This window comes from Eublepharis macularius, chromosome 15 (genome assembly GCF_028583425.1).
Source record: "Eublepharis macularius isolate TG4126 chromosome 15, MPM_Emac_v1.0, whole genome shotgun sequence".
Classification (NCBI taxonomy): Eukaryota; Metazoa; Chordata; class Lepidosauria; order Squamata; family Eublepharidae; genus Eublepharis; species Eublepharis macularius.
This window is the reverse complement of record NC_072804.1, coordinates 30,310,056-30,598,413: the sequence shown is the minus strand read 5'-3', so window position 1 is coordinate 30,598,413 and position 288,358 is coordinate 30,310,056. Positions and strand designations below refer to the sequence as shown.

Here is a 288,358-nt window from a genome sequence, read left to right as displayed (position 1 = left end):
TTAATGCCCACTCAGAGCAGTTTACAAAGTATGCTACTATTATCCCCACAACAATCACCCTGTGAGGTGGGTGAGGCTGAGAGAGCTCTGAGAGAGCTGTGACTAGCCCAAGGTCACCCAGCTGGCTTCAAGCGGAGGATTGGGGAATCAAACCTGGCTCTCCAGATTACAGTCCTACTGCTCTTAACCACTACACCTAACTAGGCTGTCTCAAGGTGATAAAATGGCACAGGAGTGGGGAAGGATGAAATCCCTTGTCCGTGTGTGATACAAACCCAATCCAAATTGAGCTTCCCACACTCAGAAAAGAGTCCCTTATTCACATACGGCTATTGCAGAGGGTGAGGACCCTGGATCCAACCTGTGTATTCTATAATGTGTGAACTGGCCTTTAGAGAGGCCCAGAGAATGGAATTTTGCAAAGGAGTAGGAAGCCATTTTAGTCTGTTGTAGCAAAATAAAAGACCAATGGCATGTTACAAACTAACCATATGTATATAAGGGTGTGCCTTGGTGACTGGGGCTCGTACATGAGCCTTAGGGTATATTGATCCTTTTGTAGATAAAAGTGGGGAGTGAAGAACTTCCTTCCCCACCAGATTCTTTAAGCCCGAGTTCATTTTTCTCAGAAATAGTAATTGACAGCATACAGTATCGTCACAATTTGCAATATATAGTAACAGTTTGGGGCTGGCTATGCTTTTTATCATGAGTAGTAAAGCAAATCTCTCCCTGCTGGTTTCTATTCTGATACCACATTGGCATAGGATCATGGCAGAAAACTGGTTTGTGGTCAGAGCAAATAGATTTTACAGGAAACGATCTGCTAGTTGAAGACTAATGCATTGCACAGTTACTGGAAAGCCCAGAGGTAAAGCAAGGTAGCGACTACATTTTGGGCAAAAGCTTGGCCGCTGAAGCAGCAGTACTCAGAAGGGGAAGAAGCACCACAGCCTGCATTCAAGGCATTGTGTGTTCATTATATTCAGAGTCTAGACAATGGCATTCAGGCAGTTATGACCAGAGGAGAACCCTTTGGGTCTACACTACAAAATTTAAACTGGTTTAGTAACCATTGGTTTGTATCCAGGGGGAATTTTCCACTACTGCATGGAGAGGGGAACAACAGGTAGGCTTAGATTTACCAATCTGAAAGTGGGGCATGGAGTTACCCCTGAATTACAACTGACCGCCAGAGATCAGATTCCTGGAGGAAATGACAAATTTGGTATACTATAGACTAGACACAGAAGTCCTGTTGACATCATGTGTCTGCTGAGCTCCCACCCCTCCTTAAATTCCTCCTTCTCCATGTATTGTTCAAAAATTCTCCAGGAATTACTCCAACTTGAGATGGCAACTTTAACAACAGGCTGTTCTACCTAGGAGTTTGTTTCAACATACCGTGATCCACCTGGCCTGGGAAATCAGAGGCAAGCCAGTTGGGTGCTTTGGAGAGAAAGATTTGCAGGCCCCGGCAAATCCCCTCAGCTTGGGCAGTTCATTCCTCTAACTCTGAGCTATCTGCCTAACCTCAGCTTCACACATGACAGGTCAGAGTCTTCCTGAGAAATTTTTCCTATTTTCTCAAAACTCCTTTTGATGCCTTTGAAACTCCTCCCAAGGCATGTAACGGAAAGGATGTACATACATTCCCCCTTTTACCAACTGTTTGATTTGACTCACCCAAACGGACTCCACCTTTGGGTTGAAAGGAGTGAGGGAAACTAGCAAGTACCTTTAGTTCTTTTGTGGGAAACTGCCCCCTCGTGGGCCAGATGAGCAGATTCTCCTCAGCAAAACAACCAGAAGAAATAGCTGGTTTAGTATAATTAACAGACCAGCTACAGGAGGTGGGTAGGGAAATGTCCAACTGTAATAACTTAGCCATGACAAGTGAGGGGGAGGGACAGAAACCACACTTCCATTATTTCAGGCATACTAACTTTGGTCAGTTTCCCCCCCCCCTCCTTCCCCTGTTTCATTAGCCCACTCTCTCACAATAAGTAATTTTCCCTTAATGCCTCAAATCACTCTTGATACCACTGTGGTGTGTGTGTGGCCGGCGTGAAGTACGAGGAGGTCACAGGCGGTGTGTCTTCCTTTTGTGTGGGGTTTTCATTAGATGGGAATGACCACAGAATTAAACAGCCTGTAGGCCAGCAAAACTGCCCACTAATTGCTTTAGTGTGTGTTTTATGGTATCACCACAATTTCCCCTCGTCGATACTGGGATTTCTCCACTTAATCCAGCGGCCATCATCAGGATTAAATGAAGACGCAAGACTCCCTCGTTAGATAAAAAACTCTTTTGTTTTTTTCCCCCTTTATTGAGTCTTTGTGGCCTCTTCAGCCATTTAACCTCAAAGGCTTGTACTGCTACGGAGAGGCTTCGGCCTGTTGGCGCCGCCAAACCAAAATCTCTAATTACAGGAGAAATGCTGACAAAATAGTGACTTCAAGGGGTAGATCATTAAGCCACTGGGAAACCGCTGGAGTTTCTTTGGTGTCAAGGGATGTGGGTCTCTTCAATGAGGGCCTTTTGAAAGCAATCCTTGGATATCACTAACAGTTAAACTTTTAGTCAGGGCTTGAGCCCTTATTGGGGGTCTTTATCCAGAAGCATGTCTAGTGGAGCTTTAGGCTTTCTACCACATTTGAGCAAGATTACACAGAGACCAAGCCACAATTGCAAGATGCCTCAAAAGACCAGAGCAGGTCACACGAAGGTGCCTGAACTCCAACCCTTCAAGGCTTCCAGGCCAGGCATGCTCTTTGGCTTAAACAGACTAGGAGACACTCATGAATCTGCCATATACTGAGTTGGACCCTTGGTTCTGTGAAGGTCGGTATTGTTCAAACTGACTGGCACCAGCTTTCCAGGGTCTTTTCTATAATTTGCTACTTGATGCTTTATTGATCCTGGGGATTGAACCGGAGACCTTCTGCATGCAAAGCAGATGTTCTAGTGCTGAGCCATGACTCTACAGTAACTCACTACTTTTTCCTATCACAGGTTATCCCTATGGCCTTGACCATGCACAAAATGACCTAGACGCACCTGCATTTAATTTCTGTGTATTGCGCTCTTACTAGTTGAATAATATAAGAATATACTCAGGCCGTCCTAGTTTTTCCTCTAGGTGATCCTAGTAGGGCGGCAGGGATAGCAGGATCATTTTTTTCTTCCCATTGTAGCTTTGATGCATGTACTTCTGCTGCAGAATTTGGTATCTGATCATAAAGGAGTGGTGAAAATGCACGACACATGTTCATGTATCTTTCAATGGGATTAACTGTTTCTCATTCTTTTGAAAAGTGTCAAAGCAGTGTTGCAATAAAAGTTGGGATTTTTAAAGTTAATAGGGGAGGTAACATGTAAGGATATTCAACAGAACCGAACTCATGCTCATAACACATAAAGAAAGAAAGAGAGGAAAGAGAAAAGGGGGTGGGTAGCAAAAGATCATCAAATATACATAATTGCGTAAGAAATGCTGGAAACTAATGTTGTCTGCTTTTGAGATGGGCCTCGCCATAGCATACAATGCCACTAAGGGTTCCCTAGCTGGTGAATACATACCACAGAGACAGGGGTGACCCTATCATGAGGTTAGGTGAGACACCTGCTCCATACAGTAGATATTGCATGCCTATTAAGACAACAGAGAGGGAAACAGACAGGGCTGCTTATGATGGACACAACCCATCAGCAAGTTCTGTATGCACCCCCTTTGGAATGAAATACATTAGAGACTCTTGCCCAGCTATTGTAGGAAGACTTATGCAGGAGAATATCCTAGTGGCTTGTGTCTCATAGGGTGATTGGATGTGTGCACCTGGTTGGGGAAGGGTTAGCTGCATCTGAATCTGTGTTGATATCAACAATAGGCCAATTCTGAATATATGCTGGCAACTGCCTTACACCAAGTAGGTCATCGGTCCATCTAGCTCAGTGGTGGCTACTGTGACAACAGATGCCAGGAACTTTGTACTCAGCATGTTCCATAGGTGAACAAATTACGTTCAACAGCGACAGTCACTTATGAGCCAAACTTGCAATCTTCTTGCCAGTCAACCTGCATCAAGTGCCTGTTGAACACTACACAGTAGCTGTTGTTGTGGAGCTTTGTGGTGGTGGTGGAGTTGTGTGGGTTTTTGCACCTGCACAGAAAAGCAGCAGGTGAGATTCTTCTCCCTAGGGTCATGGATGGGGGGTCAGATAATTAAATTATGTGAAGGGGGAAACTTATGGGTGAAAAGGTGCATGCACAAAATGACATTAATAACACAGATAATAAGACATTTATTTAAAATACAGTGTTCATGTATAATTGCTGGCTACTGCATGGGTCTGCTCACTGTTTATTTATACAACTGCCTGCCAAATGGATGCAGCAGCAGCAACAAGTCTGTTGGGAAAGGGGAAGTAGGATTCGGGCCAGGCTGTGTGAAGATGCACAGGCATGACACAACACACATTGCACTACATTGCACAGTTTAAATACATGTAAAATGACCTGACGAACAGGCTCAAACCATTCACAAACACCCAGACTGATCAACAAATAATTGGTTTCCTGTTTGCAACTAGCAGACGTGAAGCTAAGTCAGTGGGTATTGGAGCATGCCTAACTGTGGGCCAAGCTACAAGTGACGAATGACACAGGTTGGACACTTGTCAGGTTCCCTCAAGTTTTGATGGGAAATGTAGGCATCCTGGTCTTGCAGCTTGGCTCTCCGACTGCTGTCCAACGGACTTTTCAACTGTCACTTGTCCAACATTCTGCCAAGCTGCCTACATTTCCCGCCAAAACTTGAGGGAAGCTGGCAAGTGTCCAACCTGTGTCATTTGTCACTTGTAGTTTGGCCTTGTGACTGGTGGTGGGTCTCCAGAAACTCAGGTTCTCCCTGAGATCCCAGTATCTGCCACCTGAGATTCTTTACCTGGAGTTGCTGGCCAGGATTGAACCTAGGACCTTCTACCTGTGAAGCAGGTGCTCTACCCCAAGCCACAGCCACTCCTCGCCTTTGCAAGATAATAGAACAGCTGTAAAATGACACACTGATACTAACACAGTCCATATGTGGCAGGAATGTCATTTGTAGTTTCTGTTTAAGCCAGCCATGTGTCTTTACCTGGTCCAAGAAGAAATGGGTCATAAAATCTACATCTTGTGAGCCCAACACTGGCACCTTTGTTGCAAGATAGTAAAGAGTCCAGTAGCACCTTTAAGACTAACCAACTTTACTGTAGCATAAGCTTTCGAGAACCACAGTTCTCTTCATCAGATGCATGCATGTCTGTGGTTCTCGAAAGCTTATGCTACAATAAAGTTGGTTAGTCTTAAAGGTGCTACTGGACTTTTTACTATTTTGCAACTACAGACTAACATGGCCAACTCCTCTGGAGTTGTTGCAAGACATTCCCATCAGCTAGACCCGCATATTATTAGGAAAGAATAGGTACTGCTTTTTGATCTTTTTTTTTTTTGCTTGAGCCCAGTAAAACGCATCCGACGTCGTAATGTCCTATTCTGTGGCTGAAACTTGCATTAAGCTTTCAAGTCTTTTTAAATTGCCTGCACAAAATGGGGCTCCATGCGGTTGCAGGGCATTTTCTGTTTAACTTGCCTCAAAGTGCTCCGAAGAACTGCAAGTGCATTAGTGGTCGGGCTTGCAAATTGCTGCTCTAACCCGGAGACCTCTGCCAATCAATCTTGCTGACACCCATTAAAATGAGCTCATGGTGCTGATTTTATGGCCGGATTAAGTGGCATATCTGTCGATCGGGCGGCCCAGAAAGAGCGTCATGCTGCTAATGATTTTGTTATTGATCTTTAATGATTTCCTACATTAGTCGGAGCTGAATTAGCTTCATCAACAAGCTTTGGGGAGAAAAGAAGCTGGCGGAATAATTGACTCGGTCCAGCAGTGATCGTATAACTGCCTGTCCCCCTCCCTCTGTGTTAATAGAGAGAGAATCCTGCATAATTACTTTGGTTGATCAAAGTATATTAAAACTTTCCCCGCAGCTTTGTAGTTAACACATTGAAGAAAAATCCTTCTGGTCCTGACTGCAGTCATTACCCTAACAACTATGCAATAAGGCTGCTTCCACACACGTTGGATAATCCACTTTCAATACTCTTTAGTGAACATTTGAAACTGATTTTCCATGTGTGGAACAAAAAATCCACTTCAAAAGGATTGCGAAAGTGCATTGAAAGTGCATTATTCAGCGTGTGTGGAAATGGCTACTGCACTTTGTAACGAAGACTGAAACTGCAAGCATTGCTCAGAAAACCCAACTGCATACAATTTTTCAGAATACGTTCAGAGGTGTCAAAAATGCCTTCCTTTTCCTGTGATTTTTCAGTGCCCTTTGCAAAAATGGCACCAGCTTGTTTCCATAAAGCTCCCTTGGCTGGCCCCTCCTTTCAGCCCTCCCATCAGTAACTTTATCTACTTTCCTTGATGTCCAGCTGCTGCCAAATCTGATTGGCTGCATGGTAGTATGAATGATCCTGCCTTGTTTACTGTGTCCTCCCTGATTGGCTGATCTCATCCACGTGACCGATCCAGGATTAAAGCAATGATCAGGAAACCCCTCCCCCACGATGCTGACATGAAGAAACAATGGCAGTCAGCCTAACCTACCTCATAGGGTTGTTGTGAGGATAAAACAGGCGAGAATGATGTAAGCTGCTTTGGGACCCCACTGGGGAGAAAGACAGGGTATAAAAGAAGTAAATTAATTTAAATAAATAAAAAGTCTCTTGCTTACAGTCTATTGGCGGTGCGCAACCACAGACTGGTTGACATCCAGCCTCTAGGTCTGCAGCCTACGGCTTTAAAATACATGAAGCTGCCTTATCCTGAATCAGACCCTGGGTCCATTGAAGTCAAGACTGGCAGCTGCTCTCCAGGGTCTCAGGAAAGGGTCTTTCACATCACCTACTGCCTGGTCCTTTTAACTGGAGATGCCAGAGATTGAACTGGGAACTTCCTGTATGCCAAGCAGAGGCTCTGCCACTGAACCATGGCCCCTCCTGTTGAGAGCTAAATGCAGCTCTTTCAAAGATGCTTGAAAGAAAGGGGAACGACAGAGGGGAACAGTTGCCAGAAATCCAAGAGCAAACCCTGCGCAGATTTGTGCCAGCATACTAAAGCAACTGGGCAGGGTGCTCGTCCTTATATTTATTGCTTATCATGAGATCTCATGTGTGCCATTCCCTGATGAATGACTTGCAACAGCCAGTGTTTGGGCTGCAGAAATATTACGGATTATTAATCAATATGTCAGTTCTCAGTTATGTTAAATTGTTGTTTCAGTTCTGCAAATGGGCTTTTGGATACTGGCTCTTTGTTGATACCATGCTCTGAATTTCTACTTACATTGGCTGTTTAATTGTAAAAGGTTACCAGTCCCTGCTGTAGTTTTTTAAAAAAAATAACAATGCAGCCTAGGTGACGTTGCCTCTGAAGATGGATTAGATACTGTAGAATCTTCTTGGCTTGTCCCTGGGCTGGTCACAAACATTGCACATCTTGCAGGTCCAATTCAAGTTGCTGGATATGATAAGAACTGTAACTAATTTCAATCAGTACACCAATCAGCTAAAGCTTTCACCAGTGGGGGGGGGGGGGATGGTAAGCGATGGGGCTGAGAACTGAAGGTATCGTTCTGTCATTTCTGAGATTATTTTGGTTTGGTGAGGTGTGTGTGCGCTAGTGTTAAGTGCTGTCTTAGGGTAACCCCATCGGATTTTTAAGGCAATAGATGAACCAAGGTGGTTCGCCATTGCCCGCCTCAGCATAGTTCACCTTTGTGGTTTACCATTGCTTGCCTCTGGCAAGTTACTCTAACCAAGCCAGAAAATCAAACCAGAAAAAAACTTTTCTTACAATAATGGCAGTTAGTTTTTGCTCATAAAATTGGGAGTTGTCTAACTTTTCCCATAATAAACCAAAAACACCAAAATTTGCTTCCATATGCAAATGTATTTACATGTAATGAAGTAATGAACCACTGTAGCATAGTGGTTAAGTGGTTGGGCCATGAATCAGCACTCTGCTGGTTCCAATCCCACTACTGCCATGAGCTCAGCAGGTGGCCTTGGGTAACTCCTCTCAGCCACAGTTCCCTAGCTGTATTGTGAAGATAACAACAACACCGACTTTTGTTCACCACTCTGACTAGGTACTAATCTATCTAGAAGAGTGGTATATAAGCACACTGCTATTATTAATCAATCACTATTACCTTCAAAGTTTGTGACTTCTTATTTCAATGGAATGCAGAGAAGGTGATTTTGGCCCCCAAAACAGTGGGTAGGATCTGAGATAACTGGGTTTGAATCCCCGCTCTGCCCCAGAAGCGCGTTGGATGACCTTGGGCCAGTCACACACTCCCAGTCTAACCTACCTCATGAGCTTGTTGTAAGGACAAAATGGAAGAGACAAGCTACTTGAGTCCACCTTGGGGAGAAAGGCAGGGCATAAATAGAACAAATTTCAGTTTCCAGAGAATTTCAGCTTTTTTTAAAAGCAAGTTTCTAGCCCTTAAGACTGCAAGGATATGCATGAAATTTCAAAAGCCCCAGAGTCTGGACAGGATTTCAAAGTGGGAGAGACAGGACTTTGGTGTCCAGCATGTTCCTTTTCCCCCCTCCATGACTAGCAAAACAAAAGTAAAATATGCAAAACAGTAAAAATAACAGATTAAATTGTGTAAACATGTCCCTTACCAAAGGCCACCTCTTCACCTACCTTGCAGGAGAATGCAGCAGTTCTGGGGGTGGCCAGGTTCAGTTGGGAAGGGGGCTCCTAGCTCTTCCTCTCCACCGGTTCCCTGGATGGAGTCTGCTGTTGCATGGCATGTTTGGAGCCTGGCCCTTGTGTGTCCCATTAATGCAGAGGAATCCTCTTCCTTTGTGTGTGTGTGTGTGCGTATGTGTGTGTAGATTCCATTTCATTTTAACAGTGGTCCGGGGCAGTTGCAGTCCAAAAGAAAACATGCAATTGTGCTTCCTTTGTGTCAGGTACAGAAGTTGCAAGCTTGAGTGTAGATTTTGGATTTTGCTGGGTAGAGCCAAATAAATGGGGTCCAGGGTGACTCGTTTCTATTTCCAGTCCATTTCTATGGTAGGTATTGGACATATTTAATGCTGCCCCACTTTTCTCCCCACTGGGCACTCAAAGCATCTTGCAGACAAAGGCACAAACATAATTTAGACCAACAAACAAGCCGAAAAAGACAATACAATACAACTTCTGCACTGGCCCATTAAACTGGATCACAGGCTGCAGGCCATGCGCTAACAGCCAAAGGCTAGGTTTACCAACCTCCAGGTGGGGGCTGGAGATTCCCTGGAATTACATGTGATCTCCAGACGACAAAGATCAGTTCCCCTGGAGAAAATGGCTGCTTTGAAAGGTGGCCTCTAGGCCATTATACAGCCTTCACTCCCCAGACCCTGCCCTTCCCAGGCTCAATACCTATGATTCACACCAAAAGACTCAAAGCTCTGGCCATGTCCAGGCTTTAATACTTGCAACAATGAAAGAGGCAGCGGATCAGTCCAGATCTCTAGTATCTGGCAGGAAGGTCCCCATGATTCCTCTTGCCTTCTCCCCCGTATCTCCAGGAGTGCCCTTCTCCCAAAGGAGATGCCCTACTAAATTTCACATCCACCCCACTTTCCTAGCTTTTTAGACCCAAGTATTGCTGGTTATCTAAAATACAGTTTTACTGGTTTGGTCCTCTGGTTATCAACCCTATGCCTTTTGCAAGGCCAATACGATCATTCCCATGTCGAAGCCAAGCGTTTTCATTCGGTATGCCCCAGAGACTTGCGAATGCAGCATCAAAAGGAGAGCCAAGATTAAGAACTCAAATGAGCCGATGTGCAAATGCCGTGTTCTTAGGTGTTGAGGATACAGCTTGTATTTTTAGCATTCTTGCAAATGTAATCTGCTCGCTTTCTCTGCCCCATCTGCAAGAAGGTTAAAAATACCTGAAAGATCTGTTTCACGTTGCTTTTATCAAGCTAGCTTGAAAAGGGTTTTTTTTTTAAATGACTCCCAATTTTAAACAAAAATCTAAACCAAGTGCTACATTTCATAGGCTCGGTGGAAACCACAGATCATAAACTGCCTACACATTATTGAGCACCTGTAGGAAGTGTGCTAGTGCTGGCTGGGCTTTATTTTTATATATATGACTGTGTTGCAAGTCACCCGCAGACATGGAAAGGAAAACACACACACACACACACGCACATAAAATGCAAACAGCCTGGTAAAGATGGAGCATGCTCCAAGAGGCACAGAATACTGAGAGCTGAATGTAGGTGGCATGGTGGGAATCAGTTGGGCAGCGGGGAGCAAAGCTGGGGAATTAGCCTCTTCAAGATTCTGAGAGCCCATTGAATGCTGGAATGGGAAATTTGGGGGGTTCCAAACTGTTCCCCCTCTTCACATGTCCTCAAAGTTCCCAAGCTGCTTCTTGCGGCTGCTGTTGACAGGAATATGAAAAACAATACAAATCACTTTAAAATTCACTATAAATTTTCCTCAAAGAGAAGATGCCCCTGATAAACTTCATCAGATGCAAGATCCATTTAGAATTACTAGTAAGAAGTTTAAGTTACTTTCCTCCCCGCCATAATCAACTTCAGGCCCCCACTTTGTCTCCTATGATATTCCGGGGACACGCGCACGCACACACACACACACACACACACACACACACACCTAGGACAAAATTTAAGGGAGCTCCATAGGCTGAATGGACAGGTGTGGAAATCCCATTCTGCAAGGTCCACTCTGAAACCCAATCCCATGGAATACAAGCCAGTGTAATCCACAGGAAATGTTTCTGTCCCCTCCTTTAATGTGCTGCCCAGAATGAGATTATCCAGGGGCGGGGGGCGGGGGGGGGGGTCCATCACAGGTTGAGAATCTCTCTTCCTTCTCTGGCACCTTGGACCCTCTTTCTGATATGCCTCAGGCATCAATTCTCAATGCATCCTGGAATAACAAGTCACAGAATAGCTGATGTTAATCGTAATTGCAGAATTAGGACATTTGGCACTGCATGGCCAGCAGAGTAAATGGGATGAGAAAGGTGTGGAATTACAAAAGGCAAACTGAATAATGAAAATGAACAACTTTAGTAATACAAATAGTGAAAAATAATGAAGATCACCCCCCCCCCCCCAGCACACTGGAAACCTTCCTGCAAAACGCATCAGTGACGTGTTTGGCTAGTTTTCCTTTGGAACAATGTGGTGAGCATCGTTTTAGAAATGGATTCTTCAGGCCAAACCTGCAGCTGGTTGGAGTCAGCCTCGCTCTGTTGGTGTCGATGGCGCTAAGCCGAATGATCCCAGCTGACGCTTCGGGCACACGCACACATTTAAGAGATTTTAAGCCGCTGCAAAGTGTGGTGGAGCTTTGGAATGTTTAATGCGCAACAGATGGTGATGTAGCTGAAATCTCTTGCTCAAATCCCCCTTGGAGGTCATGATTTCTGCCATGCCTTTCAAAACCTTTGCAGCACTGGATTTGAAAGAGTCAAACATCCCCACACTGAGCAAGATAACAAAGACACGTTATTTCCTGGCAATTAAAAAATAGTTGCAAACAGAACCAGGAGGGGGAAAGGGAAAAACAAAAGAAAAGAAAAGCAAAGGCAATTATATGATGAGATCGTTCTTATAGGTGTGCAAAGGGACCATCCTGCTAAGCTGTAGTACAGCTTGGTGGCCAAAGATGTATCTTAACAGGCATTGAAGGTTGGACTGGCTGAACTTCCAAATCCCTGGAGTGCAGGGAACACACCCGTCTCTGCCTTGGAGGGAGCAGATGAAGTGGTTAAATCTAGCAAGAAAGAGGGGGCTTCCCTATGGGACACTTAAAAGTATATTATAGTCTCTCTTGAGGAATTTGTGGCATTTATGAAAGTTGTCACTGTCAGGGGGAAATAGTTTAATTTTAGCCAACATAGGCTTTACAATCACAAAATGGAAGCACAAAATGGAAGCACAAAATGGAAGCACCCCTCCCACACACACACACACACCGGACATCCAAGGGCCAAGCTAGAAGTGATGAATTACACTTGAATGGCAAGTGAACAGACTCACGTGTATTCCTCCCTGTGCACTTGCACCCCACTACGTGATCGAGTGGAGTGCAAGTGAACAGGGAGGAATACATGTGAGTCTGTTCACTTGCCATTCAAGTGTAATTCGTCACTTCAAGCTTGGCCCACAATCTAACCACATTCTGTACTCAAACCACAGTCATCTAGTCACATGATGATCAGCTGACTCTCACAGCTGAGTTGGGCCGGGCTGACCACCTGACTAAGCCACATTATGCTTCTGTCGATCGGCTGCCCAAATGGATGTATCACACAAGGGGAGTAAAAATGCTCTTAAGGGGAACCAATTTCACATTGTGATAGATCAAGATGGGTAGCCATGTTATGTCTGTAGCGGCAGAAAAGAGCAAGAGTCCAGTAGCACCTATAAGACTAACTTGGACTTGTGGCTCACAAAAGCTCATCCCCTACCACAAATTTTGTTAGTCTTATAGTTGCTACTCTTGCCCTTTTCTACAATTTCAGGGTGATATGGCCATATAAACTATGACCATTCACGGAAAAGTCTGTGATGGGCAGGCGCCGTTGATGACCTGTGGTGCTCTCTGTTCTGCCCCATGTTCACAAAGCACACAATGCTTGGAAACCTCTGTGAACTGTGACCACACATCCCGCTATGGGCTTATGAGCCTCAAAGGCAATTCAGTGGTCTGAATGAACCGATCCCTCCATGGCTAGTGTGGTTCAGACTGGGAAGCCGCTAATGCCTCTGTGTCTTGGAACCCAAAGTCTTAATGCCTATTGATCAACCAAGTGGCAGTGTGTCTGGTATCTGTTCTCTGATGCTCACGGCTCACCTTATCAGCTGTACTGTAATAAGTAGGCCTGTCACATGAATCCAAGACTGCAAGCTATTTCCTGTTTGTAGACTGGCCTACAGAAAGGCAAATTGGGGCAACGTCATGTTCTGTCAAGGCCACAAGAGTAGGGGGCATGACGGCAGAGCAGGCTTAACAGACCCTCTGCTTGAGCCACGTAGAAGAGGAGCAAACCTGGGCCTAGGGCTGTAACACTTCACAGTGCAGGTGGGAAATGAGATGACTGAATGTTATCCAGTACAGCTCCCTCCTGCAATCTGAAGTGGTACAGTCCAATACAGGTTTTCCACCTGGGCCACAGTTTCAGGGATAGTTTGCCAACTCCAGGCTGGGTAATTCCTGGAGATTTGGGGTGGGAACCTGGAGAGGGCAGGGTTTGTGAAGGCGGGACCTCAGTCGAATGCCAAATAGTCCACTCTCCAAAACAGCCATTATCTCCAGGGAAACTGATCTTTGTCATCTGGAAATCTGTTGCAATTCCAGGAATTCTCCATTCCCCAACTGGAAGTTGGTAACTCTATGCCAGGGGATAAATAGCACTCCTGCATACTTTTTCTCTTTTACAGAAACAGCATTTTGTAAGATTATCAGATGCAGCGGTGGAAAGATTATCAGAGGAAAGTGTCAAGTTACAGCCAACTTCTGATGACCCTGTAAGGTTTTCAAGGCAAGAGATATTCAGAGGTTGTTTGCCGTTATGTGCTTCTGCATAGCAACTAAGGTCTTCCTTGGAGGTCTCCCATCCAATTACTAACCAAGGCTGACCCTGCTTAGCTTCTGAGATCCAATGAGATCTGGCTTGCCTGGGCCATCCAAGATTATTGATGACTCTATGCTAAATCATGAAGCCTTTATTCTAGAGTTAGTGTAATCCTCCAGCAGCACAACACCCTTCAAAACCTGTTAACATCAATGGATGTAGAAGGGAACTTAAGAATCGGGAGGCTCAAACATCTGCCAGTTTGGTTCATGCCCAGTTAGACAGTCGCAGACAGGGAGATGATTTTTCTATGATCAGTTCAACTGTTCATTGGCCCATTTGAGACCATTTGGCATCTTGCTTCACTGTATTCCTTCCTACGAACACAGTGCAGTGCAATCGGCTTTTCAAGCGTGCACATGCTCACCCAGCCCAATTGAGTTCTCCAGTCCTTGCTGTGTAACTGCTCTGCTCGGCAGGCAATTGCTTAAATCAGCCACAAATCCTATACATCAGCCATAAATAAAGGCTGTGCTTTAATCAAAACTTACTCTTTGGTGTTTGTTTAAGTAGTCCCTAATGACGCTCATGGCTGTTGATTGGTTTGAATTGGCAGGGTCTTTGTGCATGTACAGTTTTGGGAAAACCCAATGCAAACTTGTTTTGCAGGCCTTTGCAGTTGTTCAGCATGAACCAAACAGACTGGGTAATTGGCTCATGTCCAACCAACACCTTTGAACAGGGTTCAATTTGACTATCAAATACATTTGTGGCGAAATTTGCAGCATCCCTACACTAGGTTGTACTTGTCTTCCTCCGCATTCAGAATTGTGCTGCATATCTCTAGGTTTAATTAGTTGTGCTCTGGCCTTTGATCTTACCAGTTTTTTAAAAGGTGTCTTTTTATTTCCCTTTTTAGTTCTCTCTGCTATTGGTAGCCTTCAAAGTTCTGTCCTCAGACTTACTTTTGTTGTTTTTATCTCGGCTCTCTAATTTCTTCCCGTAAGCATCACTTTTATGCAGATGACATTCAGTTGTGTCTTTCTGCTTCATCTCCCCTTTGCATCTTCACAACGTCTCTAACTGCTTGAGGGACGCTTCCTTACAAACGTCTAGCCATAAATTGAAAATCAATATGCAGAGAGCTAAATTAATTGTTTTTCCTCCTAAACCCTCTGGTCTTCTTCTGTCTTATTCTCTTTGGGTGATTCTGTAATTCATTCCACAGAGCAAGTCCGCATCCTTGACATGACTGGTGGTATCTGTTTTGATTTTGTCCTTCAGGTTTCTACTCTTGATTGTTTTGCTTTTGTAGTGTCAGTTTTAACACACGAACCTGAAAACAGTGGTCTGTGAAATACCTTTTATTTCAGAACAGGAGCAAACTTGGAATAAACAAAAATGCGTAAAGGGACAGAGATACTCAGAGAGCTACACAGAGATCCAAACATGCACAAAGTTTCACACAGTGGACTCACGACTTTATCAGCCTAGGGAGCTGATGAGTTGTCAGTGCCATACACAGTTTCAGCACACAGACAAAAGAATTCTGGTGTAAGGGTAAGTGATAAATCACAAGGGTTTTCTTTATCTCTTGAGCTGAGATCAGAAAAGCAAGTTCACTTGTTTATATCTTATCACACTGTCTGTCTGATGAGAAACTCTGCATCTCTGGTTTAGGACAGAACATGAGATTTGCAATCTCTGGTGTCATATCTATCTAGCATTTTACAGGACAAAGAACATGCTAAAAAGAAAGAGAAATGCATTGTAATAAAATGACCACATCACTTTCATAACAGATGGACAGACACCACTTTATACCCACCTGCCTTCCAGAATTAAGAACAGGGATGCAAGCAAAACCAGGTTTTAAATCCATGGCCGGAAATGTCTTTTTTTCCTCCTCCCGTTACCTTTTTTATTTTCTAACATCCAGCCTGATGAGTTATGAAGAACATGAAAGTTTGTGTCATTTTGGTTTGTCCTAATTGAAGTATTACCTTGACCTGGATAGCCCAGGTGAGCCTGATCTCATCAGATCTCAGAAGCTAAGCAGGGTTGGCCTTGGTTAGTAATTGGATGGGAGACCTCCAAGGAAGACCAAAGCTGCAGAGCCAGGCAATGGCAAACCACCTCTGGTAGTCTCTTGCTGTGAAAACCCCACCAGGGGTCACCATAAGTCAGCTACGACTTGAGGGCACTCTCCACCTCCAATCAAAGTATTACATGGACTGTGCTTTTGTTTGTGGAATTAGACAGATCAGTAAAACAGAAATCAAGTGGAATTTTTAAGATTAACTACATTAGTATTGGAGGGGGACCTGAGACACCAACAGATAAAATAAATTGTTTGTTGCATGGAACTCCCAGAACGTGGCTGATCCAAGTCCTTGTGGCAGCTACAAGGACTTTGTAACATGTGAATTGGGATATGATGTGAGACCTGGGAACAGGACCTGTGCGGGCCTCTTGTGTTCTCCTTACTGTAGATAGTGTTCAAATAGGGTTAATAAAAGACTCCATTTTAAGGACTGCCTTTGTCAATGGATGACTTTCCTTCAAAGGACATCCTTCCAAGGGACTTTTTATTATCTTCATCCCCTTTTGACTTTCTATATTGAGTTTCCCAATTGGCACTATTCTGAGTTTCCCAGTTGGCACGTTTAACCAAACATTCTGGCTCCCGCAGAAGGCAGCTTCTTTCTCATTGCCTTGTAAAGCTTAATCCACTGATATATCTATTATTCATTGGGAATCTGAAAGCAGTCAAAAGGCTCTCTTGGCCATTTTGTTATTAAAGTAATCTGCAGCCTCCCTTTCTGCCAATGCAAAGTTTTCTTTCTCTCTCACTTAAAATACATTAATGACCCATTAAAGGGAGGCGATTCAAAGCAGAGCTTATATATAGGAATGTCTTTGGAGAGTTAGAAATTGATATAAATAAACAGTCTTTAATGTGTTCATTAAGAAAGGAGTTCAGGGGGACAGGGGACAAGATATTTTTCCACTCTGTGGTCTCAGGAGAGTGCAGGAGGGGGTGGACGTCTAAGAGACGGCATGGCTTATAGCCATTAACAATTTGATGACTTTTTTTTTTTTACTAAATATAGCAGGAACAAACAAAAAGAGCCAGAAAAATGGAACCATTTCTTGAACCTCAGCAAATATTACAATATAACAACAACAACAATAAAGTGCCATCAAGACACAACTGACTTTTGGCAGCCCCTCACAGGGTTTTGAAGGCAAGAGATGAGCAGAGGTGGTTTACCATTGCCTTCCTCCATATAGCAACCCTGGTTTTCCTTGGTGGTCTCTGATCCAAGTACTAACCAGGGCCAACCCTACTTAGCTTCCAAAATCTAATGAACTTAGGCTAGTCAGGGCAAGTCAGGCTGCTTACTATAGTTTAGCAGACCTGAAACAAAGATGTTCTCTCTTTTTTAATACACACCTAAAACCCTTCAGTGGACCAGTGGAATTAAATTCAGTGCCCCCCGCCTTCAGAGCAAAGCATGTTCTAAGCTAAAGTACCACTCCTGCCAACAAGGAGTGTCTCTACACAAGACGCCTTGGCGCGTGTTTGTCAAGTGTAGGGAGATTCAATGTTAGCCAGGAAGCGTAGTTTTAAAAGACAGAGCTGGCAGAGAGAGCTCCTCAGGTTTGTTAATTTCATCTTCTCCTCCTCAGGGTTGCTATACGGAGGAAGGCAATGGTAAACCACCTCTGCTTATCTTTTGCCTTCAAAACCCTATGAGGGGCTGCCAAAAGTCGGTTGTGTCTTGATGGCACTTTATTGTTGTTGTTATATTGAGGTTCAAGAAATGGTTCCATTTTTCTGGCTCTTTCTGGCTCCTCCTCTGTCAATTTCACCTCTCCAGTCTAAAACTCTGGCCGATTCCACACTACCTTAGCTCCCGCTTTTCTTGTGCAATGATTGCTCCATCTGTTATTGTGCGTTCTTCACTTGTTTGTCCACATCACCCTTTGAATAGCGCTTCTCCTGCACAATCCGTTGATCACATCCCCTTTCAAAAAGACGGGTAAAGGGGCGGGAAAAACCCGAACGGCCCCGCGGGTTTTTTTTAAAAAGGACAAATTGACGCTATATCGACAAGAAAGCATCCTGGTTCAATGGTATAACAACACCATTAATATAATATATTTTAAAAAATCACCCGAGACACGATGAGCGCTCGGAACATCACAGCCTGCATGCTGGTTGAAATCATCCAGGAATGGGTGAGCGGTCACGATCACCTACAGCAGCATCCCACAGCAGAGCTTCATTTTGTCTTTGGAAAATTAACATCTGTGCCTAACTCGTCGGCACAGTCCGTGTCGGGGCGTAACATGAGCCATGATTTCAGTATCATGTGGATGCCCCCCCCCCAAATATATAAATTGAATTAACATATGAAATTGTTCCTCTGATATTTGAGGTCTGCCCGCCTTTTTAAAATGAGATTAATATGATGAGATGTCACCATATCAACACGGTACTCTTTTATTTTTTTAAAAAAGGGGTGGGGACAAAGGCGGAGAATTACTCCTTAATTGGGCGGCAGGTCAAGAGAGGCTCGGAATTCAATGGAGGGCAGTTATTCATCAAAAGATAACCCGCAGCGAAAGTGCAATGGGCTGTGGCGACGCCATGCCGAATTAATGACGGCTTCAGAGACGATGCATGTGAACAGATGAAGGAATGGCGCTGCGGAAGCGAAAAACTGCTGCAAGAACGACAGTAGTGTGGATTCGGCCTCTGTGGGATCGCAACCAGAGGGCAGCGAGCAATAGAAATCGGCTGGAGCAGCCTTCCAGAGCCGGGCTTGGACCTGGAGAAATTATAATGGGCTGAAGTTTCCTTTCTGGCATTTCACAGCTCCTTCATACAGCCCTGCTGCCAGCTCTGTCTTTTTAAATTACCCTTCCCAGCTACCACTGCATCTCCCCACACATGTTCTTCACGTGCCAGAAGTTTCGTGTAGATAGGCTCCTGAAATAAAATCACCACCATCCCCTTTCTCAATCTGACCCTGTGATACTTCTCCTTTGGGGTAGGCAGATGGCCTCTTTCAGAGAACAGCTTTCTTTTCAGTGGCCGCCCTCTGAAATGTCCAGGTCCACAGTCGGAAAAAGCGGCTCGCCTTCTGAGCAGCCACAGGTGATCTAGAGAATTTGGAAGGAAGGGTTGCCATAGGTACCCAGAGGACGAGTCATCAGAAGGGAGACCAAAGAAGGGGCTGGAAAAGGTCCCCTTCCACAGTGATCACAGGAGGGCAGACAAACCTGGCACTCGGGTGAGATGTATTTCCATTTCAATTAATAGTGCTTATGTGCAAATTTGCATTTAAGAATGTGAATCAGTATATGCAAAATCTGTGCTAATGTTGTCCTTTTTTCTTGAGGGCTCTTGTCCTTGGATTTGGTCATCTATAGATGGCCACACTGGGCCCTTGAAACTTGTTCACTCTCATATCCCCAAACTTCCCTGCCTGTGAGTTTTGCTCTTCTTTCTCCACCACCCCCACCCAAAGGTATCTGTCTCCCTCAAGTGACTCGACCCTTCCTCCCTAACTGCCCCTGATGCCTGGCACTGCCTCCCAGAAGGCTTGCATGATGCCACTTCCCTGTTTCTACTCTGTCACGCTCCAATACCACCTTGTTCCTGTGAAAGCTTTGACAAAATCCCTTTTCCTTTTGAAATGATGGCAATCATCATCTCCTATAACTAAAACAGATGCCCATGGACAAACTGGCCATATATCTTGCCAGGAAACTTTCCTCTGGGGCAACTCCTTGGCTTCCTAATTCCCTGATCAGTGGGGAATTCGCCACTCCCAGTCCCAATTTCCTGCTCTCGAAAAACTGAGGAGCGAGATTAGAAAAGGGCCTCCATAATGACGCTCTAGGACTTTCCCATAGTGTCTGTGGTCTTCACCATGGAGAATTGGGGAAACTCCTAGACCACCACCTAGCCGTGACTGTAGCATCACCCAAGAGTAACATCACATCCCCTCCAAACTCCAGCCTCCAAAATCTACAGGTATTTGCCCAGACGGTGTTTGGAATCCTTACCATCACTCCGGAGAGCCACTGGAAGCAAGAGGCAAGTTAAGTCAAGTCATCTGCAAAGTGCTGTCAGCATTACATGGCAGCGGCATTGGGGAACAGAGGCATGAAAATCAAGATGAACAGGGCTAAGGCTGCCATTTTGCCCAGGGAATTGGGTTTTACCACAAACCTGGGCATGCCAACTGGATCCCTTTAGGTTCATGAGCAGACCAGATCCGTAGCTTTCATTTTGTTAAAAAAGCAAGTTGCTACTAGTCCTTGTAGGTACATAGATAGAAGCCAAAAACGCTTAACCAGTTTTCTACAGAGGAAGCCGGCCTACTCTGCCTTCCCTGCATTCTAGGCAATGAGAGGTTGCTGTGATTGACAGGCAGGGAAACCAATAAGCAAGTGCTTTTGCTTTCCTAGCGCAACCATCCATATCTTCTTTGTGCGTTTTATTGAAGGGCCTGCAGCAGCAAGACGCCTAAAAATAAGTAATTTTAAGGATAAGTATCTCATGCCTTCTTTTGACTTTTCAAATTATTCCACAAAGCAACAATAATAAAAAACAGAGTCTCTCTCTTTTTAAACACAGCAAAGATCAGTCTGTATCAGTCCCATCTCCAGCACCATTTGTAAGTTTGCAGAAGAACTCGTGATCTTCATATTTTTTCCGAACTGGAAAATAATTTTAGATGGTGTGTCAGCAAGACAAAAGGAGACAGCTTGGGCAGCATTGCCTAGTGGATGGAGGGCATGGAATTAATCCAATTCTTCAGGAGTATGGGTAGATATTTTCACCTTTCTGCTATTGGCTGGCTCTATTATATAGGGTTTTTAAAAATCAAAATGATTAGGTTTTGGGGGGCAACTCTAAAGTGGGTGGAGATCCTGCATTTCTGGCAGCAGTCTGCATTTGGGCCCCTACTGCATTTGTGGAGCTGCCAGCTTTTCAACTGGTCCCTCTAGCTGTCCCTTTAATATCCCTTTCATCTGTAGCAAATACCAGATGTTGAGTAGTGTCTGACCTAAAATTTCCATCTGTGTGTGTGTGCACGTGTGTGTAAGAGTGATTTTAGTTAATTTCCCCCTCTGATTTCTCTGACAAAGGGTGCTTTGACTCTCAGAAGCTCATGCCTTGGAAATCTACATGGTCTTTAAGGTGCTACTGGACCAGGCTCTTGCTCCGACTGTAAACCAACATGGCTACCCACCTGAAACTCTTCTCTCTCTCTCTCTCTCTCACACACACACACACGGAGCCCCCAAGGTCCCTGCATCCCCCAGAAGCAGTACTAAGGATGTGCTGAATGAGGAGGAAGGTGAGGAAGTTGTGCTTCTATAGACAAAAGTTCTTCCACCTGTAGAAATTGTAGATGCAATCCATGCCAATTTTATTGACCTCCATGATCTTTTTTTTCAAGCAAGCCTTTATTGGCATATATAAAAATATAAGATTTTAAATACAGAAATGAGTCCATACAGAATGAGATTAAAATTACAGATAGGAACAGGGCAGCAGTACAGCAAAACCAGTACAGGATATTACTTGTTAGGGCGTATAGCCATGGCACTGTAGAGAACCTTTGCTACTATTTCAGTTATTTCCCCATCTGGGTTGTCAAGCAGAAACTGAACCTTAAAATCATCAGAAAACTCTGGAAGTTGGGCTAATACAGGATGTAGAAGATCCCGGCATGGCGCCAGATAAAAAGAGCACTGGAGAAGAACATGGGAAACAGTTTCAACACAGTCCATCAAACAAGGACAACACCTGCTATAATAAGGAATCCCATGAAATCTGCCAGATAAAATGGCTGAAGGAAGAACATTAAATCTGGCCAGAGAAAAGGCTCTACGTAAATTGGAAGCCAGGAGTTGGTAAAGGTATACTGCTGGGAGGCTTACATTAGGGACAATCCCCAAGTTTGGGGGAGAACAAATTCTATTAGGAGAACTATAGAGAGTTTGTAACTCTAATCCAAAAAGACTGGATTTTATTTTTGACCTCCATGATGCAAAAAGCTTCCATTGCCTCTGTTAAAGGGACAGGTCACTCTTCTCCTGGCCAGTAGGCAACTCTGGGCATTTGGTGGCCAGATCCTTAACTTTCATCCCAAATGCCAGCACCATTGTGCTGGTGACAAGTCAAGACAGAGTCCTCCTTCAGCTCTCAGCTTGCATTTGCCCAGCCTATGTGCAAAACGCAGAAGCTACAGGTGGGTAAGCAGGTACCATGGATAGAGCTGAAGGCCTCCTTATGTACACAATGTTCCAGCAGTTTTACAGCATTGTAATTCTGTGAGAGAGGGGGGAAGCTGCTTTTCAGGTAGTAGCCAGTTGTTGCATTGCCTGAAAGGAAAAAGAAGGAGCAGTGCCCGAAAAGGACAAGCTGAAAATAGAGAACACTTTATGCCTATATTCTTACCCACATAAGAAACATTTAGGCTGCAGATTCTCTGCCAAAAAGATATCCTAAAAGATCACCTAGGAGAAATAAGAACAAAACACAACCAAAAGCCAGGCCAAAATGTTTCCTTGGCACCTAAAGCTAAGTAAACCAGACACTAGGCAAATGTTCCAGAGAGAACCCCTAGTCTAATCCTTCAGTGATATGAACTATAACATGATTTAAGGTTAAGATACCATTGTGCCACATTTAGAGTTGCCAACTGGCCAGGAGAAGCATGCCTTGTTCCTTTAATAGAGGTTTAATGCATGGAAATGAATGGCTGAAACTCTTCATGGCATGGTGGTAAATAACACCGCATTGTCTATTATTTTTCTCCAGGCTGGTTGGCAAGCCTAACTACCATAAACAGTTTACTTGGAAGTAAAGCCCAGTGAGTTCAATTAATCTTATTTCTTTATAATTTTACATAAAACCTGCTCTCGGCCTGCCTTGCACTTTCATGGGGGTGGGGTAGCCACCGCACTTTTTCACCATCCATCAGTCAGTGCCTCTAAACATGGAGTTTCCATTTATCGATCATGGCTAACAGGCACTGACAGACCTACCCTGTTACATTTGGCTAATTTCCTTATAAAAGCATAGGAGCCACTGACCAACACCACATCTTGTGGCTCTCTTTTGTTTTTCCTGAATCTAATGTCAGCTGATTTCATGGGATGCTTCTAAATTCTAATGCTATAAATGAGGGAGAAATTTTTTTCCCTTTCCACATTATTCTTATTTTTAAATGGTTTTATTATGTCTTCCCTCAGTTGTCTTTTCCCCCCCTCAACTAAACCTTCTGAAACATTTTAGCTACTCCTCACAGGGAAGTTGCTTCAGTGCCTTAATTTATTCCTTCAAGTAGTAAATTGTGACAAAAGCAGCAAAATTATGTTACCCACAGACAAGAAAGGGAGTTCTACAGACATGAGGCAGAAAATGATGACACTGTAAATTGACCCCAATGTACATTGACCTCAGTGAGGACTGAGCATGCTCCAGGTGGCACAGAATGCAGAGAGGGAAAAGAGCACTAGAGGAAATCGGTCTGCTGAAGACCCCAGGAGCTTAAAGAATCAGAGAGCCAAGCGACAAGTGACGAATGACACTTGCCTGGCAAGTGAACAGGCTCACGTGTATCCCTCCCTGTTCACTTGCCATTCAGTTGCACTCCACTTGATCAAATGGAGCACAAGTGAATGGCAAGTGAACAGGGAGGGATACACGTGAGTCTGTTCACTTGCCAGGCAAGTGTAATTCATCACTTGTAGCTTGGCTCCTAGAAAGAGAGATGGGCTGGGAGTAGCATTGCCAGCTCCAATTTGGGAAATTCCTGGAGATCTAGGGGGTGAAACCTGGAGAAAGAGGGGTTTGGGGAGGGAAAGGACCTTGGCATGGCATAATTCCATACAGTCCACCCTCCAAAGCAGCCATTTTCTCCAGGTGAACTGATCTCTGTGGCCTGGAGACCAGTTGTAATTCCGGGGGATCTCCAGCCACTACCTGGAGGCTGGCAACCCTAGCTGGGAGGATTTCCAAATTCTTTTTCTTTTCCATGATTCCCTGTGGGACTTCTGGCTAGTTAATTATGTCTATTTGTACATTGGGTGGCAAGCCCAGTCATAAAAGTAGCAAACCAGCCCTCTCTCCACCTCTGGAGCACAATGAGATCTCAAGCTGCACCTGCCAAAACGTCCTCTTCTACACAGGGCTCAGGGCCCAATCCACCAGCCCACCCTACAACCGAGTTTTATCCCAGCCTGTTCTTGAACTCCCTGTAGGTCACTGGCTTGTCAACTGTTCCCTGGAAAACCAGAAGCCACCCCAGAGACAGCACATCTTTCCTTCCCCACTAAAGGGAGTCACTCTGTTGAGCAAATGCTTTTTCAGACAAACACAGGGGATCACAAACGATGTTTGGGCTTGGAGACCAACCACTATTTGTAGAAGACAGACAAGATTTTCCTGCTCCACACAGGCATGCCTGTTGTATCCACTGCCCAGAAAAGGGATTTTACCACAGAAGAGAGGAGATTGGTAGCAAACCTCTGCCCAGGGCTTTTTTTCAGCTGGAACGTGGGGGAACGGACTTCTGGAACCTCTTGAAAATGGTCACATGTCTGGTGGCCCCGCCCCCTGCTCTCCAGACAGAGGGGAGGTTAGATTGCCCTCCGCGCCGCTCCAGCGGGCAACCCACTTTGTTCCACCACCTCTTTTCCCAGAAAAAAAGCCCTGCCCCTGCCCTCCTCTGCCCCTGATGCACATTTCTCCACAAGAAGTAATCAGCTGGCACCCATTTTGAAGGAGATCTTCTCTACTTCCCTGGGGCTTTGTAAAGAATATGCTAGTCCCGTGGCCAGCAACCAGAGGCTTTTCCTGCTGGCCACCAGAATTAACTTTCTGGTAACCATTTTTGTGGGTCCCTGGCTCAACTTTATTTGGTATTTTCTCCCTCTAAAGCTGAAAACTATATATGGGTAGAGAGGAACCTCTGTCTTCTAAGCAAAATAGAACAAACACCCTGGATTTGTCTCCACTGTGAATGCTGTTAACATTTGCAGGAGAGGTATATGTTTGCAAACTCTGTTTCTTGCCCAAATTTGTTTTATTTTTAATGCAAGTATATATGAAATCTATCTGTGAAGAGGCATTCTCTCTTTCTTCAAAGAGGCCTTCCCCCTCCTCTTACCACACAGGATCGAATCCCTCTTCTTGCCTCCAGCATTATTAACAAAGAGACAGAGAACAGTTTCTTTATCTAGAAGGGCTGTTTTATTGATATGCAAAGTATGCAACGCATATTGAAAGTATGGTGATTTGGTCCATTAAAACTCAAACTGTTGTTAATTAAGAATGCATAAGCTATTTGAGAATTAACTCCACTGAACTCGCACTTCTAAGTAGAGGCAGATAGGATTGCACAGTAAGGTTTTGTTTGCCAAAGTGACGGCCCAGTAAGAAAGCTGTTTTTGGTTGCCTGCCATGGACTGCATGGGCAGGGCCCAAATTAGGGTTGCCAACTCCTGGTTGGGACATTCCTGGAGATTTGGGGGTAGAGCCTGGAGAGGGCAGGTTTGGAGAGTGGAAGAACCTCTGCAGGGTATAATTCCATAAAACCCACCTTCCAAGGTAGTCATTTTCTCCAGGGGAACTGATCCCTGTCTCCTGGAGATCAATTGTAATTCCAGGGGATCTCCAGCCACCACCTGGAAACTGGCAACCCTAGCTCAAATACTTTCCCACTACAGTGTACAATTCAAAGTGGGCGCGCTGTGTTCGGCTTTGCAGGTCTTAAGCCACCCAGTCCTAATCGAGACATCATGGGCTATTTTGTGAGGCAGAAGAACACAGCTATAGCCTAAAAAACAGGGTAAGCATTGCAATTATTTCCCCATCTAATGGAGGACATTCACTCAGCAAAGGATTGCTAAGTCCTTTGCTCCCAGGAGCAAAGAGAGAAGTTAAGGAAAGGTTTTTCTTGCACAAGCAAGGCGCCAGTGGCCAACCACAGGTGGAAAGAACCCTGCATTGTCAAAGGGAAGGAAAACCAAAGCCAAGAGCCACAGAACCTGAGACAGACATTGCAAACTGTTTCCGAGATACCGTCTCACCGCACAATAGTAAGCTAGCGTGTCAACAGCGGTGAAGACTGTCATGCTAATGTGCAGAGTTGAGGACCTATGCTGAGGACATCATACTCACAGAGACAGGAAAATGAAAGAGATAAGAGTAACTGCGTACTAGGAAGGGTCCGCTGGACCTTTAACCCTCCACTGGGACCATTGCAGGATCACACACCTGCTTCGACGCCTTCCCCAGGATGAATCTAGCAGAACTTTATAGGGACTAAAATGCTTATGTGCCTCAAAGGGCACATAAGCACAAACCAAGCAAAGATTCATAGAGTATAGTAATTTACTTAGAACATATAATGCAAAACATATAACGAATATTCAGAACTTAAGGAGAATGGAAATGAGTTTTCCTAGCACTTGACTTGGTTTGAATCCAGGCAGGCCCAATTCAACAGTGACAAAGCTTCTGAATGCGACCAAATTTTCCATCTAGCCCCTAGTTGAACATAGAGAATCCTTCTATTTCGACAACCTTCCCCAGTCAAAGAACCCTATTTTTAGAAACACACCTATTACCTGAGCCGGCTAACTGCTTCCGCTCCCTTCCAAGCCCAACAGCCAGTTTCCAGCTGTCTTGATCCTCCCTACCACCAGAGAACTCGAATCTTACCAGCTCATGCCAGTATAAATAATTTGGAAAACCATTTTGTTGCCATGCCATTTGCTCACACATAATGCAACAACAAGCTCAAGTTTGCCAGGAAGAGTGAGTTCAGGTAGGCTGAGCCAGATGCCATTTTGCAGATCTGTGACTGGCTCTCTTGTCTCTTTGTATGTTCTAAATAGCAACTTCAGGATTGGGGCTTTAGTGTTTTTGGAGGGGAGTTAACATTTTCCTAAATCTCACCCCCACACACACACAAACACACACAAACACACACAAACACACACAAATAGGGTTGTTAGCTCCAGGATGGGAAGTTCCTGGAGATTTGGGGAGGACGGATCCTGAAGAAGGCAGAGGAGAGGAGGGGCTTCAGCAGGGTATAATGCCATAGAGTCCACTCTACAAAAACCCATTTTCTCCTGGGGAACTGATCTCTGTGGCCTGGAGATCAAATATGATCAACCACAAGAGCCATAGGAATGCCCCCTCACCAAGCATGCCCCCTCACATACCATATAAATATTTTAAATGAAATAAATAAAATTCTATGTATAATGATAACATTTCTAACTGCCAGATCACTTCTGAGCAAGTAGGGTTGTCGCTCCCCACCACTGCTGAACCCCGCCTTTGTCAGCTCTTGTGTATCTGGATCGAAGGCTCAGTAAGGTTGCCAGGCTGAGCAACCGACAGGAGGCTTTGGCTGGGGAATTGGGTGGGGCGGGGCGGGGGCAAGCAACTTTGGCTATGTCATGATGTCCATTCTGACTATAACCATGGAGTTTCTGGTAATTCCTAGAGCTACCCGGCATCATATCTGGGTTTTACCCAGACGTGAGGTAGCAAAGTAACCAATGTCCTGTATTTAAAAAAAATTTCTCCCGCTACTGTTCAAAGTGGCAGTAGACAAACTAGATTGCAAGCAGAAGGCCTCATACTAGAAGACTTGGCAGCCCTAATCTCAGCCTTATCACTCTCTCCTCCACGTGAAGAACAGCAGCTCAGGTGAGACAGTAAAATTGCTCCTGGAGGAGAAAGGAGAATAAAACTACCATCACCATACTGTGGCCATCCTACTCTTTCCCCAACAGCTGCCTGGGTGCTAGGATAAAAGTGCAAAGGCTGTGGAGAAGAATCTCCACTAGAGATGGGAATTAACCGAAATACAAACCAAAGTTTGTCACGAACGATTCGGTTTCGTTTTCTCGGCCATGTCGGACGCTCCTCTCCGCAGGTCCGGGAGGAAGCGCCCGAGCAGCCTGACCGGGCGGCTGATCTGCGAAGATTAGCCCCCAGGACTCCCAGTGAGGGAGGCAGGGTCCGGAACGTGGCGGGAAGAGCCCCCTGAAATCGATGCAGGGTGTAAATTGCCCGTTTGTTCCTATGGAGGCCGGCAGACGTGCGCGGCACCTCGAGTGCTGCCGGGCCATGGAAAACGGCAAAGAGCAGAACTAGGCGGAAGCCTGTAAGTAAGCGAATCCCTTCTGTTATTACAAGCGCACACGAAGGAGTGGTGGGATCTGAAGCTAAGAAGGCTCGGGTTTCTTCCCCCTCGCTGAGTTTCAGAACTTGGTCAGCGGTCCCCCCCCCTAAAATGGCGGCGAAAAAGCAGAGTCCCGCTTTGGGCAAGTCAATTTCGGCTGCCCTGCAGGGGAAAGGAGAGTCGCTCGAGGACTTAGTGAAGAGGTCGGTCATCGAAGCCATAAAGCCCTTTGTTGACAAGCTGAATGAAACAGATCAAAGGGTGGGCTTAATTGAGAGCGAAGTGGAAACCATTAAGGAAGTAGCGGGGGGGGCAGAGAAGTCTGCTCGGGAAAATGCGTCACTCGTGAGGGAAATGAACAAAGAGTTAAAGCTGGTGGAGAACCAGCTGATTGGGCTACAAATGGAATGAACGCAGACAATTTTGCACCTCCAGAACGTAAAAGAGGAGGAAAATGAGGATTTAAGGGATCTTGCCTCGGAACTATTGGCGACACCCGCGAGGGCAACTAAAGAAGAGGTAGAAAGCACCATTTTGGAAGTCCGTCAGGCTTCTTCAAAATATGCAACGAAGCGTCAGCTGCCTCGCGAGATCATCATCGATTTTTCATCTAAGAGGATCCGAGACACTATCCTATATAACTCATACAATGCGGACCTGGACTTTCTGGGTAATAAGGTTAAGATACTGAAGGAGGTTCCATTCCTAGTTAGGAAAAGGAGATTTAAGTATAAAAGGTTTGCAGCTCTTCTGAGGGAACGTGGAATAAAGTATAAATGGCTATTTCCAGAAGGTATCTGGTTTAGTTACAAAGATCAAACTTACAAGATAATATCGGAAGATCAACTAAGGGATTTTGAGGACAAAAACCAAGAATTTCAGCAAGACACCAAGCAAGAAGAAAAGGATTTGAAGTCTGAAGTGGGGGAGAGGGAATGATCACTGCGGTTGCAGCTGCTCAGAGAGAATTGCATCCGAGGCCCGGGGGGGGGGGAGGAAGACTTAATTTGGATTGTAATCTGTATTTTGCAAGGTCAACCACTCCATCAATATCTTACAAAGTTTTAATTTTTTAATAATGGCAGTATGAAGGGAAAGCATTATTTGTAGTGTAGTGTTGTTATATGTTGCTGTTTTCTTTCTTTCCTTCCCCTGCCCCCCTTCTTTCCCTTTGTATTGTTAGTTAATAAAATAAAATAAAATAAAATAAAATAAAATAAAATAAAATAAAATAAAATAAAATAAAATAAAATAAAAAGTTTGTCACGAACTAAGCCGGTTTGTGATTCATGAACCAGCGGTTCATGGGAGCTCATTTTTACCAAACCGAACAAACCGCTGATTTTTAATGCGGTTTGTTTGGTTTGTATTTTGGTTTGTCACTGCAGACAGCCTGGCACTGATCAATCCATTTCCTAGGCAATGGGGTGGGGGTGGGCTTTCCGCAGACCTTCTGCTGACCTGGAAGTGACGTTTTCATGATCCAAACGAACCAGTTCACGAACTGGGCAATTTCATGCCGGTTCATGGTTCGTGGTTTGTGAAACGCTACAAACAACAAACCGCAACAAACTGCCACTTTTTCAGTTTGTACCCATCTCTAATCTCCACATCACCCACTGCTCACTTTCCTGTTAAGGAAAGTTAAGGAAGACACAGCCTGGAAGGACACCCATCCATGCATTCCCAGTACTCTACATATCAGACTTCTGCTGACAGGTTCTATGCCATCAGGAGTTGTTTGAGCTTCAGTTAATCCCATCATGAGGTGCACCTATATGATCTAACATGTTCAGAAAAACATTTGTTGGTTTTGTTCACACATTACGTTCTCATTGATACTTCTGTTAGGCTTCAGGCAGCTCACACAGATCTCTGTCAGTCCATAAAAGGTGTTGTGCATCCACCATATGGGACCTGTGGCAAAGGGAAAGTGGATTTCACCCTTCTAGGCTCACTCAATCTCAAGCATCAAAATTGGGATGTCCGTGTATTTTAAAAGAGGGAAAGAACATTTTTTAAAAAGACATCCTCTTTTAATGACAGCACAAGGGAGTTCAGCTTTAATTAGTAAAACCAAGCAGGTTTGGATGGTGAAAGCCCCTCTCCCCACCCCCATTACCCAGCCCTGTTCACATGTTACAGTGAACACATGAGAAAGAACCAACATGTGTTCACTTTACGTATGTTTGGTGTAATGACTGCAACTTCTTGGAGCGCTCTCAGCCCCACCCACCTCACAGGGTGATTGTCATGAGGATAATAATAACACACTTTGTAAACCTCTCTGAGTTAGCATTAAGTTGTCCTGAAGGGTGGTATATAAATTGAATGTTATTATTATTAAAATGGGGACCAGTCTCTAAATAAATGTGGGGTTTATATCACACATTCAGCTGTTCATACATTGTATGTAACATGAGCACTACTCAACAAACATATAAAGAAAAATCAGGCAGACACTGTACATGGATTATACATGTGTTGAATGTACCTTGTGAATGGCAGTCAGTTCATGGCTGTGCAATTTACCTTTATCAGACTGATGAGTATTCACAGCCTTCAGTCACACCTGTTGGTACCTTTAACGGCACAACGTCAGTGAACCTTTTTCTAGGTTCAGAAGTCGCTAGTCATTTTCATTAAACACTTGCTCTGCTAAGAGGGAAAAAGAGACTATGATCAAGTGATTTTCTTTTCATTGTTGTTCTTGTTCCTACAACACTACTACTGAGATTAGTCTTTCGTGTTTCTGTAGAAGGAACAGAAACTGGTGGGAATATTGATTCAACAAATGCAGACCCAGAAGTATGTGCAACTCTGACATCAAAGTCAGAAGTGAGAATATATCAATATATATTTTAAGGGCTGGAGGATAGACAGAAGATGAGAACTGGAAAACACAAGAGCACCACCTAGGCAGAAAAGAGTGACACTGCAGCTGATACTGAGAACCTATAAAACTACTTTAGAACAAAGCGAGCCCAGTTCAGTCTGATTGGCAGCAGTTCCCCAGGCAAGCAGCGTTCCCAATCCTGCTTTCCAAGAAGATCCTTTAAACTGGACTCCTTGAACTTGAGACTTTTTGCACACAATGCTTGCACCCTGCCACTAAGCTGTGGCTTTTCCCCTGCCAGAAATGTTCCGGATGCATTCCTGGATATTCTAGTACAAGCTCTGCATTAAATCAGTTTTCTGCTCCTTCCACATCCACAATTCAAATGGAGAAACTGTTCAGTGTAAAAGTGGGCACGACCAACTTCCCAGTGACCTACATTTACTTTAGGCCTGGCAGCTTAACCTACCTTGCAGGGTTGTTGCAAGAATAGAGCAAAAGAAGAGAGAGCTTGAGCTTCTTCTAACAAGGAGTGGGTTTTTAAAGTAGTAATAAATAAATAAAATCATGTTTTTGCGCTGCACTAATTGTGTCCAGCTGTGTGTCAGAATCTACTCTGCTTCTTCCAAGCCAAAGCCATTACTGGACAGTCTGGACAGCACGACAACGAAGCCAGCTCTGGGTTCACTGAGCAGGAAACACGGAAATCGCTTGTGGGAGAAGTCATCCCGTCCCTGGAGAGGACTGCTCCATAATTGACCCCATTGTGCTTTGAGAAAACCAGTAGACCAACCAACCAACACAGCACACACCCTTCCAAGTGCGCCAGGAGTCTACCCCACAAGTTCCTTTGTTCAGGGCAAAGCGTGTGGGCTGCCTGAAACCACCACCAGACAAAAGTTGTTAATTATTACAGTAGTTAAAGAGTTTTTTTTTTTAAAGGAGGAGAGGAAAAAACTCACACTCCAATGGCACCAGCGTTATGGGGTGGTTATTGCAGGCCTTGTATGAGCAAGCCTACCTAGGTAATTTCGGTCGTAATTAACGTCTTTAGGGCTAATGGAAGTTTGGTCCATTGGATAAAAGGGGTATTGTTTGTGACAGTAACTCCTGGCGTTTCTGCCATGCAGGCTGAGGTTAGAATGACCAGGAAATCTTAACTTTCAATCTGCCATTAGCGTCAAAACAGCAGTTATGTCCAGGAAATTAAACTACTCACCATAGTGAACTTTTAATGTGTGTGACTGTATCTGACATTTCATGAGTTATGGGACATGCTTATTCCTTTTTCACTCACTGACTCCCAAGTGTTTATTTAGTCTCAAGACAACCTTTTCCACCTTCGATATTTGTTTGGTTTGTTTTTTGTTGGAGCTTTCAGAAACTCGTTTTTAACTCCAAAGTGAGTTCTCACTCCCCTACCAAACAACCCCTCCCCTACCAAAACACATTAAAATATCCCAAGGAAAACTACAAAATGAAATCAGCTGCAATATCTTAACAGAAGGAAGAATAATTTGGGCCAAACGAAAAGCCACCAAATTTAGAGGTGGAAAAAAGCTTGCTTAAAAAATATTGAATAGCCTGACTAAAGAGGCCACTCTCAATAGGCCTGTCTAAGTCAGTTTGTTGAACTGGACCACTTGTCTATTTGGCCCAAGGGTTGCCAACCTTCAGGTGGTGGCTGGAGATCTCCAGGAATCACACCTGATCTCCAGGTGACAGAGATCAATTCCCCTGGAGAAAATGGAAGCCTTGGAAGATGGACTCTATGCCATTATACCCAGCTGAGGTCTCTCCCTGGGCTCCATCCCCCAAATCTCCAGGAATTTCCCAACCCGGAGCTGGCAACTCTATTAGATTAGTTGGTGGGGAACTTTCTCTACTTCATCTTCAGGCAGGCAGGCAGGCAGGCAGGAAGAAGAGAGAGGAAATTGCAGAGGGAGAGGGGAGATAACTAACATTTGTGACAGCTGGCTGCAGGTTGGAGTGGGGGTAGAAAAGAGGCTCTCAGTAAACTTCCTCTCTCTGTGACAGAGAGATCAAGAAGGAGAAGCAGAGAGGGGATTGGGGAGGCAGCCTAGTGCACTGTGTGTGTTTTATGCACAGCTCATGTGAAGCTGCCTTATAGCAAGTCAGCCTATCGATCCATCACAGTCTCCTCTAACTGGCAGTGGGTCTCCAGGGTCTCAGGTACAGCTCTTTCACACCACCTGGTCATTTTAATGCAATCAGAAAGTGAGACCTCCTGCATACATCCTCCAGCTGGCGATGCTTGGGCATGATTTTCTCGTTGCCACTGCAGCTCCCAACAAAGCAGGAATGGGGCTCCATATCCTGCGTACTCCACAATCTCCAGTTTTCTTATAGCCTTTCCCTTCCACATGGCACCAAAGTGACCCCAGCTAGGGGACAAGCATTTCTTGGGATTCCATCTCGCCACTGGAAGTTTGTCCTGATTGGCTGGGTGGTGGGATTCCACTCCTTTATTCTCCCACGCACTTTTTTCTTTTCCCTAACTTAGGTAAATAACACTTAATTTTATACAAACCATCATGTTGATATCGGTGCTCTTTGCTGGCCCTGACAGTCTGATACAGTTTGACTTTTTTAAAAAAACATTCCCAGTGCCGACATGAAGAAAATGGTGCTGAAGGGAGCGGCACTTCCACACAAAGAAAATGTGCATCGAACGCATGCCTTCAGAAAAGATCAGATCAAAAGAGCTTGAGGGGGGGAAGGGGGGAACCATGAGGAAACTTCATAAAGACAAGCAATGTGAATCAATGCTATGTGGAACCTTGGAAATTCTCCACTGCAATTCAGAGCCTGAACAGTAGCAAAAAGCCTATATAGAAGACGTCCGAAGCAGATGCTCGACTATTGAGAAACAGAGACTTCCTAGCGGCCTTCTGCTGAGTCTATCTTGTCTGCTCGGACTGGCAGCAGCTGTTCAGCATCTCAGGCAGAGTGGCCTAGTTGTTAGAAGGGCTGTAATATAAGGAAGCTGCCTCAAAGAGATGCATCAGTAAAGGGACATGGAGTGACCATATTTCTGTAAGTATGATCCTGCTGGGTTTGTTGTTTAATTTGTCAGAATTGCTTGTGCTCTGTTTCAGCATTTCTTCCACTCTGTAGTGGACTCCTGCTGGTTTTAAATCTTTGCAAATTTGCATGTATATACCCAATTACACGCGTATTGAAACATCTTTGAAACTGACAGTACTGACGCACACTGCCCTGAGTCTCATTGAGACAGGTAGACTATAGATAGATAGATAGATAGATAGATAGATAGATAGATAGATAGATAGATAGATAGATAGATAGATAGATAGATAGATAGATAGATAGATAGATAGATAGATAGATAGATAGATAGATAGATAGATATCAAATCTGGGACATTCTGCATGCCGAACAGATGCTCTGCCACTGAGCCACAGCCCCTCCAATGTTCAGATGTTTATTATTGCATTGCTATATGCACCTAGAAGGGAATGGTATCTGGCCCCACCCCAACTGTATGCAGGGGTACCCAAATGTCTGCATAGAAACCTCTGCTCAGACAAATCTCTATGCATAGGCTTTGACTGGAAGTACTACAATACAGTGATATCCTAACCATGCACGCAAAGCCTACATGCATACACTTGTATGCGCTTAGGGCTTTGTGCAGACATTCAGCTACACGTGTACATTTCTTGGAAAGGACTGGTGGTCACCATTCTGCCCCCCTTTATGCACATACAATGCACATGATATTGAAAAGAGCTATAGAAACAGCGGGAAAGATAGAGCCAAAGACATTAACAGTTCCTGAGGAAACATCGTCATGGATTCCAGCAGGCGACAAGAATCTGCCCCCTCAATGGATTTTGCTTCCATTCATAAAGCATCTCAAATACCTTTGCAAGCCGCAACGTGCCCTTAATCCCACAACAAAATCAAGTCAAAGAGCAATTAATATTCTGATACCTGTGGCCAGCTGAAGTGATATAGAGCTGAAGATTTCTTTTTCCATTTTACTCCAGCTGTGGTTACTTTCCACTTTCCCCACCCCAGCCCTTCTCTGGGCAGTGGTTTTAGGAGCACCAAGGTTCACTTCTGTGGGTAACCTGCACTGTTAGCCGTTGATTTAATTAACTCAGCCTTCTCAGCGATTTGACCATAACAAGTCAGGCAGGGCTAAAAGGCCAACATGACTCTAACCGTAAAATGGGTTTCTCATTTACAGAAGAAGTGGGTGAGGTGGTGCCTTTGTTTACACATCTAGGGATAGCATATAATTCTATAAAAGATAACACCCTTTTCAGACATTACAGATGTGTATACCAGGAGACTAATAACAGTTCATATCAGGAGTGATACCACGCTATGTGCAGTCCTCCCAATATGTGTGGTTGCCATGTTGTGTGAACAGACATGGCAACCACACATATATAGCCTTGGTACATGTGAACCATGAAAAATACAGTGATCAATTTGCACATAATGAAGCTACGCACATAGGAAATACTCATTGTCCAATCATACAACATGATGATCACTTGTATCGGGAAGAGCTACAAACAGTTGGTAGGTTCTTGTTATATATAACTGTAATGTCTGAAAAGGTCTAGCAATCTGTATTGAAGTGCACAAAGCTTAACCCCCCCCCAATTATATGTCTTTGTAGAATGAAATAATTGGGTGTTTCTGCTCTTCTCTCACTGTAAGAGCAGTGATGGCAATTTGAAAGTGACCTCTCTGTTTGATATAAAACATACCCTTTTCTGTCACTGGGAAACTCATGAAAAGCCACTTCTGTGTGTTTTCATTTTCAACATGTGAACCTGAAAAGGGCCAAAGACTAACAGCCAAGCTACAAGTGACGCCTTATACAGGTTGGACACTTGTCAGCTTCCCTCAAGTTTTGATGGGAAATGTAGGCGTCCTGGTTTTACAGCTTGGCTCTCCATTACAGCTGCAAGACCAGGATGCCTACATTTCCCATCAAAACTTGAGGGAAGCTGACAAGTGTCCAACATGTGTCAGGCGTCACTTGTAGCTTGGCTCTAAAAAAAGCCCTATTGGCTAATGCCAATGGTATCCCCAAACCTATCCTCTCCTCAATTTTAAAAAAGAGGGGTTTTTTTAATAAGATGAAAGATTAGTGTAAAATTAAACATGTGTGTGAAATGCTGTTTGTTTTAAAAGGCAGGCAGCCCACCGGAAAGAAGTAGAGAGCTAGACTACAGCCAGCTGACCCACTGTTGAACTTGATGATACATATGTATAAAACAAGCGACGGCTATAGGCATTGCTCTTCATACATTGAGACTGTGGGCAAGATAACTTAGAACTGTAGAACGAAGTACATTTACTAGCAATCAAGATCCACTGAAATCAAACAGTTCTGAGTAATTGCGATTGCTACACCTTGCATTAGGATTGGCCATTTGTCTGGACAATAAAGATTTGGTCAATTGATGGGTCAAATATTGAATAATCTTGGGTCAAGTGTTTCTAAAGCTTTAACTTAACATTAAAGGGGACAGAGAGAGGGAGGAAGATAGAGATTTTAATCTACAACAGGAGCAATGCTTATTGCAAAAACAAATAGGTTAATTGGAATTGTAAAACCATGAAATTAACTCCGTTTCTCTATTGTGTTTCTATTCTGTCTTTCTCCCCTTTGTGGGAGAAACATTGCAACACAGTATTATAACTTTAAACAAATGTTCGGTAAAGGTTAATGACCTACCATACAATTCTTGACATTGGCTTTATGCCAAGGAAATCCTCTGGTTTTGAATTTTTCTAAAAGGAAATAAAAGCCTAAACCAGAAATAAAGCAAAAAAACAGCAGCTGTAAACAAAACAAATTTCAGATTGTCAAGTCCGGTGTGCTTAACAGACAGCTGGTGATTTCTCTGTTTGGAGTCAGAGCAGGTGTCCAGGAGACGGCACTTTACTAAGTTCTTAGGTGTGCCCCCCCCCCAAGTGCCACAGGCTAGTGTTAGCAGTCGACCCTGACCCTCATGCTAACAGGGAAGCTTATGAATATGGCTGTATCATAAGCCCCTCTCCTCATATGTTTTAAAAACACAGAAGCACTGCCTGGCAAGGCAGGAAATAGCTGCCAACCCCCCCAACTGGGAGCTGGAAAATTTCTGGCATGTGAGTTACAGGCAAGACTGCCTATCAGCCCCACAACCCCAGAGATGTGCAAAGATCTCAAGACAAAAGGGTCTTCCAGGAGTTCCTGAATTAATCACCTCTACACCCTGCCAATCTTCCCTTCTCTACTCTTTCAGTCTGGGCTATTCAAGGATCTGATAAACCCCACCTGTCCAGCCATCATGAAACATCAATTACTTTGTCTACCTTTATTAATACCCTGGAAGGTTTAATCAAACCTTTCCTATTTTATTGTCTCACCCCAAAGACAGCCATTAAGTTATTGTTTTTGAGCAGAAGACGCCATCCTGCCCCAGGTATGTTCCACAGTATAATTGAACTACCTTCCACCATAGTTGCGTGTGCGTGTTCTTGGATGCAACACCCACCCGCAGATGCATGTCTGAGCCTTTCTCTTCCTGCCATGAAATGCTGGTCACTCAAAACTATTTCCTCACAAACATCCCCTGCCTTCCAGACTGGTAATTATCACCCGACTCTGTACTCCTCTCTCCAATTTTCCTCCCAGTTTTCTAGTTAGCTCTGTGTGTATGTTGTTGTGTATGATTTCCTGTGTGTTTGATTTTGCTGACTCTTTAATAAGAAACAATTTGTTGAACATCTGCTTGTTTTTATTAAGAGTTCTGTAGTGGAATGATCCTCATATACATTGATGGAAGAATTGCTAGTTACCCCCTCTTGCTGCTTCTCCTTGTATGCTAATTCCCCAAACTCACAAAGAGATCACCTGTGTGGGAAACACTGGGGCAAAGACTTCTCACTTCTTTTCCTACTGACAAATGACACCATAGTGTATGTGTGTGTTTTTTAAGGAAAGCTGCCATTATATTTGGTAATATGTAGAGTGAGGTCAAACAATTGACAGCCTATTCACCGGTCCATAGGATCACTTTTCTAAAGCCCCACCACCACCACCACATCTGCTTGGGGACAAAGATGTAAAAGTTCCAGAAGCCTTTGGGGCGGGGGGCAGTTCTGTGTTTTTTTCCCCCCAGAAACAGAAAATTTGGGAGAAACTGAAATATTAAGCACTACTTCCTATCAAATCTACACTTCTTTTACTGATTTAACATCATAGAACTCATCATTTATAACTTAACATATAAAATTGTACTATTTGGCTTATTTGTGGAATTTAAAGGAATAAATATATTTTGTTTTCTATAAGAAAAATTGCAAATATACCCAGTACTTGAGAAGAGTTGCAAACTGCTGCACCCTATGCTGCCACTGCATGAGTAGGTTTAATTTTTGACATCTGAGAGATAAGAAAAAAATAAAATTTGAAGGCAGAAACATTTTCTTGTAAACAAAAGAAAGTATATTATTTGACAGAGATTCTTCCATAGAGCCACGGCCGGTAAGATTACTATCTTGTTTGGATATTAAGCTAAACTTCATAACATTGAAAATGCTGAACTTTTTAATAATGTATTGTCATTACACATTAGCATTACGTATTGTAGCACAGTAATTGTTTAAATGTAATAAACAAAAACAATCTAGAAAATGTATATGTCTACAGTGTAAGAGGTTTTTTCAGTGCTCCAAAGTCCTCAGACATTTTCATGCTGTACGTTTGGAATGAGTGAAATGCTTTCTTTGCATGACAAGTTTTGCCTCAGTTCTAAAAAGAAAGTATTTCATAGGAGGGTTTTCCCTTCAGCCTGTCCCCAAATTTCCCAATTTTTCCATTGGAAACAACAACAACTGCACATATACCGTTCTTCTTGACAGATTAGTGCCCCATCCAGAGCAGTGAACAAGTTAGTGTTATTATTATCTCCACAATACAGCTGGGAAGCTGGGGCTGAGAGGAGTGGTTTACCCAACGCCACTTACTGAGCTCATGGCAGTAGTGGGATTTGAGGATTCGAACTAATAGAGTGCTAATTCACAGCCGAACCACTGAACCACTGTTTCATGCGATGCATTTTGTGTGTGAAAAACCTTGCCTTAAGAAGCATTTTTCCCATTCTAAAAGAAAATGTTTCATAGTGTTTTTCAGTTCTCCCCAAATCTTCCAATTTTTCCATTGGAAAATTGGTGAGGGGGTGCTGGGATAAAACCTCTACCAACACCCTGAATTTCTCCAGTTTTTTTAACCTTCACACTGAAGAGGGCACTAATGCCCCACAGGGGCTCGGTTTAGCATCACCTCCTGGGCTTCAGCCACTGCCAGCTTGGACCCAGGGCACAGGAGAGAATGAACATACCTTGCTTGGGGCTAGAAAATATCCTGAACGAGCACAGCTAGTTTATTGACTAGAGAATTGACTGCTGTGCCAGACTTAACCATATGCTATTTCTAGAACAATCCAGAATCAGCCAGAATGCAGTAGATCCACAGCCTGATACAAAAGTGACTCTTCTTCAGCTGTTTCTGAACCTGATTTCAGGTGGGTATATATGTGTGTGAAATCCATATCCGTACCTAGTTACCAAAAATATATTTCAAAACCTACAGACAGGCAGGAAAGCAATGCAAGGAAACAAGCAAGATGAGCTGAAGTTTCATCTTGTGATTTTGTGCCTGCTGATGCCCTTCCCCATCAACAAAAGAACGAGAAAGGCTTCCAGCTTGTCTGTGGAAACAGAACCGTGTTGGCAAAAGTTCACCTAGTTTCCATCATGTCTCCTTTAATTTCTCCCTCCCCCTCTCTTCCCGTGCACGTACACCAACACTTTGAATTGTATAGAAATTAATCGCCGTGTCAGGAATAAACTGCCAAAGTCATTAAAACCTCATCTGGTCTGTGTTGAATCACCAGTCTGGCCGTGTTGTAAACACTAGCTTACTAAAGATGAATGAAAGTACTAGATCAAGAAAGATATCACATGATCCTGTTCCACAGATTGTGGCTGAGGAGTTTTTAACACACACCCCTCAGATGAGAACGAGAGATGTTTCGATCTTGTCTACTTGTTTTAGAACAGGTTTACTAATTTAGCCACAAACCATACAAAAATGCAGGTAAAACAAATAATGCAAATAAGTATGAGTTGATTGGGATAGTAAAAAGCAATTATCCATCAGGTTGAATCACTATATCTAATACTAAAGTGGGTGGCTTGTGTCAATCACAAGAGAGGCAAAAAATGGCAGCCAGTAGCCAAGATTGTATATATCAAAAGATCTCAGGTATTTATTCCTAGGTGTAAATGATGTAAATTTACAAGGGGAAGAGCATAGACCAGATTGACTTTAGTACAGAATGTTTCTATTGCTTCATCTAAGTACAGGAGAACAGCAGTGAATACAAGACGATCATAGGTGAGGCCTGACCACCATTCAACAGGGGACATGCTACCCTATTAAAACTGATAGGCACAGATAACTTGATAGAGAATGTTTAGCCTCAAAGCCCAAAGGCCGAGAAGAGCAACAATGGGCAAAAACCCCCGAAGAGAACTGAGCATGTTCCAAGAGGAATGTTGAGAGCAGTTAAATTGGGGATGTGGTAGAGAGTGCCATCAAGTCATATGGCAACCCTTAGTGGGGTTTTCATGGCAAGAAACTAACAGAGGTGGTTTGTCATTGCCTGCCTCTGCAACCCTGGTCTTCATTGGAGGTAGGTAACCAAAAAAGGCCAGAGTACCGAATAAAATGCATCAATCTGTGAAGAAGTTGGTGTGCCAGCAAACAAATGGGGTGGTGGTATTTATTTATTTGAATGTTCGTACTCCCTTTCCCTTGTGGCTTGCAATTCCATTTTTTTAAAAATGCAATTATATACTAACCCTACTAATCTCTCTCTCTCTCTCTCTCTCTCTCTCTCTCTCTCTCTCTCACACACACACACACACACACACACACACACACACCTTCCCTAAGAAAACATCTACAGACTTTTTTTAGGGAAGCCCTCTCTAAACCTCTTCCCAATATCCCAGCAATTCCCTTTCCCTTACAGCTACAGGACAATCATTTTGGCTTAGATTTGCCTCTCAAGAAAGCTCATCGAAATTTACATTGATTTGTTATTTATCTGACTGACAACAACAGCAGAGGAAAAAAGTCATAATTCTGTGCACTGGGGAGATTGAATTCCTGTATCACTGTTAGCTACATTAACTTGCTTCCTGGATCTCGATTCAATTACGACAGCATTCCCGAGCATTAATAAATCAATACGGATGCCATTTTGATACATATATTTGAATGTCTTTCATTATAGACTTCGGGGCAGGGATTAGAGCTGGCGGCAAAGTTAATGGGACATGACAGGGCAGATCAGGTTGGGTAGGTAGAGCTTTGGAGCCGTTAGCTGTAATTGCTTTCTGTTGCAAAAGATTATGCCAGAGATATGGTGGAGCTGTTTAACTTTACTTTGGTTACGGCAGAGCTATGCTAGGAGGGAGAGAACTTGGAGCCCAACCCCCACGGCTGGTCACTTGGAAGCTGGCACCAATTGTGTCTAGCTGCCCAATTCACAGGATGCAGTTTCCAGAGAATTTCAGCTTTTCAGTTCTTGTTTTCGAAAATAAAATTTGTAATCCTTATGGCTGCCAAGATAAAGAATCAACTTTCTGCTGCCAAGTATTTCAGGGGTTGATATAAGACAGTGAGCCAAATATGGACTTCGATCATTTGCAAGGGAGATGGGGAAGGCCTGTTCTCTGTCTTGTTCTTTGCTCCTCTCCTATAGGTTGGATCTAGGCTAAATTTTTCACTAACAGAAGAGGAGGCGTAACTTCCATCAATTTTCCCTCCCTGTTGTAGACTTCTGATTTGCCCCTCATGCTATTCTTGAGGGTCCCCTATCGCCTCAGGATCTACATTTTAGGAGAGCTGTGGACTGTATTGGATGGTAGGGAGGCAAGATATGTCTGTTCTAGAGGTGGGCATGAACTGAAATATGAACCAAAATTTGTCACGGAGGTAGGGTTGCCACCGGTGGGAGGGATGCAGCACTCACCTTTTTTTCATTCCTTTTGCGCACACAAACTATGCACATGCTCCTGGTGTGGCATCATGACATCATTCCTGGGACTGACATCACACTGCACCGGGGAGCGTATCCAGGAGGCCTGTTCCTCCACCTTTCCCCCTATTGGCTAGGTGAGTGGCAGCGAGGGGCAGGTGCTGGGAACGGGATCCTCCATCCCCACTGGGGGACCTTGCAGCTGTACTTAGAGGCAACAGCAGCCTTCCCAATACCCCACCCTTCCAAGGAACCACCCCCAAATCTCCAGGAATTTCTCCATAAATTCCTAGTGAATTTTAAACATTGTGCCAATGCAGTGACATCTGGGTTCATGCCAGAAGTGACACTGTGGCATTGGCACAACGTCAAACCTCCCCCCCATTTTGCTGCCACTGATCTACCAAGAAGCAGCAGGAGTGGCAGGACCAGGGGTGAGAGGTCTGCCAAGTGGGAGATCTAGCAAACCTAGATGCATCCCTCATTCATGAATACTAACTTTTTTCCTTTGGGAATTTTTTCTTTGGGGATGATAACAACAACAACAACATTCGATTTATATACCGCCCTTCAGGACAACTTAATGCCCACTCAGAGCAGTTTACAAAGTATGTTATCATTATCCCCACAAAAAACACCCTGTGAGGTGGGTGAGGCTGAGAGACCTCTGAAAGAGCTGTGAGTGAACCAAGGTCACCCAGCTGGCTTCAAGTAGAAGAGTGGAGAATCAAACCCAGTTCTCCAGATTAGAGTCCCGCACTCTTAACTACTACACCAAACTGGACCCAAGGTCACCCAATGAGCTGCATCATACCGTTGTGATTTGAATCCAGGTTCCAGTCCAGCACTCTAACCATTGCACCACACTGGCTTTTATTTAAAGTCCCATTTAAGGAGAGCAGGTGAATGAGCACTCCATTTCTCAGCCCATGTCATCATGCCTCAGAATAAACTGTATCTCATTTTTATATTATTATTATTATTAACAATATTTTGATAGAGCAGTATAAATACAGTTCCAACATAAAGACAGGTCAGATATGTCATACACTACACCACTACACCAACACCTGATATTTTATAAGTGACAATGTGACCATGCTAGTTTCTCAAAGCCTAATAAATACAATCAATCATTTAAAATGTTATTCTAGATCAATACAAGGCAGTTCTACCATGTCATCATAGGCATAGTCACACCATTCTATATCCACAGACTAGGCTTGCCAGCCTCCAGGTGATAGCTGGAGATCTCCTGGAATTACAACTGACCTCCAGGCAACAGAGATCAGTTCCCCTGGAGAAAATGGCTGCTTTGAAGGGTGAACTCTGTCGAATTATACCCCACTGAGACCCCTCCCCTCCCCCAAACCCCACCCTCTTCAGGCTCCACCCCCCCCCCCCAAATATCCAGGAATTTCCCAACCTGGACCTGGCAACCCTACCACTGACTTCAAGGTGTAACTCTTCTTAGGATCACAGTAATAGATGTTTATGTGTAACCCCATTTCTCTCTTTCCAGTTAATTTCAAAAGTTACTTCTTGTCTTTTAAAACAACAATTTCAGTCCCCTTTGAAAGTGTTTCTGTTTTCTCCCATCTCTGAGTAGCATATGGAAAGGTGATGATTATTCCATACTACAGGGTATGTCATAACATATTAAAGCTCGGCCTCCCAGCAGAAAAATAAGAGAGACCAACCTACGGTCACAGCACTGCTCATGTTATTATGAGGTATATACAATAAAATTGCCACCACAAATACCTCTTAAAAGAGTCAGACCTTGTGGGCTTCATATCCTGACTTAGTTGTAATGTTGACCTTAGGCCAACCATCCCCTCTCTTTCTCTCTCAGCCTGATCTACCTCACAGGACTGTTGTGAGAATAAAAGGGAGGGAGAACCCTGAACGGTGCCCTGAGCTCCCTAGAGAAAGAGTTGGGTGACAACAGTTAAATAGATGACAACAATACATGGCTGTTTCAAAATTCAGTCTAGTCCAAATATATTTAACATGCTTAGAACGTCCATGAAGGAACATTGCTCAAGTCCTAACCTAAAGAAGTGCTATAAGGTTGCCTTGGAGCAAATATACTGTATGTTTGTCCAACAGGGCAAACTACAGCTCTACAATATCATCTCAGCTATTCTCCAGTCAGTTGGCAGTCTGAAAGCAAAATCTCTCACTGACAAGAACAGGAGCCATATGGTGAAACACCCAGCATGGGCCCTGAGAGTCGACATCTATTGTAATAGGTAGATCTCTTTGCAAATGGCTCTTTGTCTCCCCTGTTCTCTAACCCCTTTCCCCCATCTCAAATTGATTAGGACAGCCCTGATTGCCAATTAAGTGACTCCAAATCCTTGCTGTACATCCATTCCTTTTGCTGCTAAGTTCCTTAAAAAGATATGAGCCGGGTCATTTATCACCGTGACTCCTCGAGACAATAAAACAGGCACCTTACAAAAGGCAGTATTCATCTTTTAAAGGTCTTAAAAGCATTTCTCAATTATGAATGGCCTGGAGGGAGTTATTCCTAATGCATCTAGGGATAAATAAAGATGGAAAATAATAGTATATCAATACTGTTGCAGCTTAGCTCTGGGTACAGATAGGGACATTTTTTTCTCCTGCAAGGTTAGACAGACAGAAGAGTGAGTTTAAGTGCCTGAAAATATAGAACTTGACCATTTTTATTGAGAAAAAAATGAGTTAAATTCACCGTCTATACGTTTTCTCTGGCATCTGTCATGGATGAAAGTATCTCACTAAGTTGCATCTGAAAAACTTTTAATTCTTCTCCATTCCCGCCAAAAAAGGGAAATGGAAGCAGATGACATCTTTATTTTTTTTTCCCCTTGGGCTCTAAAAAAAAATTATTCTGCTTGTTAGTGGGGTTCTTTTTGTGACTGTGTTTATGTTATTTCAAAGTTGTTTCTCATTTGTTGTTTGATTTCATTCTTATGACTTTTAGAAATGTGTACACTGCTTTGAGCACAATCCATGGAAAAGCAGGACAAACGTAATTCAGTAAAAAAAATAAATAAGCACTTTTTGAAATATCAAATTCTTCAAGGCAAGATGCAGCTATACCACCACCACCCCTCCCCATTGTTTTAGGCTGAGATTATCTCCCTTCCTTAACCTACTTTGAGAACTGAAATTCCCTTCCCCACAAAAAGCACAACTGAGGGGCTCCCCCACATACACACCTGTTATAATTTCAATGACTAGGATTTGCCTTCTGAGACAAAAGGGTTCCTCTTGTCCCTGTGGAAAGTTCTGTTTCCTTTGAAGGTCATTCTCTTCACAAAATGGCTGCTCCAAAACGGCACCATTGGTGCCAGGGCTGAATAAGGCCATCATTAAGGCCACCAGGAAGGATTTCAGTGGCTGGTGTCATGATGGGGGGCAGCCCCCCAGTGGAGCCACCTGAACCTAGGGGCTACCCCATGCCAAAGAGAGGGGCAGGCACAAGCCAGAGGCACGGGAAAGGAATGCTCACTGCACCAAGGGGCAGGACGTGCCTGCTTGGCCTTCCCTTCCCAGCTGCCCAGCTTGGCCAAGCATCTCCTGTGGGGACTGGCAAGACAGGTGCGCATCCCCTCCTTTGGAGACCAGGCCCAGGGCATGTTGGAAATGGGGCCAAAGCGGGCTGGTGACAGGGCTTTTTTCTAGAGCCATTTCTCCCTGACACACACACCAGTTGTTGGTTGTCAGAAGGAACTTAAATATTAATGACAATAATTATGGTATAAAACAGAGTTCAGAGTTAAGGTTGCCAAATGTCTGAAGAAAAAACATTCTGTCCCTTAATGGGATGTTATTTACCAGGCAATGTGATTGACATCCAAGCCATGAAGAGCTTCATCTCCACAAATTAAGCCTTTGTTAAAGGGACAGGATATTTTTCTCCAGGTCTGTTAGCAACCCAGTCTGGTTCTTCCTCCAGTTGAGTATAATATGAGCCAATAAATGCTTTTGATTCATCACATAATTAGTAGTGTAATATACCCATAATATACAAGTGAAAATAGAGCAATGTCTCCTTTTTCTATTTCTTTTCCTCATCTATTTTTTAAAGAAAATCTCATATGCCCGACTGCACAAAAACTCTTTTTCTGCCTCACCCTTTCTATAGCCTTGTTGTGTCCCATCATACAAATTTACTTTATAAAAGTCATTTTCACATAGCCTTTGTAAACCACTTTGGCTACTAGTGGATTTTGCGTGCCATTTCAGTCAGACACAACTGGTTTGGCTGTCATTGCTAATGGATGTTTTAAAATCCTTTGCAAAGTTGCTTGTGTTCCATTTGCAATAGGTTGAGCTGTTTTATTTAAAAACTGTTTTTACGTTCTCAGGTTTTCAATGCACTTCCCATTTGCTGCAGAGGACTGTTTGAAATATCCATAAAGCTTCCAACAGTGCCACCTTTTCCTTTTCCTACCCAATTCCAACTCATTCTATCTTTGAATATATATATATAGCACTATAGCATTGTAATGATAGGTGTAGCAGGTTCTTTGAATTCCCAGCTTTCATCATTAAAAAAGAGTAAGTCTATAGCCCCCTTCCTTGCAGCTATATGCCTTCCCTCTGCAAGGGAAGGGGCTAGAGATTTACTTTTTTAAAGCAGCACTATTTGAAATTGTCATAGTGATTCCTATACAGTTCACAAACAGGTATAAATGCTGTTTGAAACTGCCACCCTCAGATTTCTTTCTTCACAAAGTTGGGGAAGCAATAGATGACAACCGAGTTAAAACAGAAGCATGAAAAGGACCTTATTTACTTCATTCACTTTTTACTCCTATAAGGACCCAAAGCAGCTTACATTGTTCATCCTTCCCCCATTTTCTTCTCACAACCACCCTGAAAGGTAGGTTAGGCTGAGTGTGTATGACTGGCTCAAGTTAAACAAGCAACCTTCCATGGCAGAGAGGAGATTCAAACCTGCGTCTCCCAGGTCCTGGTCCAACACACTGGTTATACACCATGCTGCACAAAGGCACAGTAAAAATATTTTAAACAATTGCATGGGCCTTTGGGGAGGGAGTTTATATTTCCTTGCCCCTGGTCCCCGTTCCAGAACCTGGAATGGTACCCCTGCTGCTAGAGATAACTTTTCCACCAGTCTGGCACTTTCACCTGCAATCTGAAATGCAGAAATTCTGTAAATGGAACTTTGTTCCAGATCCAAGGAGAAGGTTCACTGGCTAAAACATGGCGGCCAACTTTTTGCTGAGTAACTGTAGCTGTGCCTTCTATACCCACTGGATCAGCAGAAATGATCAAAATTACACTGATCTTTGATGATATAAAAAAATGGCTCCTGCTGGTTTCTACAAATCACACCACAGTTCAAAGAAGTGTAGGACAGCCCAGTTTTGTGGTCAGTTGGCAACCCCACAGGCTGCTATCAAATGCATTGGACCAGAGCCAGTAATAAAATAGTAACTGTGACTACAACTATGTTTTTTCCTCCTCCCAGTTTGCTGGAATATCTTCATCCACATAAATAGATTTAGGGAGAGATTCAGTTCAGAACTGGCTGGCTGGCTGTATTATGCCATTTTTAACGGAATTTTGTTGGCCCTGAATGAATATTGGACTGTTAAGTTGTTATACTTTCCAAACAAGCAAGCCGCTGGAATAGTTGTATCCAGTTCAGGAAGCAAGAAAAATGAAAATATGCTATTAAGAGCAATTAGGACTTGGACTGATCTTTGAAACCAGGTGGTTTTGCTTTAAGGGGCACCTTAATCCGCACCAATAGAGCATTTATGTACATTTTCCGTAGCAGATTTTGGAAAATAAAAAGGCAGGTGATCTTTTTCATTAGGATGCTCTCAGCCCTGCTCTTAGCAGCCCAACCCAAAGCGTGATTAATCACAAATAAGTCCCATGCGTTCAATGAGAGCTTTCACTGTGCTTTGCTTCTCTTTGAGGTTCAAACAAAATGAGATGTCAGTACTTGTGCCTGGATCCCCTGCGTTTTTCAAAGAGTAAGTAGACATGTGGCTGTGGAGAGCTGATGCAAATTGTGGCTGCAGTGCGTGTGTGTAAGGGGGGAATAAAACCTCACCATGCAGTCGCCCTCACATCTCCCTCCCGTGGCTGCTGTTTATTCCTTTAAGATGTAGGAGATCCATCCTGGCACCAAAGCTACTTTAAACCTGACTGTATTGAAGTTAAAGCTGCCACTCTATGCACACTTAATTGGAGCAGGTGTCCTACTGAATTATTTGGAGTTTACTTCCAAGTAAAGGAAGCATATTATTGAGTTGCGTGTCTCCAAGCAGTACCAGGAAGTTAGCAAATGTATTTAGGATTGCAATATTAGGTCAGAACTCAATGCAATACCACCTTAAAAAAAGCTTTTTAAACTTTAGAAAAGGATTAAGCAAATTCATGGAGGGCACACCCATCAGTGGTTAGAAATCATGATACTAAATCATGATACTCCATGTTCAGAGGCAGTATACCTCTTAAGCAATGGAAGGGGCAACAATGCAAGACTTTGGCAACAGAGCTCCTGCCTTTGGGGCATATGGTTGATGAAGGGACACAAAATGTTGGGCTTGATGAACCTTTCATTCGATCCGTCAGGGATCTTCTAATATTCTCCTCTTCCCCGTAATACCTTCACATCCACTCCTGCATGTGACTGACGTCTCCTGGTGGGGAGAAGGTAGGGTGGCCAGATCTGGGTTGGGAAATTCTTGGAAGATTGGGGAGGTGGAGCCTGGGGAGGGTGGGGTTTGGGAAGCGGACAGACCTCAGCAGGGTATAATACCATAGAGTCCACCCTCCAAAGCAGTTGTAATTCTGGGTGATTCCAGCCACCACCTAGAAGGACAAATTCACAATATGATCTTAAGAACATAAGAAGAGCTCTGCTGGATCAGCCAGTGGTCCAAATAATACAATGTTCTGTTTCACATAGTGGCCAACCAGTTGTCCTGAAGAGCCGGAAATAGGGCAATGCCTTCCCCCCAAAGCTGAATCCTAGCTGACTGCCTCTGGATGTGAGGTTCCCTTCAGCTACCACTGTCAGTAGCCACTTATGGACTTCTTCCTCCACAAATCTGTCTAATCCCCTTTTAAAGCCATTTATGCTCATGGCCATCCCTACATCCTCTGGTAGCAAATTCCACATTTTAATCACTTGTTGAATAAAGAAGTATTTTCTTTCATCCATCCTAAATCCATTGACTTCATTCAATGCCCCTGAGTTCTAGCCAGATGGGTGAAGCAGAAAAAGTTCTTTCTTTACTCCCATACAGAATTTTTAATTCCTCTGTCATATCCTCCCTTAGACGTTTCTTTTCCTAAACTGAAAAGCCCCAAACTCTTGAACCTTTTCTCATAAGAAGGGTTCTCCTACCCCTTAATCGTTTTGAGTTTTTTCTTCTGCATGCTTTTTCTGGCTCTGCAATACCACACATTTTGTTAAGGTGTACAGGGCAGGGGAGGCCATTCTCGCCACCTCCATTTTATCCCCATAACAACCCTGTGAGGTAGTTTAGGTTGAGAGAGAGTGACTGGCCCAAGGTTACCCAGCAAGCTTCATGGCGCAGTGGGGATCGGAACCTGGGTATCCCAGATCCTAGTCCAACAACTGTACCTGACTTGTTGCATCAGCAAAAGTAAGGAAATACACCTCTGCTTGTGGAATGGATCTGTTGGGCAGAGAAAGATCTGTGGGGTTTAAATGTGCAATGGCCCATTTTGAAAAGCAACATGGACCAATATGTTCATTTCCACTTTTCAAGTTCTTTTTCACAAGTTATGCCAGAAACGTGGCTGGGGGAGGGTGAAGGGGCTGCAGCTTATTCAGGCTTCCATTCTTCCATCACTTTTGAGTTGAAAAGGCTTTGCAGTTCCTAAACTTTGCCAGGTTAAATATGTTGACAGCTGGCTTTTCTGAACTACCATGTGTAGGTTCATGACCTCCAGAGGTACGGAGGGCCTTCCCCTCCTCTGGGTGCTATTTAACTGGGACGTTTTAGAGTAAAAGAAATAGAATGTATATTCATTTAATGAACTGTAAATGAGAAGTTTTCCACCTTCTGGTTATATGATTCTCTATAAAATACAGAAGCTCACGCTAGTGTAATTTTTAAAATATCAGCTGAGGTAGATTATAGATTTTTCTTACATGGACCCATCCCCAATGGCAGTTTTTCCATCTAGGTGAGGGAAACTTCTAACCATATCACCAACTGATGTTTGCTTTTCTTTTAATTTAAGGATTTTTTGCAGGACTGAAATCACTTACCAAGCAGCATAAAGGTATGACATAAGTAATAAAAAAATGGACTTGGAAATATATTACAATAAAACAGAGCTAGGAATAAAACAATCTCAAATAAATATCAGAAATTAGATTTACACCCAATGGATTTACTTCAAGAATTGCTATCCCACCGTTCTGTGGACTGAATACACAGCAGTTTATCATAATGAAAATAAATATATAAAAGTTATTAAAAATCAATATCAAAAGTATGAGTAAGTAAAACAGCAAGATTGTTTTAAATCTTGCTTTTCCTCTCATCAGGGTGGCAGGATGGTTCGCCCCTGTCCACCTTATTCCTATAAGTCAAGTTAGAATGAGAATAATCGGTTCAAGGGCTTCTCTTATCTGAATTGAGATTTGAATTCAACCCTCCCTGATTTCAAATGTATGGACAGGGAGCTAAGTAACTGAGTTTTGGTGCAGCCAGTGTAGTACAGTGGTTAGAGTACTGTACTAAGTCCAAGGAGTCCTGCATTCAAATCCCCGTTCAGCCATAATGCTCACTGGGTGACCTTAGGCCAGTCATTCTCTTTCAGCCTAACCTATTTCACAGGGATGCTGTGAAGATAAAAGGTGAGTGCGAATCACATGAGCACTTTGGTGGATGGGCAGGACAAAATAGATGGATGATGGGTGGGTGGATGGGTGGATGGATGGACAGATAGAAAAGACCCTGTCTTTAGTGACCACCTACTTGACTTTTGAAGGAACTCAGTGGAAGATCATAATGGGCAGACAGGTTCATTTGGGAATGCCCTTGAGATATCCTGGCGGAAGCCAGGTTTAGATAACTGGCTCAAGATTGACTCAGCATTCCATCCTCCCGAGGTCAGTAAAATGAGTACCCAGTTCCCTGGGGGTAAAGTGTAGATGACTGGGGAAGGCAATGGCAAACCACCCCATAAAAAGTCTGCCAAGAAAACGTCATGATGCGACATCCCCCCATGGGTCAGTAATGACTTGGTGCTTGCCTTTACCTCTTTACCTTTAGGCAATTTAGGAGCCCATGCCTTGGTATGTGTTGTCAGTCATTAGGAACATGTCACAAATGTGGTCACATACATTCCAAAGACATGTTTGTTTGTTTGTTTGTTTGTTTGTTTTTGTTTGTTTGTTTGTTTACTGGCTTGATGCCCATGCTTCACTACGGTATTTAACTACTTTAAATCCAGTTATAATATTTATGGGTATGTAACATTTTTTGGTTGGGGGGGCGGGTTGAGTTGGTTTTGTAGTATAATAGCATAGCGCCTGAGCTTCACAAAAGGCGAAGTATGTTGATGCCTAAAACAGATGAAGTGAATTTCGAAATGTAACATTTATTGAAGAGATTTTTAAAAGGAAAAGATTGTAGTGCAGGAAATAAAGTGAAAAATGCGTACAACTTTATTTTTCTACTGAAGGACCTCTTTGTAGACCTCATTGGTGGTTTTCGCCTCAGGATCACCAGGCAGCTGGGTGAGCTCACTCTGGAGCAGGCCACGTGGAACTGCCCATGTGAGAAGCAGTCCTCCCTCAAGTCAATTCTTGTCACCTTCAGTATCTGCCCCTGGGACTTGATCGTCATAGCAAACCAGACCTTGAGGGGGAACTGCAGTCTCTTGATCTCGAAGAGGTTATCTGATGGTATGAATGGTATGCATGGTATGAACACCGACTCCCCACCCGAGCACTGCTGATGAACAATGTTCAATGTGGAGGGCTTCCACTCATAGTCTGGTGCCATTGCAGAGTTTGGGTGAGCTGCAGTTCTGGACCAGCATCATTGGAGCCCCCACTCTGAGGAGAAGCTTGTGGGCTGGGAAGCCAGGATGGTTGAGCATGTTGAGGAACTCCACAGGGTAGTGGACCACATCATCCATTTGCACCACTGAGTCCACAGATCGGTACTCCATTTCTGCCCCTTCGAGGGAGTTAAGTTGTGTTTTATTAATGATGGCAGCCTTGTCGTTCTTGGGGGTCAGAATGGCACGCTTGCACAGCCCATCCATGGACTAGTCTCTGATAGTGGCAATATTAGGGTATATTGTGGCTGTTAGGTCTACTAGGGTTGTCACTGCTGTGCCCAGGCCTGCAGGGATGGTCACCTTTCCCTTGGACACGGGACTGGCCGGTACTTGGCCACTGCTGCTCAGGGCACCACAGGAGTATGATGTGCATATTTCTTTACCGCATCTCTAAGTTGCTTCCTCCTTTTAGCATCAGTATATCTTGCACAACATCTGCCAGGAGGCTTCTTGGGGGAGGTAAGAGGTGATGGCTGCAAGAGGTGTGAGGTGGAGTTGGACTGAGGGAGGGATGGTGTGGTGGGCCCTTCGGCAGGTTCATGTGAGAGGTTCGCATTGAAATGGCCCCTAGAAAGAATGTGCACCATCTCCCCATGAACATTTTTATATAAAATCCCTTTTCAGGAGTCTTGTACTGTCTTTCTTCAACTGTCTGCAGTTTCCTTGATGTAATTTTTACCTCAGAACACAGTTCCACAGCTGACCCATCAGCCTGCCAGCCACACAGGAAAGCCCAGCCCCACAGGGAGATTGGCAACCCTAGAGGGGAGGTGTATTTTTTACCTCAGGACACGTTCAATGACTGGGACGTCATTGAATGTGTCCTGAGAGTACTGCATGTGTCCTGCCTGCAGTTTAGAATGTTGGGCTGATGGCCAATCAAGGCCATATATGCAAATGACCTCAGGGCAGAGTGGCTGAGTTGGCAGTTGGGGGGGGGGATGAGCAGCCTCCCAGCCACACAGGGAAGCTGTATCCCTATGGGAAAACACATTTGACCCCTTTTCACCCCCTTAGGGGGCGAATTTCTTAAAATCCCTTCTTAGTGAGCCTCTACACCACAAAAGGAACGTCACCCCCAAATTTCATGCTTCTAGGTCCAGGGGTTTGGGCTGGGCATTGATGAGTCAGTCAGGACACTTGTCTTTATATTCATTCATTCATTTATTTATTTCTATTCCGCCCTCCCTGAGAACAGGCTCAGGGCGGATTATATCAGTTAAAATATAATCACAGTACAGCAAAGCTATATAAAGTCATAAAAGCATATTAAAATCACAGTTTACGTATAAATAGTTTTAAAAATTTATTTACATATTCACCTGTGTGATGTTTAGGGTTGCCAGGTCCCCTGGAGCCCAAACTGAGGGTTTGCCAGGTCTCTTTACTCTACAGTAGGGCTGCCAAACTCCAGGTGGTAGCTGGAGATCTCCTGGAATTACAACTGATCTCCAGGTGACAGAGATCAGTTCCCCTGGAGAAAAAGGCTGCTTTGGAGTCTAGCATTATACCCTGCTCAGGTTCCTCCCCTCCCCAAACCCTACCCTCTCCAGGCTCCACTCACAAAATCTCCAGGACTTTCCTATCCTGGAGCTGACAACCCAACTTTACTCCCCCAGCAGGAGATTGGGAGCCTGGCACTCACCTTGCTGCTCAGGGTTGGGGCTTGTGTGATGATGTCACTTCCGGATGTGACGTCAACGCATGGGCATCAAAGGCCAGCTGGGAGTGCTCCTGCACTCACCAAGGGCCAGATCGGGCCCTGCAGGGCATGATTCTCCCCAAAACAGGCCCTCTGTGGATGCACGAGCGTGTGGTGTGGGATGCGGCTCGGGGGGGGGTGCGCCACCAATCGGAGAGCATGCCCCAGGGAGCATGACCCCCCCACCAGATAAGTAAGTGGGCATGAGGGGTGGAAGGGTGGGAGCAGGGAATCCCCCGCCCCTGGCGGGGGAACGGTAACCCTAGGATGTCTCTTTTGGGCACATTCTGTGCTAATATGCTATTCTTAATTCCTTCATAGCACGTCGCACAGACTAACATCCATCATCTGGGGTGTAGCTTAATCTCAGAAATACCTACTACACTGCCTGCAGAGAATTCTTTGGATCCATAGTCGGATATATCCGAAACGAGAATCCCGAAACAGTGTGCCTTTGCACACCCCTACTCCCTGGGACTGAAAACGAGCTCTGAAAGGAGGAGGCCAGCTGAGTTTCCTTTCCTTTGATTTGCTAGTGGTCTATGTGTAGGGGATCTTTTTATGGGGAGCCATTCAGGCCTAAGACATACACCTGCTTTCTGAAGTGGGACAGACAGGAAATGTCGCCGAATGTGTTTCTGCTGTCTGCACAGATCAGCTCTAAATTACATCAGAGAAAAGGAAGGGCCACATCAGAACTAAGCAGTCCCTGCTGTATTCCTTCGGCATTAGGAGCAAGCTTTCATCCTAATGGACCTCTGGTAAGCTTAATTAAACTTCAGTTTAAGTATTGGTTACTAGCTGTTACAAAACAGGAAGCAAAACCGCTGGCAAAGGAACTGAGTTCAGGCCCAGCTGTTTGCAGGTGCAATGAGCTCTGGGAAGGCTTTTTGATACATCTTTTTTACCAATAATACAAACAGGAAGTTGACTTCATAGGCTGATCAAGGACAGTGCAGTCCTTAAGACTCTTATGGTTGCCAGGCCCACCGCTGCTCAGCTTGTTGGCAGGGGTAAAAAGAGTGGGGAATGGGGGGGCAGCATGGTGACATGGTTACACTCTCCAGGTTCCCCCCCCCCCAAATCTCCAGGAATTTCCTAACCCAGGGTTGGCAACCCTATAGGATGGTGATAGTAATACTTTTTGGACATTACATCACATGTTCCAGGAGCCTACCAACCTATAAGGTAGGTTAACAATATTATTCCCCATATTTTGTTATAAGTTGTAAGTTGCACATTTTGTATTACAATTATTAAAATCAATTAAAAAGTATTTTTTTAAAAAAAACAACAATATTATTCTCCATATTGCAGCTGTGAGGTAAGGCTCGCCCAAGGCCAACAAATTCAGCACAGAGGCAGGGCTGAAGTTTCAGACCAGAGGCCTTTCACAGCCAGTAGCCCACACCTCCTCCACAAAAGCAACAAGGATGTGATGTCTCAAAAACACCTTGGGGCTAAGTCACATCTTTGAACAATTGCTCACCCCAATTTTCCCATGCTGGCTGGAAGACATTCAGCTTGTAATACCAGCAGTTGTTTAAAGATGTGGCTTAGCCTCAAGACCTTCATTTGTACCTTTCCTGTGGCACTTTCTCCCTCTCAGACACCTGAGCCCCTTTCTCTCAGGCTTCCCTCTCTCACACACACAAACGTTTTTCTATTTTAGTTCTAGGAAGAAGAAATGTTTTCATCCCAAACCCCATTTCCTGCCTTGCAGCTGCAAACCAAAGGATAGAAAGCATCCCCCCACAAAAATGAAAATGCCCTTTTCCCCACCACAACCTTGTCAGATGCTCCATCTGTCCACCCGCAAACGTGTGTGCCAAGTCTCTGAAAAATGATTACAGGACATTTTTGGGTCCCCACCCACTTCCTCCACTGAAAGATGAGCAGAAGAATGAGAAAAGAAGGGGGCAGAGAGAGAAAAACGCTCAACTATTCCATGCAACCTTTGAAGAAAAAGCAGAAGTGCATACCTTCAACATTTTGCAGCTGGAAACAGAGGTAAGGCTTGCATTTTTAAATATGAAGCTGCCTTATACTGAATTAGACCATTCATCTTTCTAGGTTAGCAGGTGATCGCTAGAGCCCTAGAGATGGTATTAGGGAGTCGGGACTGAATCTGGGGTCTTCTTTAGGCACTGCAGGAGGTCTGGCATGCAGGGTTGGCTGCACATTTTTATGGGGACAGAGTGTTCATAGGACCTTCCGTCACAATGCCATCCTCTCCACAACACTAGCCATAGCCCACACACGCACCCCACACAAACATACTTATTGGGTCTCTTCTGCTCTCTCCACAATTATGATTATCCTAGAAAAAGTAGAGTGCCACTTTCTTGGATACTTGATTTTAAAAATCTGTATCAGGCAGAAGGTGGCAGCCCAGAAACACAAACGCCATTTGCAGTGTGGTAAACAGTGTCATGGTTTCTCCAACAACAAAAATTTCAAAGGGAGAATCCAATGTGAAATTGCCGGTTTAAGATTCATCAAGAAGTTCAATATTATCTTAACCCCCGCCCCTCCTTCCAGTCTTAACATTCCTCATTCACTTTAGGTGCTAAAATCTTGCCTCTCCTACTTACAGATGTTAGTTCAACCACATGTCTGTCACATCCTTTGGGGTCTGCTTATCTTCTTTCCTCTTGCACTTTCTTATATTAGATTTTGTTACTTCTGCTTTGCCTAATTTTCAACAGCTGGAAGTAGTCTTCACCTACTCTGAGTATACTGATTATTTTTTTAAACTGGATCTTGTTTTAAACTGGCCTTTCTTTATATCATCTTCATCCACTGCATAAGGGCTGCGAACTTCAGGTTGGGAAATTCCTGGAGATTTATAAGCAGGTTCTGGTGATGTTGGAGTTTGGGGAGAGACCTCTGCATGGAGTCCATCCTCTGAAGCTACCATTTTTTCAGGGGAACTGATCTCTGTAGTCTGGAGAGCCATTGCAATTCTGAGAGATCTCTACCCCATCCCCCAGATCGCAAGCCTAACTCACATTTTTTCTGTTGTTTGCTACCTTTAGTAGAAAAGCACTTCCCTAACAGATATACAGTTCATGCAACTGATGAAGAAACTTCTGACTCACAAAAGCTTACTGTATGCTGGAATAAAAGTATTTAAAGTTTCACTGCGCTCCTGTTTCATGTTTCCTCAGTGCTTGGTTGGATATTGGAAACGAGACCTGATCCATTTACCAAACATCCATGGAAGCATAGCGGGTGAAGCAATATGCACCGAAATGATCAAGCAGAGAGCATAATTATACATCCCAGTAGTTCAAAGTAATGCCCAGGGGCATCATGGCACCTGCCAACTGGTTTCTTGTTACTCCCTTATTTCTTGAATTTTGCAGATAAAATCCAAAGGTCTTTAATGAAACACACACACACACACACACACACACACACAAACTAAACAGGAAGCTCCATTCCATGCCAACTGAGTGGGTATCAAAACACTGAGCTCATCCTGGGCAGGTGTGTGAGAGCCACGCACCCTTGACTTGGCCCTAAACACAGACTTTCTAGTCTCTGGGCTTGGAAACCCATCCCTGTGGGAGGCACAAGAAAGATTAGACCCTCCCTCTTTTGAAACATAAACCAAACAGCATTTCATATCCAAAAAAAAGAGCCGATCCTGGCTTTCTTCTGCCTATGGGTGCAGGAGTTACATCAGAAGAATCCAGTCAGGGAGCACCCATTCAGAAGCAGCTGTCGCTAATGTAGGAGGTTCTTGACTTGAAAACTCCAAACAATTTGTGATTGGTCTCACTCCCCAGCAGCTATTTTGCAAATGGCTTCAACCTAGGGTCCTAGACCTGGCCTGGCAACCAGCAGACTGGGGGTGGGGACATTAGGGGTTGGCCAAGGGTCAATGATGTGATGTCACTTCCGGGAAAACTTAGAAGAAGCATCAGTGTGCTCTAGAAATCACTGAAAACTCCATGGTTTTACCATAGAGTTTTGGCCAATTCCTAGAGGGGTGTGATATAACTTTCTCATTTCCACAGAACTGACATCACACAGTCATCAAACTGGGGGGTGGGGTGGGACTGGCAACCCGACCTCAACCACAGCAGCCATGATGTGATTGGGCCCACTCCACGGCAGCCATTTTGCACTGGCTGGCGCTATACTTTCTCAGAATTCCTAACATGTACATAGACTCAACACAGTACCTCTGCTGTAAATCAAAGCAGTATATGATCCATTTTGTTCACCTCATCATAATCGGGGTGGACAAAGTTTCCCTTTCGAGCTCCATTTAATTGTACTGGAACTGCAAAATAAATTGTGCCAGAGAAACAAGCCTTGCTAATTTCAGTACACCGTTCCTGCATGCACACATTCTCTTGCTGCTCAGCACTCATTTATATCAGACATGACCTTTTGATTTCTCGGGTAGAGTGTAAATTGCATGTCGCCAGCATAAAATATTAAATCCAATTTATATTTAATTATTGATGTTATTATGAATTCCATGATAATGGAAGTAAGCGCAGGGGAGGGAAAAAACCACCCTCTTCCCCCCACCCTACCCCATCATTACATAGCTCTGTTGCATTAGCTCTTCTTGAGGTTAGCTAAGTCCCTCCGTTTCTTCTGAGAGGGCATGATTGATGGTTATGGGGAAGTTGGTAAATAGTCTTCCCGAGATATTTTATATAATTATTGTGCCAATAAAAGATATCAGGAGGCTTCTTCAACCACTGCTAATTATTTTTGTGCAGAGAAAGGGCAGGGGGAGGGGGAGTCAAGTGTGTTAACTCCTTTTGACCCTCCCCTTTGGAGGCTTTTTGCTTTGATGTCCTTCTGGTCAAAGATGCGCTCTGTGAAAACCATCATGGGTTTTATTAAATAAAGTGGGGGTGTGGGATAAAGAGTGGGGAACCACAGTGGTTTTTGCAGCTGAGAATTTTAACCAAACGTTCAACTTTGCTCAGACAGTGTTTTGACCAAAGGATTAATTGATCCTGTCGCTACTTGATTAGGGTTTAATTTTCTCTCCAAGTCATATATATTTGATGTTGATGCCTTGAGGAGAAATGGAGCGTCTTTGCTTTGGTTAGTGGCTCCTAGTTTTCAACAGTCAAGCACAGTCAACCAGAACTGCCCATTTATGAAGTGAAGGAAGATCACTCTCCACCTCAGACTCCAGACGACTGGAAAGACTTGTCAGCCATTTTGTAAACACCACACAACTGGAGCCTGAAGGCCTCAAGCAAAGACAGATGTAATAGAAAAAGAAAAGTCAGCCATTTGGCTTCCTTCTATCATCATAACCTGAATGACACGCAAATATACCTGCAAACTGAACATTGGGCCAATGATGCTTAAAATTTGTCAGCCATTTTGTAAAAACAACACCCCTGGAGATTGGAGGCCTCAAGTGAAGACAGATATAATATGACAGATATAAAAAGGAAACTCACAGCCTCTCTTTCAACCACTTGGTTTTCTTCCAGCATCATAACCTGAATGACAGGGCATACATACCAGCAAACTCAATGTTGGGTCAGCCATTTTGTAAAAACCACACCACAGAAACCTGCAGACCTGCAAAGACAGCTGTAACAGAAAAAGAAAACTCACCCCTTCCCCTTCAGCTGGCTTTCTTCCAGAATCACAATCTGAATGACAGGAATACATCCCTGTCTTGAGCAGGTTCTCTGGAAGGCAGCCTAGAAATGGTATAAATAAATATTAAATAAATAAATTCCGGCACACTGAACACTGGATCCCCTCTCCCATCCCACAGTGCTTCAGGTAAACTTCCCATTTTTAAAGCACCTGCATGTGCATTTATCAATATGTGGAATTCTTAAATATAAAAAAATAGAATTTTGTTTTAAAAGAGTAAAATAGCATGGGGTAACGGACAGGACATCTCCATTTGCAGCCAGGCAATACTTTCTCCTATCAGCTTCTACAGCAGACTTGCAGAATCCTTTCTTTACAGAGCTTGACCCCAGAGAAGAAAGGTATGTCTAGACTGAAGTTAGGCTACATCAAATTTGCCCCCACTCTCTTAATATGTAAAACCTGTCTTCTCTCTTGTTGAAAGCCACAATCCCAAACATGGACTCTAAACAATGACAGATATTCTAGCAAAGGCTGTCTTCGACTTCTCTGATACTTGGATTCAGCTCGGCAGCACACCATACAACTCTTCGTTGTCAAGAGGCACAAGGATGTCATTCTTGTACAGGCCCAAGGTTATCTGTATTGGAACCAGGATTCAGCAAGGCTACACCCACAGCCCACCAGTTTCTGCTAAACGCAACCCATGACTTTACCAGTTTCTATGAAGCTCTATCCCATAACCATAACCAACAATTCTGCTAGGCTCCGCCCATAAACCACCAGTTTCTATTTGGCTCCACCCATAAGTTACAAGACATGACCCCACTGTCCACCAATAGCATTTTGGTTCTGCCACAGGCCCACCAGATTCCTTTAGGCTCATTTCCTAATTCCGACTCACAAAGCCAATATTTTTTATTATCAGAAGATGGAAAATCCTGAGACACACCTATTTTAAGCTTTCTGTCCCTGCCTCTTACTCTCTGGTCCTTTTTAATTATAAATTGTGGGTTGAGATTGGGTGTGTGGCTTCCCTCTATACCACAGTTCAACCAGCTTTGCAACATGGGCTGACCCATAACCATGCCATTGCTTACCTCCTCTCAGAAGCTTTAAAAGCAGTGAAGGAAAACAAAAATTGCTTGGGGGTGAGTGGGGGGAATGGACAGGCATTTGCAAAAGAAATAACTTGATAACAGCACCAGAGGTTTTAACATGGCCCGTATAGCTCAGGACAACCTTCTAGTTACCCTCTCTTTTTTTAGCAGATGTGAGTTTGTTCTAGCAAGGAATGACTAGGGTTGCCAGCTCCCCTTATCTCCAAAGTGGGAGGTGGGTGACTGTGCTGCAGGCGTGGGGCTCGGACCTGGCTTCCTCATGTACGCGATCCAGAGGCCCCGATGATGTCACTTCTGGTTGAAAATGAGAAGTCCTGGGATCTCAGCAGCAGCAAAATTGGTCCCAAACACAGCGTTTTCACTATTCACAGGTTTTCAACCGGAAGTACATCTGGTTTTCAACCAGAACATGCACGACATTTTGCTGCATGCACTGGTGGGCTCTCAGCCTGCCTTCCTCTTCTCCCCGCTCACCCCTCTTTTTCTCCCTCCCGGCCCCGCTCACCAGTCAGGTGAGGGGGGCTGGGAGGGGGAAAAGGAGGGGATCCTGGCGGGCTGGCATCTCTAAACCTTTGACCCAGGACATCAGTCTTCTCATATTCAACGTTTCATAGCGTTTCGATGTATGAGAAGAGCAAGATCCAAAGCCAGGGTGGCCCGATGGAGGGAGGACTACAAATAAACAATCCCATGTGCCCTGGTCACATGGAGGCCCATGACTTGGGACGAGTCACATGATTTGCTTTGATTCCTTGTTTGGGTTGAACAGTTACAAGAATGGCCCAAGAAATCTTTTGTCTGATGGCCCATGGAGACTTTTAGCACTCCTCTGCCAGGAAAGTCTAAAGAGTTTATTTTTTTAAAGAAAAACAAAAAGGATAACTGAGACTGAGCATGACAGAGTAGATAGAGTTACTTCTCCATTTATTATAATACAAGAACTTAGGGTTACTATAAATGAAACTGAATGGCAATAGGTTTAGGATAGACAGAAGAAAAAACACACAATTTTGTGGTATTTACAGAAAGAGGATGTGTTGAAGTCTAGGTTGGGAGGTTGCCAAGCTTCACCTACAGCCTGGGATTCTCCTAACATTACAACCAATCTCCGGACTTCAGAGACAGAGTCTCTGTGAGAAAATGGCAGCCCCAGACAGTAGCCTTTTTGGTATTATATCCCTGCAGAGCTCCCTCCCCAAACTTTGCCTTCTCCGAGCAAATCTCCAGGAATTTCTCAGCCTAGAGATGTCAACCCTAGGCAGCTTTAAAAAGCAACCCAACAAATCCACAGAGGATAGGTCTTTCAGGGGCTATTCGCCATGTTAGTATAACCTCTTTAGTATGGGTTCTACAGATCTTAGAAAGCAAACTTTCACACAAATAACAACAACATTCGCTTTATATACCACCCTTTAGGACAACTTAACACCCAGTCAGAGTGGTTTACAAAGTATGTCATTATCCCCACAACAACAATCACTCTGTGAGGTGGGTGGTGCTGAGAGAGCTCCAAGAAGCTGTGACTGACCCAAGGTCATCCAGCTGGCTTCAAGCGGAAGAGTGGGGAATCAAACCCGGTTCTCCAGATTAGAGTCCCGCTGCTCTTAACCAGTACACCAAACTGGCTCTGAATGTAAGAAGAATTTTTTTCTTTTTCACCAAACTTTTTAATACAACATTTTTTTGCCTTCCTTTAACCAAACTCATAAGTGCAACAAAAACAGAAACTTTCATCCAACAGTGCCTTTGAAAACCACTCTAGGTAAACAGTTCAACGTGAGATTCCAACAAGTGATAAGAGTCCTTTGCCTTCCAAGAATCCTTCCAATTTGAAGCAACTGGAACCCAGGCTTCTGTCCTCTTCTTGGGGAATTGCAGCCCTGCAAAAATAATATAATTCTAATAACAATATCAACTATAACACACATACACCACTTTTAGTTACTGCCAGGGCTTTTTTTGAGCCGGAACATCCCGGAATGGTGTTCTGGCACCTCTTTAAAATACCCACATGACTGGTGTCACATGGGTATTTTTAAAATGCCCTGTTTGGGCCATTTGGGGTTCGTTTGGGACTGGATTGGGCCCAAAACTGCCTGGACTGGGCTGCTACCAGGTGAGGGAGGGTTCCCCTGCCTGGAGCGGCCTGTTCTAGGCTGACTTGGGCCCAATCTGGGCAATTTTGGGCCTGTTTTGGCTGTTTGGGGCCCCTTTAGGGCCCAAAATGGCCCAGAGGAGGGCTGAAACAGTCAGGATTGGGCCACTGCTGGGTGGAGGAGGGTTCCCCCACCTGGCACCAGCCCGTTCCAGGACAACTTGAGCCCAATCAAGGTTGTTTCAGGCCTATTTTGGCCATTTGGGGCCCATTTAGGGCTGAAATGGCCCAGATCAGGGCCGAAACAGCCAGGATCGGGCTGCTGCCAGGCGGGGGAGGGTTCTCCCACCCAGCAGCAGCCCGTTCCAGGCCAACTAGGGCCCAATCCAGGCCATTTCGAGACCATTTCAGCCCAATTTTGGCCCTAAATGGCCAGGATCAGCCCCTAAATGGCCAGGTTCAAGCCACTGCCAGGTGGGGGAATGCTCTCCCTTGCAGCAACAGCCTGTTCTGCACTGATCTGAGCTGTTTCATTCCTGTTTTGGCCCAAAACGGCCTGGATCTGACAGCAGCCAATCTGGGCTGAATTTAGCCTTATCCGGGCCAAATAGGGCCCTCCATGCAGTATGGGAGCACTCCTGGGCAGGGCTGGATTGAGGGGGGGCAGGGGTGGTAGTCTGCCCCTGGCACCGCCGGAGCATGCAGGCAGCAGCATAGGCAGCCTCGCAGCCCCCCACGCTGCCTTTTGCCTGCCCCACAGGACAGGGGGCGGCCAGCGCACCCCCTGTCCTGCAGGGCAGGCAAAGGGCAGCACGGCCGCCCACGCCATTCGCCTGCCCCACAGGAGAGGGGGCAGCCAGCCACCCCCTGTCCTGTGGGGCAGGCGCATGGCACGGGCGGCCTCGCAGCCCCCCGCACTGCCTTTTGCCTGCCCTGCGGGACAGAGGGCGTGCGGCAAGCTGGCTGCCCCCTATCGCACGGGGCAGGCGAAAGGCAGCGCGGGGGGCTGCGAGGCCGCCCGCACCATTTGCCTCTGGAGAAGTGAATGGCATGGGCGGCTTCCCAGACCCGCACGCAGCCTCCGGTGCCCCACGTGTTGACATCACCAAAATGATGTCTTCACACAGCACCGGGAGCGCGCGCGCGAGGCCGGACTAGGGTTGCCTCGGGTGCCGGCAGCCCTAGATCCAGCCCTGCTCCTGGGGCAGCCAAGGCCTGCATGATGATGTCACTTCCTGGAAGTGACGTCATTGCGCAGACCCGGAAGTGCGTGCTCGCTGTGCACGCGTGTGTTGTGAGAGGCGTGCCACCTCCTCCTGGGAGTTGCCTTGGGTGAGAGTTTCTCCACCTCATTCTCCAGAAAAAAAAAGCCCTGGCTGTCCACATACAATGTATTTCTGATTACTTTATTCAAGGTAATAAGAGTATGTAAAGTATTAACAAGCTCCCAGCAGCCAATCTCTTCCTCAGCTGCCTGGTTCCAGATACTAACTCCGCCCTGCTGGGCTAAACCAAATTAGCTCATGGAGGTTACATTAGCTAAAGGGAACTTCCATTCCCCAAAGCAGTATACCTCTGAATACTATTTGTAGCAGGGAAATTGTCTTCACACCTATTGATGGGGTTCCAGAAGTGATTGCCTGTTAAAATTACCAGAAGTTTTGTAAGACCATATTGTTCTCATGGATATTTATTTATCTGGGAAAAATATATATCGCTGAGATGGGGTCAGCCAGCTGAAGGATCACCCGCACTTGGGACCGAGGGAGCTGCCGCCTGCAGGGAGTCAGGAGTTGTTGCTGGAAAGGGTGTCCAGACCATAAAACCACTAAAGAATATTAAAGTACACAGATAAAGGGTGGGATAAGACTCAACAAAAAGACTAAGCAAACAAAATCGGTTTGAGCTGCTAAGGTGACAGCAAACCTCTAGGCAGAGGATATTCCACAGATGGGGTACAGCCATCAAGAAAGCCCTTTCTCTAGTTGCCATCTGCCTCACCTCCACAAGCAGTAGGAGCAGGGCTGGTAACAAGTCATTGTATCAAGAGACTTTGGTGCCGTGTTTTGCCTACATGCATGCAGACGGGTTTTTTTTCTTCCCATGCATGGTAGTTATAGCTCTGTTTATTACCATCGCGCAGGGCATGAGAGAGGAAGGAAAAGGCTGCTCATTCAGTAAGTAATCTGCCTTGCTTGCAGAAAGAGCAGGAAAGGATGGAGCTGTCTCCTTTCAAGGGGAGGCTTGGACAGAAGCCACAGCCGGGGATCTGTTCTGCCACCTGCACCTAATTAAACGTGGATGCTTTGCAATGCCATCCAGGCTGCTGGATGCAAAACGCACGCAGCATAAAGTCAACAGCCGAGCTAGACTCAGCTGAAGAGGGGAAAGGGATTAGAATCTGTTTGGGCTACAGATTCATTTGAAAGGGCTTCTGAAATCTGTATCCTTTGCCTTTTTCATTACTCACCAGAAATGTTTTAGCCTGGAAGATTCTCTGAGTTTTTGTTTGCTGAAAAACTTTCTCTTTCACATAATTTTTCTCCAGTAGGGGTAAAACCACCTGAGGGTGTATGCAGCAAGTCCACCAAAGTTATTTATTTACTTACTTATTTCTAGGGGTGTGTGCTTCGGGTATCTGATTAGAGTAAAATACCTGAATCGGGCCCAAGTCAGAAAGCTTTGGTATTTCCGAATCGGGGCCAGATTCGGAAATTGTGAATCAAAGCTTCCTGAAGCATTTGTAATGCTTCAGGAAACTTTGGGGGCTCAGGGGTTAAGTTTAAAGGACCCTTTCACAAGCGGCAGGAAAGGGCCCTTTAAACTTCAGCTGGGAGGCAGGGGGAATTCCCCCTACCTCCCAGATGATGTTTAAAGGGCCCTGCCCCTTGCAAGTGGCAGGAAAGGGCCCTTTAAACTTTCCCATTCCCTACCCTTACCCCTCACCCCCACTTACCTGGCACTGTGCTGGAGGAGCCGGTCCTCCTGCCTCCCCGCCAGCCTCTGGTGGCGGCGGCCCTCTCTGCCGGCCAGCTGGTCATGCCGGCTGCCGCTGCATGGCAGCAGCAACCCGGAAGGCCCTCCACCCATGTGGTCGCACTGGCAGGCTGTGGCAGCAGTAGGGATGGCCTTCTCCACCAGCCAGGGGGCCAGCGCGGCAGCAGCTCCAGCCTTCCACGTGGCCAGGTAAGGGCCTCTCCCCTCCCCCTCCCTTCACCCGAATCTTTACGGAGCATACCGAAGCAATTTAGAAACCCAAATCCGAAGCAGCATGCCGCTTCGGATTTCAGGTTTTTCCAAAGCTTTTTAGAAACCCAAATATTTTGGCAGTGCATACCCCTACTTATTTCATTCATACCCTGCCTTTCTCCTCAAGGGGGAACCAAAGCAGCCTACTTCATTCTTCTCTCTTCCATTTTATTCTTGCAACAACCCTATGAGGTACGTTAAGCTGAGTTGCACTGGCTCACGGACACCCAGCAAGCTTTCAAGGCAAACTGGGGATTTGAACCTGAGTCTCCCAGTTCCTAATCCAACACTCTAACCAGTACAGACTTCATTCTGAGACTGTAAGAACCACATTGTGGGACAATATGAAATATCTTACATGTGTCTGAACTTTAAAACTTGATTTGAATAATCCATCCTTGTAATTATTAAACTAAATATAATGCATGAATAATCCATCCTTGTAATTATTAAACTAAAGTTGGTCTCAGCAGTTACAGTATAACATTTCTTTTCCATTAGTATTTCTGATATTAATGCATAAGGAACTGTTTCTTGAAATAAGGAACATGCTGCAAGTCTGTTGGAGAATCAGAGACTAGAAAAGTATCTGGCAAATCCATGCAACATGCAGTTCCACGCTGGGATAATCCACAGGTTGTTAAGCAAATGCAATTATATAAACTGTGACAAAGAAATGTAGCCCCCATTTTTAGGAGCAGTCTACCTCTAAGTTCAAATTGCAAGATTCATGCACTCCAGTTTTGTGAATGGAGTGTTGGAAATGGACTAGCATCCCTACCACCAGCCCCTACTTTCCAGAAGTGAATGACTAAGAGGCAGACCTCCACCCTTCCCACCCCCACCCCTTGATGATCTTCTTAAAAAGCTATTCTCTTTGTCCCAAGAGGCTAGCTCAATTGCCCTTTATGAATGAATTGCTGGAAAAAATGATCAATAAATCTGTCAGTCAGATCAAGGAAACAAAGGCATTATTCTACAACCTGTGCTTACATTACAGGCAGGGTACCAAAACAGCGGCAGGGATTTCTGAATGTCAAGCTATGTCTTTCATTCTGTTGTATGTTCCCCCCCCACACACACACCATAGTAAACAGCTGCAAGAGGCTGAGATCAGGAATGGAAAGTTGGGGGTCTAGGCCTATTTTCACTTACACACACCCTCCCCAAGTTGCTTATGCATCTCCACTAGCAAAATGATGCAAGCAGATTGGCTTAACAGCGTGGTCTTATGCTGCAGAGTTCCCCTTTGCAAGTCCACTCGATTAATGCCCTTCTGTGTCCATTACAGGGCATCCGATTTGGGGAATCTTTGTTCATTTCTTACAACGTGAGAACTGACCACATGTGGCACCAGCTGATCCATGACAAGAGCCTAAATGACAATAGTGGCCATGCAGAGCACCTATTCATATTGTGGGAGAAAAATTTAACCCGTCTCTCATCACAGCAGCCCTGTCCACAAGTTATAGTAATCACGCGTACAATCTGTGTATGATGTACATTTGATTTTTCTTTATATGTGCATTGGGTAATTCTCATGTTAACTTCAAAATGAATGATATGTATAATTTATATTTTTAATGGCTACTGCTGATGAATTGTGTAGTGTGTTTAAATTGTTGTGATCCGCCCTGAGCCCACCTGGTTGGGGAGGGCGGACTATAAATTTAAGTAAATAAATAAATAAACATATGTACAGCTCAATCTGTGATTGAAACCCTATATATATCCAGGGACTGGGCCTTGCTTTCATTTGAAAAGTGAACATACATTTGATCTTCCATAAAAACAGGTGTACACATATATGCACCCCAGGGCTTTTTTTTCCGGGAAAAGAGGTGGTAGAACTCAGTGGGTTGCCCTCGGAGAAAATGGTCACATGGGCGGGTGGCCCCGCCCCCTGATCTCCAGACAGAGGGGAGTTTAGATTGCCCTCCGTGCCGCATGGCACAGAGGGCAGTCTCAACTCCCCTCTGTCTGGAGATCAGGGGGCGGGGCCACTCGCCCATGTGACCATTTTCAAGAGGTTCCGGAACTCCGTTCCACCGTGTTCCAGCTGAAAAAAAGCCCTGATGCACCCTGACCTGGATTGCTCAGGTAAGCCTGATCTCATCAGATCTTGGAAGCTAAGCAGCATCGGCCTTAGTTAGTACTTGGGTGGGAGACTGCCAATGAAGACCAGGGCTGCTATGCAGAGAATCTCTTGCCTTGAAAACCCCAGCAGGGGTCTCCATAAGACAGCTCTGATATGAGAGCCCTTTTCACCATCACTACACATACACACGCAGGTGGTATGTGCATTCACTGTAACATGTGAACAGGGCAGAATGGTTTTATCAGTTTTAAATCCCCTCCACACACAAACAGGCTGTTACCAGCTCTGGAAGGGAAAAAGAAGGTGCCTGATTTGTCTTTCCCTAACCTTACTTGTCTACTTGGGGGAAAGGATTCAATCCCTCCACCCCCCTCCCTCCTGTCCCCAGTTGTGTTCCTGATACACATCAGGGCCTCACATGGCTACTACTTCCATGCTTGCTTGCTTTTCTCAATGCTGAGAATGTCCAGTCATAGATCTTCCACTAGAGTGGGCAACTCTGGGTTGGAAAATTCCTGGAGATTTGGGTCTAGTGCCTGGAGAGGAATTCAGTTTCTACTAGCCTCTATGGTATACCATAGATCCCACCCTCCAAAGTTGCCATTTTCTCCAGGGAAATTGATCTCTGTAGTCTAGAAATCAGTTTGTAATTCTTGGAGAATTCCAGGCCCCCACCCAGAGGTTGGCAGCCCTATCTCTGACAGTTTCAACTGTCTTGGTCTTTCTCCTTTTAGCAAGAGGCAAAAGTTTCAGAATTTAAAGGGTCAAATTCACAACCCACCTCAACTGTCTGTGGGACTTGTGGGTTGGTTTCAATTGCCAGGCTTCCCACAAAAAAACCTTGGCTGGAGGTGGAACTTCAGAAGTTCCAAGGAACCGTGGGCTTTATGATGATTCTATACAAGATACTAGAAGGTAGCCCTTTAGAGGATTTGAAGCAAACTACAGGTCTTACAAGTCTTTGGGGGAAGTTGTGCCAAACTAGTATAAAACCTAATACAAGATGGTTGTGCCAATCTGCCCTAAGTGGATGCATTGTGTATCAAAAGATCCTCTGGTTCAAATCTCAACTCAACTAGGGACACTTAAGTGAACCTCATTTCACGTGTCCCCTCTCCGACTTTCCATGCATTCGCTCGCACAGTCACACTTCACTTTGCTCCTTGTGAATACATTCACATGTTCGATATCAATTCCTCCTCAACTGCTAAAGGTATTCCAGTTCCCCCCACATCCGTTCATTGAAATGCAGATCTTGACACTTTCTCATACCTGAAAGAAATGCAAATTGGCAAGTCAAAGGAGCCTACAGTACTTGTTCTCCTAGCGAAAACAGAGGTGAATTGGCACTTTGCCCTTCAGAATCACTTGCAGATGCAGCCACACAAAGGGGAGCTCCCATGAAAGAGGCATTCACATGCACCGAGCAAGAATGGTCTGCACATGAATTGAGGACTACACATACAATCCTGCACTTGAGTGTCCCTAGGTACTTAGTAACGTGTATTTCCACCCACAGTCCTGAATTTGCTTCGGGAAAGTCATCTACAATGGAAGAGGTGAAGATATTAAGCCCGACCCACCATACAGGTTGTTATGAGGATAACAGAGATAGTATTTGTGAAGCAGTGAGATCTAGGTAATATGTCAAAGTTCCATTTATATTTCCAACTAGGAAAACCCAGGGAGGTACACAGATGCACTGAGGTGCTATGGGGAAGCAGAGGGAAAAAAGCTTCCCAACAGCATTGAACCTGGGGCAGATAACCCATGTGGAAATGGCCCGGATGCACTCCTAGATCAAACCACAACTTTCTCTCTCGTCTACACTTAGCCATTTCTCCTGCTTTCCAGATGGTCCTGCTCTACCCCAATGAAGGAATTTGGCTGCACTTTCACTGGAAGGGGGGGGGTAGGCATGAAGCTCTCCCGGCTCAGATTTATTCTGGCATCCTCACAGAAGCAAAGCCCCCGTGTCATCATCTGGCTGCAGTCTCCGAGATGGGCCTGCCTGCTCTCACTCGGCTTACAAGTGTCAAAACATCATTCCATTCCACTGGGCCAAGAGCCTGATTATGTTATTAATTAAAGCAAGATGCCAGGCCAGGAAGATTTATTTTCTTTTCCAGATCTTTAGCAAGAAAAGCCACTCAGAGAGCCCAAAAGGCCACGTCAGATTCCATCAGCCTCTGAAGGAGCTTTTTGTTGCTGGCTGCCTCCCCCAAGCCCTTGATTTCAGCTGGAGCAACCTCACCCTGCCCAGGAAGGAAGTCAGTGTTGTGGCAAGCTTGCTCAACTTCCCCTCTTACCTCTACGAACATCACCAAACATTTCTAAGAACTGCGCTGCAAGATTGCTTCCTCTGCAATCTGTGTGCATAGGGGCTGGGGTGGGCGGAGGGGAGAGAGTTTTTGAGTTATGTTTTGACCCAGGTTTTATGCCTTCTTCTTTGCAGCGAGAACATGCCCATTACTGATTGGGGGGCTCTGAAGTTTTGGCAAGCGCTCATCTTTATGTATCTCAATTATTAATCACTGACTAGACAACAACTAAAAGATCTGCTAAATATTTTTTCACCATCTCAACAGTCTTACTGGAAAGAAAACAAGAAGGTGTTTACTCGGTAGGGTGGTTAAAGATGTATTTTATTTTTTGAGCTATTTCAGTACCACTTTCCCTTCCAGTTATCATGAAAGTGCATATTGGGCAGCATCAGGGTTCAGAGTCAAGGAAGATAGCGATGGAACTTCAACATGCATCAGGACCCAGGATCTTAAGTGCTAGTAGTCATGCACTTTCAACAGAGGGGGAAAGGCCCTTAGGCAGGTATTGGGGGGTGCATGAGTGGGTTGCTGGAATAATCATGGGGTGCTAACAAAGCGCTTGATTGAGAGACTAATTACCCAGAATGAGAAGCACGGCCAGTGGGGTTTGAGTGTGAGGCTTAGAACCCCGCTCAGCCATACAAGCTCATTCGTTGACTGTATACTGAATCAAACCCTTGGTTCATCAGGGTCAGATGTACTTTCTTAGCTGGGTGACCTTGGGTCAGTCGCTCCCTGTGCCTCAGCTTAACCTACTTCACAGGGTTGTTGAAATGGAGGAAGAGCGCAGGGCTGGATCGACAGGGGGGCATGGGAGGTAGTCTACCCCCGGCGCCGTTAAAGAGGGGGTGCTGGGCGCAGCTGCCATCAGCTGGGAGTGCATGGACAGCAGTGTGGGTGGCTGGGAGGCTGCCTGCGCCATTCCCTGCCATGAGGGCAGGGGGTGTGCGGCAAGCCTGCCGTCCCGTCAGGATGCCACCCACGAGACAAGCCAGCTGCCCCGGTGTGCCATGGAGCTGGCGGCAGCAGCATGGGGGCTGGGAGGCCACTTGCACCATTTGCCTGCCCACTGAGGGGGCGGCTGGCTTGCCACACGCCCCCTGTCCTGCAGGGCAGGCGAATGGCATGGGCACCCTCCCAGCCACCCGCACTGCCGCCGCCAGCTCCGCGGCACCAGGGCCGCCGGCTTGCTGGGGGATGGCGCACTCCACGCTGTGTGATGACATCACAGAAATGTCATCACACAGTGCCAGGAGCACGTGCATGCTGTGTGTGCGTGGGCCGGACTTGGGTTGCCCTGGACGCCTGCAACCGTAGATCCGGCCCTGGAAAAGAGAATCTTCGTAGCTCCTTGGAGAGAGGGAAGGATAAAAATATGGCAAATAGGTAAATTTGAGAATTGCCATATTCCAGGCGGAGTCTGGAGATCTCTTGGAATTACAAACTGATGTCCAGATGAGAGAGATCAGTTCCTTTGGAGAATATGGCTGCCTTAGAAGGTGGACTGTATCTCATTATACCCTGCTGAGGTCCATCTCTTCCCCAAACCATGCCCCGCCTCCCAGGCTCTACTCCCAAACCTCCAGCAATTTCCGAGCACAGAGATGGGAACCCTAGTTGTGTGTACGCCATTAAAGGTACTTGATTGATTGACCCTAGTTGTGACTGTTTTGGGCCTGACTCTAAAGGATGCTATGAATCTCAGGACTTGGAGGGCTCAAATCTATAGTGTTAGTTGTCTCTTCTAATAGTAACTCCCAGGAAGGAGTGGATCAGTGCCTGACCAACATATCTCTTGGTATGAGCCACAGAGTGCCCCACATGCCTGATGGAGAGGGAAATCTCGAACTGTCGTATGCCAAGAGCAGCCACACAGCCTCAGGATCTGCCTTACTGTGTGAATGCAATGCTTGGCATTGCTCATCACCACCTTGAACTGCACAAACTGGTTGGGCATGGCACTTTTTCTTCCCTCTCATTCCAACCTCTGTCAGGTGACCTGTGAAAGTACAAGTCCTCTCGAATCAGATTCATACACTTGACATCCATTAAAGAAAAGAGAGCGCCCAGGCTTTATGGGCAAATGTGATTAAGGAATCAATGCCGCCTAATGAGCAGCCCGTTCAGCGAGATGCATTTTATTTTAATGAACTGACTCAAACGGGCGGCTCAACTTGATTTAATTTGGCTTTGCAAAGCCCACAGATACAGGAAAGGGGGTCCGTGAGAGACAGGATGAGAGAAAGGTCAGAGGGCAGCATGGCAAAGGGAGCCACAGTGGAAATGGCAGCATTGCAGTGGGGCTACTCACAAAGGAGGCTGGATTTAGGGGCAGGTGGCCCAGGGATTACCCACCGTGTCAAGCTGCATGGCAATATAGATAGGGGGTTCCTGTAAACTATCTACTCAACTATTTATTCCATCTGAAACAGACCCTACAAATGAAAAGATTGGGGGGCTTACCTAAGGCTGCCACCTACCATAACCCTATTTAACACTCCCTTTGGAAAGGGACAACTCCCTGAAGAATTTACCGCAGGAATTTCTAACACTGCAGTATCCACTTAGAGATGTGATTATGAAGAGGTGGCGTGACAAGGCTAGACATGTACCCAGCAGTCATTTAGAGGACAGCCACACTGGGAGAACTGCAAGACGCCACTGGCTGCTCATAGCTAAAGCTTCTCCAGCACATTATCAACTTTCTACAACCTCTCTGGGAAGATAAGCCTTTCTTTTTGCAGGCCTTGGGGTGGGCAGGTAAGACAGCTCCTTGCTTACAAACAGCCCCAACCAGAAGCTATGAGTACCTTACAGAGGTAAAATGCTGGGATCTGCAATAAACCCCAACACCAGCACCATCACATGATCCATGAAGCTGCAGAATCAGATGATTGGTCCATCAAGGTCAGAATTATCTAATCAGACAGCAGCTCGCCAAGATGTCAGATCTTTCATGTCACCTACTACCTGATCCTACAGAGATGCTGGAGGGTGAACCTCAGACCTTCTGTGTAGAAAGTGGACTCTACCACTGAGCCAAGCTGCCTCCCACATGTGTGTTCAGGTGATGCTGGCACAAGGCCCAATCCCATCAAGGGGTCGTTCACCTGCGCATCCTGTAATGTCCTATATGCAGTGATGAGCCAGCTGTGTCCTTCTGCCATGTACCAGACCAAGAATGAATACAAATCAGACACTGGAAATGGAAACAGAAGCCAGTGGGGGAGCATTCACACCAATCTCTTCAACAACAGATTTAAATAGTTCAGCATTTTACAAGAGAAGTTTCAAAGGGAGACTCCAGCAGAAACGTACAGAGTTGGAATTCTTATTATTTATTAAAAACATTTATATGCCACCTTTCCACCCAAATAGGGTTCCCAAAGTGGCAAACATCAGGCAATAAAACATTAACTTGGGGTGACTCGTTAGCTGCGTCTCTCTTTTCAGATTTATGTGCACTATGCAGATATGTCCTACATTGCTCAATCAAGAATGCAATATAACAACTACAACAACAACAACATTCAATTTATATATCGTCTTTCAGGACAACTTAACACCCACTCAGAGCAGTTTACAAAGTATGTTGTTATTATCCCCACAACAAACACCCTGTGAGGTGGGTGGGGCTGAGAGAGCTCTGGAAAAGCTGTGACTGACCCAAGGTCACCCAGCTGGCTTCAAGCAGAGGAGTGGGGGATCAAACCCCATTCTCCAGATTAGAGTCCCGCTGCTCTTAACCACTACATCAAACTGGCTCTCTACACCAAACTGATCTATGCCCACACTGCTTGAATCCTCTACTGTCTCGATCTTGTTTTTATCTGCATTGCACAATGCAATGTCATGCACCTTGTCCTGAGAAACTGGGCCATCTGATCTTAATTTGTAATGGCACACACACAGACATCCATCCCTTCTGCTCCTTGTAGCTTTAAATTTATAAATAGGCCAGCTGAATGTCAGAATTAATTAATTAGTCTTTAAAGTGCCACACGGCTCTTGGTCATTTCAGGTCATACTGATTCACCCAGTGGTGGTGTACAATTCCATTTCCTGATGCTAGTGAATCAGCCAGCGAGACGTAGTAGTTACAGTGCTGGAAGATGACCTGGAAGATGCAGGTTTGAATTTCCATTCTGCCACAGAACCTTACGGTGTGTTCTTGGACAATTAACTTTATCTCATCCTAACCTAGCTCACAGGGTTGATGTGAAGGCAAGATTATAATGCACTAAATAGAAGTAATAAATTGAAACGTTTCTATGATTTATTCCTGATATTCCTGGTTGCTCAACTCTCCTGCACCAAAGTGTGAGGCCACCTTTTACCTAGCCCCCAGAAACAACTGTTGTATTACAGGTACCTGGGCCAGGTGTTCAGTCTGTCCTCTTTTGGCAAAAAACGATCATTCACAATCAATGCACTTTTTCTGTTAAAGAAGTTTCATATAAGCTACTTGCCAGCACCCAGCTGTCTTTTAATATTTATTGACAACTAAAGTGTGTTGTCGACGCAGACATCGGCGAGACATAAGTGCAAGACGAGCATTTCTTTAAAAAAGAAAAAAAGTCATTTTGTGGCAACTAAAATGCTTGTTTTTGCTTCTTCCCCTCTATCTCTATAATTTTAGTGAAAGCTCTGTTGCCCCTAGCCTGGAAAGTAAGCAATGCGGTCATACTTTCAAGAAAGGGGCCGGTGGGGCAAATCCTGAGTGTGTCTGCGTAGGGAAACCAAAGCTCAGCACCTTGCTGTCTATCATTAGAACAGGCCAAGAGGACTGTTCCAGAAGAATATGAGGCTTCCTCTCTGGTGACACGTTAGAGTTATATATCAGATGATTTCCATCAGTTTCTGGAATATACAGCCCCAAAGGTGGGGCTATACTATAAGATTGTGTTCAGAATAGTTTACTTTGCACCAGGGCTTTTTGTCTGGAAAAAGAGGTGGTGGAACTCAGTGGGTTGCCAGCACAGGGGGAAACACTTGCTGGGAGGTAGTACCCTTGGTACCACATGCATGTGTGCAAAGTGCGCGCATGCTCCCAGGACCACACAATGACATCACTTTGGGTCAGCTGGAAGTTTTTTAAAGTTTAAATCACCCTTGGCAAAAATGGTTACATGGCTGGTGGCCCCGTCCCCTGCTCTCCAGACAGAGGGGAGTTTAGATTGCCCTCCGCGAGGTGCCAGAACTCCGTTCCTGCTGAAAAAAAGCCCTGCTTTGCACAGATAGCTATTTTTTTCTTATGTTTTCATGCCTGACCTTTTTTTTTTTTGCACAGCAGAACTGAACACATGAACATGTGAAACTGCCCTTTACCCAGTCACACCACTGGTCTATCAAGGTCATTATTGTCTAGTCTGACTGGCAGAGGTTTTCATATTACCTACTACCTAATCCTTTTAAGTAGAGACGGTGGAGATTGAACCTGACATTTTGTGCATACAAAGCATAAGCCCTATCACAAGCCATGGACCCTCCTTGTGAACATGAAGTTGGTCTTATACCAAGTCAGATCGTTATCTATCAAGGTCTGTATTGTTCACTCAGACTGGCAGCACCACATCCATTACTACCTGAAAATTTTCACCCAGAAATGCCAGAGATGGAATCTGGGGCTTTCTACATGCAAAGCAAATGTTCTACCACGGAGCCACTGCCTCTCCCCCACTGACATTACAGACCACCTGGAAAGTGTAATCAGTGGATGGGATTGTGGAGGAGAAGCCGTATCAGCCTGTGAAAAACAAGATGCTGAGAGTTGAAATCCAGACCCACCACATCCAATGTTGACCTATGTTACAATATCTGTCAGGCTGGATTATCTACCCTAAGAGATTTACATCCCATGAAGCCAACGAAAACATAGTCTAAGGGTCAAATCTCTTGACAGATCTCACTCTGAGGGACAAGAGGGAACTGCATTACCAGACTCTGAACTTGTGACGCAGCTCAGATTTATCAGGTGGGGAGTCTGCCCATCAGCCACAAGGCTTTTCTCCCTCCTGTGTCCCTGTTGGTAAAAGCAAATGGTACTGTTTGAACCCAGCTGGCTCCGCAGCTACAAGCCAGGACACCAGCCCTTTCCGTTCTTTGAAGGCAGTGGAGCTATGGGAGGCAACAGAGCTGGCTTGGAGATACAAGGCTTTGATTGGGCTGCACACTTCATTGAGCAACTCCTGCCATCCCCAAGGAGCTCTCCCAGGTTCTGAAATTCCTGGCTTTGATCAGTTGCCTACAAACGGTTCGTCTTCTGCTATCCAAGAGATGCTCTTTGCTGCTCCTTACTGCAGTAGCCTCCTACCAATCACTGGTTAATTTCAACTCCCAATCTAGTTTTCTCCAGAAATTGCCCAGTACTCCACTGCAGCCAGTTAGAACAGGATGTAAAAAAGTTAGATTTAGGATCCACCTCCTAGCCTTGATTTTCCAGTTCTCTGAGTGATGAATGTGGGTCTGAACAGACTGGTACAGAGGATCAAAAAACAATTACGGAGGAGTCAAAACATTTTTCCTACAATTCACAAGAAGCTTAAAGTATCAGTCTAACTTTATAAGAAGTCCAGCAAAAGGCTTTTCCCTTTCACTGGAACTGTTTGTAGAATTATCTATGGGGTTCCCTCTTTTCCATTTCTAAAATCTTGTGTAACTTTACTCAGCAGTAAATCCCACTGAACACAATGGGGCTCAACTTCTTTCATGATTGATATTAGGGGCACATAGATTACACCATTCTGCTCTGTAAGCAACAGGAAAGTTTTGGAATGTTGACAATGAACTTGTGCTCACAACAATTTCCCTGGGATGGGGTTTTCTTCTTTTACTTGTTTTGCCTGAAATCAAGATCACATTGCTGTTGACTCAAAAATGTACACAGACAATTGCAACTTCCAAGGACTGTGAAAGTGCTCTAGAAATGGAGCCAAGCTAAATCTGCCTACTCAGAGCTCCCCAAATGAACCATTGTCAATTTGGCATTCCATCTGAGCTGGGTGGGATTTTGCTTAAATTAAGCTGATTGGGGGAAAAGGCATCAAAGCTTGTCCAAGTTCCAGACCATCCTGGCTTGTTTGTCTGTTGCTAGCTCTGTTTTCACACCGGAGGACGCACCCTCTATGCGAGATGTAATAGATGCCTGAAGGTGCCTTCCAGTGGTTTCCTAAGCAGAGTGTCACCCTTCTAAGTCTCTTGACATTAATGGTCTCAGAAGGGTGTGGCCCTGCTTCACAAGACACCGTTTGGCTTTAAGGATCGTTTGTTTGTTTTTGAAAAAAGTTCAAAAAGCAAGTCAGGAGATAAACAAAGCTTTATTATTTTCTTTTACTTTTGTGGTTGCCAAGGTTGTTTATGACCTTGTCCTAATAACTCACAAACCCAAATCCGCATTGATCCGAGGGAAGCATTACATTATCCTTCACTGAGTGCCTGGAGAGTGTGTTCCCCTTTTGTTCATTTCCTGTGACACAATGCCCCCAGTTGAGGAGGGGGCTGGAGGGGCTGTGTGCAACCATTCCCAGGGCTCACAAGCACACCGGGGCAGCAATGAGGTAATTCACATCAAAGGGCCAGTTCATACAGCCAACCACTTTGTGCTCATGCACCGGGGGGGGGGGGAGACGACGACGTGGATTTCTGAATGTGAGAACTGCCTTTGGTCCATCTCATACAGCATACAAGTAAACGCGCCAGGAAGCAGAAGAAAAAAGTGTGGCAGCCGTATCTTTTTCCATCCGGATGCTCAGTGCCAAATAGAACTAGATGATGGGAGTTCTGTGTTTTGGGGGGAAAAAACCAACATATTCATATACTAAGTCAGCCCACTGGTGTATCAAGTTGAGTCTTCTCTGCTCTAACTAGCAGCAGCTCTCCAGGATCCTTCGCATCACCAACTACCTAAGCCTTTCAGTTGGAGATGCTGGAGACTGAATCTGGGACCTTCTGTACGCAAAGCAGATGTTCTACCATTGAGCCATGGCCCTTCCTAGCTGGGTCACTTGATCTACCAAGGTCAGTATTGCCTACTCAGACTGGCAGCATCTCTCCAGGGCCTCACATGGAGGTCTTTCACACCACCCACTGCCTTTTTTTGGTAACTGTGGGTGTACGGGATTGAACCCGGGGTCTTCTGCACACAAAGGAGATGCTCTGCCACTGAGCTACTGCTCTTGTCCCTTGGACCTTCCAAGTGCTATTCCTTTGTGACTAACACCTGCATAGGGACCTGATCCAGATCATGATGGCGGCATGAGTGGAGGGGTTTTGACCTTTCCCCAGCATTCTCCTAATGTGTAATACAGCTCCTTGGGGTGGTCTTTGTGTCTTTGGGGTAAACATATAGGCACTTTGTATATGACCTGTATTTTTGCCCAAGTGAGGCATATAGAATGGCCATAGTTAGGAGAGTGGCAATGGAGAAAGCATTAAACTACCACGCCCTATGTCATGGTCTTAAAACACATCTAGTGGAGAGAACAAACCACACATCTGTTTAAAGGTTTGCCTCTGCCCCAAAGTCACTTGATGACCTAAGTTCTTTCCCTACTTCTGTAACTTGAGCGAACAGGCAGCATTTTCATTGCATTCCACCACCACTGGATTCTGACAGCAATGAAGGACTTCTGGGAGTTTCATTGGTGTCCTATTCAAGATGATTTCAAATAATAATAATAATAATAATAATAATAATATGCTTGACTTAATTATTATTTTGCTCATTTTAGGGGCGTTCCATTGCAAGCATAAGAATTTATGTCATGCATTGGCACGAAATTCATTTGAAATGGTCCAAAACTTGTTAAGAGATACCAAACTAAAGACTGACCCAGAAGAAAAAAAACCTCTTGGATATATGGATGACTTCAAATGAAAACAGAACCCAGGGGTTTAAGGGACTGGCTCTTGGTGTTGTTCTTTTTGCCCAGTCCTAAAGTGAGACGAGCCAAGAGAAGAGAGAGAAAAGATGGACTTTTCAACCCCTGCTGACAGCTACCGACATCCTATATTTCTGTGATATATACTGTAAATCTGCTTCATTTTAAATTCACAGTTAATGACTTGAGCCCCTCTTCTGCAGGAAACTCGGCAAGGTTCCGGCTTTTAAAAAGGAAAAGAGTTTTATCAACCAGAAGATGACTAGTGGTACTGGAAAGCAAAATCCCCATTCTCAACCCACTTAAAGGCATCTCTCAGCAAAGTTGCAAGAAAACACTATAATAATTTATCAGCAATAAGCAGGGTGAGCAGGGGGGGGCAGGGGTTGAGCAAATATTTATTGTTTTTTTTCTTTTTGAAGAAAAAGGAATAAGAAAGAAAGAAAGAAAGAAAGAAAGAAAGAAAGAAAGAAAGAAAGAAAGAAAGAAAGAAAGAAAGAAAGAAAGAAAGAAAGAAAGAAAGAAAGAAAGAAAGAAAGAAAGATTCCCCAGCCAAGCCAACCTGTACTAGCTTTAGGAAAAGATTGTGGGTCAGTGACAGAACATCTGCTTTGCACTCAAAAGAACCCAGGTTCAATCCCTGGTAGCAGTGAAAGGGATTAGGTAGGAAGTGATTTGAAAGACATAGACCTGTGACTCTAGAAATCTACTGCCAGTCCGAGTGGACAAAGTTGTCCTTAACAGGCCACAGTTCTTCTGAATTAGCAGAGGGCAGCTAAGAAGGAGCCACGGCCCAATGGTAGAATATCTGCTTTGCATGCAAAAGGTCCCCGTTTCAATTTCTCAGCATCTCAAGTGAAAAGGATCAGGTGATGTAAAAGATATAGACCTGAGACCCTGGAGAGCCACTGCCAGTCAGAGTAAGCAAGACTTGACCTTGTTAGGCCAAAGGTCTGACTCAGTATAATGCAGTTTACCTAATTGCCAGCCATCGGCAACAAAAGAGGTAATTGGCATCGCATCCTGAGACTGTGTCCCCACCAGGAGTGTCCAAGCCAAGCACCTTGGTTGAGGCAACAAAGTACCGCAAATTGCCCCTGGCTGGCTGTCTTAACTGTTCACTGGAAGGCAGCAAACAGACACAATTTACCTGGCTATGTCTACTTCCTACAGCACATACGTAAAGCACATGAACCAGAAGCCTGTTGTGAAGATGAGTCAGTAAACTGTGTTCAATCACACACATACTGTCCTTCAGAGAGTATCCACAGCCATTTCGAAGCGAGAGTCTGGCAGATCAATGCATTTTGTTTTAGCAGAAGGTGTTTTAAGACAGAAGGTGCTTTATCAGATAATCCCATACATCAAATCCAAAGTCATATTACATAGAAACTGGTGCTGGGAGAAAAATGTGCCCATCTTGAAGGTGATGCAGGCTTCCTTGGCAGCAAAAGCCTTGACACTATTACCTCTCTGTTTCAATCCAGGTTGCCAGTTTTGCAAATGTCTCCGTAGCTGACCCTTTTGACAAGTCTGATGTGATTGACCTCCATGTCCTGAAAAGCTTTGACTGCCCATTTCCACACACTGAGCCTCGGTTGAAAGAGATGGGACAGTTTTTTTTCTCCTGGCCTGTTGCCAGCCCTAGTTGGAATTGATACTGGGTGATGATGAAATTCCTGCCTGGGGCAGCTGATTTACACATGCAAGTCATTGCTTGACAAAGCTTTGTATGTGAATACTCCTATGCAGGGCTTTTCTTCATCTGGAACGCGGTGGAACGGAGTTCCGGCACCTCTTGAAAATGGTCACATGGCCGGTGGCCCCGCCCCCTGATCTCCAGTCAGAGGGGAGTTTAGATCTCCTCTTTCTGGAGATCAGGGGGTGGGGCCACCTCCCATGTGACCATTTTCACCAAGGGCAATCTAAACTTTAAAAAACTCCCCCCTTGTTCCAGCTGACCCAAAGTGACGTCATTGTGCGGTCCTGAGTTCCACCACTGAGTTCCACCACCTCTTTTCCCAGAAAAAAAGCCCTGCTCCTATGCAAAGCCTCAAGGTTTCTGTGGGATGACTGGACCACCAAGCCATATAACACATCGGCTGGCAGAATGAGCTGCTGTCTAGAAGGCCCCAGGTTCAATTCTTGATTCCACCATAAACTGACCAGACAGCCTTGGGCAAGCCTCTCCTTTTAGCAGTGTTATGGGGAATGGGATTTCTTCTTCCCAGTTTCACATATTGTATATACAGCCATTGGTTCCCTTTTTCTCTTTCAAAAGAAGAATTTCTCTTTTATTTCTCTTTGTAATTTTCTATTAGACCTCTGTGCATCCTTTTTTAACGTCAGCCCTGGCAAGGGGAGGGGTCTTTTTAAAAAAATGTTACATACCGCAGGTGCTTTAGCAAGAGGGTGGAACGGTTTGGGGAGGCATTGTCTAAAGGGAAGTTCTGCATTCAAAGGCAAGAAATCTCTGAATTCCAGTCCTAGGAGGCAACATCAGAGGAAGGCCTTGTCCTCTATGCCAGTGGTTGGCCCTACAGAGTAACTGGTTGGCCTCTGAGTGAGACAGGATGCTGCACTCGATGGAGTACTGGGGTCATCTAGCAGGACTCTTCTTATGTTCTTATTGCCTTCCTCTGAGCATCTGCAGAGTGGCATTCTAAAATTTTGTAGAACTTCCCTTTCTGCCCCTCCTCTCTTCAAATTTCTCTTTTGATCAAAACAGAATGGATTTGAAACAGCCTCCAAATTTCTAAAAAGAGAAAAAAAGAGAGATTATTGGATTTCAGGGAGAAACTAGTTAAAAAGAAATGGAGAGAGTTCCTCTTAACAAAATAGTAAAGAGTCCAGTAGCACCTTTAAGACTAACCAACTTTACTGTAGCATAAGCTTTCAAGAACCACAGCTCTCTTTGTGAGATGTATGAACTGTGGTTCTCGAAAGCTTATGCTACAGTAAAGTTGGTTAGTTTTAAAGGTGCTACTGGACTCTTTACTATTTTGCTACTACAGACTAACACGGCTAACTCCTCTGGATCTAATTCCTCTTAACAACACTGTCTCAGTCCCCCACCTCCAATTGCAATACATGGATAAGAATAGTGGCCTACTTTACAAGGCTGTTTTTAGGACTACTAATTTATGTATGTGAACTCTGCAAGTACTATATAAATGTTATGTATTTCAACAAACTTACCCCTTCTGTGTGTGGCTGGGATGAATTCTGATCAGAAAAGAGATCTCTAGCCGTTTCACATGCAAGGCATAACTGACCCCTGGCTGGGATGTCATCTTTCGTTCTTCTTGCAATCCACAATCCCATTCGACAGATTACCATCATGTGAACTATCTGATCAGGGGCCTTTAATATAATGCAATTAAGATCATTGTTTTAAGGGTCTTTTGACCATTTAGCTGAAATTCAAAGCCAGCCCTGCAGTCATTTGGCTGTGAAGGAATTGATTGGGCCCCTTCAGCACTCTCTCATTTTCAACAGAGTACCACTGTAACCAGGTTAATTCCTGGTCAGCCCATTACTCAGGTACTTTCTGCTCCCAGGCCAAACGATTATGTGTCTGTGCTTTGAATGATTAGAATTGCAACCCAAAAGGACACCAAACAACAGGGGGAGTGGGGATGGGGTGGGGGAACAAGTCAGAATATGATTTAAAGACGTATCGACTCCAAGGAAATATGATCCTTATTCTGCCTAGCCAACTGGACATCTTTTTTGCTACCCAAAGTTCTGTAGAACTCAGTGAAAACAATCAAAAGCCCTTCTCTTCTCCGCCCCTTCCTCTACCGCAAGTCCCCAAAGAAAAGGCCAAATCAGACATGACGGGAGAGATCTGTGAGTAGGATCTCCTCCCACAATCCATGTCAGACCTTTATTGGGAATGGCTACAATGACACAAAAGGGTGTGCAAGCTTTTGAGTTCACCAGAACTCTTCTTCAGGAAAGATGTAAAAACAACAACAGGAGGAGGAGGGGGAGAAAAAGATATTTCAAGGGCCTGATTTTTGAGGCCTTCTCTCTCCAGCATCTCTGTGCTGAATGTCAGGGCAAGTAGACCATACACTGGTGCCTTTGATGTGGTGGTGGAGAGTGCCCTCAAGTCAAAGCTGACTTATGGCGACCCCGGTGAGGTTTTCACAGCAAGAGACTAACAGAGGTGGTTTGCCATTCCCTGCCTCTGCAACCCTGGTGTTTGCTGGAGGTCTCCCATCCAATTACTAACCAAGGCCGACCCTGCTTAGCTTCTGAGATCTGATGAGATCAGGCTTACCTGGGCTATCCAGGTCGGTGGGCCTTTAATGTAGGTTGCTCTATAGTCCTTTTTAGCAAGAAGAGTTGCCAGGTCACCCTGGCAACTAGCAGGGGCAGACAAGGGGGGTGGGGGAGACTTACGCACACATCCACTTGCTGGACTTCTGGTAGTGATGTCATCACATCACCACCAAGCCAGAACCACAACAGTATTTGGGCAAAATCTCTGTTTTTTGTCCAAATACCAGGTCCTTGTCCAACAACGTAGATGTCACTTCTGTGTGTACAGGAAGTGACATCATTGCATCACATCATGTCACCTGGAAAGGCCCTGCAATGACCAGTAACCCCCCCCCCCCATTTCTTCTCCTGCTGGCCAGCTGAGTGGCAGTGAGGTCTTGGTCTGGGGACATGGCATCCCCCCACCACCAGGAGATTGGCAGCCCTGTGAGCAAGAGAGGAAAAAATGGTATTCACCTTTTGGAATTACAAAGGACAGCCGTCTTCCTCACCTCCTCTTCTATTTTGTATTTGAAAGTCTAGCCTATGGAAGAGTTCTGGAGAATTCAAAAGCATTACCTGCAGGGCTCATTTCGAGGGGGAATGTGCTGGAACACAGTTCCAGCAGTTCCCCAAAGAGGTCACATGTCAGGTGGCCCCACCCACCTGACTCTCAGCCATTTGGGGCCCGTTGTGGCCTGGATTGGGGCCGAAACGGCCCGGATCAGGCCTCTGACGGGTGGTGGATCTCTCTCCCACTCAGCAGCAGCCCAATCCTGACCATTTTGGGCCCCTTTTCAGCCATTTTCAGCCCCTTTTTGCCACTTTGGGCCCAATTTCGGCCCTGAATGGCCAGGATTGGGTCCAAAACAACCAGGATAGGTGATGTCAGGGGGTGTGGCATATGCAAATCAGTTATGCTAATGACACATTTCCAGTGATGTCAAGGGGTGTGGCATAATGAGTTATGCTAATGAGTTCCTCTAGCTCTTTTTGTACGAAATGACCCCTGGGTACAAGTGACCATGTTGCTCATGTTGGTTGTGACATCGTCATCATCTTAGAAAGCTTTTGGGGTTTACGTTCTGTTTATCTTTGACATGTCGTTCAGAAAAAGAGGACTTTATTTATTTATGTCATTTATAGCCTGCCTTTCTCACTGAGACTCAAGGCGGATTACATAGTATGAGTTTAGTACAGTCAATATCAAGGATATTTCAATAAACAATACCATAGGATAAATAAATGCCAGTTTACAAAGACATAACATTAGCAAAAATCCTATACAAAGTTGAAGAAATGCTGAAACAGAGCATAAGCAATTCTAGGATTGACATTAGACAACACAGAACTAACCAATAGGGTCATACTTAAAACAACAGGTAGTAAATTGGAGTACCTACTTAAAGCAACAGATAATATGTACGGCAACATAGTAGTGAAGTCTACAGTCCCGAAATTGTTAGTGAAGCATCTCTTTCAATTCATCTCCCTACAATACAGCCCTCCTATCTGAGGAAAAATCCCTTTTGAATCATTCAATTTTGCATTGTTTGTGGAAGGCCAAGAGAATGGGGGCTCTCCTGACTTCCTCAGGCAGGCCGTTCCATATGGCAGGAGGCACCATAGAGAAAGCCTGCGTACAGGCAACAGTTGATTACACCCATGTGCAGATGGGCACCTGCAGGAGACCCTGTTCAGATGAGTGAAGCTGCCGTGGAGGAACATAGAGAGAGAGGTGGTCCGATTAAAAAAAGCCTACACCCTGAAAATCTTGTTGATCTCTAAGGTGCCAACAGACTCAGATCCTACAGTTCTACTGCAGACCAACATGGCTACCCACCTAAAACTGCTTACACTATATACTGACGAACATTCTCTTTTGTATTCTTCTGTAAATGTTATCTAATTTCTCCCCTTTAACTGACCACGTAGGAATAGCTATCTTTGTATTGCTCCAGAAATGATACAAATACTGGTCTCATTCAGTATTCCTGGCAGAGGATTCTGAAATATTTATTTTATTTCTTTATTTTTATTTTATTAGATTTGTAACTCGCCGTCCCCATGAATGGGCTCAGGGAGGCTAACAACATCAAAAACAATAAATACAAAGTTAAAACACATAAAACTATAAAAAGGAGTTGCAAATCACAGTAATCCAGTTTCACACATTGTCGACAATTACATAGGCCACTGTAAAAAGGTTCTACAAATTCAGCTGTGGCATGGCACTAAGAGCGAGGAGAAAAATGGGGCGTGGTGGTCAAAAAGGGGGGGGACAGGACGCCGGCCCTCAACCAAAGTCCTGGTGGAACATCTCCATCTTACAGGCCCTGTGGAACTGCAACAGATCCCGCAGGGCCCAAATCTCTAATGGAAGTGTGTTCCACCAGGCCAGAGCCGAAGAGGCCCTTGCCCTGGCTGAGGCCAGGCGAACGTCCCTCAGGCCAGGGAACACCAGTAATTGCTTATCTGCAGAGCACAAGGCCCTGTGGGGGACATAATGGGAGAGACGCTCCCCTCGGTATGCTGGCCCCAGTTTGTTAAGAGCTTTGAATATCAGACCCAACACCTTGAACTGGATCTGGAATTCAACTGGGAGCCAGTGCACCTGGCACAGCACTGGATGAATATGTGTCCTCAATGGAGTCCCCATAAGGAACCTGTTGCTGCATTCTGGACCAGCTGTAGCTTCTGGATCAAGCCTAAGGGCAGCCCAGCGTAAAGTGAGTTGCAGTAGTCTAATCTGGAGGTGACCATAGCATGGGTCACCAAGGCCAGATCCTGGGACAAGAAACAGGGCACCCGTTCCCTGGCCTGCCGAAGACAAAAGAAGGTCGACCGGGCAATGGCAGTTACCTGGGCCTCCATTGAAAGTACGGCATCCAAGTACATGCCTGGGCTCTTTACCATCCCACAACCCAGATGCAGGATCTCCGTCTTCAGGGGAATCAATTTCAGGCAGCTCTGCCTCAGCCCTACTGCCACAGCATCCAGACTTTTGGCCAAGGCATCTGGCACAACATCCAGCTGGCCATCTATCAACAGACAGAGATAGGTGTCATCCACATATTGGTGGCAACCCAGGCTAAAACCACAAATCACCTGGACTAGGGAGCGCATGTAGATGCGTCGTTTGCCGGAACTTCTCTCCCTACAGTCTGTTTGTAATAAACTTTTCTTCTTTTAAAGTGTTTCTGGCAGGTCCATTTCCAACCACAATGTACACCTTGGTTTCTTCTACACTGCAGATGTATTTATTTATTAATCTGAAATACTTATTAGCTGCCTTTCTGCTTAATAGCACACAAGGCGGTTTACAAAGTAAAAACAGCAATTAAAACATACCATGCCTCTGATGACAGAATAGAAGGGGCTTGGATGGGGGCTCCTGGCCCTCACCCCCGAGTGAGGAGTCTTCAAAGCCCCGAGGGGTCTATTTGCTCTGGTCCATCCACTCTGTGTTTTCCGAAATGAGAATGATTATGAGTGTGTGTTTTCTCAAAGGGAAAACACACTCTGCACACGCTCAGAGAACCTGTCCATAGATGCTTTTGTTTAAACATGAGCTGGCTGAGGAGAGAGTATTGCACATGTTCAGAGCAACATCCATTTTTAGCAACACTATGTTAATTCTTTTAAAACTTCTGGTAAATTTGATGGGAAAATTATACTCAATCTTGTGTTAGTTCTGTTGGCAAATATTTAGAGTTATACTGCCATCCTCTGTTCACATGCGAGTATAGCTGAAAAGCTGATGCAAAGGGAAGGAAGAATTTTAAACGGGTGATAAATTTTGAGCAGATTATTTTTTATTTCTGCAGGTTTGGGAGTTAGTTTTCCTTTGACATCTTCACAATTTGTTCATGAAAAGAAAGCCATGACATAAGATCAAACTTGCAGTCTCTGAGACAGTCTCTAACTGTTAGGCTGCTTAACCCAGTCTCCTTTAAGCACTTCAAAATTGCTTACTTACTTGCTGACTGTATACTTCACCTTTCTCCCTAGTAGGGCCCCAAAGCTCCTTACATGGTTTTCTTGTCCTCCATTTTATTCTCACAACAGCCCTGTGGGGTAGGGTAGACTGAGTGTCACCCCGCAAATTTCAAAAGTAGAGTTGGTATTTGAACGTAGATCTCCTCCCAGATCTTCGTCTGTCATTTTAACCACTACCACACCATGCCCAACATGCAACATGATCTTTCCACAGGGGGGAGGGGGGGCAGGGAGAACAGCTATAATGTCATCAGTGAATTAACTGTGGTTCTCGAAAGCTTATGCTACAAATAAGTTGGTTAGTCTTAAAGGTACTACTGGACTCTTTACTATAATGGAAATATGCCGCTCCAGTTCAGGAAGAGCACTTACCCTAATGGATCTACCCTAGTCTACTGCAAGAGGGGGAGGACACCGAAACCAAACCCCACCCTCTCCATGCTCCATTCCCCCCCAACCCCCATTTTCCCAAACTGGAGCTGGCAACCCTTTACTTCCTCCTCCAGCCATCCCAAGACTGCAATTCCTCTCCCCGTCGCAAGGTGCCGCTGCAGCGCGACAGTCACGAGCGACACGGAGCTCTATAGCGCATGCTCTCGCCCAATTATTCCCCGCCTCCTCGGCTCCTTTTGTGAGGTCGCAGAGAGGGTGGAAGCGGAAGGAGCGTTGGTGAAAACAACGGACGAGATGGCGGCGGTTGGGGTGAGCGGCGCCCCTTCTTTGGGGATGGTGAAGGGGAGGCGGCGTGGGCGCCCGGAAGGCGCTTCCTAGACATTTTCTTCGTTTCTTTAAAAATGTTCTTTTTATGGGACTTCCTGGGTGGCTTCCGTGTTATTGGGTGTGAGCGAACTCGAGTCGAGCCCATCGAAGGTGCATGACATAAAAGGCCAATTCAGTCTCGCAGTGGGAGGGGGGGAAATTTAAAGCACTTAGTTAGAAATCAAAGGTTTGAAAGATCGGATAATCTTTCAGAGTGGGGAGGGGGGCTGTCACTTCACGACTCAGAAGAAAAGGGCTGCACCTTGTGAAAGTTTCTGCCATAAACTGTCCCTCAGCCTTTTTTAAGTGCCCCTGAGCCCCCTTTTGGCTTCCATTCCAGCAGTCTCATAGGGCTGCTCTCTTTGCAGGGGTAATTTATGCCTGACTTTGGCTTCCAGCCTTGTTTTCACTGGCTCAGGTTTTATTCTCAAAGCAGCAACCCTGTGAGGCGGGCTACTCTGAGACAGAACTGATGATCCAAAGTCAACCAGTGAACTTCTGTGACAGACTGACCGTGGTTTTCCCAGATCCAAATCTGAAACTGGCTGCTGCACTGTGCTGGTTAAATCTTCAGAGAAGGGGCTTGGAGTGGATTGTTTAGGATAACAGGAGGTGCAAACTGTGAGATGGTGACCTAGGTTTTTCTTTCCTTTTCTTCTACCCATACCTAATGAATTGGTTATTTTTATTTGTATTTATCATGCTTTTATTTTCTCCTCCACCCAGGATGGCCTGTGGGTGTGCCTTTGTCTATTGGATCCTCACAACAAACTTGTGAGTTAGGTTAGGCTGAGAGAGATTATCTGCTCCTTATGTTCCTGTGGAGCGGGTTGAACCTGAGTTTCCTCAGTCTTAGTCCAGTACTCTAACCACTATACTACGCTATAGGGAATGAATTGTCCAATAAACAGTTGTCTCAGATGACAGTTCCTGGTGTTAGTGACAGAAGCTGGGCCAATTAAAACTAGTCCAGTTGTCTAATGTCTGCATCTCCCCAGAGCAGTACTGTATTAGCTTCTTCCCATCCCGTGTGCTTTCCAATTTTCTTTTGTTTATCCTAGAATTCCCCTCTGGCGCTTGCAGTATATATCCTCATGCCTCCCCCATTGGGAAAATAAGATTGATGACAGAGGCGCCTTGGCTAAGAACAGCAAGAAGGTGTGGGTGAAGTTGGGGAGGGGGAAGTGGCAAGCAATCATAACATAATTAAAGATTAGCTTAACATAGGATGGTAGAAAGTTGAAAAGGTGGGATATAAGAGTAGTTAAAACAGGCTGGGCTGTGAAGTGTTGTGGTTGTTTACCTAAAGAGTGAATTGATGGTGAAGAGCTGTTCAGGGAAGTAGAGAACGCTACTATATCAAAAAACAAAGAGTAAGCTATCCTAGTAATTGGTATGGCATGGAAGAATAAGGCAGGAAATGGCTTAAGAGTTGTAGGAAATACTGTGTTGTAGCTTGGGCTCCCAAAAATGTTGGCTTTGTTTTGTGTGCAGCTGTCAGTCATTGCGAGTTGTTGAAAGAGGTGTGTATTGTAGACATTAGGGAGATTGTGACTGGGGAAAACTACATCTCAAGCAGTCTATCTGTTGATTTGCCTTGGCAATGATAGGTGGATTCATTGGTCAACTTTTGACTCCCTGTCCCACTGGTGTCTAGTTTTTCCTGTGGGTACCATAAATAACTAGCACTTTGATCATATGTGGCCCTTTGGTCTGCTTGCCACTGGAGTTAGTGAGAAGCAAATAACTCACTACTGAACTGTCTCTCTTTTTACAGTTTAAGAATAATAATATTAACATTCATTTATATACTGCCCTTCAGGACAACGTAATGCCCACTCAGAGCAGTTTACAAACTATGCCATTATTATCCCCACAACGAAACACCCTGTGAGGTGGGTGAGGCTGAGAGAGCTCCAGAAAACTGTGACTAGTCCAAGGTCACCCAGCTGGCTTCAAGTGGAGGAGTGGGGAATCAAACCTGGCTCTCCAGATTAGAGTCCCGCGCTCTTAACCACTACACCAAACTGGCCTGGAAAACTTATTTTCTTGGATAGGGAGATTCATTAAAATTTGAGCAGCTCTACCCTAAATCATTTGAGAGGGAGTGTATTTAATAGTGCTTAGATTTCTGAAACTAGATGGTCAAAGGGCTTGGGAGTGGAACTGCTACTTCTATAACTATACTTTAATATGTAACTTCAAAGCAGATTTTCCCCCTAACATCTGTAGTTGAATTCCAGGTCTCCACCGACAATTCAGAAGATCCTGCTTGCATTGCAGCAGAAGATGTAGCTGCACAGAAGAGAGAGGAGCGGCTTAGGAAATTCAGAGAACTTCATTTGAAGAGGGTAAGCTCTCCTATAGTGGGATGGATGCTTCCAGTTGTGGACCGTTCTTGCTAGTTGGGTTTTACACTTTGGCCAAATCAGGGCTTTTTGCTACCCCCATGACTCAAAAAAAGAAAGAAAATAAAGTGCTTGATTTTAAGATTCTAAAATGCTTCATTAGCCTAGTGTGGGGTTCTCCAACATGGTGCCCACAGGCACCAGGGCACCCATCAGTACTTCCCTTGGTGCCCCCCAAGCTTTTCAGAATGCGGATGGGGCCATTGTAAGGCAGTGCTTCTTATTATCTGCCCTCATTCAAATGATAGGGTTTTCCACTGGAGAATAAGGAGTGGTAAACACCTGGGCTTTCCTTAGTCAATGTGTGGTTCCATTCCCTGCTTCAGGCTTTCTTTCTTCCCAGGAGGTGTGAGGAGGGAAGTATTCTGTTTGGCTTCACCTCCTGTGGCATCTATTTTGGGCTTGGCTCTGCCTCCCATGGCAGCCATTTGGGGGTAGTGTGGCATTCATCACCTCCTCTCAAAATTCCAAAGGTGCCTATAGGCTCAAAAAGGTTGGGGACCTCTCTCTCTGGTCGAGTGCCAAATGTCTCATGTAATTTGATACATATCTAGTAATGTGCCTGCTGTTGCAGAACAGCAAAGCACCGGTGATGGAAGGGGGCTGAAATTCCCTTTCGTGGCTGTCCTGATAATTTCAACAATCAAAATGAAATCATGGGGCCAGAGTTGACAAATTGAGGTTATACCAAGAGCTCTGGTAAACTGAAAGTGTGACTCTATGTGTAAGTTTCACTTTTTCCTTAACCCCCCCCCCCCAAAAAAAACCCTTTTGAAGGTCCCATTAATCAGTAGGCTTAACCAAGTTATAACGACTATCAAGTATTGAAGCATTTTGCCCTAAACTCTGATACATAGCATAATGAAGAAATTCTATAAGTCCCAAATTTATCCTGCAGTGCAAAGGGGTGAGAGGGACCAGCATCCCTACAACACCACATCTGCATTTACTCCAAGCTTCAGTAATGAATTGTGTATGATTCATTCCCTCTCTGTAAGTAACTAGGTGCTGCTCTTCCCCTTTTCATTTCTGCAGTCCAAATTAGCCCATTGCTGATAATGGGCAGGCTAACAAGGTCTTTCTGTACGTGCTTGCATTTTAGAATGAAGCTCGCAAGTTAAATCACCAGGAAGTTGTGGAGGAGGATAAAAGGCTGAAGTTGCCAGCAAACTGGGAAGCTAAAAAGGCCCGTTTAGAATGGGAGTTGAAGGTGGAGGAAAAGAAAAAGGTAACATTCGCATACATGATCAGTCTGTGCCAGTTGGAATGATGCAGTCTCGGCTCTGTCCCAAGATTCCATCCCAGCGGTGCCCCAAAGCAGACTGTGCACCCAAGTTACCCCCCCATCATCGTGTGCTTTTCCCATTGGCCAACAAGAAGTTTCTGCAGATGCAACATTTAGTCTCTTATGGCCTTATCCTAGGCTGCTTTCCTGGAAAGTAAATCTCCCTTTATTCAGTGAGGCTGGTGTCCAAATACGCTTCGTCAAATGCTGAAAGCAAGCTGTCTCTGTAATTCCCAGCACCCTGTAAATTAGGTTAATATTACCTCCCTATTAGGAGTTTAAAAGCAACATGACGGCATAGATTTGTATTTTATTCCATATTTGAAGGGGCAAGCCTTTGCAATTCAATAGAATAATATCACAGCGAGAAATGAATGTTCAAAATAACCTTGATCTCTATTGCTTAATTATAGTCATGAATAGATTTGGTGTAACTTATGCTATATCGCCCAAGGTAGGATCTCCTGCGATGTCAAACAAAGCTTGTACATATTAAAAGAGAAAAATGTGCATCGCTTTGTAAGCTGTAGTACATATTTTTGGAGCCTCTGGGCATAACAACCAGTTGTGTTGCAAAGTTTGTGATCAGATTGCCCAGTGTGTTCTTGGAAAAGCTGCAGGGGGAAAGATTTGGGTCAGGGATGCAGGCTGGGGGTTTACCCCTTCCCTCTCTCACTGTTCCCCCTCCCCACACATCAGAGCTGCTACTTGTCTCGATATAGCACAAGATCAGATATCCATATTATATTACTTCATTTGTAATCCACTTATTTCCCTAATGGAGAACCAGTGTAGTTTGTTACATTGTCTCCTCCATTTGTTCTTGCAAAACCCTGTACGGTAGGTTAGGCTGAGGCTGTGTGACTGGCTCAAGGTCATCCAGCAAGATTCTGTGGCAGAACAGGGATTCAGTCTTAGTCCAGCACTCTAACCTCTATGCAACACTGTCTCTCAGTATCATTATCCATTTTTCCCACCACTTCCGTCTTGGTCTGGTTTGCTCCCTAATTCCCTCCATGCTACTTTTAAATATTAAAAAATGGAAATACTGTTTTTTAAAAAAGATCACTGCTCTCCCATGCAAGGTGTAGTTTGGCCCTTAGTTATATTTTGAGATAGACACACTTCTTCTTGGAAAGGTTTTCTGTGATGCAGATTGTACCGTTGTGCCTCAACGCCCCTAAAACCTCCTATTCTAGGAGTGTGCAGCAAAAGGAGAAGATTACGAAAGAGTGAAACTGTTAGAAATCAGTGCAGAGGATGCAGAACGATTTGAGAGGAAAAGGAAAAAGAAAAATCCAGATCTTGGATTTTCAGGTAAGAATTTGCCCTCGTCAGCTCAGTCCATGAATGCAATTAAAACACAAGTTTTAACATGAGTTTATCTGAGGGAGGCTTCCTGTTCAACAGCTGTTTTCTTTGCTCAATAGATTATGCCGCTGCTCAGTTGCGTCAGTATCAGAGATTGACCAAGCAGATCAGACCTGACTTGGAAGAGTACGTAAAGCTAAGAGAAGAAAGGTATGTCTGGCTTTTGTTTGGTCCATCTTCTCCATCTTGTACCTGTGGGCCACTTCTCCTGGTTGCCTGTGAATCCCTTCCATGTGTTGGGAAGCCTCCAGGTGACTGGAAAAGCTGCTGTCAGAAGGGAGAGCCGCAACAACCCATAAGTATTTATTGCAGCTCACTGTCCAGCAGTCTGCATCTCCCTCTCCGCTGTAAGATGACCACTGCTACCATACGGTGATTGAGTGAAAGAAAAACTGGGGGCAGCAGTGCTAGGAGGGTTTAAAGTGTATTCTTTGTGGGTGCCGAGAGTTGTCTTTTGGTAGCCCAGGAGGCTTCTCGAGATGGAGGCTAATTCGCAGTGTGTGGACCTGAACTACAGTTTCATACTTTTTATTCCACAAAGCTCCGGTCACTATAAGCCGGTTGCCGGAGCCCCTTCTGGAGAACCACAGTTGTATGTGGTCTGTAGATCCTAGAAGGATGACCAGAGTGGCGTTTCAGGGTTCTGTGGTTCTTTCCCTCTGAAGTCTATAAAAGGGGAGATTCCCTAGGGAGACTGAACCTCCCTGAGACAAAAGCAGAAACCCATTTGTTAAAATGTATTTTCTGTTAAGCATTAAGTGGGCTTGTAGGGTTCGCAGGGCACTTCCTTTTATATGTTGCAAAAGTGAACCAAGGATAACTTCCTAGGCCAGTCTCAGCTGGGCAAGTTCAGTGTTCTGTGTGCACAATGGAATGGGTTCTGCATTCAGCCATACATGGCATATGGGGTAAGTCTGTGACCGTGTTGGTGGAATTTCAGTTTAGCTGCAGCTCTGTTTGAAAAGAGAAAATGAAGCGAGATTGCAGACAGATTTATAATACAGGCTGTGTAAGTTACAAGTGCAATTGTTTCACTTGCAGTGCAGTATCTGATTACTCTGAACGATGCACCATTCCGTGTATTGGAACACACGTCTGTCTGCTTGCCTTGACAGCAGTCCTATGTTCCCAGCAAAGAGTCCTTCAAAACTGACTTGAACCAAAGCATCATTCTAATTTCCCATATTGAAATGTCACTCACTGACCTTTCCCCCCCACCCCCTCTAGTGGTGAAGAGTTTTATCCCACATCAAATAGCCTTCTCCATGGAACTCACGTGCCTTGTAAAGAAGGGGTTGATAAAATGGTCGCGGATCTCGAAAAACAGTAAGTAGCAAACACTCCTAGTGACTTCTGAATTTCAGCATTGCGACTTCTTTTTTACTTACACAGTAGAGATGTGAAAAAATTGAACTGGCTAGGGAGGGGTGTAGGAAAATATAGCAGAGTTTGTGCAAAGATTGCGCATTGGAAGTAATGAGAATAGATTGACACACACACACACTCCAGTGTAGCTCTGTAAAAATACTAAAGGATAAAAATTAGGATTACATTTGGAGAAAATAATAAATTGCTAAGATGACTACATCTTGCTAGATAAGTGACTTAGAGTCAAGATGAAGTGAAGTAGAAGTGGAAGAAGAAGTGAACAAAGAGCAATAAAACTTCAGTATATAGCATCAATTAATTGCCCCCAATAAACTAACTGCCCAATAGAAAATCCTAGTCTTACTTCATTATGCTTAGTGACTCCCCTTTCTATGGCGGGAATCTTACTCGAAGCTCTAATGGTTACATTCAAAGTATGCTTACTAATTAAGTAGGTAACACAAACAGTTTAACTCTTTCATGACTGAAATGAAAACACTTGCTAAATTCCCACAAAGGGGGGGGAGGAGCAGTGGGAGAGAGCTCTGCATAGATCTGATAATGGACTTTTCTGCCACCGCCACCCATCCATTTTCTTCATGCTCTCCCAAAACAAAGACAAATTTTTCAGCTTCAGTTCCAGCTTTGGGTTTCTGACTGCTCCTGAGGGTGCTGAGTTGAACACTGACTCTCTTGTTTCGGGGCTGGTGACAAGAAGAGCCAGCAGTTCAATTTAGAGTGTTCAAAAGCAGGTGGAGACCCAAATATAGCTTTCTCTCCAACTCCATTACTGTTGAACAGCTTGTGGACCAAGCAACAGTATTTCAGAAGCATCTGCCCATTAGCTGATGCTGCAGTCTGGCAGGCTGATAGTCCTTGCAGATAATGCAAACTTGATGGCCGCCCACCAGTATTATGTAGACATTGGGCTGGATCCAGTTATTTCCTTCTGCTCGTTGTTCACTAGAGTCTGGAAGGAGTCTTTCTCCATTAGAAGAGTCCACTGCAGGATCCAAATCCCTGCCTTAAATGAATGCATAATCTTATTTATGTAAGCAAACACAGGCAGGAAAAGTTTTGGATATCAAGCCTCAATTCACCTGATTTCTCTTCCAGAATCCAAAAACGTGAGAAGTACAGCCGGAGGCGTTCTTACAACGATGACGCAGATATCGACTACATTAATGAGAGGAACGCCAAGTTCAATAAGAAAGCTGAAAGGTTCTATGGCAAATACACAGCAGAGATCAAACAGAACTTGGAAAGAGGAACTGCCGTCTAGGCTTGAACGTTTGCAAGCCAAGGACAGCCACAAAGCCATCCTGACTGTACATAGATCACAAATTATGAAACCTGTTTCTTTCCGAGGGGCATTTTTAAATGTTCAGCAACCTTTGGTGCAAAGGTAGAATTTGTCAGATGTTCAGAAGGACAGTAGTTCGCCAAGCATAGTTGCATAGTCGAGAAGTTCAATTTTGACTTCTGATTGTGAGCCTGCAGGGGCCTTTCCCTTTGCAGTTTCTTTATGGGGAAATGCGTAAATTTCCAGATCCAACTTGTTTGGCAGATTGAGTCTTGAGTGTACGCAAGGTTTCTGTGGAAAAATAGCAACTACAGCTCTAATGTAAAATGTTACTTATAGTATCTTGATTAAATTAGCTTGCTGTCTGAGAAATACTTCTTTGCAATGTGGCAAAATTCCTGGAAAAGCAATGAAAAGCGTGGATGTGCTGTAGACCCTATTATGCTGCATATTGGCTTTTACATCCCCGATTGCATCCCTCGTACCCACAAAACCCTTTCTTGAGGGTATCAAGCATTTGTAACTGGCTCTCCTTGATTTTCCATCTGTTATGGGAGAGGTCAATCTTTGAGCCAAGGATGTCAAGCAGTTTTTCTGCAGCTAAATCATGGCTTTAGTGGCCTGCTCAGTTCGTGGCTTCCATGGCCGCATATGCTTCTCCCTCCAGGTGGCAAGGTATCAAGCCATCTCTACCAGATCACAGCCTTGCTACCCTAACCTTGAGTTGGAGGTGTTCAAGGCCAAGGAAACGCCCCTTCTCCTGTTTGTTCAGAAGAGGCAAGCCTCTGAATGCTTTCCTTTGCAGGTAGGAGAGGGAGACAAAGTCTGAGGCTGAAGGTAACTGGACAGATTGGAACCACAATCCCCAGAGATCTATGATTTGGGGATGCATGCAAAGCAAATGGGGTGTGTCTTCATTTGAGCTTCCCTCACCACAATGCTAACCTTTTGCTTCAGAGTGGCTCCAGAATAGGATTTGGGGCTTTGGGTTGTGCAATGCAATTCCCTGATGAAGAAAATCCAGGATGCACTGTATAAAATTAAAAAGGGTTTAGATTTGTTCCAGCTGCCGCTTTTTGGTACACTCAGGGCTTGCTGACCTTTATCTTTGTACTTATAGGAGAGCCTAGAATGCTAGAAACAGGCACGGCTATGTTCCCCAGAATAGGGTGGCTACCTTGGAGTATTTCTGCTGCCATTGTTGCTCGGAGAAAGTGCTGGAGAAGAAGGCAGACACAGGATGGTCTGGCACAGACAGGTGTCCAACATGGTGATGGTACATGGGAAATACCAGGTTCCCATTAAAGTGGGAACCCACCCACTTAGATTTCACGAAGGACCACCTTCTCTCCCATCTGAACCTGCTCGGGACCAGCAAGCCAGTGGCTCCTCACTGACAGATCCACCCTGCACAATGAGATGAGAGTTGGCGCATACTGTTTCAGCTGTTAGCTCTCATCCTGGGATAACCTAGGCTTGGTTTCTATGACCTTCCACGAAGTTTTCCTGCAACAAAGAATGGATTTCCTTCAACAAAAAAAGATTTTTATAGCATTGTTACGGGGACGGGAATTTTTTCCCCAAAATTATGTTTTTAGATATAGCAATTCAGTTCTCCTCTCCTCCTACCCCTTTTACAAAAAGGGTTTCTTTTTGATCATTTTGTAACTCCAGCCCTTGCAGTTGTTTTCTGTTACTCGCCACCAGGTGGTGTTCTAGTAGGAGGTTTGCGAAGACATTGCCTGTCTCTGAGCGCCTGCAGGGTGAAATTCTGGAATTTTGCAGAAACTCCCTTCCTGCCGTCCCCTCTTTGAATTTTAATATGATCAAAATGATTTTGTTGGAAACTGACTCCAAATTCCTAAAAAGAGTAAAGAAAAAAGAAACGTTGGATTTCAGGGAAAAAATGGTTAAGAGAAATTAAGAAAATTCCTCTTAACCATGCTATTTTTCTCCATCAGACTAAGTCATCTCCAGCAGAAAAAGTCTTTCTGTCTTGAAGGAAGGCTTAGAAGGTTGTCGTGGGTTTCCGCTTATCAGAAGGAAGTTGTAGCATCGAACCCGTTCCCCAGAGGTGTAGGGCAGCCCCCTCCCTCTCTTTGCTAAATATAACCAAGCTATGGAGGGCTTATGAATTTATGCCTGCTTAAACTTAGATTTGAAATTTTTAATCTTGTGGGTTTTTAATCTTGACATACTGTGTTTTGTTGGCAACTTACTTTGTCAGCTGCTTTGAGTATAAGGAAATAAATAGGGGACTTTTTAAATAAACAGTATGCTGCTACGAGTTTTATTGATTTTGATTTGAGTGACTGCTTTTCATGTATTGAGGGGTTTGTATTATGTGTATGTACCACATTCTGCCTTGAATACTCCTGACAGGAAAAAGGCTGAGGATAACCTACCCCCCCCCCCCCGCCCAACCAAAAATCCCATCTTCAGGCTTCAGAATGATTTGCTAAGTCCCACCCCCATGGCAGCTGTCAGAGGTGAAGTTTGATGCCTGGCTTTTCTGTCTTGCTTGCCCAATGGAGAAGACCCCATTTGTTTTTTTGCTCACAGGGATTAAGGTGGCATTCCCTGACACCAAAATCAACATATACTTGTCTTGCACCACTGTCCACTGGTACAGAATATCCTGAAACATCTTTTTCTCCCCCAACTCATTCTTTTCAATTTTGTAACATCCGCCCTTAAGCTCTGTAGAACTTGAAAGTTTGCACGCTATTCTGTGTCACTTTGGTTGGTCCAAATAAGAGGAATTACGTAGAGTGTTTTGCATTAGGATGCCAACTAGGCCAATATTGGCTTGCATATGCTCTTGCTCATCTTGGACAGTCCTCCCACAAATTGGTACTCTCCAGGTAGGGCAGGGAGATCTGGAATTACAATAGATCTCTGGATGACAGAGATCAGTTCCCCTGGAGGAAATGTCAGCTTTGAAGAATGAAGTCTATGATAGATAGGTTTATTGTTGTAGCCATAGGCCATAATAATCCAACATATACATGAACATAAAATAGCGTACCACAGCAAAAGGTTAAAACATATTTACATAACAAAATAAAACTTGATAAATTAAAACTAAGATGGTAAAAGAAATACAAAAAACACGTAATGACATGAAATTACAATTTGGTTAAAATTCTTCCAGGATTATTAGGGACCAATTTCTTTATAAATAATAAAAATAGCCACTTTGAAAGTAATGAGGAAAAACATCAGCCGATAAAAATGTAATACATTTCTCATGTGAGCCAGAAAAATGTACCACAAAATCGATTCAGCAATTTATTACGAATGGAGAGTCTCTGGCATCGCATCCCTGCTGCGGCCCCTCCCTCTTCAAGCCCGCTGTCTCCAGGTTCCAGCCTCATCTCCAGGACTAGCTCAACCCTGAGTTGGCAACCCTACGATGCCTGAATTACTGACACCGGTGGTTAATCTCCACTGCACTACATCGTCTGCTCTCCAAAGAGAGCAGAACTGCGCTCACTGCAGTTCCTTTACAGGGCTTTTTAAAAGTAATAAAAATTAATGTAACAATTTGCCCTCGCCTCCCCCTTCTGCTCTCTGTTCCAGCGGGCGCCTCCTCCAGGCACTCTGAGGTCGACAGCGCACGCGCAAGAACGGGATCTCCCCCCCCCCCGCCCGATCGCTAGTCACGTGCCCAAATACCAGGCTGCGGCGTCGTGTATTTTATGCGCATGCGCAGTTAGTTTCCTGGCCTCTAATTCCCACGGAGCAATTCGCCTTGACGCGCCTGCGTCATGGTTCTTTCTCCATACGGGTCCTGGAGCTGTATTTGTTTTCTTAAGAGGGCAGGGGGCGAGGCTGGCTTTGTCTTCCCCGCTTGAGGAAGTCGCGCGGTCGGTTCTGTTGCCTCAGAGAAGCGTTCTGGGGGCGGCGGAGGTAAGGAGGGGCGCCTCGTTAAAGGAAAGGGGTGCAAGGAAATCCCATCTCTGTTCCTCTGAGCTGGCTGGGCTGAGAGGCAGCGCGGTGTAGTGGTGAGGGAGTTCAGGTCCCCGCTCATGTCTGAACATCACTGGGTTACTTGGGATTGGGTTGCCAATGTTAAGTTGGGAAGTTCCTGGAGATTTGGGGGCAGTGCTTGACTGGGGGGGGGGGAAGGTTGCTCAGCGGGGATGTGATGCCCACCTAGCTCACCTAGCAAATATGCCGTTTCCTGCAGGGCAGTTGATCTCTGTAGTCTGGAGACCAATTTTTATACCGGGAGATTTCCAGGCCCCACCTGGAGGTTGGCACCCCTGTCAGAACCCACCCTCCAAAGATGCCATTTCCTCCAGGGGAGCTGATCTCTAGAGATCAGTTGTAATAGCAGGACACTGGAGCTGTGTGAAGGGGCTGTGGAATGCCAGAAGGAAACTTTGCTGAATCAGGCTACAGTTCCTACGAATACCTTCTTGGGAATATTTCCCAAGAACCTGTATGAGGTTGAGCTGGAAAGCTTACTAGCAAGGGCAGAGTTACATCTTCTGCTGTCTGTAAAATAAACCTTTGGGGGGGGGGGGGTTATACTGCTTGTAGTACAAAATCTCTTGGGTTTTATGTATATGTATACCTCTGTCACCCAGTGTGCTTATATGTACATTTAACAGGACTGTAAAAAGGGGAAGATTGGAATTAATGATAGGTGGAAATTGGTGCATTTTCTCTGCATAATGTTGAATGAGAGAGGAAAGATCAGGAATTTGTTTTTTCTTCTAGGATATTCACACCACTTAAATATGTCTGGATTCTTTGAGAGCATGAGGTGCTCAGAGTGCATTGATTGGGGAGAAAAGAGGAATACAATTGCTTCTGTTTCTGCTGGGTTATTGGTGAGTTTACTGAACTTCTTGGTTGTGTTGCCATTGTTTCCTAATTATTTTCCTGTGCCATGTTCCTGTTAGCTTAATGCAAAACAATCACTGCATCACACCGTGCTCCTGTCAAGGTGAAAGCAAGCTTATAGCCTGATCCTCTTTATATAATATTCAGAAGTAAACCCATTGTGGTCAGCGGAACTTATTCCCAAGGAAGCGTGCATAGGATTTCAAACACTTCTATGAGATAGCACTACATGCTCAGAGTGATAGCCTTATTAGTCTGTTGTGATAAGGACAGCTGAGAGCCATATACAGAAGCTTCAAGAGCCTGCTTCATAAGTGGCATGAAGCCTTGTCCTCAACAGATTGTGAACTGTGGTGCCAAAGCCATGAAATGCAAAATATACAGTTTGTGTCATCACACAGAGCTTTACTGTGTACAAGGCAACAATTAAAAACAAAAGAGGAATTACAGAAACAAGGCCTCAATTTAGATTGGTGGTCAGGGACCCAGGTAGAATCTATAAAAGATTAAAAAAACTGGGAGGTTTCCATTTAGAACAGAATACTTTTGAAAAACTGTTATGTGACTCGGATGAAAAACTGATTAAAAAGATGTACGTATTCATGATGCAAATGAAGAAGAAAAACGAGGGGATAGAAGAATATAAGAACAAATGGACACAAAATTTAGGATATAGCATTGATCCAATGCATTGGAATAAGATATGGAAAGTGACTGTTAAAATAACCAAATCAGTAGCGTTTAAAGAGAACTTATATAAGATATTTTATAGATGGTATTTAACACCGGATAGACTTGCTAAAATGTATAAAAATGTATCTAATAACTGTTGGAAGTGTGAGAAACATAAGAGAACATTTTATCATATGTAGTGGTCTTGCAAAGAGGTACATAAATTTTGGATAATGGTTCGTAGATTTTTACAGTTTTACAGATTGTGAATTCCATTGAAACCTGAAATATTTTTGTTAAACTGTATACCAGAAGATTTGGAGAAAGATCAGAAATATTTTATTATACATGTAGTGATAGCAGCAAGAATTCTACTAGCGTTTTATTGGAAAAGACCAGTAATACCCCAGCAGGAGGAGCTAATAGCGAAGATAATGGAGAATGCGGAACTAGACAAACTAACTTTACTAATGAAAGGACAAATGGAAGAAGACTTTGCTGCACCATGGACCCCCTTTTACAACTGGATGAGAAACAAATATAAAGATTCGAATGTAGTAATAATATAAAGGCAATATTGTAATCTCTTACTAGCAATCACAGTTAAGTGATGAGCAGTGTGGAAAATGTGGATAAGCAGAATGCTGTTTCAAGCAGAATGTATGATATTTTTGTCTCTTGTTTTCCCCCTTTCCCCTACCCCTAATGGAAAAATTAATAAAAATCTATATTAAAAAAAAGAAGTCATCACACAAAGCTTTACTGTGTACAAGGCAACCCGTTCACTACAGATATAGAGTATCTTTCTAGCTATACTATGTTAATATAATTCCTGTAGTAGGAAGGAAACCCATGGGCCCAATTAAGTCCGAACTGAACAGTATACGGGGAAATATGCAATTTTATACTGGATCTTCCTTACTGAAGTTGTTCTGTTGAAGAATTCTTGCTCTGAGATCAGGAACAGAATATCCTTCAAGTCTGATATGCCTTCCTGTTGAATTCTGGATGTTGCCATATTTTTATGTCTGATAGAGCTTCATGGGACCACTATACTGATGTTAGTTTTTAAAAAATAGTTTTTTACAGGATGGTGGATTATTATAGATGCTGCTGTCAAATACCCCAAAATGGAAGATTTCAATCATTCATACCATGCTTGTGGAGTTATAGCTACTACTGCATTCCTCATGTAAGTATAATTCCCATCCCACTACTATGAATTCTTGTAGAATTTATGTATAAATGTATATTACAGTAGAAAAGAGTAAGAGTCCAGTAGCAACTTTAAGACTAAAAAAAATTGTGGTAGGGTGTGAACTTTTACTAGTCACAGCTCACTTCTTCAATCTGAAGGGATTTTGTTAGTTTTATAGTTGCTCTCACAAATTTTGTTAGTCTTATTGTTGCTACTGAACTCTTGCTTTTTTCTACTGCTACAGACAAACGCGGCTACCCATCTTGTATATTCCAGTGTAAGATTTTATATATCAACTGGGTTGTTGTTGTAGTTTGTTTCAAATAATAATGTGAATCTGTAATTGGAAACATTGTGGGGTTTAAGGTGTAGAACATTTTTAATACAGTCCTTCTGATTGTGACTTTTATAGTGTCATTGTTAGCAGAGTTACACCCTCCAGGGTTCATTGCTTAGGATGGCTTGGTTAGTGCTCTCTTTAAGAGGGGCATCTGGAGAGTCCACACATCCACTGCAAACCAGCATGGCTATTCACCTGAAACTATCTCTTCATAATGATCTAAGAAAAAAAATCATCTTTTCTTCCGGTAGTAACAGGGCTTTGTTCGTTTCTTGCTAGAAGAACGAGAGAAAAAATAGCTGAAAAGTTGCTCTGGAGCCCATTGGTTGTTCTGGAGAGGAATGAGAAAGGTTGAAGGACTGTTGTGTTGAAGCCACATCCTGTTGCAGTCATGCTCAGACTGGTCTATCATTGCTTAATGGAATAAAGGGTTTTATCAAAATGACCCCATAATGCTGCATGATACAAGTTGTTTCCATGTTGACTGGATGCAGTGTTGAGTCAGAAACTTCTAGATTGATTGCTTGGTGTCAGCATGAATGAACCGTGAATGAAGCGGGATCAAGTCGGATCCTGAAGGTTTGAAACTTTATGTGCACTTGCTTGACTGTAGACTTTGAAATTAGTACACAAATTTACGTTTCGAGCTGTTAGTGTCGTCACTCAAATCAGCTGACCAAAAATGTTCATGCAAATTGGCAGTGATATGTTTGCAAATGGAAGGAATGGTTTCTGTCACAGATATGATATGCCTGAACATGTTGCATTCTCTGCATTCGTGTAGGATCAATGCTGTATCCAATGGACAAGTCCGTGGGGACAGTTACAGTGAAGGCTGCCTTGGGCAAACAGGTATTTTGACAAAATAAAAGGTACAGCTGCAGAGCAATGAAACAGTCAGATTTACAGTCGCTTGTAAGAGCTTCTAGTTATACGAGGCAGTCTTAAAGGGTGAAACATCAGTTATCGATGAAATTTTAGTTTTAGCCCTAAGTGGAAACTGGGCTGAGGGAGAATGGCTTGGCCAGTGTCCTGGGTTGCTACTCCCATGGGGTGCAGCAATAAAACTGTTCCCAGTGCGAAGTGCATTGTACCAAAATCACACAACTTTGAAATGCTGCATTTTCAGACTTGTTGGCCATGAGAGGTTGCCACATTGAAAACTTGTAGATTCAGCCTAGTGCATGTGTACTACCTGAAAATCAGGATAGGGGAGGAGGCTCAGGTGTTCCTTGAAGGTCTTAGGATGCATATGCTTTAGAAATTTCAGCGCATTTCTTTGAACAATGGAGAAGATTGGAATCTCTCTCTTTTTTAAATCAGGGGCTCGCATCTGGCTGTTCATTGGCTTTATGTTGGCATTTGGATCGCTGATTGCATCTATGTGGATCCTCTTTGGCGGCTATGTTATTAAAGGTAAGGTAACAAGTGAGGGCAGCCTTCTGAAACACACACCTTACTCTGTGATTGTAGTCTCCTTATGAGCACGCACCTGCCTGCGTTTGGCTTTTGAAACTGCAAAGTGCCATGATCACCAACGGCACTGCATAAAAATTATCCTCTTTACCCCCAGAATTGGCCTGGGATATTCCAACTTTGGATCTCAAACTCTGCAAACACTGCTTTTCCACTTCTTCATCTGTGCCTTATTCATGCATCACATTAGTGCCTGTTCCTGGACTTAGGAAGTAGGAACCAGAAAAAGTTTGAGAGGATTTATTTATTTATAGTCCACCTTTCTCACTGAGATCCAAGGCAGATTACAACAGTGTGAGTAATTGTACAATATAATTGACAGCTAGAACATTCATTGAACAAAGTACAGTAATGAACAACAGTTGGGACATTCAGGGAAACAGATGTAATAGGAGATGGTAGCAGAAAAAATGTTTAACAAGCATAAAGCCAAGCACAGAGATAAAATCTATCTGAAACAAAGCATAACTAATTTCCATGGCATATTTAGCAGTATGGAAACTCACTAGTAGGCGCGTATCTACGAGCGGAACTACAAGTCACAAAAGGCACAGGTTGGACACTTGTCAGCTTCCCTCAAGTTTTGATGGGAAATGTAGGCAGCTTGGCGGAATGTTGGACAAGTGACAGTTGACAAGTCCATTGGAGAGCAGTCGGAGAGCCAAGCTGCAAGACTAGGATGCCTACATTTCCCATCAAAACTTGAGGGAAGCTGACAAGTGTCCAACCTGTGCCTTTTGTCACTTGCAGTTCCGCTCTACATCAGCAGACAGTACCCTACAGCGTCTCATTTATTCTCCATCTTTATCAATGCATCTCTCTGAGCTAATTCTTATGATACAGTCTTGTAATCTCTACAGAAAGGTCTTCTGAATAAATCAGTTTTGCATAATTTGTGGAAAGCCAGGAAAGGGGGGACTATCCTGCCCACCTCAGGCAGGCCATTCCATAAAGTGGGGGGTACCACACAGAAAGCACATGTGCGGGCAGCTGTTGGTTTTGCCCGGCTGCAGGGTGTTAACTGCAGAAGGTCCTGACCAGATGAGTGAAGCTGCCATGGCGGAACATAGCAGGAGATATATGTGAGAAGGCAGGCTAGTAACTTTTCTGTGGGCTAGCTACATATTTGCAGGATTGTGACTGTATTGATTCTGATGGTGCCTACAAAAACTGGATATGGGGATTTGGGGGGTGAGGATAGATTTTCTGGACATTGAACAAAACAACTTTTTCCCGTAGAAAAACAAGAAGTATACCCAGGAATAGCAGTCTTCTTCCAAAACGCATTCATCTTTTTTGGGTAAGTATATGTTCTATATTGACGTGTGTTTAAAATACAAGTTGCTTAAATGTTTGGTAATGAATTTCTTGTATGAAGGAAACAGGATTGTGGGAGACTCCAAGTAATGTTGGTGGTAATTGGCAGCAGAGAGCAACTGTAAAAATGCTTGGGTATAGTCTAGTATGAAATCTCACTCTAACCCATAAAATTGTACAGATTTTTAAAAAGTTTCTTTAATTACATAACCAAGGGAGATGGGTAAGAGCTCATGTCTGTTTAACAGCCTTGCTCTTTAACTAATGCTGCATTTGGACATCACAATAAGCTGTGGTTCAGGCACCAAACTCAGGTTAGTCTGCCGGAAGAAGGACCCTAAGCAAAGATAGGGAAGGGATGACGATGCGGTCGAAGTAAGAAGTGTTACCTGTAAAAGGTTGTTTCTGTTTATACTGTAGGTCAGTGATTCCCAATCTTCGGGTCACAAAGCATTTGCAGTTTTATTTATTTGTGCCTGCTGCCTTCTAAAGTGTGTTAGCATTACTGATGGGGGAGGTTATAATGACCTCCCACCTTATGCTGATCAGAGAAACATGGTGAGAAATAGGGGTGCTTGAAGGACATGGCTTCTGTCAGTCTGTCTTTGCAATGCAGGGGCTATGTGGTAACCTTTAAGGCCCCTTTAATCAGCCATATGCATCCAGTTTGGTGTAGTGTTTAAGAGCATGGGACTCTAATCTGGAAAACCAAGTTTGATTCCCGACTCCTCCACTTGAAGCCAGCTGGGTGACCTTGGTTCAGTCACAGCTCTCTCAGAGCTCTCTCAGCCCCACCCATCTCACAGGGTGTTTGTTGTGGGGATAATAATGACATACTTTGTAAACTGCTCTGAGTGGGCATTAAGTTGTCCTGAAGGGCGGTATATTGATTGACTATCTCATGAAATCTCCCCCCCCAGTCTTCCCTAATCCACATGTGAGGTGGCCACTCTCTGAGCCATCCACTGTTAGGCTTGGCTTTTGTACATGCTGAAGACCGGGGGTGGTCCTCTGGTGAATGGTTCCTGCTCCGAATGTGTCCATGCACATGGCACGTGGAGAACGTGCAGCAGAAATGTTCTACCCTCCCTGCGTGCTTTCTGTGCCAACAAAAGAGCTTTTAACAGGGACAAGAATCCTAATAGGTGAACCTCCGTGATCCGCCACCTGTCGCCTGAAGTGGTGCCCTCTGTTCTTTCATCTCAGCATTCTACTACCTTGTTTCCTCCTGTGCAAACAAGGCCGGAGTCGGAATGGACCCGCAGGGTCACCACAGCAATGAGGGTTCCTTTGTCCCCACAATGGGAGTGCTTCTTTGTTGAGGCTGTTCTCTGTTTTTCTGTGTTCCTGTTAGGAGCAGTGGAGCTGCTGCTCTGCTCGTACTGACAGTCTTTTGTCTCTTCAATTAACAGAGGTCTGGTGTTTAAGTTCGGCCGCACCGAAGATTTGTGGCAGTAAGTGAGAGAGTCTAACTATTTTTGAGCACATACTCCCATTTTATAAAAAGCTTGTGCTCTAGTGACCAGTGAAGATGAAAACTGTCTGCACTTTAAAAATCATGAGAAACATTTCCATTTCCCCCCGTCTGTCTTTTAAAACGGCTTTCTATTCTTGGCTCTTGACTTTTCAATATTGTATCATGTGATTAAAAGTGACAAGGAAAGGGGTCACATTATGAAGCCCTTTCACTTTTTTAAAATAAATTAATACTAAACGACATTGCCTGTTTTTTATATCTGGTGTGTTTTCAGAGTATAGTTTTGAATATGGGAAAACTTGAATTATGTATGCAAACTGCACACACAAAGAAAAAGATGTTTAATCTGTGCATGATAACATCCTAGGAGAGGTATAATAGTTGTGCTTTCTCTTCAAAGTCACAAAGACCTGCTTCACTGTGATGCAAGCAAAAGCCACTCACCCACAGGACTTCCGTTCACGTAGCATCTTGTTCAAACTGGGATGCCACGGGTGCAGAGTGGCTACACCACACAGCAAGTATGACATTGTGCGCATACAAAGTCCCACAGATGAGAGTGCTTTTGCCTTGCATGCTTCACATTTCTAAGTCATATTGGGGAAACGCTGGCCCTTCTTAGAATATCACTAGGGCAGCAGTTCCTACCGGTTTTTCCTTGCAAAAGTTGCAGCCACCGGATAAGGTTTCCTTTAGGGCATGCCAAGCATGAAATGTGAACATGCATGTGTATGAAACTGATGTTCAGAATGTTTACTCTCCGATCCCAGCCCCCTCCATTAAAATCCTGTCTTCAGAGGATGTCCCAATAAAGTGTAGATTGCAGAAGAGAATGTGAATGGTGGCATTCTTAAGGAGCACTGAAGCTAGCCTCACGTAATGGTTAGAAGGTCTGTCTAGGATCTGGAAGACCCAGGTGAGAATCTCCACTCTGTCCCAGAAGCTTGCTGGGTGGTTTTTGGCCAGTCAGACACACTCAGCCTAGCCTACATCACAGGGTGGTTGTAAGGATAAAGTGAACCAAGGGAAGATGTCGTAAGCCACTTTAATGCAGTTCTTTAACATTGCAAACAAATTTTAGTGAGAAAAGTTTAACACAAGAAGTGCTAGTGGTTTTAATAAAACAGCTGTTAAATCTCACAATGATACTAATGTCACACAGTCTCATGGTAACAACAAGTTATTCTCTTCAGTGTCTGGTTTGTTGCAGTCTGGATGTCTGTATTCAGTATCCAACAGCTAAGTGGGGGAACTGGAAATGAAAGAATATTGGTGGGTGAGGAAAAAAACCTATGGTGGGGACAAATATCCTCAACTTCATAGCTATGTTCAGTACTTTAGAATTCTCACTCCTATCAACCTTGACTATTCGTACCATGTTCCTAAACATTTACTTCAGTTACCTCCACCTTGATCTGGACAGGATTGCAACTAAATGACTTGTGATCTGAGCTCTTGTGGGTTTATTCCAGGAGCGTGGTAACCTGAAGAATTTGTGATTCTCCAGTAGAGACTCCTTAGGGTCCACCTACCCATTGCCCACTGCTGGAGTTTATATCAAACTTTGCATAATTAAAATTGCAAAATAGTCCCTAGCCATCCTTGTTCCAAGTGTGCAATGGACAGCGTCTTGTTTAAAGAGGAAGAACAGCACTTAACCAGGGGGACTTTCCTAAGGCAGCCCTGATGAATTCATGGCTGAATTAAGCCAGATGTAAGCTGTGTATTTCCAAGCCTTTCATATTTTATCAGCCGGAACACATCAGTGCTCCAACAACTTTAGTGCACAGGGTTTTTAAATATCTCAAATCAGCTTGGTAGGTTCCCTTAATTGATTCATGTAGCTCAATCCTTGGCATGTTTACTAAGAAATAAGGCCCTGTGGATTGGGTGGCACTTGCCCTCAGGCAGGTGTGCACTGGATTGCTGTCTTAAAACTGATTTTGGAGTGGCCTTTGTTACCTCTCCTAAGGATAAAGGTGGGGAGGTTTTCCAAAGTCACATCACTGTATTTCCAGTAGCCTCTCCCGAGGGTTAATCAGTGTAGAACAAGATAGTATGCAAACATGAAATGCACAGATCTTGTTTGAACTAAAACACTGACTGGTATTAAAAGAATTATATTTTGCCTGAGTAGATCTTCAAAAGCAGCTATATGGTTTAGATAGCGGCTGCCTCTGTCCCTGACAGTATACCTGCTACTGCAACCAACCACTGTTATGAGGCCTATTTACCTGTACAGTGTACATCTATGCTGCAAAGTTACATCTGTTTTATACAACTGTCCCTCCAAAGAAAACCTGGAGGTTTGTAGTTTGCTTATTATTCTTTGCCAGGGATGGCAAAACTCTGGAGAGTCCCTTGGAAGAGGGGATGGCTGTTGAATCGGTATGTCTCTATAGTGAAAAATGCTCAGTATGTCCCTCTTATCTAGGTCTGTAAACTCCTTGTTTCTCTTGAGCTGCGTTTCTCTGCTACCCCTAGGAGGATGGTGGCTGGCTGACGGTGCCTCTTGCCTGGAGGTATCCACCCCAAGTTTGCAGGAAAGGCCATGGAGGATAGCTTGTGGTTCCTGAGCTGCTGTAAAGTGAGCATAAAGTTCTTACCTCCCAATAAGCTTGATCATCAAAGTACTTGGTTGCAGGGGGTGATTTCCATAATTTAGAAATTAACAAGAAACCTGTTTAAAAAAAAAAAAAAGGACACGTGAGTGGGAAATGCAAGGAAATTCACACAATATGTTTGTTTATACCCGCATTATACTGGAACACTTAACCGTTTCACTTTTATAATAAGAACGTTTTGCTTCCGTACTCTGAAGTAACTTTTTTAACACTTGCTGAGGCCTGAAATTCTGAAAATCACAGAAGAGACCTTATTAAGATATCCGGGCTTTCTGCAGCTATCGTGGTTATGGATTGACTGCAGACCAAGATATAAATCCATGATTAGAAGAGGGTTAGACTTCCTTAGCTTTGGGTGCCTTCCAGATACCAGCACTGCTCTCTGTTTTCCTCACTTCCAGGCACATCAGTTAAAGCCATGGATAAAACAATTTCCCAGCTTTTCTGCTTATAAGGTGACGTTAGTATCTCCAGGGCATAATCTGGCAACCTAAAGCATGGGTTCGCTGTACATTGGGGGAAGGGAGATGTTAACCAGGGTTAAAGCAACACACCATGGTTGGCACAAATCAGAACTAGGTATTAATGGTTGCACGGGGCTGCTGAAAAATCCGTGGAATCTACTTTCTTTACACACCATCTTTAGGTGACCTTATCAAAGCTCATTGCTCTTTTCGTCATCAATCTGCTGATGGCGTCTCTGTTTCGGGCTGCCCCCACCCCGCCACTTGCTTGTTCATACTCCACAGACAATTGGGGCGATACAAACCTGTAACAAGACCAGCTACAAAACTTAGGACAATGCTCAGGGAGAGCGCTCCAAGTGCCAGCAAAGCCATGTAACCCCAGCTGAAAATTTAGAAAAAAGAATGTTCATAAACCAACAAAGCTCTGAAGTGCCAGTCCTTTATTGCTGTTCCAAAAGGGGGAGGAGACGTGGCTCAGCGGCCTTGCAATGGAGATGCCGGATTTGGCCGGGCCTGCGTGAACTTTAAGGCGCCGCTTATTTATTTATTTAAAACATTTCTATGCAATGGTTGTTGTGGGTTTTCCGGGCTGTATTGCCGTGGTCTTGCCAAGACCACGGCAATACAGCCCGGAAAACCCACAACAACCATCGTTCTCCGGCCGTGAAAGCCTTCGACAATACATCGAACACCTCTACGGGGAGGAAACATTCCAACAGACCCGGAGATTGGAAACACTTCGGAACAAGAAAGCACATCTACTCTGTTCTTTAGCCAAGACCACGGCAATACAGCCCGGAAAACCCACAACAACCATCGTTCTCCGGCCGTGAAAGCCTTCGACAATACATTTCTATGCAACCTTTCCATCCAAACAGGGTCCCCACGGTGGTGAACATGGAGGTATTAAAATATTTAAAACAACTTACTCAGACTGGTGGCTGGATCTCCACTGCTCAGCTATGATAAGGATGATGTGGGCTACCCCACCAAGCAAGCTGGGCAAGCCAAATGTGGAATGGACTCCGCAGGTGTCATGGATCCCCAGGAAAGGATTCAAGCAGGTCTGAATTTGAAAGGGACATGTTAAAAAATACAGGAAAAGACCTCAAATTAAGAGTTTTACGTTGTAGACCAAAGGCAATGCGTTTAATGGCGCACATCAGCTGAAAACAGGATTGTGCGTGCATCACATTGAAGCAGAACTGTAGAGAGTCGTATTAGGTGCTAAATTCACTTTTCAGAAAATCTCAGCTTTAATTTTTTTTAAGGACAAGTTTTTAGCCCTTACGGACACGTGGAAGGGAGAATGCCTTCAAGTCATAGCTGACCCCTAGTGGGTTTTCGTGGCAAGAGACAGAGAGCCAAGCTGGAAGTGATGAATTACACTTGAATGGTAAGTGAACAGACTCCACGTGTATTCCTCCCTGGGGAAGAGAATTGTGGTCTGAGAAAGACGGCGGCTGCTTTTTGCCTCAATAGTGCTCTCCATTGAGGTCTCCTTGGCCTTCCTCTGTCCACTCCATCACACCCCCAGGCTGGGGAAAGGGGTAAGGAGTTCTATAGAGCACTGAAACCCCATCTTGCCTTCCCTTATCCAGTTCTGGCATTCACATAAAAGCCTTTCTTGGCATCTGAGGCTCAAGAGAAGCTCCCACCACAGCCCAGATCCTACCCTGCTGAAGACTGCAGCCAACAGAATCAAGCCAGAAGATCAAAACCACTACATTCAACAGAAGGGGGGCGGGGTCATGAGGTGAGGTGATCTCCTCCCCCTTAGAGAGGGACTGAGACTCTAAGAACACCTATGCAAGGTGAGAATTCAAGCCCCACATCTGTTCATGGTGGCATGTCCTCTGATGGGGCTAGAACCTCTCTTGGCTTCACTGAACCCTACAGTCCTTTTGAGGAGAAGATGTAGGGGTAGCTGGTTTTAAGGGAGGGCGGGCAGATAGTGTGGAGGAGGGGGGAGTTACTTCTCAGGTCAGATAACTGTCCCAGTCTCTTTGAAACTCCTGGCAATTAGAGGATGCTTCTGGAGGGGCCTCAAATGTTGCCTTTGGAGATGTTTGGGGATAGTTCCAGGACCTCAGCCTTCATCAGAGTTTTCTGCATCTCTGCTGAGCAAGGCAGAGCCATTGCCCTGGTATGTGACAAGGGTTGTCAACTCCCGGTTGCAAAATTCCTGGAGATTTGGAAGTAGAGCCTGGGGAAGAGAATGAGCTCCGCAGGGATGAGATGCCATACAGTCCATCTTCCACAGCTGCCCTATTCTCTGTGGGAATTGATCTCTGCAGCCTGGAGATCAATTGTGGTTCTGGGAAAATTCTGGGCTCCACCTGGAGGCTGGCAAGCCAACTGTGACAGATCTCCTCTCCCCCCCCCCCGCCAAGCAAAAGAACACAGGGATCCAGTTGGAATGCTTGAACGTTAAGACAGGTTACCTGGAAAAAGACAGAGGCCAGTACAGAGATGGTGCCTGCCAGCAGACCCAAAGTCATGGCAGTCCAAGGATGTTGGATGCTCGAAGCTGAAAAGCCAATGGCGACTCCACCTGCCAGCGTAGCATTCTGGATTTGGGCCTTTGGATTAACAAAAGAAGAATAAAAGAGAAGTTGATTGCTGACCTTGAATGGAGACCGGATGATGTCTAGAAATTATCTGCTGGTGCATTTTGTGGCAGGGAGATCAGTGGGCCGGCCGACCCACAGGCTTCAAGAGCCCCAGCAAAATTTCTTGGCTCTGCCTTGGACCTTTTTGGCTCAGACCCAGCCCTCCTTGAACCCAGACCTATCAGACTCATCTGGTCTTTTGGTTTCATCCTTGCTTCTTTGCCCTCGGGTTTCCTGCTCATGCCTGATCTCGTCCCCCTTTGGCTCCTGATGTGGCTACACGGCCCCCATCCCAGCTTGGCCACTTCACATGCTTGATGAGGCCGAAATGTATTTGCAGCTTCACATACACAGAGCATGAACTGCAAGGTGTGAGATGCATGCAGCAAAAAAGTGCTTGACCTAAGGTTACCAGCTCCACATTGGGAAATTCCTGGAGATTTAGGGATGGGGCTGAAGAAGGCAGGGTTTAGGGAGAGGAAGGGCCTCAGGGAGTCAAGGCTTGGTGTGAATTACACCATGAGCCGTTCAAGTGTAAATCTCAGTGTAAGAGGTGTTTTTAGTGGGGGTTGTTATCCTTTTCAATTTTGCATCTCTAGGGAGCTTCCTAAGGAAGATTGTGGATGGTTACTTTATGTTGTTTTCATTTGAGGCACTCAAACACAAAAGTGTAGGGTGGGGATAAGAAGATATGCAAGCAAGGGAGAAATTATTTATACATGCTGTCCTAAGCATCTATACTCAGAAGTAAGTCCCTAATAAGTAAGCTTTGAGTTGCCACTTTGGAAATCTCTCACTTAAACAAGATTCTATGAACTTTCAGGAGTTTAGGCAGACCAATAGCCCTGATCCAAATTGCAGGTGCAACATGTGCACAGTTTATATTTTTTGCATATTGACAGAGATCTCTTGCACTTGTCTTGTTCCTAGCTCTCAATTGCTGTCCACATTTGGTGCCTCCTAGAGTATGCTCGGTCCTCAGAGCTCTTTTTTTTTTTTTGAGGAGTAGATTCTCTTTTCTCATCAATTTCCAAATACGTACTTTTCTACTTTTCTGGTGGAGTTTCCCAAGAACATAGAAATTACTTCCTTGTCTTTGTACACCATACACACATTTTATTATTAGATATTACATAAAATAATGTAAAACTCCACAAGTATGCCAAGAGTTCCCAACACTGCCTTGGTAAATAATGGGAGATTTTGAAAGGATGGAGGCTGGCCAGGATTTGATGTGGCTTCTGGTGATACCCTAAGCTGCCTCCCCTAGTCTCTATAGTCTTTACCACAGAGACTCAGAGTTCCAAGAGCATCACTATGTGGCAGCCATTTTTTCTCCTTGATTCCTCAGAGGGAGGAAATTGGAACTGGGGGACGGATAATTCCCCACCTCCAGCCAGTAAATGGGAGGCCTATGTACACTTTAAAAATATAATGTGTGGAGAACTTTAAAAGCAAACACTTCCCTTCGAAGGATTCCACTTAGGGGGAAATCCCTCTGCTAAGTTAAACAGACGGACCACTCTCACTCACCATGCTCAGCTTTCCGTTTTTGCTGGTAGCCACCGAGACTGCAAAGGCCGCAATCGTGCTTGAAGCAATTGCAAAGTAAGTGTTGTAGATGGCAAAGCTTTTGACTCTGGAGTTGTCGATCAGGATTGAATTGAAGCTGGGCCAGAACATCCAGAGAAAGAGAGTACCTGGCAGATGCCCACACCAAAAGGAGAACAGTTAACACTGGAGTCCCTTGCAGGCCTTCATGCCCATCGAATTCCTGGTTCAAGCGGCCCTCTTCACTTAGATAATCCACCCGCGCTGTCTGTACACAAGGCCAACATGGGCTGTTTTCACACTGCTTACCGGCCACGGAACATTGCGCCGAGCTCCCGGAACGACAGCGTCTTCCTAGCGCAATTTTGCACGAAATTGCGCCAGGAAGTTGCTGTCGTTCCAGGAGCTTGGCGCGATGTTCCGTGGCCGGTAAGCAGTGTGAAAATGGTCATGATAGACCTGCTACTAGGAGGCTGCCATTTCCATGCTAAAATCCTCCACATATTCTCCATTAATTTTGCAAGCAAACTCTCCTTTTGTAACATAACAGTATGAGTGCTGGACTAGGTTCAAATCCTTGCTATGAAACCTTGGACAAGTCATTCTTCCTCTGTTTATTTTAATAATAATAACATTCGATTTATATACTGCCCTTCAGGACAACTTAATGCACACTCAGAGTGGTTTACAAAGTGTGTTATCATCCTCATGACAATCACCCTAATGAGGTATGTGGGGCAGAGAGAGCTCTGGAAAAGCTGGGAATGAGCCAAGGTCACCCAGCTGGCTTCAAGCAGAGGAGGAGTAGGGAATCAAACTTGGTACTCTAGATTAGAGTCCTGCCGCTCTGAACCACCACACTGAACTGGCTCTCAGAAAACAACCCCCTGCCCGAATACTTCTTCAGATTTGGTGCGGGATGTGTAGAACCAAGAATCTGTTCCTCTAGAGCATGGTTGACATGACTGATGCCATATGTCAACCACATGGAGCAGAAGGAGCTCACTAGAGATCGAACAGCATTCGAGGACTTGTTTCTCCTACATCACTTGTAATTCTGAGGGAATTCCAGGCCCCAATTTGAAGCTGGCAACTCTAGCCCGAATACGGGGCAGGATCCCGTTATCTGTACAGAGCCCTGTTAATTCCCTTTTCCTCATGTAGTGGCTGGCCTTGTGTTGCCTTCCCCCATGCTGGGGGTGAGCCAGGCCCTCTCTCTCTCTCTTTATAAAGAGAAAGACCCAGCCTCTGTGTCACCCAGTGGCAACAGGAGCCAAGGGAGTAGGTAACTGTATCTCCCTCGGCTGTAATTACCCTTGCAGAGAAACAACAGGTGCCAGTGCCTTGTAATTTATTGTAGGTATGTGAGGTAGGCGGGACTGCGGCCAAAACAGCCTGTGCCAAGAGCAAACCGCTGTGCCACTGGCCTGTCTATCAGTGATGTGTCAAAGGAAGGAGCTGGCTCCCCGCCCCTGGAAATGCCCCTGGAAATGCTCCTGATTTTCTCCTTCCCTCCTCGGGCTCTCTGCCTTGACAGAGGCTCAGACAAGACATAATGCTGGGAGAATCTTCCCAGCATTTTAAATAAAGTTAATAAACGCCACACAAGGGCCCATTGGTGGAGCAGGGAGGAGGGGGAAGTAAGTAAATAAATAAAAACTGGTATTCTGAGGTATACTGCATTTGACCATAGAGGTTCCATTTAGCTATCCTGGCTAGATTTGACAGGGGGATCCCTGGGATGAGGGAGGGCCCAGTCTCTGAGAACGGTCATTAGAACGGAGTGGGAGGAGGGGAAGTTTCCTGTTAAAACAAGTGGCCATGGAAAACAAGTGGAGTAGCCCAAACCAATGGCTTGGCTGTGCATTCCAATGAAAAGAAAAGAGCCCCACACCTAGCCCCAATCTGTGCACAACTGGGGGACTTACCCAACATTGCAAACAAATGAGAAACCGGCTTTGAAGTCTCCTTCTCCACTTTCTGGTTCAGGGACGGATGATGCAGCCACCAGGCTATTGTCAGCCCAAAGTAAGCCCCAAACAGATGGACGTACATCAGGCTCAAATGGTTTGCCACCTGCCACCGATAAAGAGAGTCACCATTTCATTCATAGCCAGGACTGGGAATACTGTGAATGAGTAGGGGAAGGGAACACTTGCAGCGGAGTAATTCTAGGAGGGGCTGATTAACTCAACTCTCCCTCTCTGCATGGTTCCTGGAGGTAACTCTCTCCCTGTCCCTTGCCCTGCATTCCCATGATCTTGGGACCAAAGCCTGCATGATGGGAAGAAAGGTTCTGCCTCCTCTCTTTGCCTGCTCCGCCGGCTTTCTAGTTGCAGGGTTTATCACAGAAAAGCATTTTGCAATGTGGTCTTCCCCTTGTGCTCACAGAAGGAGTGCAGGCCCTACTCCTTTCTCTTCAAGCATCTCGGCATTCTGCCACTTCATTCACTTCACATGTGTGAACCTGGCCTGGTGAGAGCACAGGAGCAGGGTGGGGTGGGGTGGGGTGTCAATGAAGTTAGGATGCCAACTTCCAGGTGGGGCTTGGAGATCTCCAGCATTACAACTGATCTCTAGACTACAGAGATCACTTCCCTGGAGAAAATGACTGCTTTGGAGGACGGACTGTATGGCATTTTATACTCTGCTTAAAGTCCCTCTCTCACCTTCCAGCCTGTTCAGCTCTGGTAGGAGAAAAAAGACAGGCACAACCTGTCTTTTCCCCCCATTGTGGCCATTTCCACGCGGCTTACCTTATTCTGCAAAATAGCGAAATCTTGTGCGAAATCTCGCAAGAAGATGCTGTTTTGCAGAATAAGGTAAGCCGTGTGGAAACGGCCTGTGTTTAAAGCATCCTGAGAAGGGGCAATTTCAATCATGGAAACAGTGCAAAGTGCAAAAGAGCTTACTCTCCCTTCCCAAGAGCCATGGCCTCAGTCCACATATCTGTTAGGATGCCGTTTGCCTGCTGACACTCCCCTGTCCTCTGTCAGCGCTCACTGAGTGGCAGGAGGGAATCAGCATTGCTTGACACATAAGCAGTGTCTCTTCCAGGTGGAGATCTGGAAGGGATATCGATGTGGTGAGCAATGCTCTAGGAAATCCCAGTTTCTGTGATCTCTACCAAAGTGACTGAGGAAATTCCTAAAGCACTGTGTGACACCGATTTCATAAGTCTCCAGCCACCCCCGATCTCCTGCCAGTTGCTAGCAAAAGGCTGGCAACCTAATATTAGGCCTCCTACCCAATGACCTTTTTTAAAGGACCAAATTATACATCTGGGTTCCAGGCACAGATTTCCAGCATCTCATGTAACTGGCCCAGATATTCTGTCCTGCTAACATAACCTCATCAGAGATGAGGAGACAGATGAAGACAGAGCACCCCAGCTTCCAGTACATAATTCCCAAGAGGAAAAGGCCTCTGGAAGTTGGGATTAATCTTTTTTTCTCCTCTGCCAGGTCTTTGTAGTAATGAGGATTATCGTACCTGCAGAATACCCACAGCAATCCATCGGTTAGTGGCGAAAACAGTCACCTCTATCAAAGCCATCAAGATCAATTGGACTGGGTTCGCTTTTCCCAGGATAGCTCCAGCTGAAATCAACACCGTGGGGATGCTCATAATGGCTGTTAAAAGGCTTTCAGGGAGGAACAGTAGAGAAAGAAAAAATTAACATTGATTTGGAGCTTAGAAGAGATTTTTCTGCAGGTCAGGTAGGAGAGGGAGAGAAGACTTGTCTTTGCAGCATCGTTTGACTCTCTTTCTTCTACAAGCTACACTGTTTTACTAAACCTGTTTTCCAAGTTAAGCGTACACCCCTGGCTGGGTGCATGTGGTTTGTTTCCCTTTTGTCCTCTCCTCGTGGCACATTATAACCAAAAGAATAGGGACAAATCAGTATGAGGCTGAAAGAGGACATTATGTGTGGTTGCGGCTGAAAACAGAAGCCCGTGGCTCTTTCTCCTTCATCTGTGAAAAAAAGGGAAATTACATGATTGTGTTTGGAATTTCCCCACCCTTGCTCCATTTCACTGGCTGCCCCTCATGGGTGGAGAGAATACAAAGCATGCTGAAATCACACTACTTGCATTTTTGTTTGCTAAACATTGTTGAAGAAAGGCACAAGGCTGCTGTTTTCAGTAGCAGCCAGGCATCTGCAAGCAATATCCACTAAGGGCACGTCTCAATCAACACTCATTGCAGCTCATTCCACCACTTGTCTGTCCCTATCTTCCCTATACTAATCTTTTGTCTATTATCCTATTTATTTATTTATTTATTTATTTAGATATTTATACCCCCCTTTCTCCCCAATGGGGATCCAAAGTGCCTTACAGCATAGCTCTCGCTTCCATTTTATGCTCCCCACCCCCCACAAACAGTGAGTGCGGTGAGGCATGAATGCTAAACTACATAGTTCCATGGGAGGTCTGCAATGTCTATTTTAATCTTTTTAATTTAATTCACTGTTGATCAGATCGGTGATGCTGGGAAGCTACCTGCATCCCCTCCCACCTGCAGAATAAACAGATACCTTGGCGGGGGGAGAAAAAAATAAACACAGCTGCAATGAGTGGAGAAACTTAGACGGCAAAAGATGCGGAGGTAATGAGTAAAGCACCCGCCACAAACACTGCACCCTGGTTCCTAGGAAATCTAGAATCCTTCGTTGACAGTAGTAGCTGCTGCTTTGCAGTTTTGCTTCACAGCTTCATGTGCAGACACTTGCAGGTACGAGCACCTCTCGTTTTAAGAAAAGGATCTTGGCTAACAGGAATGGGCAAAGTCCTTTCTTCACTGGCGAATCTACTGCTTCTGGACCAAGGGTCTCAGGCCAAGGCAGCTTCATGTACAGACAGACCCTGTCACATGGAAATGAAGCAACAGGACTCCATCTGCAGTCGAGCCCAAAATTGAACCAAATAGAACAGAGCGGGCTGGGTTGGGGGAAGCCTTTTGATTATCAGAGTTTTATCACTCCTAGGGCTTTTTTTCTGGGAAAAGAGGTGGCGGAACTCAGCGGGTTGCCCTTAGAGAAAATGATCACATGGCTGGTGGCCCCACTCCCTGATCTCCAGACAGAGGGGAGTTGAGATTGCCCTCTGCGCTGCTGAGTGGAGCAGAAGGCAATCTCAACTGCCCTCTGTCTGGAGATCAGGGGGCGGGGCCACCAGCCATGTGACCATTTTCAAGAGGTTCCGGAACTCCGTTCCCCCGCGTTCCTGCTGATAAAAAGCCCTGATCATTCCTGAGCAGAACTAGATGTTACTCTGGGGACACAGGGAGTTTCTCCCAGTACTGTGCAGAGGGAGGGAATTTGCAAAGGAGAAGTAACAAGTGGGAGGCGGTTAAGCACCCAAAAGCACCCAAATTCATCTCAATGAATGCTGGCTTGGAAAACACCCATCTGCCACACCTGGTCTTGCCTTCTGCTTAGTCCTAAAGGTAGCCATCAGTCTTGGACAAATGGATACGTTCCCTTGTCCATTTCCCCAAAACAGTGCACTTTGTGCCATTCTATCCTCCTTGAACTTCTTGCCCCTGACCTGCTTGAGGTTGTTCAGAGCAATAAAACAAAACCAAGAAGAGAGCCAGTGTGGTGTAAGGGTGGAAAGTACGGCATAAATATCTGAATGAGTGAATACACTGGAATTATTCTTGGAATTCCCACAGGACTAGCAGGCAGGCTGTCCTCGATCCTGTTTGTCAGTGTGCTAATAGTGCTGAAAGCTGAAAAATCCTGCTTGTCTTTTTCTTTCAAAAGGAAATCAATAAAGGCTTAAGCGGAAGCAGAGACAGAAACGATTGTAAATGCCTTCACGATAAACTAGATGTGTTAGCTAATCCATTCACTCAAATTTTCATTCTTTAGCTAATAGACACAATTACTACCACTAGAGCAAGATTTGGGTCCAGTAGCACCTTATAGACCCACTAGATTTCAGGACATGAGTTTTTGAGAGTCAGAGCTCCTTTCATGAGTGGAAAAAGGAAGAAGTTCTTATAATTCAGGCAGAGGGTGGGAGGGGTATTTGTAAATTAGAGTGTCAGGAAGCTAGCTGTAATACACGTTCTAGTTAACTTGGTAGAGCTTGCGTGAGAAGTGCAGAAAATTAGCATCTGTAATGCGAGAAAAATCCTATGTCCCAGTTCAACCCCCAGGAGATCCATGGTTCCAAATTTGCAAATAAACTTAATTTCAGCAGTCTCACATTGTAATTTTCATTTGAAGTTTCTCTGCTTGAGGACTGCTGCTTTTAGGTCAGCAGTGGAATGTCTTGGCAAATTGAAATGTTTTCCCACTAGTTTTTGCTGCTGCTGCTGCTGCTACTACTAACAACAACAACAACAACAACAACAACAACAACAACAACAACAATAATAATGTGAAGGAAATCAGGGAAGAAGATGGAGTCTCCTGAAGACAGGAGACAAGGCCATTAATTTTGAGAACATAAATAGTACAGGCAGCAATGCAACAATAACCATTGTTCAAAGGACTTGCGCCCGGGTATTGGCTAATCCCCCTCAGAGACATGGCAGGAATCTATCCATCCTTCCTGAGATACAGTGATCAATGCTATCAAGAAGTGTTGGCCAGAGTGGAGTTGATATAACAAACTGGATCAAGTGTGCTCTCAGCAATAAGACTTCATACCTGTACACCTACCCCATACTACTAGAGTTGCTAGGTCCCTCTAATCTCCCAGTGGGAGGATTGGGACCTGGCATTTACCTTTTGCCGGCTCCATGTATATCCCTGTGTGCCCACTTTGCGTGCATGGAATTTGGAGCCGGTGTGATGATGCCACTTCCAGAAGTGACGTCATCACACTGGCTGTATGGCGCTGTCACTTCCAGAAGTGATGTCATCATGCCAGCCATGAGAGCGCTCCTACACTCGGCATGGGGCTGATTTGGCCCATTTGCAGCCCAAATCAGCCCCAAATGAAGTGTGGAAATGCTTCCACGGTGGACGCAACAACGTCATTAATGGAAGTGATATCACCACGCTAATTGGGAGCGTGTGCACTGCATGTGCTCCTGAGGTGCCTGCCAGTGGTGGGCAAGCTCCAGGAGCTTGCCCCCTTCTGCTAACTGCTGGGCAATCAGCAGACAAGGGGGCAAATCCCCAGGAGTTTGCCCACCACCAGTGGGCACCTGGGAACCCTAGATGATACTACCCTTGTTTCAGATTCTGACCCCACAGCAAAACGGGCCTGCAGATCCTAGGGAAGAAACCTTTTTGTCCTTTCCTACTCTTAGGGATAATGGAGAAAATTAAGCCTTCTCACAAGCTTCCTGGGACTACAATGGGGTGATGGTTAGACTAGGCCCCAAGTTCAAACCCCTGCTCAGCCACAAAGTTCACTAGGTGCATTTTGGCCAGTGGTTTTCTTTCTAGCCTACTTCACAGGGTTGCTGTATGAATGCTGCTGTATCCTTGCTCCATAGTTTTGGTATATCAATGATTTAAACTCCTGTATTCCCAGAGAGGAATTCCATTTGCCTTATCTAGTTCATGTTAAATTGCCCAGTCTTCTGTATGTGGATGACACAGCCCTCCTTTCAAGATCTGTGGTAGGCTTGCGAAAACTTATAAGCTCCTTCTCGGAGTATTGCCCTAAAAAGGGTATGTTTGCAGGTCCCCCAGTGGGGGAGCGAGTTCCCCCCACTCCTACCCTCTGCCCCCACCATCACTTACTTGGCTGGCAGGGGGAAAAGACAGGGAACAGACCTCCAGGGGTGCGCGCCCTCCACGACACGATGACATTACTTCCAGGAGTGATGTCATCGTGTAGTAGGGTTGCCAGGCCCCCTCGATCTCCCAGCAGGAGATTGAGACCTGGCTCTTACCTGGAGGGGGTGTGTGAGCGCGCTGCACTCCTGCAAGCGTGATGACGTCACTGCTGGGAAGTGACGTCACCACGCAGCCTGTTTGGGCGCGAATCAGGCCTGTTGTGGGCCCCTGTGGAGCACAGGAGCATTCCTGCGCTCCGCAGGGGCCCACAACGGGCCTGATCCATGCCCATTTTGGCATGCATTGGGTCCGTTTCGGCGCGGATTGGGCCCATTTTAGGCCCCTGTGGAGCGCGGGAGCGTTCCTGCGCTCCACAGGGGCCCACAACGGGGCCAATCCGTGCCAAAACGGGCCCAATCCATGCCCATTTTAGCATGGATTGGGCCCGGTTTGGCACAGATTGGGCCCGTTGTGAGCCCCTGCGGAGCGCAGGAACGCTCCCGCGCTCCACAGGGGCCCCGATCCAGGCCAAAACAGGCCTGATCCTGGCGGTTGCTGTGCGCGGGGGCACACAGCACCGCAGGGGGGGCGCATGGAAGGTGCATGCCCCCCGCTGGCCAGGTAGGGAGGGGCGGGGGTGGCAGGGTGGGGGCAGGGGATCCCCCGCCCCCACCGTGGGTCTGGCAGTCCTATTGTGTAGGTTGCGAAGGTGCTCCCGCAATTTGGGCCCCAAACAGCCTCCTAGAAGTGGTGTCATTGTGTTGGGAGCATGCATATATGAAGATGTACTCAAGGTGAGTGCGAGGTCCTCCCCCCTCCCCCACCAAGAAGAGAAGGAGACCTGGGACGATTCCACACGCCTTACCTGAAGCTGGGACGTGGCGCAACGTTGCAGTTCATGCCGGGGAAAACGCGAAAGATCTTTCGCGTTTTCCTCGGCATGATCCGCAATGTTGTGCCATGTCCCAGCTTCAGGTAAGCCATGTGGAATTGGCCCTGGCAACCCTAAAAGATGGTCTAACTATTAATGTTTCTTTTTAGCAAAAAGCGACGAATGAGGAAGTATAAATGCACAGTAGCAGAGCAATCTATGGAGCAAGGACAGCAATTTAAGTATCTAGGAATTATATTTCAAGCGAATCTTTCTTGGAAGGTACATTTGAATTCTGTTGTAAGATCAGCCATGAGTACTGGGAAGGCTATTTTGAGATTCTATTACTCTTCAGGAGGACAATATGTTCCTGCAGCAGTTAAAGCATTCGAAGCTAAAGTTTCCGGGCAATTACTGTATGCTTTGGGGGTATGGATCAGTGTGGTAACAGATAATATTGATGGACCATTATTAAGGTTCCTTCGCAATATCTTGGGAACTCCAAGATGTGTGTCAGGAATAGCTTTGAGAGCTGAAATCAGGGAGATATCTTATGAAACAAAGGCTTGGTGGAAAGCATTTAAAAATTAGGATTTTGAAATCAAATTTAGAACCAGGTCTTCTCGGATTAGTTATGCTGGATCATCATACTAGTATTTGGGATAAATATTTGGAATGCAAATTAATCATGTTTAGACATCACCCATGATATGATAGAAACTATGAATAGTAGGGAATTGAGTAAGTTAATCAAAAGACATTTGAGAGATCTTTATTATAATAGCACGTTGCTTAGAGATCACAGAGTATGGTCTTCTCTTTCAATTGCTATCCCACCGATAAAATGCCAAATGATTTGTTTGAGTTAACTCTCCCAAAGTATAGAAGGGTATTTATGTTTTCATGTTTGAATGCCTTGCCATTGGCAGTGTTGTTGGGAAGGTTTTCTGGTATTTGATACTCTTAACAGGCTCTGTGGATGTGATACTAACCAGATCGATACTATAGATTAGAGGTAGCACGAACCGTAAAACAAACCAAAATTTTACATGGACCAGGCTGGCTTGGCATTCAGAAACTGGCGGGTCATGGGAAGTGCCTTTTTTCACAGATGCGACAAACTTTGGCAGGTCCATTGGTCCATGAAACCAGACATCCCAACGCTGAGCAATCAATTCCCTAGACAATGTAGGAGCTGCCTGCAAACCTTCTGCTGTGCTCAAAACACCAATCTTAGCCCTGAAAACCTTGATAGGCAGCTCTGGCTGCCGAACAGAGAGCTCCCATTATTCTCTATGTGAGCGTTTAGTATATAAAACACAGCGCGGAGCCGCAGTTTCACTTTCCAGCCTGGAGTTACCAAACGAGAAACTGCTTGCTGCGGGAGGCTTTTTTGCATTGTGCATCGTGAGAGTGAGGGTTAGGGTTAGCAAGGCTCTGGGTGGGAGCAAGCTTATTGGGTCTCCTTGGCTGAGGGCTAATTCTTGTTTCTCCTTTGTTTTCTTTCCATTCTTATTTGCTTGTGGGGTGGCGGGCTAGCCTAAGGCTGTGCCCCAACCCAGTCTCAGAGCTACAGTCAGGCTCTGGGTGCAAGCTTACTAGGTTTCCTCACCTGAGGGCTCACTCTTCTGTCTCCGTTTTTTCCTTTCAATTCTTATTGGATTGTGGGGTGGTGGGCAACGGAGACCTGCTGGTCCTTGGCTGTCCACATCTGCCTCCTCCCAGTTTTGGTCTGTCCACCACAAAATCCTCACTTTCATCCTCCTTTCCACGTGTGTCCCCTCAAGATGTGTGCCCGCCCCCCCGCACGAGTCCTCTTGTTTTTTAGTCTCCTTATGCCCAGGTCTGCCTCCTCATGATGATTGTTCTCCCTCCCAGAGTCGGCGCTTCCAGCCTCCCCTCAGGCAGCCCAATGGGGAGATTTCTATTCCCCCAAGGAGACTCTCCTTCCCCCCAGGATCGCTTCCCGGTCTGTGCCTTCCTCTACTATAGATTATATTCTTTTGGAGTGTCGCAAATTTTTAGATTGGACCGCTAAATTTATTCTTCCGCTATTTAAGTAATATATTTCTCTTGAAGCTAAATCTTCTTAGCTATTAAGAGATGAAGATAAACAATGTATTTTATTTTATTTTATTTATATATAGTCCGCTCTCCCTGCAAGCAAGTAACTTTGTGTGTGGCTAAATTTTTGGCGACGGTAGTAAAATCACATAACTCTGGCAGTAAACTCTAGGTTTCCCTTTTATGACTTCGGTCATAAAAAGAATAATTAAGAAGAAGTATGTATGCTGCCCATAACTCCTCAAAGGAAAGGATTTTTTAAAATAATTCTCTGAATAAATGGGGATCTCTTGCAGATAATAGTAAAGGTCCCAGAATTATTTGCTTAAGTGCCCTGTGCCAGGTTTGTAAATAGCCACTACACTGGTGAGTAACCAAACTGTCTTGAGCTCATTTGGGTGGGGGGGAGTAAGAATTAGAAATATTGTAATAAATAGATCACCCGGACAACCCACACAATACAATCCAAGTCAATGGGCTTAGGAACGTATAACTCTGTTTAGGATTGCAGTGCCTGCCAGAGTTGTACATTGTAAGAGAATTTGTTTGTTTCCCCATGAACATCAAACATAGAAATATGAGGCCAATTTTGATGGCGGTGTAGAGTTGCCAAACTCGAGACAGAGCCTGGAGTTCTTCCAGAATTACAACTAATCTCCAGACAACAGAGATCTGTTCCCCCGGAGAAAATGACGACTTTGGAGGTTGGATTCTATGGTGTTATACCCCGCTGAGCTCCCTTCCCTCCCCAAGCTATGCTCCCAGACTCCATCTCAAAAATCTCCAGTAATTTTTCAAGCCAAGTTGGCAACTCTAATAACTTTGGTGAACTTAATTTGCAATGTTACGTTAAGCACATGACCATCTGTTCCCTATCATGGTGTATCTGAAAATGGGAATGCTCTTATTCTTCCACCTAGTTCAAGTAATATCCCATTGCATACTTGTACCATGTGATCCTATCTGCCACTTGCTTGACTGCACTGGGAGGCAGCCAAGTTGGGACGCCAGTGCGGAATGCTGGGGCACTCCCTTCCCTCCTTTTATCTCCACTTTTTTCCCTGGCTGGCCTTTGAAGTGCTGGTAGGGAATAGAGGGAATTGCCTACTCCCTCCATTTCCCCTCCTTTCCTTTTGGCTCAAGGTCGAATCCTTCCTCCAACTTGAGTGGCTTTTCTGCAGGAGGAAAAGCCTCTTAAGTTGAAGGAATGCCAGTTAGGCTGGAGGAAGGTTGCTTGGGAAATGGTTGAATCTCCCCCAACCTGAGATACGCTCACAATTTTTAAAAGGCACTCTGCATCAACTACCTTTGAAGAGTGATCTTCACTTTCCCATCTGAGAAATGGAACAGGAATCCATCCACGATCACAGCCCACTGTGCTCCCAGGGCAGCGAGAAGAAGGCCGAATCCAGTGCTGCTGAAGCCGTATCTTCTCAAGAAAGCCAGGAGGAAGCCGAAACCAAAAAACACCATGACATTGACATCTTGAAATGCTGTGTGGCAGAGATCCATGTCATTGCATGTTGGACATCAGGTTGACAGGGAATGACTTATTGCTAATACCAACAACAGCACTGACCAATAGACAATGGCACAGCTCCCTTTGAATAAGGTAGGATGTTTGCTCTAGCCCGACAGTACATATCCCAGTGGGGTAGCTGCTGCAAGCCTCCTTACTGGTGTTGCATTGGTTTAATCAGGGCTTTTCTTCTGGGAAAAGAGGTGGTGGAACTCAGTGGTGGAACTCAGGACTGCACAATGACATCACTTTGGGTCAGCTGGAACAAGGGGGGGAGTTCTTAAAAGTTTAAATTGCCCTAGACAAAAATGGTCACATGGCCAGTGGCCCTGCCCTCTGATCTCCAGACAGAGGGGAGTTTAGATTGCCCTCCGCACCATGCAGGGCAATCTCAACTCCCCTCTGTCAGGGGGCGGGGCCACCAGCCATGTGACCATTTTCAAGAGGTGCTGGAACTCCATTCCACTGCATTCCCGCTGAAAAAAAGCCCTGGGTTTAATAAGAATCATTCCCACCCTAGTTCCATGCTATGATTCCCAGTTCTAACTACTGGAGATTTGGGGCTGGTGCCTGAGGAGGGTTTCGTGAGGGGAGGGGCCTCAGTGGGGTAGAATGCCTTAGAATCCACCCTACAAAGCTGCCACTTTCTCCAGGGGAACTGATCTCTGTAGCCTGGAAATCAATTTAATTCCAGGAGATCTCCTGACCCCCGCCTGGACGTTAACAACCATGGTCCATCTTTTGACCAAACAAACAGGGTAAGAGAACTGAGCATTTCACAGGTCTTGGCTGGCTTAGTTGGTGAAGCTGCACGAGGTCTTCTCTCTCTGAGAATTTGGTTGCCTGCTGGGGAGAGTCTGTTTGTTTCCACTATGCTCTGTTGCCATGAAGCAAATATTTCAAGGGCTCCATAAGTTTCCAATGCTCTCTCATCCAAGAGAAACTAGACTTATGACACTGCCCTCTGAAACTTCTCACCACTCCGAAGTGGGGGTCATAGTATATTATTTATTTACAAAATGTGTGACCATCATTTAACCCAATGAAGGCCACCAAGACAGCTAGTGATTAAGTATGATGATTTAAGAACTGAGAGATCCAGGTTCAAATCCTCAACCTGCCATGACACTCACTGGGTTAGAGAAGGTAGAGAAAGATGTGTTTTTCTCCCTTTCTCACAATACAAGAACTCGTGGGCACTCTATGAAATTATTGAGCAGTCGGGTTAGAACAGATAGAAGAAAATACTACTTTACACAAAGGGTGATAAACACATGGAATTCGTTGCCACAGGAGGTGGTGGCAGCTACAAGCATTGCCAACTTCAAGAGGGGACTGGACAAATATATGGAGCAGAGGTCCATCAGTGGCTATTAGCCACAGGAGATAGATGGTATTCTCTTTGTGGGGAGGTGGTGCTCTGTTGTCTTGGTGCTGGAAGGAAGGCAGTGGGAGGGCTTCTGGTGTCCTGGCCTCACTGACAGTCCTTTAGATGGCACTGGGTTTCTAGCCACTGTGTGTGACAGAATGTTGGACTGGATGGGCCACTGGCCTGATCCAACATGGCTTTGCTTATGTTCTTATGTTCTTATGGGTGACCTTGATCCAGTTGCTCGCCCTCTACCTTCCTCACAAGGTTGTTGTGAGGATAAAATGGTGATGGGAAGAGGTATGTACACAGTATCCCATGATCCTTGGAGGATACAATGTATTTGCCAGAAAGTGCTTGAAAATAAAAAGGTCTACTTCCAAGACAATGCAATTAGGATCGGCCTGCAAATTTCACTCCAGGGGGAGCTATGTGTCCAGAGAAAACCAAAACCAGAATGGACATTATGTGGGAATCCCTGGGCTAGTAGGGGAACTGCTGCCCTCCTCCCTCCAGTCCTTCTCTTGCACACCGCAGTTTATTTTTTGCTTTTATACTCCATTTCTCACCAGTGGGATGCAAAGCAGCTTATAATGCTATCCTCCCCTCCTCTATTTTATTCCCTCCACAACCCTGCATGGTAGGTTAAGCAGAGAGAGAATGAATGTTCCAGAGTCACCCAGCAAGCTTCCATGGTTGAGTGGGGTCTCCCACATCCTAAGCTGACACTCTCATCTCTATACCATGCCTTTGGGCCAGTTGCATAGCAAAGCCAGCCTAGGAGATTTGAGGGGTTTTGTGCAGAGCTGGTTTAAGAAACAGGCCACAGCAGATGCTCCACCTGCCCCAGTGATAAGCAGGTCATTATCACATTCAGCCAGTTCTGCTTCGGAGAAGAGCTCCTTAGCAGGAAAGATGCAGAGGCCAGATCAGTTCTAGTTAGCACAGGGCTGCTGAAAATATATGGAGTCACTCTCTTAGTAGGAAGTGGCACGGAATGTGTTGTTACTCAGCTCATCCAGGAGAAAAATGGCTAGGAAGGGAAGAATAGTATGAATTTAGATACTCCATTTTAACTGCCTCCTCCTTGCTTTCATCCTGGAACTCGAGGAAGCCTCTGTGGGGTTCAGGGCACTTTTTAAAAAGAAAAATTGTAACACTGGCTGGTTCCAGGTAGGGATGCCACCCCCCACCCCAGCCCCAGCTGCTGCCCTCCGCCACCATTCACCTAGCTAGCGGGGAAGGGCGTTGTGGGGAGTCTGGTCGGAACCTGTGGAGAAATGGCATGCACGCTCTCTGTAGGCGCCTGATGATGTTGCTTCTGGTTTCTGGGATCTCTGCAGGGCTGCTTCTTTAGGAACTGTCCCCAGACATAGTAAAAACACTATGGTTGGAGCTAGTTCCTAAAGAAGCAGCCGCGCTGAGACCCTATCACTTCCAGTTTAAATATGCTTCATAGGGAGTGTGTGGATAGTGTGCAAAATAAGAAAAGTGGCATCAGGAACCTTACAACTCCCCATTTTCAAAGTTGGGGGAACTGGCAACCTTGGTTCCAGGTTTTGGAGACCCTGGGCAGAGTCATAGATCCAGAGGAGTTAGCCATGTTAGGCTGTAGTTGTAAAATAGTAGAGAGTCCAGTTGCACCTTTAAGACTAACCAACTTTATTGTAGCATAAGCTTTCGAGAACCACAGCTCTCTTCGTCAGATGCATGTGGCTGTGGCTCTTGAAAGCTTATGCTACAATAAAGTTGGTTAGTCTTAAAGGTGCAACTGGACTCTGCCCAAGGGACTTCTCCTCTCTTTTGCATACAGCCAGGCTTCCACTGGCACCTCCCTTCCTGCTCACCTAACTGCCTAAGTGTCCCTCATCTACCCACAAGCACCCGCCTATAGTCCTCCTTCAATGTTACTGGGTGGCTGGGGAATGTCACCGCGGCTGCTGCCACAAAGATCACCACTCTGTATCACCAGCATGCCCTTGCCCAGTGCATGTGGCAGGGAGGATCGGTAGTGGAGCACCAAGCAGATGGGGGAAGGACAAGCAGCCAGGTGGCAGGGCAGCTGGGTGGGCAAGAGGTTGGTGGCAGTTGGCCCTGCCTCGTCTCGGGGGATGCTGATGCCAGAATAAACCTACCTATTTATTATCCTTGTGTGTGTGTGTGTATGTTTTGTTGCTTAAAACCACATCCCACATCGCCTCTCTCTGAGCAGGAGAAACTCTTCAGAAGTGGGACTTTTTGACAGTAATGTAGAGCCCCCCCCCCTTTTTGAACTGCACATTTTGGAACTTCACATTTTGTGCCCTGGTTGTCCATTTTCAAAAGCCCTGTCAGGTTCTCACACAGGCACTGACCAGACCTAAACCTGCTTTACTTTTAGGGTGGGAAGCAATAGAGAGTCCTCCCCTTGGCCCATCTTAGTGCAGCCCTGAGCAGTGTTACACCCTTCTAAATCGATTGAAATCAATGGGCTTAGAAGGCTGAACCCTGCTTAGGATTGTACGGTGCACCCTCTCCCCGGTAGCCATCCGTCTGTGAAGCCGCTGCCCTGGGCCACGCAACGATTCGTTGGAGTGAGTTCTCCAGCCTTCCAAAGGAGCTAAAGATCACTCTGCTGCACCAACACAGCTGTGTTTGGGGGTGGAAGTAGGGAAAGGAGCAGTAATAGCTTTGCGCTGCCTACTTCGTTCCCACCGCCTGCTCAGCATGGCTCAGTAGCTCATAGAACGCTCTGGGGAGCCATTATTTGTCCTCCTCTTGATTCCCCAGTGCTGAAAAATCCCTCGACAAGCAGTCTTAGTGTTTGAATCCTGCCAGCTTTTCCTCTCAGATCTTGCCCTATTCTCCTCCTCACTGTAGTTCCCATCCTGCATAACTTTTGTTCCAGTGAGTAATGCAATTCCCTGCATAGCTTAATAGCTTGGAGGGGGGCTCCTCTCTTTGTCACCAATAGAAAAGCTGATTGGATCCAAGTTTGTCAACATCCTCTTTGTATACAAATGGCACAATGCAAGATGTTAGTTGATCAATTATTTACTTGAAAAATTAAGATTCAAAGAATGTGCATATTACCAGTAACTTCCAATGGATACTGAAGGCCCTCAGATAACTTCAAGACAATGTCACATGAAACAACAAACCTGAGTTTACCATCATGAGAACGATTCTTGAAAGTCTTTGGGATGGCAGACTCCATGAAATTCTAGTATCGACTAAAGCTTGAGTTTAGAAGACTACATTTCCTGTTAATTAAACTAAACAACCAATTGAAGTGAATGAAGGCCGAGTCACTCGTAAACATGGATCTGCAGACTTACCCGGGTAGATAGCAAGGTCTCTTGGATGGTCATACGAAACAAAAAAATAAAATATGAGGATGAAAGCAATTTCAAACACCAAGATAAGTGCTGGGAGAAGAATCCGGAGACTTGGAGGGTACTGGGAAGCCATGGTACAGCATTAAAAAAAAACCCAATGGGCATTAATATTCTTTCCTTCTGTTTCAATGTTTCCTCAACATCCAATGAAAAGAGAAAGAAAAGAGCAGAGAAAGTCTGGATGTGATAAGGAGAGGCCTGAAGGCATTAGCACCAGGCAGCAGCGTCCTTAGTCCTTATCTGAAGTCGCCTGGGAGAGCTGGCCCGGCTTACGTTGATGGCTGTCAGCAGCTATCGTGTTGTTTCATGCCCTGCAGTTGTAGGATATGTCCTGAAATGAGACGGTTATCACAGGCATGACTGTTGGAAATGCCCCCAGATGAGACTCTTTACATCCACCATCCTGGTGGACCCCAGTAAGTGGCTGACTGAGCAATTGGGCAGTGAAGGAATTCTCACAGACACAACAAAAGGAGCTGTGGAATTTGATGTGGGGATTCCCTCAAGAGGCAGCCAACTCGAGCAACAGACTTTGATCAGTATCTATAAAGGCAGCGGAGTGCACAGGCTACAAGTGTCCCAGTTTACCATGGACTTCTCAATCCCTGGTTTGGGACTGAATCCCCTAATTGCACCTCTATTTTTTTCCAGATGGAACTGCAGTGCATTGGCCAAGCACTGGTCTGGGACATCTTCCACCCCAGCTCATACCGTGGTAAAGGAGAAATAGAATTGTGCATTTTGTCGAAACTTAATTCTAAATCTCGGGACAACTTTTTTCTAGCAGTTTCATGTAGATGTTGACTAACCACATTGCATAAATTCTACCGATCTGATCAACTACCCCCACCCCCAACACTATTTTCTGGAACTAGTCAGTGAAATAAGAATAGAACCAATGACTATACTGCTAGCCAGCAACTAGGGGGGTAGACTGAGAAAATTTCCAATTCAGTTTCGATTCGGGGGGCGGGGAGGTCTGGAATAATTCCGTTTCATTACTAGTTCTTTGGATGAGCCGGTGCCGGCTCGGATCTGATCCATTTGGGTTCTTTCATTATGAGTTTTGGCCCTATCAGAGTGGCAGGACTCTAATCTGGAGAACTGGGTTTGATTCCCCACTCCTCTGCTTGAAGCCAGCTGGGTGACCTTGGTTCAATCACAGCTTCTCGGAGCTCTCTCAGCCCCACCCACCTCACAGGGTGATTGTTGTGGGGATAACATACTTTGTAAACCACTCTGAGTGGGCGTTAAGTTGTCCTGAAGGTGGTATATAAATCAAATGTTTTTGTTTTTATTATTATTTTCTCTCAGAGTTTGGGAATTACTGAGGAGGCTCCTCAATCAGTCTGTAGTTCTTCCAAAGAAATAAATACATAAAGCAAACAAACACACACGATTTGGAACTCCAAACTGATTTTATGAGCTACATCAAACATTTTTTTCTTTTTAAATTTTATTTTATTACAGCAAACAACAAGCAAAGGTTCACATGAAGAAACAAAACATAAAAACCAAAAAATAAACAAGAACATAGAGGGAGACATACCATTTAAACATGTTACAGAATTTTTTTTCTTATTACTTAATAACTCTTCCATAATACCCATACCTTAACTAAACATATAACTTTGACTTTACTGCAAAGATAGCTGCATTTTCTCTGCTTACTTCAGCCTATCATTTGTTGCCAACCTTATAATTCTAATTTTCAAATCCACAGATCATTAGTTTTGACTTCTTTTATATACAGAAAGTCCATGAAAGGTTTCCAGATCTTCACAAAATTTGCTGTTGTTTTGTCCCTCAGCTGTTCTGTTAATTTTGCCATTTCCGCAATCGCCAACATCTTTATTAGCCAATCATCTACTGTTGGCAATTTATTCGATTTCCAATACTGTGCATAAATTTATTCTTGCAGCTGTTGTCATATATCTAATCAAAATTCCAAATTCATTTTCTATTGAGCTACATCAAACTTTTTTATTGTTGAAAATTAACTCTCTAGACAGGTCAACTGCTGCCTGCGTTATGATTCTATACCACTGAGAGCCCATGTGCAAGATTATAATGTACAGAAATGATAAGAAAACCACCTAGCAGCTCATCTAGCAACTGCTAAAATGGTGTTTGTGGCACTTGCTTGCGTAACTGCTGGAAGTAACCCCTGGAAATAGTGCTAACCAAGGGAATCATAGGAGTGAATTCAAATTTATTGTTTGAATTTCTAGTGTCTTGGGGGATGTACCCTGAGGTCCTATGTGCCAGAACTCAGGGGCAGACCACCTGCTATGTTTGCAGAAATTCCCCAGGTTCTCCAGGTAAAGAATTTCACATAGCAGAGGGCGTAAATAGACTTCTACCAGGAACCCTGGAGAGCTGCCAGTTAAGTAGACAACACTGACCCTGGAAAACCAAGGATTTGACTCCACCTAAGGCAACTTGTAAGGTATGTCCATCATAGCTCAGTAGTTATGGTTACCAACTTCTAGGTGGGGCCTGGAGTTCTCCTGGAATTGCAACTGGTCTCCAGGCTAAAGTAACCCATGGTCTTGGAGGGATGGCATCACATCCCTGCTGAGGTCCCTCCCCTCCTCAAATTCCATCTTTCCCAGGCAACACCCCCAAATCTCTAGGAATTTCCCAACCTGGAGCTACTGGCTCTATCTGTGGGACAGCACCTTCATTACCTGGAGAAAGTCTCAGGTTCCTTCTCTGACATCTCCTGTTCAAATGACCAGGGAAGTGAAAGACCTCCGCCGGAGATCCTGGAGAGCTCCCACTGCCCTGCCATTTCACACCATTTCACCTGCTGAGTAGGTGCCGATAACATATCCTGGGATTATTATTCTTTTCCTGGAATATTTTAACCGAAATCATTTGTAACTTTTAAATCACTAGAGGGCAGGCTATTGCACAGGGCTATAGCCATTTTTTCTTGCTTTAGCAGCTGCTACAAACATGGCTGGAAAGAAATTGAATAGACCCCCCCCAAAAAAGAAATCGGTCTTATGGTTGCCAACTTTAAGGTGGGACCTGGAGTACTCCTGGAATTATAACCAAGCTCCAACTCATTGATTTCATTTAAGCAATAATTCCCTGGATGGCCTGACCTTAGGATTTGGTGTTATAAATCTACTTCACAGGGTATTGTAGAAATTACACCCTAATGTCTAAAAGTGGTTTGAACATTAAAAGCTTCTGACAAAATCAACACATGCTGACAAAAGCTTAGGCTATGTCCATTTGTTAGTGTTCAAGGTGCCACAAAACTTTCAATGCTATTCTAACAAGAGTTACACCCTTCTAAATTAATCTGCTTTAATGGACTCCGAAGGGTGTAACTCTGCTTAGAATTGCATTGTTTGTTATATGAACAAGGCAAAGACAGCTGCAACTGCTAAGTTTTAAACATTTTTAGCTCACTCTTACATAAGACGAGTCTGGATAAGAGCAAAGAATCAACCGCAGCATACTTTTTTTTAAAGTTTTTTTTTTAAATGTCAGGATTATATTAAACTCTGAGCAAACATATACGTTCACGCATTACACAGAACCGGACTGTCAGGCTGTATTTTTTGTTTGTTTTTACTAAAAAGATTATAGAATGTCTTTCAGCAAACAGCTCCCAAGTGTTTTTAAGATAAAGTCAACCTAAAAGCTAACATATCAACAATAATAAATGTAAAAAAAAAATCAATTACAGAAGCCAAAAATAATCGCCCAAAGGCATCTTAAAAACACACGCACAATCAAACCCTCGCGTACAAGTATGAGTGTCTCGAAGTAAGCTCCATTAAAACCAATGGCACCATTGGATGTGTTCAGAATCAGGGCGTAAAAACATTTCGCTTGCTGCCAAAATACTTATCCAAGCAACAGCGGCCCTATCACAGCAAAGCCCGAGAGCCGATCATAGGCGCGCACCAGTTTCCACCCTAACAAATTAATACAGAAAATTCTGATTGGCTAAAGCACTTTCCCATGTCGCTTTATTTGGCTATACCTCCAAGCTACCCCTTTTTTCCAATTTCCTATTGGTTCGATGTGTCCCCATGTTTCTTAGATCCTGCTCTCTATTGGATAAATTCCTTGTCAGTCACATTCGAAGGTGGACCTATGACAAAGCTGTGTTACAATGCAAGCGGGTTCACCGTTCCTTGGTCTAGAATTTCCATAACCCTTTGCTCAGAGATTATTGGCGCGCAACCCCTTCAATCAAATTTAGGCCCGTCCTCAATGTCAAAGCAAAGGAAGGGATACAACAGGGGGGGGAAACCAAACCTCCCCCCCCCTTTCACTTTGCTTTTCTTCCATTGGGGAATACTTAAGCTGTCTCACCCACCCTGTCCCTATTCAGCTATTGGACAAATTTGCTGTCAGTTCATCAACTCCTTACTTCGATAGGCTGCCTAGGGCGCCCCTCGCAGCCATGGGAAGGGCAGAAGGCGGTTTTTGCCATCCTCCCAAGAGGCGGGACGACAGAGACCGGACCCTCATTGGCTCTTCCTTCCGCCTCTCTTCCCTTTTCCCTGGCGTTGATTGAGTCGCCCGTCCGTCGACCTCCTGTTTTTCCTCCCGTCCATTGGCTCGTCGCTTGAAAGGAGGCGGGGCGGGGCGAGGAGGCTGCGCGCGGGGACGCGGCGGCGGGGAGGGATACATCTTGAAATTATTTTTTATTTCTTTGTTTCCTAAGCGGGGGGCACAAAAAAAGCCGAGGGAGGGCGAGGAAAAAAAAAAAAAACCCGAAAGAGCCAAACGCGCCATTCTACCCCCACCGCCACCCCTTCGCAACAAGAAAAAAAGCGCCTCGCCTTTCTCCGCGCGGGCAGCCCGGACGCGCTCGGATGTTGTCGCTGTGACCCGGGCGGGGCAGGAGCCGAGAAGGCGGCCGGGCCGAGGCAAGCCGAGTGTGGAAGGATGAAGCGCCGGAGCGCCGACTGCAGCAAACTCCGGCGGCCGCTGAAGCGGAACCGCATCACCGAAGGCATCTACGGCAGGTAAGGGCCCGCACCTGCCTCGGCCTGGCGGGTGGGGAGGGCGAAGCCGCCGGCCCGCAGCATCCCCTCCGCGCAGGCGGCTCTTCGGGGCCGTCGCCTCGCACACGTCGCCAGCCTGGCGGGGCTCCTCCTCCTCCTCCTCCCCGCACGCTTCCCTGGCCTCCCCCCGCTATTGTCTCCGCAGGCCTCAGCCCGCCGCTTCCACGCCGCGGCTCCCCTCGCACGCCGCTTCCCGCCCATTGTTCGCCGCTGCCTGCTTCTCCTCCCCCGGCTCCCCTCACGGACCCGCCTCGAGAGAATTATCTGGCTAGACAGGCGTTGTTCCCTCAGGCCTCCTCACAACAGACCCTCCTGGCGCCCTTCGGCCAGTGTGTCTCTCCCCCCGCCCACGACACACACAACACACAAATCCCCCGGAGAGGCACCTCAGGACGACCCCACAGACGCCGCCCCACACTTTCCCCTTCCTCAGGCCTACCTGATGCTTCCGCCACAGCCTCGTACATAGTGGACGCCCAGTGTGCCCTGCACCCCCGGACACGCAGACATGAACGCTCTCCTCACAGGCAACCCTTTGGCCCCCTCAGAATCACCCCCTTGCACGCACAAGATGGTTAGCCTCCTCGGGGCCTTTCAGTACACGCCTCCTCTGACCCTGTCAAAATTACCACTTTCCATACGTATGGGTAGGTATATAAGATAGATACACCCCCTCAGCCCCCCCCCCAAACAATCCTCACAGGTTCCCTGCTTTGGGCACCCTCAAAACCACCCCCTTTACACGCGCAAGACATTTTGTGCCTTCAAGGAATTTCAGTGCACTCACCCCTTTTGGCATCCTCAAAATTTCCACCTTCCATGTATCTAGTCTAGATATATAAAATATACACACACCTTCAGAGAACTTCACAGTTCCTCAGTATCCTCACAGACTCCCCCCCCTCCTTTTGGTACCCTCAAAACGACTCAAGACAGAAATTCATTTAATTCCTTTGGGGAATTTCAGCAATCCCTTTCTTTGATACCCTCAAAATAGCCCCTCCTCATGTATAAGTTCCCTCAGTAAGTTATTAGAGAACATCATGCCCCCAAGTTGTCCACAAGGACCTATTTGGGTGCCTTCAACTCCTACCACTAAAATATGCTGCAAAGTGCTTTGCTTCCTGACAGGTCTCTTGTTTGATAATCCTCCTCCTGTCATCACTGCCAGTCCTGTCCCTCTGGTTCTCCCCCAGTCCCTTTGAAGCTCCTGCCACTGCTACCTTAAAAGTCCGGGAGGGGATCCTCTACCTGCTGGTCTCTCTTCCTCAGCATCTCAATATTTTCCCCTAGAGAATTGCAATCTACTGTGTCCCTCCCCAGCCACAGATAGCTGTTCCTCTTCAGAGTTTCCCACTAACTATTCCCTGCTCCCCTTGCTTATCCCTATCCATTGTCATCCTGTAATGACAGTCCTGCTTCTGCACAGTGTATCCATTCCTATGTCTCTACAATGTCAGATCCGTCCAGTAGCGCTATTCAGTGGCCCCTTCCTCATGAATATATGTATTTAAAATCTTCCACTTTATCACCTCCAGCTCAAAGCAAACCCAGAGTTGTGATCAGGAAAATACTTTTTTCAATGTTGTTCTTGCTTCCTGTCCCCAAAAACTTTTTACATCCTTTCTAATGTTATTTTTCCATTTCTTGCGTCTCTTCAGTCCTTCTCTCAGGCCGGCACTGCTTTTTGTTTTTTACTTTTCCTCTTGTGCTGATCTTCCCATTCGAGTCAAATAGCCATATTACATTTCTTCAGGGACCAAAAGTTCACCTGTATTGTATTTTAAGCCTCCTAGTCCCTGCAAATATTCATATGTCCTCCCCAGCCTGTATGCACATCGTTGGCCTATGAATTTCTTGCCCTTCCTTTTATTCCTTTTTTTACAACTATTCTCCTGCTTTATGCTAAAACGGAGGTATTTGTTTTCAAAATTGTGTGAGAGTTAAAGATACTGGCTGGGATCTTGTTGGGATTCTCTGATGAGGAAGATATTTAAAGCATGGGATTTTCCTTGGCAACTTCACATCCATGGATAAATAGCTCTTAAGGGAGTTATTAATGGTTCATATTGGCTTTTTTAAAAAGACTGTGGGCATGATTGTGGGATAAGCATCCAGCAGCTTGCTTTGTTCACTTACTGTAGACAGGACTTGCACTTTGGGATTCTTCACATGTTAAAATTACAACTTACAGGAGTGCTGTGATGCAGTCACTTTGTTCAATTGAAAAGAGGCTTTATAGAGGCAGAATTTTGACAGATAAATTGCACTTGTCATCAGCAAGGCCTTAAGGAGCTGAGAATTCCTGGAGGATGGGGAAGGAGGGGTAAGGAATAGTTCACGTTTAATACTCAGACTGACAAGCATTGTTACTTCTGTACTCAAAGAGGTTACTGACCTAACAACCGTACTGAAGAGTAAGTTAGGATGAGACTGAGCCATGAAAACCTGTTTTTTCTTCAAAGAGGGTCTATTTCCCTGCAGTACATCCTAAGCTACACTTTAAAAAATCTAGTGTAAAGATTACCAAGCAATTTCACTATTTCAGGATCTCCAAAATACTACCTGGAAATCCAGAATGGTTTGAGTATCTGGTTCTTGTTGTTGCTAAGGGTATGCAGACACCTCCAGGGAACTAATCATGAGAGGAAGGTTGGCATGCTGCCTTCCAAGCCAGTCAAAACACACATTATAAAAGGTCACAGGGTTAGTAACTGGCAACTGTCCACTTTGCAAGCCATTGGTCCTTAACAGGCCCATGAGCTATAGGCGGCTGTTGACACCTCAGAATAGGTCACCATGCTTCCATGCATGTTTGCTGGTGTGCATATGTTCTGCCAAAATGGCCACTACCAGCAACAGGATGAGACAGATAGAAGTGCTATGTGTTTATGTGTAAAATGAGTCTATGAAGCTTACTTGTTGTGTGTTAGTTTTGATCTGACACCTTCCTTTAAAGCACACTACTCTAACTGCATGTTTTAAAATACAGGCTTGGGTCCCACAGAAGGTCTTCATGGATGGGTGTTCCATCCCCAGAATGGAACTTTTTCACCTTACCCACTCCCTCTGCAGAATGAAATACCCCTTGAAATGCACCCCCAGAGGAGAATCCATAAAAATCATCCTCCTGCCTGTGAAAATTCTCTGTAAAATCCATCAAGCCACAATGTTTTCCAAATAAAGAATGATGAGAGCATTACAGATAGACCAGCAGGCTTGTTGGAAAGCAGATAAATGCACTAGGGATGCTTGTGCACGCACATTGCATAGGATGCCCACCATTGCCCCTTTCAGATGCCAAAGCTTACCACATGTATGGATGATGCAGACATAATGTTTATGCAGACCTTGAAATCATAACATGTGTAGCAGTGTGGGTTCTACTTTGCATTGGTTTGTTTATTTATTGCTGTCAAGTCACAGCTGACTTATGGTGACCCCAGAAGGTTTAAAGGCAAGAGACATTCAGAGGTGGTGGTTTGCTATTGCCTGCCTCTGCGTAGCAGTCCTAAACTTTCTTGGTGGTCTTCCATCCAAATACTAACCAGAGCTGACCCAGCTTAATTTATAAGATTCGGCTAGCCTGGACTATCCAGGTCTCCTCTGCTACCTGTATAATTTTAGTTAGGTTTTTTTCCTAGTTCCACTCCCCCTACTCCAACTCAGCAAGTCAAGACTGATTGACTTTTCCTCATTGAACACAAGTACTCTGGCATATACTGTTGACATTTGATTAATTTGGCCAGCAAATTAATTTGTGACATTAACCTTTCCCATAGTTGCTAACTCCACTTATTTTTTCCCAGTGTGGTGAAATATATTTTTTCCTTGAATTTTATTCTTCCATGCCAAAAAGCAAAATATGTCTGAGTTATTTTGAATAATCCTGCAGAAATAACTCTGGGTGAATGAGCACAATACAGCTGCCTAAGAGGTGGAATTAAAAACAAAACGTGTGTGTCAAACATAAACAAAACATTGTTGAGTAGTGGGTCTCTTGAGGAAAACGTTGGGGGGGGGGTCCATGTTTCACTGTGAGGTCTACCTGTTCCCCCGGTCATGTTTGTGGTAACCAGTAGTAAGTTGAATGAGCTATCATCTTTCTCTGATTTTATTTCTACAGTATATTACCTTGGCTTCCAGCTGAGGTGCCATTATTAACATGTCTGTGCTACAACTGGATGACAGGAAAACAAATGAGAATGTTGCTGGATAGTAACTACTAACTAGGAGCTAGGGAGGCATTTTTAAATGTATGTATACTTTGTGTATTAGTTTATATACAAGTTAATCTAATTTTTTCATGTTGCAGAAAATGCCCCCTCCTTTATACATATGTATATATGATGCACATATAGCTTATGTAGAGAAGAGTAGCTTCTAATGGTCTTCTCAAAATTTGTAATCTGTGCCCTTGCTGAATATCTTTATAAAAAGTGTTGCTTGTGTTCCTGCTGTGTTTCAGCAGTGGCAGAAAGTGGGGGGGGCAATTTATCTGTGCAGGAAGTAAAGGGGTTTTTTTCCAGTTAATGTGTAGTATAGCATACTAGGTTAGTGTATGAGCTGAGAGGGTTCCCAGTTCAGACTGCTCATCTGCTGTAAAGCTACTCAGACGCTATAGGCAACCCCGTCCGCCCCAGCCAAGAGGGTCATACTGACATTCCTTACAGGGTTGTTGTGTTATTGAAGTAAAGTATGTGGAGTGCTGTGTAGACATTCAAAGCACTGTATAAGTAAGAACCAGTACTATTACAACAACAAGTCCTCTTCCATCAAGGCTAGAAAAATCACAACGCTGCCTAGTAGCACCTAGAAGTGTCATGTTGGCACTGAGATCCAGAGTGCTGTTTACTCTCACCCAAAGGACTGACGTGTTCCCAGTGGAATTTTTAATAGCTGACTGCTGCCCAGCCAACAAGCTACCATCATACCATAACCAACATTTGACATTTCTCCTTAGTTTGTAAAATTAGTTTGCCCTGTGGCTTGGTGGGGGGTGATGGTGGGATCTGTGTTTGAGGAGAAAAAACAAGTCCAAAGCCTCTTTGGACTCACGGGACTAACAACAGTGTTTGTGGGCGCCTGACAGGATTCCCCCCCCCCCCCAGTTTTCAACAGAGTCCAGTAGCACCTTCAGGAATATTATTTGTGTCATTTATAGTCCACCTTTCTCTCTGAGACTCAAGGTGGATTACATAGTGTGAGACTGGTACATATCGTGGATATTTTAATAAACAATTTATTTCAGCATAAGCTTTTTGTGAGTCAGAACTCGCTTCCTCAGATGCGTATGCATCTGTTCTTGTTTGCAGATTAACTTTTTATCAAAACAGTGAGAGTACAAATTATTTAAAAATTAAGGGAAACAATTGGAGTGTCAAGCAATATTTAATGAAAGAAATGGCATTGCTCTTCAAGTGTCCTTTATTATAAAGTTCTCTTCCATTGATTGTGTTTTTGCATTGAGAACCATGAATGGGTGAGAGTTGCAAAACCAAATCTTCTTTCACCAGGGGTCGCCATAAATCAAGTATGACTTGAGGGCAGGATTTCGTTTTCATTCTTTCAGTAAGCAGTGATTAGCAAAATGTGTAAAAAGCATGTATGGTCTGCTTTTTGACTTTATTTAAATGGCCATTTGTTGGTATTTTATAAGTTGCCTCAGCCTCAAGGCAAAGGTGATATGCAGCACTTAAGGCCAATAATAATGTAGTTCAGAAACACTGAAATCGCTAAAATCCAATAAAAACTAGCATCGGAATTATGTGATATTAATTAAAACATTAAAAGGATGCAAGCAATGAAAGCTGTATTAAACATATCAAGGTAGATAAATTGTACGAAGTAATTTCGGCAATGGTTATATTCATAATAATTTGCCAAACCTTTTGGCCACAAGGTATAACCAAGGTATTAAATGTTGCACATACAGTGTTGTGAGAGGTTTTATGTCTTGTTTTGTGGGATGAAGATCAAGCAGTAGTGCAGCCCTAGAGACACAAGCAAGAGTATAGGCCTGACTCTAACTCTCTAGCCAGCCTCGTGGGTCTTTGTCTTCCTAGCTTAGAGTGCCACAAATTGCTTTTGTGTCTCTACCATTGCCACCAGTTTGCCATTTAAAAAGTGTAAAGTCGTGCTTTTTCTAGCTTTATTTGTATTAATAGATTACTTAAGGGGGAAAAAACCCTAGTGTTTTAAAATTGTATTCTGAATTTCAAAGGCAATAGTACTTCACAGTGTACATATTCTGGAGGGGCAAAATAACTTTATATAGACCATACTGTATCAAAAGTAAATCCAAAAGCTGCTATATTTTAAGAACTGGTTTTTATTGCTTCCTTGGATGGTATATCAATAGGTGATGCTCTTTTAGTCACACAGTTCTGAAATTCCTTAAGTCAAAATGGAGCTTTACTAATGGTAGAGTCAAGATTCCATCTCTAAACATGTTACAAAAACGTGAAGTAAGGGAAATGTTGAATTCAGTTGTACAGCTAAAACATTTTTGAAGGAAGAATGTTGGATGTTCAGAGAGAGCTGAAAAGCAGATTGCTGAAAATCATGGGCTGTGATAATGTACTGGTTCTATTTATAGTTCACTCGGGATCTGTATAGGCAGTAGGTGGTCGGTAGAAGCAAATGCATATAAGAAAGATATTAGAATCTTGCAAGAAACCTTTTTACAGCTAACATTAATTAACTGAAACTGGGTCTTCTCAGTGCAATGTGCAAACTGCAATTCATCTGTGAGCGGTTTTTGTACTCTGGGAAGTTGCTTTTATTACTGAATACATCAGGTATGCTATACAGTCTGTATTTCTTCATATCGAAATCAGAGATGGCCCTCTTTTATTTCCAGTTTGTGGGATCTAAATTCTCCTAGTCAGGCTACTTGAGAACTGGGAACCAGTACAGTCTAAGCTCAGTACAGTGCACTTGTGAGTCAGTCTGAGAAAGGCTAATCCCCAGCCTCCAAATTCTGAAGGGAGGGATGCCCCAGAAGACTTGTGATAATGCAGAGGTCCCATGGGTGTCTTTTTTCACCACTATGAAAGTGGAGAAATGACAGGTTGGACAGTTACTGTGGTGCCTTGAGCAGAGCTGCTGGCCTTGCCCATGTTGCTGTCAGTCTAGACAGTGTCTCTTGAACCATGTTTCTCGGACTATCTTGCAGGTGTTAAAGAACTGGATACAGCCTAAATCTTACCTAAAGAGCACACCTAAATCTTAGCTAAATCATACATTTAGAAGTTCCTATTAGTACCTGTTGTTAGCTCAATCGCCTTAGCCAATTGTGCAGCCGCATCCTACATGTAATTTCTTGCATAAACTGTTTTAACATGAACATTGGTTATTCATATTAATAAAATATTTTTTGCTGACCAAAGGGATGGGGAGTATATCTAAGCTGACAAGATGCTTTCCTGAAATATCCTCCTTTCCATTCGAGAATAGGTGCATCCTGTTGAATTTGTTTTTAGAACACACTAGAGTTTCATCTCTGCTGCTGTCTTACAGGGAAGGATGGCCATAGGATACTAAAGGAGCTTTGATGGAGGTTGCTTTTGTAACTACCTAAACACGCTGTCATCTCACCTCTGTCTCCAGTATGAAGTATCACGTTGGCATGTACCACTCTTCTGAGCCTAAGGAGCTGCCTTTCAACTTAAGTGGCTCTTCTTTTAATGCAAGAGCCACATAGGTTTGAGGAAGGTTCCTAAGGTAGGATATATGCCACGGTTTTTATTAGTTATTTTCACCTGGACTGTAATTTTTGCTCCCATCTTGACATTTTATTTCTTACTGACAGTTTCTTTAGGCAGTACCTGTTTGGCAGGTTGAAAATTGCCATTCTAGAAAAATGATGTGCTAAAGGGTGATTAACTTTTTAAAAATAGGTCTCAGAAGTGCTTCAAAATGTGGATGCTCTCCTGTGCTCACTTTCTGCCCCCTCTTCAGCCCAGTGGGTCATAACATGAGAAGGAATCTGCAGATGATCCAGTTATTCATGGTTCATACACTTTCAAGTCACGCTACGATTTGATTGTCCTTAAAGTGGTAGTGATCTATGTGTAGCGTGCCAATAAAATCATTGATGTATGTTTAAATGCAGGCAGTACAGTATGGGAGCTGCTTTGGTGAACTATGTTGAGAGAGGAAGAGGAAGGAATTGTTTCCTCCCTAACCACAACTGGATACATGCCTATAATAGTCTTTATCTAATTCTTTGGACAGCTCACTTTAGCTGCTGCTGAGCAAATGGGGACATTAGTGCAGTGACTGTCATGATTGGCTGCAAGAGGACTCCTCCGAGGAGCTCAGGGTAGGGCGTATGGTTCTCCTCCCCTCCATTTGTCCTTTGCAGCAACCCTATGAGATAGGTTTAGGATAAAAGACAGCATGACTGGTCTAAGATTACCTAGCGGATTTGAACCTGGAACTATCTAGTTCTTGTCAACCACTATACCAAACTCAGAGTAGTAACCCATCTGTGGAACTGTTAGCAAGACTGCTTTTGAAACAAGGTGGCTGCTTTCTTCAGTTGCTGTTAGATGCTAAAGATTTTGTTAGTGACTAATATATAATGCAGCAAGTGTTGGCTTTGCCAAAGTAGATGGCCAAATATTAATGGTTTTCTTCCAGCATTTTACTGGAAACCCCCCTCCCTCCTATCTAATTGGTTAAGAACTTGGCACGTACCACTTTCTAGTTACTTGTTGTCATATCCTTCATAAGTAGCAAGTGGAAATTGCTGCCAAAAATGTGTGTGAAATCTTTCATTCTTCTTAAGCGGATCAGGACTCTTCACTCCTTTGCATATTATATTCTTCTTCTTAAAATGGTATGTTGCAATTAAAAATGTTCTGTCTTCTATGCTTTTTCTTAATATGTGGCTTTTAATTTTGTTAAAACATTGATTCTCCAAGTCCCTATTTTTGACATCTGCAGTAAAGCCTTCAGCTTTATTGTTGATATAGTTCTTTGAACTGCTGCATGGCTGTGATAGCAGATTTCTACAGGTTTAGTTTTGAGACTAATTCTAAATTAAACTGGTAGAGTATTTTCAATTGAGTGTGTGCTTCTTGTGCAGTGTACCATAGGATTCCATGCTGTTCTTCGAGCCATCTACATTAATTTCCCATATGCTTCCTTTATACTAACCCTGCTGTCAATTGCCTGATCTTCCCCTATTGTGCCAGGAGGAAGTGTAGATATTTAATGGACTGTTAATTAGCATTTTCCATATGTATGTTGCTCAGAGCTCTCGTTCTTTCTTGCGATTATATATCCTTTGGATAAAATATTCCTGTCCAAGGTTCAGTTTATTCCCCCCACCCCACCCCCACACAACCATATTGGTTGAATTCCTTGCTGTAAAGTTTGACGTTTTGCATCTAATTCAGAACTTGATGGTTGATGTCCCAGTCAAAAAAAGATGAGAATGGGTTTTTCTACAAACCAATGGGAACTACCAAGTTTGCAGGGGGGAAACAACTTTTTTTTTAAAAAATGGGGGAGTTAAAAGCCCCACAGAATTGAGCAATCGCCCACATGAGATCTCATGATACTGTATCACTAGATCATAGCTGCCATTTGGAGGATTGCTAGCTAACTCCAAATGATGACAGAAAGGTTAGGGAGGCAGATATTACAGTGCTTAATAGTTGACTTCCATCTAGAGATGTAAAATTTCCAGAAATTTTGAAGCCATGGGGGGAAATCCTTTTTTCTGTCTCTGTCCATTCAGAATAAAAGGAAATTTTGAGGAAAATTCAAGTATGTGCAATACTTACTGTCCTTTAATATCTAGACTAATTTTACTGCTTTAACAACATAAAAAGCATGCTTTATAACTTACTTAACATATAAAATTTTAATATTTGACTTATTTATGAAATTTAAAAAGTTATAAATGTCTTAGTTTTCTACAAGCAAGATTACAAATATACAGAATACTTGAGAGAGAACTGCAAGCTGATTTACCCTCTGCTACCTTAGCACATGTATATTAATTTTTCCTATCTGAAAAATAAAAAATAGAACTTAAACAGAAAAACCAAACTTTGCGACAAATAACATAAAATATGTTATCTGGTCAGGAAAAGGGAAACACACTCACAATAAAATAGCATATTTTAATATGTACTTAAACTTTATAACATTAAAGCACTGAACTATTCAATAGTGTATTATCAGCATACGCATAGCATTTTAATTATGTACAAAATTAGTCTCATTTAAGTATAAAAGTATCAGTACCTCAAGTCTCTAATCAGAAACAGTTTCTAAAACTTTTTACTGTGAAAGCCCTGTGCACAAGTGCTGTAACCTCTGGTATGTATACTTCAGGAAGTACCAGGGCGAGTATTTTTGGGAATAGGTACTTTGTAGCACTCAAGGGTGACAGGGTAGCACTGGGAGTGTGCGCCATATTTTAATGTTGCTATCTGTTTTTACTAAAATATATGATGCATCCTTTAGCCCCATCTTAACATCAAGACTTTTTCCATCTGGGAGTATTCATTCTCTTCAACTCTCCTACATTTCAAACCCTTAATTTTATCTTAAAGACTAGTAACAAAATAAATTGAAATGTAAATGTGCCAAAAGTAATCGAGTATCATTTCCCAATCTTTCCTTTCACTTGCTTCCTGACTATTTCCTTCATCTTCTCTGACCTCTTACAGTTTTTTCAGTTGAGTTGCAATTTTTATCTAATCAAACATGCTGTTTAGGAACATGTACTTGTTGCTGACTTAATGCTGCTTGTTCTAGCATGATATTACAGACCTGGAAAAATATTTTGCATCTTACAGCAGAGGAAAATTCTGCCACTGGTCATTTCTTCTAAGTATAAGCATATTTGAGATGTTGTTGTCCCGTTCTGTATGGACTAATGGCCTGTGGCTGAGCTAAATTAAAATGGATGTAGAATGGGTTTTATAAATATTTTTTTGAAACGTTTGTGTTTGTCATTTAAGAAAGGATATTCCCTGCCTTAGGACAGTCATTTAAATGCAAAGTGAGAATTGTCTGCTCTCTAGTCTGTGTATTTGCAAACCAAAAGATTACATTAGCACCTATTTACAGATGTTAGTACACTAAGATATTGCCTTATCTGCGTTGCATCTTCATTGTTTCTGTCAAAAAATACACTGAAAGTCAAGTTTTTCCATAGGACTGTATTGAGGCAAAGTTTAGTCTTAAAATCCTTTGGCCCAACCCCAGACTGTTGATGTAGCTCCTTCTGTAGTAACCAGATTGCCCTGTTTAATAAGTTGTTTGCAACCTCTAACTTCACCTAATTTAAGGTGTAGGAGGACAGCTATATACTGCCGAAGGAGCCTTAGGACAAGGAATGTAGTCAGTTTATTCATTCTTATTACATACACTTCCCTGTAATACAAGTGTAGTTCCACACTTCATATTCTTTAGGTTGCCTTTCCTTATGGTGAAATCATTCTGCCTTATTTGCAATTAGCTCCCTTTTTTATCTATACCCATAGGCTCTCTTCAATATTTTTACTTTCTGCCTTTGCCTGTTTCCATTTCCTGGGATAGTAAAAGCTATATGCATATTGCTTACTCTTTCATACTCCAAAATTTTAACTTCTTGTCATGTAAGCTTGGGCAGGATAAGATTGGAGCCACTGGGCTGATATGTTGACAATAGATGCTACAAGCTTGGGGCCTCTGAGGAAGGGGGAGGGACAACTTGGAAATCTCAGCCCCCCCCCCGCCAGTCTCCCCCTCCAGGATTCTATAAACTCCCAGAAGTTTAAGCACATTGCTTCCTCTCTTCTTTTTTCCTTTATCTGTTTGCTTTCGATATTCTATTCCATTTGTAGCATTTTCAGTCTTCCTCCAGCTTTTGTGTATGGGTGGGTGTGGTGGGGTGTCTTTTCTTTTGGTTAATATAAAAAGTCACATTTTCTGCATACTTGGGGAATCTCCTGAGTAGATAGATAGCCTACACCTTTTCTTTGGGTGACCCTGATGTATTGTTTTCATTATACACACAGAGGCCAGCCAGTGTGCTGTTTGTGTGTTTCCATCTGTGCTTCTTCCTGTGGTATGTTGTTGTTCATAAAGTAAAGGGAGGCAGTCAGTTCTGAGAGACTACAGAGGTGGAGCTAAAAGCTCAGTTTTTTAATGTGCCAAGACAGGTTTCCAAAGTGCATATGGCAGTAATGTTGAAAAGTAGGAATCACTGTGTGAGCAAACAAGATGGTTCTGATCTATGGGAGAAAGAAGAGAATTAATCTTACAGCAGCCCCAAAAAAACCCCAAACAACCCAAAGCTATTCTATTAGGGCTGGGAAGCGGGGGAGGATTAGTAGCTTTTAAAAAGGAACAGAAACAAACACAAACTAGGTCTTTGTATGTACTCACTGTGGGGCAGTATGAGCCATATCTATCACAAGACTTTCCTTATGCGATCAAAGCCAGTTGTTTTGGTTTCATATCCTGATTGTTCAAGTCAGTATTTCCATCCTTTTGTGAGGATTTCCCATTCCTCCATTTTCTGGTAGCATAAGGCCATCTGTAACCCTCTGAACAGTTTGTATTGAGGTTTTGTATTCTATATGTCTTCTGTATTGAAACAGTAACCTTGAGAATGGGGCGGGGAGCAATAGTTCATGATAACACTATGATTACTTTAGCATAAATGAGTGTGCATAACATGAAACAGTTCTGCTGGCCATAATGGATCTCTGTTGAAGCAAAGTGGGCTACCCCATGACTGTGCTCTGGCTCTATTACAGCACATGTAAATGTTTTGCGGGGGAGTCAGAGCACCATCTCTCAGCCGTTCTCTGGGTTCCCAGACAGTGTTCTAACCAAGCCATGGGAAATTTATCCTTTGCAAGCCCTTGTGTTGAAAGGAGAATTTCCATTGGTGGGGGATAAAAACACCGTCTCTCATTCCAGAGAAGAGTTAAGAACTGGCATTCTAAACCATCCTCTCAGAAACTTTTGCTGTATGGCAGAGCAGAGACACGGCCAGGTTTTTTGAAGGGAGAGGTTGGAGCATCACTGTGTCAGTGCCTCCCTCCTCTAGCCTCTTGTGGGGAGTGCAGTCTGCATAAATTACTCCACTGGACCACATTTATCCCATGGGCCACATACTATGCACCCAAGGCGTGAACCACGCATGACTGTTACATCCAAATTGGCAAACTGTGGTTACCGCCTATCTCCAAATCAGGATTGCACACCATCTTCAGGACATCACTTTCACTTCTTGTTTGAAGAGGAAATACTACATTTTGTCAGTCTGGATATAACAACAGGGAATGGAAGTAGAAAATTGCAAATAGCATGCGATTTGCATGCTATATAATCACCTATATCTGATGGTGTGGATGAGTGATGTCCTGAAGGTGTAAGTTCACAATGTGGGAAAGGCCTAACTTTAGTTTGCGCTTAAATGGAATTTGTCTCCGCATTTGAGGAGAGAGTATATGAACGCAGGGTTTGTTCATGTAGACGAAACCATGGATTTGACCCATATTCTTAAAGTATAATGATGATTTTCTCCAGCCCTCTTATACTAGTCAGTCTTTATCATGAAGTCATATGCTTGGACCTGTCATCTAGAGCAGTTTAGTGTAATTTATTACTGTCTGTCTGCACTGGCAAGAAGGAAAAAAACACATAATATTAAACAATAGTAGATACACTTAAAGATTTCACCTTCCACAAAAAAAAATTAAAATAAAATTTCAGCAGTATTAAATATATCAGTAAAACAAAATAAGACCATCATATCAAGAGACAGGAAAGTAAAAGTAGATAATGAAATTTTTAAAAAGGATAAAATACCCTATTATTAAACCAGGGCAACAGTAACAACCAATAATAAAATCTGGGAGATGAAAAAAAGCCACTGGAGAGGTGATGTAGACATTCTCTAAAATAAACCAATCATATCCTGAAATATCCCCAAAGGTGTTCCTGAATAAAACCTGTTTAATCTATTTCAGAAATCTTGAAGTGATGGACACACATTACTTGATAATTTTTAGCCTCCTGTAGAGTTACAGAAAGGAGTTAAAAGCGAGGTGGGATCTTTAAAGAAGAAGAACCTTTCATTCCAGGGCAATTTACCCGTGTGGCCCATTCCCCTTCTCTCTCCTGCTAGGAGAGAAACTTGCTCAGAGAAACACAGTTATTAACTGGCCAGTCATCCTGTTCTTCAAGTAAGCCCAGAACTGTCTTCTACTGTTTATGCTCCTGTGGATACATTGAAGCAGGATCCTTATTCTCTAGTTGGCAGGCCAGAAAGCAGTGATCTCAGGGACTGAAGTCTATTTTACCTTATTCATTTATACCCCACCTTTTCTCCCCAGTGGGGATGTAAAGTGGCTTACCTCATTCCCCTCTCCTCTTTTGTATCCTCTCAACAATCCTTCAGGTAGGTTAGACTGAGAGTGTGTGACTGGCCCAGTCATTGAGCAAGCTTCCATAACAGATGAGGATTTGAACCTGGAGCCTCCCAGATCCTAGTTTGATACTCAAACCACTTCACCACTCTGGCTTTCTGTCAGTTGCCTGTCAGCCTCACTTGTTCAATCTCGATATGCCCATTTCAACAACCTTTGATAGATTTATTCATTACATTGTATCTTTCTTTCCTTCTGTCATGGCAGTGCACATAGTGTTCCCATCCACACACTGACTGGATCCAGACCCACTCAGCTTCTACATCATGTACTCTTACACTGTACCCTGAAGGGCCGTGCTTAACAAATGTCAATTCATTTTAGTCAATTATAGCTTGCCCCTTCATTTCAGTAATATTCAGGGCAGCTTACAATTTACATTAAAGCATAATAAACCAACAGTAAAATTAAGCAGCTAATTTCTTTCTCTCCACTCACAGGAGGTTCTCGAGGCATTTGTCTTCAACCCTCAGCAAAACTTCTTGCCTTTGCAATCTAATTATCATCACTCTGTTGATTCTGACCCTTTGTAAAAATTCTTTGTTTTCAGTGCTTGGTACCCAGGGTAGACTTTTCCTGCCAAAAGTCTTCCTTTGCAGTGTGTCACTGATTTCTCCAACTTCTTGCTGTCACTGTCTAGACCCTTTCTTCTACATAGAAACTGTTAACCTAGCACTGTCTTCAACCGTGCCTTGTTGCCAGTACGACAGTCCTGCAGTTCACATGGTTAGATCTCTTTCAGCATCTAGCAGCTGTCATCTGTCATATTTAGACTGTATGTTCCTTTGGTCTTTCTAAGCACGTCCACGTGGCCTTCTTATTTTGACATCCGCTATGTCAAAAGTCATTGCTTGTAGAGAATGTTCGCCACGTAAGAACTCTGAAACTTCTCTTACTAACCAATATAACAGATTTCGCCTCCATATGAACTGTCTTGCTGGATGAATCAAAGATCTTTCTAGCAAAGAAGTTGCACAGAACCCTCTGACATTATGCCCACTCTCCATTTATCCCAGATATCTGGAACTCATAGGTTTACTGACAGTAAGTTTCACTGCAAGCTGTCAAAAGTTATAGACAGAGACAGCCAATCCTATGAGAATTTGTCTTATCTTAAAAAAATTTAAGACACCTGCCATTGCTGTATTTTGTAATTGTAATTTTGTAATTGCAAATATCTGGTGAAGACTTCTGTTAAGACTGTCTCAAACCTACTGCCGATTAATTTCATTGGATGTTCTCAGGCTCTAGTTCTGAGATCAGAGGAAGAAGAGTTTCTCTGTGCCTGCTCTCTCTCCAGTAACTAATTTAATCACAGCATCTAGGGGGAAGAAGAAAATGGAGCATACAAGCACAGGACTTGTGTTTATTATGCCTGATTGTCGTTTGGCCTCCTCCTCCTCCTCCTCCTTCTTCTTCTTCGTCTGCCTTTCTCACTGAAATCCAAGGCGGATTACGCAGTGTGAGTGAAAATACAATATAATCAATAGCTAGGATGTTCACTGAGCAAAGTACAACAATGAACAGTAGTACTTAGGACAGTCAGTAAAAAGAGATACAATAGAGTATGGTAGCGGAAAATTTGAAAAAAAGCATAGAGATAAAATCTTTCTGAAAGAAAAGAATTTACATGGCATGTTAAGCAACATAGAAACTCATGACATGTCTGCACCAGTAGACAGTACTCATCAGAGCATATAGTCCCTGTCCCTGCCAATGCATGTCTCTGCCTACTAATGCACGGCCCTATAATCTAGATAGAAAGCCCTCCTGAATAATTCAGTCTTGCATAGTTTGTGGAATGCCAAGAATGTGGGAGCTTTCCTGACTTCCTCAGGCAGCCATTCCATAAGGTGGGGGCTACCACAGAGAAAGCATGTGTGTGGGCAGCTGTTGATTTTGGCCAACTGCAGGGCGGTACCTACAGAAGGCCATGTCCAGGTGAGCAAACCTGCTCTGGCAGACCATAAGGGCAGAGGCAGTCACACAGATATTGAGGGGCTGAGGCTATGAAGGGCTTTGAATGTGATAGCCATGATCTTGAATTGAGTTCAGTAACTGATGGTAAGCCAATGGAGTGACTGCGGAATAGGAGTGATATGCATGCTTCACCTAACTCCTGAGAGTAAACTAGCTGCAGCGTTCTGCACCAATTGTACTCTTCAGGTCAACTTTGAGGGGAGGCCTATGTAGAGGCTTTACAGTAGTCTAGTCTCAATGTTGCTGTGCCATGAATCCAGGTGGCTGGATCGGCTGTGTCAAGGTAGGGGGCCATCTTCAAGGCTCGTTGAATTGTGAGAAGGCCTGATTTGCAGCTGCATTTACTTGCTTCTCTAGCAGCAGCGCTGGATCTAGTATAACCTGTAGGCTCCTAACTGAGTCAGCCAGGGTCGGCTGAACCCCATCAAAGGTCGTAAATAGAATTGAACCAGCTTTCTTTCAGTTCTTTTACACAACTGTATCTGCAAATGGATCTGCAGGTACAATGGGAATGCCACAGTATGCATCAATAAAATTATAACTCCTTATTTCCATTCTGCGAAAGCTTCGGAATTGTTTGAAGTCATGCCTTGATGTTGCTATACTCATTGAGGTACTGCATGGTTGTGCTCGAAAGTGGTAATTTTGCTGCTTTATGAGAAAAGACGAAAAGGAGGAGCAAGTTGAGCAGCACAGAAAAAGAGAGAAAGCAGAAAAGTATGAGTGCATGGATGGAAAGGATAAAAAGATTAATGTAGGGAATGGAGGTGCAGTGGAAAAATGCAAAAAAGGAAGCAGAAAATGAAGAAGAAATCTTATCTCTAGAGAATTGCTGTTGTCCTAAAAGCCTGTAAGCTTAGGCAATGCATGCGGCATAAAGTGTTACTGATCAGAATGCCTTTTAGAGCACATGGGACAGGTGTTCAGATGGGCATGACTGATTAGGGTGACAGAAACAGCTACCCCCAAAAGGAAAAGGACTTGCAAATCTGATTAGGAGAGTTTTATGATCAGAGCCTATAATAATGTTATGCAAAATCTGCAGATGAAGCAAATCAGTCTTCCAAATGCTCTCTATTTTTGTACCTGAGGGAGCCAGTTCTTAAGATAGTGACTATTTTTTGTTAATGCTGTGAAATGCAGCTGGGAACCACTCTGCAAGTCCACACCAAATGTTCTGATCACTGAAATCCCTTTTCTGTGTCATCGTTTAGGTTCTTCTTTTTGACTCCTTCAGCTATCCTGACTAATGTTATACCACATTTCAATAGGTATGGTTTTTTTCTCCTCCCTGCTCTCTAAATTGTCGTTATCATTGACATGTTCTCTTCATTTTCTTCTGTCTTCATCCTTGATATTCTTTCATCTGTTTACTCTGCTGTCTTATCACTGTAAAATGGGGGAATCGAATAAAGGCTTGACTTTGCTGAAAGAACATTACATAAATTCTAGGCCCTTGCCATATTCAGAACAAACAACAGAGGACTGCATTTTTTCTTTCTCCTTCCTCCCCTTCACTTGCCTGGTTCCCCCTATTCCTTTGTTTACTTGCTTTAACCATTGTGTAATGTTATATGTTCATCAGTGATTCCCAGAATTGGTATCTTAGATGGATTTTGAAATTTATTTCAAACCCTAATTTCAAAGTTTGGGTACATGGCTAATTGTTGTTAGCTTTAGCAACAGCAATGATGCAAACCTGTGAGTTTGTAGCGCACTTCCAATCTCACAACTATAGTCAAGAGACTGGGAACATTAATACTGCACTGGCCATAGGCCCCTCGATTTGTGAAGCTCTTAACTTCCTACTTTCCAAATACTTTATCACCTACTCATGATTATAGCTAGTTGAAGACTGTTTGGAAACCTCAACTAGTTCAAAATGCAGCATTGAAATTGCTAACTGGCACAAGCAGTTTGAAGTGCATCTTACCAAATAATGACAGATCTACACTGGCTACCACTTTGTTTCTGGGGCCAATTGAGAAGTGGTGGTGTCTGATCTTGGTCCAAGATGGTTAGGGTTTTAAACTGTCCGGTCCCAAAATGCAGTTGCCTGCCCACTGAGATCTCTTGCTAAGACCCTTCTCTCTGTGCCCCCACTTTCAGAAGTAAGCTGAGTGGCTACCAGAGATGGGACTGTTCCACTGGGGAGCCCTGATTATGGAACTGCCTTCCAACAGCAATAATTGAGGCTTTCCCTTGATTTTGTTGTTGAAGCTTTTTAGGTGTTAATGTTTATGTTCTGTCTTCTTACAGGTGATACTAGTAGTTTTGTAGCAGTTGCTGCTGATCTTGTTTATTATGTGGTTGATTTTATAGCTTAGTCCTTATTTTATGATATATGTTGTTTGTTGACTGTGTGTTAATTATTGTGAGATAGAAGCCACCTCAGACCTGCCATGCTAAGAGTGCGGCAAATAAATATTTATAAATATTCCAGTGGATGGAGACATTCCATCCAAGTATAGAATTGGAATCTGATCTGAGGCCAAAAAAACAGGCTACCTTTGTGGAAGAAAATCTCATTACATGATTGTATAAGCCTCCTGAACTGTACAAATAAAGTCATTTCTGTTTGGACATGTGAACATTCCATTGTCTAGCACCTACAATAAATGTTTTTTTAGGCTTTTTACTGGAAAGAGAGAGAGCTCTTGAAAAGCGAAATAGTGTTTCACGTGCTCTCCGTGTGAAAGGTTTTCTGTGTTTGTGATCAGGAAGCTCTTACTTGATTGTTGCGTGTCCAATAACTGCTTGAAAAGCTTTCTTGATTTTATTTTTCTGCTGTAAGAAGCTGTATTGTGTAATGTGTGTACTGTTTCACTGAAATAACTTCCAGAAACTCACAGTAACTGGTGAATTAGTGTGATATCTTTATTCTCACCAAAGGGGAGAAGTACTTTCTGTTGTGTGTTGGCAGTGAAATACTACTGGAGGGCTGTTCAGATCTATGAATAACCTTTTGTATCCAATGCAGCCTGCTTTTTAATAATCATATGACCATTGAAAAAAGAAGCAGCAGCATTTAGAGAACTTTAAGGCAACAACTGTTCACAGTCCTGAACTTTTGGCATTGAGATAACAGAGGGAATACTAATATACGTATCATCATCTTATGGTTTTTGCTTTAATTCGCTCACTCTTACATCTGCACCTTAAATGTTTATTTGACTTCTAACTTGCTTATTGGAAAAGGATGGAGAAATAACACAAACTTCTGTGTATTAAATTCATTAATCCATTCAATGAGATTTTGAAATAGGAGTGAAAACAGTCTAGACAGGTGTATCTATTGTCATCCTTTACAGTCTGTTTATGTACAGAGGTATTTGTGTAGTGTATAATTCCTTGCCTCTAGTGATGCTGTGATGTGATTGACTGCAAACATTTTTTATTTGGATGTATATCGCCCCAACCCCCATTGGAACTGTCAGAATGGCTGATAGTTCCATTGTTTGTTTGGATCTATATCTCTTAACAGGCTCACAATAAAAAATAGATCACATAACATACGTAGAGAGGAGGGGGAAGACTGTGTAAGAGATGGGGGGGAATCAATATGGAACTTGGCAACAATAACACCTCCTACATATCAAGAATGATGAGTTCCTCTGTAGATGTGTAGATTTACATAAATGAAATTGTCTATCACACATGACAGTTGATACTACTTGTTTGCTGTGGGCAGATGTGTTCAACTGTTCAAGAAACAGGCATTTTAGCAATATCCTCTCATTGGAATTATGCCTGCAGGTGTTTGGGCTGTTTAATTTTGCAATATCATCACACAGATGTATTTCAAATAATTCTTCTCATAATGCCTGACACTTTGTGAAGTTCATGAAAGGCCTGAATTTAGTCATTTGCTAATAAAAATCATACCTGATGGCATTGTCTGATGGTAGCTGGTCCCACAAACAGATTACATGGTATACTTTTAGTATACAAGTAAATGTATACTTTTCATCATTTGCTTGGATGCTAGAATGTTCTGTGGCACACTTTGCACTAACTTCTGAGTTTTCTTGAACAATTTTGCATATAAGTGACTGCATACAGATTCAGAATTGGCACAGAGACACTTTAGTAGCCTTCTTGTGTATTTCTCATCATGCTCATGTAGGGATGAGACGCACTGAACTTTTGCAAGCTTTTCTTGTACAAATTATGCATTACATGAGCATTGCAAACAGATGCCGGAGGATTGTAAATCAAAAATGGTAACCGTAGCAATATACTTTCTTCTTACATGAGGAAAGAGCTGCTAGCTGAACTTCTCTAGAGAAAAATAATGGCACAAGCATATTGGAGAAGCTGCAAAAGTCTTGCTTTGACAGTTACATAATATACCTTTTCTCTAACAGGAGAGAGACAAAAACATACAAACCTTTGAGTGTATAGCTTTAAGTTAGCACAAGTTCTTATGCAATGACATTTTCAGTATGTGTCACACTTTATGGAATAGGGTTATCCCCATATATTTATTCTGAACAAGAAGAGTGGTGTTTGGCTGCTTCGCTGTTTGCAGATGTGCAGGAGCACAGCAGTAGAGCACACGCTTTGTCTGGAGAAAGTTCCAGATATTTTTACTGGAAAGTTCAGGGATTGTGTCTTAGGTAGCAAGTGGTTATGTTGACCTGTGGTTTGAATATGTATATGTGTATATGTTCTGTGTGTATTAAATTAATGTTTTGCTTTTCTTCCCTCTCTTTCAGTACCTTTCTGTACCTGAAATTTCTTGTAGTCTGGGCCCTTGTCCTGCTGGCTGATTTTGTGTTGGAGTTCAGATTTGAATATCTTTGGCCATTCTGGCTGTTCATCAGGAGTGTTTATGATTCCTTCAGATACCAGGGACTGGTGTGTATAACAGCAAACTACTTTTTTTCCTCTTTATCTTGTTTGTAAGAATTATTAGTGGACTGATAAATGTTGTAGGAAAATAGATGAATAAAGCATCCCTGAAGTAAACCAGTTCAAGCTCATTCGGTCTTGTGAAAAGGTCAGATGGAATCTTAATCTATAAGCAACATATAACCTCCTCAAAGAAAACCCTTCCTTTTGATAAGACTAATAGAAATAAGGTTTTGCCACTGTTGCTGTTTTTAAGGTTTCCTTAGAAGTGTGAGATGTTTAAAAAAGCTTAAATAAAAGAACATTGTAACCCATCATTTAAACTTTTTGGAATGTATTTAAAATATTAACATTCTCTCCTTCTCTCTCTCTCTCCCCCCCCCCTCCCTCCTTACCCAACTTTTTCTTTCAGGCCTTTTCAGTATTTTTTGTTTGTGTAGCATTCACGTCCAATATTATATGCCTGCTCTTCATACCAATACAGTGGCTGTTTTTTGCTGCCAGCACATATGTTTGGGTACAGTATGTCTGGCACACAGGTAGGCCATCTAATTTGTTAACATTTCATTATATAAATATTGGAGAAGTGTGTAAGATATGTATGGTTATATTTTGCAAAAGTCTCTTCCCTTGGTTGGAGTTCAAAGGAGTGCCCAGTTCAGTCTTGAAATATCTTTAACTTGCTGACATGAGCTGACCACATCATCTTGTGGCTGACACTATACCTTGATTAATATAGCTCAACTAGACGAGATGCTGATGTTCAGCCTTCTGGTCTCCAAATGTCTTTAATGTCAAAGTGACTCCTGGAGGTGTGGTGGGGTTATGGGCAGAGGATATTATCTTCTCCTCCTCGGCCATGTTCCAAATAGAAATCAGCTTCTCTGAGCTGCTGCTACCCCTGGTAGGGAAAAAGACCGGCAAGCTAAGCTGTCTTTGTCTCCCACTGGAACATACCCCCATGGGAGAGGGGGCAGAAATTGTGTGCGTGGAGGGAAGGAAGAGTTGATCCCCTCCACCCAAGCTGCACAACTGCTTTAGAAGAAACTGAAAGGCGTCTGTCACTCCAATGAGCCCACATTGACCTGTTGGCTGCTGAATTTCTGGCAGAGAAATTGGATCATGTTGAGTGCTGGTCAGGCCTATTAGGCATTTCAATCGGCCTCTGCAAAATAAAGCAAGACCTTAAACATGTTGCTGGGGAATTTGATAGTGGTGGGCAGGTTGTTTTTTATAGAAGTTTATCAGCCCTTTTTCTCATTGGGAATCCACAGGGTTCTTAGGAACACAGTTCGAAAACTACTGACATAAAAGATCTCCAGAATAACAAACGAAATACTGTGAATTTTTAATTCTGGAAGTCATTTGGTGATCAAATCACAGATTCTCACAGGAATAATCCATACATTGCCAGTAGCATGAAAGCTTCTTCCCTGTGGCTCCTCTTTTCAGGCTACACTGTAATGTTTGGGTACAGGAACCACCGGCATAGAGTCTGGCTTGTAAAGCTGTTTGCCTGTGAAGTTTTTTTTTAAGGACCCTTTCCAAAAGGGTGAAGTGGGAAGCTTCATAAAAAGGAAGCATATTGGTTCTTTCATGCCATGAATGTCCAACAAGTGGCTTACACATCGGTCTGTGCAGACAAGCTTTTTTGTGGATTTTTTTGCAGCATTGACGAGGCAGTGAGATGATCCTTATTGCCTAATTGTCTCCCGGCTGGGAGATGATCGGATAGCAAGGAAGAATATCCTTTCCCTCAGTGTGTAATTGTTGCAGCCAAGTGTTACTAGGGTGCTTTGGTAAATCAGGAATCTGACATCTGAAACAAGCTGCTGTGTGAAAGGAAGAACCCACTAAAGGGGTTTAGCAGCTGTAATGTGGGAACTGCTTCTGTGTGGCTGCTCTCCACAGCTCCTTCCTCCCCTCTCCCCATTCCTTGTGTGAACAAACTGTAACTTGAGACTATGAGTTTAAAGTAGGTTTTAATACCTTATTTGGAGGAATATGAAACGTTAATCAAGGCAGAGTTTATTTCCATTCTATCTCAAATCTTTCTCCACCCTTCCTCAAATCACTTCCCCTTCTTTTCAAGTTGCCTTTTGGCAAAATGTATTCAAATTTTGCAAAGTTCATTTACAGGGTACAGTGAAGTGTAGGAGAAAAACAAGAGGGCTGCACCAGTCTCATAGACAAGCAGGCAAAAAACTCAAAGATGCAAGTAAGGAAAACATATTTGTGTATTCAGATTAAAACTCCCTACACATTTTGCCAAGAAGGCTTCTTTAAGGAAATCTGGTGGTCCTTTGATATTCTTTCAGTGAGAATGCAAGATCAGTAGTGACCATCACTATTTTCCCCTGAAGTCTTCTTGGCAAACTGCATAGGGAATTTTAATCTAAATAACAAATACTTTTTGCTTACTTGCACCATCTGCTTTTTTGGCCTGCTTTTTATTTACAGTGAAGTATATTCAAATCTGGCAGCCCTGATGTAAAGTGGTGTGTAATATTTAGGGTCTCTCTGGAGTTTTCAAGCATCTAAAGTGCTTTTGTATAATCGTTATACCTCTGAAATGTGTCATTGTTCCCATTTTGTAGAAAGCAGGATGAGGCTGAGAAAAGGGCAGCTTGTCCTAAGGAGGCTTCCTGACTTGTGGTTCAGTCTTTTAGTAACCATGCTGTACCAGCTCATGTCTATCAGCTGGCAGAATTTTAAATGTACGGGGGATTTGGGGTGATTATCAGTGCAGTCCTAAGCAGAGTTGTACCCTTCTCAGCCCAGTGACTTTACTGGACACCGAAGTATGTAACTAGAGATCCCAGGTCCCCTGGTGGGGGCATGGTATCTCCCATTCCCACCCTTTGACCCCTGCCTCCACTTACCTGGCCAGCCATGGGGGAACGCGCAGGAACAGGCCTCCTGAGCATGCTCCCAGGCTGGTATGACAACATCACTCCCGGGAGTGACGTCGTCACGCCATCCCGAGAGCGCTCGTGCGCTTCACAGCGCGAAGCACTCACACATGCACAGTGATGTCACCCGGAAGTGATGTCATCACGCAGGTGCATAGATGCCAGCCTCCCCTCCCCACTGGGTACAGGAACCTGGCAACCCTGTATGTAGCTCAGTTTAGTATTGCGTCATGTGGTACCTAGAGATGAGAGAGCCTGGTTAAAAAAAAAAATCTGGAAAAAACCTTTTTTTTCTGAAGATTCTTTTTCAGGTTTTCTGACAGAAAAATTGGAAAATTTGGGGGAGCATCAGGAAAAAATGAAATATTTTCTTTTTCATGTATTTAAAAACTTGTTTTATTGTTATTTACAAAATGTGAAAATTATTTTATTTAGAAAATATGAAAGAAAATGTATCATAAGGCAAGGTTTTTCATACTCAGAATATATAGCATGAAAATATCTGAGGACTTTTTCAGTTTTTCCAGTGGAAAGAATGGGAAGTTAGGGGGAGTACTGAAAAATGCCTCCTTTGAAATATTTTTTTCATTTCATTTTATTTATTTACAAATTTTATATCCCACTTTTCTGCCCTCATCAGGGTCACCAAGGCAGCCAATAGATTAAAAACATAAAATATACATGATAAAAAATGTCTTAAAAAGTGAGGCAAACCTTGTCTTATAAAGAAGTTTATTCATTCCAAACTTAAAGCATGAAATGAGGACTTCAATTGTGACATTTTGAGGAGTACTTTAAAAAAAAACCCTCTTATACAGTAGACATTCACAACATTTTCAAGTACTTTTTTGCTTACATGTAAATTATTTTACCCAAAACTAATATGCTTCAATGTGTTTAATGATAATACATTATTAAAGATTTCTGTATTTTCAGTGTTAGACAGCTTAATATCCAAGAATACTTGCAATCCTTCTTACTGTGACTCAGAGATTTTCTGCCCAAAATAATACACTTTGGTTTACTACAAAATTTATTTTCTACTTTTATTTTTCCTATCTCTTAGATTGCAGAAAATTAAAGATACATATTTTGGTAGCATAGAGCGCAGCAGTTTTCAACTTTCTCAATTACTTGTTATACTCGCATTTTTTCTTATAGAAAATTAAGACATTTATACTTGTAATTCCATATATCTGTCAAACCGTGTGATTTTACATATGAATTATTAAATTATGCATTTTATATTGTTCAATCTGTAAAATGTAGTTTTAAGTTTGTTAGGAAAGTAAATTTCACATATATTTCATTCCCCCCCCCCCCCCAAATTCTGCTTTTTTCCTGGGCTGGGAGTTCTGTCGCTTCAGAATTTCCAGAAATTTTACATCTCTAGTCCTAAGTAGAAATGTACTCTAAGGCCACTGATATCAGTGGACTTGGAGGTATGTAACTCTGTTTAGGATTGTACTGCATGGCACCCAATTCATATCCGATCTTCTCGAGGAGAGTGCAGAGTAGGAATAGCATGGGGTAGATACAATTTGCCATAATTAAAGGATCTGCTCATTCCAGAGAAATATTCCCAAACATTTGTGCTATCGTGATTGGCCCTGCTGCATGTGTCCCCACCATCTGTGTTTCGGCAACATACTAAAAAGCCTCTTTATAGTGTTGCGCCAAATATGTCAAACACCTTCCTGAGGAAGGTCCATATGGCCTCCTCGCTGATGGTGTCCAAGAAATAGAGTAGTGTTGTTTGGTTGGTTTCAGGAGAGGTTTGAGTTAGTTAACTTTATGTTGACTGGGCAACTGTGGTATTCTTTCTGTGGTAGGCTTTCTGTCTAATTTCTGTGTGGGTTTAGATTTATATATGTTAAACTGCTAATCTGCCTTATGAGGACCTGTTAGGTCACAAATTGCAGGATATAAATACTTTAAATAAATTTACTGTTCTCTTTTAAATGTAATGCAGGACCAATTGAACATACTACAAGACGAAATTTATAGGTTTTTAAAATCCATGTTTTGAAAAGAGCAGCTTATTTTAGTTCAGTACAGTTTGGTTCTAGAACTGTCATAACAGAGTACTGTTGATTTTGATTTCTTAATTTCTAAATTCGTTCTTTTAAGAATTCTGGTTTCCTTTTATATGTTAATGATGTTTGGCATTCTTTTTGTCTGTCCTCAACAGAGAGGGGAGTGTGCTTACCAACAGTGTCGCTCTGGATACTGTTTGTTTATATTGAAGCAGCAATTAGATTTAAAGATCTCAAAAACTTTCATGTAGACCTCTGTCGACCTTTTGCTGCGCACTGGTAAGTGTTCTCCAAATGTTTGTTTTTTTGTTAAATTTTTATTCAAATTGTATGACCTTGTCTCCCATTACAAAACCAATGGAATTTCAATCTTCATATGCTTCAGATGGTCAACAGTTGTATTTGTGAGGACTTAATTCTCTAGAGTACTGAATTGTACATCTAAGCTGGCTGTGAGGGCCCCATACCGATTGGCATATCAGAAGTAAGTGGGTGGGTGGTTGTCCCTCAGATCTTCATGGATCTGAAGCTTTTAACTATGTACAAGAAAGAAGATTTCCTGCAGCCTGGATTTCTTCTTCTTTCCAGCAGCATCTTTGATGTATAATACCTGTTGTGAGAGGTCTGAGGTTATAGCTGTGTGTATTGGGTAGGGGTTGGTTTCAGCAATTTGCTGACTAAATCAGGATGATGGCAAGTTAAGCTGGCCCCTTAGAAGCACTTTCTGTACACATGTTGTTCTTTGGACCCCCAGTTCTACAGTAACAGCAAAAAGGTAGGAAGGATCTTGTGCTACGTAGAGTATTTGTGCATTCCTTCATAGAATAGTTTACCTTGCACTTTGACGATGTCAACATTACCTTAGCCTTCCTTGTTCAGCCAGGATTCAGATGCTGATGATTTGCTGGTATTTGGTTATATGAATAGCTCGGATGATTTTATATAGGGAATTATTAGAACCATAAGGCCCCCTTTTAAATATATTGTTTCACGATTTACTTAGTACTTTTCTTGCTTTACAGTTGTGATTTTAAAACCTTAGCTGATACATTAATTTGTTGCAGTTCAGGATTGTAAGCATATTAATTACCAGTGGAGCTCCACTGGAGTCAACAAGGGTCATTTGGCAGAAGTGTGCCCAGGACTATTGCTTTAATAGAATTAGTGGACTGTTGAACTATAATGAATTAGGATAGCATATTGCCTGTTGCAGAGAATTAATGTATTGCTTTAACATAATGTAAGTGTTCCAGTATTATGAAGGTGCAGTGGAGAAAATGATACTTGCTGAAAATATGGCTGTTTCTCCTGTTAACTGAGAGCTGTTCTGCAAGAGCACTTTCTCCAACCACTCAGGGCAAACCCTATTCAGCATCTTGAGTTAACTGAAGCTCATGGACATCCACCCCCATAATTTCTATGTATGTGGAACATCCTTTTCATAAATGTAATAGTACCCCGACATCCTGGAGGAAAGGGGCACTGCTTCTCCAGTCCTTTGCACAAATTACGTGCCAGTTCAGGCATAGTATTTCCAATCATGGAAGCTATGGGTTTTTGGTTGGTTGGTTGGTTGGTTTTGGTTTGTTTGGGATTTTTTTTGTGGTGGGGATCATGAACATGTCTTGAGAATTTCCTCTTCTCCCTGCACAGTCATATCCACTAGTCACCTCCTGCTTCAGGCAACCAGTAGTTTGTTGTTGCATCCAAACTAGCAAACTATGGTTTGTGCTTGGTGCTGGAAGCCACAGTTGCCTTGCTGTGGACAAGTATGAGCCATAGGCTTGCATCCCACCTAGAATTCCCAAGGGAGGGGTGTGATATTTACCAGTTTCCCCTCCTGCTGGTAGACCTTTGATTCCTCCTCCCAGGCTACTTATGGGGCCTCCCAACCCCCAGGAACAGCATTTCAGGAGGTGTTTTGGACTGCCATGGGAGGGGGGAATCTGCAAATGTCTTACCTCCTCCATTTACGCACACCAAAATTCTCAGTGAGATTCAAGCCATAGTTTGCCAGTTGAGATGTAACAGCAAACAATGTTTTTTTCTAAACCAGGTAATAACTGAGCAACTTGGAGACTGCAAAGGGAGGAGGGAGCACGTGAGCACAAGGCTCATAGTTTGGAAGACTGGAAACATCATGTGCGTGAACTGACACTCCTGTCTTGACAGCAGCTTATATGTATATATGATAGATCATCTGAAGAAGTGAGCTATTGCTCACAAAAGCTCATATCCTACCACTAATTTTGTTAGTGTTATAGGTGCTACTGGACTCTTGCTCTTTTCCATGTATATATGATAGAGAGACTGTGCAAAAGTGTTTTCTGACATTTATTTATTAGAACACTTATATCGCACTTTCCCTTATGGCAGTTGGTAATACATAATTTTAAAAAACCGTAAATAACAAGAAAACCTCAGTCTCCATGCTTCCCTACCTAATAAAATGCCTGCAACTTACAGTCTGTTGAATGTTCTGGTAAATAAAATAGCCTTATAGTGTTTCCTAAAAGTTTCCAAGGACAATGCCATCCTCACCTTATCAGGGAGCCCATTCCATAAAACAGGCGGGCCATATTTAGTGAGGGAATACCCAGAAAGTAGCAGACTGAAGGGAGAGTCCTTTCGGGATGTGGCTTCCTGGCCAAGAAGAGCTTTAAAAGTCAAAAACAGTAACTTGAGCTGAACTTTGAAATTAATTGGCAGCCAATGAAACTGTTTTAAAATAGGCAAGAAGTGCTGCCAGGAGCCAGCCCTTAACAGTAATCAGAGTGCCTCATTCGGAACCAGCTGTAATATTCAGGTTGGCTTCAACAACATCCCAACATAGAATATATATGACCACTTTGTATTTCTAGTTTACAAGGGGGAAAGAGCAGTTGCATACCAGTAATTAGAGTTCTTCAAGTTGGCATTTTTGCAGTCACGCAGTTTGTACCTGTGCAGTAAAATGTGGAGCTGCTGAACCTCAACAGTGTGGCTACAGAAAAGGTTCTTGGGTAAAAGCAGTTCTTGTGAAGATTCTTAGGGTGAAGTTTTAGCTGGCCAGAAAATTGAAGGGTGGGCAGCACTGAAACTGGTTGACTAAGGAATGAATTTCTAAATTGTTAACTTATTTCAGTGTGCTTAGCCTGTACTGCTTGATGGTAAACTTTTCCCTTTTGCTTTATATTAAGCATTCTCAAGTCCCAGCGCTTGAATCTGGAAGTCTTCCCATGACCAATAAGGTTACTTCACCATTGAAATGATACAGTTGCATTGTCATTTCTGTTGGTATCCTGTAATGTTAGTAATCATTGCTTTAATTCTAAGACTTAATTTGTTGTTTGCCATGATATATAAATAATCACACTTTAAATTATGAATGAATATCAATATTATGTTGTTCCTTTCTGTGAGCATCAGGGCTTCTGATGAGGATTGTAATCATTATATATTTGGTTGTATCCTGAATATCTCAGTAGTTTACCCATGTCTCTATTAATAGTTGTCTTTTTTTTCCTTCCACCCCGCATCCAGTATTGGCTATCCTGTTGTGACTTTGGGTTTTGGCTTCAAAAGTTATGTCAGCTATAAAATGCGATTAAGAAAACAAAAGGAGGTACAGAAAGAGAATGAATTTTACATGCAACTTCTTCAGCAAGCTTTACCCCCAGAACAGCAGATGCTACAAAGACAAGAGAAAGAAGCAGAGGAAGGTAAGTGGCTGCTTTTTCACAGGTTTCTGCAATCCATGGCTTGTGCATTTGCAGCCAGCCTTGTATACATGTGCTCCTTCTCTGAACCAGTTTCTCTACCTTCTTCTGTCTGCAGTGTTAACCCTGGTTTATTTTACACGTGCGCTGAAACAGACCATGATACTTCCAGCAGGGCTGGATCTAGGGTTGCTGGCACCCAGGGCAACCCAAGTCCGGCCCACACGCACGCGTGCACATCACGCATGTGCTCTTGGCGCTGCGTGATGGCGTAATTTCTGTGGCTGGGGGGCTGCCCATGCCATTCACCTGTCCCGCAGGACAGGGGGCGCGCAGCAAGCCAGCCGCCCCCTCAGCGGGGCAGGTGAATAGCACGGGTGGCCTCCCAGCCACCCGCGCTGCCACCACCAGCTCCGCGGCACGCCGGGGCAGCCAGCTTGCTGCGTAGGCAGTATGCTGACGGGGCAGCAGGCTTGCTGCATGCCCCCTGCCCTCAGGGCAGGCAAATGGCGTGGGTGGACTCCCATCCCTCTGCTCAGCCACCTGTGTGCTCCCGGTGGCTGGCAGCTGCGCCCAGCACCCCCTCTTTGACGGCGCGGTGGGCAGACTACCCCCCTGCCCCCCCGTCGATCCGGCCCTGTACTTCAAACTATGCTTCCCCATGCTCTCATTACTGACCTGTAACTGTGTTCTCTACCTCTGTAGAATGTCTTCAGAAACTTTTAGAGTTCAAGAGTTGGCAGGTTAGGCACTTCTTCCGTCCTTTTGCGAAGGACAACTGGCCTCCCTGAGCATGCTTCTAGAAGCTATTCGGTTCTTTCTCGACCACGTCATGATGGCAACATCATTAGGCATTTTTTCTGAGATTTTTTCTAAGAGCTCCTATCTTCTTATAGTTAAAGAGTATCCTTCTGGTGCTATAATTTTTTCAGCTACCAATTTTAGTTTTCTTGGGAAAGGGTTTTTTTCTTCTTGTCAAAAGGGACAAAAATGATTCACTTATTATGGCTTCCCTAATAAGGGGATGTGTTTTTCTTCGCTGTGATAGTCTCCAATAATTTGCCAAGCAAACCCTCCAAGCAATCATTTGAGTTCAACAGGTGCTACATTGTCTGAATGCTTCAGAGGAATATCCCTTTCCAGACTCTGCAAAGCGGCTCCATGGGCAGTGTTGCTGATGTTTGTCAAACATTATGCCCTCAAAATCAGGGCTCCTTTTGACACACAGTTTGGAAGATCTGTTCATCAGACTAACTTTACTTGTAAGCTCCCACCTCCAGATATGTTGAATGTACTGCACACTGTATATGTAAAAATTAATAGTGTTCTTTCTTTTGGCTTGTTTTTCAGCAGCCAAAGGACTGTCAGATATGGATTCCTCAATACTTTTGCAGCACAATGGGGGTATTCCAGCCAATAAAAAATTATCTACAATGTTACCGGAACTGGAATACAGAGAAAAGGGGAAAGAAAAAGACAAAGATGCCAAAAAGCATAACCTTGGAATAAATAACAATATTTTGCAACCTGTAGACTCTAAAATACAGGAAATTGAATACATGGAGAACCATATCAATAGCAAAAGATTAAATAATGATCTTGTGGGAAGTACAGAAAACCTCTTAAAAGAGGACTCATGCACTGCCTCTTCCAAAAACTACAAAAATGCCAGCGGCGTTGTGAACTCCTCACCTCGCAGCCACAGTGCAACTAATGGGAGCATCCCTTCCTCATCTGCTAAGAATGAAAAAAAACAGAAGTGTGCTAGCAAGAGCCCGAGCACACACAAAGACTTAATGGAAAACTGTATTCCCAATAACCAGCTAAGCAAACCCGATGCACTGGTAAGGTAAGTTTGATATGTTAGTGACCTAGTTTCCTCTCACTTTTCCTTGCTTGATGTTGTGTTTGTTTCCAGTTAAGACTACTTTTTAAGAGAAGACAGGAGGAGGCAGACACTGTGGGTTGAAATCTGTGTGTGGTCTGGGTTGGGTTACGTGATGCCATTTCAGCCCTGTGATCCTGTTATGGGATCAATATTTAAAGGAATGGATTGCTGTGGAACTTGTTTTAGATTCCTAATTCTGTGAGTTCTGCTTCTTGCTGTGTTGCATGGTTACAATTTGCTTAGCTAGGGCAGAATCAAATTGTTGCATTTTCTGACTAACCCCATAGAAAGGAATTATATACTTGGACATGAGTGTGAACGAGCTCACCAACTGACGCGTGAATATCTGTGTAGAAATACTTAATACACTTCAATGAAAAGACTAACATTTGATTATTGAGCATCATTCTCAGTGTGTGCTGTGTGGGAAGTGAAAAGAACCTGATACAGTGATGTGCAAGTGAGAGGACCCATCAGCATTTCATTTTCAGAAATGTTGAAACTTTCTACTTAATAGGTGCCTTAAGACGAAAGTTTTGGCTGATTTGTGTGTGTGTGTGTGTGAATATTTCTTGTTTGATATATACTATGAATGCTGCAGATATTTGTACATTTGATGGAATGGGTTGTCATTGAGGATATAAAGCTAAAAGTTTTGGCTTGGGCTCCTTACTTTAATTTGAGTGTACAGACTTAGTTTGCTACTGTTGGGGAAGGTGCTGCTAAAGATACATTTTCTGTCATTCACTTTTAGCCATCCCTTCATGGAATACCCAGTGGCGTACATGATTCTTCCTTTCCTCATTGAATCAACTACCCTGTAAAGTAGTTCATGCTAAAAGAGTGATGGGATTTTGAATTCCAAGTTTTGACAGTGTCTGACCCTAAGATCATGCTTCCTCTTGTTTGTTTATTTTATTTAAACCCCACCTTTTCCGCCAGTGGGAACCCCAAGTGTCTTACACTGTTTTCTCCTCCGTTTTATCCTCACAACAACCCTTTGGCTGGTCTGAGAATGGATGATTCACCCAAGGTCGCCCTGCAGGCTTCCATAGTACAGGGGTGGTTTTAATCTGGTCTCCCAGATCCAAGTCCAGCACTCTGACCACTACACTGCTCTGGTTCTCATGTTCACATAGAGCTGAAATATACAGTCTTCAAGGGCTTGAAGAAGGTGAATAAGATACATTATTGTATGTGTAGAGACAAAAAGAGAATTGAATTACATAGAACTTTGTTGTTAAAAATAAAGTTAAAATAAAACATAATACTATACTGCAAAGCTTTTGTGAATGAATTTTGTTCCTTTGGATGTGGATCACATTGAATTCATTCATACTTTAGAATAAATATGCATACCTTTAGGCTATATGGAACATCTTCTGGAAATATATAGTAGTTTATAGCAAGGGTTTTTTGTTTGTTTGTTTCCAAAAGACCAAATGGGAAACCTAGCTGGGAAGCAAGTGGTGTTCAGCATGCAATGCTTTAAAGAAATGTAATTCCCAGGATCCTCCTGGCCTTATGTAGATGGCACAGCTTGAGCAGATTTTTTTTAATTTATATTTTATTCAGTAATTTTTCAGTTTTTTAACAGTTAATGAACACAAAAACAAACATTAAACAGGTTTAAAACATTTGACTAGATAGTTCTTGCCTTCCTACCAACACTCTAGCGATGTTGACTAGGTAATATACAATACACCGCATCTATACAATACTCTGCAAACAAAATTTAAAGATATGCCAGCCTTTGATAGTGTTCCAATCTTGAAGGTGTTATGTTTTGAGGGTTCATTGTTATTTAAATATTCCAAAACTGGAATCCATTGCTCCAAGACAAGACTTTTGTTTTTGATGTTTCATTTGAGCTATTTGATCTGCCAACTTTTCCATTATAAAATAATCCCATAGTCTTATCTTTCCAATTTGTGATTGTGGGTGGACTTTTTTGTTTCCATTTAGAGGCAATAACTGATTTGGCTATTGATAATAAGGTTGATATAAGGTTGATTCTAGATCTTGGAATGGATGGATCTAGCCAAAGATTCAACAATATAACCTCTGGTGTTTTAGGTACCATGTATTCTGTGATAGTTTCTGTTGTTTTGATTATGTTGTCCCAGAAGTTACTTATTTGTTTACAATATCAACAGCAGTGCATAAAAGTTCCCACTTTGCCGCATTGCTTCCAACTTCTGGAAGAACTTGTTTTGCTTATATGATGTATTTTAACAGGTGTCAGGTACCAATGCCATAAGGATTTTAACTGTTTGCATTTTGATATTGATTTTAGATGTAAAGCTGTGGGATTGCCCAATCTTTTCCCAATTATCCTCTGATAACTCAGTGTTGCATTCTTTCTTCCAATTTCTTTGATAAGAAAGAATTTGGTTTTCCTTTTTCACTTCCAATAAAATTTGATATATTTTAGATGATAGTCCTTTGTGACAATCCATTTCACAACTTATCAATCTTTCAAAGTCGGAGAGTGGTTTTTTAAAATTTCTTTAACCTATTGGCTTTCTGTAAGGTGTTTTACCTGCAGGTATTCAAACCATGGAGTTTGCGTTTTGGAGTTCTTTTCCAGCTGTGCTTTTTCCTGTATTAGAACTTTTGTGGTCAAGTCTCTAATTTTTGTCTTGTTATTTTGCTTCCACCAATTAAATGAGTTCGGGTTTTCAGCTGGCCTAAACCGCTTTTGCCCCTCAAAAGATGAAACTTGGGAAATGGGTGGAACTAGTCTGGCCCTATTGGTGTCCCAAATTTTTAAGTCACTATAAAGAAACTGATTAGTTGTAACAGCATGTGCTTCTTCACTATTTTTATTCCAAATGCTTTCTTGGAGGGATTTCCCTCCTATATATATTGATTCTGTATCTTTCCACTCAGATTTAATCAAATTGGTCATCACTATAATATTTTTAAGGTTAATAGCTTCATAGTAGGTTTTGAGGTCTGATACCTCAAGGCCACCCATATTTACTGGTCTTTTTAAGGTTTCAAAGGAGATCCTAAGCTTTTTGTTGTTCCAGATAAATTTGCCAGTTTTAGTTTGCCAAATTTTAAATGTTTTTTCCTTAAATTATTATTGGGAGGGCTCTAAATAAATACAAAAATTTAGGAAACACCTGGGATCTAATTAAGTTTATTCTTCAAGTAATGTAAGTTGGATTTTATTCCATTTTTCAAAAAGAGTCTAGTGAGCAATTTAGCTCTGTAAAATTAATCTTCTGTAGATCCTTTAAGTTGGTTGGGATTTTAACTTCCAGATATTGCCAATACTGTTTAATCCATTTGAAAGAGGTAGATGCTTTTAATAAATCCTGCTAGCTCTGTTGGTACTACTGTGGGATATAATTCACTCTTGTTATTGTTTATAGTAAGGCCAGACACTTCAGCAGATTTAATGGAAGCCTCTTTCAGGGCTTTTAAAGAAATTTTAGGATCAGATACATACAAAACCATATTGTCTGCAAATAATATTTTATACTCTTTTCTTCCTGTCTTTATGCCTTTGATTGTGGGGCATTCCCTAATATAGTTAGCAAAGGGTTCCGTTGCAAATAGCAGTGGACATAACGGGCAACCCTGTCACGTACCTCTTAGCAATTTGATTTTTTCTGACTTAAGTCTATTATTTTTTATCTTTGTGGTGGGCAAGGCATAAAGTAAATAAATTGCTCTAAGAAAGTTTGGACCAAAGCCCTTCTCTTGAAGTAAACATTATAAATAGCCCATTTCAATGCTATCAAAAGCCTTTTCGATGTCTAGGGATAATATAAATGAAATCGTTTTAGTTTTTTACTGTGCTTAATTATCTGTAGTGTTTTCCTGATATCTGTCATTTGCCTTTTGGGCATAAAACCTGATTGGTCTAGGTTGATATAATTGGGAATTATTTTATTCAATCTTGCTGTAAATATTTTTGTATCTTGGTTGAGTAGCAAAATAGGTCGGTATGAGGTTGGGTTTGTGGCATCTTTACCAGGTCTGAGTATCATTTATCATATTTGGACTAGGGAATAATACCCTGTTCTAGGATAAGGTTATATATCCTGGTTAGCTGGGGTGCCAGTACTGATATGGGAGTATTTTTTGTAATACTCTCCTGGGAAGAGGTCCATTCCAGGTATATTATGGTTTTTCAAAGATTTAATAGTGGCTAGGGTTTCTTGCAAAGTAATAGGTTGTTTCATTAAATCTAAATACTCTTTTTTTAGTCTGTTTTAGCACCTATATTATTAATATAATTCCTGATTTTGTCCTCATTTGGGTTATTAGACTGATATAATTTTGTATAGAATTTGGAAAAGGTATCTAAGATATGTTTTGAACCAGTTTGAATTTGGCCCTGACTATCTTTTACACAGTTAATTAATCTATTAGATTTTTTTTATTTCCCACTTTCCAGTGGGAAATAAAATTTAAGAGATTTGGGATTTTTATGCCAAAATTTCTGTTTAAGATAGAGGATATTTTTCTGAATGTTAGATGTTTCTAATGACTCCAGTTTTTTCCTTTCAGCCAAAATTTGCTTATATACCATTTTGCTGCAAGTTTTTCTTATGTTTCTGTTCCAATTTTGAGAGATTGTCTAAAAGTTCTAATTTAAATTTTTCTTTTCTTTTTTAATAGGCTGAATCAATTGCAATATATTTTTCTCTTATGACTGCTTTCATTGCGTCCCGTAACTTGTCCAATGATACCCCACAGCTCCAATTAAATCCTTAAACGTAAAAGGGAATCCGTGTTCCCGACAACTCACAGCTTATCCCCGCACAGGCACAGTATGCAGGGGATAAGTACTTAGTTGGCCAGCAACACAGTTTGCCTTCCCACTGCTTCAGGGAAGCCCCGGCAGCGCAGGCAAGCCGAGCCAGTTTTGCTCACCTGCTCCACCTCCTCAGAGGGTTGGAAGAAAATGAAACTTAAATGCTATGACTATCTAATAGGCTCATTACATCACCACTCACAGGAACAAGAAAAACGAAACTCAAAAGCTGCATTTACAAAGTTCTCTGTACATTCTTCAGGTGTCTTTCTTAACAGAGATCCTACTCCACTTCTTTGGTGAGGCTTGGTCCCCATTCGATCTGTTTTTCTTGGGAGTTGGTTCTAGGGAGGCATCCAGTTGCAGGCTTTCAAGCGTTTGAGAGCTGGTGTCTTAAGTTGGTACCTTGGTAAGTCTTGCCCTGATGATATATGATGAGTCTTGTAGTAGCTGCCCAACGGTATCTAATGTTGGCTTCCAGCAGTTTAGAAACAATTGGCTTTAACTCTCTTCTTTTAGAAAGAATCTCTGTGGACAAGGCCTGATAGACAAAAATCTTTTTATTCTGAAAGGAGAGATGGCCTCTAGATCTTGCAACTTTCATATTTTTCTCTTTGTTCTAAAGTCCATAAAGTTCACCACTGTATCTCTTTGTCTTTTTAAGTTTGGGTTCCTCGCATTTCCCGCTCTGTAGGCATTTATTATAGTGGGTGCAATTCTCTCCTCCAGCTTCAACTCCTGGGCAAGCCAACCTGTGAGGAATGCTATTAGGTCGGTGGAGCCTTCCTCATTCTTATCAAAACCTCTCAGCATAATATTATTTATTCTTAGTTTATTATCAGGATGGATTAGTTTGCTATCAAGCCCCTCTTCTTTGCTTTGTATTTCACGTACCTCCTCTTGTATAGTGATTCTCAACTCCATTGCAGTGTCATCAGTTTGTGCCACTTGGTGCAACGAGTCTTTAATCTCCCTGAGTTCCTCTAGAATAGGTTTAAGGAGACCGTCGATTCATGATACAATTTTTTCTTGGAGGGCTTCCCTTTGCCTCCCCCAACTTTACCCATCTTTATTTTAAGGCATGCCATTTGAAATGCCTTAAATTGGCCGAAGGTGGAAGATGGGGATCAGAGAGAGGAATTCAAGCATCGGCTATGATCGCGAGACAAGTATGCGTGCTAGTTTTTTTTTAACTACTTATGTGCAAAGAGGCACTCTTTAATGAAACACTTAGAAGACATTTAGATTCTTTAAAACTAATTCGAAGTATTTTAAAAAAACTGCCATTATCCCCAGTTACTATGCATCTGCACAAGTAAAGATTTTTATGGGGTTTCTAAGAAGTGCTTTTCACCTGTTCTTTAGGCTTGGTTTTCAAGCTGTGCCTTTTGCTGCAGAAGAACAGCCTAACTACCACAATTAAACTTCCTTTCATCTGAATTAGACTTCTGTAACATATATTATATCAGGCTGCATTTGAAGAGTCTCTGGGCTCATCTGGTTCAGAACGTGATGGCAAAATGATCAACTGAGGCTACCTACGTGGGTCATTATTGTGCAAACTCTGTGCCAACTTAATTGGCTGCCATGATGACTTTAAAATCCTAAGTGGTCTTGGTCCTGGGTACTTAGAGTACTGCTTACTCCCATATTTACCTACTTGCTTTAAAGGAGTTCTCACAGTGACCCTTCTCCATGTGTCGTCCCCATAAAATAAAGGATTGGTAGGTGGCTGTATCAGATAGGCCCTTTCAGCTGTCACAAAGATTGTGGATCCCTTTGTCTCTGGGAAATGTTTTCCTGATGGTGTTTCAGTGTCAGGTTAAAGTGACATTCTTTAGAAGAGTGGGGGGAGTTGGATATATCTGTCATTGTTCTCTACTTTCATGTTTTGCTGTTTTATTTAGCTGGTCCTTTTGCAAACTGACATTTTCATGATTTATTTGGGATTGTTTTGTTTTATGTATTATTGTAATTTTTTTTCTTTTTATGACCTATATATTACTTTAGTAGTTAGCTTCCTTGTGGACTTAGATAAAAGACTAGATGTAAATATTTTAAAACAGCTGTAGACAAGATGTTTGGATTTTGGTAAGCCACAGGAGGGAAAGATTTCATGAGCAAAATGGCATGCTATTTGAACTGCACTGAACTCTCAAGAACCAGTGAGAAGATCCTTATGCTTTTCATGTAAGTGGAGACAGTGGGACCATTTGCTTATCTCGCTTGTGTGTTTCACCAGTTTTGTATGTTCTTTTCCACTCAGCTGCTGATTTACTAGTCTACACTGAAACGCTCTGGTCTCATTCCCACTTCCCTACAGGAGCACAAGTGTGAAATACACCTGCCTTACATTAGTTTTGAATGGTCCCATGTATGTTTACTTTTTTACTCTCCTCTGCAAAACCCTTTAAAAAGTAGTTGGGAAAGAATCTAATCCCTATCTCCAGAGGGGCCTTTTTAATGTGTCTGTGTCGTCTAGAACCAACACAAGGCCTGTGTATGTTTTGCTTGAGAGCTGAATACTAGCAAAAGCAACAAGTGAGAATGGCTCTTCTGTTGACTAATAAACAGAAGATCACAACACACTTGCAGAGGAAAAGATTGCTTGCAACCTCTGTTCTGGTGTAGCCGTTAATGGAAAGATAGGACTTTCTAAATGTCTTTTCTGTGTGATATTAACCATAGCTTCCTTTGAGAAGTAACATGGAAAAGTAATACTAAAATGTTTTGTGTTTGTAAAAGTGGTTTAGAACTAGCAGCAAGCAAATGTCTTGCCAACCAGTGATCTGCAGTTCATGATGGTGGTGGTGGTCATCTTTGGTCACTGTAGTGCAGGGAGTGTGTTGGCCAACGCTATGTCCTGCTGCTGTTGCCTTTATAGCTACAATAATTTATTTCATACTGTACACTTCATTGCAACATATCTGGTGATGGGAAAGCAGTGAAAACTGTCTCTTACTTGCCGGTTCACAGAAACCTATTGAACAAATAGAATGTTTGTGTCCTTCATGATACAGAGCTACATTGTAAAGAACTAAATCTTGATGGGAGAGGTAATATGCAAAAAGATATGTCTGCATCATATTGAAGTATGAACACTGCAGCTTGTGGGAACTGTGAAGCTTTGGTAATTGACTAGGATCGAAGTGGCAATAAAGAGAAATCCATTCCCAAGCATGTTCAGTGGACTTGCTTGGAACTGTGGCTGGATTCTCTTCCTGCTATCTACTTGAGAGAATATACTATTCTTAAAATATTATACATGTGAAAATTTGCACTGTTAGGTTTTCAACATGCATCCAGCGGCAAGTTATTCATACTTGCAAAGTGTTAATTGCTCAGCATTCCTGCAACAAGTATGTGAGCTAACCAGCCTTACCAGGGCAGGGGTTTGCAAAGTGCAGGGAAGAACTGAGGTAATTGAGCCAGTAGCACATGCAGCATACTGATGGTGACCTGCTGTGTGCTGAAAGCTTGTGCAGTAGTGTTCTAGCAATGGTAGCTTGACTCTAGTTTAGCATTGTGTAGCAAGATGTCCTTGTAAAGTAATTACTCCACATCCACTCAGTCACAACCCAAGCATGATAATTAAATGGGATTAGAAGGTGAATTGCATCTTCAACTCAAATGCTAGCACTAAATTCCATTGAAAATCATTGTCAACAGCTTCTGATTATTTACCCAGCTGCAGAAGTGTTGGCAGTAAAAGTGGGATCTAACAAGAATTTTAAGGAATAAATGTAGGACTCGGTTATATGTAATCAAGGAAACATTTCTTTTATAAGCTGCAAATCAGAGGGATTCAGTTCACAAATAAGTGCTTTTCCTATAACCTATTGGTCCTTTGATGTGCTTCTTGTGGATTCTGAAAGCTTGCATTGTATCCCATGGTTCTAGGTCGGTTTTTAGATGGGTCTACGCCCACAGCCTCTGAGAGCAAGTTCAAGGTTGGTAGTATCAAATTGCAGCATAGTAATCACTCAAATAACGAAACAGAAGACTGAAGGCTAAGCACATTGCTTAGGACACACCTTTTATATGTTATGTGATAACTTGAGACAGCTGAACTCCTTCAATCCAGTTTTTGGGACAGCTAGAACACATATCCCAAGGGATCCACACAGGGGCTGATTTCCTACTGAGTCACAGGCTCAAACATGCAAATATGTAAGACTGGCAACATTGGATACAGTTTATGCAAATTAAAACATCAAAACAACATACTCAGAAGTATTAATAGACCATTGTTGATGAAAGATAGATAAAGCGTTTAAGGATGTGACAGACTTTTAGCTAGGTGGCCTTTGTCAAAGTAGAACTGAAGATAATTCCAAATAGGTAGCCATGCTAGTCTGTAGCAGCAAAATAAAAAAAATTCATTGGAGACATCTGTTGAAGTAAGCTCTGACTCACAAAAGCTTATTCTGGAATAAATTTTGCAAATCTTTAAAGTGCCACTGGACTCCTGTTTTATTTAGGATTAAAAGTAGATGTTTGCAAGATAAAACAGAGAACCTCTATGGGGAAAGATCGTAAAGCATATTTTCTGTTAAATGCAGCGTAATACTGCTTGACATCAAACAAAAAAACCCCTGGCATTTGATTGAAGGAGATTCATTAATTATATGATCCCTTGAATTTGATTATCAATCACTGCTAAGATAGAGTTAAGGGCAGGCCATGGGCTTCTGTGCTGTTTAGGAATGTTCATTCTCACCCCCCACCTCTGGTCTTATTTTGCTCTAGTTCAATTACAGAATCACAAAGTTGGAAGGGGCCATACAGACCTTTTAGTCCAACCCCCTGCCCAATGCAGGATGAACCTAAAGCATCCCTGACAAATATTCATCCAGCCTCTTCTTGAAAACTGCCAGTGAAGGGGAGCTCATCATCTCCCTAGGCAGCTGATTCCACCTTTGAACTACTCTGACTGTAAAAAAGTTTTTCCTAATATCCATCCGGTACCTTTCTGCATGTAATTTAAACCCGTTGCTTCGAATCCTATCCTCTGCTGCCAACTGGAACAGCTCCTTGCCCTCCTCCAAATGACAGCCTTTCAAATATTTAAAGAGAGCAATCATGTCCCCCCCTCAATCGCCTCTTCTCCAAACTAAACATTCCTAAGGCTCTCAGCCTTTCCTCATAGGGCTCAGTCTCCAGACCCCTGATCATTCTTGTCGCTCTCTTCTGCACCCTCTCAATTTTGTCCACATCCTTTTTGAAGTGAGACCTCCAGAACTGCACACAGTACTCCAGGTGCAGCCTGACCAAGGCAGTATAGAGACGGACTATGACCTCCTGCGATTTCAATGCAATGGCCCTTTTGATACAACCCAAGACTGAGTTTGCCTTTTTTGCTACCACATCACACTGACTGCTCATATTTAGTTTACAGTCCACTCTTACTCCAAGATCTCTTTCATATACACTACTATCCAGAAGTGTATCCCCCATCCTGTATTTGTGCTTCACATTTTTGTGGCCCAGATGTAATTCTGTGCACTTATCTATGTTGAATTGCATCCTGTTCACAACTGCCCACTTCTCCAGAGTATTCAGGTCTTGTTGAATTTTAACTATCTTCTTGGGTGTTTGCCACTCCTCCCAATTTGGTATCATCAGCAAATTTAATGAGTAGCCCATTTACCCTTTCATCCAGATCATTGATAAAGATATTGAAAAGTACTGGGCCCCAAACTGAGCCCTGCGGCACCCCACTGGACACCTCCCTCCAATCTGATGAAACGCTATTGACCACCACTCTTTGGGTGGGGTCCTCTAACCAGTTCCCTATCCACTGAACTGTCCTACAATCCAGTCCACAGTCTTCCAGTTTATCCATTAGAATGTCATGGGGAACCTTATCAAAAGCTTTACTGAAATCCAGGTAAATCACGTCGACAGAGTTCCCACGATCCAGTAAGTTCATCACTCAGTCAGAGAAGGAAACCAGGTTGGTCTGACCAGATCAGTTGGGGACAAAACCATGTTGACTTCCACGGATCACTAAGCGGTCCTTCAGATGCTTACAGATTGATCTCTTTAAAATCTGCTCTAATATCTTCCCAGCAACAGAAGTCAGACTGACCGGCCTGTAGTTTCCAGCGTCATCCTTCTTCCCTTTCTTAAAGATTGGGATAACATTCACTCTTCTCTAATCTTGTGGCACATCCCCAGTCCTCCAGGTGGCCTTGAAGATGATGGTCAGAGGCTCTGCAAGTTCTCTAGAAAGTTCTTTGAGCACTCTTGGGTGTTCACCATCTGGCCCAGGGGATTTGTATTCGTCCAGTGCAGCCAGGTGCCTCTCCACAACCTCTCTGTCAATGTCAACTAACCTCCCAGGTGTCCTGTCATTTGTACTACCATCTCTAGATGGGCATGAGTTCTTCAGGGACACAGCACCCCAAATTTGTGTTAACCAGACATGGTTCCAAACTCAGATAAGGCAGTCAGTCTGGGAGGGAACAAACTGTCATTCTGTTTCTTTAAACTTAATTATTGGCTGGCAGGTTGCCTATATACCAACTCCAGGAAGAGAAACTAGGAGGTTTCTCCTCTGTTGCAGTAAGCTGCACCTATTATGTTATTGTTCTTAAATTATGGCTTATTTCTTAATAGTGAGAGGAGCCAATTATAGAAGATTTATTCTTACATTAAAATGATGCTGATTTTCAATAGGATCACTATTTTTTGTTTATTTACTTACTTTATACTCCACCTTTCCTTCCAGTGGAGATCCAAGGTGATTTACATAATTCTCCTCTCCTCCTTTACCCTGTTAGGTAGTTCAAGTTGAGTGTGTGTGACTGGCCGAAGGTCACACAGCTAGCTCCCATGGCAGAGTGGGGATTTGAACCAGGTTCTGTGAGATCCTAGTCCAACACTCTAGCAAATTAAAAATGGTGTCAAACAGTATAAAGTTATACAATACAAACTTAAAAACATCAGCTATTAAAAACACACAGATAAACTTGCATTTGTACTCTTAAACAAGTAAGACCACTAACTCATCTGTGGTTTTAGAAAAGCATATATAATTTCTCTGGAATAGCATAATGTCATAAACTGATGGGTTTTTCTGGGGAAAGAGTTCTGTAATTTTAGCAAGGCAGCTGAGAAGGCTCTTCAACACCTGTAGAATGGTAGACAGGGCCTCTGAAAGGATCTTGGCAATCATGAGTGCAGGGTGCATATGGGCACAATATGTATCAATGCCTGAGTGAATGGGGACATGAGCTGGGGAATCCATTTGCTATCTTTGTTTTTTATGTTTTTGGTTTAATGCTTTGTGATACAGCAGATTTACAAATGATCTCTTGTGCCATAGCTTACAGTGGGTAGGAATTACCTCCAGGAATTGTGATGAGTCACCATCTCCCCCCTGCATTTAGCATTAGTTCCTCAGTGTGAGCCTAGTTCTAAGGGGGGGTAAGTGAGATCTGATTTCCTGTGGCCAGCATTTTTGTACTAGAAGCCCTGCATGTTTGATTTTTTTGTATGATGATGATGATGATGATGATGATAAAGCTTGTTCAGCAGGTTCTGAAGTTTGTATCAGAGGGAGCAGCAAATCTAAGAACTGCTCTCGTGCAGCTAACTAAAAAGCAAAAAGGATTCCCCCCCCCTTCCCACTCCTTCCAGCATTTAATTTCTAAAGTGATAAATGCTATCACCTGATTGCTGTACTGGCCTGCAGGTTCCCAGTACTGGTGCTGGTAGGCAGAATGGGCTCCAACACACAATCCAAGGCTGAGACTCCAGGGGCTAGGCAAGGCATGGTTGTTCAGTCCAGGGTCAGGGTTCCAGCAGTCAGGTTAGGCAAAGTCAGGCAGTCCAAGGTCAGGCTTTCAGGAAACAGGCAAGGCAGAGTGAATGGCTTCACAGTGATTGTATTGTTGTATCCACGCCCAGCAGCCTCTTTTGGCTGGCTTTATAACCCCAGGGCTAAGGGCCATGAGTGCAGCCAATTGCTTTGGAAAGGATCCTGTACCTACTCTTTCTCAACATCAGAGAGCAGCTGGCACTGGCTCAGGAGGCATGCACTTTGCCTCCTTGCCTGCAGTTCCATTCTCGGCTTCCGTCTATGGCACTCTAAGGGTGGAGGTGAAGCTGGAGAGCTGGGGCCAGCTAACTGAGTTTCACCTGCTGGATCAGAGCTAGAGGGTGTTGGCTCTGCTCCAGCTGTTGGTTGTGCCTGCTGGTCAGCTTCCATTAGCTCCCCTTCTCCTGAGGAGTCCTTAGCTTCTGGTAGTTCAAGGCTGGCTGCACGGGGCTCCTGTTTCCCGGAGGAGTCCTCACTATCACTGAGTTCTGGCTGACTCATGACAATTGCCTTCTTACTATGACTGTACTATGACTGTACTTACTATGACTCCCCCCAATGTTTGGGGGGAGGCACATGCAGTTGTGAAGGCCAAAACAGCATAACTTGGGGGGTTGCTGGACCCAGGCCTCCTGGTAAATAAACAAGTGGCAGTGGTAGCTAGGGGCGCTTTTCAGCAGTTTCGCCTGGTAAGACAGCTGCTGCCCTTCCTGGGCACAAAAGTTCTTGCCACTGTAACATCTAGATTAGACTACTGTAGTGTGAGGTATATGGGGTTGCTACAAGCAGTAAAGAACGTGGCAGTCAGAACTTTGACTGAAGCTGTTCATACGGACTCTAATCTTGTTTCATCTACACTGGCTCCCAATTTGTTTCTGGGCCCTATTGATGATGCCCTACATGGCATGGGGCCAGCATACTTTAAGGACCACCTACTCCCATATGAACCACCTGATCACCATTCATCATCAGAGGCCCTGTTTTGAATGCCTCTACCATCTAAGGCTTTGGCAATCCAAGAAAGGGCTTTCTCACTTGTGGTACATGAACTCTGGAGCTCCTTCTCTGGGGAGATTCATCTGTCTCCCACTGTCATTGTCTTTTGCCGGTGGCTGAAGACTCTTGCTTTGATTTGGTGTTCCAGTGCTGTCATTTGTCCTCTACTCTGCTTGTGTGTTTATGCATTTGCATGTTTAATAGTCTTAATATTTTACAAGAGTGTGTGAGCAAGAATCAGGTAGATGGATTGCAGGGAGCCAAGGTGTGCTCCCTGCCTCCTTCAGCAGCACTGGCAGTGGATTCCGGGAGCCCCATCATCATGTGATTTCCACACTGAAGCAATGCAGGCAGGTGCCCTGCTGTTCCACTGTCTCTCAGCAACTCTCCCAGGCAACCACCCAGCTTGATAAATGTGGGGGTGGAGGTGGGGCTCCTGGCCTCCACCACTGGGCTCAGCGCTAGGCCAGGCCAGCCCCAAGTTCTTCCCCTCAGCAGTGGCAGTGACAAATCCCTGCCTGCTCAGCCCCACCTTCTTGCCCTTGGCAGTATTGGTGACTTCCTAGGTAACTGCCTGCCCTGCCCCAACTTTATCTTATCAGTTGCAGAGATGGCAGCAACCCCTGCCTGGCCCCAGGTTCAACTCCTAAGTGATGGGGGTGGCAACTTCATGGTCAGGCGCCCACAGCTTTTCCTCCTTAGCTCTGGAGGCCACAGGTGGGTGCATCGTTCTGTGCTTGCAAAGATAACACTCTTCTTGGGGTGGGGGGCTTAAATCATCCTAGTGTAGTTTGGGTGATTTTCAAATTGTTCTGCAACCCTGGGAACGGTTCCCCAAGGTTGCAGAAGCCTCTGATTTCTAACCAAATGGCCCTGATCCACATGGTTAAGGATGTGCATAGGTGGCCACCTGGCTATTAGATATATCATTTATATTTATCTGTATTTGAAAATTGTTTCAATTGTTCATCTCTTTGGGAATCCTACATTGGGTAGCAAGGTAGCATACAACTGTTTTAAATAAAACAAAAATATATGTTTGTTCATGTATCTGCCCATTCATATATTAAGTAGAAGCTTCTGACTTTTACACCTAAAGGGGACATGTAGGCAAATGGAGTAGAATCCTGCATTATGCATTCCTTCAGGGCCAGTCACTTGGTTTCAGTACTTGAAGGGATCAGTGCTGGCGCAAAACAGGTCTGAAGTAATGAAGTTCTGAGCAGAAAGTGCAGGAGTCTTTAGTTCCCCTTAAGCACATTATTTTTAATGTGTAAATGAGTCATGTGTGTATATATGATATGTTCAGGTGGATATTGTTGAGGTGGTTTAAAAACTCCATCAATTCTTCCTCACCATGGAGAGGACATACAATTCACCATGGAGAGAGAAACCGAGGGTAAACTTCCATTTCTAGATACCTTGGTCATCTGCAAAGCAGACTTTCAGTTAGGTCACAAGGTCTACAGGAAACCAACTCACACGGATCGGTACTTACACAAAAACTCCAATCACCACCCTCGACAGAAAAGAGGCATAATAAAAACATTAGTAGACCGTGCAAGACAGATATGTGAACCGCACTTTCTCAATGAGGAAATTAATCATCTAAACCACACACTTCAAGCAAATGGCTACTCCAGAAATGAAATCAGAAGAGTGAGTAAACCAAGGATAAATCAAACAACTAAGGAAAAACAGTCTCCCACAGGAAAAGTGTTTTTGCCACATATCAAAGGAATCACTGATCAGATGGGAAAGCTTATGAAAAAGCACAGCTTACAAACGGTATTCAGACCCACCAGAAAAATACAACAGATGCTACGTTCAGACCCCCTTACCTCTGCAGGAGTATACCCTGCAGCTGTGGACAAGTTTACATCGGGACCACACAGCGTAGCATCCAGACAAGAATAAAAGAACATGAAAGACACTGCAGACTTGGCCATCCAGAAAAATCAGCAGTGGCTGAACATAGCCTAACTCAAACAGGACACAGTATCCTATTCCAGGACACTAAAATACTTGACAACACTTCCAATTACTTTGTCAGACTGCACAGGGAAGCCATTGAAATTCACAAGCACAATTTCAACAGGAAAGAGACTTTAAGAATGAATAGAGGAGATGGGGGCGGGGCGTCGTGAGCGTGCATGCCAGACGCGTGAAGTTCAGGCTCCTGACTCAAACTCCCTCCCGACTGATTTAATCAGCTTTTAACCCGAGCTCTTCATAACAAATCATGGGCAAAACAGGAGGTAATAAAAATAAGACTTCAGAATTGACCGTACAAACGGTTAAAACCTTTTTCTCACCATCTGAATCAAAGAACGGGGCTGAGATGGAGCTGCATGCTGCAACCAAGATGGCTGCTGCCCCTGCCAGTCAGAAGGCAGATTACAAAGAAATCCAGGTACTGGAAGCTCATATTAATCTTAAACTAGATCAACTTGAGGAGAAATTTGCTAATCGGATGGAAAAGTTGCTTAAGCCTATGAATGAGCAGCTAACCCTCATTAATGAAACTCTTCAGCAAGTTACTAAAACAGCTGACTCAGCGTTAGACCTCAGCCTGTCTTTGCAAAAAGACGCGCGCATAATGCAAGCAAATGAATACTGGCTGAAAAATAAAATCATGGATCTAGAGAATAAAATAAAATACAATAATTTGAAATTCCGCGGATTTACAGAGTCAGACGAAGGCACAGCAGATTTAACTGCGTTCTTATCAGGCTGGCTTGCTCATGAGCTGCAGTTGGAGAAGGGGGTGGCACCAGCCATATTGTCTGCTTACAGGCTGGGTTCCCCTCGAAATCTGAGAGCAAATGCTAACAGAGACATTGTTGTCCGCTTTTTGGATTCCCGTACCAAAGAAAAAATCATTCAAGAAGCAAGGAAAAGAGGCACGTTTTCTTTTCAAGGGAAAAAAATACAAGTCTTCCAGGACCTGTCGAATGAAACGCTGCTGCATAGGAAAGAGCTTAAGCCTGTCACCTCAACGCTAACTAAAGCAAATATCAGATACAAGTGGGTGTCATCGACTAAGCTACAGGTTGCACATCAAGGCAGAGTTCTTCATGCAGTGGATATAGTCTCTGGCCTGAAACTTCTCACCGATTTGAACTTGCCAACCCAAGACTTGATCGTCAACCCAGCAGAAAACATCTCGGCTCAAAACCTTCCCACTCAAGAGAGATGGATCACAATCCCCACGAAATCATCTTCTTGAGCTAGAGATTGTTCACCAATGTCTCCTGTTTGACTCGGCTTTTGATGCAAAGAGCTTGCAAGGAATAAGGGGGGTGGGGGAGGGGGGAAGGAAAAGAGGGGGGAAATTTTGGCTTGTTTCTTTTTTGTCTGAGAACTGACTGTTCTCTTCTGTCGCTACCCTTATCTTTTTTCTTTCTTTCTCTCGGTGCCCTTCACCCTTTCATCTCCAGCTATTTCATCTTTTTCTTGCCAATCTGTGGTCAGGGGGGGGGGGGAGTGGGAGTTACCTGTTTTTCATTCTAGTTCCCAAATTTCTTAGGGACCTCCAGATATAGGGAGGTAAAGATTTCTTTCCTCCCTATTAGTAGTACAGGAAATTTCTTTCTGTGCTTCTGGAGGGGTTAGCTCTTTGGTTTCAAGGAGCTATAGTTTAGGTTAGTTATGTCTAAGTTGTTACTGGTTGGGGGGTGTTTTGGGTTAGTTGGTACTGTTAATGTTTTCCCCTGGAAGGTCTGGTCATTCTTAGCTTCCTATGGTAAGCCGTGCAAGGTAAAGGAAGAAGCAATTCTTCATTCTAGAGCTGTATTTCTTTTGTCTGAGTTTATTACTTGTACTCTGCATCAGCTTAGCCTCTTCACAATGTTAGGTCATGACAGGGAAAATTAAAATTGTTACTTTCAACTGCAGAGGCTTAAATAACCCCATTAAGCTCAAACGTGTTTCCACAGCTTTAGCACAGCAGAATGCAGATATATTATTTTTACAGGAGACCCATTATAAAAAGGAAATGCCTCAGATACTGAAATCTAATAGATTTAATTTGCAGTTCCAAGCTCCTGGCTCCTCAAACGCAAGGGGGGTTGCAATTGTATTTTCGAAAAATATCAAATTTCAATGGGTAGACTCTGAAGTGGACCCTAGAGGAAGGTTCATATTTATCAAAGGGAACCTGGAGGGGACAAGGGTAACCCTAGCTTCGATTTATGCGCCTAATGATAAGCAACTTGATTTTTTGCATGAAACCTTTTCCAACCTATGTATGTTTGCTGAAGGTGAGATTCTGATTGGGGAGGACTTTAATTGTATAGCTGATTTAAATCTGGATCGGTCCCAGAGGGATGGGAGACGTTGCAAGAAAATACCACGTCAACTGAAACTACAAATGTTGTTCGATAAATTTGCTTTTAAGGATGTCTGGCGAGCTCACCATGGAGTAGAGAAAGATTTCACTTATTTTTCAGCCCGGCATCAAGTTCATACCAGAATCGATTTTATTCTGGCCTCCAGTAAACTTTATCAAAATTTAATTTCTTCTAATATTGGGAGTAAAATCTGGTCAGATCATGCCTGGGTGGAAAGTCACGAATTTAGATGATAAAATAAAACAAGAAACTCATTGGCTATTAAATAAATCTCTTTTATTAAACCCATCTATACATAAAGAAATAGAGGAAGTACTTGAAAATTATTTTAAAGAGAACGTTGCAGGGGAGGTCTCCCAGGCAACAATTTGGGATGCTATGAAGGCAGTGGTCAGAGGGAAAATCATCTCAGTAGCCTCCTTCTACAAGAAAGAAAGAGAGAAATTCAGATTGGACATTTTAAGCAAAATCCAAGCACTAGAAATTAAGCATAAAAAATTTAATAATAAAAAAGTTTACAAACAACTTCTGCTTGAAAGAAAGAAGTTGGAATCTCTAGAGTCCTCTAAAATCAAGAAGAACTTACTTTTCTTAAAACAGAAATTTTGGCACAGAGGTCCTGGAACACTTCGCTTGCTTGCTTGGAAAGTGAAAAAAAAGATCTTAGCCCACCAAATTAATCTGATTAAAAAAGGCAATAAGGATTATACTTCCAATAACAGGGAAATGTTGGAAGTATTTTACAACTTCTACTCTAAGCTCTATAGAACCACAAACCCATTTATATCTGATATTGACAACTTCTTAGCATCCTGCACCTCCCTAAAAAGTCTTACGCCAGCGCATAGGGAATTCTTGGAGTCGCCCATTTCTCTCCAAGAAATCACAGAGATTATCAAGAAGCTTAAACTTAACAAAACTCCCGGCAGGGACGGTTTTCCTGCCGAATTTTATAAAAGCTTCACACATAGCTTAGCAGAACCACTCAGGCTGACTTGCAATGCAATTCTTACCCAGGGCATCTTCCCTCAGTCATGGAATGAAGCCTCGGTCATTGTGATCCCCAAAAAAGGTAAAGATGTCACCCTCCCATCATCCTATCGTCCGATTTCTTTGCTGAATCAGGATGCTAAAATCTTTACAGCTATATTGGCCAACAGATTAAACAAAATCATTAATCAATACGTTCACCCTGACCAAACCGGCTTCATTCCACACAGAAACATGGCAGACAATGTGCGTAAATCTCTTAATATAATCAATCATTGCATTACCTATCAAATGGAGGCTCTCTTGTTGTCACTTGATGCAGAAAAAGCGTTTGACAGCTTGGAAACTAATTACCTTCTGAGACTCCTGTCAAAAATGGGTTTTGGCCAAACTTTTATACGATCAATCAGCTTACTTTATGCCAACCCTACGGCCCGGTTAAAAATAAATGGTATAAATTCAAAGGATATTAAACTTACAAGAGGGACCAGGCAGGGCTGCCCCTTGTCACCACTACTGTTCGCCCTTGCTATAGAACCTCTGGCGGAATCCATAAGACAATCAGCTGAGATCAAAGGCATTAGAATAAAAAGTCATGAATATAAAATTTCTCTCTTTGCTGATGATATGGTTCTGTATATCTCTCACCCTTCTGCTTCATTACCTCCCTTGGAAGACAAGTTACATACCTTTGGTCAACTATCAGGTCTTAAAATTAATAAATCTAAATCTGAAATTTATCCTATTAATTTATCCCCAGACACACAAGCTCAGATAGCCTCCAATTATGAATACCAATGGATCAGCAAGAACTGGGTCTATTTAGGAATCACGATCCCTGTCAACCTAGCAAATTTAAAAGAATCTAATTTTAAAACCCTAGAACTCAAAGTTATAGGTGAATTTAAAGAATGGAGCAAGTTGACTTTATCCTGGGCTGAAAGAATACAACTGGTCAAAACCATGATTTTACCACTTTTCTTATTTAATTTTCGTATGCTGCCTATTAATCTCACTGATCAAGATATCCAAAAGTGGCAAACTCTTATAAATAAATTTATTTGGGCTAATAAACGTCCTAGACTTAATTTTTCAACCATGAAACGTTCAACCAAAAAGGGTGGCTTGGCTATTCCAGACCTAAAATGTTATTATATGGCAGCACAGCTAGCAAACATAGTGCTTCTTTTGCATTCCTCAGATAGTTCAGACTGGACATATGCTGAAACTGCACATCTTCTTCCCCATGATATAAAGGATATAATTTGGACAGACCCTAAACACAGGCCTACCCAAACTCTTGCCAATCCATTTTTGAAATCTACTATATCTGTATGGGACAGGGTAAGAAACTATCTAGCTCCTACACCGTCACCACTATCATCCTTCCTGGACCAATCGTGGTTTCCACCAGGTCAGGATTTAATTTCATTTCAGCAATGGAAGGTAATTAAGAAATCTAGGATCATTGACATCACCAAACATGGGGCCATCCTAACTAAGGAGCAAATAGAAGGGGATACAGAGGTTGTGGTCCCTTGGTATCAATACTTACAATTATCTCACCTTATAGGCAGCCAATTATTTGTTGACTCCTGGAAACGGGAGTTTACAGATTTTGAACGTTTATTAAAAAAAATAGAACCTCATCGTAAAGGCCTCATAGCTAGCATCTATTCTAATTTAAACTCACAGAATGATCAATCCTCATTAAGGTACCAATTGAAATGGAATACGGACTGCAGTACCCCCTTAACAGAGGAGCAATGGTCCACAATATGGTCTGGCAAGCCCCTAAATTCGAACGCAATCAATATCAAAATGTCTTCTTTTAAATTGTTGTCGAGATGGTACATGACTCCTCAATTACTACACCAAATTAATCCCAATTTAACACCGCTCTGTTGGAAAAAGTGTGGTCAAATTGGTGACTATATCCATTTGTGGTGGTCTTGCCCCAAGATCCAATCATTCTGGGACTTAATTTCAAGGAAAATTAAGGAGATTACAGATTATGAACTGCTCATGACTCCAGAATCAATTTTGCTGTGTCTTTGGGAAGACCCTGTCATACCAAAGGTGCGGAAAAATTTAATATTTAAGTTACTTGCTGCTGCAAAAATGCTTCTAGCAGCACACTGGAAATCAGACAAGCTTCCGAAGCTACAACAGTGGGTTCAGAAAGTATGGGATATTTTTATTATGGAAAAAATAGCAGACCACCTTCATTCTATTGATAAACCACAGTATCAGTCATCATTCTTTACGCAATGGTTGCCCTTTTTGAATTACTTATACAATACTAATCAACTGCCTAATGCTGACATCAATACTTTTAGCTTCTTAGCTATATTATGAGAATATCTTCTCACTGTTCCCCCTTGCACTGTTTTTGTAGTCTATTACATTGGCTTTGTTATTGTTATTGACCGTTCCAAGGTTTGTTTCTTGTATTATTGTTATATGTATTTATGAATATTGTAAATTGTAAAATGAAAAATAAATAGTTAAAAAAAAAGAATGAATAGAGCATGGTTTCCAGTCCTGAAAAACACCAGGCTAACAAAAGACTCTATACCCGACAATAGCCCTGCAGAGAAGATTAGCACATCAAGCACCAATCGATATGCAAAAGAACCTCCTCAGGATACAGTGAAGCCTCCCTCCATTAGCATTCCACACCCTGGGAAACTTATAGGATGACTCAGCCCAACCCCAACCCTCCTGAGTAGATATAAATGACCTGCCAACATCTTTTCCACACTGTGACACTGAGAGATCTCTGTCTTTTGGTGCTACACCTCTGAAGATGCCAGCCACAGCTGTTGGTGAAACATCAGGAACTACAATCCCAAGACCACAGCTATACAGCCCGGAAAATCCACAACAACCAGATTTGAATTCTGTTTGTGTAGTATCGATGGGAACATATATACTAGTTAGACTCAATAATTAATTTCTATTTTAATATTGATAAAGGTCATGGTTTTTGCACTTTGTATTTTAACATCCCTTGTAGTACTTAGCTTTATATTTATCTTGATTTCCATCCTTCTTCCCCTTTTTTTTTCTTTCTGTACCCCTTTTTGCTTTAATAAAATAAAAATTATTTTAAAAGTCCTACCACTTTTTGTAAGAAATTGTCATGGGCCCAGGGTCACCCAGTGAACTTCCATAGCATAAGTGGGAATTTGAACCTGGTTCTCTCCAGCCCTAGTCTAACACTCTAACCACTATTCCATGCTGATTCTCAACCAGCACAGTATCAACAACTTAGACTGGACAGAATCTTGGGCAGAGAAATAAAACAAGGGAGTTTAGTGTCTGTGTAGAGACTAACAGATTTTATTCCAACATAATATTTTCTGAGTCAGAGCTCACTGTTAGATGCATAGGAACATACATCCATTTGGCTAATGCATTTTATAGTAACAGAAAATTTTTGTGTAACAGAAAAATGAAGAGGCTGGTTTAAAACAAAATCCAGTCAAAAAGTAATCAGTTCACTGAATTGTTGAGAACTGCTCCCAGTTGTAACTAAATTGGATTAACATAAAATATAATGTTGAAGAGTGTTGGACGAAACAAAGAGACCCAAAAGAAATTACAGAGGTATGACTAAACATCTGCAAGAGGTGGGAATATGCAAGATATTAGCACTTCTGGTGAGAAATCTGTGGTCCTCTTTAAGATGGGGAAGAGACATGAATGAATGGATTTTAATTCAGAAATTTTGTGTTGCATTATCACTTTGAATTTCTTTTGTAGGATATTTCCCAATATTGATATTAATTATATTGAGATATTTCTCAGTATTTCAATAATAGGAGGTCCTGTGGAGTTAAAAGAATCCTAAGATCATTTAACTGGAGATGCCGGAGCCTGAGCTAGGGATGTTCTGTGTGCAAACCATGTGTTTTCCCACTCATACATATTTCACCTGTTACCTTACACATGAATGGGACAAAAAAAGTAAATGGCAAATATAATTAACCCCGTCATGGCAAGATTGTCTCTGAGATTCCCAAGCAGTTCTTAGTAGAAAGGATAGACATTCTATTCCTGCTAAAAGCCACTGTCTTTTAAAAATGTGTACACAAAAATTTTCACACACATTTTTCATACTTTCATTTCATATGAATTACTCCTTAGATGTAAAATCAGATTCAATCGGTTTCTTCTTTTTTTAAAGAGAAGCTGTAAGGGCATGTTACAATTATGTTGTACATGTGAACTTGCCCTAAAATATTGTTCTCAGAAGAATGCTTTAATCCCAAAACTGCATTTTTATGCTACAAGCATGTTGTGCAGGCTAGTAAGACGGGAATCTGACTGATAACTTTTATGGACCAATGCAGCATTTGTCTGATAGCCAATTTATGGTGTTTCAGTAAATCAGTAAAAGAATTACCAGAGATTAACAGTGTTCCAAGAATATATTCAATCAAGCACTCTTGGCAAAGAAAGCACTATTTGATGAGCTAAGTGACTTTTCATCTCAAAATGGCAGGAAAGCATTTTTTTAAGTGCTGTTTTTATGTTAAAATGATTAGGAGTACTTCAATGAATGAAGGCCAAAATATTGAGAGAATTTTATCTCAAGTATGCAGTGCTGGTAATAGACCGTGCGCGCGTGCGCGTGTGTGTGTAATGTGCCGTCAAGTCATCTCCGACCTATGGCGACCCTATGAATGAAAAACCTCCAAAATGTTCTATCTCTAACAGACCTACTCAGATCCTGCAAACTGGAGGATGTGGCTTCTTTTATTGAGTCAAGCCATCTCGTCTTAGGTCTTCCTCTTTTCCTGCTGCCTTCCTCTTTCCCTAGCATTATTGACTTTTCCAGAGAATCTTGTCTTCTCATGACGTTACCAAGTACGATAGCTTTAGTCTTGTCATTTTAGCTTCTAAGGATAATTCAGGCTTGATTTGATCTAGTACCCACTTATTTGTCTTTTTGGCTATCCAGGGTATCTGCAAAACTCTCCTCCAGCACCACATTTCAAATGAATCAATTTTTTTCCCTGCCAGCTTTCTTTACCGTCCAGCTTTCATATCCAAACATGGCAGTGGGGAATACCATCGTTTGGATTATCTTGATCTTGGTTCCCAGAGAGCCATCTTTATCTTTAAGAATCTTTTCTAGCTCCCTCACAGCTGCTCTTCCATGTCTCATTCTAGGTACCTAATGGCATATGGTACCTAATTTGTGTTCTGTGGTAGGCCACACAGGTTTTATAAAGCAACTTGTGAGTTAAAAGTTTAAATAACTACATGTAAAATCATTAATAAAAGCCTAAAACATCAGTTGAGGACGATCAACAAAGCAACATATTTCTTTCCAAAAAGAATGATTAACCTGCCTTTTTTAAAAAGAGGGGGTGGGCTCAGCTGGCCTTTATCTTCAGAGTGTCATTGGTTCAGGAGCACATGCTCTGCATACGGAAGATCCCAGGTTCATTCCTTGACAACTGTATTTGAAAAAGATCTGAAATGGCAGGAAGATCTTTCTCTGACTGAGAGCTTGAAGAGCTGATGCTGATCAGAGTAGATTAAACTGATCTTAGATGAACTCTGTACAAGGCAACTTCATGTGTTTCATTGATACCCCATCTTTCTCTGCAGTGGGGACACAAAAGTGGCTCGTGGCATTCTCCTCCATTTTATCCTCTCAGCAGCACCATGAGGTAGGTTAGGCTGAGCGTGTATGACTAGCACAAGGTCACTCAACAAGTGGCAGAGTAGGGATTTGAATCTGGGTCTCCCAGATCCTAGTCTGACACTCTGATCCAGTGTTTCCCAACCAAGGTTCCACAAAACCCTGGGGTTCATCAGGACCATCGTCTTGGTTCCACAAGAAATGGTGCAGTAAATAAAATTTTGAAATACTGTAAAATGTTCCAAATATCATGGTTATTAACGGTTATATAAGTTGACTGGTGGTATGTGTTTGTGTGTGTGCGTAGCAGCTCTTTACAAATAAAGTTTCTTGCCAACAATTTAGTAGTAATTAAATTGTGTTCAGCACCACCAACTTTTTTCTGGCCTGTAAACATTTTCATAGGCAGGGGTTCCTCAGAAATTGAAAAATTAATTTAGAGGTTCCTTCATGGAGAAAATTTGGGAAACACTGGTTCCTCTTCTGCTCTGAACACTTTGTTCTGCAGGGTGGGACATACATCCAGAGGGGATGAGAACAGACCCTTGGAGCGGAGAATAGGTCCTTCCCATACTCTCCATTTCTCCATAATAAATAGTCTTCTTGAGGCTCCCTTTTTTCTTAATTAATTAATTAAGGATGATGATGATGATGATGATGATGATATACCACCCTTCAGGACAACTTAACACCCACTCAGAGCGATTTACGAAGCGTGTTGTTATTATCCCCACAACAATCACCCTGTGAGGTAGATGGGGCTGAGAGAGCTCTAAAAGAGCTGTGACTAACCCAAGGTCACCCAGCTGGCTTCAAGTGAAGGAGCGGGGAATCAAACCCAGCTCTCCAGATTAGAGTCCTGCCACTCTTAATCGCTACAGCAAGCTAAGCTTGCCTCCATTTAGAGTTTGGGGGGGTTAAAAATTATCTAAGGACAAGCATGTGCAGGGTAGAGTTAATCATCTTTTTTCTACCTGCTGATTCTGTTATGTAAATGTCCACCCATGTGTTTTCTTCATAATGTGTGGCCTAAAACTACTGGACTGTTGGCAGTGTGCCAATACACCTGATGGGAAGCAGCAGCCCTGGCAGCATTCCACCAGGGCTGCAGATGCTTACAAAGAACACAGCTTATTGCAGAGCTCCTGCGATCCGTTCTTTCCTCCCTTTATGTATGGAGCTTGATTCAAAACTTCCTGGTCTGATCAAGCTTCAGTTTGCCTTGGCATTCACATTCATTTCCCTTGGCTAATTGGAGTGTATTTATTCCCCATAATTTATGTTTCTAAACTGGAAATAAAAAGGTTTAGAATCCCAGCATGCTGGGGAGTAAACAAAACTCAAGTTTGCCGGTGTGTTTGTATTCGCATACCACAGGAGATTAGAGCTTGGTCAAACTAGAATGTTTACAGTCAGTCTTCACACACAGAGGAAGATGGCAGGAGTGGGGCACATGAGCATGCCCACAAAGCTGTTTTTTGTACCAGTTTTCAATTTTAATTGTAGCTTTTTGTGACAACTGAATGTGTCCACCTCTCTGCCTCATCTGCCTCAAAGGATTGTTAGTGTATCCCCTCTCTGTTTTAAAGTCTGTATTATGAAAAGAGTAGTTTACCGTCCAAAGGATTTTTGTTCTCTTAAAATGGAAGGATTGGGGGGGGGGGGGGAGAGAGGGAGAGAGAGATCTAGACATGTGCTGCTGGAATTGTAGCTACCTTTGGCTTGCTCCGTGATTAATTACATCTGTATCTTCTTCCTTCAAGGACCTGAGTCATCTTGGGACTGATTTACCCTGGACACAAGCAATATGCATATATACTAAGTCATATTTAAATACCTGTTTGCAAGTACTGTTAACATGCCAGCAGTGCACCTATCAATATTGCTTATATGGCTTATGAAAGCATAGTTTACCTCACCATTCCCTTATGCTTTCAGAACATTTCTTCAAAACTGACTCCTCCCCCCCCCCCAGCCTAACTAAGATCTACTCATTTAGTCGTCTTCCCAGCAGTGAAATTGTGGTATGTATAGACAACTGCACCCTGACCTGGATAGCCCACTCAAGCCCAATCTTGTCAGATCTTGGAAGCTAAGCAGAGTTCGTCTTGGTTAGTGAGAGATCCCCAGCAAAGACCAGGGTTTCAGAGGCAGGCAATGGCAAACTACCTCTGTTGATCTCTTGTCATGGGAACCCCACTAGGGGTTACCATAAGTCAGCTATGACTTGACAGCACTCCCCACTGCCATATGCAACAACAGTTGCTTCTGTTTACCCTCTGCTTAACTCTGCTCAACTTACCCTCTTCCACACAGTTGAAATTTAAGTTCCTTGGGGGCAGAGACCCATGCATCTTGCTTCTGAGGATCTATTAAAAACTCAAGTACAACAAGGGTGCTTTAGAATTATACAGATAGGTTGCAGTATGGGATTTTAATTACATTTCCCAGTAATGGATGTATCCCCTCTCTTTGGTGAGGTTTTCTATGCTTTCATAAGCCATATAAGTCAATATTGATTTCAAGGGAAGAGTTCCCTTTTTCTGATAGATACATACTGCTGATGTCTTCTGAAGTCAAACTGTATTACAAATATAATTTAGAGACCTCCAGCTGGAGAGATATATCTTAGGAAATGTACAATCCAGGCTGCTTACTGTGTGAGATCAGCTAAAAACCTTGTAATGAGTTGCCTTTTTAAAGATCGTTATTGCTCCCACAGTGGACTTTTTCTTGGCATGACTAACAGAGCTACTGGTACTTGCTATGAGCATAACTGTAAACATGGGGCATTTGAATTACACTATAATGTGCAACTGAAGGAAAGATATCAATGTGATTTTAACAAAAATGCCTTTCTTACCATTATGTTTCAGTAACAGCTTTGTAGTATTCCTTTAATGGTTGGTTATCATAATACCAAGTTTGTTTATTTATTTATTTGTAAAATTTATACTGTGCCTTTCTGCCCTGATTCAAGCTACCAAGATAGCTAACAGGTTAAAACCACACATAATAAAAACATACCTTAAAAACTAAACAAAATCACATCATAAAACACTTAAAATCAAGCTAGAATACTATTATAATAACTAGTGCAAAGGAACAACAAAAATAAAGATCAATAGATCTGTTCCACAATATCCAGAAAATCAAAAGAAAATATAGACCATGGCTAGGGATTCTGAAATATCAGCACAGAAATACATTATCCAATCAGGACAAAACAAAGAAAAGATGGAAATAATTTGGTGAAAAACTGTACAGAAGACATTAAAGGGTCACAAATTCCTTGAAAGAAGAATCTTTTGATGAAGAACTTGCAATTTTAGAAAGTAGAGCTGCACTCAAAGCCATTGGGAGAGACAAATCACTGGGAGGAGATGGGATATTAATAGAGTTATTTCAAGATACAGAAACTGAGTCCATCAAAATCTTTACAAGAATATATCAGCATTTCAAGAATGTGATGGCCTCTGGCTAATAAACTTTGTTGTTGTTGTATATCAACAAATATGGCCTACAGACTGGAAAAGCGCAGTCTACATTCCAATTCTGAAAAAAGGAGATTATAGCAACTATCAAACCATTGCATTAATTTTGCATGCAAGCAAAGGGATGTTCAGAATTTTACAACAAAGATTCTTACCATATATGGAATGAGAAATGCCAGATGTTCAGAAAAGGAAAAGACAATAGAGATCATATTGAAATTTACCATGGTTAATGGAGCACACCAGAGAAATTCAGAGGAAAATCAGCCTGTGTTTTATAGATTACAGTAAAGTTTTTGACTGTGTAGATCATGGAAAACTATGGACAGTTTTAAAAGAAATGGGAAAGAACATTAACAGTTTGAGGTATGCAGATGACACCACATTACAGGCAGAAAATAATGAAGTGACTCCTGATGAAGGTTAAGTGAGATAATGCCAAAGCAGGATTACAACTTGAACCTCAAAAAGACAAAACAACTAGTGAGGAATTAACACAATTTTAAGGTTGACAATGAAGAAATTGAAATTTTTATTCCTTGGCCCAATCATCAACCAAAAGGGAGACTGCAAGGAAGAAATCAGAAGGAGATTGAGACTGGGAAGGGCAGCCATAAAGGAACTAGAAAAGATCCTTAAGGATAAGAAAATGTTGCTGGGGACCAAGATCAAGAAAATGTATACTATGATGTTCCCCATTACTGTGTAGGGATAGAAAAATTGGACAATGAGAAAGCTCACATGAAGAAAAATGATTCATTTGAAATGTGGTACTGGAGAAGAGTTTTGTGGATACTGTGGACAGTCAAAAACAATCTAGATCAAATCAAGACAGAAGTCTCCCTAGAAGCTGAAATGACTAAACTGATGCTATCGTACTTTGGTCAAATCATGAGAAGACAAGACTCAGTGGAAAAGACAATGCTAGGAAAAGCTGAAGGCAGTAAGAAAAGAGGACCCAAAATGAGATGACTTGGCTCAATAAAGGAAACCATGGCCTTCAGTTTGCAAGATCTGGGCAAGGCTGATAATGATAGGATGTTTTGGAGGGCTTCCATAAGCCAGAAAAAAATGAACCATGCGGTTCGTGGTTTGTCACATTTCACAAACCACAAACTTTCACAAACCTGCCCCAATTCGCGAACTGGCTCATTTGGTTCATGAAAACATCACATCCAGGTCAGCAAATCGTCACTTCCGGGCCAGCAGAAGGCCTGCAGGAAGTCCATCCCCTGTTGCCTAGGAAACTGATCGGCGCAGGCTGTCTGCAGTGACAAACTAAAAAATGAACCAAACGAACCAGCCTAAAGTTCGTGGTGGTTCATCAGAAATGGGCTCTGACAAACCACCGGTTCGCAAACCATGAACCGGCCCGGTTCGTGCTGAACTTTGGTTCATTTTTCGGTCTGTGCCCATCTCTAGTCAGAAGCAACTTGATGGCACATAGAAAATACATACAGTACTGTAAAACACACACACACAAACAGCAATTAAAACATAGGGCAAGAAGAAAGGATATTTCCATGCTGTAGACTTTTTGTTATGTTTTATATGTGTTACAGTTTGGTGTAGTGGTTAAGAGCCAGTTTGGTGTAGTGGTTAAGAGCACTGGATTCTAATCTGGAGAACCGGGTTTGATTCCCCACTCCTCCACTTGAAGCCAGCTGGGTGACCTTGGGCTAGTAACAGTTCTCTGGAGCTCTCTCCAGCCCCACCCACCTCACAGGGTGTTTTGTTATGAGGATAATAATGGCATACTTTGTAAACCACTCTGAGTGGGCATTAAGTTGTCCTGAAGGGCGGTATATAAATCAAATGTTGTTGTTGTTATTATTACCATATTCTCCCCCTATCCCTTTTCTTAAGCATTCTAGTTTTCATGTCTATGGGAGTAAGACTTTTTTGATTTTCATGGGAACTCTGAAAGGCCATAGAAATATTCTAGTGTTTCTGTTTAAAAGTTTTTCATATAGTTGCAGTCAGTAATATTGCAACTGCACCAAAGAAACAATTGTAATCTTTTAGGAAGTTATCAGCCAGATCTTTGATACACTAATAAAAGAAGTTGGGGTGATGGGAGAATGCTTAACCCTTCTCTGCTGTTTAGTACCCTCTGGGGCCCTAGATATATATATTTGCAAGGATAAACAAATATAAGGGAAAGTGTGATATGGATTGTGGTCATAGTGCCGGATAAGGGGTCTTCACTTATTCCCCCTGCATTGTTCTCCGCAATAAAAAATTCCACTCCATGGACTGCTTTTAGCCCCAGTGCGAGGGGTGGGGGAGGCAGGCATAGAATGACTAATTGTTTCTCCTTTCACCTCTTCTACTAAGATTAAAATTAGCAGCTTTGGATGGCCTTTTTAATTGGAAAAAGCTATGCAGGAAAAAGTTCCCTTCCTGCACTACTGCCCTAATCCATTGCAGAGAGAGTCATGCCTCTGGTGTTTAGAGTCAAGAAGCACATTAGGAGATGCCATCACAAAAGTTCAGTGCTGTGTGTAGTTTGGCCCTAAAATTAAACTGGAAAGTGGCCAATTCAGATCTTATTTTCATCATGAGCTTGTTAAATAGTCCTACACAAGCCACTCTTCTCCTCAGATCTCCTGTCTGAAATATTTAGAGAGGGCTTCAGTGCTGTTGTAAGGAATGGATAAAAAAAGTACTCCAGACCACCACAACAACTTGAGCCTTCCCAATTAGCAGTGAATCCAGGAGCAAGCACAGGGGACTCAAATTGTGCCACCACCACCCTCCCCCCCAAGTAATACATCCTTCAATTATTGTTGCTTTAGCTTTGATTGAAGTTTTCTTGGCTTTCTCATCCAGTCCCCCACAATGTATTGATGTTAGAAAAGCTACAAATTTACATGTTCAAAGAACTGTATCCTTCCCCATAATTTTTACTCAGAGCTATCAGCTTTGTTTGTAAACTGATTCATGAATGGTTTTCCTTACAGAATTGATGCTAAATAAGGGAAGGAAGCTACAGAATGAATTGGAGCTGTCCCATTTTGCGTGTGCTTAAAAAAATTAAATTCTTCTCTTAATCCTCCTCTGAAAACTTCTCATAATTTTTCTCTGAAAAATTGAATCCTGCGCCCTTTATCAAGTATGCAGATTTAGCACAGTTACTCTTAATCTGCATAATTCTAAAACATTTTAATGTCTGTATAATTTGTTTTGGATTAGCTAGTCAAGAGAGGGGTTTGTTCTAGCCAGGCATTGGAGTACCTCACATACAGCTGATATTCTTATTCAATAACTCCTTTCTTTTGGGTCTTTTGTATGTCTTGCCCATAATTTTCAAGAATCTCTTTGCACTCAAAAGTTGCCTTCTTACATTAAAATAAAGATTATCAGGAACCTGAATTCTCTGGCCAAAATTACATTCTGTACTCTTGTATGTGTGTGTGAGAGAGAAAGTTTAAACAAAAGTTTTTAATTGCCACATCATTATTCCAAAATACATTTTGCTTTTTGTAAGAAGGAAGGTGATAAATCAGTGCTTCCTATTTGGTAGCAAAAGAGGGCAGGTAGTCTCTTACTTCATGCTGATCTTTGGCCTCTCGCTGTTGTGTGTCACAAAATCCCTTCTCCTCTGTGCAGGACTTAGGGAAGAGCAGGGGTCTGTGGTGACCACAGATAATGGCTGGCCACTAAGGCAAGCCAAAACTTGTGAACCTCTGCCATTGAATAGCTTCAAAATCCCTGGGACTTGGACTTATTTATTAAAATATTTTTATCCTGTCTCCCCTCTTGAATCAAGGTGGCTTACAGTAATAATTAAAACATTGCAAGTTAAAACCAAAATAAAATAACAAACCCCAAATACCCCCTTCCCCTGCTAAAGGATGCCCACTGTAGTTCATCAAAAGCCTGCAGCTCCTCATAAAAAGCTCCAGTAAAGGGGCTCACCTCAGTTCTTCAGGGATCCCATCCCATCAACTGGCAGCCATGATGGAAAAGGTCTGGGCTTTGGGCAATACCAGGCCTGCTGCTTTTAAGTATAAGAACACCCAACAAGTGGTACACAGGTTCTTCATAAGCACGTTTTAAAAATGCATAATGGATCTCTTGCTTGCTGATCCTAGGTTTACTCAGGAGTAAGTTTTAGTGTGTTTACTTGTGAGCACTCTCACGTAAGCATGCCTAGAATTGCAGATTTAGTTTGCTAGTTTAATGCAGATAATGCAGGTCCATTACAAAACTAGTTGTGAAGACATTTATTTTGTCCTCTTTCCATTGACGAAAACATTTGCCTTTTTGTACTTTAACAGATTATGGAGCAGTGACAGAAGGGCTCGTGTAATGCAGTTTTATCTAGTAATCAGCATGGTGTATTTATTTTTGGATGCCTGGGATCTGCTAAACAGCCATAGTAAACATAGCAGAACTGGATGCAGCTTGATTGAGACATTCCCTACTGAGGATGCTTAGCAAGCAATTAAAAACTGATTGTTCCTTCAATTAAAATTTAAATGATTTTAACAAAACTTCATTCAGGAGTCCCATGAACAATTTTTGCTTTTTCTGTGTTTTTTTTGGGGGGGGGAAGAGAGCCAAAATATTTATTACATTTATCTCAGCCTTCCTCTAAAGAGACAAGGGCAGTATACTTGGTCCTTCTGCCCCTATTTTATCCTCACAACAGCCCTGTGAGGAAGTTAGGCTGAAAGAGTGACTGGCTCAAGATCACCTAGCAAGTTTTATGGCAGTGGGGAATTGAGTCTCCCGAGTCCTGGTCCAGTACTCTTAAGTACTGCACAACATTAGGATACTCCTGTTCTCTCTTCATAGAGCAAAACTGGAAAATTAGAGGGGGTTCAGGTTTTCCCAGAGGTTTTTTGTGAACGCTGGGGGGATTTTTGTATGAAATATTTTCTCTTTTTGAATGAGTGAAATGCTTTTCAGACAAGCTTCTACTGCGTTAGATACTAATTTCTGTGAATACTTTACAGCAGAGCTCACAGAGAGCCACACTGACAATTACCATCAACCAAAGCAGCCATATTTCCATCCATGTCATTCTGCCTGCACCTCAAGGAAGCTTGCAGCTTACCTCTTTCTCCACCAACAGCTCTTTCAAGGTGGGAACCAACTCCTTGGGCAAGGGCCTTGTCCACTTTCCTGAAGCATGAGACAGGTGCCACACTGGAGAACAAATATTCAGAAGAGCATCCAAGATGAATTTCTGTTCCAAGAAAGTGCTGCCAACTTCATGAGATGAGCTGACAGAGCCTTCTTATCTTGAGGATTGCTGCTTGCTTTCCTCTGGTGACTTTGATCTAGGATGGATGGATGGATGGATGGATGGATGGATGGATGGATGGATGGATGGATGGATTGGGGGGTGGAAATTGTAGAAGCTGGCACCCTGAATCTTCTGTCATCTTAACTTGAATTCTCTGTGCTCTGCATTTACAACGTTCTTCTCAAAAGTCTCTGACATACCACAGACTGGGAAACAGGCCATTTGTTGCCTTGCTGGAGGCGATGATAGAATTTTTGATGATTTGTTTATTTTTTTAAAGTGACTAATTTTGTCCACAATTAATGGTTGTAATGCAGTGTTAGATGACTGTTTTCTATGTTACAAAATTTAACTTAGTACTTAGATATCCTACTAGCTTTATTATGACAATTCCTGTCCTAACTAATATACTTTGTATTGTTTACAACAAAATTTGTGTTTCCTATTTTCATCTTTTATTTTTTCTCTACCTCAGATGCCAAAAATAAGTGATGTGTGCAGCAGTTTTTCAGGCTCTCTGTTTCATATAGGGTGAATTTTGAAATTTTGTTTGTAGAAAACTAAGGCATTTCTTTTAAATTTCATAAATATGCCCAAAAGTCTACTTTTATATGCTAAGTTGTAAGTGATGCATTTTATGTTGTTAAATTCAGGCTTGATTTTTTTTAAAGTTAAGTATTGCATATATTTTTCAGAGCAGCCCCCGCCCCCACTTCCTTTTTTAAGTTACAAAGTGAATGGAAACTTAATTGGGTGGTAAGACATGATGGGTGGACATATAAGCAGAGTCATACCCCAGAACATCTTCCTCTAGTTGAAGAATCCCACTGTTGCTTAAAATTCAATTGAAAAATGTTGTGGGTGGCTGAGTTCTGGGGGCTTCATTGCCTTAGCATAATGAATGGGTTCTTGGTAGGTGCTCAAATTTCAATTAATGCCTGTCTAACAGAGCAACACCACTCCCCCCCCCAATGAAATTGCCCCCTTGCCCAGATTTTTTAACTGTTTAATGTTCAACAGTAGCTTTTGTGTCCTTCCATGACAAAAGGATACAAACACTTGTTACTTTTTGCTTTAATTCTCTTGACGCTTTTTATAGTAGATATGATGGATGTAACGTCTTGGAGAAACAGTTGTTCTTTGAGAATATCTACAGGAGAAAGGGAATGTCTTAACATTCCACAAAATAGGTTTGGGACTGGAGAAATGGATTTGGGATGAGAAAAGTGCAATGGGGGCAGGAAGAAAGGAACTGGGCCTCTTTGTTACTTCCTTTCTCTTGTCTCAGGCAACGAGCCTTTGGGAAATGAAGTGTATGTTTCCTAATAAAATTAAGTCTTGCTCTCACTGAGTTTTTGAGATGAGTCTTTTTTTTTAAAGCTTAAAGAAACAACTCTGAGAGAGAGGAGGCAAGTACAGGGATAGACATTTTTTGGCAGGTCCCCCTGGGCATCTCAGATTCGGTGACTTCTGTAATCTCTCAGTTGCAGGCTGTCTTATTTGATCCTTTGCCCTACTAAGCAATTTAATAAAATTTCCTACATGCATCTCGAGATCCTACACTAACTTCTCACCACCTCTAATAGCTGTATTTGCCTGTCTATCATTGGCCCTTGGGTCAGGTGTCTGTTAGCATTCCAGTTTCAAAGGGTTAACTATGTCATTACGGAGACCAATGGTTATTCCTCAGCAGTCTGTGCAGTGAATGTCAGTACTGAGGCCTGCATGCTTTAATTTCCTACCCTAGCTGGTGACTTTTTTTCAGTCTCTGGGAGATATATCTGTGAGGCTTGGCAGAGGAACTGCTGCAATGTGATCTTTGAAAGTAGTGATCCTAGGGTGGCCTGGGAAGAAACTGTCAGTCTCATCTTTTAAGCATTTGATTGCCATCCTTTGAACATTACCACCAGCAGCAGTGGAGCAAACCTGTTACAGCAACTCCCACAGGTCTGCCAATAGTTGATGTGCCTGGCCAGATGTATGACAACATGTGGAGCTGATGAGACAAGCAAGCACATGAAAACAGGGTTTTTTTCCTGCATTTAACCTTCCGCAGGTGTGATGAAATAATGGATTTTTTAAAGCTTTGATTGTTCAGGCAATTTGCTAACTATAATTATGAAATCAATATTTGATCATGGCAAATGCCCTTTGTGATGGTTCCTGCTGCCCTATCCCTGCAGCTTATATGGCCACAGGGAAATAGGGGAGGAACGACTTTTTTCTAAGACAATGATACTCGGTGGCTTGAGAGCCACATGCGGTTCTTTGACATGCCACGTGTGGCTTTTCTGAGTATTGTTCCTCAGTGTGCGGCACCTGTCCACCCCAGACACCTCACTGTTGAGTTCAGTTGGCATTCACCAGAGGAAAAGATTGAGTCACAGTTAGCTGCCTGCAAACATGTGGAACCATGGCTTAATATGAAGTTTTCAGGATAACTACTATCTGCCTGCAAGGCCCATCCTGGATTACACAGGATGCCAGTCTGTGTAGTTTATTCCTGCACTCGCACAAACCCCGTATTATTAGTATGCCCGATAAGCATGAAGTGATGACATGTAAAATCAAACAACATGCTGTCCTTTTCTGTGGTGGTCCAAATTTTCTGTTGCCTCAGATAGAAAGTCCAAATACTAACCCACCCGTGTCTTCTATCCCCCCCTCTCTAATGCATTTTTATTCTGCCCTTCTGACAAGGCAGTATACATAGTTATTTTCTCCTCCATTTTGCCTTCACAACAATCTTGTGAGGGTGATTAACCAGAGAGAGAGACTTCAGATTATTCTGCGATCTTTAGGGCACAATCAGAATTTGAACCGGGTCTCCATCACCGAAGTCCAATGTCGACACTCACTGATGGAAAGCAAGTGTTTTTCTAGAATGTGATTCTCAAAAGGGAGTAAAAAAGAACATTGTTAATATAGAAATTAGAATGTGGAGATCTAGCCGGTGTCAAAGCTAATGAACAAAAAACAAAGATGTTAACAAAAAATACGGATATAGAAGAACAGGAAGAGCTATCGAAGAAAACAGGGTTTAAAGTGGGGGAAAGGTAAAATATTTAGGTATTACACTGATGAGGAAGAACTCTATGCTATTTCAAAATAACTATGAGAAATGGTTGTTGTGGATTTTCCGGGCTGTATAGCCGTGGTCTTGGCATTGTAGTTCCTGACGTTTCACCAGCAGCTGTGACTGGCATCTTCAGAGGTGTAGCACCAAAAGACAGATCTCTCAGTGTCACAGTGTGGAAAAGATGTTGGCAGGTAATTTATATCTACTCGGGAAGGTGGGGTTGGGCTGAGTCATCCTGTAAGAGTTTCCCAGGGTGTGGAATGCTAATGGAGGGAGGCTTCACTGTATCCTGAGGAGGTTCTTTCGCATATGGATTGGTGCTTGATATGCTAATCTTCTCTGCAGGGCTATTGTCAGGTATAGAGTCTTTTGTTAGCCTGATGTTTTTCAGGACTGGAAACCATGCTCTATTCATTCTTAAAGTCTCTTCTTTCCTGTTGAAATTGTGCTTATGCTTATGAATTTCAATGGCTTCCCTGTGTAATCTGATGAAGTAGTTGGAAGTGTTGTCCAGTATTTTAGTGTCCTGGAATAGGATACTGTGTCCTGTTTGAGTTAGGCTATGTTCAGCCACTGCTGATTTTTCCGGATGGCCAAGTCTGCAGTGTCTTTCATGTTCTTTTACTCTTGTCTGGATGCTATGCTGTGTGGTCCTGATGTAAACTTGTCCACAGCTGCAGGGTATGCGGTATACTCCTGCAGAGGTGAGGGGGTCTCTACTGTCTTTTGCTGATCGTAGCATCTGTTGTATTTTTCTGGTGGGTCTGAATACTGCTTAAAGGTTGTGCTTTTTCATAAGCTTTCCCATCTGATCAGTGATTCCTTTGATATGTGGCAAAAACACTTTTCCTGTGGGAGACTGTTTTTCCTTAGTTGTTTGGTTTATCCTTGGTTTAATTGCTCTTCTGATTTCATTTCTGAAGTAGCCATTTGCTTAGAGTGCGTGATTTAGATGATTAGTTTCCTCGTTGAGAAAGTGTTGTTCACGTATCCGTCTTGCACGGTCTACTAATGTTTTTATTATGCCTCTTTTCTGTCGAGGGTGGTGATTGGAGTTTTTGTGTAAGTACTGATCCATGTGAGTTGGTTTCCTGTAGAACTATGAGAAAGTTTGGAAATAAGTTAAAAAGGATATGCCGAGATGGGGTAGATTACAATTGTCTCTGTTGGGGAGGATATCATTTTTTAAGATTAATGTTCTTTCTAGAATGTTGTTCTTGTTTCAGACAATACCGATCCTAACATCAGATGTACCATTTAAACAGTGGCTAAGAGACATTTCTGGATTTATTTGGCAAGGGAAATGTCAGGCCCTGCCATTTAGATCCCCAGATACTTCATTGTAGACACTCCAAGAGTCCAGTTAAAGTGTCTTTATTAGAGATCCATCAGTATCAGTGCATTCAGACTACAGCATTGGCAGAAGTGATGTAATAGTTATGTTAGTTATAGGGTAAGGTTCCCACCCTGGGATAAAGACCATTAGAATTTAGGCATGCAGGGCCTAGAAGGATGGAGGGGGGAGGAGAAGAGGAGGATGAGCTCATTCCATGTTTCAGGGAGATACAACTCCAACCGGCACTTCAAGGACACTTTCCCATGCCGCCGAGAAAGTGAAAGTAGCCACCTGCAAGATAAGCAATTCACAACTACACAGTTATCCAGCTACACAGATATTCCTCCACACATTCTCAGAGGCCCAGAATATAGCACAGAGTGCAATAGACATACATGGCAGATAAGCAGGGTGCATCTGACAGGAAAAAACCAAGAGTCAAATACAAAATATTAGAAGATGCAAAGGAAAGGGGTGGCTTAGGACTACCAAATTTAAAGCTGTACTTTGCAGCCTTGTGTCTGATGTGGATGAAGGAATGGATGACTCTGAAAAATGATAGATTCTTGAAAGAAGGGCATGACTTGTGATTTGGTTGGCATGCGTACTTATGGTATGACAAAGTAAAGGTTAATGTGGACTTTAAAAATCATTATTTATAGAAGGGATCCGCACCATGGGATCCCTTCTATAAATGGATGACAAACAAATATAATGACTAAATGTAATGTAATATTAAGGGTAATAATATATGATATAATAAAACTCTCAGTTAAAGATGTAGTAGGATGAAATACAAGAGGTGAAGAACTAGATAATGGATATAGACAAGCATAATGATAACTATCTCATGTTTCTTTATGTATATGTGAAAAACAATAAAAATACTTAAATAAAACATCATTATATAAGGCGAACAATTCTGAGAATATGGAATAAGTATAAATCAAGATTATTCCCGAAGACGCCATTGTGGATTTCACCACAAGAAGCCTTCTATAGAAAGGAAATGATAACTAAACAAGACTGGTTGACTTATGGAGACTTAGTAGTGTTTCTGGAAGAGGAGTGTAAATTGAAGACAAGGGAAGAATTATTAGCTAAAGGTTATAAATGTCAATGTTTCTTTTATGCGCAATTGTTAGAAAGGTTTACATTGTACAAAAAAGAATGGGCATTTCAGCAAGAGAGGACAGAGTTTGAAAAAGAAATATGTACAAATGATTATCATATAATTAAGAAAATGTATAACTATTGTTGAAATTTGATACAGAGGAAGAATCTGTCAAAGAATGTATGACAAAATGGGCAAGAAATTTTGGGTATAATATACAAATGGATCAGTGAGAAGATATGTGGGTTAAGGGCCTCAAATTTGCTTTGTGTTCCACTCTCAAGGAGAATTTTTACAAAATGATGTACCAGTGGTATAGGTCTCCAGATGAAATTGCAAAAATGGCCAAAGGTGTCTCAAATAAATGTGGGAAATGTGAACAACAGGAAGGAACAGTTTATCATCTTTGGTGGACTTGCAACAAAGCAAAAAACATTTGGCTACAAGTACATATGTTAATGCAGAGAATCTTAAAGGTTAATTTACAGTTTAAACCAAAGTTCTGTTTGTTGGGTATTATGGACAATAAATTGGAAAGAGATCATGGCATTTTAATTTTATATATGGTAACAGCAGCATGGCTCTTATATGCGCAAAAATGGAAGTGTGAGGAGCTATCTGTATTGGAAGATTGGACTGGAAAGATGATGGACTTAGCTGAAATGGCCAAACTTACAGCGTTAATTAGAGATAAAACACTCTCTAAATTCATGACAAATTGGAAACCCTTTATGGACTATCTGCAAGACACAAAGAAAAATGAATAAATGATTTGTGGTTTTGGTTTTTAAGATTAAGATTTTATTTTTAAGATTAAGATATTAATGAGACCCCAAGTTAATTGATAATAAAGAGGGAAGTGTTGTAGGTGAAAAACTGTAATGGATTAATAATATGCCTATTATGTTTCTTACTGTTTTTACTTTGTAGATTGATTTGTAGGCCATTTTTGGCCCTTTGTAGTTGTCCTCTTGTTTTGTTCCACTTTCTTTCTCTTGTTCTATCTTTTAACTTTTCTACAATAAAAATAAAAAATAAATGAAAAAAATATAAATTAAAAAAAAGAAATTAATGTTTATTTACCACAGTGATTATGTGTCTTGGGTAATACAAAGTTAGTGCCTTGATTTATTAAAACGTTTAAATAGTTTTAAATGTCTAGCCTTATTCATATTCAGTCTGCATTCTGTGTTGCGTTTCACTGAAAGGTTAGATGTTTTTATGTAAAATTACATTTTATTTCTAAATATGACACGCAGCAGATGGTCGCTGGTCAGGAAAGATTAAAATTAAACCATCTAAATTGCTGTGTGTTTATCTGTGTGTGAGAGAGCTGCATCTTGGATCTACAATATATTTCAACATATGATCAACTATTGAATTTTTGTCTTTTTAACTGGATGGTATCTGAGGAGGGGTTTCCCCCCCCCCTTCTTCTTTGTCCCAGGAGGACATGGATAATAAACCTGATACTGGTGACAGCCTGCAGCCATCAAGCCAGCCAAGTAGTCTTATGCAAGACGCAGACAGTGGCTTTCAGATCATGGCCTGAAATATCTCCCCCCCTCCCTCTCCCCCTCCCTTTCATTTGTTTAACATTCAGCCTGCTGTAGAGTTCTGGAAAACTGGAGAACTCAAACGCCTGCACACTGTATCTCCTTACTTTGATTAAAAGGTATCGCGTGGCTTTTAAAAACATACTTCTCTGTTTACCGTACGAAGTGGTTTGAGTTTCTTTTTTGTGTATAGCATTGATAGTTAGACTTTTGTGTTGCTGTTCCTTTATCCAAACAAAGTTTGAGCAAGTTAAAATCGGCCAAATACGACGAGTGGAATGGGTATGCGGACCCAGGTTTCTACCCGTGGGCTGCCCTGCTAGGAAAGGCTCTGTATGGGTAAAAGAACCTGTATCTGGCATGCAGTGGATTTGCTTGTGGCACTGCTCCTCACAAAAGTATACGTGCTACCGAAATCAGTGGTTTACGTTGGCAGAACTGATGGGAGTGGGAGATCCAATCCCTTTCCAGTTCAGCCAAGAGGGTCATTATGCACACTGTAGGGTAAGCCCAACTTCTTTCTTCCCCTGAGGATGTCTGCTTCAGGATCAGGACTCTTCTGTTAGTCATTATGAATTGAAGTGAGTTAGGACATGGTTTTCTTATTTTCTTTTTAATATTTCTATCCGAGAGGTCTCCTGTCCAGGTCTTTCCTTGCTTGGCTTCAGTACCTACCTAATGTGTGGTTTAAGTTGTTGTTCCAAAAGAGAATATAGATTTTAAATAAATGCTGTCATGTTCAGACTTTCCATTTGTAGGACTAAGGAGAAATTGACATTTAAATTAAGACCTTAAGTGCTATAGTATGAACTAATGAACTGCTTTGGCAGGAAAAGTAAACATTAATTTTCTTGAACATCTAGTGCTGTTTCTCTCTCTCTCCTGCTGTCTCTCTCTCTCTCCTCCCCTTAATTTCTGTCGACGGCATAATTCCACAATATCTAAGCTAAAACTTACCAAAATTCTTTACTTGCCCTGTAATATTAAAAATAGTATGAGCATTCCAGCACTCAGAATTAGATGAAGCTTTCTAATGTTGAATCTCCCTGTATTGCCCTTTTATTGAAGACAGTCGCAAGACACAAAGGGATTTTCTGTTGTGCAGGGGTATTTCAACCTTCGGATATCTACTACCTGCCTCAAAATGTACTTGTGCATCTAATTGGTAGCATTCTTCTGCTCCTCAGTGAGGGCCTAACTATATGTAACAGCTATAGAGCTGTGTCTTAGGCAGGGTTTGGTAAGAGGCACTGTTTTAAACCACTAGAGAGGTGTGTGCGCATGAGATGCCAAACTGCCGTGAGTGAGTGAGTGAGTGAGTGAGTGAGTGAGTGAGTGAGTGAGTGAGTGAGTGAGTGAGTGAGTGAGTGAGTGACGCGTGCGCGAGTGATCTGCCATCAAGTCACCTCCCACCTATGGCAACCCTATGAATGAAAGACTTCCAAAACGTCCTATCATTAACAGATTTGCTCAGATCTTGCAAACTGGAGGATGTGGCTTCTTTTATTGAGTCAAGCCATCTCATTTTAGGTCTCCCTCTTTTCCTGCTGCCTTCCACTTTTCCTAGCATTATTGACTTTTCCAAAGCATCTTGTCTTCTCATAATGTTACCAAAGTAAGATAGCCTCAATTTTATCATTTTAGCTTCTAGGGAGAATTCAGGCTTGATTTGATCTAGCACCCACTTATTTGTCTTTTTGGCTGTCTATTATATCTGCAAAACTCTCCTCCATAACCACATTTCAAATGAATCAATGTTCTTCCTGTCAGTTTTCTTATTTCTTATTTATTTATTTATTTATTTTATTCGATTTATACCCCACCCTCCCCACAAATGGGCTCAGGGTGGCTGTCCAACTTTCACATCCATACATAATAATGGGGAATACCATAGTTTGGATTATCTTGATCTTGGTTCCCAGAGAGTCATCTTTATCTTTAAGGATATTTTCTAGCTCTCTCACAGCTGCTCTTCCGAGTCTCTATCTCCTGATTTCCTTGTTACAGTCTCCCTGTTGGTTGATGACTGAGCCAAGGAATAGAAAATCTTGAACCATTTCAGTTTTCTCATTGTCAACTTTAAAATTGTATAACTCCTCAGTAATCATTACTGTAATCCTGCTTTGGCACTTTCTCCTTTAACCTTCATCAGTAGTTGTTTCAAGTCTTCACTATTTTCTGCCAGTAATGTAGTGTCATCTGCATATCTCAAATTGTTAATGTTCCTTCTGCCAATTTTTACTCCAGCTGCTTCTATACCTAATCCAGTTTTCCTTAGGATATGCTCTGCATAGAAGTTGAACAGGTAGGGAGATGATATGCATCCTTGTCTGACACCCTTGCCAATTGGAATCCATTCTGTTTCCCCATATTCCGTCCTAACAGTAGCCTCTTGTCTAGAGTACGGGTTGTGCATCAAAACAATCAGACATTGTGGCATCCCCATTTCTTTTAACATTATCTATTACCTTTCATGATCCGCACAGTCAAAAGCTTTGCTATAATCTATAATCTATAAAACACAGGCTGATCTTCTTCTGAAATTCCCTGGTACATTCCATTAGCCATTGTAAATTTGCGATGTGATTTCTAGTGCCTCTTCATTTCCTGAATCCAGCTTGAACATCTGGCATTTCTTATTCCGTATATGATAAGAGTCTTTACTGTAGAATTTTGAGCATCACTTTGCTTGCATGGGAAATTAATGCGATAGTCCGATAGTTGCTGTGCTCTTTGGCATCCTCTTTTTTGAGAATTGGAATGTAGACGGAGTATTTCCAGTCTGTAGGCCATTGTTTTGTTTTCCTTATTTGTTGATAGATTCTTGTTAAGATTTTGATGGATGCCGAACTGTCCTATCAATTGCTATATTATACACACAGACTGTTCATCAAGGTAACTCTCCCCCTCCCCCAGTTAAGTTCCAGTACCATTAGTAAGCCCAGATGAGGAAGGACTACAGAAGAGAATACAGCAGACTGGATGGAGGATTTAGCACCCTTTGTGTACTTTAAATTGCACCCCCGGCCTTCCTATGCACAGATCAGCATTTAAAGACACGGATCTGCTACTGCATTCGTGTGTCATTTGGCCATCAGAAGTAACACAGGAGAAGATGCCAATGGAAGGATTTGGGACAAAGGGTGGGTGGGGAAGAAAATAAAAGAGGCAAAGGCAAAGACTACTACACGTGCTTGTTGCTTGTAAAAACTGCAAAGCCAAACTTTGAGCTTTCTGTAAATAGGTGGTGAAATTTTTTCTGTTTAAAAAACAAATGAACAAACTGTGTTTTATCCTAGGTTGGAGCAAGATATTAAGAAGTTAAAGGCTGACCTTCAGGCAAGCAGGCAAATTGAACAAGAGCTGCGTAGTCAGATTGGTTCTCTGACCAGCACAGAGCGGGGGATTCGGTCTGAAATTGGACAGCTCCGACAAGAAAACGAGCTGCTGCAGAATAAGTAAGTTTAACCTTGCTACCCCATAAGATATTAGACCATCTCTTTCTGACTTTTTAAGTTCATATCTATTTTTTAAAGTTACCTTATACTTCATATATTTGACTTTTGAAACGTGGGGGCACAATCCAGCTGAAGGCAAGCACTTTCATGCCCTTCTTTTTTCAGAGAGAATGAAACCAGTCAGGGATCACTCTTAGCAACAATAGCATACTCCTGTGCAATTTCCAAAAGCGAATCTCTCTCAAAACCTGACAAAGACTTTTATGAAACACTTTTGCCACCATCTGTAGTTCAGACTCTGTGTAATTTACTTTGGGGTTTTTTTAACTTCTTGATTGTTTTAAAGAAGTTTGTCATCTTCCTTACAACTCAATCTCAGTGGAATATCACAAAGTATAATAAAAACGACAAACCATAACTCAAATATCAGCAGTACAGTAGGCCCTCACCATATATGGATTTGTGACTCACTTTTTACTTACTTGCAGTCTACAAATTTGAATCTTTGATGTGGTCTCCAGGCCTACCATGCTATGATCATAATCAATAAATTGTTGAATTTTGTGAGAAATGTGGAGGGATTGCTGCAGTATTTGCAAATTTTGCCATTCATGGTGATCTCAGGAATGGATCCTGCAAATGCTATTGAGTTATTGTATTAAAGGGTCAACAATAACAGCTAGACAGCAAAGCAAGAGCTAATGGGCTACAATGAACCAACAAAATAATGACAGAACAGAATAATACTAATGATCTTCTGAAGCCTGTGGAAATAAATGTGGCTTCACCTGGCACCTGTGTTGGGGAAAAGTGGGTTAAAAATAGTTAAATTTAGAGTTGCAATGGATCTTAAACAATAGAGAGTCAGACGCTTGTTTGCTTTTAAGAAAACATTTACTGTAAAGAAAAAAGGTACACAGGATTCCTACAAAACAATCTATTCCCTACATCTTTACACTATGGAGACCACACAAGCAATATGGAGATTCAGCTTCTTCTTCACCCTTAGAGAGGAAGTCACCTGACCTCTTAACCAATAGTAGTTTCTCAGTTTCCCACATTTTCAGATAGATAAGGTTATTGGCTCTCTGCCAGGTTTCCTTCCAGGTCAATACAAACAGGGAGTACACTGGGTAAACACATTAACCCCATAGTGACTGAATGTCGGAACTTGCAGCCTATATTCCAGCAACCTGAAGCTCAAAAGAGAAGGCACCAGTGAAAGGCAAGGGGGGATGATTCTACAGATGTTGTCATTCTGAAGCCTATAAGGTCAAAGTGGAAGAGGTCTAGCAAGCAGGATTTTGTTACATAACCCAGTGTCTCTAGCTCTGGGAAGGTTTGGGAGGACATGATTTTGCTCAGAGGAATGAAATGTATTTTACAAGATTGCCATTATTTAGCTCCTGCAGAAACTTTTCACAGTTGCTTGTTTTTACTTTGTTTTCTATGCTTTGTCCTATGCCAATTGAATCCTAGTCTTATTCTCCTAAAATTTGGCTAGAATGTACAAGAGTTCTTTTTTTTCTTTTGATGCCGAAGAAGGTAGCAGCAGCCACCAATAACATGCACCTTTTCTCTCCCCTCACCCCCTCCCAGACTGCATAATGCAGTACAGATGAAACAAAAAGACAAGCAGACCATTGGCCAGTTGGAGAAAAAGCTGAAAGCAGAGCAAGAGGCACGGACCTTTGTAGAAAAACAGCTGATGGAAGAAAAAAAAAGGAAGAAGTTAGAAGAAGCAACGGCCGCACGGGCTGTTGCTTTTGCGGCTGCTACCAGGTACCAAGTTTCCTTGTTTTCATCCATCTCAAAAGTGAGGGCTGGTTTGTGGATTTTTGGACTCCATTGTTTCATGGTGGAGACCACAGTTTTGTATTCTACCCTATTTTACTTTTTTAAAAAAATTCCTACGTGTAGAAAAATACTATGTTGAAGAAAAAGCTTGTTCCTTTCCCCTGAAATGCTAGTTTCTATATGCAAAATGTCATGCCACCTCCTTTTCCTTCTCCTGAATTTGTACAGACCAAGAAAACTTGATTTCTATTCAGTGTTCAGGTCCCTGTAATTTTCCAAGGCAACGTTAAGTGACAGGATTCCATTCCGTACTTGATGTGTTAAAATTAGAAGAGGTTTCCAGCCATTGTTGAGTTGTGTGACTTAATGCTGACTGACTAAAAACAAGTTTGTTAATTTGGTTTCCTGGATGAGCATTCGAGCAAGTGCTGAAAAAAAATCCACCAGTAGGCTCCAGAAAGAACAACAAAGGCATGCAGAAGTGCTATTCCCTCTTCATGGGGGGAGGGGGCTGTTGCTGCTTCCCAGAGAGCTGAAGCTGGCATTTGCTGCCTGCAACTAGAAGGTAAAACTGACAGTTTTGTGGCTTACGAGGAAGGTGTAAACCACCAGTTGTTGTCCTTGCCTGCTTTTTGTTCATTAAAAACGGCAAACTTAATTGCATCTTTGGCCCCATTTTTCAGTCTTGCGGCATTCGTAGTATTTTTATGGAATTACCAGTGACACACTCAAAATTTCTCTCTTTTTGCTGGGCAGAGGAGAATGCACTGAAACGCTGCGAAATCGCATCAGAGACCTGGAGACAGAGTGCAAGAAGTTAACAATTGACATCAAGCTGAAAGAAGATCAGATACGAGATCTAGAAATGAAAGTTCAGGTAAGGAGAATGAGTGCCAACATGTCTTCTATGCTTCCTTAGCCTGGCAGCTAATTTTTCTTTACAACACAATCTCCTTTCTTGGAGCGGGTGAGGGGGCCTTGCCTGCTTCCTCTGGGACAGACTCCTTCCTCTTTCAGGCTGCACCACATGTTACACACTTGCAAACTAAAGTTTGCCCTTGACAGGAGCTTCAGCAAATACTTAATGAGCATCTCTGTATGAGGAGTTGGTCTGCAAGCCCCGTGTCCATCACATTTTTAGGTGTGCAGTGAAAATGCTTGATGGAATAGTAAGACCATTTCCCCTGCCAGAGTTGAAGGCAGTTAAAAAGAGACATCACGCCTTGTGGAGTCTACACCTGTCTCATTTTAGTTCCAAAAGCTTGTTTGGCCAGGGACAACAGTTGGGCAGAAGAAACATGCATGGACACGATGGGAAGCGATCCATAGTGATTTCAGTGTTCAGAGTTCTTTGCATACATTATTTTATTATGATGCAAACAACAGCCTTGTAAGGTAAGCCAGCATTATTGTTCCCATGTAACTGAAAGGGAAGATGAGACCATGGCTAGTCCCCCCCCCCGCCAATGCAGCCCAAAATGTCCCCCCAAATGCTGCTCCTGCAGAGATGAGGGGACTGCCCAGATCAACATGAGGGGGAGTTGAAGGGCTGCCATGATGGGAGGTGCGTGTTATCTCTCGTGTTCCCAGACGTGTGTTTCTTGCAGTAACATGAATCAGAAGGGGGGGGGCACTTGTGTGGGAGAATTGGTGGCAGAGGCCCACTGCGCCTGCCAATTCTCCCCTGCAACTGTTGCCTCTAGCGCCCATGCACTGCTTTACTTTTGATTTGGGAGCTTTGTTGGGGAGAAAAGATTTTAAAACGGGGAGGGGAGTCGGAGCATTTGCTGGGTATACTAGTAGGCGGGCAAAGGGTCCAGCGCCTGCTTTCCAGTCCTTCCCTGCGAGAGTCGCGTCTCTCCTCTCCGCACACACACAGGCGTTAATCTCTGCGAGAGACGTGGCGGGAGCCCTCTCTGTTCTCTGTAACGTGTAGTTCTCCTGTGAAAATGCCCTTAAGCTGTTAAGCCTACTTCTATAATTTTCTTGATCAATTGTAAGGAAAAACAATCTCTCAAGAGACAGTCAACTTTAAATAGATACTTATTTAAAAGCTGTAAAAATAGACTTGAATTCTGCATCTGCTTCTGAGCCTGTTCTTGATTTATTTTTATTTCACATAATGTTTTGTAGACATCCAGTTAAAACATTTCTGCCTTTTCACCTCCCGCCCCCCCCCCCCCCGCCTTCATGCTGTGTCAAAAGGCCCATATAATCAAATCAGGAAAGGGAAAGTAGCAGAACTCTTAATTTTATATATATAGAGAGAGAGCTGCAAGATGTGTAGATGATTGTTTTCTTAAGAATTGCAAGCTTTACAATTTCTAGTTTAAGAACAAAAAAAATGACATGGGATTTTACAGACTTCTAAGTCTTAAGGCTTAAAATAGTTCAAAAGGGGGAAAAAAACCCACACCACTCTTGGCTTTAAGCTTGTACTGGTTTGATGGGTAAATAAGCTTGTCCATAAAAAAGGTCAAGCATACACGCAAGTTCAGCTTGAGAGGAAAGAGAAATAGAAAATCCTTTCTTCCATTTGTTAAGAAACCAAAAATTACGAGTTGGGGGGATGGTCTGTAAGGAATCCTTGGGAAATTTCCCCTGATCAAAATCTCTTCTAGAAGGCTTCTGTGGGCTCCTTCCAAACAGAGTTATTTTCCCCCCTCATATGGAAAGCAAGGAGCTTCTGGGTCCATGTGAAGTTGTGTTCATGCCAAGTACAACTCTGTGGAATTCCCTTTAAGCTGGAGAAAAGCAAAGGGGAATCCTCAGAGTGTCTGCAAGAGATATCTGCGCAGGGCACAATAACACTGGGAATCTTGCTGCTACACAGTTTCCTCCCTTAGAACTTTAAAGGGCTTTTTCCTTGCTGAGGGACATAGCAGCATTAGTATGGCTTGGTAGGAAAGAGAAGAAGAGGAACTCATGCCATGGTTGGTCCTGGAAGAATTGTTGCTACATCTGTGCTTTTGCGTAGGAAAAGGGTGAGGGGAGAAGCAGGAGCGGGCGGCATCAGCAAACAGTGCTGAAATTGGGTGTGTGTGCTGCCCCATGCCCCCAAGTGAAAGCAGTCAAAGACTTGAACAGGCCTGTTTCTCCAACTGATCCTCCGCTGCCCTCAACCTTCCATGCCTCCAAGAGCATGCCAAGAGTCGAGCCATTTTTGTGGGGGTTTTGTATTTGCCAAGTAACGTTTTCCTCCATACCTGTGGGCTTCTGCAAGGATGCAGAATCTACCTGCCTTGCTTCGTTGCTTTAATGGAGTCTCTTCAACATAAAATTCATTATAAGGAGTGAGCTGGAAACTCTTAAGGAAGCACATTGGAATGAGGAGATAAACAAATGGGAAATACTTCTGTATGCACACCCAACCCAACCACTCTGTATTTCTACATACTTACTGAGCAGAGCCAGTTTTTCTCAAATACCTCTGATTTGTTTTTTTTCTCCTTTAACTGTGTTTAACATTCCATACTTCTTGTAGCACACTCAGTTCTCATTGGGCTATTTGGGAAGATTGGGTCTTTTTCCCTCTGGTTTAATTAATATAGCTTTCTGCCTGTTTTTCCTCTGCCTTGTCTCCGGGTGACCTGGCTTTGCTTCTTTTGTGACTGGCCTTAGCTGCTTTACAGTAATCAAGCTTTTCTCCTAAGTATCAAGGCCCAGTTCTTGTTTTCACTCGATCATTAGCACTACCCACCCATCACCCCGTTTTTGTGCAGCAGGAAAAGAGGTTGAAAGGATTATTTTAGCTGAACTGGCCTAAACATTACAGCATCTCAAGGGAATAGCTCTCAGAATAATTTTTTTAACTATGTGCGCATCATAACATTGCATCTGCATAACTTGCTTAAACATAATCCTGGGACTTTATGTTGGGTTCCTGTGTAGATTGGTGTTTCTTCATGTATGATGAGTTTGTGTGTGCCAGTATCTCAAAATTGTGGAAACTTTCCATTTCTCGGCACTTACTGGAGTTGATAGATGAGCTTCCCTTAACACACCTGTATAATGTCCTTTTGAGATTCAGAAATGAGTCATCTCAGGATTATCTCCATATATAAGACCTTCTGTGGGTGAACAAGGAATTTTAATGGTGCTCATCTTACCAGTGCTAGCAGAATCAACTCTGATACACCTCATGAACACTGAAATAGATCCAAGGCTGAAGTGTGATCTGGGATGGATAATTGTTGGTGTAAAACCTTTCATGATAAGAATGCATTTACAATCTCTTCTATTAATATGAAAAGGAGGGTGGGTAAAACATACTGTAATTACACCTGAATATGATGCATTCTAAACTGCTGCATCTGCAAATCTTAAGTATGTTACCTTTTAGATGTAGACAGTGTTAGAGTATGCATATCTGACAGATCATTTCTGATGATATAACCAAATTGTCTTAAAAACACAGCATGTCTCAGATTCTCCCTTCTCCCTTCCAATCCTTGAGAAAGCTAGAGAAGGAACAAGTTGTTCATGCCACAGTATCAAGACCCAATTTGTAACAGTCCAATTTCTCTCAAAGGAACTGCGGAAATACAAAGAGAATGAAAAGGATACAGAGGTGTTAATGTCAGCACTTTCAGCCATGCAGGATAAAACACAGCACTTAGAAAACAGCTTGAGCGCAGAGACAAGGATCAAGTTGGACCTCTTCTCTGCATTAGGAGATGCAAAAAGGCAACTTGAGATTGCCCAAGGTAAGTTTGATTCTCTTAGCACTACCGGACACAGTGGTGGAAATTGCAGAGGGTACTGTTTGCAATGGTTTCTGGACAACGATTCCCCATGTGCAAATGGAAATTGCTTTCATGCATACATTTGAAGGGGATAGCTGCCAATGTTTTCCTTTCCGGCTGCACATCAAGTCCCGCTCCAGTGGGGAGAGAAGGCCATCTTAGCTCCACTAAAGCATATGGTAGTTCTTACATGATGTTTTAGGTTCTGGCATTAACGACCAGAACTAACTCTGGAATTACCCCTACAAGGAATTGATGGTGGGGGAGACCCTCTTCTTCCCACTTCCTTCCCTTGTCTTCCCTTGTGAGTCTTTTCATGTTTCACCTGAGGAGGAACCTCCACATTCACTTAGAATTTTGCTTTGATTAAAAGCCAGCAGCACTGTATGGAATATCTTGAACTCCCCTGAGAAATTTCTCTGGTCTTCTAGCTTCCCTTGCAATTCCTCAAAGTCATACGCTCTGACCTCAGATTACATTGTAAGGAAAATGTCAGTAGCAGCTGTATGCTACAGTAGACCCAGTGGAGCTGCACTGTTAAATCAAGTTAACTGCTGCTTGAGTATCTAACAATAACTGAGACTCTCTGTGGAGTCTGGGTAGAGAGAACAAATACAGGTATCTGGTGCAGAGACGTGATAGTTAATTGCCTTTGTCCACCTGAGCAGCAGTAAGTTGGCCAGACTGTTCTAGTCAAATGCAGCATCCTCCATTCCAAGGAAAGGAGCTGCATTCAACTGAGAATGTTTTCTCCCAGCAGTGAAGGGAAGCATTGGATTAAATTGTTCTGTTGCATCCATGAATGCAACTCTTGTATGCAAACACTGCAGAAATGTAATGTCACGGGAAGCTAACAGTTCAGGCACAGCCAGAGTTCCTCATTTTTGTATACTATGTCCAGAAAAGTTAAATGCAGAAGGGAGAGGGAAGAAAGAATCATAAGCAGGTATTTGATTAAATGATGTAAATTGTTCCTAGCTATCACTAGAATGTATTCAACTGTGCATTTCGGAAGATTTAAATGCCTTTAAGTCTTTGGAAGAGGTGATGGTGACTTCCACCAAATCCTTTGTTCTCCCACTCCAGACTCTCGCTTTCCCCCCTGTGCAGTTCCTGAGGGTCTCTTGATCCCCAGGAAGAAAGTTCTGGGGTTCTCAGTGGGCTGCAGTGGTGCCGTGAGACCGTCCTGTTCCACAAGTCTGCCGATGGTTGAATACCAGCTGGTGTTTTTAAACCTTAGGGAAAATCCCTGCTAGGGTAGACTTCTGTAAAATGCAGTAGGTGGAAGCTGTGAGTAGAACTGCATAAACTTTTCATCCTTAAAGATTTGGGAGGCATGAGGAGGTTGTGGGGGGCGGGGGAGTAGAAGAACCCCGCCCAGTACGTCTCTTGCTGCTTTTCAAGGCAATTTCAGCCTCCCCGCTTTCCTGTCCTGCTGTTCTGGCACCATATTTGCCTGGGCTTTCTGCCTTCCAGAGTGAATCCAGCCAGTCAGACATCTCATAGGGAGTGTAATGATGTCACAGCACAATGTTGTCAATTAGATTGGGGGTGGGTGGTTGGGGAAACAAGCCAGCTTTTGTTGCCCAGTTCAAATTGGTGTTTGTGGAAGCAACATCTAGTTTTTCACGTTTCCCTGTGATGGTTTTATTGCAGCAAAGCAACGTGAAGGCTGGTCCCCTGTAAACATTTGTTCCTTTTGAGCCTCACCTCCCCAAATTGCCATCTAAATGACATTCTTCTCTTTAAAGGAGGATGCTAAAATGTGTCTGAAACTTAGCTGTCCCTTTCTCAGGTCTGGGTTTGATGAGTTATAGGCTGTAAACTATCAGTTCAGCCACTAGAGGGTGTGCAAACTTAACTAAAGAGAGGATTTGGGACATTGAAGCTCAAGTAATCAATGCTGGCTGCTCGGGAGTTTGTTCCCCACCGTTTTTTGGCCTTTCCTTTCCATATGACTCTATGGCCCAGTACTTTTCTAATCTGGTAATTCCCTTTCATCGTAGAGCCTTCATGTTACCCAGGTTGAATCTCTTTCCCTCGGCTGTCTTAACAGGCAGATATAAGGGTATCTCCTATAAGGAAAGAGTCTGTTCTTGCTCTTATAGTGAACCTGATTCTGTTCAACATATCCTTCTTCGTTGTCCCCCCATTACTCCTCTTTACGTCATCACCTGATTCGCCCTCTTCTGTCTTCTGCAAAATCCACGATTGATAATGAATTTTTTTTTGTTATCTGATAAGTCCCCCGAAATCACTGCATCTGTCACTGAGTTCCCTTCACATACATGCAAGTTAAGGGCAGGAGTTTACAATACTTAGATGTTACTGTGTACCTTTTATTGTGTTTTTAATCTTACTATGGTTTTTGTCCGGCTGAGATTCCATATTACCCTCTTGGCACCTATCTTTCGGGTTTTTTTCTTTTTTATCTTGTTTTACTGTATTTTATGCCAATAAAAGGTTTATGATGAAAACTGAAGAGCCGTGTTCCCTGACGAGAGCTTCTGTGTGCAACCAAAGCTGTAAATAGGACAGTCCTGTTCATTCTCGGCAGCTTTGTACATTTCATGTTTTCCTGTATTATAGATAACAAAAAAGTGAGCAAGACTGTTCTGATGTCAATATATCACTGAGATCTTTTTTTAAAGCTGGACATTCCCCCCCCCCACACACACACACACGCACACTGACACATACAATCAAACTTTTGCTCATTTCACACATCTTGGCAAAGCTATCCTGAGTCTGGGATAGAAGTTAAAACAGTTCTGTACACATTGATATATCACTTTTCTCCAGACTCATGGACAGATTTGCTAAGATCTGTGAAAACAACAAAACTTTGAATTGGAAAATAATAGTATTTCCATATTTTTTTAAAAAAAGAAAGTCTGAGTTGAAGCATAAGAACTTTGAATTGTGTGGAGAAACGGTGTGTTAGAAGTTTTTTGTTTGTTTTTTAATGGTGCATTTGCAAGGGGTGGAAGAAATTAGAATGGTTGTACACTTATGTAGAGTTCTGTGTGTAACACTAAGCCCTTTTGGAAATAAAATTAATCTGTGTGGTGTATCTTCCTAAACTAGTATGCTTGTGGTTTAGGCTACTGTAGGGAGATGTATTTTGTCACCAATAAAGAATTTTCCTAGATGGGTCTGTCACCTTTGAAAGGAATGGGCTGGGGGAAGGCATATCGAGCACTGCTGATACGCAGTCTCCCTTCACCATGTACCAATTCCATGTAAAACTGTAAAAACCAAATGGAGTTTCCCAAAAGCAGTGCTTATAGAATCACACTCAAGGCCAGGTTGTAGCCAAAGAGGGGGGTAGAGGGGTGCCCTCTCAGATATCCTGGGTCCCTTCCCTGATTTTTCAACTACTGTCTAATCTTTCCGGTTACAAAGATGGAAGAACAAAACATTAGCCATAAGAACCAGATGTACTTTCTCTGGCAAAAATACACTTGCTTCACTACTGTCTACTCTGTATAGCAACAGGCAGAGAAGGATCTTTCCAGATACCTTCTGCTTGAGATCTTTTAACTGGAGTTTATGGGAACTATAACTGGGCCTTCTGCACGTGACAGATGTGCTCTATCAAGCCACTGCTCCTTTCCTCTTGCAGGAGGAATGCCTTTCTTTGGCCAGGAAAGGCACTGGGATGATGGATAAGAACTTGGCGCTTTTTACCATTAAATGTTACAGAATTATTTAATAAACCAAACAAATGTTTGATGAGATTTTGATGTCTGTTGTTTTTCATTGATTCACGGTATTCCGCCCCCCCCCCCCCAGTACTCTCAGGTTCTGTTACCAAAACATTTCAGACATTGCTGATTAACAACATGTGTTATTTGTTAACAGTGTTTTCCCCTCTTTTTTTTTGAAAATCTTGCAGGGCAAATCATTCAAAAAGATCAGGAAATCAAGGACCTAAAACAGAAGATAGCAGAAGTTATGGCAGTAATGCCCAGCATAACGTACACTCCGGCCACCAGCACGCTGAGCCCTGTTTCCCCCCATTATTCTTCCAAATTCGTGGAGACCAGCCCTTCTGGACTTGACCCCAATGCCTCAGTTTATCAGCCCCTGAAGAAGTAAATGCCAGTGTCCAGTTTGTCATGCAGAAGGCATCACACAGAAAAATCTCTTGCAGTCAAGATGGAATTTGTATTGTGTGAGACTGTACGGATATATTGTTTAAGAAAAATAAATAAAAAGAAGGAAGTGGGGGGAGAGAACCCCAACATCAAGGTTTGGCTAGAACTGCCCATCAGTTTTTCTTCTAAATTTTTAGAAAACCTCACAGAACTTTACAATTTTTTTCTTGGCCAATGCATTAAGGGGAAAAAAAATCACAAATCTTAGTTTTCTTGTAGCAAATTCTGCCTCTTAAATCAAAAATACTGTTGCAAGGTTTCCTCTTGAAAAGACAAATATATAACTTGGAGCTTTGCTTGATTCTTAAACCCTTTCTTTCATATTTCTTTACACATAATGAAGCCAAAATGGCAAATTGAGAGTTGTGAGGAATGATGATGGAAATTCTTTTGTGTGTGCGCACGCACATGCGCAAGTACGTCTGTGTGTGTGTGTGTGTGTGTGTGTGTGTCAGAGAGAGAGAGCGGTTAAATAATCAAACAAAGTTTTGATGCATCAAGGTATTATTCCGGGGGTGGGGGCAGAAAAGGGTATGTACAAGACTAATTTGCTTACCCCTCTAAGGACCAAACATATTTAAGGGGGCATCAGTTTTAAGAGAAGGAAGAAGTAAAGCAGAATGGAGAAACAAAAACATAATGTTGGTTGCGTGAAGTGTTTAGATTCCCATTGGTGTGTGTTAGTCATTTTGAAAATTGCTACCAGTCTTGTTCAACAGTGCCTTGGGAAAAGACATTTCAAGAGGAAACTTGGTAGTTCAAACAGTTTTCTCCTACCCTCCCATCCCCCCTTGCTGTCATCTAGCTTAAAACACCCAGGTTCGTTTTACAGAGTCTACTGCCGAATTGGATGCTGCCCATTGCAACCCCAAGGTCACACCTCTGTGTTATTGTGGTCTTTTTGGTAAAAATCAAAAGTGTTCTGTAACTTGACTTGATTTTAGGATGTGCTGTAGAGGTCTCAGTAGTAACAGGGAGCATTCTGGGGAAGGCGGAGTTGTGCAATGTACTGTATACAAGACACTGTCAGACTAGCTCATAAAAGCTGCAGTTCTGGTTCGTACTTTTAAAAAAAAGTCAACTGCAATTTCGCTTTACATCATCTTGTGTTTTGACAACTTAATTTCAATGGGGCTGACTAAATCTCAGCAGTTGTGCCAAGGATTTTTTTAAAGAGTTTTTAAATAGAAACTCATTAAGATTGCACAAAGATTTAAGTTGAAATGTATATTGTACATTGGTAGGAAAGTGTGTTGCACTGGCGACTTTTGAAGTGTTTAAGGTTTGGGCATGGGTGGGAGGGTGCCAATGGGAACAGGGATACAAAACCGTATTAGTAACTAGCAAAATTATAAAATCAAACCATTTATGATTTTGCAAAAACATGCAGTGGACTCTGGAAGGACAAAGTTCTTCTTAAAAAACATTTTTTTAAGGTTTCGTATGAATTGGCAGATATGCCTTGTTTAAAAAAATTAAGTAGGACAAACAAGTCAAAAAATAGGAGTATTAAAGATCCATCATTTTAATCAGAGATTCTTTTGAGATAAAACTTCTAGCTTTAGCCAGGTGTGCATGTTGCTGTCATTTTGCATTTTTGAATCATCTTGTATAATTGTCACCATGGAAGTGTTACTCAGAAATGTCATAGGTTTTCATCTTTGTGCAGAACATGGAATATTGTCACTGACTTTGTGTTGAGGTTCCTCCCCCCCTTTTTTCTCCTTTTTTTTTCCTCCCCCCCCCTCCTTTTTGGGCTGCCTTTTGGGCACTACTTTTGTTGAAATACTCAGTCTTGGCTGCATTCTTTTTTTTTTCTGTGGGGTTTACAAAAATAAACATTTTCTTGCAGATAGCTTTTTGCCAGTGGCTCAGATTATTGTGGTTCATGTACAGAGGATTTTTTAAAAAACAAAAACACCAACTTCTGTTTATCTGCCATTCAAGTAACAAATAAGTTACACAGTTTAACTTTCTAACCTATCATTTGAGTTTTGCTGCTAAATACAGCTTTGCAAATGCAAGCAAGTTACTGGTCGAGTTTTTTTCTGAATATCCTGCCCATATTTTATCTTATTTATGTCAAGGACAGCCAACTTTTTATTTTCTTCAAAATGTGCCTGCCTCCTGCCTAGAAATGATCCTTACACCCCAGAAGTGACTAAGCAGTTGACTCGTGATAAGGCTCTACTACCCCATTTAGAATAATAAAACCATATTCTATAAAATGTGAGAGCAGTAGTCTTCTTGAAATAACACAGTATAGAGCAAGTTACAGAATTGGTAGGGACAATGGATATATTTAAAAGTTTCACATGTACAGGGGCTCCCTCCTTCCTTGTGAAATGTTCTGTGAACATGCACAAGGGAACACATCATCTCAAGTACATGGAGCATTCTCTCTACAGTAAAGAAGGGGAAGGCTCAATATGTGTTTTAAAAGTTGCTGAAATTCAAAAAAAATGGGCATGATCTACTAGGAAAGTTGTCCAACACAACCCCCTTGAAAGGAAATGTAATTCCCCAAGAGTGCTGCTTCTGTTTGTTTTAGTGGGAGCTTGTATTGGAGACCTTCCCTGCTGGATAGTTCCCAATATCTCTCCCCTCCCCCCCCCCCCCACCAATTGGTAGAAATACAAAAATTTAGAATAGTTCAGTCCAGTTAACCTTTATTGGCATCAGGATTTAGAATATCGTAAATGGGATTTTTAAAAGACTGTTACCTGGGCTCACCCTAATTCTACAATTTGCATCTCTTCAGACTTGCTGGTCTCTGTTGGCAGCTTCCAGTGTTTAATGTTAAGTGTACAAAACACATATTAATGCTGCCCAAGGAAGGGTAACTTCCAGAGAAAGTGCATCCTCTTTGGATCAGCCCCTAGCCTTTCATCTAACAGAATTCTCTCTGTTCTGCTGCAACACATGTTGAATTGCAGGTACGTGCACCTGTATCTTTATAAAATAATGCCTGAGGTTGTTTCCAAGTGTTGATACTAGGAAAATCTTGCCACCCCTGTTCCCCCGTCCTCCTCGGTTTCAATCAATCCTCAGACTCTGCTTTAACCTTTTTGTGACGTTTAGTTTACATACTACACTAATGAGCAAATGCCTGTAAGTTAATTGCCCCTCTGTAGGCTCAGTCCTACCAACTTGGGTTCCTGCTTGTGAGGGAGGTTCTGCAGACTGGGTCATCTGCTTGCAAAACCTGTGTTACGCCGCTGAACTATCGCTCCTTCCCACCTGAAGCGCTTCAGGGAGAGGCTAGGCTGAAAAGCTCCTTGTGAGAAGACATGCCCAGCTGCTGTGGCTCATTTGTGCCTGGCTGGAGCAGCTCTCTCCTTGTCTCCAACGTTCCCTCGCAGTGTTTGATCGTCCCTAGCAGTTGGATATGAATTGACCTCGTGGAAGCTTCTGTCTCTCATTGGACCAAAATGCTTACCCACAATTATTGAACGGGGGTTAAGGCAAGAAGCTGTGGTGAGCAAATTCCAAACCTAGTGAAAGTCTGGGTTACCTTGCTCTGCTAAGCCATGCTCTGTAGAACATATTTAGGGAAGAGACCATTGACGCCTCCTTGTTCCCTTGCTAGCAGAGAAGTTGCAGAGAAGTGAGAAAGGTTCTTAATTATAGTTTGCTTAATGCAGCATTTAACCATAGTTTGCAAAACGCATTTCACATCCTGATTTGTGGGCAATCCTTAACAATTTTTTAATGAATCAAATACTGTAAATCATTAATAATATTGTAACTAGGCAAAGATTGAGAGAAGCGCCCTGGGTTGGAACCTACTAGCTTTCCATGGGTGATTTCATCTGCTGCCCCTCCTCACTACAGGCCCACATGGTTTGTGGGATGGGGGTTTTGGGGGAAGGGGAAAGCAGGATATGATTCTTTTCCACTAGCAAACAACTGGTAGGATCCAGCCCTGCATCTGCCTGATGCTGAAGTGTCTGCTCCAAATGGCATCGGTGCCCTAAACTCGTGCTCTTTCTGTGTATGCCCTCATGTACCAAAGCAAATATAGCAAGACGCCCAACTGCCACCCCCTGGCCAGCTTAGGCAGTTTTTTGCTGACTGTTACGCATCATGGATTGGCTCTTGATGTTAGTTATGCTTGAACCAATTTTGGGAAAGGTCATACAAGTCCTTTTTAATTCTGTTCTTTCTTAAAATGGCATTGGGTCTGATCAGCTTTATAAAGGCCTTCACACAGAGAGAGAGACACTTCGTAAAGCATGCAAAGAAAGTTGATTCGTAAAGATTCTGACTCTTAACACTGGACCATAAAATCATGCAATGCCGTGTGTGTGTTTTGCCATCCTTCCCTGGATGAGCAGGAGGCATCTTACATGGTTTCAATTAAAATTCATGGCTTAAATGAGGTGAAAACTGTTTTTTAAGATGATACAATTCAGTATCCTTTATGGGAAATAAGTAAGTAATGGAAGCAATCTTGCCAGATAGCGGAAACCTGCACTTGGCCACCCTTTGATCTGCAAATATTTGAACGACTTGGGATGAAAAGGAGATGCCTTCATTTAGTTCATCCAGGTTTACTTTCATCATTGCCAGACTCTGAAGGTGGGGGAGTCGGTGGGGGTGGGGGGGTGTGCATGCTTTGATTGTGATAAATTTCATATACAATAGACTTTTTAAAATTGGAGCTTTACTTATAACGTTCACCCCAAATGATTAACTTGGAACTGAATCCATGTGAAGAGAATGTTCCTTATCAGTTTTATTCATCACATTCATTATGCATCTGCAGATTTATCTCAATTAAGCATTTTTTATTTCCTAGTGAAATCTGAAGGATTAACACTCTATTCATAGATGCAGTTCTCACTTTTAAGATGGGAGGGGGACTTTCCCTCAGTCCTTTTCTGAAGCCCTGCCAATTTATTCTAACAAACGACTGCACAGCTAATTTTGCAGGAGGCTTTAGTCCTTTACTGATTTAGAATTGGGCATGATAAAGAGCTTAAGCTGGATGCCCTATGAATCAGGCACTGGCCCTCTAAATTGCCAAGGCTGTAGGACTGGAGGAGGCAGGAACTACAGGTAATCCAAGACTTGGTTAAGACATGCAAGGAAAATGAGGAGGTAGAATGAATTTTGGCCTGTACGAGGAGTACACCATTTTGGAATGCTTTTCTATGGCAGAAAACCTTCCTGCAAATCATAAGCAAGCAAGGATGGTGGAATATTTCTTCCCGCCATGCCGATTTTGTGTGTGCAGTATGGAGGGGGGTTTGATGCAAGAGAACCCACCACTTGCCGCTGGGAGCAGTTCATTCTACCACTTTGTTCTTCTGCATGTGGGAAGTAAACTGATACTCAACCACCAAGATTTCCTTCAGATTTGGGGGAAATCAGATAAAACCAGAGAAAACAATCCTGTGTTGTTATGTGCTGTAGATAACATTCGCCTGGGCAATGTGTCACAAAAGAGGCCACTCGGTTCTCTCTACCTGACCTAATGCACGTGTCTGCTCTTTGGCCTGAGTCCCTAACCTTTTGCTCAATTTTGTCCCCATATGGGGACAATGTTAAATTTACGGTTTTAAAAAAAATGTTGAAATGTTTGGTTATCCAGGTTGGAAGAAACAACCCAGGATGATTTGAAACACCGTACCGTCATTTTTTTAGCAGCATCAAGTTGGAAGAGAGATGGTCTCCCTGAACAACCGATTCTGCTGGGTCTGTGAAGAAGGCACCACAGAAATAACCATGTCAACAGAGTAGGACCCTCATCTTGCTAAGAATCAGGATGTGCTTTTCATGTAGAGCTTAATGGAATTCTGGTGCCCATGTACCTTTGGGAAGCCTTTTCACCACCAAGGTGGCTATCTAGGCACTAGTTGTCAGCTTAAAGGATCAGGGTGGGGGGGGTGTACAGTTCGACAGCTACCTAAAGCCTGAAATGGACTGTTGCTGACCACCATGCACCAAGACATTGCGACCATGCCCCCCTTCTCTGCAGAGAAGGTGGCAAAAGCAGTGAGACTGGGCCCATCAGGCCAGCGGTTCATGAAGTCCATCATCCCATTCCAAACAGTCGCCAAACAGTTGCCAAACAGGAGGGCCAACAAACCAGATACAGAGGCCAAAGCCCTGATGTTGCCCTTTAGCACTGGTATTCAGAGGTTGACTGCCTCTGGGCATGGAGGTTCTCTTTAGTCAGTATGGCAAATATTCATCATTTCATGAGTATGTCTTATCCCCCTTTATCTTAGTAGTGATCACAATATATGCAGGCAAGATAGCCTGGTATTTCCACGCATTGCATTGAGAGGGTAAGCTGAAAAAACAGAGGATCTGCTAAGACCATTTAATGTGAACCATGTCCCCCTATTTTTTTTAATCCATGCCTATGTATGAAGCTGCCTTGTTCCAAATCAAGGGACGGGTCCATCTACCCGAGTATTCTGATTGGCATTCAGGCAGAAGAGGATATGTCCAACCTTCCTTCAACTGGACCTGCCAGGCCTCAGACCTGAGACCTGCATGCAAAGCAGATGTTCCGCCACAGAACCACAGCCACTCCTGTTCTGTTTGATTGCATGTTGAGGCAGGTTTTCCATGCTCCTTGCCACTAAAGCACACTCTCCTCTGACGCCTGAAGTATAATTGGATGCCACTATAACCATTCTTTTTAACTCCCTCCCCCAAACCCCTTCCTGCTCTCACATCACCATCCACTGCCTATTTTGTGGCACGAGTCACCAGTCTGGACATTCTACCTTTGAGAACAGACGTCACTGCTCTGTGTCAGGCGGTCGTTGAGTCTGCATCCTCGCGTGGTTGGGTATTGTGCTGTTGCTGCAATCGGAATGACTTTGGCTGCCTCTGCTCTGGGATTTCTCTTCCCTCTGCTCACGTGGCACACAGCACGCCCCTTTTATTTAGCACCTTCTGTCTGACACGGTGCTCTGCCTGAGCCCAGTTGGTGGGGCTTGTCAGGAAGGCCGCCTGCCTTCCTCCTAATTCTGAGCGCTGATCACAGCCACTTCAGCAATCAGGCAGGTGAGATGTGTTCCTTTTTGTTTCTGAGACTGAAAGCTCTACCTTGTCCAAAGGCCTTGGCTTTCCAATCTCTGACTTCATTCCGGGGTGTACCCATGCCCAAGTCATGAATTCTAGACTCAGCTTAAGTAAAACTTAAGTTTATTCGCTTAAGGAATGTTTGCAAAAAGCATAAAGCACTCTTACAGAGGCAACAGACATTAAAATAAGAAAACCTCACTGTTGCTACAGAATAAAATCTAAAAACTTGAGAGCTAGCTCCCTAGGCATCTCTATTTGGCATCCTTTGGCTGCTTATCTCACCCGTTCATTCAGAATGCGAGCCCTCTCCCACGCCTAGCTGGTTCGGCATAGGAGCATGCTGGAGTGATGAATAGCGTCTGCAGCTTTCCACTTCTCTCTGGCATACTTGCATCATGGTCTGAGCTTGGTCAAAGAAAGCAAGCTCAGAGAGGAAAGGAACGGGGCCTAGGTGAACTGAGAAGCCATTTTTTTCAGGACTTGGTGCATCACCCTACAACTCAAGAGCCAACCAGCTGTGTGAAAATCTAGGGAGTGAACACGGAGCCTGTCTGAGAACAGTCTCCCAAGGTCGAATCACTGGGGCACTCAGAGACTGCTCCACAGGTGTTCCTACTCAGCGTCGCCATCACATATCTGAACGGGGCCTGACAACCTTTAAATTCTGAACCTGAGCTCAGCCATTTTTACCAAAAGCCTGGCTTTGGGCTGACCATTTCCTTACAGGGCTCCTGGGGCCTTCTGCTCTAATGCAGAGCAAAGCAAATTGTCCTTTGCTCCAACGTAAGGGATACAGTGTGACAGCTGCAGGTAGCACTTCTGAGTGATAGCTGTGCCTGTACAGAAGGGGCGTGGAGCTTAGCATCACCTGCAACATGGAGAAATTCAGCTCTGGCATCCCTCACCCTTTAGCCCTTTAACGGGGCTTTATTACAAAAACAAAAGATACGCAGCTCACTTGTGAGCTTTTGTGGGGACAGCAATGTGAGCCAAAGTAGTGCTGTGCCCAGAGAGCGTTACACTGGGTCTGGGAGACCCAAGTTCAAATCCCCACTTTGCCATGGGATGACCTTGGGCTGGTCACTCTCAGCCTAACCTTCCTCTCAGGGTTGTTGTGAGGATAAATGGAGGAGAGAAGAACGATGTAAGCAGGGGTTCTGGTACTGCCCCTACCCAATTGTCATTAGATCACCACCTCTGCAGGAAGGGAGTGGGGAGGGCAGCACCAGCAGCAAGCTGTGCAGGGACGGGTACGCAAAGCCACGCCCATGTATTTCAGCCCCACTTGCTGCTTCTTTCATAACAGAAGCAGCTTTTCCCACCCCTGTGTGAAAGCAGCCTCTGATGGCACAGGGCAATCCAGTTGTGAGTGATTACTATTAGGCAGGGCTTTTTTTCCGGGGGAACGCGGGGGAACGGAGTTCCGGAACCTCTTGAAAATGGTCACACGGCTGGTGGCCCCTCCCCTGATCTCCAGACAGAGGGGAGTTGAGATTGACCTCCGCGCCGCTTTGGCGGCGCGGAGGGCAATCTAAACTCCCCTCTGTCTGGAGATCAGGGGGCGGGGCCACCAGCCGTGTGACCATTTTCTCCGAGGGTAACCCACCGAGTTCAGCCACCTCTTTTCCCAGAAAAAAGCCCTGCTATTAGGTGACAATAGCATAATATCCCATGGTGTGCAGATGCAGCCTTGGCGATCCGATCGCACTGGGGCAAAGACATGCCAGAATGACTAGAAAATGACTAGAAACAGGCTAGGCTGGAGAAGTGGCTCATGCAGAGGCATGCAGGTAGACTCCTGTGGGAGCAGCTAAAATAGACCTGCGCAGCTATCCTCACTTGAATTGACCGGAGGGGAGCCAGTCCAGAGCTAGAACCCAAGCAGAGATGCAGTGAGAAGCCCCCTAAGTGGGTAGATACTTCGTGCTCAAGTGGCCTCCTGATTATTTAATTCATTTCTCACTAGACACCAAATAACTGGTCTGGCTGGCAGCAGAACAGCCCCGACCTTCTCTGCCTTGATTATTATTGGAACGTGTAGCAGGAACAGTGAGGCTCCTCCTGACCTCTGCAGAAAAAAAAAACAAGGGATCCATTGGTGCAGTTTTTCTTTCTAAGCAACAGCCAGGAAACTAGCTCAAAATGCCAATTAATATAGATTTTAAAGAGAGCGAGAGAATTCACAATTTCTTTGTACCTTAATTGAATCCAATTTTCTATGATATGCTGGTTGATAATACCACAGAAGTGTTTCAAGGAAATCAAGTCTAATAAGGAGTTGGGGGGGGGGAGCTCACAAAAACTAATCCAATAACGTTAACTCCTTTTTATTCTTAAATTTCCAATCTCCGGCAGTTCAAGCAAAGCAGTCTTTTAGGGCTGCACATTGTCAGAACAAGCCCATCTTCCTTTCTGCTGCTCCAAAGCTTAAAATCTCCTTTGCTCTGCAGATTGGAAGGAAGCTTCTTGCATAATTATAGCAATTATTTCTCTCTAAATTTAGGCTGGATGAGAATAAATGATGGCTCGCAAAGAAATGAAAGCTATACTTGGATAACAATGATTCAATCTGCAGTTGAGGATGTGTTTGAAAAGGTGGGCATGAATTTGAAAATTGTCATTTTGCTAAATGGAGCCATAACGGCCTTTGTGTCATTCAATCAAACTATCAGTACGGTTTCTTACATCTGATCTGTTATGAATCTTCCTAGTGCTGCTTTTTTTAAAAAAAAAATTCAAAACCAAGTTTCAATTCTACATGAATTTAGAGGTACAGTTGACACCATCCAGTAAAAATTCAATTTGCTTTTGAAATAAAGTATTCAGTTGTATGTAGTTTGCATTGATAAACTCATTGGTACTTACATAGCCAGGAATCTGTAGTATTCATCAGTTCTGGGATCATCCAATGTTAAGTGCATGATTTCTAATGAGAATGTCAGTAGTTCTAAGTTTGTACTGCTACATTTTATTATTGGCAAGCGTATCAGCAGCTTGGTTAAATACGTTTGGTGTGTTTTATAAAATCTGAGAAATCAATGTGTATGTTCTGAGCAGGTGAGGGGGGGAGAGTCTGTTCCTTACATTTTTTAGCTTCCCACTTTAAGATGTAGAAGAAAAAAAATATATTTCAAGAACTTCACGTTTATTGAGTAACCCTTACAACGGTCCTGCAAAGTAGGTTGGTATGTTATTATCCCTTGAATGCTGATGGAAGAGAGAAGCCTGAATCAGAGAGGGAGGCTTATCTAATGTCACCTCGTAACTTTTCTATCCCTTTTCTGTCACTCTTTGCTTCCATTCCTAAAACGGTGCTGAGGGAAAACACAAACTGGATCAGGCAGATCATGTTATGCAAATGTCTTTCTAACTTCCTTGCTACTTCAAGGAAACATTTCCTTATAAAATTGACCTTAGCACTGCAAGATATTTATGGGATCTGAGTTATGCTCATGGTTGCTTTATAAAGAATTTTTAAAAATTATTTATTAAATTGAACCTATTCTGCCTTTTCTTAAGATAGCTTGCAACAAATGAATAAGTTCACAGCAAAATTTATTCCCACCTCCTCCCCAATATTAAAACAGGCCCAATATAATTGCTCCACATTCTGCAAACTCCGAAATAAGCCCAGGTGTTTTCTCAGCCAGGTGGATGTATCTTGCCTTGTAAACAGTAACAGAAGAGGAACCTTTTTTAAAATTATGTTGTGTAGTTCTGGTGCCACCTCTGAGAAGGCCCTGTTGGAGAGCATCAGCTGTCATACATACTTCAGATGCTGGGGCCACATGGCACAAGGCATCAGAAAGTAACCAACAAACTTAACATGGGAAGAGGCAATCCTCAAAGTGTCCTGGTCTCAGATAATTTAGGACTTTTTAGCTCAAAAACTAGCATCTTGAACTGAGCCCAGAAACAAACTGGGCATCTGTGAAACTGCTGCATAACTGGAGCAATATTTTCCAGGTGATTAAACCCTACAAAGAGCCCTGCAACTGTATTTTAAAACAGCCGTAGCTTCCAAAACATTTCAAAAGGCAGCCATACGTCAAACATGAAGAAGATCAGTTTGGGGATCACCAAGACACAGGACCAACTTGGGGGAGCAGCATTTGGCCTGGGCCTCAAATTTACGCTTTGCAGGTTTTGTTTTGGCGTCTTGATAAGTTTTGCAGCTTGTTTTTATGTGCATCCCTCTCAGACTAAAATGTAACACGTCCTCTCAGCTTAAAGGGACCAGTTTAAACAAATAAGGGATGTGGATTGGTATAAGAAATACATTTTGGGGTGTTAACTGATACAGATGTCGTATTAGAGAGTTTTAAAGTGTTCATTAATATTACCAAATATATATCTGTTATTATGGCTCGGAGCCCTCAAAAGCTGGAAGTGACTGAGGCTTCTGTGGACCTCTGGGGAGGCCTACCAGGACTTGAGTACTCGTGTCTCTCCTCCCCCCACACACCACCTCCCCATGCACCCTTAGGGCATAACTCCACCACATTTCTGCGCATTAGGATTGCAGCAGGCAGTGTCAGTGTTACAGAACTGTTTCCCACAGCAAGCATATTAACAGGTGGGTGTCATGCATGTGTGGATATGCTATTTTAAACACTGGTGTATGTTCTCCTAGGCAACCTGACAGGGACCCAGTTTGCAATTGCATTTCACACACATTTGCTGCAGGAAACACGGGGGGAACACTGGCGTATGGGCTGGGCTTGTGTGTTCCCAGTCGTGTAAGGATTTGGGGGTTGGATCCCACAGATCTGTAGAGGTGGGCAGGGGCATTTTCCCTGCAGTGGGAGGAGCCTTCCCCTGAAACAAGAGGCTTGAGGCTCCTTCTGCTAGCTGGGCTCCAAGCCAGTAACTTTTAGGTATTTCTTGTAGTAACAACAGGTTTGGTTGATTGTTGGTCTCCTCCTTTTAATTTGTTCTCTGAGTTAATAGCGTGCAAGAGAAGAAAGAAAGGAATGACAGGAGTTTGGCTCAGCTATTGATGGGGAGAAGCAGTTAGAACCGGAGCTCCATTCGCCTTTGCTATGGCTCCATGGCACAGAATAACATGGGCGACCGGTCTTTTTTTCACACTGTGGTTCTCAATGCCTGCCATATGCTGCTTAGAAAGTCAAAATGTTTCCCAAGGAGGTGTGGGCACAAAGGCAAAGCTTAGTCATTGGACTTGTTTAACAATTACTCAAAGTATTGTCCTAGTTAAATTTTTTAAGAGCCAAGCCGTATGGTCTGCAACTTCATAGGATGTCACCTGTCGTTATTGAATTGTATCATGCTGTAGAGATTTTGTACTCCTGCTGGTTTGGCCCACCACCCTGTCTATTGACCATGATCAATGACCCAACCCCCTGATGTGCTATTATGCTGCCCCAAGGGGTCCAGTCCTGTTTATCAGGCCACTCCTTCCAGCACAGTACAGCGCAATGCAGGTGGTAGCGCTTCACGCATGCACATCATAACCCAGTAAGAGTCCTTCTCTCCCACCAGACCTGCTGTGTGGATAAATAAGGAGACAATCCACTGTGCAGACACAGGGACAGCTTGGAAGACAGAAGAAGCGAGAGGAGGAGCCAGATCACCTTAGCTCATGCACAGCCACAGAGCATCTTGACAATGACAGTGAGCTGCATACAATAAGAGCAAAGGATAGGAAATGCAAGCTGAGCACTGGGGAGTGCATTGTAGTGATGAACAAGCTAAACAATGGAGGTATCTTCACTGCAGATCAGCTTTGCCTTGCTATCTCACTACTCCACTCAGCTGGCGTGCAAAGTAGAGTTGCCAGCCCTCTACTAGCCACCCTCAGGGGGATGGGAGGGGGCAGAGACTGTGGAAAACTGGTAGTGTGTGATGCCATGACATCACTTTCAATTGTATACCCAGAAATGGCATCACGATATCAGTGACACACTAGGAATCTTCCAAATCTCTCTGGTCAAAACCATAGAGCATTGCACAACATCATAATGTCACTTCCAGGTACTCCACCAGAAGTGATGTCATGGTGTGCCGTGCTACTGGTTCCCTCTTCCCCCTTCTCATTTTTGCTCCAGCTGCTCCATCAAGTTTCAAGGATAGGTGTGTTTTGAAAAGGAATGCGCAAAGCTGGAATGGCCTGCCTGCGTTCTGAAGTGGGTCTGTCTATACGACCTCAGGGTTTTGCCTGCCCCCTCATTCTCCTGCATCTGTGAACTAAACTTTGCTAGCAGTTGACCATCCAGCAGATAGGTCATCACTGGACCCATTTTTTCTGAAACCTCTTTTGAAGGTGGAGTTTGTCCTGGTTGAATGTTTTTACGTCTTGACGGCTGCTCCTCTTTTTCTTGGAGCTAACAAAGGACTCCTGGAATTTCAGGTCTCTGGAAGGGTTTGTTGCCTTTCTTTATGTGATATATGAGGTGTATAGCTGTGGTAACCCTACTTCTCCAAATTGCTTTTAAAAGGCAGTGCAAGTACCTGCCCTCCTGCCTGATGTCTTTAGTAATAAAGCAATTATCATTTTACCAGTTGATGATAGTTATTTCTATAAGGAACCACAGCCTATAAATTCCTGCTTTCTCTCTCCTGAGCTTCACCCTTTAGAACCAAAACAGCAATGGAATTTAATTTTTGAACGCCTTGTTATTCAAAGCATTGCCTGTGGATTAATAAAAGCATCAATTATTTAAAAACCAGCAAATGTTCCCTGGTGGTTGTTTGCTGCAAAGTTAATGCTTAAACGGAGAAGGTCGTTTGGAAGCTTAAGTAGAAATATTGGTTCTTGGTGGAGAAAGGAGGCCCTTTGCGTCTCCCTCCCTGTTGCCTCCCGTCCATACTAGGATGTGTGTTTAAAAGCAGCCTGTTTCAAATATCTGCTGAAATAAATCAAACCATCAGCAGCAGTTACTTAACTCCACATTCTAGACTAACATTATTGAACATCTTTGTAACCAACTTTGTTAACCTGGAAACTAAACTCCAGATTTTAACAAAGGCAGGCAGAATGGGATTTGCTCACAATAGGAAAATATAAACTAGAGGCCAGAGAGGAGCAAAAAAACACTCTTTGGTTCCAAAAACTTCCTGGGACTTGAGCAGGCCTGTATCCCATTCACCTTGTTTCATTTCCATGCTCTCAGCTCCTCTCTATATTCTGTGCGCCCTGGAACATATCCCATTTTCATTAGCTATATTATGGGTTGTCTTTCTACTTTTTAAAGTCAAATTAGAAAGTCATATTTTACCAAAGTACTTCTGGATTTCTCTGAGTATGTAGGAACTCTTTCCTTGTCTTCAAGTGGTTTTGTTTTGTTTAGAGATGGGCACAAAATGGGAAAAAACAAATCCTGAGTTTCGTGGTTTGTCACGTTCCATGAACCACGAACTTTCACGAAATTGTCCCGTTTCACGAAACGATTTGTTTGGTTCATGATTCATCAGATCACGGGGCTCTGCAATGGCCCCATTCATACCCAGAGATGCCAAACTCACAGGAAGACTTCAAAGGCACCCTTACCCAACAACCTTCCCAGCAAGGACAAGAGCAGAAAATAAGTCTTTTCAGTCTCTTTTGAAGCAGCAGCAAATCCAGCCAAAAGCTCCCAAATCCATTCTGTCTCACGCCAAATCCCAGCAACAGCTCCTTCCTCTCCCTCTGTCTACTGGAACTGAAAGCAGGAGGCACAGAGCTGTGCCTTATATAAGTAACGCTCACATAGAGCAGAACAGGAGCTCTCTGGTTGGCAGACAGACCTGCCTAATAGGGTTTGGGGGGATGAGATTGTTCCCTCTGCTCATTGCTCTCATAGAACAGAATGGGAGATCTCAGGTTGGCAGGGAGAGCTGCCTATCAAGGTTATGTGGGCTAAGATTGGGGTTTCCATGGCAACAAAAGGTTTGCAGACATTCTGGGCCTATGTTGCCTAAGGAATAAATGGCATCCCAAAGCATTCATGAATCGAACAAATCTGCCTCAAAAGTCATGGATTTAGTGAAAAATGCGGTCCCACGAAACACATTTTCATGATACACGAATCAGCCCGATTTGTCATGAAATTTGATTCGTATTTCAATTTGTACCCATGTCTAGTTTTGTTGAATTCTTATTTGCAATGAAAATCAGACATAGTGATCACTTTTCCATTAGTACATGAATCAGGATATGGAAGGATAACATGGAGAAGGAAAGAATAATGTAAACTACTCTGGGTCCCCAATCTGCGGAAAGGCGGGGTATAAAGGTGGCGTAAATAAATAAAGTCACAGCCATTGGTGATCAGTACCCCCACAACAACCCTGTAAGGTAGGTTAGGCTTAGAAAGTGTGACTGGCCTAAGATCTCCCAGTGAGCTTCCATGACAGAACGGGGTTTCAAACCTGGCTCTCCCAGATCCTAGTCCAACGCTCTCTAGCCACTACATCACCTGCTCACATTGCTGTACATAAGAGATTAACGTGGTTCATACTCCAAGCTGTAGTGCCCTGAACAGATGATCTGCAGTACTTCTTGGATAGCTCCAGAAAAGAGAGCCAAGGATCAAATTCTTACCAAATTCCTGCTTTTGCCATATCTTGATTGAGCACATTGCTAAAGCATAAAAGAATTGAGCCCCATTTCATGGCCAAAGTTTGCCTCACAGCCAGGAAGATGTGAGAAATGCAAGTGCCATACTCTCCAGATGTAGTTTGTAACAAAATTCAACCCAAGCCGCCTGGTTAGAGCAGCTGTTGGATCCCAACGTGCCAAAGAGTTGTCAATACTGCCACTGGAAATGCTACTTTCAGGAGTCCAATGACTTTTGTAGAGCCTGATTGCCTGCTAATGGACTCTGACACTCCACTGCTGTTGATAGTGCTCACTATAGACTGTGCTCAATGAATTTTGATAGCTACAACAAATTCCTTTTAATGGGCATTGATGAGCTGGTGGGTACCATCTACACTCACCCCACCTGTTTAGAGAAAAACAGTTTGGTTCTTTTGAACATTGCCATCAAAGGAGACAGAAGCCCAGCTGGCTGGAAAGGAAGAGCCCTGGAGGGGGCTCAGCGGGATTGTTTGTTTGGGGAGGGGGGGAGCGGATGTTGCTTTAAAGACTGGCACACTCTGGATGGTTGCCTGCCTGGAGGCATATGTTTCTGAATAAAACTGATTCTGTAGCGGCTGCTCTGGCAACTTCCTGCTGCTTGCGGAGAGCTGGGAGACACAAACACAGAGTGATCATTCATTGATAACTTCCATATCAACAGCCCACATTTTGCACAAGAGGAAAAGAAGCTGTCTGGTACTGAGTCATGCCGATGCAAAATTGATAACGTCAGCAACTTGCCAGGGATCCAGGCAGAGGCTCTTCCTTGCTGTACTATCCCACTGAGGTAAGTCCACCGTGTTGCAACTTCTAGACCCAATTAGATTCCCTTTTATATTCATGCACTGTCCAGAATTGTCCAGCTGGAGCTGCACAGTTCTGCCACCTGCTGGTAGTAAACAGTCTGGCATCCGTGTTGATTTTGATGGGAGAAGAAAAGTGGGGGCTATAGAATTTATAACTGAGCTGATTATCCTCTGCATCAAAAGACCCGTGGAGCCAATGCAGTGTGGCCCAGATCAGCGTCTCGCTGAAGAGGCATACCAAGACAAGAATGCCTCGTATTGTTGGCTGTGCACATGGAAGTCTTAATCCCACACACAGAATTCCCGTAGCTGGTTTAAGGTGACAAAAATACTTTACACTACCTTGGCATGTTCTGTCAGCTGGAATAGAAGCCACACATCTCAGAAAGAAATGAAATTTCAGAAAGTTTCCAAATCAGACAGACTTTCAGGCTCCAAATGCCAAATGGTAATATCGAAATTCTCTTTGGAAGGGAATTGGTGGAAGCTGAGGTGAGACTTGTTGCAGTGATGGGACCTGTATATTAATTTTTTAATATTTTATGTATTTGCATCCTGCCTGCCTGCCAAATCAGGGCCACATTCAGGAATGCCATTTCACAAAGTAAGAAAACACTCACGATCTGGCAGTGGTTGACTTGACAATCCTTCAAGAGGGAACATGGAAGGTACATGTACATCCTACTCCATGAATGCCTTCAGAAACCAACCCTTTGGACTTAACTTGGAAATGCATCGCAGTGTTTTCAGAAGAGGGATAATGCATGCACATTGGTCCACTCCAGAGGCTGTGTTTTGCATAGTATTGCCAGTCTATGGCCGTTTCTCCACCGTCTAAAAATAGCATGACATTCATGGAATGCTGGCGGCTTGTTCGTGTTATTTCTGACGTTACCCAGATGCAGGCAGTGATGATTCCGTTTTTGTAGCGCCAGCGTAACTGCCTGCATCTGGGTGATGTCAGAAATAGTGCAAACAAGCCACCAGCATTCCATGAGCGTCACACTATTTTTAGACCGTGGAGAAATGGCCTATGGCTGGCAATTGGCAGGACTTTGGCAGAGTGGGGTGCCTTCCAGTGACAGTATGATGTCACTTCTGGGGGAAACCTGGAAGTGACATCAGTCTGCTCTAGGAAGCCAGTGAGTCCTTCCTAGAGCAGACTGGTGTCATTTCGAGGTTTCCCCCCAGAAGTGACATCACACCATTGCCTGCCAGTGATTTTTTAACATCATTTTTCTCCCAGGAAATGGGAGTTTTCTCCCACCAGTGGTAGGAAATTGGAGCTGGGAGTGGGGCAGGGAATCCTCTACCCTGTAGGAACCTGGCAAGTCTAGTTTCCAAATTGTCTTCAAGGGCAGCCTCCCTCAGAGCTGTTATAACAGTCCAGGCTCAAAGTTACTGTTGCACGAAGCAGTGTGGCTTACTTGGGGAAAGGGGTCTGCCTCAGAATGAGATGTAACCGGAAAAATTCCTTTTTGCTATCTTGCTAGCTCCCCAGCCTGTTTCACCAGTAAAAAAGATACAGCACCCTCAGGCTTATAAAAAAATCTGACAGCGTAGGCAGGCCAACCTCACCCATCACCATCGCCTCCATCTTGTCCAGACTGCCGTTCAGCTTGTTCTTCCACAGCTACTCAACCACTGCAGACAAACCCTTTATAGCAAGCTTCTCTCTCCATGTAAAAACAGACAAAAACTGAAACAAACATGCACATACCCGCCCCCCCACACCACAACCAAGGGTTGGAAGAGTGCCTGTGGATGTCCGAGAAGTCTGGAGACTAAGAACAGCATTATCATGGCACTGAATCGAATGGACTTGGTATAAGACAAAGATAAGATCTTTGGTAACTATCAGTCTTCATCTTTCTTTCTGAGGAAAGGTGGGCACATTAACCACCATCAGGGAAGGTATGGCCAACAGGAAGTTCATCTGGTAGTGAGCTGAAGATATACTTGGGGGTGGTGTTGATTAGGTAAAGGTAAAGGTAGTCCCCTGTGCAAGCACCGAGTCATTACAGACCCATAGGGGGACATCATATCACAACGTTTTCTTGGCAGACTTTTTCCGGGGTTCCCCAGTCGTCTACACTTTACCCCCAGGAAACTGGGTGCTCATTTTACCAACCTCAGAAGGATGGAAGGCTGAGTCAACCTTGAGCCGGCTACCTGAACCCGGCTTCCGCCAGGATTGAACTCAGGTCGTGAGCAGAGCTTGGGCTGCAGTACTGCAGCTTTCCACTCTGCGCCACGGGGCTCTTCTGGTGTTGATTAAAATGATTAAATTGTTGATTAAAATGGTTAAGTTGAGGCTATTGTACTTCAGTCACAATATGAGAAGACAAGACTACTCACAGGAGAAGACAATAATGCTAGGAAAAGTTGAAAGCAGTAGGAAAAGAAGAAGGCACAACAGGAGGCAGATTGACTCAATAAAGGAAGCCATGGCCTTTAATTTTACAAGATCTGAGCAAGGCTGTCAATGACAGGACGTTTTGGACGTCTTTCATTCATAGGATCACCATAAGTCACCCTAACACATACATAGTGTTAAGGATCAAGCATAGACCTTTTGAAAACTCCACCAGGGCTAGCTTTTCTACTTGTTCTGCTGTGGGGGAATTTGGGAGCCAATTTGGTGTAGGGGTTAAGAGCACCAGGTCTCTAATCTGGAGAACTGGGTTTGATTCCCCACTCCTCCACTTGAAGCCAGCTGGGTGCCCTTGGGTCAGTCACAGCTCTCTCAGAGCTCTCTCAGCCCCACACACCTTACAGAGTGATTGTTGTGGGGCTGATAATAACATACTTTGTAAACTGCTCTGAGTGGGTGTTAAGTTGTCCTAAGGGGCGGTATATAAATTTTTTAATTATATTATTATTATTATTATTATTATTATTATTATTATTATTATTATTATTTTGTAGTAGTGGTGGTAGCAGTAATAGTAGTAGTTTGAGAATGAAGAACGTGGGATTCTAGCGGGGGGGGGGGCAGAAATGAGCCAGAGCCTGTCGGGAGATAAGTGCAGCTAAACGTGAGACGGCTTTCTTGCAGAAACTTGGCTCCTTAGCCAAACAAGAAGCACCCAGATTAGAATTTATCCACACGCACACACCACCACCACCCTGAAGAACAGCAAAGTCTTACATCCTGATATGATTTTTTTAAAAAAAATCATTTACATTATTTATAGTCCGGCTTTCTTACTGAGACTGAAGTCAGATTACGTAGTATAAATCAAAACAAACATTGGCTGGGAGATTCAGTAAACAATATAATAGGGTAAGGATAGCAGAAATTTGAAATAGCAGGGCTACCTTAATGATTTTGCTTTTAGCATAGAAATATGATTATGCTGATCAGTGCAGCAGTAAAAGGTGTTCTGAATGAATGCAAATACTCAGTGAATTCTCGGCTTTATTTTTGTCATGGGCCAAGAATGGAAAGAGAAGGCATGCAGGCGGCAATGCAGGGCACGACACAACAGGCATTTAAATTTTCCTCTTGGGGATTTCAGATGTTGGCGGGGATGTCTGCACGGATCTTAAAGCTGCTCCTGACCCCACCGGCAGCCCCAGACACTCTGCAACCTGAGGCGGAAAATCTAACTGGCATCTTCCTTACTCGCTCTAACAAGCATGGGATACAATCTATGGGAAAGTTCTCCTGCCCAATCTGCATTGAAACGAAGAGAGGGATTCACGAGGAGAACTTGGTTCTGATTTTTGTATTGTGATCATTTCATTTTAGAAAATATATATATTTTCTCTGTAAGCTGCCACTTGAGTCCTAATGATTCTGCTATACGAGCCAATTAAAAAAAAAAACAACTAAATAAATAGGAGCAAGAGCTGCCTCATATAAGATCACTTTGCTGCTCTCAGTGGCCTCATAAGAACATCAGAGGTACCCCGTTGCACCCATCAATTCTGGCATCCTGCTTTGTAAAGTGGTCAACCAGTAGCCCTGCATGGCAAACAACCTGGGCACAGAGGCCAAGGCCTGCCCCTGATGTTGTCTCCTAGCACTGGGATTAAGGTAGCCAGCTCCAAGTTGGGAAATTCCTGGAGATCTGGGGGGTAAAACCTGGAGAAACCTGGGAAAAGTGGGCTTTGGGGAGGGAAAGGACCTTGGCATGGCATAATTCCATACAGTCCACCCCCCCAAAGTAGCCATTTTCTCCAGGTGAACTGATCTTTGTGGCCTGGAGACCAGTTGTAATTCCAGGAGATCTCCAGCCACTACCTGGAGGCTGGCAACCTTAACTGGGATTGAGGATGACAATCTCTGTATATGGGGGGTCGCTCCATGGCTAATGGTCAGTCATGGACCTCTCCTCCAAAAATCTGTCTAACCCCCTTTTAACACCGTCTCTGCTCGAAGCCGTCAATACATCCACTGACAGTGAATTCTACAAGTTAATTACTCCCTTTCTGTCACCTCATTTTGTGTCAGAGCTGGAGGCCTAAATCTTCCAAGGCCTGGTTTTCACAGGTCATCTGGCTCCAAGGTAATGAGAGACAATTGCTAGTCAGCCAGAAAGGTTTGGTGCTTTTGTTACTGTGTTTATTGCCTGGATCTAAACACATTTTCATCAGAAAGGCAATCTGAGGTATCCCAAATGCAGATAAAATGAGGCCTGAGGAGGCTGTGTTTTTGACAAATCAGCCAGCAACAGAAATATTTCTGTTTCTAATTTCTTTCAGCCATGAATATTTCATACAATTCAGGTAAAATCCCAACAGCGGCAGCTCCACGTGGTCCTCGCTGCATGAACGAAACCGGTGTATTAATTATGAAGATGCTGCCATCAAAAACAAATGTGATCCAAGGTTGCCATGGAAGCACTGGCGGTGACAATATCACCTCATTTGTAATGTGCTTCAAAAGTTCCCAGTACCTATTGCCACTTTTTATAATAATTACTACACTATACACACACACACAAACCCTCATCAGTCAGAGGGCAACATGAGGGGCAGAAAGGAAACTGGAGCCAGAATGAAGCAAAGGAGGAGCCCAGCCTCAGGAGAGCAGGGTATGGGGAGGAGAGGGACCTCAGTGGGGGATAATGCCTTACAGTTCACCATTCAAAGCAGCCGTTTTCTTCAGGGGAGCTGATTTTTGTAGTTTGAAGATCAGTTGTAATTCTGGGAGATCTCCAAGCCCCACCTGGAGATTAGCAGGCCTGTTTAGGACTAGGGTTGCCATTCCCCTGCTGGGAGCAGCAGGGGATCCTTAGATCCCACCCTTTCCCCCCCACGCCCACTTACATGGCTGGCCGGAGGGTGTGCTCCCTGGGGAGCCCCTGGGTAGGGGGGGCGCTCCCGTGCCACGAGAGCACACAGCAGTGGCGGCGGCAGCAAGAGCAGGCTCTCACTGTGAGTGCGACCGCTCGCTCCCACCACCACCGCTGCTGCCTCTCACCGCTGCAGCCCTTGTGCGCCAAATGAGAGTGTGTGAGCAGGCAGGCCGCGGCTGTGGCCGCACTCGCAGCAAGAGCTGGTGGCAGCGGCAACAAGGGTCCCCTTTGACCCAGGGGTGGCTTTTGACCCTGTGTGATGACATCACTCGTGGAAGCGATGTCATCATGCGAGCCAGGAGCACACGTGTGCTATGCCTGCGCACCGAGAAAGGAAGCCAGGGTAAGTTCTGGCTCCCAGTCCCCCACCGGGAGGCTACAGGGACCTGGGGATCCCCTGTTGAGGGACTCCAGGTCCCTGGCAACCCTACTTGGGACCTTGGAGGTTTGAGGCCTGCTTGTATGACTCTTGCTTTTCCTAGCTACTTAAATCTGCCAGGAGAGGGGGTGGCTGACTGGGTTTCCTCCTTGAGAAAGGGGGTGGTCATTACTAAACAAGCCTACCTTGGACCAGGGAGATTTCAATAACTATTGACCAGTCTCAAATGTTCCATTCATGCGTAAGGTAATTGAACAGGTAGTGTAGGGTTGCCAAACTCCAGATGATAGCTGGAAATCTCCCAGATTTACAACTGATCTCCAAGCAACAGAGATCAGTTCCCCTGGAGAAAATGGCTGATTTGAAGCGTAGACTCCCTCTCCCCGAACCCTGCCTTCTCCAGGCTTCACCCCCAAAATCTCCAGAAATTTCCCAACCAGGAGCTGGCAACCCTTGGATGGCGGCCGGACAACTTCAAGCATTCCTGTGTAAAGTGAATTGTCTAGATCTTTTCCAATCTGGTTTCAGGCCTGGTTATTGGGACTGAAACATCCTTGGTCCACATGTTGGATGACAACCTGATCGCTGGAGTTTCCAGACCAAACTGGAAAGCAAAAGTGTGTGTATTGCTGTAGTTCCCACTTTTATTCTCTTTCCCACAGCCTATACCTAAACTCTGTCCCAGTCTTTAACACTATTTCTCATTGGAAGTAGTCATCAGGAGGTGCGGAAAGTGGTATTTCCTCCTAATGAACTACACACACCTCTTTTGGAACTGCAGTGCCTCAGAAAGCTTTCTGATGTGTCACCAACTTAAGCAGTCACCCCACATCTATGGCTGTGCCATGTGCTGTGGGGTCCTGCCAGGGCGTTCCCAGGCAATCCTTCTCAGCTGACTTCTCATCTCGGGCAAATTATCAGAGCTGATGACTGGAAAGTTTCTGAGGAAGGCGTAATTTCAAAACCCGGCTTCATGTGGGAAATAGGAATGTTACAGTAGCTTTGAAACATCTGTTGCAGCTCTCCAGCAGATGTTTCCAAGCAGCCACTGAAAGAGCTGGGATTTACCTTAAATTCCTAAATGCCTTGGGCCCAGCTCACTTTGAGGATCATCCATTTTGGCATGAGCCCACCAGACACTTGGGTAATCCTCAAAGCCTTTGTTCTGTGTGCCCCCACCACAGGCAGTAGAACAGGTGGCAACGGTGATGGGGACTGTTTAGTGGTGGCACTACGGATATGGAGCACCGTTGATCCAGAGGGAACCTTAAAGGTGTCCTCATGGGCTATATGTTGGAAGCAACACCAGGCATGTCAGACTCAGAACCAAACTACACAAGATGAATTACTCACGAACGATGCACGAAGAGATTTACACATTTCTCCCTGTTGCTTTCCTGTACACTCACCAGCGCGGACAGACTGCACTTGATCCTGTGTTTGTGCTGAAACAGGTTTCTTCTGCGCTCCTCCAAGACTAGGAATGGTATCCCATCATGCACCACCAGTTTGTGCATGCTTAAACTGTCCCCTGTCCCCTATTGCCTTTCTGTATGGGAAGAGGGAAGCAGAAGCAAAACAGAATTGCCACTCTGCAATGGCGACTCGATGACATGATCTGCAGACACTCACCAATACGACCACACACATAGTCTGGAGATCCATTGTAATGCGGGAAGATCTCCAGGCCCCACCTGGAGGCTAGCAACCATTGGACCAATCCTGGGAGGGCACATAGGGAGTCCCCACTGCCCTGCAGCCAATGGCCCCAGCTGCTGACCTATAGCTTTTCCCCTGCACAGCTGGAGACTCAGTGTGTTTGGGGGTGGAGAATCAATGATAGGACAGTTGGATCCTTGACTGCCAGCTGATCGGCCTCCCTCTGCTGCCCAAGTGATTCTGGGGGCCCATCCTCAAGTCTTGCCTGGGGCCCCAGACTCACTAAGACGACCCCAATGGCATTCCTGATTCTCCCGTCTATTTCATCCTCACACCAACTCTGTGACGTACGTGAGACCGAGAGTGAGTGACATGCCCAAGGCTGTCCAAGAAGATTCAAAGAGGAGTGTGGGATTTGAAACCAGTGCTCCCCATTGCTTAGGCCAGCACACCACTCTCTGCTCCCCGAGGTTTCTCTGATGGTTCAAATCAACTTGTATGGCTTTTTAATGTCACCAAACATTTTAATGTTGCATCTCGTTGCATTTTTTTCTGACTGCCCTCCGTCGCTTTGAGGGCTTGAATGGCTGATAAATTGAGATATAAATATTGTATTCATGTTCCTGTTTTGGGTTGGCTCAGACCCTGCCCAGCCTGAGGTCCAATCCAAAACGGATCTGGGGGAGAGGTGCACACCAGACCCAAGCGCTGGCCAGCGCCAGGCATCAGGGCTCTTGTGCTTGAATCTAGTGTTGCATGCAAACGACACACTTCCTTTTTGTTCATTATAATTCCCTCTCCATCTTACTCCTGCTTCTAAATTATCACTCCCAAGAATAACACTGATGGTTATTAACAGCAACCTTCAATCTGTTGTGCTGCTGCAGCTGGTGATAACCTCACCCCCCTCTCTTTCTTTGCTCTCCTGCTGCCTTGAATCTACAGCTCTAGAATGATCGTTGCGGGGTGAGAATTTAAAGAGAGATGGAAGAACGAGAGGGTGGAGGCCCAAAGAACCTGCACAGCACAGGAGGAGAGCAATCAGCTGGAGGGCGGTGCTCTCTCCCTGCCCTACAATTAATCACCTTCTCTCCTTTTCCTGACAGAGGTGCGCAGTGTGTGTGTGGGGGAAATATGTGGCGACTGTGGTGGTGGGGCTTCAGGGCAGTGGCTGGAGCACTTGGCTGCACAGCACTGGGGGCTCCCAACACAGGGCCTGGGGCAGCTTCCCCGGATCCCTCATGGCAAGTCTGTCCCTGCAGGGAACTTCTTGCTAGCTGCACACCTCAGCCAGGGCTGGATGAGGACCTTATGAAGGGATGTCACTTTTAAGGGGGCCCACTGCATTACCCGCAAAAGTCCTAAAGGGGAGCTTGCTTACTTTGAGCATCAACCCACAGCTTTGATCTCAGCTGTGTTTTGGTCTCCTTCCTATCTGCAGGTGTGCTACCGGCGTAAGCCTTTTGGCACAGACCAAAGGACTAAAACAAAAGGCCTGGAGCCTGCTGTGGCTGTTGAGTGAGCTGTCCACTGGATTCAGAACCTGTCCAGAATCTGCCTTTGTTTCTTTTCTTTTTTGCATGTGCAAAAAATATTAATTGTATTTTGCTTGCTTAAATCGTTGCTTATTGTAATTGGGTACTTTTGTAAACCACTTTGTGTCTCTGCCAGAGAGAAAACTGGGTCACTAAATTACCTAGAGAAACAAGATCGTGCACTTAAAGGAACAGGAGTAGAGCCTAGTAAAAAGATGGCAATGCACAGCAACTTGCTAGTAAAAACATTATTTTTGGTCCTGCTCCATGTCCTCCAACAGTAGCCTGACAAGTAGAAATAAAGCAACTGAAGCTTGTCTAGGCATGGAGATAAAGCGATGGACCCTGTTTGACTTCTGTGCATTAGACTGTCAATACAATCACAGGGCCAGGAGACAAAAATGGCAGTCCTGCTATCAACAAAGCAGACTTTCTTTCCTTCTTCATGAATCAGAGCTGATCCATACATTATTGAGAGCAGTGAACACAGAGAATAATTTTTGCCTCTGCTCAGAGCTGCCATTTCAAGTTTCAGGGTAGAAAGTTGTATTTATTTTTTTAAAAGTGGATCTTCCTTTTTCATACTGCATCATATCTACAATAATGTTATCTATACAGATTGAGTCCCTCTTCCTTTTTAAAAATAAAAAACAATGGGCTTTGTGTCTTGAGCATCCATAAGCCCATTTCTTTCAGAACAGATAATGGGCATGTTCAGACATGACAAACCATGGTTTGTTTAAACTGTGGCTTGTGCAACAAACTATGGTTTGCCTACAAGGTGTAAGTTTTTATAAGATCCTATTTTGCATATAAACTTCAATTTGTCTGTTTTTTTGCCTCTCTCTTCTGCCTCCCTGCAGGTTAGATATCTTCCTCATACTGGCTATATTCAGATATCACAACAAACCTCTGTTTAGGTCAGGCATGAATACAGCTTGGTTACCCAGGTTGCACCCTCCTTACTCCCGCTATTGTACTTGTCGTCCAGTTGAAAATATCCTGGTTTGGGAAGTCTTCGGTCCAACTGCAATTTGCTGTAATGTCTGAATGCAGGCACCTGGGCACACTTGAGTTCTTTTCTTGCTTGCAAACCAGAGTTCTAAACCTAATTTTATCCCAGTTTTCAGTGAAGAAACAAATTCCTATTTGCCAATGTGCCTGAATTCAGCTACCACTGCAAACTGGAATTTGGTTAGAGGATGGAAGGGGCATATAGAACATGGGGGGAAGGGTTAAAATGTCTCTCTTTCCTCCCTCACCCATCTGCCCCTTAGAAAGTGCAACTCCAGCAGTTGCTATCTGCAGATCATTATATGGAAAGAGTCCTTCTACTCTATGGGGTAGTGTTGCCAGCCTCCATGTTGTAAACCAACAAGCGAAAAACACAACCAAGGGTCAAAGAAAATATTGACAAATTTACATTGTTAATGAAATCTGTTCCAATAGGTACAACCTATTAATAATTTTTAAATGACTAAGTGCCAAGCAGCAAGTAATGATTATTTCAGATTCTCTAAGAGTACATTAGCAATCACTTGTACAAAACAGTCAAGATGAACGGCCAAGCACAGATAGTGCAAACAGTAAACACCAAACAGCAGTTACCAAATACACATAACATTTACAAAGGAGAAGGTGGAAACAGATCCGGACAGTCCAGTGAGGTAACCGGAAGGAACACTCAAGTCCCAAAAGGCACAGTATTCTTTGTAAGATAATTCTTTGTTTTTCATAGAAGAAATCAAGGATGGCAAGTTTACAAATGCTGTGGACCTGACAAGGAACCAGTCATCAAGACGCTTGTTTCCGAGTAGCTTGCTTCATCAGGCGTTGAACAGACTACGCCATCAAAGACTGTGCTGACGCTTAGCTATTCTCAAGCGGCAGCTGGATGCACCCTTTCCTATCTAGGCTTGGCCGTTCATTAACAATGTTCATTTCATTAACAATGTAAATTTGTCAATATTTTCTTCAACCCTTGGTTGTGTTTTTCACTTGTTGGTTTGCATCCTATTACCAAGGGGGCTTTCTGTTTCTTCGTCCTGCTAGTCAGCTTTAGCCTCCAGGTTGTGGCTGGAGATCTCCCAGAATTACAACTGATCACCAGGTGACAGATATCAGTTCCTCTTGAACAATTGTTGTTGTAGAGGGTAGACTCTATGGCATTATACCATTCTGAGGCCCCTCCTCTCCCCAAACCCCACCCTCTCCAGGCTCCACCCCAAAAATCTCCAGGAATTTCCCAACCAGGACTGGAAACCCTACTATGGGGCCTGTTGAAAAGGTTAAATCAAATACAGACTAAGGTGACCTAGTCCACACATGAAGGAAATAAGACAGAAAGGAAGTGCCAGAAAGCTTAAATTGCACCATTTTGAGTTCTAGGGGGAGAATATTCCTCTATGTTAAAAGTTGTACGCAAACTGAAAACCTGCTCAGCAAGCAAACAGGACTTCTGTTCCTGTTATGCTGGTTTTCTATCTGCACCAAGTTGTTCATGCAAAAAACCAAAACATTCAGAGTTGGGATCCTCTGCCTGTGATCTGACAGTCTGTTCTGTCCTCTTGTGGGTCTGCTATTCCCCGCCTCATTTTTGTACAGATGTGATGCCTGGGAACTGCTACCTATTAAGGTACAGGAAGTTGTAGGCTCATAATCAGAAAAAGAGGAGAGAACGACAAAAGGAGGGAGAGAAAAAGAAAAGGAAGAAAGGGACACAGATGGCCAGAAATTGACAAAGCTTACAGCTCTCTCTGGCTGGAAGCCCGGGGGATACTAACATGAAAGCAATTGTTCCCCAGATGCACAGTTTCCCTGATAAACTGACTTGGAGCAGTTAATAATAAGATGTGAAGCATTTAACTGAACAGCGGGCAATACAGATTTCCTGGTACACTTTTGATAGATTTTTTTTTAAATAATGAGGGTCGGTTTTTTAGAAAAACAATTCATAGATTTCCAGATATAAAAAGCTTTCCAGACTAGGCCTGATTTCCCTGTGCCAGTCTGATATGCCAACCAGTGGCCAAGATGGAACGAAGCAGTGTCACCATTTTCTTGCCTGCCAGAATTTCCCAGATGAAGAGAAGGACTCTTTTATGCGCCTGCAACATCTTTACTTCCCTCCACAAAGACACATGGCCAACGATATACCAGAAACAAGAATGCAGCTTGCTGAGCTTCCAACCATCGCAAGTGAACCTCGCCAGGTGCACCAGGTGAAAACAGCATGATATGATTGTCACAAAAAGCACCTTTGAATAAATTTTAAAGATATTTTTGTCTGTTAACATCGTGAGTTTAAATATCCCTCATAGGGTAGAATTGCATGTTGGGTATACATACCCCCCCCCACACACACACACAATATTTTTAACAGAATGCAGCCTGCAGCTCCAAGGGAGAGAGACACAGTGACTCACCCTGGGCAGCCGGCTACAATAACATTCTTGTTCATTATACCATTCCAGATGATTTGTTGGGGGTCTTAAATAATGGCTCCAACTTACGAAACTGGGTCTACAGATGTGATGCTCTTTTGGACAGTCTTACAATTTCCCAGTCCAGAACTTCCCCCTGGTTTAAACCGATCAAAAGAAATCATGTTAGATCTCCTTATTTAGTGAATATCACATCCCAAAATCTCAGAAAATCATTTACCTCCCTGTGCTTTCAAACAATGCCGACAGATGCCATCAAACCCCAATGGCTCTCCGTCTCTGCATATGCGGTGCCTCAGTTCCTGAGGATTTTCTATATTACACTTTATTTTGCCCCATGTATGCAGAGGTTAGAGCTAAATTTCTTGCTAACTTGTTACTGGGGCACAACTTTACCTCTGATATTGAGAAATTAGTTTTTTTGTTATCTGATACTGATTCATTTGTCACTAGCAGAGTATCCCTGTTTGCCTTAGCTGCAAAAAAGATTAGGGCCAAGATTGTTTCCTCAGAAACCTAACTTTTTTCATAACTATCTGGTATTTATTAAGGTCCCATTTTAATTGTATTTTATTTTTATTATTTTAATAACTGTATTTTATGCTTGTAAGAGAGAGCAGAACCACAAGTGACAAAAGGCACAGATTGGACACTTGTCGGCTTCCCTAAGTTTTGATGGGAAATGTAGGCATCCTAGTCTTGCCGCTTGGCTCTCCGACTGCTGTCCAATGGACTTTTCAACTGTCACTTGTCCAACATTCCACCAAGCTGCCTACATCTCCCATCAAAACTTGAGGGAAGCTGGCAAGTGTCCAATCTGTGCCTTTTGTCACTTGTGGTTCTGCTCAGAGATTTCTATTTTTACTGTTCTTAACTTTGTATTGTGACGGCCTTTGGCCATATACAATTAAACCTAACTGATAACTGATCCAAGGGAATGCGGGCCCCTGCAAATCTTGCACCGTTCCCCAGCCCCAGTCAAAAATGTTGGGGGGAATTTACAGTTCTTTCATTCTTTCTAATGAGAAAAAGTAAGAACTGGTCTGAGAAGTGGTAAATTTTTGCAGGAAAATGACAGGAGGAGGGGGGAAAGTAATAGCCCTTCTTCTACAATAATCTCCTCTATTCAATCTCAGCCACCACAATGTGTGTGGGGCAGGGAAAGTGAAGTTAAGAAAAATAAACATGGGATTATGTAAACCGTCATCCTGCCCTGACTCCATCAAGAATCTTCACCATACCTTGCAGCATTTTTCACATGAAAATTGAGGGGCTATTTGTTGCTGGATTTCTTCCCTCCCTGTAAAACAACCCCCCCACAAACAACCCCCCCCCCAAAAATTGAGTAAAAACACAAAAGAAAATTGGACCCATGCATCTAATGCTTCAAATGAAGGCTCTCTGCCCGGTCCCAGCTACACATTGCGGAGCCCCCCTGTTCACCTGTATGAATTTACAATGGCCCTGGTTTAAAAGCCAAGAAGGTCATTTTGGTTAAAAAAAATAATCATTGCCCTACAGTATCTGCAATTCCAAACACACCTCACCAGCTGCAGAAAGTAGAACAGCCAACTGTACACTGCATCGTGCTGTCAGCCGCATTCAGACAGCACCACAAGCTCTAAGTAACAGAGATTAGTCAGGTGGTTATCTTGTTCCCCTCAAACCTGAACTCCTTTTACTTAATTTATGGACAGGCCAAGATATCCCTTTATATTCCAGAAGACTAATTGCTTTACTCTTAGTTGCAGCCAAAACCACCACTGCTTCCGTGTGGAAAGATTCCAAACCTCCCTCTCTTCAAATATGGTACAATAAAATTTGGGACCATTATTATATGGAGAAAATCAAATTAAGTATGCAGAAATGGAAAATTTGCAGTCAGACTTTTGGGAACTCTGGTTACCAGTTATTGATCATATGATTACAAAGGACATTAGTCCCACCAAAAAATACCCGTTGGATCCTTTTTACTTTTAATTATATGGCTTTAAAGGCTGCTTATTTGAACTCTGTATTGTAGTTAAAAGAAAAACAACTCTAGAAATGTCTTGGTGTGACCAGTATTTTCTCACCTGTACTGTATTGAACCACTGCTTGTTGTTTATTGTTCTGTTGTTAAAATTTTAAAAGAAAAACCATTTAAAATAAAAAATATATTTTAAAAAAACCCCAAAACAGAGATTAGTCCATGTCAGGCACAATCAGGGCTTTTTTTCAGCTGGAATGTGGTGGAACGGAGTTCCAGAACCTCTTGAAAATGGTCACATGGCTGGTGGCCCCGCCCCCTGATCTCCAGATAGAGGGGAGTTTAGATTGCCCTCTGCGCCACTTGGCGTGGAGGGCAATCTAAACTCCCCTCTGTCTGGAGATCAGGGGGCGGGGCCACCAGCCATGTGACCACTTTCGCCAAGGGCGATTTAAACTTTTTAAAACTCCCCCCTTGTTCCAGCTGACCCAAAGTGACGTCATTGGCCCTGGGAGCATGCATACACTTTGCATGCACACATGTGGTACCAGGGGCACCTCCTCCCGCCAAGAGTTGCCCCCTGTGCGGACAACCCGCTGAGTTCCACCACCTCTTTTCCCAGAAAAAAAGCCCTGGGCACGATCATAGCTAGCTTGCTGTGCTCATGCACTCCCCTCTCCCCTCCTTTTATGCAATGGAAACTTTCTGCTTTTCTCAAGTTCCAGTTATTGTGAGGTTCATGTACCTTGGCAAGCTGGAGTTTGTCTTCTCCCCTCGACAAACCTTGATCCTAAATCTCTGTTAAATCCTCGTTTCAAATCCCGGCTTGTCTCATCTAACAAGCCTGTGTTGGGTGAGAGTTTGTCATGATGTCAAAAGGCAGCCTTCATGTTCCTGCATGTTCTTGTTACCTAGCTGCATGTGGGCACGAAAGACAAGCTGCGTGCAACTCCTAATCAGGTACTTCTTTTCTAAGACCTCTGTGTTGCCAGCACTGTTGTCTTTCCAGGTTCAGCTCGTTCCTCCAGGCAGTGCTAGCAACGTATACTATTTTAAGGTGGCATCCTCAAATGGTAAAAAGAGGGATGATAGATGGACCGTGATTTATCAGGGATGGGTATCAAAAACAAGGAAAATTTGTCCCTGACAAATTGGAGCTCATACAGAAAACTTCCATTTCTGCCATCTGTGCCTAATCCCGGCAGCAGGAAGTGTGCTGGTTAACTCAACTAGGAGACAGTTGCTCCTTCAACCCGAGAGAAATTTCCATGCACCCATTCTTTAGTTGTGTTCATTTCCCTATGTGTTATGTTGTTTGTGAATCTGCCCTGAGCCCATTCTAGGGATCTCAGGTGCCCACCGGTGATGGGCAATCTCCCAGTGGTTACCCAGTTTAACCACAGGTTGCTGGCAACTGGCAGGAGGTTTTGAGTCACTCAAAGATTGCCTGCCACCAGCAGGCACCCTGGGAACTCGTGTGGCACGCACACTCCCAGCAGATGCATCACGTCGTGTCCAAAAGTGACATCATTGTGCTGGCTGTGAGAATGCGCCCGTGCTTCATTTGGGGCAGGAGTGCTCTCACAGCTGGCATGGCCATGTCACTTTGCAGAAATGATGTCATCATGCAAGCACCCGGAGTGTGCACGCACAAACCAAGCACACAGAGGGCAGGAGATAAGTGCTGGGTCTCCCCCACCCTCCCGCCATGAGGGTAAGGGCATCTGGCAACCCTAGCCCATCCTGCTTCCTGGCAGGCCGAGAGGCACTGAGAGCTCCATGCTGAATCTTAATAACCAGGCACGTGAGGGCTCAGTTGGGGTGGGGCTCATGGGGCACCTGGAAAAGGAGCTTAATCTTTACCCCCACCCAAGCCATTTTCCTCACCTGAAACAGTCCTGGGGAGCCTCTTGGGCAAACTTATGGACATGTATGTGTCCCCACTGGAATGCACAGCAGCTCTACAGGGCTGTTTCGGGTCAGGAAAAGGCACAAGTGGAAGGCTTAAGAAGACTCCCCCTCGCTGCATGCACCCGGGTCACCATCTGAACCAGCCCCCCATGAGCCTGAGGATTAAGTTTCAACAGGGAATCCCCAGCACACCTCTGGTTCTACATGATGCAGGGAAGAATCAAGGTGGACCTGTAGGGCTGCCAGCACTGCCCTGGCAAATGCTCGGAGAATTTGAGAGGGCCGGGTGCTTGGGCAGGGTGGATTTGCGGAGAATGTGACATAACTTCCAGATGATCCTCTAAGAATCTCCCCCCATCTCTATGGTAAAGACTATAGAGGCACAGGGAAATCCCTATAGCATCACTGGAGGCCATTCTCCAGCCCCTTTTTATCCTGCTCCTCAATTTCTTGAGGGTGAAGGACTGGGGCCGAGGGTGGGGACTTACCTGCCACAGGTGGACATATGGCTCACCTGTGGACCCATAATGAGTGCCATGTGAAATTAAGCTCCTAGCCTTCACACTCTCAACCTCGGCAAGGTGTTTCCCAAATTTCATAAGATCAGCCCTAAAAGTAGCATCTGTTAGTCCTGCCTAATGGTGGGCAAAGCTTCCTTTGTTGTGTCATACTAAAACAAGGCAGGAAGCCTCACCTTTCCTCTAGGAGTTGGATGGCCAAACTCCCCCCTTCTTCTCAGGCCCCAGGGGTTGAAACTGGATTGTCTGATCACTGAAAATTCAATAATGCCCTAGGAATGAGCTAGAAACGTGTCCAATCCCTGGTGAATAGAGACCACTGGAACACGTGAGTTTCATATTTTGTGCCCAGTGATATGACCCTCGTTTTGCCTGTTGCTCTTTTAGTTTTTTCCTTCTAGTAATCTGGAGCAATCTGGTTCCAGGTAATGGCCCAAAGACCCATGAGGTTGTTAAACCCATAGGCAATCTCAGTCTAGCTACCCTGTACTTGAGAGACTTCCTAAGAGCCTTTAAAGAGAATTTATACAAGATGTTTTACAGGTGGTATCTAACACCGGATAGATTGGCCAGAATGTATAAAAATGTGTCAAATAAATGTTGGAAATGTGGGAAACACACAGGGACATTTTTTCATATGTGGTGGTCCTGTAAGGAGGTGCGTAAGTATTGGATAATGGCGCATGCCTTGATACAAACTGTGTTACAAATTTCAATTGCTCTCAAACCAGAGAGTTTTTTGTTAAATTGTATGCTGGACATAAACAAAAAACAGATGCACTTCACTATTCATGTAGTAACTGCAGCTAGAATTCTACTTGCGTCCTACTGGAAACGACAAGCAATACCTAAACAGGAGGAACTAATAGAGAAGATAATGGAAACTGCAGAAATGGACAAACTAACTTCCATGTTGAATGGACAAGTGGAAGATTTTTTTACACCTTGGAATTCCTTTTACGAATGGATAAAGAATAAATATACAGAATAAAATCCAACAAGATGGCAATACTGTATGAAATATCAGAACTTACAGTTATAATTGTATTGAGATTAATTAGAAGACTTGGAGAACTATAATGTTGATATAAGCTAGCCTACTGAAATTGTACTGAAAACTTTCTTGCTCCTTTTATCTTATACTTACCTTCTTTTCTTTTCTATCTGGAAAAATAATAAAAAACATATTATAAAAAAAAGAGAGACTTCCTAAGAGCCCCCCTCCCCCCCCCCAGCAACTGGGCACTTGTATTGCTGTTCTTTTCATGAGGGTGTTCCCCTTGGATCACCCCAATCTGAGTTTTCTGTCACAGGCATTGAAAAGTCTTGGTCCAGCCCTGCATATCCCATGACTCTGATTTATCTTTTGCTGATAACGAAAAGCCCCAAGTATTCACAGCTCCGTGTGAGGGGTGGGGGGGCTTGTCACACTGCTGAGTGTTTGCAAACAAAAAAGGATAGCTGAAGTCTGTAGGCACCAGAGTCAGTTCTGAGGTGCTGTGAACTGCTGTGCTGGGGAAATGAGAGAGGGAAGTTATCCGTGTTTTGTCAAAAAGCTGGCTTTTCAAACTGTCTCCTTTTTCTGAGATCTCTTTTGTAGTACCAGCCTTTGCTTCCCCCGTTACCCCTCCTCCTTGATGTTATTCTGATACTTCTGATGTCTTAAGGGGAGTTAAGAAGTCACTTTTCTCTGTAGGCAACCTTTTCTTCATCTTCTATTGGTATCTGGACCATTTCCCTAGCAATGCAGTTTTTTAAAAAAAAAAAAACACAAGGAGGATCAGGAGAAGTTTTGGGAATCGGATGCACTCACCTGGAGCATCCCATGGCACAATGTGTACCGTTAAGGAGTAAACCACACAACACTGCAACTTGCAGCGTGGGGTGTTTTATTTTGTTTGTCTCTGAAAAGCATCTGAGGGCTGATCTCTACAGTGTTCTGGAGGAGGAAAGAAGCTAACTGTTTTTTGTACTGCTTCTCTGATCGAAACTGCGCCCTCAAGGCTGTCTTTAGCCCTGCTAAGTTAAAAATAATACACAATTCAGCAAAATAAAACAGAGCCCTGTGTCACCTTAAACCCTAACAAAATTTATTCCTGCAAAAGCTATCATAAGTCAGAGCTCACTTCTTCACACATGTGAGGTGTACATCTATTATTTATTTATTTAAAACCCTGGAATGAATGTTAAAAAAAATAAAACCACATTTAAAACAATTTATATTTAAAACATTTAAAATAGTATGAAAATAATTCAGTAAAACACATAAAAACACAACAGCCAAATGAAACAAACAAAAAAAGTCTTCACCTGCTGGTGGAAGTCAGCAATAGAGGGTGACAGATGAATTTCCCTTGGGAGGAGATTTCAAAGTTTTGGTACCACAACCAAGAAGGCCCTTCCTCAGGTTGCCACCTGTCTAGTCTCAGATAGTGGGGGCACCTGAATCAGGGCCTCCAAATATAACTGGAATGACCAGGTAGGTTCTTAAGAGAGAGGGTTGCCATTGGCCCCTGGGCACAGTTACCTCAATGACAGTAAGGAAGGTGCTAGGTGAGCTTTGAGGGGGAGGGTATTAAAAAAGGAGGGTGCCACCAATGAAAAGGCCCTGTCTCTGGTTGCCACCTGCCTCACCTCTGCAAGCAGAGGCACAGAGACCAGGGTGTGAGAATGATATTAACAGGTCAGCTTATGGTTGCCAGCTCCAGCTTGGGAGATTCTTGGAGATTTGGGGGAAGAGTGCATAGGAAGGGCAGAGTTTGGGGAGGAATTAAAGTTTCCAGGCTTGGCCTGGCAAGCAGCAGGAAACTAGGGGCTGGGACGTGGAGAGGTGGCTATTGGTGTGACATCACTTCCACATAAAACAACAGAACTTCTGTGGTTACACATAAAATTCCACAGAAAACCACAGAAATTCCACAGAAAACCACAGAAATAATAAGTGAGGCGATTCCTTCCTCACTTCCATAGCCGTGCGTATGACTCTGTACACCTCCTCTCCCTGCTCTGAAAGCTCATGCCAGTTGTGAAGCGTGGCACAGCAACCCTAGGCAATCCTATCTTCTTGTCCTTCCTCAGGTTCCCCCATCCTTCAAGAGCAGAATTTCGTGAAGATTACAACATTTATTCTGGATCCAGCCCAGAGAATCTGTTGCTTCACAGAATCCTTGCCAAGTAGAAGCAGTCTGAAACCTGAGGGGACAGAATTGATTGCACCACTTCCAAGGGCAGAAGGTGGATTCTAGCTTTGAATATTTTTTTGCATTAAAAAAACTCCCCACAGATGGAAAACTGGTACGGCAGGAAGGAAAGTTTTCTGTTTGCAAGGACTTTTTAACATAGGGGTGCATTCCAAATTGAAGTAAGACAGTCACCTGCACCACTTCAGATCTCTGTCTCCTCATTTCCCTGCATTTGCAAACCAAGGCCTAGGAAAACAGGGCACCAGGCATGAAGCAACAGAGATAATTCCAGAAGTGGGTTGTCCCCACAGAAAAGGCCACTTGTCCCAAGTAACTTTTGATACCCAGAGCCTTGTCTCAGAGGATGAACTTTGTTCTCAGGCAGCATCATGTGATGTGGTAATGTTAAACAGTAACAATAATTAATTTAAATAGTTAGTCATCCATTTATATCTGACTCCTGCGGTGGAATGGCATGATCTAAACCTGGGGAGCAAAAGAGGAGACTTTCAGATTTATTAAATGATCAAAAATAAACTTTTCATAGTCTGTATTTTACCCTCCTGGGGGTCAGAAATGGGGAGAGACCTTACTTTTTTGACATGTGAGGGTCTGTAAAATGTCACGTACAGTGAGGGTACCAGGGCTCATTTTGAGGGGGAACATGCAGGAACACAGTTCCAGCAGTTCCCCAAAGAGGTCACGTGACAGGTGGTCCCACCCACTTGACTCTCAGCCATTTTGGGCCTGTTTCAGCCTGGATTGGGGCTGAAATAGCCTGGATCTGGCCTCTGATGGGTGGTGGATCTCTCTCCCACTCAGCAGTGGCCGATCCTGGCTATTTTGGGCCCCTTTTCAGCCATTATCAGCCCCTTTTTGCCATTTTGGGCCCAATTTTGGCCCTGAATGGCCAGGATTGGGTCCAAAACAGCCAGGATAGGTGATGTCAGGGGGTTTGGCATATGCAAATCAGTTATGCCAATGACACACTTCCAGTGATGGCAAGGGGCGTGTCATATGCTAATAAGTTATGCTAATATGTTATGCTAATGAGTTCCTCCAGCTCTTTTTCTATGGAATGACCCCTGGAGGGCACCATAGAAGGGATAAAATTGCCTAGCACACATCTGTTTTAAAACAAAACAAGAACCCAATTTCATTGACCGACGGGCCACAATCTATGCCACAACTGAATTAATGATTCACTCCAGGCTCATTTACATGATCCCATCCTGAGATAACAAATGGCTAACTTAATTATAAAACTATTAACAGCGACTGAAATTGTAATTAGAAAGAACTGGCACTACAAGTTAATAATAAAATAAATTTATTTTTTTTTAAAAAAGAAAGAACTGGCACAACGGCACAATACCGTCAGTAAAGGAATGGGTCGCTACAATCTGGTGTCTTGCTTGGCCAAATGCCTACACTGAGTGAAATTATTAAATTGTGGATCTGAAGTTAGAAACCTGTGAAACATCTTTGTGGCTGGCAGCTATTTATTGAGTATTGTTATTTTTTTATTGTTGGAAACGAAAGCATAATGTTGACCTCAAGCGCATATAACTGTTCTTTATTTTTCTCACCAACTGAATTTTCTCTATTGTTTGCTAAAAGTCTACAATGATATTTACAAAGTCCTTTAAAATTTAATTTTAAAAAAAAGTTTAAATAAATCATAAAAACATATTTCTAACTAGCTTCAACCTCTGTTGCCCAACAAAGATGTTAATTTGAAGAGGGAGGCAACTGAAAGCAAGAAAAACGGCCCCAGGACAATTTCCCCTTAGCGTCTTATTTATTTAGAAATATATACCTAGCTTCACTCCTCAGCAGGAAATGAAAACAGGTTACAGCTCTTTTTCTGTGCCTCTATTTTATCCTCGCAGGAAAAAAGTGTGCAAAATAAATTAGACAGAGGGCCAAACTAGATATGATGGTGTCCTTATGGCTGCCACCAGGGGGGCACTACCACCATTTTAAAACGATTTAGAACTGCTTTTAGGACCCAGTCCTCACAAAACCCACAGCACCTTGCTTTTGTCGTCCCCCCCCCCCTGCCCTCGCCCCTACCATGTCTTATCAAATGCTGAAACTGTAGGGTTGCCAGCCTCCAGGTAGTGAAAAAGAAAAGTATGGCCGTTTCTGCAACCGCAGTAGAGACAAGGGAGGGGTTACCCACAGAAACGTCTGCACTCTATGTGCACGCCACAACAATAATGAATGATTATACAATTTTCAAAGTGCAAGTGCCTCTTGTTCATCGAGCCAATATTGCAATTCATACAAAGACCAATGCTCATAGGACAATTCATACATGTGCAAATCGTACAAGTGCAAAATCATACATGTGCAATTTCATTTCTGGTGCAGTACAACTCTACAATACCAGGTATATAAGTAATACAATGAATTTTATACAGCTTCACTCCTTCCTCTCCTTCAACTAGTTCTTCCCAAAGGTGGTGTAAAGCCCAAATAAATTCCAAAGGAGGGAGTGGAGACCGCCACGCTCAATCTGGGGCCGGCTACGAACGCAGATTTCGTGCCACCTTCTTCAGGAGCGTGCCATCTATGATGAAAACACTCTATGAGTATGCTACCCATTTACAGCCTTTTCTCCATAATACCCCTTCCCTGTAGTTCACAATCTTTCCTACTTACAAACACTCCCCAGTAGAATGTCACCACCACATTTCTCTCATCGCCTGGTTAGTAGGTATGCTTGTTCTCTTCCTTGTACGTCATTGCAAACTGCCCTCTATTTAAATCAGCTGTAGCCTGTTGGTACCACCCTCTCTTAAAGCAACCACACACTGTATGCTGTAACCTCACATGCTATGTGCCTCAGTTCCTCACAAGAAACAATTCAAACATAATTCATTATTCAGTCCCTTTGGTTTTATCGTGTCAAGTTTGTAAATCCAAAAAGCTTCTCTGCGTAGAAGCCTTGTTTGGATTGTGTCGGCGCTAGTTCTTCCCACTACTTCTAGGATCATTACCTTAAGGGCATTCTCTGGATGACTGCGTTCCCTGTAGTGTTGTGTGAGTGGAGCTTCCTGTATGTTATTGCGGATGCGTGATATGTGTTCCAGTATTCTAACCTTGACCGGTCTGGACGTGCAGCCGACGTAAAGCATTCTGCAGGGGCATTCCAGAAGGTAAACTACCCCCTTGGTCTGGCAGTTGGCGAAATGGTGAACTGTCACTTTAATGTCTCTGATGTTAAACTCCCTACCCACATTCATGATGCTACAAATTTGGCAATTGCCACACTGGAAGTTACCCTGTGGGAGATCAAGATGTTTCTCCCTCTCTCTAATGTCTGCCTGTATCAGGTCGTCCCTTAAACTTTTGGTTTTGCGGAAACCAATCCTTGGTCTAGACTCACAACCCTCTACTCCTTCTATCAGAGGCCAATGTCGATATACTATCTTTTTGATCTGGTTGGCTCTGGGGGTGAAATCCAACGCCCACGTTATCCTGTCACCCTGGTTCCTCATTCCCGGCATGAAGAGTAACGGTCTTCCTGTATTATTTGCCCTTTTCCAAGCTGCCTCTATAACTTTGACCGGGTAGCTCCTTCTCCTAAACTGTTCACAAAGCCTCCTCCCATCCTTTAAGAAATCCAAAGCAGAGGAAGAATTGCGTTTAATCCGCAGTAATTGGCTAAAGGGAATGTTTTCCCTCAAATGCCGGGGGTGGAACGAGTCAAAGTGTAGATAGGAATTCTTATCTGTTTCCTTATTAAAGGAACGTACCCTGATGGTGTTGTCTACATCCCTAAAGGTAATCACATCGAGGTAATTGATCTCATTCTTACTATATTGCCAGGTGAACCTAACATGGGGGTCCCTGTTATTGAGCCATTCGCAAAACTTGACGACTGAGTCTGTCCCTCTATATACGAAATAGAGATCATCAATAAATCGAAAATATTGTATGATCTGTGTTACAAACGGGTTCGATTGATCCAGGATGTGCTGATTTTCCCATTTACCCATGAAGAGATTTGCAATATTTGGTGCTGCAGAGCACCCCATGGCCACTCCCCTCACTTGAAAGAAGAACTGATCCTGAAAGCGAAAATAGTTTTTTTCTAATATCAGGTCCAAAAGCTGTACAAGAAAATTCTTTGATGGTCTATTGCCTCCTACTGAATCCAAAGCCTCCTCCACTACCATTCGTGCCAAATCATGTGGAATGATTGTATATAATGACGTTACGTCCATGGTGAGGAAGCATGCATCCTCCACCATGGGTGTCCCCTCTATTCTTTGGATAAAGTCCCTGGTATCCTGTATGAGAGGACCAATTGCTGCAACTGCTGGTTTCAGGGTCATATCCAGAAGTAGAGCTAACGGTTCCAGAATAGACCCGCATCCTGATATAATCGGCCGTCCGGGAGGGGGGAAGATCTTTTTATGTATTTTTGGTAGTATGTAGAAGACTGGTATGCGTGGGGTTCTAGCTTGTAATAACTTGATGATCTCTATTTCGTATATAGAGGGACAGACTCAGTCGTCAAGTTTTGCGAATGGCTCAATAACAGGGACCCCCATGTTAGGTTCACCTGGCAATATAGTAAGAATGAGATCAATTACCTCGATGTGATTACCTTTAGGGATGTAGACAACACCATCAGGGTACGTTCCTTTAATAAGGAAACAGATAAGAATTCCTATCTACACTTTGACTCGTTCCACCCCCGGCATTTGAGGGAAAACATTCCCTTTAGCCAATTACTGCGGATTAAACGCAATTCTTCCTCTGCTTTGGATTTCTTAAAGGATGGGAGGAGGCTTTGTGAACAGTTTAGGAGAAGGAGCTACCCGGTCAAAGTTATAGAGGCAGCTTGGAAAAGGGCAAATAATACAGGAAGACCGTTACTCTTCATGCCGGGAATGAGGAACCAGGGTGACAGGATAACGTGGGCGTTGGATTTCACCCCCAGAGCCAACCAGATCAAAAAGATAGTATATCGACATTGGCCTCTGATAGAAGGAGTAGAGGGTTGTGAGTCTAGACCAAGGATTGGTTTCCGCAAAACCAAAAGTTTAAGGGACGACCTGATACAGGCAGACATTAGAGAGAGGGAGAAACATCTTGATCTCCCACAGGGTAACTTCCAGTGTGGCAATTGCCAAATTTGTAGCATCATGAATGTGGGTAGGGAGTTTAACATCAGAGACATTAAAGTGACAGTTCACCATTTCGCCAACTGCCAGACCAAGGGGGTAGTTTACCTTCTGGAATGCCCCTGCAGAATGCTTTACGTCGGCTGCACGTCCAGACCGGTCAAGGTTAGAATACTGGAACACATATCACGCATCCGCAATAACATACAGGAAGCTCCACTCACACAACACTACAGGGAACGCAGTCATCCAGAGAATGCCCTTAAGGTAATGATCCTAGAAGTAGTGGGAAGAACTAGCGCCGACACAATCCAAACAAGGCTTCTACGCAGAGAAGCTTTTTGGATTTACAAACTTGACACGATAAAACCAAAGGGACTGAATAATGAATTATGTTTGAATTGTTTCTTGTGAGGAACTGAGGCACATAGCATGTGAGGTTACAGCATACAGTGTGTGGTTGCTTTAAGAGAGGGTGGTACCAACAGGCTACAGCTGATTTAAATAGAGGGCAGTTTGCAATGACGTACAAGGAAGAGAACAAGCATACCTACTAACCAGGCGATGAGAGAAATGTGGTGGTGACATTCTACTGGGGAGTGTTTGTAAGTAGGAAAGATTGTGAACTACAGGGAAGGGGTATTATGGAGAAAAGGCTGTAAATGGGTAGCATACTCATAGAGTGTTTTCATCATAGATGGCACGCTCCTGAAGAAGGTGGCACGAAATCTGCGTTCGTAGCCGGCCCCAGATTGAGCGTGGCGGTCTCCACTCCCTCCTTTGGAATTTATTTGGGCTTTACACCACCTTTGGGAAGAACTAGTTGAAGGAGAGGAAGGAGTGAAGCTGTATAAAATTCATTGTATTACTTATATACCTGGTATTGTAGAGTTGTACTGCACCAGAAATGAAATTGCACATGTATGATTTTGCACTTGTACGATTTGCACATGTATGAATTGTCCTATGAGCAATGGTCTTTGTATGAATTGCAATATTGGCTCGATGAACAAGAGGCACTTGCACTTTGAAAATTGTATAATCATTCATTATTGTTGTAGCCTCCAGGTAGTGGCTGGAGATCTTCCAGAATTACAACTGGTCTCCAGGCCACAGAGATCAGTTCACCTGGACTCTATAGAATTATGCCATGCCAAGGTCCTTTTCCCCACAAACCCCACTTTCTCCAGGTTTGACCCCCCCCCCCCCGATATCCAGGAATTTCCCAACACGGAGCTGTCAACCCTCTGAAACTGCTATGTGCACATTCACTTAGCACAGCCATTTCAGCACTTAAAAAGGCACAAGGGAATATAAGAGCACAGCTTTTCCGGCCTAGCCAGGGCTGGGGCCTCTTGGCATTTTTAAATCACTTTAAAATGGAGGTGGCGCATCCTTGTGGAGGCCACAAGAACATCGTCATATTGAGTTTGGCCCAGAGAGAAAGAGATAATGATAAGTCCAAGGTCACCCAGCAAGCTTCCTTGGCAGAGTAGGGAGGAACTCCCAGATCCTATCCACTACACCACACTGGCTCTCCAATGTCTTCTGGGTTTCTAAATTAAATTGTGCTCTGTTAGCAAAGATGATTGCCTTGACTGAGGGCCAAATAGGGCTGCCCACACCAGGTTGGAAAATTCCTGAAGGTTTGGGGGTGAAGCCTAGGGAGGATGGAGTTTGGGGACTGGAGGGTGCTCGGCAGTAAGGTTGCCAGCTACAAGTTGGGAAATTCCTGGAGATCTGGAGGGTGAAATCTGGAGAAACCTGGAGAAAGTGAGGTTTGGGGAGGGAAAGGACCTTGTCATGGCATAATTCCATAGAGTCCACCCCCCAAAGTAGCCATTTTCTCCAGGTAAACTAATCTCTGTGGCCTGGAGACCAGTTGTAATTCCGGGAGATCTCCAGCCACTATCTGGAGGCTGGCAACCCTACTCAGCAGGGATGTTGTGCCGTATTTCTGCAAAGATGCCATTACCTCCAGGGGAACTATAGACTGGAGTTAAGATGTAATTCCAGGAGAACTCCAGGCCCTGCCTGGAGGCTGGCAACCCAGCCCAACCAGAAAGGATCCTGGGTCTCTAATGTATTTTGTCCTTCATTGATCAGAGGCAGGGGGTAGTGGAAGTAAGGTGAATTGTTGCCCCCATGTGGGTTTCATGGCCCTCTGCAGTTGCTATTTATCCCACTGTGGTGGGCCTTTTTAAAAAACTGCTGAACCAGCTGCCAAATTTATGTGTGTGTAGGCCAGAAATTTGGGCAGGCTACCAGAATTGTTAGAGTAAAACTGGGTGGAAGGGAGGAAATAAATGTGGGGGGGGGGGATAGCAGCAGTGGCATGCTTCATTTCTGGCAACTAGCTCCAGATTCTGGCTTTTCTACGAGAAAATTCTGGCTATTGACTAGCCCAAAAGTTAACAAATGAAAACAGAAAACACCCTGGCTAAGTTTCCCCCTGATCAGTTGGCAACTCGCATTACAAGAATACAAAAATGTTCTGGAATTTTTATGCGTGTTGGAGAATTGCTCCTGCAGATCTCGTGGTTGTACTGTTTTACGGATGGTCACCAACTGGCCTGGAGAAAAATGTCCTGTCTCTTGAATTGAGGCTTAATATGTAGAAAGGGGCAGCTGAAACCTTTCAGGGCATGGAAGTAAATAGCATCACCTTATTGATAGCATCCCATTAGGCTTCTGTTAATGGGGCAGGACATTTTTTTCTCCAGGCATGCAGGAAACACTAAGTGGGCCATAAACAGTGTCAGAGATGTCGCTGGACCCCTCAGTTGAGGAAGAGATTCAACTAATGGCCTGTGAAGAAGAGGGCAGATAGGAGAAAGACTTAACTGCCCCCCCCTCAGCACCAAGGCCCTCATCCATACTCTGAGGGCTAATTTACACACCTGAGGTTCCAGTCACAGGACTCCAGCATAAGGTGTGGTTTGGCCCTTCACAAATTCCTGCTGGTACGACAAATACACTTTCTTGTATGTTTTCAGCAGCGTAGCTGTGTTAGTTCCTTTCATTAAGACATATCCCAATTTACATCTGATTAATTAAAACCTCCCACTCTTGAGAGTCTGCCCTTTGAAGCAGGCCTTTCTTTATTAACCTTCCTTTGTTCTATTAATTGCAGGTACAGATGAGGGAAAGGGAGGAGGGAGACTGTGAGAGAAACAGGAAATAAAGCTACTGGTAGAAATAATGGCTTTTTATAAATCCACCGTTGGCTTTCACTGACAGCGCAAAGAGAAATAATCTGTTTTCAACAGATTAGGAACCTCTCAGACAACACGGCTGGAATCAGCTCAGGGGTGGCAGGTCCTGGAGACAACACTCCTACAGAGATTTGGATTTAGAGGGGAATGGAGGGATGAGGGGGCAGAGGTTCTCAGTTCCCACACAAGTTCTTGCCGTCTACTTGGGCCAGCCACCACAGCTCGCCTCTGGAACTGGCCAATCTCAAATTAATGGCACAAATCAAAAATGCATTTGTTGCCAGGGAGGGCTGCATGTTTAGCCAGATGGTATTATTATAACGATTCATCATTTCTACAGCATCATAAATATGGTTGGCCCTTGCAACACCCACACCTTGCCCAAAACAATTGGTAGGTTGGATGGTCTGTCACAGCTTGCCAGAGAGTATCCACACAGCTGAGGCGAGGATACAGATAAGATGGCACGTTGAGGGCCAGAAAGTCAGCTGCTCCTTCACACTCCTGTTTCTTACTGCTGACCACCTGTAAGCCCTCATAACATGAATCCTCACCTACACTGGAGCCTCCAGTGCACATTGGAGTAGAGAGGAAAGCTCCACATGGGCAGAGAAGCTGCCTCCTGCATGGAAGGGCTTTCTTCTTAACACTTGTCAAAAACTAAGAACAATCATAAGACTTCAATTTGGTGCAGTGGTTAAGAGCACAGGACTCTAATCTGGAGAACCAGGTTTCATTCCCCACTCCTCCGCATGAAGCCAGCTGGGTGACCTTGGGTCAGTCACAGCTCTCTCAGAGTTCTCTCAGCCCCACCCACCTCACAGAGTGATTGTCATTGTGGGAATAATAATAACATACTTTGTAAACCACTCTGAGTGGGTGAAGGACGGTATGTAAATTGAATGCTGCTGTTGTTGTTAAGTCTGAGAATGAAGAACATGGAATTCTAGCCGGGGAAATCAGCAAGACCCAGCCAGGAGGTAAGTATAGCTAAATGAGCGAAATGTGAGATGGCTTTCTTGCAAAACCTTGGCTCCTTGGCCAAACAAGAAGCACCCAGATTAGAATTTATCCACACACCCAAACCAACACCACCCTGAAGAATAGCAGTCTTACATTCTGATATCATGATTTTTATATAAAAATAAAATATAGCAAAGTCTTACATTCTTACATTTTTATATAAAAATAAAATATATAAATTGAATGTTGTTATTATCAATCAATCAATCGATGGCTCTGAGAAGGAGGAATGGGATCATTCTCCATTGGGTCCTGTAGATAGTTTCAAGTAGGCAGCCGTGTTGGTCTGCAGTAGAAGATGGAGTTTGACTCTCAAAACCTCATACCCTGGAAATCTTGTTGTTATTTAAGGTGTTACTGGACTTGGATTTGCTCTCCTGTAGATAGTATTTCCAGAGGTGAAAGTTAGCTGGCACAGGCCACTACAGTAACCAATAAAAAACGTGGTACCTCCCGTCTTCTGCTTTGAGCACCCTGGGAGAAAAACAGTATTGGTAATAAATTGAATTACTTTCACTCCTGAGTTTTTCATATATGGGTGAGAATTGGGTATAACCCAGATTTAATATGCTGAAATCCACCTCAAATTATTGTGGTGAGCAAGAAAACATTCCAGGTGCTCTGAAACTATGGCCTTCGGTCATAAAGTCTGAACATTTTAGTCGGTTTGTTTCTATTTATTTTATTTTATTTAGAAAATGTCTTGGCTGCCTCTCCAGAGACTCTGACCAAGGCAACTTGAACAGCTAATAAAACATAAAACATTATAAATTTTGTTAATTAATAAAGAATTAAAAACTTTACTGCACTGTTTATTTTATAATAATAACAATAACAGCAACAACATTTGATTTATATACCACCCTTCAGGACAACTTAATGCCTGCTCAGAGTGGTTTACAAAGTATGTTACATTATCCCCACAACAAAAAACACCCTGTGAGGTTGGGTGGGGCTGAGAGAGCTCCAGAGCTGTGACTAGCCCAAGGTCAGCCAGCTGGCTTCAAGTGGAGGAGTGGGGAATCAAACCCGGCTCTCCTTAGAATCCCACGCTCTTAACCACTACACCAAACTGACTCTCATGACGCATTATATTGTTTACATTGCAATGTTTTCTAATTCTGTAATCTGTCTTGAGTTTCAGCAAGAAAGGCAGATTATGAATGAATAATATCCCAGATGTCTGTGAGTGTCTGTTGACCATTCTTGCATTTGAACCTCTCCTCTAGAATGAATGGGAAGATCAGAAAATTGAGGGGACGGGAAGGTGATTAAATGGGTTTGGGGAACTGTCAGCTTTTGCATAAAAGCCACAAGGGACAGCAGTAAGGAACGGGATCTCCCGATTAAAAAAAAAGGGGGGGGGGGTAATGTAAGCAGTCAGTTGACCAATCCTCTCCCTCTCATCTGCATATTTGAAAATTCCAGGCTTGAGGAGACTGCAGAACTCAGAAGCCAGTAGACTTCTTGTTAGTTTAAGATTTCTCCAGTGTTCTTGGAGTGGAAGCAGGTCATAAACCTTAATTAAAACAAAAGAAAGAGTTCTATCATGCAGAATTTATAGGGGTTAAAAAACAACAACCTGAATTCTAAATTCCCTGCCTAAATCATTCCAGATGGGTAACCATGTTAATCTGTCTGTAGCAGTAGAAGAGAGCAAGAGTCCAGTAGCACCTATAAGACTAACAAAATTTGTGGTAGTCTTATAGGTGCTACTGGACCCTTGCTCTTTTCTATTAAATAATTCCAAATTAATGTTTTAGATCCTGACAGTTTCTCTGCATTGGCAATTTCTGTTTTGGCGCCCAGCTGTGATAGTTTCTCCTGCTTTCAGATTTCACTGCAGGGAGCGTTTCTCCCATGCTGATCCATTTTGGCTGCATGAATAAGCAGAGATCAAAAGGAGGATTGCCCCACTTTCCACTGTAGGTCTTGGGGGGTAGGACACATTGGCACATCCAAAGGATACATTGATGGACCTTGAAAATACAAGAAGGGCTAGTTCTGGAGGGGTAGGGTTGCCAGCCTCCAGGTGGTTAACTACAAATGGCCAGTCCCGGAAACAAAAACAAACAAGAAGCAAGAATCGCTCAGGACTGTAAGCAATGCAATAATTTTTCAATGCAATAACTACAATTATTCAATATCTAGTTTTTATACAGTCATCCAGACAAACTTTAATAATTAAGATGTAATCAATTACCACATAACAGCTGCAACAAGTCCCACACCCGGGGACTACGGGAGTGCAAAGTGAGTGCAAAAGAGTCCACTAGATTCATATAGTTCATATATATAACATGGTCTTGACTCCTTTCGATATTGGACTCAGTGCAGGTGAAGAAGGCGCAGTTCCAAAGCGTGCCCAGAGCTGGGGTCGACGATATTCTCCACAGCTTTTCGTCTGAGAAGACTTCCTCAGGGGCAACAGCCTAACTCACCATCCACATTTTCCTTCCAGGTGTTGTTAAAGGAGTAAGAAAAAAGGAAAGTGTGGATGGTGAGTTAGGCTGTTGCCCCTGAGGAAGTCTTCTCAGATGAAAAGCTGTGGAGAATATCGTCAACCCCAGCTCTGGGCACGCTTTGGAACTGCGCCTTCTTCATCTGCATTGAGTCCAATATCGAAAGGAGTCAAGACCATGTTATATATATGAACTATATGAATTTAGTGGACTCTTTTGCACTCACTTTGCACTCCCGTAGTCCCCGGGTGTGGGACTTGTTGCAGCTGTTATGTGGTAATTGATTACATCTTAATTATTAAAGTTTGTCTGGATGACTGTATAAAAACTAGATATTGAATAATTGTAGTTATTGCATTGAAAAATTATTGCATTGTTTACAGTCCTGAGCGATTCTCGCTTCTTGTTTGTTTTAGCCTCCACGTGGTGGCTGGAGATCTCCTGGAATTACAACTCATCTGCAGGCCACAAAGATCAGTACACCTGGAAAAAATAGCTTTTGGGGGGGGGGGAACTCTATGGAATTATATCAAGCTGAAGTCCTTTCCATCCCCAAACCCTGCCATCTCCAGGTTTCACCCCACAAATCTCCAGGATTTTCCCAACTTGGAGATGGCAACCCTATGGAGGGGTGACTGGGATGGAGAAGCGGTACGGTGTTTCCTCCCCATGACTGTTTCCCTTCTCCAAATTGCACCCTTGCGATCACTTCTCCTGCCCCATATTCACAAGATTTCAGAAACGTATTTATGGCATATATTAAAGTAAGGCCTGTTCCAAAGACAGGGAGCTGGAGTTTCTTTTCCATTTCAAACATTTGTTCAAGGGTAGTTGTCTCTTGGCAGGGCTATCAATATCCTCTCAGTCTTGGTTCGTTAGGTCTCCTTGGAGGGTTTCAAGTGAATAGATTTTCAAAGGGCTGGATTGATTTGGTACAAACAAAACCAGGGCGACAGATAACATGCAAAGAGGAATTAGCTAAGCATACTGCCAGCACGGCATAGTCTCACACTTTTGAGGACTGCAGGGCTGCTTACAGCCAAAGACATTTCAAACCAAGATGTGATTCCTCCCCTCAGCAGCGTTTTTGGTCACCATTTTCTTCTCATTCTGCTGAACAACATGTGACGTTTAGATTCCATGATGACTGGAACTCCCCCATGCTATTCGCCAGACAAAAATGACCTTTCAACAGAGTCAAATTGCAAATTCAGAATTCCAGTCCCAAAACTTCAACATCATATGTATTTATTTATTTATATCCCACTTTTCCTGGTGGAGACCCAAAGCAGCTTTCATCACTGCTCTCCTCTCATCCATTTTGTCCTTGGAATAACCATCTTGTGAGGTAGGTTAGGCTGAGAGTGACTGACCCAAGGTTACCCACCCCCAGCTTCCATGGCAGAATCGGGATTTGAACCTGGGTCTCCCAGATCCTAGTCCTACTCTCCGACCTCTACACCACACTGATTCTCATGTCATTCAACCCAGCAACTGTTTCCCATGGCTTCTGATTTCTTAGAGCCAAGCTACAAGTGACACCTGACACAGGTTGGACACTTGTCAGCTTCCCTCAAGTTTTGACGGGAAATGTAGGCATCCTGGTCTTGCAGCTGTAATGGAGAGCCAAGCTGTAAAACCAGGATGCCTACATTTCCCATCAAAACTTGAGGGAAGCTGACAAGTGTCCAACCTGTGTAAGGCGTCACTTGTAGCTTGGCTCTTAGGCTCATGCGTACAATCTCTCATTGCATTACGATACATATATTGCACCTTAAACCTGATTGAAAGGTATAAATGGATTATGGTTTCTGATTTTTCTCATCATGCTGGGTATTTTAAGAACTAAGAGGATGTATGTATTGTGTAAACAACTGTTTTAATTCCACATCTGCAGCCAATGTGTGGTAAAATATCTCTTACCTCTCAGCATGATGGTGTAGAGAGCTGGTTCATATGACATACTCTTCAGTCAATTACTGAAGAATCATCAGGTGATCTGAAGATCAATATACAACTTAAACGAGAAGGCTTTTTGTTGGGACTAATGGACAAACAGTTGGAAAATAAACATGGTATCCTATTTCTATATATGACAACGGTGGCTAGGCTTTTATATGTGCAAAAATGGAGAAGTAGAGTACTGCCTTCAATAGATGACTGGATTGTGAAAATGATGGAGTTGGCAGAGATGGCTAAACTTACAACTCTGATTGGAGATAAAACATTGTCTGCTTTTATAATAAATTGGAACCCCCTTATTGACTTTCTGCGTGAGGCAAGAAAAAACAAACTGATGATTTGTGGATTTGATTTCTAAGAAGATAAATTTGGGGAAATTAAATAGAGGGGGAACATTACTGAAAAGGTAAATTTTGGAGGTATCAAAACAACAAGTATAATGTTTATAAAGATATGATAGGTGTTGTAGAGAAAAATGGAAAATGATTTCATATATATGTATTTTTTCTTTGTTCTTTTTCTTTTTGTTCTCTCTCTCTCTCTCTCTCTCTCTCTCTCTCTTTTTTCTCCTGCTTTATTTCTTTTTCCTTTCTTTCTTTTCTCTCCTCTTTTTATTGGGATTTTAAACTTATCAATAAAATAAAAAGTATTCATTAGGGGAAAAAAAGAATCATCAGGTGATTTGCATGAGAGAATGGACTGAAGATCAAGCATTGTAGACCCAAACAGTCATATGGAGTCAGTTTACACACATGCAGATGCGAGCCATCGCAAGCCAGCATAGCACTGCAGGAAAAAACTAAACTATGAATCAGAAAAATTCAAACAGGGCTTCACTCCTGCCATAAACTCACTAGATGACCTTAGACTGGCACTCTTGGTCAGTGCTGTTACAAGGCCCGAAACGAGAAATTTTATGCAAAGGGCTGTGAACATCCTGAAGCATCATATAAACCTTGAATATTGTCCTGGCTATACAGATGCGAAGCATCTTAACAGCTAAGCTTTTGAGTGATTACAGTTATTTATATAGTGCCTTTCTGCCAAAGTACTTGAAACTGTTTGCAATTTAAAATAACAGCATACAGCATGATACAAAAAGGAAAGGGGACAGGGAAGGAAGATTAAAATAAACAAATGCAAGTTCCAAGACAAGTTCCAAGGCAACAACCGGTATAACAGCCTGTGTAGGAACTCTCTGCAGAAAAGGTTGGATATAAATGTGCTCAACAGAGAGGAGGCAGCCAATGGTAGGTGATCCCAGGTGAGCCGCAGGAGATGGCTTCCTTACAGGCATACCCTGAGGTAAGGCAGCAGCCAAGGCTCAGGCCTTTTGGTAGGGCCCACTGCTCCCAGCTTCTCTGCTCTCTCCCCCAGCCCCCGTGTGCCCTTCCCCCACCTACCTGCTTGTGAGTCCTCCAGCCACATGTGCTGTTGAGTGCCAGTGGGAGAAGGGCATGTGGGTGGTGCACAGCAGTAGCACTCACAGATGGCCGCACAGTCTAGTATCATCAGGGGAAAGCATGGGGTGGTGGGAGGGCTCATAAGCAAGAAGGGGAAGGATGCACAGGTGGGGGGGGAGGCACAAACACAGGTGAGTGGGAAAGGGGAAAGGGCATATGAGGTGAAACAGCAGGCAGGGGAAGGGACGGGGGCTGGGCACTCTTCGCTCGAGGTTCCTTGAGTCTTAGAACTGGCCCCGCTTCCCTATCTCACATCTGATGCAGAAAGATGAAATAACCACTAATAGGGACCATCCCGAGGAAGACAGAGCTGATGAGCAACATGGTAAGTTATCAGCTGGTACATGTCAACTAGCATATCAAGGAAAAGATGAGGCTAGAAGCTGCAAGGTGCTGTGGCTCTGTGGTACAGTCTGCTTTGCATACAGAAGGTCACTGGTTCAATCCCCAGCAACTCCATTTAAAAGAGTCAGCGAAGTTGAAAGATCTCAGCTTGATACCTGGGAAAGCTGCTGCCAGAGCAGACAAGACTGACCTTGATAGACCCATGCCCTGACTCAGTAGGAAGCAGCATCATAGGAGGAAGGGGCCATGGCTCAGCGGTAGAGAATCTGCTTTGCGTGCAGAAGGTCCCACGGTCAATCCCTGACAAAAGCGTCAGGTAGCAGGCAGCATGAAAGCACTCGGCCCGAGACTCCCTGAGAGCTGCTGTTGGTCAGAGTAAATGATTTTGCCCTTGATAGATCAAGGGTGTGACTCGGTAATGTATTCTTATTTGTTGAAGGTTTGTTGGGATGGAGGGATTGTCATGTAAGTCCCACCTGCAGTCTGAAGTGGTGCAGCTCAGGCTCAAGCTTACCACTTCACGGTAAAGGATCCCTATTTGTCATACCCTGTAGCAGGAAAAGTAACGAGACACTTGAAAAATTCAGCATTGAGAACACCTTCATTCTGAATTCAACACGTTTATGCCACTTCGCTTCCAACATGAGATCATGAGTGGCTTGCCAATCATTGATAAAAACAAAACATGAAAACAATAAGTTGAAATCTATTAAACATTTACCGCTAGCAACACAAAACTGAAGAGCAACTTAAAAACAGGAAGTCAGGAGCAGATTTTGACTAATAGAGAAGAGGCTACAGCCCAGAAAACACCGAATCTCAAAAGATGGGGTGGAGGCACCTTCAAAGATGATCTCAGAAGGCAAGCAAGTTAGCAGAGGAGAACCTGGTTATTCAAGTACCTGGTCCAAAATAAAATACATGCAAAATAAAGTATGCAAATCAATATAGTATGTGCAGTTCAGACAGAGCCCAAGGCAGGTTGCAGCAGCAAAATCCAAAATTTCTTCCTCTTCTCCATAGTTAGTGTGGCACAATCAGGAAAATCTCCTGAGCAGGACCTGCTGGAATGAACACAAACACGTCTGTTACCAGAGTCAGAACCAACTTCTCTCTGGCACCCATTTCAGACTTTTCATTTTTCAAAAGAGTCTCTGTATCCATATGGTCTAGAAACTTACTTTTTGGTTTTAAAAAATAGTCTCAGAACTCTACATTCTGTGGCACACACCAGATACTGAGCAAAAGATTAGTCAACAAGACAAAGACTCACAGCCCTCTTCTGTGGAAGATGAAGCAGATCTCCAGAGTTAAAGCTGGCCGGGTTTGGTCACATCGGAAGGAAGGATCCCAGCATGCAGAGCAAAATAAATCTTGGCTGCCAAGGAAAGGAGATTATGAGGATTAAAAGAAGATGAAAAAGGAGGTTTACATTTATTATTAGCTTCAAAGTCTTCCCGACTAGAACAGCTGGTTGACGTCCATCTGTTGCTTTACATCTATGAGGCCTCAAAGGTTGAGTGCATGCCAGCTGCGTGTGAAATCTAATGTTTTGCCACAACCTGAGACATAAAAACAAAACCAGAATAATTTTCACAGTGTGGGGCCTATCAAGCATATTAGTCTGAAACAGTCAGGAGTGGCAGGCGGTTGTATGGGATGGAGTTCACCATCTATTGTAGCAAGCACTGGCCACGAGGAAGGAAGGAGATGCCACCACAAAAGGCGGATGTAGTACAATAGGCGGATGCAAGGAAGGCAGGTTTACTGCTAGGAAAAACATATGTGCATGAATTGAACAGTATTAGGTGGCTTGTTTATGTGCTCAAAATTAATTCCACTCGTGATTACATTCACCGGGGAATCCTGAATCAGGCCAGGTCTTTCTGCCCACAGGCTTTCTTTAGGAGGAGGAAGGAAGGCAGTATGTGAGAATGAAAATAGACAAAATAGTAAAGAGTCCAGAGACCTGTACTTAAAGAGACCTTTAAGACTATCCAACTTTATTGTGGCGTAAGCTTTTGAGAACCACAGATGCATCTGACAAAGAGAGCCGTGGTTCTTGAAAGCTTATGCTACAATAAAGTTAAAGGTGCTAACATGGTGCTAACATGGTTAACTCCTCTGGATCTATGAAAAAAGACAGGCTAGACAGGTTGGTCAAAAGTTCTGGCTGAGTTAAGCAGCTCAGAACAGTTGTAAGTAGTTCTTGGAGACTTGCGTGTCTTACTTCTCTGGGTCTAGCTGAGAACTAGCTGGTCTGAGCTACGGGGCGGGGGTGGTGGTGGCAGGCAACAGCTTCAGTTGTGTTTTTGTGACAGCTGCAATCTTGTGTGAGCTCACATGATACTGCCGGACTCCTGGTACACTCAAGTTCATGAGGCGTCCCGGGCCAGTCACTTTCTCTCTCTCAACATAACCAACCTCACAGGGCTGTTGTGAGGATACAATGGGGAAGGAAGAGCTGTGTAATGCACCTTGAGCTCTTTGGTATATTTATTTCCTTCCCCAGGGGGGACGCAAGCAGCCTACATCACTCCCCTCTCCTGAATTTTATCCTCACAACTGCCTTATGAGGTGGGTTAAGCTGACAGTGTGTGACTGGCCCAGGCTCACCCAGCAAGCATCCAAGGCAGAGTGGCGATCTGAACCCGAGTCTCCCAGATCCTAATCTGGCACTGTAACCACTACACAGCAATGCCTGTCCTCGATGGAAGTGCAGAATAATAATTTGCTAGCTATTAATTGATGGTAAGGGGCTGAGGCTCAATAGCAGAGCACCTGCCTTGTATGCTGCAGGTTGGAGAATCAGAGCGGGACCACAAGTGACAAAAGGCACAGGTTGGACACTTGTCAGCTTCCCTCAAGTTTTGGCGGGAAATGTAGGCAGCTTGGCGGAATGTTGGACAAATGACAGTTGAAAAGTCCATTGGACAGCAGTCAGAGAGTAAAGCTGCGAGACCAGGATGCCTACATTTCCCATCAAAACTTGAGGGAAGCTGACAAGTGTCCAACCTGTGCCTTTTGTCACTTGTGGTTCTGCTCTCAGTTCCTGATTTTCCAGTTGAAAAAGCCCAAGAAGCAGACGTTGGAGAAGACCCTTCTCTGCCCACGAACCTGATGTGGTGCTACCAAGTGCAGTAGAGAGAAGACAATTTCGCTAGGTGAATGAATTTTCTTAGTACTTCATGCATTAAAGTCATGTAAATATTTAACAAGCGAGGGAGCCCTGAATTTTTGCCCACATAAAAGCTGTGAGTTTTGCAAAGCTTATTAATACTTGTCAGTCCAAATCCAAAAGTAAAATTACTTGCATCAGTAAGGTTTATTTGGCTTCCCCCTTCCCTAAGCCAGGATCCTTGGGCTTAATTTCCCTTTTATTCTCTCCCAATGTGGGCATTCTGGACACATACCAAGGAAGGGGATGGGTCTAGATTTCTGGCGGCTGGATTCAGATCGCTCAGATTAGCTTTTCGCTTCTGTTCTGACTGAAGCTAATACAGAGTGACTCATCTACTTTTGGCAGAACAAAGAGATTGTTTGTGCCACTTTAAAGGATTAGAGCAGAAATAGCACCCCCAAGCTAGCCTGCAAACCACAGAAAAAGAAACTCACCTGGGATTCAGAAGAGAAGGTGTTGGCACGGAGAGGTATAAGTCATTATCTGGAGCCGAAGAGCAAAAGGAGCTGGCGGGTTGGCTGCAACCAGTTTTTCTGCTGGCGAGAAAACAAGGGGTGGGACACAGGTAGCACGTTTGCTACACCAAGAGATTCTGCACCCCTGAGATACTTCAGTGAACACACAGCAGTAGCCATTTGCTTGATGCAAATTGCATCTGTCTCCAGCTGCTTTCAAACTGGAACGCTCTTTTTTAATTTTTAAAAATATTCATAAAACATCATGCTCTAATCGTCCTCTTTCTGGGTTTTCACTGTCCTCATATGCTCTTTCCCAGTCCTGCTTTGCTCTGGTCTTTTAGGAAAGAATGCATTCCAAGTCATGCCATCTGGATAGGAAAGTGTGCATGTCAAAGGTCCAGCCCACCTTTGGCACTTTTTTCCTGCCATCGGCCCCTTTACAGCTGCCATTTTCCCCACTGCACCATCAGAAAGCGGTAGCTAGGTTCATTTGTTACAGTGTACCTACATGTTTGTAGGGAAGAGCCAACATGCATCAATTTTACAAACTAGTACCTAGATGCGGGGTTAATATTGCATGTTCAGCTGTATATGCACTTAATGTAACATGAGAATTACTCAACAAACGTATTTAAGAAGTCAGGTGTACACTATACTGGGATGGCATGTGCATACACTATAACTCGTGAACACAGCATTTTGGAGGGCTTAAAAATACTGGCAATTGCTATGGTACTCTCAGGCTATAGCAATTGCTGTGCTGCTATAATGTGATAGCAATTACCAGGGTTTTTTTTAAAGCTATGAGAAAACACTCCAGTGGTGGAGCAGAGAAAAACAACAGCCACAAAGACAAGGGGCTGATGGCAGAGAGGAGCATAGGAAATTCCCATGTGGAAACTGTTGTAAATATTGTAAATATGTCTGTATTTGCAGCAGTGAAGAAAGTGATATAGAAAATCTATATTATGTGGAAACAGCCTTTGTCTCTTTCCAATCTAACAGTGCCCTTCCCTTTCCCAGACATACCACTCTTGCTCCATCCAGGTAGCCTGGAAGCTCAACTCTCCCAGCCTGGATGGACCCTTGGTCAAACCTATTTCCTGGCATTCAAGACCCCTTAGAGGAGACTGCTAGGCTAGGCACATTACTATCCTCTTAGTCCTGGACTGGACAACAGTGATCAGAGATAGGGTTGCCAACCTCCAGGTGGGCCTGCAGATCTCCTGGAATTACAACTAATCTTCAGACTACAGAGATCAGTTCCCCTAAGAGGAAACAGCAGCTTTGGAGGGTGGATTGTATGGCATCGTACCCCATAGAGGTTCCTACCTTCCCCATATCCCACCCTCTCCAGGATCTACTGCCCACAAATCTCCAGAAATTTCCTAACCCAGAGTGGACAACCCTAGAGACTAATAATATAGGATAGATCAAGAGGAGTTAGCCGTATTAGTCTGTAGTCACAAAATAGTAAAGAGTCCAGTAGCACCTTTAAGACTAACCAACTTTATTGTAGCATAAGCTTTTGAGAACCACAGCTCTCTTCATCAGATCCATCTAATGGTTAGTCTTAAAGGTGCTACTGGACTCTTTACTATTTAATAATATAGTATAGAACTGTTTGCAAATTGCAGACTCATTTTTACTACACATTGTGTTTTCATGGCTCCGTGGTAGTACACCTGCTTTGCAAGCAGAAGACCAAAGGCTTAAATCAAGGCCACAGCAGTGAGTCACTAGGGGTCCCAGGTACCCACCAATGGAGGGCATACTCCTGACGGTTTGTGCCCCTGTGGCAAGCTGCCCAGCGATCACCCACCATCAGCAGGCAATGCAGGCAAATGCACAATGCGTGTGCTCCCCGTCAGGCACAAGGACATCACTTCAGGAAGTGTGCTGGCCACAGGGTAGAAATGATGCTGTAGACCCTCCCCATACAAGTCACAGAACCAGAGTGGTGGCAGCCATTTGAGGCCATTGCTTAGGGCTACCCAGACTTCCACTTAGGGTTCCCAGGTACCTGCCAGTGGCAGGCAAACTCCTAGGGATTTGCCCCCTTACCCTCCAATCTACTAGCAATCAGTGGAAGGTAGCAAGCCTCCCAGAAGTCACCTGCCACTGGCAGGCACCCTGGGAACGCATGCAGTGCGTGCACTCCGGGGGGGACGGGACGCAATGATGTCACTTCCAGGAGTGATGTTGTTGCACTGGCTGCAGGAGTACTTCCACACATCATTTGGGGGCCATTTTGGCCCCAAATGGGTTGAATCAGCCCTGCTCAAAGCATGGGAGCACTCCCAGAAATGACATCATCACGCATGCACGAGGAGAGAGATACTGGAGGCACGAGGGAAGTGCCAGGTCCCTCCCCTCCTACCAGGAGGGTAGAGGGACCTGGCAACCCTACTCCCACTATGGTAGAAGGCTTCCTGCATGCAGTGTCTTTTGCCCACCACCATTACAAACAGTGGTGAGAGAATTTAAAAACAGCAATATCAGCTATGTTGCGATGTCACTTCCAAGAAAAACCCAGGACTGATATCAGGTAGTTCTGGGAATCTTGGAAATTCTATGGTTTTACCATAGAGTTTCTGATGATTCCTAGATCTGCCCTATGTCACTTCTTGGAAGTGATGTCGTGATGTATCTGACATTCTCCCTCCCCCATTTCCCCAACTGTCCTACCAGTTGCCAGGTTTGGCCTGGCAACCCGACTCTTACTTGCTCTGGACTGAAGGGTACAGGAGGGTGTGTGTTGTGCTGGAGGGATCTATAGAAGGGACTTCCATCCACAGCAAACCCCACTCTGGCACCACCCTCTTTCCCATAATAGCAGGTATCAGAGGATTGCTGCTACGACTTAGAGGAGATAGGATGGAGCTCATTGTCTGGCTTGGTATAAGGCGGATTTGTTTGACCCTGGCAGGATACGCCTTGCTGTTATGATCCCTCTAGTAGAGGCAGCGGTTGAAAGAGAATGGCTTGACAAACATCACTCTGATGAGTTTAGGGCATTTTTCATCCCGGCTACTCCCTGCTGTCACTGCCGGTGCCAGGGTTTCTGGTGCCTGCGGCCAACCCCCAATGCGCGTGCGCTGTGTGCCACGGACTGCATGATGACATCATCACGTGGAGCAAGCTGGGGACATTGGCCAGCGGATGGCTGGGGTGTCGGGCGCAGGCTGCTCCGTGCTCCACACACTGCCCCGGCAGCGGATCGCAGCTGCTGTGCCCGGATGGGAGCGTGTGGCGGCGGCGGCGGCATGGGGCCAGCTCCGCGGCGCTTGCCTCCACCCTCGACACCCTCTCTGGCGCCCCTCCTGTGCCCTCGCGCCCTTGAGGCCACCGCCTACCTGGCCTCAATGGGCGCGCCCGCCCTGCCTGCTGTACTAGTTTTCTACTTGTAGGGAATGCTTTTTTAATTCGAGGGATCGTTCCAATACAGTGTACCACTTCTTTTGGCTGCACCTATAGATCAGTTCTGAAATCAAGACCAATCTGGGCACTTCCAATTTTGATTGGTGAAAAAAAATATGCCCCAAATATCTAAGGTTTGGGGGATGTTGTTTTAGCGTGAGTTGGGTGTGCAAGGATGGTGTGCTGAAACAGGAAGGAAATCTAGGTGGATTTTTTTCAAGAGGATTGCAATAGCTGAGTGGTGCCGTAGAGGCTTATGAGAGAGGGAAGGGGCATGTGATTGAGTCTCCACATAAGGCTTCTCTGGAGAAGAGGCAGCTTCCCATTTATCTTCCTTGGAGAAAATTGCACTCGGAGGCATGTGGTCATTACAGATTCCGTGGCGCTCCTTGTAAAAGCTGCTCTCTTGGCCTCGCTGCCGTCCTGACGGTAATTGAACTGGGCCGGATCATGCTTTCATGTGGCTCAGTGCAAGAACACCCGACATCCGATAGACAGGATGGCTTACTGGAGCACTAAAAACTCCTCTCTGCTTAGCTGGGGCTGTTGTCACAGGCTCCTTATGCTGAGGCAAAGGCTCCCTGGCAGGCAAAAATATGAAAAAGACGACAAGGAAATTAAATGGCACACTCTTTTGTAGCTACAGCACATATAAACCGACTGCTGGCTTTCCAACCCCAGCTGGGTCAACTAGTATATATGGTAAGATTATGAAGTTGGATTTTATAGTTAAAGTTAAAGTTCTTTTGAACTTTAGCTTGCCGTGCGCCCCCTTTCCTGAGGGGCAGGCAAATGGCATGCTGCCGCCACCAGCTCCACAGCGCGCCGGGAGTGCTCCATCCTACTGCTACTCGTCATCACTCTCCAGCAGCTGGCAACGGTTCAGGAGATGAGAACTGCGCCATCTCTCCTGCAGCTCCAGCCTCAGCCTTTGCCTGCGGCATTCTTTAGGCATAGGCGAACCTGGGTGGGTGGAAGCCCCTGGCTGGGCTTCCCCTGTGGTGTTGGCAGTCCCTGGCTGAGCTTCCCCTGTGGAAGTCCCTGGCTGAGCTTCCCCTGTGGTGCTAGGGCTGGAGAGTACTGGTGGCTCTGCTTCAGCTGCTGGCTGTAAACTCCAATTGGCCAGCAGCTGCGGCTCCTGCTTACCAGCCTCTGCTGAGTCAGGGCCGGCTACATGGAGCTCCTCTTCTCCTGCGGAGTCCTGGCTGGCTACACGAAGCCCCTCTCCTCCTGAGGAGTCCTCGCTCTCACTGAGCCCAGATTGGGCCATGACACCGGGACTGACAAAGTCGCTCCTGCCTCCACATCTGCTCAGGAGCCCATTCCCCTCCTCACACACACCATGAGAGTGTGGTCACATGTTAAATGCAAGTTGGGCTGGGGGTAATCAGACCCCCCCCCAGCTTTGCTAGTCAGTCAGCTGGTAGGAAGTGACCTGAAACTCCTGTTTTACTATTATTTTTAGTACCATTTAAGACCCTTTGGATTTTATCGCCAAGGTTCAAGCTGCAAGCACGTGCCAGAAAATGCATCTGCAGGCACCACACAGGGGAATAATTGCTCTAGCATATCTTTAGCCAAAACGACTGGCACCTCCTCTGCATTTCAATCAGCACAGGATAACCCAGAAGGAAAAGCCAGCTACAATGTGGCGATTCGCGCCACAAACCGGAGTCGTGACAGGAAATCGGGCCAGGAAGACGCTGTCGTTGCGGGAGTTTTGTGTGATTGTGTGCGGCCAGTAAGATGTGTGAAAACGGCCCATATCAATATTTTCAAAGTAGCTGTCAAGGATAATAAATAACAATAAAAAATAAGAGAAGAACAGCAGCAAAAAACAACAAGATAAGAACAGCAGCAAATACAGAACATATATTGCCAGAAACCCCACTTAAAACATTTACAGGGCAGCTGTAACTGAAGCCGCAGCCTTCTGAGCCCATTGATATCAGTGGACGTAGAAGGCTGTAGTTCTGTTTAGGGTTGCAGTGCTACAGCATGAAATGGCAGGCTGTACACTACAAGATGCCTTAGTGTTCATGCACACTCATTTATGTACATGTGGACCAGAGACAAAATGTATTCACTATCATCCCATGTGAACACACTTAAAGTTGACTTGTATTGAATCAGGCTATTGTCCGTCAAGGTCAGTATTGTCTGTTCAGACTGCCAGCGGCTCTCCAAGATTTCGGGTTTCTTCAGGGTCTCAAATAGAGGTCTTTCACCATCACCTACCGGCTGGTCAATCACATTGCTGGCAATTGAACCTGGGACTTTCTGCAGTCTTCCACTGAGCTACGGCCCCTCCCCTAAGTCAGAAACATAACTCCTAAAGACTGAGAGTACAGAGCTGAATGCTAAAAATGGTCAATAGTAGCACAAGCAAATTTTAGCAAGCTTTTCCTCAAAAAGCCACAAAATAGGGTATGAGAGTTACAGGTAACAGGTACAGGTAAAATAAACATTGTCCCAGCTGGAGTCCACAAAGTCCATCCCCTGGGCGTGCACAAAGTACCCTTGTCTCACTGCTGAGCAATGCCAACCACAGCAACATAACTGGAACAGCACTCTTGTGTACTCCTGAAAATTCTTGTTAGAAATTAAGCCCTATCATCTCCTCCTTTTCAAGCTTATGGCCAACCCCCCCTTCCTGCTTCTAAACCTTCTGCCAATAGTCTGTTTGTGCAGTTCCTGACCTTTCCCATGCCCTCCCTCTGTGCCATTTTTTAAAAAATGATGAAGTCCAGAAGGCATCATTTTGACATTTAGGTTTAAGTATGAAAAAGGCCTGTTTTTTTAAACACAAGATGCAAAACCATATTTCAGCCTCTCTTGTGCTATTTCGGCACCCTGTGTGAATGTCCTTCATGTGAGACAGAATGCTGAAGAGAAGCTTTGAATGTATGTTCTAATCAGCACAGATTTTTCATTGGTGATTTACCAGATCAAGCCTTGGATGTAAAACCACCCTAAAGCCATCGTGCAGAAGTAACTGGATCGGGCCTGGCCTACAAACGCTGCAGCTGCGTTTGTAGTGGCAGAATTCTGGAACAGAAGGCTGCAGTGTAGGCGGGAGAGAACATTTCTACCTGAGCCCCTACAAGAAATAAATAGCACCCCAGGAAGTCTAGGGCCGTTTCCAAACGTCTTTAAAAGAGTGCAATACTCACGGAAGGCTGCCAGCTTCCTCACGCAATTTTTGACGCCATCCGTTTACAAATCGGAGGCAGGCAGCCACGACAGCGACATCATCACAGATGGCGTCAAACATTGTGCAAGGAAGCCGGCAGCCTTCTGTATCGCGCTGTTTTAAAGATGTGCGAAAACGGCCTAGTTCTAGTTCAGCTTGGTCCTTTGCTTGTTTTCTACTGGCAAGGAGTCTTTCGAAATAATATGCTTCACACTTCTACTTCAGAACACTCTTATTTCTTACCTAGAGTTACCAGCCTCAGATGGGGCCTTGAGTTCTCCCAGAATCTCAACTGATCTCCAGACTACAGAGATCAGCTCCCATGCAAGAAATGGCAGTCTGGGAGGACAGACTCTGTGATATTCCACAGAGTCTAGGAGAAATGGTAGAGTGACACCATGTCCCCGCTGAGCTTCCTCCCATCCCCAAACTCTGTTCTCCCCAGACACCACCCTCAAATTTCCCAAGCTGAAGACTGCAATCGTACTCACACCTGCCTCATTCTGCCATATGCATATAGATGGTTTGGGGTCCGAACAAAATAATACAATTCAATCTATATCTATAGTCCTGCCCTCTTCTTAACATCTAGAAATTGCAAGCCACTTTAAGCAGGACTCTGAGGGAGAATAGAAATCTCTTAAATAAATAAAAATAATAGTTTATTCATGTCCGATCAGCAGCAACCAATGCCATAAAAATTGGTATCAGGAAACACCAAATGACAAGTCATCAGGTTGCGGATACAGATGTCATTTTCAGCGGCAGCCATGCATTTAGGGAAACGGCTAGTTCCAGACTAATCTCAAGCGTACATCTTTTTCTCCTCCAGCCCTTGGGTATGTTCACTATATCTTAGCATGGTTTCTCTTTTAAATGCTAATTCTTACTTTCAGGAAGAGGCTGGTATGGAGAGGGGGGAGGGAATTGGACATGAGTGATTTCTCCTTTCTCCAAACCCGTTGCTTCCTTGTCACAGTTCCCTAGCTTCAAGCTGCTATGCTGCTTTGGAAAAATATGCTCCCACACAGAGCTGGCATATAGAACATGGCCTGGGCAGGAGTAATAGTCTGGCAAAGAGGAGTGCAGAAAGAGAGCAGTTTCTACATGGGTGCAGAAAAAGATTTATCCCAAGTTCTGAAAGACAGCTCAAAAACTTTTTGGTAGGTTTTGCAGCAGCAAGAGTTTGGGGTTGGTGGGTGGGAAAAGCAACATCTTGTAACATGTCAATGTCACTTTTGGGTGAAGACCTGGAAATGACATCACTTCATTGAGCGACACTCCAAGAAATTTCCCTGACTGGGGGACTTCCTAGAGCATCGCTCAATGGGGTGACGTGATGTCATATCTGGTCTTCACCCCAAAGTGACCTTGTCAGGTTGCTCAATGTCCCTTCTCCCATTTTTCCCTGTCACAAGTGACGGTAGTGGAGATGGAGAGCTCCAGCAATAGGTTGCCGGTCTATAACACGAATGTGGCAACCCTAATTTCATACTACATGTGGTCAACTGAGTGTATTAAAACTGCAAGCCTGTGTGCATGGAAGGAACACGGATACGTCCCACATTGCCCTCTGTTCCATTCCTGCATCCCTTTCCAATGTGCAGAAACCCACATGGCCTGTGCAGGTTGGAGGGGGGCTGCAGTGAGGAGGGGAATGAGATGAAATCTCCCCCCCCTCACTCTTGTCAGCACAGCTGTGCTTGCAGAAGTCACTGGAGGAGATAATTCAACCTCTTCCCTCTCCTCACTCCATGATCCCCCCACATAGAGAGCCAGTTTGGTGTAGTGGTTAAGAGCGCGGGACTCTAATCTGGAGAGCCGGGTTTGATTCCCCACTCCTCCATTTGAAGCCAGCTGGGTGACCTTGGGCTAGTCATGGCTCTCTGGAGCTCTCTCAGCCCCACCCAACCTCACAGGGTGTTTTGTTGAGGAGATAATAATGACATACTTTGTAAACCGCTCTGAGTGGGTGTTAAGTCATCCTGAAGGGCGGTATATAATTAAAATGTTGTTGTTGTTGTTGTTGTTGTTGTTGTTGTTGTTATAGCTATTCCTAGGCATGGCTCCTGTGATCCCAGGAATGATTTTTGTGGTGAAGTGGGGGTGGGGAGGAGATTGGCAGAGGCTTCAGGAGAAGGATGCAGCTATGGTTAGATGCTGGCCACAAACTTTAGATAAGCCAAAAAGTGGAGTCTAAGGGTCAAAAAAAATGAGAGAATTTGGAGTTCCATGACTGCCTCTTCCCAGGGCTTTTCTTCTGGGAAAAGAGGTGGTGGAACTCAGTGGGTTGCCCTTGGAGAAAATGGTCACATGGCCAGTGGCCCCGCCCCCTGATCCCCAGACAGAGGGGAGTTTAGATCCCCCTCCGCGCCGCCAGCTGCGGAGGGCAATCTAAACTCCCCTCTATCTGGAGATCAGGGGGTGGGGCCACCAGCCATGTGACCATTTTCAAGAGGTTCCGGAACTCCGTTCCACCGCGTTCCAGCTGAAAAAAAGCCCTGCCTCTTCCCATGTTCTTTTACTGTAGAAAGGGGCTGTGGGAGGCCATACATAGATCAGAGCTGCAGCACAGTGAAAAGGGAGGACGTTAACTATCCCTCTTGCCATTTCCCCAATTGAACATAGTTACCCAAATACCCACCCAACCTTGGGCTGTCCTTAGTTCTGGTAAGGAAGAAAACGGAGGTAACCACACTGTGCCTTTTGTCACTACCAGGACTCAAAACACCGAAGGGGCAACTGGTGAGACTGGTGCAGAGAGGAAAAGGTCATCTCCCTTCTCCATCCCTGAATTCCCGCCAGGCCATATTGCACCTGGGGCTGCAACCTCCAGGAAGGGCTTGGTGGAGATCTGATTTCCGGACTATATACTTTCCATTTTCTGCAGAAATGGCTGTTGTGAAGGGCGGGCTCTATGGTATTATTATGGCAGTACCTGTCATGTTTAAAACTCCTCTTGATGGTACACCTGGGCCGGGGGGAAACTTATGGAGCAATTCTAAGCAGATCTACTCAGAAGCAGGCCCCATTTTATTCAATGTGGCTTACTCCAAGCAAGTCTTCTTAGGATTGCACCCCTTCTGTCATCCTTCTGGGTAAATACAATATTTATTTATTTATTTTACTTTGAAGTGTATTCAAAGATTGTGTATGTTTTGGAACCTAGAATAAATCTCATTCCACACCTTGGGGTTGCTTTTGTGCCACAGGGGAAGGGAGAGGAGAAAGAAAATATGTCGACCCACCACAAGGTTCATTTCCTGAAAAAATTGCTCCAGAGTACACGTGCAGCGCACCTTAAGCCCAGACAAAAAGGTCATGGCTTTCTTGGCAGGAAAGGCACCGAAGACCGGATGCTTCGGCCAGCGTGGGGGCGTTGAT

The 288,358-nt window shown here is 43.6% G+C and overlaps 4 protein-coding genes across 6 annotated transcripts; 3 read left to right on the top strand and 1 right to left on the bottom strand.

Moving 5' to 3' along the window:
- The first annotated feature begins 87,920 nt into the window (after window positions 1-87,920).
- SYF2 (SYF2 pre-mRNA splicing factor) lies at window positions 87,921-98,078 on the top strand. The gene is made up of 7 exons (XM_054999886.1): window positions 87,921-87,999; window positions 90,300-90,407; window positions 91,567-91,692; window positions 92,949-93,066; window positions 93,180-93,270; window positions 94,348-94,446; window positions 95,605-98,078. The coding sequence occupies exons 1-7, from the start codon at window positions 87,985-87,987 to the stop codon at window positions 95,768-95,770; spliced, it is 723 nt and encodes a 240-aa protein (XP_054855861.1). The 5' UTR covers window positions 87,921-87,984; the 3' UTR covers window positions 95,771-98,078.
- A 1,449-nt stretch (window positions 98,079-99,527) lies between these two features.
- On the top strand, window positions 99,528-107,367 carry TMEM50A (transmembrane protein 50A). The gene is made up of 7 exons (XM_055000122.1): window positions 99,528-99,703; window positions 100,520-100,632; window positions 102,397-102,509; window positions 103,640-103,707; window positions 104,179-104,271; window positions 105,571-105,631; window positions 107,061-107,367. The coding sequence occupies exons 2-7, from the start codon at window positions 100,540-100,542 to the stop codon at window positions 107,104-107,106; spliced, it is 474 nt and encodes a 157-aa protein (XP_054856097.1). The 5' UTR covers window positions 99,528-99,703; window positions 100,520-100,539; the 3' UTR covers window positions 107,107-107,367.
- A 787-nt stretch (window positions 107,368-108,154) lies between these two features.
- LOC129343206 (RH-like protein) lies at window positions 108,155-131,614 on the bottom strand. Its single transcript, XM_054999292.1, has 10 exons — window positions 131,267-131,614; window positions 126,368-126,554; window positions 117,872-118,022; window positions 116,308-116,455; window positions 114,362-114,528; window positions 112,661-112,798; window positions 111,146-111,282; window positions 110,519-110,598; window positions 109,732-109,805; window positions 108,155-108,377 (listed from the first exon to the last, which is right to left on the bottom strand). Exons 1-10 carry the CDS (start codon window positions 131,397-131,399, stop codon window positions 108,351-108,353), a joined length of 1,242 nt encoding a protein of 413 aa, XP_054855267.1. The 5' UTR covers window positions 131,400-131,614; the 3' UTR covers window positions 108,155-108,350.
- A 4,145-nt stretch (window positions 131,615-135,759) lies between these two features.
- MACO1 (macoilin 1) lies at window positions 135,760-224,799 on the top strand. 3 transcript variants are annotated; one of them, XM_054999398.1, is made up of 12 exons: window positions 135,760-136,326; window positions 154,010-154,066; window positions 157,514-157,655; window positions 158,062-158,188; window positions 162,753-162,876; window positions 166,120-166,298; window positions 167,646-168,144; window positions 211,915-212,073; window positions 213,673-213,855; window positions 214,627-214,747; window positions 218,402-218,576; window positions 222,514-224,799. In XM_054999398.1, the coding sequence occupies exons 1-12, from the start codon at window positions 136,247-136,249 to the stop codon at window positions 222,714-222,716; spliced, it is 2,049 nt and encodes a 682-aa protein (XP_054855373.1). In that variant the 5' UTR covers window positions 135,760-136,246; the 3' UTR covers window positions 222,717-224,799. The 3 variants fall into 3 exon arrangements, with proteins under 3 accessions (XP_054855373.1, XP_054855375.1, XP_054855374.1); XM_054999400.1 differs by lacking the exon at window positions 154,010-154,066 and having other exon boundaries at window positions 135,761-136,326; window positions 167,649-168,144; XM_054999399.1 differs by lacking the exon at window positions 154,010-154,066 and having other exon boundaries at window positions 135,761-136,326.
- The last annotated feature ends 63,559 nt before the right edge of the window (window positions 224,800-288,358 follow it).

Coding starts and splice junctions, on each gene's coding strand:
- MACO1 (XM_054999398.1), top strand. CDS start 136,247: ATGAAGCGCCGGAGCGCCGACTGCAGCAAACTCCGGCGGCCGCTGAAG. Junction 158,189..162,752: donor ACAGTATGTCTGGCACACAG/GTAGGCCATCTA, acceptor TGTCCTCAACAG/AGAGGGGAGTGTGCTTACCA. Junction 166,299..167,645: donor AGAGAAAGAAGCAGAGGAAG/GTAAGTGGCTGC, acceptor CTTGTTTTTCAG/CAGCCAAAGGACTGTCAGAT.
- TMEM50A (XM_055000122.1), top strand. CDS start 100,540: ATGTCTGGATTCTTTGAGAGCATGAGGTGCTCAGAGTGCATTGATTGG. Junction 104,272..105,570: donor TGGCGGCTATGTTATTAAAG/GTAAGGTAACAA, acceptor TTTTTCCCGTAG/AAAAACAAGAAGTATACCCA. Junction 105,632..107,060: donor AACGCATTCATCTTTTTTGG/GTAAGTATATGT, acceptor TTCAATTAACAG/AGGTCTGGTGTTTAAGTTCG.
- SYF2 (XM_054999886.1), top strand. Junction 91,693..92,948: donor AGGTGGAGGAAAAGAAAAAG/GTAACATTCGCA, acceptor CTCCTATTCTAG/GAGTGTGCAGCAAAAGGAGA. Junction 93,271..94,347: donor GTAAAGCTAAGAGAAGAAAG/GTATGTCTGGCT, acceptor CACCCCCTCTAG/TGGTGAAGAGTTTTATCCCA.
- LOC129343206 (XM_054999292.1), bottom strand. CDS start 131,399: ATGGCTTCCCAGTACCCTCCAAGTCTCCGGATTCTTCTCCCAGCACTT. Junction 116,456..117,871: donor TTGCTGTGGGTATTCTGCAG/GTACGATAATCC, acceptor TATCGGTGGCAG/GTGGCAAACCATTTGAGCCT. Junction 112,799..114,361: donor AAAACGGAAAGCTGAGCATG/GTGAGTGAGAGT, acceptor GTTAATCCAAAG/GCCCAAATCCAGAATGCTAC.